This window comes from Diceros bicornis, chromosome 10 (assembly GCF_020826845.1).
Source record: "Diceros bicornis minor isolate mBicDic1 chromosome 10, mDicBic1.mat.cur, whole genome shotgun sequence".
In the NCBI taxonomy this organism is placed as follows: Eukaryota; Metazoa; Chordata; class Mammalia; order Perissodactyla; family Rhinocerotidae; genus Diceros; species Diceros bicornis.
The window spans coordinates 84,636,435-84,878,822 of NC_080749.1; the positions used below are offsets into that span (position 1 = coordinate 84,636,435).

The 242,388-nt window shown below is 42.0% G+C and overlaps 1 protein-coding gene and 1 long non-coding RNA gene across 8 annotated transcripts in view; both read right to left on the reverse strand.

Annotated features, from left to right (window-relative positions):
* Positions 1 to 2,064, reverse strand: part of LOC131411032 (uncharacterized) — an 8,428-nt gene extending 6,364 nt beyond the window's left edge. The window contains exons 1-2 of the long non-coding RNA XR_009221463.1: positions 1,711 to 2,064; positions 1,160 to 1,263 (exon numbers count right to left, since the gene is read on the reverse strand). This is a non-coding gene — a long non-coding RNA (uncharacterized LOC131411032). The remainder of the gene's footprint in view (positions 1 to 1,159; positions 1,264 to 1,710) is intronic.
* Positions 2,065 to 18,809: 16,745 nt separating this feature from the next.
* On the reverse strand, positions 18,810 to 194,295 carry PLEKHM3 (pleckstrin homology domain containing M3). Of its 7 annotated transcripts, none has more exons than XM_058549716.1 (9): positions 194,159 to 194,290; positions 188,800 to 188,856; positions 167,003 to 167,875; positions 147,495 to 148,430; positions 122,773 to 122,918; positions 108,925 to 109,118; positions 91,844 to 91,907; positions 45,355 to 45,512; positions 18,810 to 22,218 (listed from the first exon to the last, which is right to left on the reverse strand). In XM_058549716.1, the coding sequence occupies exons 3-9, from the start codon at positions 167,613 to 167,615 to the stop codon at positions 22,041 to 22,043; spliced, it is 2,289 nt and encodes a 762-aa protein (XP_058405699.1). In that variant the 5' UTR covers positions 167,616 to 167,875; positions 188,800 to 188,856; positions 194,159 to 194,290; the 3' UTR covers positions 18,810 to 22,040. The 7 variants fall into 7 exon arrangements, with proteins under 7 accessions (XP_058405699.1, XP_058405700.1, XP_058405701.1 ...); XM_058549717.1 differs by lacking the exon at positions 194,159 to 194,290 and adding an exon at positions 192,828 to 192,956; XM_058549718.1 differs by lacking the exon at positions 188,800 to 188,856 and having other exon boundaries at positions 194,182 to 194,290.
* Between the last annotated feature and the right edge of the window lie 48,093 nt (positions 194,296 to 242,388).

Consider the following 242,388-nt stretch of genomic DNA (forward strand, 5'->3'; position numbering starts at 1 on the left):
GTGTTTTTTCCCCAAGAGCTGGTTGTTAGACATTTACCAGTCCCCCTGTGCTGAGAGAGGTTAACTCACTGGGCAAGGTCACAAGGCTTGGGGAGGAGCCAAGCGTGCAGCTGGGACCTTATACGGCACTCCTCTATCACTTAAGAAATAAGAAGGGGCTTCAACACGTTAATTGCAAGGAAATAAAAGAGTTGAAGGAGGGTAAATGATTAAAGATTAAGAGAGACTTACAGACATATCATGCAATCACAATATGTGCACCTTATTTGGATCCTGATTAAAATAAACTAAAAAAATTATGACATTTGAGGCATTTGGAAATTTGAGTACTTACTAGATATTTGATGATATTAATGAATTATCATGAATATTTCAGAGGAAACGATATGCTGTCTGAGACTGGCTTTAATAAAAATGCCAGAAGGAAATCATGAATGGGTGTAGAGCGGTGGTTCCCAGTGTGGTTGCCTGACGAGCAGACCAGCAACACCTGGGAGCTGGAGATGCAGATTCTCAGGTCCCAGCTCAGATCTGCTGAATCAGAAACTCTGAGGGGAGGGCCCACAGTCTGTGTTTTAACCAGCCCCCAGGTGATTCTGACGCACTCAGGTTTGAGAACCTCTGAGTAAGATGAAACAGGATTCACCACGAGTTGGCTGTTGAGGCTGGGTGGGGGTTCACAGCTGTTTGAAATTTTCTATAATAAACAGTTAAAAAATGATTAAGCACACTGGAAGAGGGGCGTGTTGGTGTGACGGGAGGGTGGGAGCTGGATGGCCTCTGGGTGTGGAGTGAGACAATGGATTCTCTTGAATGTCAGTTCACAAGCCCTGTATTGGTGCGTCTTTATTGTCTTTTGAATTAAAAATCCAGGTTAACTGCTGCCTTAGCAGGACTTTAACAGGCAAGCTCTTCTCTGCTTGGCCAGCCCCAACTCCTCAGGTGTCTCTGTTCAACTCCACCTCTTCATCTGAGGCCCTAGTTTTAATAAGCGTTGTTCCTGAATCCTCAAATCTCTTGGAGAAGCAACTATTTTAATTTTCAACTTCCACCTACGCTGTGTGACTGTAAATAGCCACCCGCTAGACCTGCTTTATCAACTGCAGACGTGATGCAATTAATTAACTTGATGCAGCCGCTTGCCACACAAGCTGCTTACCTTAAGCCCATTGTAGTTCTGGTTTACTTAGCAGATACCGCCTCTGGAGGGGCCGGCCCGGGCAGAGGAATTCATTAGTTGGTGTTTGCAGAGCGACAGGAAACCTGAAAAAGCATTAGGTGAGTTTTTATTTTTATTTATCGACTTTTTGTTTAAAAGGGACTGAAAAAGGGCCTGAACCCACTTCCAGGTTGTGTTGTTCATCGTCCTGCGGTTGCCAGATTGTCAGTTCCCCTCCGTCTCTAAACTACACCCCTCAGCGCATTTTTTCTCTCTCTCATTTCCGCTATTTCTCCCAACTGGAAAACTCTTTGGATTTTGTGCCAGAGGACGGGAAGGTCTGTCTGCCCGTCACATGGGATATTGAAGGGTTTTCAGTCTTTTTGGTTTAAATGCCAAACGCAATGTTCGTCCTCCCACCGCCTCCAGGAGCCGGCCTTCCTTCTGTCCATCCTCTCCACTTCCCTCCCTCCCTCGTCTCTCTCTTTTTTTTTTTAAATTTAATTAATTAATTTATTTTTTCCCCCCAAAGCCCCAGTAGATAGCTGTACCTCATAGTTGCACATCCTTCTAGTTGCAGTATGTGGGACGCGGTCTCAGCATGGCCAGAAAAGCGGTGTGTCGGTGCGCGCCCGGGATCCGAACCTGGGCCACCAGCATTGGAGCGCGCGCACTTAACTGCTAAGCCACAGGGCCAGCCCCCTTGTGTCTTAAAAACAGTCCTCCTGAGACTTTGGCAAGACATCGCAAGGAAATCCTTTCTAGAATCTGTACTTCCCAAAACTCTGGGGAGGGGAGAAGAAAAGGAGTGGCCATCTTCTCGTAGAGAAGGAAGGAAAGACAGAGTAGGGAAAAGAACATTTTTGGGGTGGGGGGACGACATTTGAACTCTGCCTCATCTTTTCAAATGTTGCCCCTAGAACAGGATTTCTTAAGTGGCTCTACATGGCCTTGAAGGTAAAATGCAGATTTCGGGGCTACATTCCAACCCAACTGAATCACAATGTCTGGGATGTCCTCTGGGAATCTGCATTTTTAACGAGCTGCTCAGATAGTCTGGATGCCCGCTGAGGTCTGAGAACCACAGGTCCAGGGGAAGGCCCCGGATCCTGTTGACTGAAATCCCCCTAAGCGCCAGCCACAGTGTGCAGCAGAGTAGCTTTGGCTCCCTCTTTGAAAGGCCTGCCTCCAGGCCCCTTTTAAAGAAGTGAGACTTCACTGTTTTATGTTAATGGTATTTACTGGGTGTTTAATACCCGCCAGACGCTTTACAATCCTCACAAGCCCCCTGCAATCTGCATTCTTGTCGTACCCATTTTACAAATGAGGAGACTGATGCTTGGGGAGGTCAAATAGTTTGCCCACATCACGCCAATGAAATGTGTACTTAGACTCTGACATGTCTGCTCAAGGCTGAGCTGTTACCTCCTGGCCTTTCAGAGTAGAACTGTGCTGGGCAGATTTTCCACACCAAAAACTGAAACTCATGATTTCACAGATATGCTTTTATTTTTACAGACAACGGTTCATAATACTTGCAGCCTGGATGGTCTCCTTATACCCTGGGCTGTGTTATCCTGTTTTTCACTCTGCAGGATGTTACTAAGTCAGACAGGCCAGTCCTCGACCTGGTTTGCCAAACCCACTGGGCAGGAGACCCCAGCCTTCCTCCTCTGGTTTTGGGGGAATTAGGGATCTATTTTAAAATTATTCAACAATAAAGATAAATCGGAAGTTTGCATCTACCCCTCTTCTCCACCTCAGAAGCAGCTTTTGTGGCCAGTTTGGGGGTTTCCATGGAGACATTTCTGTCTGTGGTTTTACACATACAAAGCATTTCTTTTCCTTAAAATAAATAGGAAAATAGTGTATTTATCAACCTTGCAATCGATCTTTTTCACGTAATGATTTATCTTAGACCTCCTTCTTTCTTTTTTTCTTTGCATTTTTAATAGTAAAGGCGCACTAGAGAAGTTCAGTGATGAGAGAGGAAGGAAGAATATTCCTTAAGCATAATTAAAGATGAAAAAGATTGATAGTTATTTTGGAATCCAAGTATGGAAATACTTTTTTTTATTGTGGTTAAATACCCAGTACATAAAACTGACCACTTTAACCATTTTTAAGTGTATGTAATTTCAGCGACTTTAAGTACCTTCACAGTGTTGTGAAACCATCACCACCATCCATCTCCAGAACTTTTTCATCTTCCCCAACCGAACTCTGTCCCCATGAAGCACCAGCTCCCCTTCCCCCTCCGCCAGCCCCTGGCAACCACCATTCTCCTTTCTGTCTCTGTGAATTTGAGTCCTCTAGGGACCTCATATGAGTGGAATGATACCGTTTTTGTCCTCTTGTGTCTGGCTTATTGCACTTAGCATCACGTCTTCAAGGTTCATCCACATTGTAGCATGCGTCAGAATTTCCTTCGTTTTTAAGGCTGAATATGTGTGGATGGACCACATTTTGTTTATTTGTTCATCTGTTGATGGACACTTGGGTTGTTTCTACCTTTTGGCTGTTGTGAATAAAGCTCCTATGAACATGGGTGTGCAAAGATTTGTTTGAGTCCTTGCTCTCAGTTCTTTTGGGTGTGTACGCAGATGTGGAATTGCTGGATCATATGGAAATTCTATGTTAACTGGTTTTTTTTTAACTACTACATAATATTCCATTGTATCTTTCATGTGTTTATTGGTAATTTAAGTTCTCTTTTCTGTAAACCGCCAATCATCTGGTATGATTTTTAGTGGGATTTTAGATGATCTTTATATAATCTGGATGTTCTTTATCTGTTATATACCTGGCAAATTAAAAACAAGTTTCTACATCATTCCAGATCCAAGCACTTGTCCTTATCTTTCTGATTATTTAAGGAATATTTATTGATGAGAATTTTTATTATCACAAACTAAGACCTCACAGAGAGGCAGCATGTGTAGCAGCATAGGGCCTGCCTCCTGGTAGGTGAGTGAACATAAGTGTTCACTGAATGACTCAAGGACTCTGGGACAGTGCATGGTTTCATTAGTGATTCTTTTTTACATTTTTACTGTGATCAGTCAAATCCAGAAACTAAGTTAAACTCTTTCTGATGCCTCTCAGCACTCTTTCCCTAAGGTTAACCTGTTCAGTCTCAGAAAAAAAAAATAAGCCAAATTGCTATGGAAATAGTAGATAATTCAAGTTTCTGCTATTTGCAAAACACTGCAGGGAAACCTTACTGCAATGGGCTTTGTCAAAATGAGAATAGTCAGTGATCAAACAGCTCGCAGATTAGAAAGGAAAAGACTGGAAAGGGAGTGGTGGGTCCAGCTCAGTCTTCCTTCCTCTTCCCCAGCTGCCATTATTAAGGCTCAATATATACCAAATGATTTGCTGAACTCTGTACATCTGTTATTTAATCTTCACCTTAATCTTGCAAGGGAGCCATTACCATCCCCGTTTGGTGGCAGGCGCTGAAATCTTCCTCACCATTATCTTGTTCTGTGTCCCTGTACCCCAACGCTGGATCAGGGTTACTAGCAGGAGCCATGACCAGGAGTGAGTGACTTTGCCTGTGTGTATGTGTGGGAGGGGGCAGGAAGGGAATCATGTGGTTTTGCTGGGTGCCCCATGGTTGGGTGTGGGGACGCAGGCTGGAGTGACTGGGTGTCCTTGAACCTCCGAGGTCCACAGCTTCACTGGCTGAGCCCCTCCTCCTGGGACTGATTCCCTGAGGCGCTGCTGGGCCCTGGGGCTGGAGGAGCCTCCTAGGGCCAGCATGAAGGCTCCAATCTGTGTCCGTTGGGAATGGCTGTGTTCACTGTGTCGGTGACGTTGCCTCCGACTGTGGCCACAGAGATCTCTACCTTTTCCAACTGACCACACAGGGAGTTTGCAACCCATTACTCAATCAGACTTATATTTGTCCTTGTATTGCTCCCTAAACTTTGTTCCTTGTTACACCAGACAAATAGTGACACCTCTGGGGGCTGGCTTACGTTTTTTGTACACAACTCCTCTTAAATACCGCACTAGATCCAAATATTGACTCAGTATATTTTTAGTGGACAACCATTTCAGAGCCTCTGTAACTTTAGAGTTGGCTGAGGATAATTAGCATGACTAGCTTCTTGGGAGAAGAAAGATCAGGAGGAACCCCTAAAATTGAATTTTATACTTCTGGAAAGAATGCTGTGTACTTGTTTTTAAATGCAATCAGCAGAACTTTAAGGGGAAAAATTCCATAGTTTCAGGTCTCATTTACCTCCTTTTCATCCTAACTTCCCAGTTTTAGGTATAGCTAATTTTCCAGAATTGCCTGCTCCGGGGCCTGTGAAAATAGGGAGGGCCCCAGGGAACCTGAGGTGGGGCGGTGGCAGCAAAGGTGAGGGGAAAGACCCACATTTTACTTGGACGCCTGAGAATTAATCTATCCTTTTGATGATAATTTAAAATAGCATTTGGAATTATAATTCAAATCCTATAGGTGTTTTCTCTTTTCTCCAAGTTTGTGGATCATTTTAAATACAAAGAAATGAGGGGTTACTCCCTTTCGATTTGCATGGGCCGTCCTGATGGATTTGTTGCAATTTCTGCTCACCTGGCTGCTCTCGTCTTTGAAATCGTTGCCAGGTCGCCTCCTGTTCCTGCATCAGGTACCGAAGTCCTCACCGAGGAACAATGCGCCTTGAAAATGGAATCCTCTCTCCCTCTCTGCTTCTCTCCAAGTCGTAACAACCCCGCACCCAGTGGCATCCGCTGGTGTCCTGCCCGGAACCATAGTCCTGGCCTCACGGCCGTGGAGCACTACAATTACGTTAATCGGAGTCCTCTGTCACCTTTGGAGGAAAGGAATGCAGATGCCTCATTGCCGGTGGGGATCATGGTAGAAACACTTGACTCTGACAGGTGTTCCCTCCTGGTGTGGAAGCCTTTTTTCCTCATTTCACAGGTAAGACCAAGTGTGTCTACATCAGGGAGCCCCACACTGTGGTCCTCAGCAGAATGTGTTAGAGAGAGGTTGTTGGCTTCAATCGAGGAAGACAAAAAAGACTGTTTGCCCTGCAATTGAAATCTTTCTCCTCAGGAGGTGCTCAAAGGCTTGTCATCTTTGTGGAGGTCTTTCTGAAGCAACCAGGTCTGTGAGCAGACTGGCTCCCCAGCCCACGGCATGGATCGGTGATGTCCTGGAAGGCTGTGCTGTCCAACGTGGGAGGCTCGAGCCACATTTAAATTAATTAAAATGAAGTCAAATGAAAGAGTCAGTTCCTCACTAGCAGCAGCTACGATGTTTCCAGCGCTCAGCAGCACATGGGGCGAGTGGACAGTGTGGCCACAGAGAGTTCTACCTGACGGCCTTACTCTTAGGCGCATCACTCACCAGAGGTGCTTCGCTGTCCCAGACAGCGGTGGCCTGCACGGTGGCCCTGAGGGGCCAGGCGAGGCTGGAGTGAGGACACAGTCACCATCCATCTGCACGCAGAACCCTGGTGTGGTCACGAGAGAGAAAACAGTGATGCTGTCAGCAAACGCAGCACTTGGCTCAGTGTCACTGAACCCGGAACCCTGGTTCTGTGTGGGACACACTTTCTGCTGCCTTGGGATTCAAAGCCTAAAAGATAAGGTGGGAAATAAATTATCAGAACCTGTAATCAGCTGACAAGTGGACATTTGCCAAGGGCAATAAATTATTTGGATGGAGGATCAGGGAAGATCCTAAGAAGGGGACTTGTAAGCTGGGTTTGGATGGGTGACAAGGAGCTCAGCAAATAGACGTGGCGGCAGGACAATGTTCAGAATAGAAGGAACTGCAAAAAACTGTGGGGAACTGTAAGAGGCCTGGTGTAGAGGGTTGTGAAGTGGGAGGAAGGGAGGCAGGACCAGCCACCACAGTTCTGGGGCCGCTCATTCAAAAATGATTCAGAATTTCAAGACGGCAACAGCTGAGCCTGAAATCAAGCCTGGGGCCCCATGCACACGTAGAGGTCGCAGCCCTCAAGGCCATCCTGGTGCAGGAGCCCAATTTAAAGAGAAAGAATGACCATGTCCTCAGGGCTTTGGGGGTCATGCTTGGACTTGGGCTCTGCCTCGAAGTCGACCAAGCCCAGCAGAGATTCTTGAGCCAGGGTGAGGCAAGGCCAGGCTTGTGTTTGACAAAGACCATGTTGGGGCCGTACCGGAGGCCCTGAGGGGGAAGGCTGGTTAGGAAGTGACTGAATCAGCCTCTAGAGAGAGGATGAGCACTGGAGAGTGGCAGCAGGACAGAGGAGACAGGACCAGAAGGATCTGCCGGTGGTGAACTTGATCACAACACAGGGACTGGCTGGTGTGGGGTGTGGGTGTGGACGTGAACTCCTGGACTCACCGTCTTTAGGCGGCAGGTCTCTGTGCTGTGGCCGCGCTGGGCTGCCTCCCTCCGAGGTCTCTTGTGCCTTTCTCTGCTGGTTCTGGAGCCTTTGGGTTCCCACCCCCCGCCCAGAGCACAGGCTGAGGAGAAGGGAGGGGGGAGGTGCTGACCTTGCCCTGAAGCTTCTTGCCAGAGCGCTTTCAGGACCCACTGTACCCTGAGGGCCACGGAGGCAGACATTTCCCCAGCCCACATCTGGGGGAGCCAAATCATCCCCTCTCTCCCCCAGCGCTAGAAACCCAGCCTTAAGGAAGCTGTCACCCTGTTCCCAGAACCCCCTTGGATTTGCATTTCCTGACTCGGGTATTGGTGACATCACTTTTCATGTCCTGACTGAATCACGACGGGCCCTTTTCTGAGGGGGGGGGGGCTATGGGAGCCAGCGAGTGCCGAGGCATGCCCCCACAGCAGGGAGCAATCCCACACACGGCAGGGAGAGGAACCCCACAGGCCCCTGCAGCCCTCCTGCTGCCAGGAAGGAAGCCCGTGCATCCAGCGCCCACACAGGGGTGCCAGGACCCCTCGCTCCTCACAGGGCACCTCTTCTGATCCTCATCACATGTCTTCGGGGCACAATGACCCCCTTTACATGTGAGCACTGCGCGGCTCCCCAAGTCTGGAGCCACCTGCCTGCTGGCACATGTGGGCAGGGTGAGGATGAGCACTGGCTTCCAGCGCCTGGGCGCCGCCCCCACTGCTCCTCCAGGCTCAGGCAAAGCCTGGGAAGAGCCCCTGGGATCTTTTGCTTCCACTTCACAGATGGAGAAACAAGCAGAGGAGGCGCAACGGTGAGACAGCCCTAGGTGACTTCCTGTTTCTAAGACGGGGGCGATTTCATTTAAACCTGGCATGCAGTGGATGTCTCCAATAGCTTATCCGCAAAAAAAAAATTAGGAGTCTGGTCTGTCCCAGAGACAGGAGGGAACAGGGAGGCATATTTAATGCGTTTGAAGGAAAATAAAAGACACGTGTAACATGGAAGTAGGTACAGTTATGAATCAGCTGTGTTGGGCCACATTGTTCCAAGAAAATTTTACAAACATGAATGTCCTTGCGCAGCGGCAAGTCTGGCTTGGAGTCTGCCCTTGCTAGATGTTGGAGGGTGTGGTGGGGCAGGTGGAGGAGGAGAGCGCGGAGGACCTGGGCCCCCGAGACTCCCGGTCAGAGTGGCTCCTCCACCCCAGGGAGCCTGCCAGTGCAACTCGGACTGCTCAGGGGTCCGTGGGAGGAGGAGGGAGCTGGAGCTGGGGGAGGTGGCGCCAGCAGTCCAGGAGCCGGCTGACAAGGCTGACAAAGCTCTAGGGAACCAGCTCTGAAGCCAAGGCTGCTCTTTGGGTCTGTCCGTCGCAAGTTTAAACTGGGATAGTAATTTTATGAGCAGAAAAATCTTCCTGGATGTAAAAGCTCGGCTGACAGAAAAAGTCTGCAACCTTAGGGCCTGGATGAAAGGGCTGGGCCTCTGGGGCATCTTCCCGGCTGCAAAAAGGGCGAGGTTCACTCGAAGGGTACTTGAAACAAAACAGTGACTCTAAAACGCACTCATGTGTCGCATCCTTACAGAAAAATACCTTGTGTAATTAGTTACAAGCTTTAGAGAATAAAATCCAATTTTTCTGTCAGAGGGAAAGGCTGACCCCCTCAGACTGCTGGGGAGAGGGGGACAATGGCTGCAGGCCCTTCCCCCCCGGAGCCCCTGCCCTTCATTTGGGAAGCCTGGAAACATAAAAAAGTTGGGGGATCCTGTGAGGACAGTGTTCCTGCACCGTCGACACTCATGACTGTTCAGCCTGGCCCCTTGTGCTCCGAGGGGCTTCGTGGTGGAGCAGCCACGGGGTCCTTTCATGAGTTCAGGCTAACTTCTCAATAGCAGATTTTCTTTCCTCTTCTTTTCAACATTCGCCTTTCTTTTCCTTCATCCTCATCTTTACCATCTCTTTTTTTCCCTTTTTTTGTGCTTTTTTCTTTTGGCTTTTCTGATAGCATTTTTCTCCTGCCCTTGTGTTTTAAGTCTCTAAATGAATCTTGACTGCCCCCACGGCCGGCTGGAGAAGCACAAAGGCCTCCCGTCCACTGGCTACAGTAATGCCATTGTGTGTCCTAACAATGCACTAATTGGCATCGACAATTGTTGGGGGGGGAAGGAGGGGGCCGCTCTTTTCCAATCAGTGAACCACCGAAATAAAAGGAGAGGAGGAGGAGGACGGGAGGCCCAGGTTCCTGACAGTGGGAGAGAGACCCACAGAGGGGGCACAGCTCTGGGGTTTGTGCTGGGCTTTCTAAATTAATGATACAAAGAAAGGAGAAAATAATTATTTTGGAAAAAAAACTATAGACTTCACTGCAGACAACTCCAGGGTCCTGGAGGGGGTGGGAGGGAGGTGAGGGTGAATCCCTCCAGGATGGCTCTGGGCAGGGGGATGAGTGGAGCCCACCCCCACAGCAGCATCAGTGTTTCTGCAAACTGAGGGGAAAGTGGGAGAGGTGGTGAAGGAAGGCTCCGGAAACCCCTGCAGGAGGGCCGAAGGGCGGTGCAGAGGACAGTGCTGGGGAAGGACCATTTCAATCCAATTTCTCATTTGCCCTATGGGGTATTAGACTCTGAGAAGGGCCCCAAGCCGTAGAAGGCGATTCTGACCCCTAAAATGGTCCTTGAAGGGGGGTGGGGCAGGATGGTGGACCAGAACAAAATGAGGGTGCTGCTGGGGCTCTCAGGCCTGCAGGGGAACCTGAGAAACCCTAGAATGTGTCCGGGAACCTGCAGGACCCCCAGCCACTTGGTTCCAGCCTGCATCCTTCCTTTCCCCAGAATGCCTCACCTTCCCAGACCAACCTCCAACACCTCTCCTGGAAGCTGCCTGTCAGGTGGGCATGGCCACGTGCTCTTTCGTGCTCTCCCTCTGCCCCTGAAAGTAGCAGGACTGACATCTACTCCTCCTTCCTGTGTGACAGGCCCCAGGCTGAGTGCCTGGGATGCATTATTTCACTTAAATCTCACAACAGCCCCATAACTGTTATCCCCACAGAGAAGGCAAATGGGGAAACTGAGGCCTCTTAGCCTCTTGGAGGTCACAGACTCAAGGGAGAGGCGCCAGGAATCTAAGAGTTGCAGCAGCAGCACTGGTGAACGTGGCCTGTGCTTCCACTCCCTCCTCACTCTGCCTGTCTGGAGGGCAGGGGCTGGGTGTGTCATCTTTGCGTTCTCAGCATCTACCTGGGTACTGGGCACACAGGAGGCCTCCAACAAGGTTTGCTGACTGAAAGGGAGGCAGGGAGGGCTGAATTACCGGCCTACCTCCTCTATGTCCTGTGGGTCAGCCTTCAGCCTGCATCAGAATCCCCTGGGGACGGGGAGTTTTTCCAACACAACCCCCAGGGCCAAGGTGGGACCAGAGAACGTGCATTTCTAACACGTTCCCAGCTGATGATGCTGCTGAGCCCTGGGAGGGCTGTCCTCACACGACGTGCACGCCGCAGCAGGGAATTCCATCCTTCCGTCATCTCTGTCTGTCGTGGCCTGAGATAGAAGCTTCATTAAGGAGAAATTAAAGTTGAAAACTTTTGACCATAATGATAGATAATCTTACTCTCCTGCCTGCTTTAAATAACAATCTTAATCAAGTAGTCATTTATATTTGATGAAAAAAAAGATCAGCGATGTGCCCAACTAACCGCACTGCAAACAATGGCATTTCCTAGAACATATCTGGACAGAGGTTTTTATTTGGGAGGTCTCTCTTGGAGATCCCTTCCCTCGCACAGATTTTTGTGCCTTTTATTTCATGAATATCTTATACTTTAAAGTGAAATACTCATCCAGCGGAAGAACTGAAGAAAGAGTGTGTGAATTCTAATGTCTTTTTGGTGAGTGCGTCGTAGGGGATACAGTGATAAACTGAAGAACCTGCCCCAGGGGGACCAGCGAGTTGGCCCAGGAGCCAGTGCCTTGGGTCTCAGCATGGTGCCAGGGAACAGAGGGGTCTTCTGTGCCCTGGGGCAGCTGCCACCCCTGCCAATAAAGGCTCCTCTCTCCACTCAGTTCCGTAGGAACCACCCCTGTTTCTTGAGCAGGTCATTTCCATTAGCCAGTTATTTGGCACCCTCTGAACATCACTGTCACCATGTTGGTGATGTAGCAAGCTCCTGAAGAAGTACCTCTTCTCAATTAAAAAAGTTTTCCTCGTGGCCTTGGCACCCTGGCAGGGCTCTCTTGTATGTTTGAGCTGCGGTGTCTGTTGGGTGCACAGGTTAGGATGAGATTGCAAATGTATGGAGAAAGGGGGGAAATTGTGTGGGAAAGGTGTTGTGTCAGAAGCCAGCTCTGGTTAACCCAAGAGAGAAGCCATTTGTTGCACAGTTGATAGAATTTAATTAAAAAAACAGGTCCTTGGAATAACAGAGTTCAAGGCAGTTTCAAGGGAGCAGGAGCTAATGGACAACCCCTTCAGAGGCTGCAATCCAAAGTGCATGCTCAGCTGCTCTCAAGATTCAAATCCCTGCTGGCCTGGCTTGGGCTGTGGGCCCCAAGCGGAAGGGTACTTTGATGACGGGCCACCAGGACTTCCTTCCTCTGAAGGAAAAGTGGGACCCTGTACCCTAGAGAAAGTGGAGGGGAAGCTAGGGAGGCACCACAGACCCTTACGATTCATCAGGCCTTCAGGAGGGGCACCATATGTTCTTATTTTTATTTTATAAAAACTGCTGTTTGAACAAACTAAACAAAATAATATTTTTGGGGCAATAAGATAAATTTGATTTGGAACTAAGCATCAGATGATAACAAGGAGTTACTGTTAATTTTGTAGGTGTGTAATGGCATTGTGACTACGTAAAAAAAAAAAAAAAATCTTTTTTTTTTTTTTTTTGGTTAGGAAGATTATCCCTGAGCTGACATCCATGCCAATCCTGCCCCACTTTGCATGTGGGATGCCACCACAGCGTGGCTTGAGGAGCGGTGCATAGGTCCGAGCCTGGATCCGAACCAGCGAACCCCAGGCTGTCTCAGCGGAGTGCTTGAACCCAACTGCTACGCCAGCAGGCCGGCCCCTAAACATCATTTTTCAGATGTGTACTCAAGCAGTGAGCATAAAATGTCATTATGTCTGGGATTTGCTTTGTGATATTTCCTCAAAAAAGTGAAAAATGAAAACAAGAGTAGGTGGAACAAATGAGGCAAAATCTAATAATTTTTATTTTTGAATGTTTATTTTGATTTCTGAAAGTCCCTATTAGAGACACCCTGTGTCGGCTGCGTATGAGCTGACTGGGTGCCGGGGGACTGATTTGGGGGCCGTTGGGCAGGGCTAGTTCTCAGGGCTCGCTGTTGGCCAGATGCATGTTGTCACACACTCACCGTGAGCACCGCACTCCATGAGGCCAGTCAGTGGTGCCTGGCCTCTGCTTCCCCTCTCAGCTTGGCGTGGAATTGAATGTGCACGAGCAGGAGCTCCTTCTTGAGACACCTGTGGTCAGGCAGCTCCTCTGGGCACTGGGGCTCCCCACGCTGCTTCCTCAGTTGCCTGACTCTGGACAGTGAGAAAGCCATTCGGGGAGGTTGACTCAGTTTAGAATTCAAATTCACTTCCCTGCGTGTGCAACTGGAATTTATTTCCTCTGCAAAAGGCTTGAATCTCAGAGCAAAATACCTCCAGCTGGGCTTTGGTGTACGTGCAGTGATCCTGCTGGAGAAAGATCCTGGTGTATTTTCACAAGGGCGCACCTTGTGGTATTCTCAGAACCTGATATTATCAAGAGTGTATCATCACAATACAGCACGGAAGCTAAGGCAATTTGGATGTCCTTGGGCCCAAAATTAATATGTGCTTTGTATAGTCTTGTAATTTGGGAAGTAATTTTCCGTAACAGTGGGAGATGTTCCTTCATACATTTGAGATAATTTAGCTCAACGTTCATTTGAAAAAATGACTGTGCTAATAGCAGCTCTTCAGCTTCAGAACAGCAGACTATGCTGAGAGAGCATGGAAGTCACTGGAAGTGACTCTCCTGTCAGTCTGTCTGGACAAAAGACAGAGGACTTTCGCCCAGACAAACAGCTGCCTGAGATTGTATGGCAGGATCTGAAATACTCTATAAACTCATGAACTCTAGCTGATTTGCTTAAAACCAATAGACCTTAAGGGAGGAATATGAAAAAAGGTGGAGGAGTGAAGAATCTCCCTATTGTCCAGGTGAACTGGGAGTCACTGCACACGTCAGAATTGCTGTATGCTTAGCTGCAGAAACAATTTGTCCTTCCTACTGGACTTGTCTGCCCAAGCTACGAAGGAATAGATGCAAATGAGCGAATAAACTATATTTTTCTGCTGGGTGTGTTTTGCCTTGGGCTTCCTGGGTATTACGTACCATTGGGATGGGGGGTGGGGTAGAATCCTCTGCTCCAATAAGAATACAGTACACTAATAAAAATAAATTTAAAACATTTTTTTTTCCAGTCAGAAAGGTAGTTTCTAACGATACTACTTTAGAACAAGTCCCAGATGAGGCCCTGGTAGACTCAAGTTCAAGTTTCTAGTTGCATTCCTGCCCCCTGGCACTACTAGCTTCCCATGGTGATTCTGAATAAAGTCATTGCTGCTGTGGGGGTTCCCCATGTGGCAAGCATTGTAGGCATGGAGGAGATCATAGCTTTCATAAGAGACTCGGAATCCTTTGGAAAAGTGCTCCATCAGTGAAGAATGCCTGTCGTCACTCAAGTTACTGACTTCATAAAGGGAGGAGAGGGTAAGAAGTCTTGTCGTTCTGAGTTTCCACTTACCGGCGACTCGCAGTGGATGCTGAAGATCATCACTTCAACAGGTGCCTGGATTTGGAATTACTCTGGTTCACTTCAAAGTCTAGTTCTTCTACTGAACAAGGCAAATCTGAACACAGCTCAAGATTTCCTGAATTTCCCAGGCCCTTCTGGGCAAGAAGCACCTAGTGATTTTCCATTTTAAACACCAGTGTCCACAGTGATGAGGTTCCTGTTCGTTGGATGGGCCTGAGCTGGGAGTGGATGCTCACATGCATGCATTTGAGGATGACTGCAGGATAAGCAGAAAGAATGAACAAACGGAAGAGAGAGGACAGGTTTGTCAGCCAGCTTAGTCACCTGTGGCTGTGACCAGGCCACTTCCATTCACCAGGCTGTCTGGCAATGGCATATATTGGATAAGCAGAAGCTAACCACACCTGGACGAAAGTGAAGGGGTGTAGAGAAAAGGTTTATGGAGATGATCGCAGTCCATGAACACAAGTTCCTAAGTGCTGTGTTTGTGGGAAGAGGGGAGGAAGCAGCTGTTAGTGGGAGGGCCACTAAGGCTGTTCAGCCCCTCTGCATCCTTTTGACATCATTCCTGCTGTGGACCACCGTGTGCCAAGCAAATGTTTATTTCAGGGCAACTTGCTTCATTTGATCTGGTGGTTCTTAACTCTCAGGACGCATGGGAATCCCCCAGGGAGTTTTAAGAAACACAGATACTCAGGTCCCATCCAGAGAGATTCCAGTTCAGTTGTCTGTGACGGAGTCCTGACATCTTGCTTTTGTTTTTGTGTTTCTAATGTGGGAACCACCGATTAAAGCCATCAACAAAGGACAGGGCAGGGGAACAGTTAAGGGAGATTCTAGTCACCATCTCCTGAGGGTGCGAGAGATGAACAAAATGGTGTCTCTTTCCACCCAACTGGAAACATCTTTGCGTATCATCTTCTCCTTGATAATGCCAGACTTCTGGAGTTATCCAGCCATTCCAGTTTGTCCTGTGAGTCAGATGAATCTGGGGTCTGACTACATCGTGGGTCCAGCTTGATTCAGTGAAACATTAACTGGTTTCTTTTCATTGTGGATTATGGCAGGTTTCTTGTGAGGATGAAGTCCAGTTGTTCCTTGAACAGAATGGGTGTGAGCCCCAACTGGTTTCCGGAGGGTGGAGGAGGAGAGGCTGGGCATGAACTTGTTTAGGTGTGTCTTAGGGAGCGAGGCTCAGGGTTCACCTTGGGTAAATGTTTAACCAGAAGCACCTTTTCTAGTCTCTTCAACGTCTTTCTTTGAGAAAGTGAGTGTAAATGGTGCTTTGAAAGGTTCCAGTGGACAGCTGCTGCCCCTCATGGCCTTGCTGCTGGAAGGACCAAGGCAGCCCAGGGAAACAGTGCAGGTATTTCCAACCCCTTTGCAACTCCCAGGAGCTGCTCTCTCTCACAGAAACACCGAATCTTTATTTCTCCTTCTCTGTTCCCAAAATATGGTCTTCAGGAACGACTAGCACCCTTGCCTAGTGGCCTACCGCCTGCCACTTGTCCATCTAATTTGGAGAGCACAGTGGTGAGATGGATCCAGGGCAAAAGGTTTGGGGAAGAGCTCTGGGGAGGACGTTCCACATATGAGCTTTGGCAGGTGTGTCTCAGAACTGAAAGAAATCATGCCCTGATCCAGCAAATAAGGCCCATAACACTACATCTGCATCTTTAAAAAAGTTATATTGCATTTTTCACAAGCGTAGGAAGAGCTGATGAGAATACTGTAGGTTGATGAATTTGGAAAACACCAAAGTCTACCTGTAAGATTAATCTTAAGAGATATTTTAAAGTCCTAGTAGCTCACTTTCAATAAAGTGCAAATCTTGACTTTGAATTAACATCCAAGGCTCATCTTGGGCTTTCACCACTCCTCCAAAAATAGTACTGTAATGAAGTCATTACGAGAAGAGAAAGCACTTTCTGTGTTGTTTATTGAGGGAGAGCTAACTTTATACATTAGGAACTGGTGCACTTAAATTATATGACAGATGACCACAAAAACTAGGGGTCTTGTCAACAATACAACTTCATTTTATATTATTACAGTTACTGATATGTAAAAAATGATGTAAACAAAAATAAGTTATGCCAAAACAAAAGGCAATAAAATCTAGAAAACAGAAACAATACAAGGTAACACATTAGCTATTACAAATAGCTCAACACAGAGTGATATAATAGCCCAAACCCCAGATTTTAGTCAATTCTGTACTGCACGAGCAGAAATAAGGGAAAACGACACTGATCTGACCCAGGAGCAAAAGAACAAGTTGTGCAGAAGTCTTCCATATCACCAGGTTCAATACTCTTATTTTGCAACCTAAGCATTTCCTTCCTTTTGCCATTCCTTAAAGACAGATGTTTTTTCTTAAATCTTCTACAGTAGGCTATTGGCTATTCACTAAGATTCTGGTAGGTGACCACATTCAGAACCTAGGCCTCCAGCAGTGGAAGCCTAATTTAATAGCTCAGTGGACTGCCCACGCCACACAGAAACATTTTTATCACAATTTATCCAAGAGGCTTCCCACTCCCCACTTGGAAAACAGGTGGCAAAATAAACTGAAAACCTTCATACATAAAAGAAAAGAAGATTCTTGTGTTTGTGTAATTTTTTAACCTAAGAAAGGCTAAATTCACTGACTTTACAGATTCAGATCTGGATAACTGATGTCATTTCTCTATCCATTGGCCTTGGTGACATCATGACATTCCTGAGTTTGGATAATGAAAGCAAGCAAGCAAACAACGAAAAGAGTGATTAAAAAACGGCATAAACCAAAGTTAAAAAATTGTATCTTTTGTATTTCCTGGTAAAAGTGTAATGGAGCCAAGAAGCCAATGTTTCTACCTGAATGACGTGTCTCCAACAGGAATCCTTTGACTCTTGAGGTTAAGGCACCAGGTTAGGCAAAGGTGAGGGTGTGACGTGCACGTGGAGCGTGCTGGCTTCAAGTGCATCTGTATAAAGAGCAGCCAGCAGGGAAGAAGCAAAGTGATCCATCTTTAGGCAAAGGGTGCTGCAGGCTCCAAGTGGGTCAACAGACTGGACTAGCGGTGCTAGGCAGCACTGTAAGGCACTCCTACGGGGAGAGAACAAATGGGGTGCCAATAAGGAGAAGGAGCCACAGGCCCAGCTGTCCACTAGCCAGTTTACCAGCCATGAGGCCTGAATCTGGGCCAGGGTTCAGGACTAAGGGCAAGGAAGATCCAGGGGAAGGGACAGACACTGGTTTTCAGCTCTACGGCCAGTAGCAGGGAACCTCCACTGTGCTGGGTCACTGTGGGCATCTGCATCTTTTACCTGGGTAACAACTGGCTTCACTCCAGACCTTGCTAACGAGACAGCTTCTCTTTCCACAGGGAGGAAGCAAAGCAAGACAGCAGCTGTCTCCTCACTGGAGTTTAACAGAGCCTCTGTCACTTCGGAGGCCACTGTACAAGGGCAGTGCCACCTAGCAGGATCATTTGGAACCCATCTTGAAGGAGACTCCTGACAGGGTGTGCTTAGGTCACTGTGACTTCTACCTGGAGTTTAACAAGGACTGGGGTACGGGGACTTGACCGTCCACATGTGTCCCATGTGATGGGAATCCACACCGGTCTTTAGGTCCACCGAGCAGGTCCCTCACCCGTCACTGCTCGGCCTCGAGCAGCCAGTTCTACTGGACTCAGGTGGTTAACAAGGGCCAAGGAGAGAACAGACAGTGTTCCCACTGACTCCATGCTTGCCAGGCGCGAGGTGCTCGTTTCCTTCAGCCTTGCCCCAGATTCTGTACTTTTCCACATTATCTTATAATAAGAAAAGGAGTGAGACAGAAAACTCAAGAAATAAGGGGAAAGAGCATGCATCTCTCTTCACTGGGAGAAGTAAAAAATAAAATAATATAACCTTTGTGTTGACTCCAGGCAGCATTTGAGTTAGGAGCTGAAGATTTACTTCAGAATCCAGTTATTTCAACAAATCAGCGGCAGATCAGCGCAGATGAATAATTCTGCCCAAACCTACAAGCAGCAGCATGGCTTCACCCTAAACTAGGAGCAGAGTGTGTCTCTGCTTCTCAGATAATGCCTCTCTTGGCAGAAAGTGTCTGGTGTGGCACCCTGATCAGTAATTTACACATGGCCTCTTCTGGCCAGTGGGTAGAGAACAAGCCCACAGGTTTGGAAGCCAAGCCTTTTTGAACAGGCACGGAAGAAACTATCCACTGTATCGTTCAGTGTGTCCATATGCAGACACAAAAACAGGCCAGACCACATCCCAGGGGACTCACTCCAGCTTAGCAAAGGCTGCCTGGGCAGCTAGAGCCACAAGAACAGCTCGGTTCTCAATGCAGCTGGAAGGACTTCATGGCTCAGCCCTTTGCAGGAGACTGAAGGATACCACTGCGCTGGTTGGAAACCACAAATCCCAAGCACTAGTGATATTCTCTCTTGTTGGAGGCCTAGTCTAGGAGAATCAAAAAGCGATTACCTTCTTGGCTAATCAAATATTAAAGCTCCTGAAAAGATTAGCCTTCAGTGCTGCAGACGTGAAAACGACTCTCATGCAGTCCCCTGGAGAGGTGGTGAAGCAAAGGGGAAGATGAGATTTTACATGGTTTTCACATAAAGAGGTTTCCAGCTTTGGGAGAAAGCAGCCCTGGAAGAACATGGCTGCCATTCCCATCTACTGCTTTTTAGGTATTTTGTGGCCTTCCTGCCGTGGTGCAGACCGGGGTCTATTTTAGGAACTGGCTTCTCTACTGTGGCTTAGATGCCAACACTTCACCGGGTTGGACTGTCTCAAATGAGTTTCTGGCACTGTTAGGAGGGATTTCCTTAAGTGATACACCGGGGAATGGGCATTTCAAGTGAAGAGAGTGTCCTCTGAGTCGGCTGCCAGCTCTAGAAGATTAATTGGCCATTTTCTCACGTGCTTTATGTGCAAGATATTTAATATGGGATGAAAAACGGAACATGAGGGAAAGCAGGTATTAGCTTGGTCTTAAGCAGGTGGTAATCCACAGATTTGCTTTTGTTTCGACAGCTTCTAAGCAGTGGAACAATTACCTAATAGTGTACCAGGTAATCTGTTAGGGTTGAAAACAGTAAGGGCGTTCATGTGCTCTAAGGCATTCTGGGCTGAAAACAACAATTTTGAATTCTCATGGCTGACCCAACTCCTAAGCCAGCTCTGCTCTGTCCTATCAGCTTTTGGTGGTGGTGCTGAAGGTTGTGTAGGCCTGCGGCCAGCACCAGCAGGCTGTCAGGGATGTACAAAAAGGAGAGAAAACAGCACAGCTGGGGTCCAGTTCCGGTTCTGGGTAGCAGGGACTGCTCATAGTTAGCAGGGCCCTCTAACTGGGCATTGGTGGAAACAAAGACCTTTAGAACAGGGTCCAGAATTTCACCCCGACTCATGGCAGGTCTGACTCTGGGTGCCTGGGAGTTGGGGCAGGAAGTTCTGTACACAGACCAAACGTGCCTGAAGGGGAGGAGACGGCCCTGCACGTCAGCCTCCAGTGCAGAGCGCTGGGGTGGCTGCTGAGAGCTGGAATCACGGTACATTAATTATAGGGAAGGCAGAGCAAGCTTTGGTGACTGGGAGCTGGGGCGGAGGGAAAAGGCACTTTGCCATCGGAGCACATCTGTTTTATAATAAGCAGGTCTGTAATTCTCTCGTGAAAGATCCTGTTCTCTCTTCTCCAAGGCTGGAAAATATAAATACTGTATTTCACGAAGGAGAGGAGGGAAGAAGAGATGACCAAATCTGTTTGCCTGTTTGCCAAGCACTTGTTTAAGATTGCCCCCCTTTTCTTTAGTGCACACGTTCTCTGTAACAAGAGTAGGGGAAAGTCAACCTGTTTTCCAAGAGTAAAGGCACGGTAAGGCGTCTCATGAATGGGCCTGTCAGGCCTTGGTTACAGCTCCTGTCGAATCAGAAAATCAATGCGTCTGTGGTGCCAAGCTCTTCAGTTGAAATGTGTGGTCAAAGGGACCGGCGTGAGTTGAGAGGTGAAATGCTTATGCCTAACTTTCTGCACAAAAGTCTGAAACATCATATCTCTACACGGACGGAGTATCATGAGTTGGGATCTGGAGGAGCATAGTGTGGGGGCAAGGAGCAGTGGGGTAAATGTACCGTGTCCTTTGGGAGCCACTGATTCTCCATCCTAAGAGTAGTGAAACTACTAAACCAGGAAGGCATTGAAGGCATCTGCTCAGTAGAAACACACAGAATCTTCTCATACAGTCCACTAAGAATTGCTTCAGTATAAGCTTATTTTTCTGTTCTGGGAAGAGATAAGGTGGAAGGAATGGGAGCCATGATCCCAGCCTCACCCCACCTGCCCTTTCCATCACAGCGGCTGCTATGCTGGCTCTTAAAAGGGGATTGCATGGGACAACATTACCCTGCTGAGGGCGAAGCAATTCATTATATTTCTTATTCCTATGATATTATTTTAGCACTTCTTTTTTTTACTTTAACGAGGCAATTATATATGTGTGTGTATATATATATTTAAACAATATTAGGTTTAATTCATTAATTATATTTGTAAGTTTGGTATTTTCTTAATATTCTAAAGTTGGTATTTTGGAGTTCCATGTTACTTTGATTTTTTAAACAATTAAAAAAATATGAAAGTAGAACTGGTTAAAATGACAAATTAAAGGTCAAAATGCAAGTGCAATGAAGAACAATGAGAAATAAAACATTTAAAATGAATCAGTAGGAATTGCCTACACAGGATTCTGTGAAAAGAAATTGAAGACTGTCTCTTGGAATGTATGCACTACATACTCTGCCTACCAGTCTACAAACCCAAACATTGAAAAACAATGCTAGGAAATTTCCTCAGGCCAGGACCATTAAACAATCATAAATATCACCACGAAACCCCTGGAAAACAGCTCTTAAGAGAGCCATGTTCGCAACCTGTCAATATGGTGGAGCGTCGCATCCTTGGGTGGGTGATGGGCTTTGTACCAACAAAAAGGCCGCCGACATGTAGTTACTGGTCACTGAGTTCTCTTCTTTTCTTAGGAGGAACTTTCTTTGATGAACTCGCAAACCAGAACCAGCTCTCCTGGTAAATCAGGGCACGTGCTTCCTGTCCAAGGGTGCGTGCGTTGCTGATTCCCAAGCTGCTTGGCTCAGAAACCACCTCTGCAGAAGAAACCGAGGGGAGAGACCCAGGGAAGGGTCCAGGAGGCATTCCTATGTTGTGAAGATTTTCTTATGAAACAGATGATGATGGGCGCTTGTCTCAGGTACCTCATCCTCTGTGAAGGCTAAAAATAAATAACACAAAATAACCTGAAGCGCTGCTGTTCTGCAGGACATGTTTTCTCCTGGGTCCTGTTTAATAAAATAGCCCCCGAGAGCCAAAAAAAAGTCTAAACTATAAAGCTTTGTGTGTAAACCACATTTTGCTAGGGAGCAAGCAGCTGAAATTCATGGCTAAGTATAATTCAGCTATTGGTAACTGTTTGAGCCACAGAGGCTGCATGGACCTTTTAGACAACGACTTTCTACAGAACATACGCACAGGACGTATAGGTATGCATGTGTGTACATATAAATGTATGTCTATATCTAGCTAAAGATGAGACATAACTCTTCTCCCAAAGGGGTCTAACTGGCTTGTTAGGGAGCCACTGGGGCTGACGGGTCATCCAGAGGTCAGTCCCTGGCCTCGGGCTCCTGCTGAGTCAGGTGTTCTGGTAGGACAGCTCAAACATGTTGCAAGCCTCCTCCAGGCTCTCATCCATATTCAGCCTCCGCCAGAAAGACTTCTGCTTCTTCTGCAGCTCTCGGCGGACACACCTCGGGCAGGGGACAGACTTTTCTTTGCATTCAGAATGGAAAACGGCTCCACAGCTTTCACACCTGCAAAAGCCAACCACGGACATGATAAGCAAGGTTGAAATGAACAAGACAAAAGCCTGCTGTCCAGTGGCCTCTGTGCAGCTAGGGGCACGACATTTTATTCCAGACAGTCCTGCCACTGCAAAGAGAAATGACTCATAGAAATGGGCTCTTCCCTTTTCTAAAGTGCTCAAGGTTGAATTTCACTTGAAAACATTTTTTTCTGATTAGCACTAGCTGAGGAGAGACTTATAACTTACGGGGGAAGGGAGCCAGCAGCCACTGAGCAGCTCTGGTCATGGTGACGACGGACGGACGGAGCTCTAGAAGCTCTGTTTCCTCTCTACTGAGAAAGAAGTGTGGGTGGTAAGTCCAGGGTGAGGCGACAGGAAGTGGGAGGGCAGCGCCCTGCCAGCAGAAAACACTGGGAGCGCTGGTGACAAGCCCAGCGCTAACCGCTGTGGAAACGCAGCTTTCCACTTGAGCTAACAGGAGCTAAGTGCTTCTCTGTTACTCTTTGCCTTTAACTGACTGTTTGGAAAGGTAAAATGACACATTTTCATTTTCTGAATGATATCCTGTGGTTTCTTGTTCTTTTGAGTTTCTTAAAAATTAGGAAAACTCCCCACCTTTATAAGTCTATCTTTATAACCCACGTGGGAACAGACAAGCATGAGAGAGTGGGGAAGAAAGTATATTTTTAAAACAACACACAGATCGTGTAATTTATAGAGAGGAGACATTCCAGATGAGTGACTAGTTTGTTGTGTGGCTTGCTGGAAGCCTGTACAGGAGTCTAAATGGCTTGTTTTTACTGCAAAGTCTTTAATAACAAGTAACTGACAAGCACAGCTGTAGCTGCTCCAGTGGGTGGCTTCCAATGTGGATTAAGTTCTCGTCCTTCCATACATGAGTGACAAGCGACTATTACCTCATCCCAGGAGCCCAGGGAATTGGGCCTGCATAATTTTGTTTCAACTAGCAAGATCCATGGAGGTCCAGCACTGGACCAGGTTCAAAGATGGCTACGAAGGAACCAGTCCTTGGGGCTCAGCCTTATGCTTCTTTTGCTTTTCCTATAATATCTTGAGTTTCAGTCCTGGGCGTAGGATAGTTTTTGGGGCACCATTCCCTAGCCTACCACTGCCTCACCCCAGGCACCATTCAAGATTCAGAAAGTTTGGTCAAAGGAGGATCTTCCCACGCAGCCTCATACCCAGGAGAGAAGGCCCTGAATTGGAGGGAGAGACACTGGGGAAGGGACTATATCTACCAGCAGAGAGACCGAAAGACAGAGGCTTCACTGCACCCAGCAGTCTATGCCCAGCTCAGTTCCCTGGGCCAAGGGTGGCGTAGCCGTGGTTAGAACAGCAGGCAGTGAGATGACCTGACTTCAGATCCCACTTTCAAATCACGTTCTGGCTGTATGACTGCTATGGACTGAATTGTGTCCCCCCCTAGATTCTTCTGTTGAAGGCTTAACCCCCAATTTCACTATATTTGGAGATAGGGTCTTTAGGAAGTAATTGAGGTTAAAGGAGGTCACAAGGGTTGGCCCTGATCTGATAGGTTTAGTGTCCTTATCAGAAGAGACGACAGAGAGCTCCTCTCTTTCTCTCCCACTGCATGTACTCAGAGGAAAGAAAGGCTGTGTAAAAACTGCAGCAAGAAGGCGGCTGTCTTTGAGCCAGGAAGAGAGCACTTCCCAGGACCAAAGCCCTGCTGGACCCCAGTCTGGGATTTCCAGCCTCCAGAACTATAAGAAATAGACACTTGCTGTCTAAGCCCCCAGTCTGTGGTATTTTGTATGACAGCCTGAGCACACTAAGACAAGGGCCTTGAGCAAGTTACTTCACCTCTCTGAGCTTCAATTGCCTTATCTGTTAAGTGGAGTTTCCATTAACATGCACCTCACAAAGGTGTTGTGAGGCTCAAATGAGATAATGGATAAAGCATTTAGCACAGTTCCTGGCACACACTAAGTGCTTAGTAATACAGCTAAGACTGCTCCTTCCAGTGTAAGCAGCTGCCTGCTGCCTTTCTCCAAATCTTCACTTCAGCCTGATTTCACCTATGCCACCACGGTGACCCGGAGGACATCTTGATCAACCCCCTCACTTCACAGATAAGAAAACTAAGGTGCTGAGAGGGCTAGTGATTGCCTCCTGAGGACACAGTGAGTTAAAGACAGGGTTGTGACTAGAACCCCGGACTCCAGGCAGCCTCGCCAAGGCTCTTACTGTGGTGTGGTCGTCTGAGTGGGAGCAGCTCATGCCTTCGTGCAGGGAAAGTGCTCTAAAGAGCAGGTGAGCATGACACCATCTCTCACGGGGGCTCCAGTACCTGCCTTCTTGACACTGGAGCTACACTGGCCAGGGTAGTCGACATGGTAGGGCATCTGTAAGATCCCCATGCCCTCAGCTCCTCCTTCCAGTGGGGATGAAGGTCAGACCCAGGTCTCCTAGTGCCTCTCTGAGCTGGCTCCCCAGTGGCAGTGGCTTTGTCCCAGCTGGGTCACACCTCTGTAACCTCCTATCACTAAGGTGACACGTGGCTTTATCAAATAAATTTCCTCCTTCTTGCCCGCTTTGCCCTGCTGAGTTAGTCAGTGATTTATACAGCCAGGGATGTTGCCCTGGGCAGTGGCTGATAAGCAGAAAACCACTGGCTTCCTTCAGGACCACTCCCTTATCTCTGCTGATACCAGTCTCCCCAGGTGAGTGAGGAGGTTGAGTCTTATCGGATATTTCTGGTGCAACAATCACCCATGGGGTGAAGGAGGGACTGAGGACACCTGTTCTTTCCAGCCAAAGGTCAGCAACTGAAAAAACTCTGAGATAAAAAATTAATGATTTAAAAATAGAAGCAAGTCCTATATTCTAATAATTCGTAACCCAGCAGGCATCTTTTGAACTTGTGTAATGGATAGACTGATCAATGACCTTACCAAATTCAGAGAATCTATTGTTAATTTTCCCCCTGGTTTTTTCTTTAAAGGAAAAGCAGGAAGAGAAATTGTTTCCTACATAAAAGTTATGGAGCTCTGTAATAAAAATGTAATGTGCAGTAAAAAGAAAGTATTTACATTAAAAAATGCAATATATAGGTATGCTCCTTTTTGAGAATAGGACTTTATTAAAAAGGACCTTTCACTTTAAAAAGATTCACTGGCTCCTTAGAGTTTGCTGAATTTTCTGACTATATTTAAAATATGATTTAACAAACACAACTTCTCAGGAAGATGTCTTTTATATAAGGCAAATCTACCGGTGTAATCCTCTGTGCAGAACACTGCACCACGTAATGAAACAGGGGTGTCCCTTCGGTGTTCCTGAGTGATGAATCAAATGACAGCCAGCATCTTCATTTCTGAGTCAGTCACCCAGGCCCAGCAATTAGCAGCTCATGGCTTTTTGGTTGTTGCTGTACACCACAGAGAACAAAGACTGCATGTCCTCCTGCCTGGTGTCATCGAGAATGCAACTGCATGGAGATGTATTTGTTATTGACCAAAGCCATCCATTGGGTTTTTCCTGAAAACATCCATTGCTTCACTTAATCCAGGGATCTCAACCTCGGCACTATCGACATTTTGAGCCAGATAGTTCTTTGTTGTAGCGGGTTGTCCTGTGCACTGTAGGATGTTTGGCAGCATCCCTGTCCTCTACCCACTAGATGGTAGTAGCAACCTCCCCGGCCCCCCAAGTTGTGACAACCAACAATATCTCCAGATATTGCCAAATGTCCAAATGTCCCCTGGGAGGTGGGCAGGGAGATCTTCCCAGCTGAGAACCATTGACCTGTCTATCTGGAGAAGGCATCATAAAGGGGAACCCAGGGAGCACTTAAATAGCGCCCTCTCCAGGTCGGATTTGCAAGTGTCACCTTCTGGCTTATACCAAGCAATAAGGTCTAGCATAGTGTACTTATGCATATCATTTTCACAGATATATATTTTTAATACACAATTTGATTAAAATAGCTGAAACTCACTAGCACTGACTGTCCTGTGGCTTCTAAAGTTAATTTAGAACATCATTTAAGAAGTCAATGCACATGACTCAATCTGTGCAATGCTTAGTAAGCCTTAACTTTCTATCAACTCACTCCCACTCTTCAGTCGTCCCCAAAAGCCATCTTGATGGTTGGCCCTCAGTTGCATTTATTTGCTCCTTGGCCAAGAACCTCTGGGCTTTTTCTCTGTTTCTCTGTTCTTTGCCTCTTCATACCCTATCTAGGCCCTCTTGTGACTCAAAACCAAAATTGTTTGTATTTGCTCCATAAAATAAATCGCTTTTACTAAACTGTGAAGCAATTAGATTTAAGCAACTGCTGCAATGAAAAGGAGACCAGTAAAATATCAGTGAGGCCACTTACTGCAGAGGGGAGAGCTTACCTAGAGTGAGGAACCCTGAGTTCTTAGTCCGGGTTGGCTCTAGTATCACTGGGGTCTTGGCTAAGTTACTTCATCTCTGAACCTTGCTCTCCACAGAGGTAAAAGAGAAGGTTGGATTAGATGGTATCTAAAGTTCCTTACAACTTGCAGATTTTGTGCAGGGGGAAAAAGGCTACTCTGGATTTTATCCTCTTCTTTGCAAATTTTCTTGCCCCAAGGTCTGTGGATGAATGAGTGGGAATGTAGCCTTGCTGGCCCCTCTTTGGAAAGTCTCAGACTGACAAGCTGGGACCGAATGAGATGAGCCTTAAAGTGGAGAGCATTACTTTACATTTTATTTGCATTGATTTGCATTGATTAATCAAGCTATGAAATAGCTTATATGAACTAGTATATACAGCTCTTATTATCAGAAATCTGGCCAAAAGGAGCTGATCCTCCCTCTATATCATAAAATTTCAATTAAACATTAAAGATTCCTTTCTAAGCCTTCTCCCAATCCTTACCAGCATCCCCTCTCCCCAAGAAGAAAACTAGAATTGTTAAACGTTCTGGGTGTTTTGTTTTTTGGGGGTAGGGGCTGGCTAGAGGCAGCAGTCATTTACTACCCTGTATGGAAGGATTTCTGTGTTTTCATCATTGGCACAGCCACAGGTGCATATCAGCACTGGATGCACAGTAGAATGTGGGACAAGGAAGGAAGAACTCAAGTTCTGCTTCTGCAGACACTCTAGGGGGCAGTGCCCTTAATTATCCATGTGTGCCCTGGCAAACTGGGCCCCTTCCTTGGGGTCAGGGCAGGGGAACATCTCCACCATTTGGGGGCAACGCATATCTCATTCTATCTTAGTAAAGGTACCATAGAATGAGACTATGTGTTTTATGAACAGTCTTGGACCTAAAAATTAGCTTACTGACCTACGGCAAGTGAAGGAGAGGTCATAACTTAGAAATCTAATAGTTAATTGCCAAGAGTTTGGACAGACACAATTAGTTCTTATTACAGCTATCAAAACCAAGAAAACTAGTCTGCTACAAACTAACAGAACTAAATATATGTAGGGAAAAAGGTTTGCTTTTCAAATATTATGGCAAAGAAACAAGAATTCCTGGCTGCAGACAGTAGCCTGTTCTGGAATGCCGATGATGTGAGACCAATTCCAGACAGGCTCGATGGCTTTGTCTGCGCCCTTCCAGATTCTAGCTGCACACAGGGAGATCACAGGAAGCTGCTAAAGGCCCCTGCCCCAAGTTGAGGTCACTGAAATGCTTCTGCTCTGTTCATGTTGGGTTCTTCTCCCGCTGCATTTTTATTTTTGGCTCAGGCGATGACCTCAGATACTTCACTAGGATTGAAATTCAGGCTTGAATTTGGTTGGATCTCTGACAAGCGAAAGGACAGACCCACAGAGCAGGGCAGAACTTTGGTGATTCCACTCTGCAGAGCCCACAATGAACAGGGTGGGTGCGGAAATAAGTGCATGTTACCAATCACGCGAGAGCCGTTTGCTGCGTGGCTACTATGTCAAGTGCCCCATAGGCCCACTAGCTATTATTGGTTTTTCCAAGAAACCAAGACGACGATTTTCAGCTAAGGGAGGAGTTGTTGCGGCCTGATTGTTTTCATGTTTTAATAATTTTATTTATTTATTCTTTTCCCCCAAAGCCCCAGTAGATAGCTGTATGTCATAGTTGCACATCCTTCTAGTTGCTGTATGTGGGACGTGGCCTCAGCATGGCGGGAGAAGCGGTGGGTCGGTGCGCGCCCGGGATCCGAACCCCGGGCTGCCAGCAGCAGAGCGCACGCACTTAACCGCTAAGCCACGGGGCTGGCCCCTGTTTTCATGTTTTAGATTGGTGTTTTCTTCTGTTATTGTGTAACTAAACGGATATTAGCAAACAACTTACCATTTGCTTAGACGGGAAATCAGCAATATTACACATGCTTGCACGTGTGCTATGTATGTACCTACACCCCTATGAGTGCTGTTTACAAGAATACACAGAACACGTTACTGAACACGCTGAGGTAAAATGAATTAAACATGATTGAAACAAATGCTGCAATCTAACATTCATTCTTTTGTGGGAAACAGGAGGGTTAAATTAAAGAGATGTTAGCACACAATTTCAGTAGGAAATGATTGTGGTTGGTGCTGCTGGCTGAGGAGAGTCCAGGTTTCATAGCCGCCGCCTGGAGCACCACCTCCAGTCAGCCTTGTGCCATGACTGCCAGAGAACCCCTCTCCAGATCTCCTCTATTCTGCTCAGGAGAGCAGGTGGGATGCGGAGGAGAAGAGCAAAGGGTCTGGAAACGTTAGATTACAGAACCATCGGGCTCTTTGCAGATGAGGAATGGACCACATTTGGGCCTGTCACATTTGGGATTGTTCATTGTGATTTCTTTTTCTTTATTTGGCTGGGGATAGGGAGGTGTGGGTGGCTAGAAAGGCGTCCATATGGTTTGACTGGAATTGTATGAGACTGGAAAGGATCCAGCTCCTTTGGCCAAATGTCTGGCAGATTTAGGCATGTATACGCTAGTTTGTAAAGCTATTCCAATAGTTCTGAACAGTAAATGCAAATACAGTAAGATCAATATTAGACATTTAAATCAGGCAACATCAGTATGGCCCTTTGCCTGTTTTTACATAAATTATCCTTATAATAACTCTCAGAGCTAGGTACTATTTGTTTTTCCATTTTTAATGTTAGTCAGTAAATAAATAAAATGAAATGAAATGAAATAATAAAATAACTGGTGCTTATTTAGTCCCAGAACTAGTAAGTGGGTGATCAGCTCTGGACTTGACTCCCATCTTCTGACTTGAAATCTGGCCTCCTTCCCCTGGTCCTAGCCTCATGGTCCTGGTACGTTATTCAACACATCCCCAAATACCTGCTAAGACCCAAATCTAGGAAGAACAATTGGAATGCCCTGCAACGATCTTTTTATTTACCTTTTAATCCCCAGCATTAATTAAGGAAGGGTTTTTCCTGATTGCAGCCCACAAGGTTATTTGGCTTTCACAAGTCTTACTACACTCTGAGTTTGTGAACAAGGCCCAGCTAATACCTTTGACAAAAGCTTTACTTAAAATCTTGGCTTTGAAATAGAATGTAAACAAGGGTTAATTAATTCACTTGTTAATTTTGCTATCCTACCGGGGACAGTAACTCACCGCTATAGTGCAAATGTTTAATAAACGCTTCTTGCTAATCTGTGGATGGTGACAGAACTTCTCAGTAATACTGTATGTACATATATAAAATTGTAATAGATTTGACCTGAATGAAACAGTTTTTTAGGGATAGGGAAAAACTGATATTTCTGATACTTGTAAGTTTTTTTTTTTATTGTTCACCTGGCATTTAATATAATTCTTAATATAATTCATAATATAGTTCAACAAACAAATGTCCATCTCTTCTTGGGATTACTTTAGGAAAATCTTGTTTAATAATAGAGAAAGTAAAGAAACTGCAGGAGGATTTAAAAATTTTCTACGATTTCTGGAAAAAGCAAGAATATGTTATGATTGTAGACATTAGAGAACCATAAATAAGAGCAATGGCTTTCTGTAAAAATTTCTAAAGTAGTTGAAAACACCTAAGAGCCCATGAAATGTTTAGAAATGTCTTGCTACATCTAAGACAAAGGCAGTGAATATTAAGAATATTATTAGGCTAATGCGGATAAAAAAAAAAATAGTCTTGGCTTATATATGGACTCCCACTGATTCACCAGTCTATCTTTTTCATGTAAAACTGAGAAATGTAACTGTCAAGTTTTTGAAGTAAGCCTCTTTAAAAGAAATATTATGAGGATGGTATGTATCTAAGACTCTGAATGGGACTTACTTCTATTTAACATACTACACTTTAGTTCCTTAAGTACTAAGACACTTAATACAGCCAAAATAAAAGAAATTTTCAAGCATGGGTACATTAGAAAAATGCAGAAAAGTTCAGAAGGTAAACCATATGTAGTTTATGAACAGCATGATTAGTTGCTTACAAATAAGTTAGTGATATAAATTTAGAAGGAGAAAGGCATTCAAATAAAAGACCCAAAATGTTTGTCATTATTTTAGACTGTTCCCCTAATTATCTCCTTCACCAATGCAACTCTCTTAACAAGATGGTATTACATAATTTTCTAATACTCAATGTGTTCCAGGCCAGTGGTTTTCAAAGTGTGGTCCCTGGACCAGCCGAACCAGTGTCACCAGAGAATTTGTTAGAAACGCAAAGGATTGGGTCCCACTCCAGACTTACTGAATCGTAAACTCTAGAGTAAGGCCTGCCAATCTATGTTTTAACAAAGCCTTCAGAGAATTCTGATGAATATAAAAGCTTGAAAACCAGTGCTCTAGGCCAATCATTTCCAAAGACAGCAGGGCTGTTGTAAATATTTAGAACAAAAATCTAAACTAATAGGAAGTGATATTAACAATTGTTTTTATATAGGGTTTTATACTTCATATCTGTTCATATTTTCTCATAGGTGATATTTAAGAACCTCAATTTATTTTGCTTTCTTTAATTACGAGTAATATGGAGTTGTTCATGTATTTATTGTTCATGTAAAAACATCTGCATATTTTTCAGTAAATTGGTTCATGTCCTTTGCCCATTTTCTAATGACTTTTATAGATTTTTTACATTCAGGAAATTAATACTTTGTCACATGTTGAAACTATTTCTCCAAGTTCCTGTTTACATTTATTTGCCTTTATCTATAGAATTGTAAGCATTTAACATTTTTAATGTATTTAAAGGCATTTTGCTTCCATGGCTTCTGGGTTTGTGTCAAGCTTAGAGAGACCTTCCCCACTTTAAGATTATATAAATATTCACCCATCTTTTCTTCTAGTGCTTTATGGGTTTATTTTTTCCATTAAAATACTTAACCCATCTGGAATTTATCTTGAGGTACGGAGGATGGTAAAATCCAGCATTATTTTCCTTTCTCCAAATGGCTGTCTCCTTCCCAATTCCTTTTGTAGAATGACCCATCTTTTGTTGCACTAATTTGCGTGCCACCTTTATCATGTACTAAATTCCCATATGACTTGGGTCTATTTCTGTACCTTCTGAAATCGTGTTCCATCGTCTGTTCCTATGCCAGCACTATACTGTGTATTTTTTAATACATTTTTATATCTGGTAGAAAACAGTCTCCTTTCAGGTAAACAACGTTAGAGGTCAAGTACTGTACTGAATATATTAGGAAAATTTATGGGGTGACATCTTTATGTTAAGTGAAAAAAATTTTGGAATGTATATAATCAATCATTAATTAAAAAAATGTATATTATAGTTTTATTTATTTATTTAAAATGAGATGCACCTGTATAAACATCTCAGGTGGTCAAGGACTAATCCTGGCTTTACATATTTGACATTCTGAACATCTAAGATTTTTTTTCATCTTTATATAGTGATAAAGGTATTGTACAAATTTGGTAGGTTAAACTAATAGACTGATTGTTTACATGTTTATACAATTAGGAAACATGGTTCAATTGTTGAATAATGTATAAACTTTTAATAAGTAAAATTATCCTACTTTGCATGAACCAAGCATGTATTATTTTGGAAAATACTACAATCATGCTTAAAACCTGGTGTAGAGGAACACTGAGTGAGGGAAGAAGATGTGAACAAGACCTGTTGGAGCAGCCCCTGTTTTCAGTGAGAACATTACTTGGAACTTTTGTTTCCACTCTGCATATTAGTAAAAGCTGGATGGAACTGATAATCACAGTAGTAAAAGTAGTTATGCTATGTCCAGAAGCAATAAACAGACATGGAAGACACTTGAAAGTCACTGAAAATCGTATTTCTTTGAACACCACGTGTATTCATAAGATAGGAATTGGGTAGAAAAGGCTAGAGGTGGTAGTCTGTCAGCAAAGGAAACTCTCAACGGCAACGCCACAGCCACTCACCGGGGGAAGCCCGTGGAGCCCTTAGCTTAGGTCTGGTGAGCCACGTGCTGTGCTAACTAATAACTAAGCCTTTCCTCTTTCGTAGTCTCTGGGCGTGGCCTAGGTGAGCTCTCTAGACCCGTTAGGGAGAGAAACTGAGGTAAGAAACTCAGGGGTAGGGTTAGGCGGGAGAAGAAGGGTGAAGTGCTGCTCTCAGGTACTTTCCAAGTATTAAGGTTCCCCTGAGTAGGTCTCTCTCTTTTAAACAGTGTACCTTAAGTACCTCTCAGGGAAGCCAGGGGAAGGGCAAGTCATCTTTCTTGCTTGCTGCTTTGACATCACATCATTTCTGTCTCCAAATCCCTGGCCTCGTGCCTCTTTCAGGCATTACCTGGAAACCACACTCTCCTCTCAGGTTAACTCAGGCCCCACTATCCCCCATTCCACCCTGCCCCCCACGTCTTCCCCACTGCCAAGGAAAGTTTGCTTGTTTCTTTTCATTCTCAATTCTGAAATTTTTCTTTCAAATCATTGATGTAAGCTACTTTCCAGCTAAATTTTTTAATTTAAATTTCCTTTCTCTCCACCATTAAGGATTCTCTTTCTAGAAAAAAAGTGTTAACTCTCCTCTTAAAGAATGGTTTTAAGATACTTCAACCTCCCAACTCTCAAGGCCAAACCAGATCTCTCAGTTAAAGTTAAACCAGTTCAAGTTGGTGGCTTCCGATGTCCTCAATGCAGTCTTTAAATCAGCCACTGGTTCATTATTTGCAAGTTAATCTATTATGTTATTGGTTTTATAAAAGGAAATTCCCCCATTTCTGTTTTTCACATGAATTACTACATTTTTAATGCTATCTTTCCCAGTTTTCTCATCAAATGGTTACAAAATTCTTCCTATTACTTTTTGTGAGCACCCTTCCCAACCATCACCAGAAGTAATTGAGACTAGTTAACAGTAGGTAGTAGTCTTTTGCCCTTCTAGGATGGTTTGTGGGTCCCTCAAATTTCAGACTAATGTTATGACAAGAGGGTGAGGCAGACAGTTCTCACCCTCTGCACTGGAATTCAACATCCTGAATCTCCCACTAGCCACGGGTGTGGTGCTGGGTGGGGATACTAGCCTCCACAGGGGTGGGGTGAGATGGGAAAGGGGTATGTGTTGCAGGGGGTGGGAGTGACGGGCAGACGATTGACAAGCTCTCCTCTGACTCTACAAAAGTTCTATGTTCTGATATAATTCAGTTCAAATAGCAACTTCTGTACAGAGCGTGAACATCTATGGACTGTGCCTTTGTTTCTATTTTAAGTGCTTTGAAAGCTTCAGGACTGAACAGAATGATTACTAATGGCAGCTATAGATAGCATATGTAGATGTTCCTGATGCAGCATTGAGTGGTTTAATATTCGGAATACTGAAGGGGTTTAATAAAGATATGATAATGTACATTAGACACTGAAATAAAAACAAAAAGGATGTTTAAAGACAACTTGAACAAGATATTACTGTCTGTACTCCTATAATTAGTTGGATGAAAAAGTCTCAAAATATCAAAAATGTATACTGACAAAACCACAAGATGCTATTGTACCTTTTGTAATTCTAAAGCATAAAACAGTTCATTTCAGAACATGCTGTTCAGTCTTAAAAGTCAACATTTTTTGTATGGAAAGGTAAATACTCTTTCTCTTCCCTATTGTGTATTCAGGTTACTTATTTACAGTTCCACGGGGAAAGAAAAAGCACACGCTAAAAAATGACCTAAAAGATGTTTTGAAAATTAAATTATCTGAGTAGCTTAGCAAAGCTCAAATTCCTGACATCATGGTCACCATTAGGCAGTTAAACACGTCTGTCCCTAACATGATAGAATGTTAGCTATCACTCAGTAAAGCCACAAATCTTGGTAATGTCTACATTTAAGTAGATAATTTCCCTGAAATTAGTTTAAAAGCTATTTAAAATAAGAGAAAATATGTTAATAAGTACAGATTTGAAAAACTAAAAGTGAACTTCTTGTTCATTCATGACTTATTTATTGAGCATTTACTAGGTGCTGCTCTAGACGCAGAGGATGGAGCAGTGAACAAAATAGAAAAAGTTCATTTCCTCATGCATCTGACATTATTTCAAAATGGTGGACTGAATCATAATTTGAATTTATATCTTGACTCCTTTGGGTAAATTGTATCAAAATCAGTCAACTTCACTGAAAATATCATGACAAACTATCAAATAGAATAATACAAAATGCTAAGCAATGGATCTGAAGTAAAGCTCTTACTTCTTTGTCAGTAAGAGCTTAAAACAGTGCCATCTGCCTGGTGGGCAAATCCTAAGAGAGGTGGCTTGTCAAGTGTCACATAACAAATTAGTGGCAGAGTTAGGAATGACATCTAGACTTCTGTATTCCTAGCCCAGAGATCTTTCTGTGGACCAGCCTGCCTCTACTTATTAAATGGATCTTAATGGTTTTAGAGCCAATTAAAACTGTTCCCTGTAAAAGTATCCACCAATAAAAGTTAATAGATTAAATGTGATATTTTCTTGGTTCTGATATGATGTGATAAAAAAGCTGGATATAAAATTATGTATTCAATACGACCTCAATTTTATTAAAAAATATATATGCATACATATGTATGGAGAATTTTTTCTTTCGTGTACTTTTCAACTTTTCTATAATGAACGTCAATTAAATTTTTAGTTAGAAAATTAAAATATAGTTAAACAATGATAAACATTTCCCTATTAAAAAAACAAAAAATTAAGTGTCTGAACTGCTTAGAGATAAAATGATTAACACAGTACTAACCAGACACCTAACTAGAAGCCTAGTAAGAAATTTGTCTAGGTGGAGACGACAGCCATCTATTCAAGTGAACAAATGGCTTCAAAAAACAATGGCGGCCTCACCAGCTAGGGTTGTGTTTATAAATGCACCGTATTTATCAAGTGACTTAATGGTATAAAGGGTCAGGTCAGCTCTGAGGGTTTCACAAAAGTCTTGTCTGTGTTAGCAGACATTCTGAAACATTTTGACATGTGAATATAGGAGCCACCAGGCCAAGGTGAAATGTTATTTACCAAGTTACTCTTTGACCAAAGTTTAAAAGCCAAAAAAAACTAGCATTGTGCTCAAGTTTTTATCAAAAAGAACCTTCATTGACACAATAAATACATTTAAGAGCAGGCAGTCACACAGCTTAAGAAGAACAGAACTCCATCTTGGCAAATCACTACCCTGCTTCTGCCACTCAAAAAATCTGTGAGCTTGCTGGGCTTCAGCTTTTCTACCCCAAAATGTCGAAATGGTCTCCACAGTCCCTTCTATCTCTGTCAGTTTATGATTCTAGAACACAGGCAGGAGTCTTGTCCTCCACCAGCTGCGTTAGAGGACCATGGGAAAGTTCCTCAGTAGGCCCCTCTTTAATACTGGAGAGAGAAAAGAACAATGAGCAGATGGAAACTAATGGTTCCTCAGCACAAGTACCTATGAAGAGGACTCCAAATTTCCTCCAGCTGTTTTGAGGATCCCATACCTCATTCCAATACTCACTGAGCGGCTGCTTTCCAAGAAAAGCCACAGAAAGGAAATATCATTAAAAGAGTGTATATGCATTGGGAGAAGCTGTTCCCTCCCTAAGCACAGCTAGCCAAGGCTGCTGTTCTCTGTTGTTGAACAGGATGTCACAGGACTGCCAAGCACAGCCCACAACGCTGCTAATTAGGTGCACTGACACTGTTTGTTTTGGAACCATTTACCCACAAAGGAATGTGTCAGGCTGATTAGTGAGAAAAGGGTATGTAATGTATGTGTATTCGAGTCCAGATGAGGGCATAATCCAGGTATTCAGTCTGTTTGTGCAAGGACTCACAAAAACAAAGGCTGAATAAATAGGAAGCTGCAAGGAAAGGCCAGCTTCTGGGCAATACTTCTTTCTCCTTCTCCTCTGGAGTTCTGTTCTACTCCCGCGACCCTCCAAAAAAATTCCAGCCTAAACATGAAATTCTCTTTCAAAAAAAGACAAACTATAACTGGCTCCCTAGAGAAATGGAACAGCCTTTGGAAGGTTGTTGGTAAATCTGGGGTTTGATGATTTTCTGGCAGATAAGTAAGCGACAACTATAGGCAAAGCCACACCCACCCTCTATGGACAAATCAAAGGGAACTGGGGCAACAGAAAACACAGCTCTTAATGGGCTGTTGAAGTGGTGCTGAGAAAAACTGTGCATCTCAGCATCTTCTATGGGAAGAAATAATTCCATACTTTATAATAAAGCAGTTTCTTTCTCTCCTTGTAAACAAACCTTTGTAAAGTTTGACTCCAATTAGCTATCTGAAGCTTCATGTGAAGCTGAAGCTTAAAGAAGGGCAGAAAGCACCAAGGCAAAGAACCAAGTCCACGCCCCAGCAAGGTTAGGTCCTCAGGGCAGGGTGGTGTGGATCTCGAGGAAATGAAAAATGCAAAGACCAATTCAAAAGGTCAGGTGTGTTGGGAGGAGTCTCCATGTTCTTCATCACAAGTCAGACATTTCTGGAGTTTGGCCAGATGGATGAAAGCAGTGGGGCTTAGACTAAGTTCTTTGGTGGGCCTTCTTTTTCTGTGAGCTAACCCGACAAAATAGATTTGGAAAATGAAAAAGAGGTTAAGCCCTGTCAGAAACTCACTTGTTATGGACTTTTCCATGAGGCCAATGTTCGTTCTCACTAGACAGATGTAGGAAATGTTCTTTAAAAGTGTGCAGGGTGGAAATAGTGTCAGAGTATGTCAACTCAATTGTTAAGAGTTTGGTGCTGCTAAGTTTAAAGTTCTGCGTGCAATCGTTATTTCTTGGAAGAGGGGAGGGTATGGTCATCTACTGTACACAAAGAAAAACTGGCAAGTAATGCTCAGTCTGCTGCTCCAAAGCTCCACGCTTTACAACAAGTGACTCTTCTAGAAGAGTAACCACTGTGTTGCAGATGCCCCCCTAACACAGGAAGGAGACCTCCTCAGATGCCTTCCCTAGGGCAAGCGGATGCTCACGCCGGAGAAATACCTTAAATGGTAGGTCACTTGCTTCAACCTTACATATAAAGCTGTAGTGTTATTTCAGACTTTTACTATGCTCCTCTATCTTTGCAAGTGTTTTTTCCCAGTTTTATTGAGATATAATTGACATATAACCTTGCATGAATTTTAGGTGTACAATATGATGATTTGATATATGTATATTGCAAAATGATCTCCACAATAACTTTAGTTAGCATCCATCACCTCACATGGTTACCAAATTTTTTTTCTTGTGATGAGAACTTTTAAGATCTACTCTTTTAGCAGCTTTCAAATACACGATGCAGTATTGTCTTTAGTTGCCAAGCTGCACATCACATCCCCAGGACTGATTCATCTTATGACTGGAAGTTTGTGCCTTTGACCACCTTCTTCCAATTTGCACTCCCCCAACCTCTGCCTCTGGGAACCACCAATCTGTTCTCTACATCTATGAATCCAGGTTTTTTAGATTCCACATATAAGTGAGATCATACAGTATTTGTCTTTCTCTGACTTACTTCACTTAGTGGCAGTATTTTAAATTCTCTTAACTAATCAGTTTATTTAAAAAGCTCTGTCAGTGTTCTTAATGAATGCACATATATTTGGGAGAGCTGAACCAAACAGTAAATATTTATGAAATGCCTATTATAGGGAACACATCAAATTCAGTGTTAAGTATAATCTTCTTATAGTACACCCACATCTACATACAGCCAAAAGTGGTGTAGGGGTCACAAGGTCCTGAAGACCAGTGTTTTCCACATTGGAAAACCTGTGGGAATGATCTGTATGTCACATGAAAAACATCAACAAAGCTGAGTGGATCAGACAGACAGGATGGACCTGATTTATGACCGCTGGTATATTCTGTAAGTCCCAGGCTAAAATGCATGCTGAGTGTTTTAAGATGAAGTATTTATGTACTTGTGACCTGGAAGCATTTCAGGATTCAGGAATGGCATCTTCACAGAAATGTGGGAAGCAGGATGGTCTCCTTCGCAGCATTATGTCCTTCATGTCAAGAGAAGATTAGTGATATGTAGAGATGTTAGAAAAAAAGCTGGAGAGCAGGAAATTTAAGGATTTTTTTTGCTGAGGAAGATTTGCCCTAAGCCAACATCTATACCAATCTTCCTCTATTTTGTATGTGGGTCACAGCCACAGCATGGCTGCCGACAAGTGGTGTAGGTCTGCGCCTGGCGCCTGAACCCGGGCCACCAAAGTGGAGTGTGATGAACTTAACCACCAGGCCATGGGGCCAGCCCCTGAGGATTTTTTTTTAAAAATCTAAGTCCTGGGTCATTTTGTGGGTTTATGTGACTTTTTTGCTTTTATATTTATGTCTTCCCTTAAGTCTTAGAGCAGTTCAGTCTCATCTTCTGACTTGTAATTCTGAAAAGCTAGAGGCCTTATTTCTTAACTCAAATCAAGGAGGCTGTCTTGTCATTCCTATTTCCTTAGGGTGTGGGATTTTACCACTGTTTTAACAGAATGTTTATCTCTCCTAAAGATGTGCTTCAATTCCCTCCTCTAGGAATGGATTAGGCTTAAGTAAAGCAGTCTTGCAATTCTGGATCTTCCTATTGTATTTAAAATCTTGCAATTTGGATTTTAGTGTTTTCCTATTTAAATTAGAGAGAGGTATATATTTAATTTGTGTTTGAGAAGAGAGAATATCTCAAGGCAAAACTGTCAGCACTATCTTCTGAATGGAGAGGAGGGTGTATGGTGTAGCCAACTGGAGTCTGCCTTCGTAAGCCTGTTAAGGCAGATCCTCAGCCCCCACAGGTACCCCTCTGCCAACCTGACCCACCTGGGGATGTGCAGAGGTGGAAGCTTTGGTGTGGTCTCCTTCCCCACTCCCCCTCACAACAGCCCTTTGGCAATTTTACAAAAGAAAGGCATATCATTCCCCTACCCTAATCTAACTCTGGCTCACTGCCCTAAGTGTAAAAACTTCCAGGGTGGCAAATAAACGGATAATGCAAAATAACAGTTTTGTGGGAGGCTTCTTTAATGATAGAAGTACATGTTTTTTTCCAATTTCTGTTAGGGGGTATGCTGTAAAAAGGTTTTGAAGACTACAGGTACAGAAGAAACAGTGATGTATAACGAAAAAAGCATGGATTTTGGAGTCAGATATATTTGGGTTCAAGTTTTGACTTCATCTCTCAAGCCAAGTTAATTGCCTTCTCTGAACCTAGGTTTCCTCTTTATTAAAATGGAGGTAACAGTATTCCCTCAGAGGACTGGCATAAGAATTAAGTGAAGAAAAACGCAAATCGCTGGCACTAGTACTAGTAAATATTCGTGCCATGCCCCTACAATCCCAGCATATTCTCTATGAGTCTGCCAGAGACGGTGTTCTAAATATGAGTCTGCCAGAGATGGTATTCTAAAAATTAATACTAGGGCTATATTTCTAAATGACACATTCATGAAGCTTCCTCCTCATAACATTAATTTAATGAGGAAAAGACTGTCTGAAAGTTGACCAATGTTTGATAAATGGTCAAATCAAAATGAGCATGTTAAAACTGAGTATATTCCAATCCTGAAGTGCATAAATCAGTGCTTTAGGTTCAACACAGAACTAACATTTTTAGAAATTGTGGAGCTTCCTTCTCACCTACCACAGCATCCTTCCTCCGAATGGTACCCCTTCTTGGAGCTCCAGGCCCACCCCTCTCCCATGGCTCCACCCACACTTTCACACAACTGCCTGACGGCTTGCCTCTTTAACTAGAGACTCTCAGCTATTTGTGAGCAAGGAGCACGCTGTGTTCACAGTGTGTCTCCAGAACCCAGCCCAACGCACAAACACAGGATGCTCAGTAAATCATTATTCAAAGAATGAATAGTCCTAATGCTTGTGGAATGTTTTTTTACTGAATTGTAATTATGCTATTCAAATGATATTTGGATCTGAAAGAACATTAAATATATTTCTGAGGACACAGAGGTGCTGAATTTAGCAAGATGGTCAAGGATATGTGGTAACAAATTCACTAAATACTTCATTTCTAAGATTTTTACATATAGATTTTTAAACATGTTTTATTATAGAAAATTTCAAAAGTAGAGTGAATAGTATAATAAACCCCTGTGTACTTATCACCAGCTTCAACAAGTATCAATCTCTTTCTGCCCTCTCTCCCACCATCAGTTTATTTTGAGGCAAATCCTAGATATTATATTACTTCATCCATAAAGATTTCAGTTACACGTAGATTTTAAAATTTACCCCACTATTCAGATTTATTTCTATCACATTTATTTCTTCAGCACATCTTTATGTACATGTTTAAATCTGCAACTCTGTTTCTGATTAAAGTTTTCCTTTAATCTTTTATTAGTGTTTCTTTTTGTCCTTTCCTATAGACTCGTATAAACCACTCCCAGTGTTTCATTGGAAACTGAACAACAAGAGGAAGCTCAAGGGGTTCCTGGAAAGTAGTATCAACCTGGAATTCCAGGAAGGCTGGTCAGGGCTCCTTTGGACTCAGACATTTGTGCAAGCTTAGAGAACTTCATCTGATCAAGGCAGAAACAGGATTCGAAATAGCTACACATTCTTTTCTACTGGGTGAAGGCACCTACGAGCCCACAGACATGTTAATGTGGTCATTCTGTGACCACATTCTGTGAGAATCCAGCCCCTCTGACTACAACCATAGCTGTCTTAGAGGAGTGATTCTTTCCTCTGGCTGTGACTTAGAATTACATGGGGAGCCTCTGAAGATACAGATTCTGGGGATTAAAAAACCCCAGCCCCACAGGAGATTCTGATGTGCAGTCAGAGGGGAGCACCTCTGCTCCAGTCAAGGGATGAGTCCTTGACCAAGGGCTTTAAAAATGTATGTACAACCCAGCACCCTGATCTTGGTCTCTAATATTCTCCAATAAGAGGAACCAGAGCTCCTTAGAGAAATAGCTCCTTCTAAGATTAGGGCAAGAAATATGTAAGGTGACCCTGGAACACCTAGCAGCACCAGAAAGTAAGGAAATGCTCAGAAACAAAACCCCACACTGACTGGAGTCCGTCAAGGGCACAGGAGCCAGCTGGAAGAGCGGAACGGCCAAGGCAGAGCAGTCGGAGCAACAAAATAAAGCGGTATTGGATTACAACCCGAAGTAGAAAATAAGTATGCGTCAGTCCACACTGATATGAATGAAGAATTGAAAAAATAAATAGAGAACAAGAGACAAATCTCTCACGCAGAAGAATTTCAAACAATTCTGTACATACTTCGTTCCCAAGCGGGGCGGAGCACATCTCCCCACTCCTTACGTGTAGGCTGCACACAGTGATTCCTTCCACAGAGGGCAGCACGGAAAGGGGCTGGGGGGCAAGCAGAGTGACTTTACAGCAGAGAAACCTGACAGACATTCCAGGAGAAGTCATGCTGACTGTGTGTCTGTGGCTGTGCTATGATGTGATGAAAATGGCACTTTGACCTCCGTGCTCTTCTTCCCAAACCTGTAAAACCCATCTAATGGTAAGAAAAACATCAAGTATATCTTGATAGAGGGATTCTACAACATACTTGACCAGTACTCCTCAAAACTGTCAAGATCATAAAAACAAAGTCTGAAAAATTGTCAGAGCCAAGAGGAGCCTGGGGAGATGCAACAACTAAATGTAATGTGGTATCCTGGAACAGAAAAAGGACATTAGGAAAAACTAGGGAAATCTGAAAAAACTATGGACTTTAGCTAATAATAGTGTATCAGTATTGATTCATTAATTGTAACAGGGGAAATTGGATATGGAGTATATGGTAACTCTATACTATGTTTGTGATTTTTCTGTAAATCTAAAATTGTTGTAATAAAGTTTATTAAAACTGTTAAGCTTCAATCTTAGAGTCAACTATTCAGTTGAATGAATTGTTTTATTTTAATAGGCTTTATTTTTTAGAACAGCTTTAGATTTACAGAAAAATTGAACATAAAGTTTATATATAAATAAAAAATAGTGGATTTGTCTATTTCTCCTTGCAGTTTTTTTTTTTAAATTTTATTTATTTATTTTTTCCCCCAAAGCCCCAGTTGTTGTTGTTGTTGTTGTTGACATAGTTGTATGTCATAGCTGCACATCCTTCTAGTTGTTGTATGTGGGACGCGGCCTCAGCATGGCCGGAGAAGCGGTGCGTCGGAGTGCGCGTGGGATCGGAACCCGGGCTGCTAGCCGGGCCACCAGCAGCGGAGCGCACGGACTTAACCGCTATGCCACGGGGCCGGCCCTCTCCTTGCAGTTTTATTAGTTTTTGCCTCAGGTATTTTTGACTCTCTGTTCATACACCTTAAGGATTGTTGTTTTTCTGGAGAACTGACCCCCTTATCATTATGTAATGCCCCTCTTTATCCCTGCGTTGAAGGATTGGCATTCTTTCTTTAAATATTCAACAAAATTCACTGGCTTCTTTATGAGAAGATTTAAAAATAACTAATCCGATTTCCTTACTTGTTGTAGGTCTATTCATATTTTTATTTCTTTTTGAGCCAGTTTTGGCAATTTGTCTCTCTAGAAATTTATCCATTTCATCTAAGTTGTCTAACTTGTTGACATGAAGTTGTTTATATACCTCATATATAATTCTTTTAAATGCTGTACCCTTTTTCATTCCTGATTTTGGCAATTTGTCTTCTCTCTTAATTTCTTGGTCAGTCTAGCAAAAGAGTTGTCAATTTTGTTGATTCTTTCAAAGAACCAACTTGTGGTTTCATTGCCCTATTGTTTTTCTGTTTTCTATTTCATTGATATCTGCTCTAATCTTATTCTCTCCTTCCTTCTACTTGCTTTGGATTTAGTTTGCTCTTCGTTATCTAGTTTCTTAAGGTGGAATTTCAGGTTACTGATTTGAGACTTTCTTTTTTCTTCTTCTCTGATATAGGTGTTTATAGCTATAAATTTCACTACTTTAGCTGCATTCTATACATTTTGATATTTTGTATTTCATTTTCATTCATTCCAAAATATTTAAAAATTTCTTTTGTGATTGAGTTCTTCTTTGACCCATGAGTTTTTAGAATGTATTGTTTAATTTCCAAATATTTTGGGGCTTCTCAGATTCTTTTCTACTGGGGATCTTAATTCCATGTGTCAGAGAACATACATGGTATGGTTTCAAACTTTTTAAATTTATTGAAACTTATTTTGTGGCCCAGCAAATGATTTATTCAGTTGGAAGCATTTTTAAATTTAATTTTTTTACTAAGTGTTTTTTATTGTGATATAATTCACATACCATGAAATTCATCCTTTTAAAGTATATAATTCACTGATTTTTAGCGTATTTACAAGTCTGTGTAACCATCACCACAGTCTAATTCCAGAACATTTTCATCACCCCACAAGAAATCTGTACCCATTAGAAGCTATTATCTTTTCCCCTCCCCCAGCCCTGGCAACCACTCATCCTTCTGTCTCTATGGACTTGCCTATTTGGAACATTTCATATAAACGGAACATGAAATATATGGCCTTTTGTGTCTGGCTCTTTTCGTTCAGTAGAATGTTCCCAAGGTTCATCCATGTTGTAACATGTGTCAGTACTTTGTACCTTTTTAGGTTGAATAATATTTGATTGTATGGATAGACCACATTTTGTTTATCCATTCATCAGTTAATGGGCATTTATGTTGTTCCCACTTTTTGGCTATTATGAATACTGCTGCTATGACATTTGTGTACAAGTTTGTGTGGTGTACATTTTTAAGAGTATGTAACTCTAGGCTGGGTGCTAAGTACCTGTACTCAGGGAACTGGAAGCTAGAGTTGTGTGTGTGTGTGTCTGTCTGTGTGTCTGTGTGTGAGTGTGTATGTCTGTGTGTGTCTGTGTGTGAGTGTGCGTGTGTGTGTTTATGTGTCTGTCTTTCTGTGTGTGGGGCCAACCTAAGTTCCTGGATGTTTACAAAGAGTCTTTGGGTTTAAGAAGAGGCCAGGAAGGCTGAGTCAACTCTTAATATCGTAGCTCTCCCTACATGCTTCACTCTTCCTGGCTACGTGCCTCACCTTCTGTCCTGAACCACAGTGTAAGTGAGCCCTGCAGGGTGGGAATGAGTCATGACATTCGTGCCCAAAGAAGCCAGTGTACATACACACAGTGTATATTTCTATTATGCTTTTGGGATGAAAGGAAAAGTGATATGTATCATTTTGTGATTCAAGAAAAGCAATAGTAAAACCCCTGCTCTCAAGTTAGGGGGGAAAATCATCCATCAATCAATAGATGTGATGATGCCCAAATATTACTTTGGTTAGAAAAATAATCCCACATAAACTCCCACTTTTCTCTCCATTGGGTCCTAAAACTTTCATCGTTACACCACAGTGATCTGTGAAGAAGAGCACATGGTGAGGCAGGCAGCCGTTCTCAGTATCCTCTAGTTTTAGTCCTCAGTCCATCAGTCTTGGCCTTCTTCTGGGACTGCGACTTCCCACTGCCCTGCCCATCACTTGGCCCTGAAAGGGTTGTGAGGGTTCTTTCTCCCAATCTTCATTCTAAAAATGTATCTGAACACTCTTTGTTACCTAATAAGGCAGAGTAAAGCGATGCTTCTTTGCAACTCTGTTATCTCATTCTGGATAAAGGTAGCGAGGGAAGAGCTGGAAATAAGCACAGGAAACCAAAGGGTACAACTGTTCCCCAAGAATAAGGGAAATCTGACATTGGGAAAAAGATAGAGATACAGTACTTGACTAAAAGTTGGCCTGATCTGGCCAATACCACTGCATGGGACGTGTTCAGGTAGACTTCTCTAAGACAAGATATTCTGTACCTGCTTGTTGAAATATCCTCAAAAGGGTAGAGAATCTCGCCGTTGTTACAGATTTCACAGATGAACCCCTTCTGGCTACAGAGACTGCAGCTGTACACGTGGGAGGCGGCAAATTTAATGACCTTGCCCAAGAATGGAGCCAGCTTTCCTTCTATCACCTGCAGAAAGAGAAATGGGATGGGGAAGCAAATTCATTGAGAACAGAAGTCTTACAGATACAGGAGGACTGGAATTCCTTTCCTTTACACAACAGGAAAACCTCTAATTATAATTTCTCAGCAACTCAGAGAAAGAAAAGACATAGTATTTTTGCTCTAAAAGAACTCTGGTTTAACCCACTGGAGGCTGGAAAATGAAGATGTTGAAACTCCTTTGTATTCCTCTTTCTCTGTAGTGTGGGAAGGGGACTGAGGACCAACAAATGGGGAGCTCAGCTTTCACAGACCAGCTTCACAGCTACAGTGTGGTGGACTCGCCAGAACAGATGAAAACATGTGGGGTCACGCTAATAGAGAATTTTATGTTGCAAATTCAATAATACCTTTTCTCTGAAGAGTTAATAGGATAGATTTTCACTATCTTCCCCACGAACATCTAACAAATGTGGAAAAATAGTTTTCTTTTGTGGCTGATAAGTACAACAATATAAAGAGGTTGCAATTTGGCTGTCTGAGGGCTGTATTCATTCAGCCTGAAGATTTTTTTTTACATCTCTTAATGTTTAGAAAAATTAGCCAATTTAAGAATCGGGAGATTTCACATAACAATCCAGATTTTTGGCTTCTTTTGAAAAATCATTAGATCCAGCAAAACTAGGCCTGAGTTCTGATGTGATGATGATCCTGGTTCTGGGTAGGGGCTGCTTGCTCCGCTGAGCAGGAGCTCTCCAGCTGACAGTTGTCCCTACGAGGCCCTAGTGTCTTGAATCTCCTGCCTCCCATAAGTACCTCACCTGTTGACCTGCAAACATCCCTGAGTTTGGAACCAATGGTCAGTTGGATCCCTCCTCACCTAACCAATACTGCATGGGCTTCATACACTAACAAGATAAAATCTGCCTTTATTTATCTCTCATTAATGCATATGCATATACATGCTGATTTTGATATAAGAAAAAAACGAAGATGAAATTTAATTTGGAAATATCTGGAAATAATTGGAAATAGCTGGATACTTTTAAATGAATACATAGTTAAAATGACAATTTTACATAAAAATGACATCTGAGAGAATGTAGTAAATCGTACCTAAAGAGAAATTACAGTGCCAATGTGAGTAAATAGTAGTAACTGAATACAAAAATAAAAGAGTACAAGGAACATAATTACGTATTTTGAAAAAAATGAAGCTACACATAATATTGGAGATAAAAACTAAAGTGGTTTTTAAATAGCACAGAATAATCTCATGATGTTTTAAAAATGAATATAATAGTGGTTAACTCTAAGGAAGAGAGCAAGTTGGAGAAGCAAGTCTTTCACTTTGTATACAGTTGTTTTTTGCATTTTTTATAACAATGTATATTATTTTTGCATTAAGATGCAGAAAGTGAACAGAAAAATCAGGTTTACTATTTTTTGAGAGGATTTTTTTTCCTAATAAAGGGGGTAGAAATTATGCTGACTGACTGTTTTGAGTCAAGCAAGCACATTCCCTACCCTTTTCTCACTCACCCTCCTCTCCATCACCTTCAGGAAACCATAGATAGACCTCCTTTCATTTATGTTTTCTCAAGGACCATTAACTGATAAACCCCAGTAAAGTGTGCTCCTAATATCAACACACGATACCCATTTTATAAGAAATAACCACAACCAAATCATACACCCGACCACCAGGAAACACTCAGGTTTCCTAGGTTATTTCTAAACTGTGGTAACAAGACTGCAGCTGAGTTTGGTTTTACTTATTTTACTCACCCCTAAACAACCAAGGGTAATGACACATTTAAAGAGAGGCACTAACAAAGTAGTCCAGGATATAGGACAGTCTGGAAACCAAGTAAGTAACAGTTATTTGCGGGAACTGAGGATGAGAAGAGAAGGCCTAAGGAAGACATGAGAATCATCATCTAGGATCTAGAGAAGACTGGGCATCTTATGAATTAAGCTTTTTCTCTATCTAGAAGATTTCCTCGGGACAAAGGGTATGAACCTTTTGAAGGCTTTTGAAATATTTCACCACATTTACACAGTCAGTAATGTATATTTATTCCTATCGAGGGATTTTAATAAGCTTTTAAAAATTAATTTGGGGATTGATATCTTTATAATATTTAGTCTCCCTATCAAAGAACCTCATCTATATCTTCATTTTATTATATCTTCATTTATTATTGCTTAATAAAAATTTGTCTTTTGGGGCCAGCCCCATGGCCTAGTAGTTAAGTTCAGCGCGCTCTACTTCAGCGGCCCAGGTTCAGTTCCCAGTCGCAGACCTACACCACTTGTCAGTGGCCATGCTGTGTCGGTGACCCACATACAAAATAGAGGACTGGCACAGATGTTAGCTCAGGGCGAATCTTCCTCAAGCAAAAAGAGGAAAATTGGCAACAGATGTTAGCTCAGGGCAAATTTTCCTCAGCAAAAAAAAAAATTGTTCTTTTCATTTGTTAATATGTATTTTCGGCTGTGAGCAACTTTTCCCTCTGTAGAATATGCTTACTCTGGCTCCTGTGCCTTTACCAGGTCATTTCCTCTATCTGGAGTTTCACTTCTCTTCTTAATCCTTATTTAAATTTCGCCTAGGCTTCATGGCTCAGATCTATTCTGGCTTGATCTGGAAAGCCATCTTTGGCTACTTCAGCTGTCATGGATCTCTTGTGTTTCATCTAATTTACTTTTACATCATATAATTTATTATAGAAATTGATGCTGTTTTGTACTCTTTGAAATTATTTAACATGATTGTTTTGCTTATCCAACTGTAGACTGAACATATAAAAATGGTGATACTACCTATAAAATGGTGATTTTACATGGAGCAACCTAACAGAACATAAGCTGCTTGAAGGCAAAGATTGAGTCTCACACTTGTCCTCAATATCCCCTCTCTGCCAGGCACCTGAGTTCTTGTTGACTGACCAAGGGTGCTTTCCTGTCTTTTTCCTTGTTTGCAACAGTCACGCCTTAGGACTATCTTTTTGTCACAAACATTTTCAGTCATTCCACTGTGTGATTTAGGGAGCAGCATAGAGAGTGCATGGACTTGGTGGCAGCTCAGCTCTTCTGGGACTCTTTCCGCTTCTTTAGACTTGATTAATTGTCTACTTATGTGTCAATATAGGTTCACTGCCATGTTCCAAAGGGCTGAAGCTGCTGGAAGTTTTTCCTCTAGAAAGGTGAGGTAATATTCTATAAGTTTATTTTAGAATTTACAAACTTTTTTTTAATATTATAGAAAGGAAAACTTTATACTTATAATTTTCTAGGGGTAAAGATATATTTAGGAAGTTTAAATTTTCTCTTTGAATACAACTACTAGCAGCACTGGGAACAGAATCTAGCTATTCTGGCTTCTGATCTAAAAGCTTCATCACTACAAAAAGTAGGCTCCAAGTGTGACATCTCCTAGGGTTCTTTTTAAAAATCAGACGTATGTTTACTTTCCTATATCTCCCAGAGAGGCTGACATTACAGAGCTTTTGATACTCCCTCAGAACTTGGCTGTCCCTGGGTACTGGGAAGCAGTGGGGCAGAGTGGAAAGAGCAAGGTTGGAGATTGTCTTTCTTACTCTTTTCCTGCTTATAATTAAATTAGTCATAGGTTAATATAAGTTTATAATAATCCATCCAAAGTCACAAGGCCATCCATTCATCTTAAGCATTAGAAGCCTGGTGGTTTTAGTTAAGCAGGTGGTCATTTGGATATGTCACAAGTGATGGTGAAACAGACCTCTGAGACGAAGTTCAGTTATCCCTCCGTTTGTTTTCCCCAAAGTGCCTGTGTACGTGAACAAAATCATGACAAAGTAATTAGCAGAAAACACATTTAGCTCTTGGCCCATCTCCTCACCGCTACACTCAACCTCCTTCATCTCTTCCACACACCAAATTGCCCCATCTCCTTGAGAAAAGGCAGATGTCCAAAACAGAGCGAGTTTGTTTCTGTTTTCCATTAAACTTAATTTCTTGTACTAAGAAAGGTACTAGTCTGATTTATTTACTTGGGGAGTGTGCATATATGACTATTTCAGAGGTATTATACTGACTGGGTGTTCAAAGAATACTACCTACTTCCATTTGTAACTTAAAATTATGTGTCCTTTCATCATGGATAAGAACAAAATGCAATATCAAGATGATTTCTTCTTCCAGAATTTGCTATTTTTCATTTTTGCAGTCTCTCTACAAATTCTTCTTGCTCCATCATTTCAGGTACTTCTAGAACTCAGAGAACTGTCACATACCACTTTCCCTGATCCAGCTCGCTGGCAGATTTACCAAACATCTTACCCTTCCTGTGTGGCAGCAGCCCAAGAAAGCTGCCTGGCAGAACTTCCAGCTCAGGGATACACACATTTTTCCCTCTTCTATTCTGGTCAAGATGGTCAGCATTGGAATTTGAGGCCTAGGGCTTTCTTGCAGACTAAGACAACAGACTTTATTTGATTTACTTTCTTGCAGACCAATCAAAAATTACAATTAAGTTAAAAAATAACCTAGGGCTGCCTTCTCCAAACCACAGTTTCAGAAACAGCTGCTTATTACTCATGTGTGGCACCAGGAAATTGCAGTGTCATGTTCAAGGCCTGCAGCCCATAGAGATCTGTGGGATTGGGAAAAGGGCACAAATGATTCTTTTATGTCTGTTACCTTCACTCCTTGGCACCACCACAAAATTCAAAATCTACACGGGGAGAGGGACAGAGCACCAATAACTTGGACAAGAAAAAAGAAAGAAAAAGCTCTTTCTCAATGAATTTCTATATGCATTGGCTAATTCCTTCCCCTTGATTTGTCCAGTTACCTTCTGTCTTAGTATAAGCATTCTTCATCCACTGACTAACATCCAGAGCCTGGACAACTGTTGGGGAGACTCTGATGAAGAGGGCTGCTGCTCTTGACAAAGGGCCCTCCTCTGAAAGTCCAACCCTAAGACCCATTCTTGATAAACAAAGCCACCCGCCACTCACTCACTGGAACAAGCCGGCTCGAGGAAACGGAAGAATCAAAACTGTCACCCACTGTAAAATGATTTCAAATAGAATTTAGTTTGCATTTGCTTGGCCAGAGGACCATGAAAGTTTGCACTATTTTCTCTCTCAGAGCCATTTCTCAGCATTAACAGGTGGGTACAGTGAAGTCTCGTGACCTAGGCCAGGTAAGTCCATGGAAAGTTAAGAAAAAATAGCCTGTGGATTCTGCTCAAGTTTCAAAACCCTAACACAAAGTGAGAATATTCTGAATCTTCATTTAATTTTAAACTTTACTCCCCTTGGGGCTGGCACTGTGCCGTGGCAGTTAAGTGCGTGAGCTCCGCTGCTGGCGGCCCGGGTTCGGATCCCGGGCGTGCACCGATGCACCACTTGTCGGGCCATGCTGAGGCGGCGTCCCACATAAAGTGGAGGAAGATGGGCACAGATGTTAGCTCAGGGCCAGTCTTCCTCAGCAAAAGAGGCAGATTGGCATGGATGTTAGCTCAGGGCTGATCTTCCTCACAAAAAAAAAAAAAAAGGAAAAGAAAAACTTTACTCCCCTTAATCATAAATCCTTAAAAACGGAAAATAAAAAGCATACTACTATATTATTTTTCTTAAAAATAGAATATAAAAAGCAAATGGAAAAAAAAAAGTATAGGGGATTTTCCTATTTCAAAAAGTTTGTTAAAACTTCATTTTCCCATAATTAACCCTTGAGCTCCTTCTCATGGCTCAACGCTGGGATGTTTGTGTATAAACAGAAAACTGTCTCCTCTAATGAGCTGCTCCCACTCTCTTTATCCATCATGGAACTGTTCCAATGCAGCTGAGATTCGGCTAATCAGGCACTTCACTGAGGGTGGATTATGACGTCACAATTAGCTCCTATCTGACCCTCTCCCAAAGGTGACAGCTTTTACTTAGACTTGGGAAACGATGTAATAATTTAATTTGGCTTGATGTAATTGGGTAAGATTTACATTTTCCTTTCAAATTACATCATTTCTATAAAATTACATTTTGCTTCCTGCTGGAAACGAAATCTTAGGGAATAAAAGATAAAGGAATTTCTATTTCAATTCTCTTCAGTGGCTGAATGGCAAAGATGAACCCAAGAACACAAATTTCTTATTCAAAAAAAAAATATGGAATGGGGCCTACTTCAGACAGGTTTTCTGCACCAAGTTAAGCACCTCAAGGAGTGTGGCCTAGTCAAGCCACAACCTCAGGGAACTTCAGTGGAAGCATTTGTAAAGAGTAAGTACAATTATGTGGTCCAAATATTCTGAGCCCCAAAACAAGCCACATGGTCTAAGTACATGTGTATTATTTATGGGGAAAATAGAATAAAGTATTCTAAATTGAGACAGTTCCCAAAAATTCTCATGGTACAGTCAGCAAAATTGAACTTCTCCATTGAGTTAATTAGTTATATGCCTGAAATAAATCTGATTTAGGTCTCTACTCTTCATTTTGGTCCTAGTTCCTAGTTAGGACATTACTGAATAGTAAACAAGGCAAGGCTCTAAATGGTCTTACTAATTCAGCTTTCTTAATATATGAGAAAACTGAGGCCCAGAGAGGTGCTGTGAGCTGACCAAGATCACCCAGCTGGTTAGTGACAGACCCTGACTCTCCCTCTTAAGCACTCTTCACCACTCTAGAAAGGGCCTCTCTGAGAGCATCTGGGGTCAGAGTGTAGCCTCAAGGTTTGGTTCAGCCTGAGAAGTCTGAGATCACTGGACACCTACTGCTCCACCATGTAGAAATGGAGGATTTCTAGAACAGACTTAATCCCTGCATGGAAGCAAGATGCACAGTCTGGACTCGTCCACGTTTACACCCACCTTTGATCTGAACTGGATCTGCCTTTGCCTCATAGAAAGATTTATTGTTTAACCTATTTAGTCCTTGTATGAAAATTCTTTTAAATGGTCACATCTTGTATAATTTTCTAAATATGGAGTATGATTTTGAATAGTGTTTTATTATTGGCTGCACTATATTATTATATTATTGATGAACTGAAATTCATCAATTAAAATAACACAAAATTCTTTGACAAAAATGGACTTAACATCAACTTAACATCAACTGCAGGATATTTACCAAAACTAGAGAAGTAACTTTATTACAGGGAGAAGCAACTAAGACTGGAACAAACAAAACAAAACAAAGTAACTCCCTGTATGAGCGCATGTGGGAGGAAATAAGGCTTTTCAGAGGGAACTTGAGGAGATGCCAGTGAGACCCCGGAACAGAAAAACAACAAGACCTCATGTTTAAAGGGACAGAGAAACAGAGGAGAAATACAAGCACCATTACCTGATCATGTAAGGACAGGAGAGACAGAAAGGCAGAGAGCCAAGAAGGAAAGGAGAGGTAGGAGAAGGATGGAAGCAGAAAGAAAAAAGGTTAAAGAATAGAGAAAGGCAATTCACATGCTCACAAAGAGAAACAAAGGACAAAGCTGGCTGAGATCTGAAGGAGAGTGAGGAACCTTGGCTTCTATTCCCAGTTAGGGCCCCAGTGAGCTGTACGATCTTTTCTGTAAGTCACTAAACTTCTCCGTGCCTCAGTTTCCTCATCTACAAAATAAAGTGATTGGACGAAGTCATTCAAAACTGGATGATCAATTAGGATCCCTCTCAGTTTGAAGATTCTATGATTTTGTGATTAACTAACAGGCAAAACATCAAAAGAAGCTTGGTGAATGCCCCCAGGAATGTAGAAAGGGGATATCTGGGGAGACAGATAAAAGGTGAGTTTAACCAGACTAATTAGAAGATACCCAAGGAAATTTTCAAAAGAAGTGAAATAATGTCACCAGCTTTTTATTCCTCTGCTTGCTGAGTGCCATTCCAAGAGGGAGTTAATGCTTTTCAGGAATCGTCCCTTCACAGGTGTACAACCAGATATTGGTTTTCCTGAAGACCTCTGCAAATCCCTTCCTTTCATCAATGCATTTAATTAGTTAATGTTTAGATAGCACTTAGGGATGAAAAGCACTATATAAGTGCTCAACATTGTTATTACTTAACAGCTTTTATGAGACCAGCAATCCCCAAGATTAAATGAGAAACTAAAGTGAGTGCCTAGCTAGAAGGTTGTGATCTAACAAATTGCTGGGTCACTGACGTGAGGGAAACAAACCCTGCATATAAACTGAGATAGGTGCTCCATTAGCTTGCATGCCATTGTCTCAAGATGGTCAGTAATTTTCATTCTTTGCCTCAAGGCATCAACAAGTAGTGAACCACACTCACTACAAAGTACTGATTATTCCACACATCCTGTCTTTCAAGAACGTTATCTGCTGTTTGTGGGACATCTGTATACCCAGGACATGGATTCAAATACGTATGGGAATTTAGTATACATTGAAAGTAGGGAAAGATAAATTATTTAATAATTAATGTTGGGGCAACTGGTTAGCCATCGGGGAAAAAATAAAGCTGAATCTCTAACTCATTTCATAAAAAAAAATGTAATTACAGATAAATTGAATATTTAAATATAAAAAGAAAACCATAGAAGTATTTTTAAAACTATACAAAAGTATTAGAGAAAAATGTTAGAAAAACATTTACATGGGGTAAATATTTTATAATCTTAGAAACCATAAAAGAGTGATAAAGCTGAATATATAAAAATAAAAAATTAGTACAATACAAAATACTACTTACAAAGTCATATGACAAAAAACTGGGAGAAATATTTCCTATTTAGATGATAAAAGTGCCAATTTCTTTAATATAGCTCTTTCACATTAATAAGAAAAAGTCCAACAATATAACTTAAAGACAGGTTAATGAAATAAACAGGCAATTCACAAAAACAACAAATGGCCAATAACATATAAAAGAGATGCTCAACCTTACTTACAATGGAAAAAAATACAAAATAATAAAATAATAGTGTAAAGTTATTTTATTTATCAGACTGGCAAGGATTAAAAATATAGTTAATATAGAAAATTAACGTGGGTGTAGGAAAACAGGCACTCTCAGGACATTGAATGGAAGTATAAATGGGTTCCACCTTTTCAGAAGAGAAGTGGCAATATTATCTAACTACAAAGCATGTGTACCCTTTGACCTGGCAATCTCATGTTAATGATTTTACGCTATAGATGCATTCACACAAGTGCACAGAGAAATGTCTGAGGGTGTTCGCTGCAGTACTGGTTCTAATACAGAAAAACTGCACAGGTTAAAAATTAAGGTAACTTTCTATTACGCAGCTGATAAAAGAATGAAGTAAACCTTTATGTGTACTGAATGTGTACATATGCTCAGATATCCACAGTATACTGTTAAGTGGAAAAGGCAAGATGCAGAAAGGTAGTATAGTTTGATCCCATTTGCAAAAATTAATTAATTAATTAATTAACATTTGAAAATATGTAGAAACGTCTGGAAGAAGACAGACTGGCTTAACAAAAGCTACTTCTGCAGAATGGGATGTGGGAGAGACAAGCACAGACTTTAAAAACAGACTTTTGCAACCAACTATCAAAAAATGAAATTAAAAAAACAATCCCTATTACAATTGCATCAAAAAGAATAAAATTTAACCAAGAATAAATTTAACCAAGGAAGTGAAAGACCTGTACACTGAAAACTATACGACGTTGATGAAAGAAATTGACGAAGACACAAATAAATGGAAAGACATTCAGTGCTCATGGATTGGAAGAATTAATATTGTTAAAATGTCCACACTACCCAAAGCAATCTACAGAGTCAATGTGATCCCTATCAAAATTCCAACGGCATTTTTCATAAAAATAGAACAAACAATCCTAAAATTTGTATGGAACTACAAAAGACCCAACAGCCAAAGCAATCTTGAGAAAGAAGAAAAAAGCTGGAGACATCATGCTCCCAGATTTCAAATTATATTACAGAGGTATAATAATCAAAGCCATATGGTATTGGCATAAAAACAGACACATGGATCAATGGAACAGAATAGAGAGCCCAGAAATAAACCCACACATATATGGTCAATTAATTTATGACAAAGGAGCCAAGAATATACAATGGAGAAAGGAAAGTCTCTTCAGTAAATGGTGTTGGGAAAACTGGACAGCCACGTGCAAAAGACTGAAACTGGACCACTATCTTACACCATACACAAAAATTAACTCAAAATGGATTAAAGACCTGAATGTAAGACATGAAAGCATAAAACTCCTAGAAGAAAACATAAGCAGAAAGCTACTTGACAGTGGTTTAGTGATGATTTTTTGGATTTGATACCAAAAGCAAAGGCAACAAAAGCAAAAATAAACAGGTGGGACTATACCACACTAAAAAGCTTCCGTACAGCAAAGGAAACCATCAACAAAAAGGCAACTTACTAAATGGGAGAAAATATTTGCAAATTATATATCTGATAAGGAGTTAATATCCAAAATATATAAAGAAGTCAAACAACTCAATAGCAAAAAAACCCCAAATAATTCAGTTTAAAAATGGGCAGAGGATCTGAATAGAAATTTTCCCACAGAAGACATACAGATGGCCAACAGGTACATGAAAAGATGTTCAACATCACTAATCACCAGGCAAATATGAATCAAAACCACAATGAGATATCACTTCACACCTGTTAGAAGGGCTATTATCAAAAAAGACAAGAGATAAATGTTGGTGAGGATGTGGAGAAAAGGGAACCTTTGTGCACTGTTGGTGGGAATATAAATTGGTGCAGCCACTGTGGAACACCATATGGGGGTTCTAAAAATAATGATCCAGCAGTTCCATTTGTGGGTATTTATTTGAAGAAAACAAAAACACTAACTCGAAATAATATATACAACCCCATGTTCACTGCAGCATTATTTTCAATAGCCAAGATATGGAAATAACCTAAGCGTCCACTGATGGATGAATGGATAAAGAAGATGGAGTATATATGTATATATACAATGGAATATAATTCAGCCATAAAAAAGAGAAAACGCTTGCCATTTGCGACAACATAGATGGACCTTGAGGGCATTATGCTAAGTGAAATCAGACAAAGACAAACAAATACCATATGATCTAAACCTAAAAACAAAACAAACCAAACCAAACCCTGAGCTCATAGATACAGAGAACAGATTGGTGGTTGCCAGAGGTGGGGTGGAGTGGGTAGGGGGGTCAGGGGAGAAATGGGTGAAGGGGGTCAAAGAATACAAACTTCCAGTTATAAAATAAGTCCTGGGGATGTGATGTACAGCATGGTGATTATAGTTAATGATACTGTATTGCATATTTTAAAGTTGCTAAGAGACTAGATCTTAAAAGTTCTCATCACAAGAACAAAAATTTTGTAACTACAGTGATGGATGTTAACTAGACTTACTGTGGTGATCATTTGGCAATATACACAAATATCATTTGTTGTATCATTGTATCATTATGTTGTACACCTGAAACTAATAAATGTTATATGTCAATTATACCTGTATTTAAAAAAAGAGAAATCTATCACAGAGATTCAGACAAAGATGATAACTTCTTAAAACTAAAAGAGGGGTAGTAACAGATGAGCGGAAAGAAAAATTTTAAGAAAAATTTAGGTGGTAACATTGGAAGAACACATTGGTGATTGTGTGCATAATGTTTGTAATGCATTTTGTGTGCATAATGTTTGTACTGTATTTTGACATTTGATTGCAAACAGCTTTCAAGCCTCTGGCCTGTCTCTTCTTGTGCCCCACACCTGGGCAAGATGACAAGGAAGCCCCTTTATGCTCCTCCTTTAGCACCTGCCAGAGCTTCAAACCACACAACTCCTGGCTTCCTGTGGGACCCTCACCCAGGCCCACCCCTAACCACAATAAAAGCCCCAAGTAGCCAGCTTCTCTTGCTCTCTGCAGCCATTTTGGATCTGCTTGAGACTGCTCTGCTCATCCTAGAGACCTTAATTATATAAGTAATAAACCTTTTTGTACCTTCAAAAAAAAATTCTGTATTTTTTGATGTTTAAGTAATGAATATGAATTGCCACTTTATTATAAATGTTTAAGTTGTTAAAAAAATGACAGCTCTACAAAGCACGGCTTTAGAAATATATAAATGTAATTAGCATATGCATATATGTAAGCATTATAAAAATGTAGAAAACCTTTATTTCCTTGTCTTATATGACTGGTGTTTTCACTTGCCCCCAATAACAGGTTTATTTTCACGAAAGTTCTTAAAAATTGCCTATCAATGAACCTGCTATGACTGCATCAGATTCGATGCTTGTATCCAAGGAGACCTGTCTGCCTAATCAGAATGTTCCCTGACTTATGGGTTTTTTAGGTTTTGGAAGGTAACATTGCCCTATTCAATTAGAATGACTTATAAGATATGCAGAGTGTCAATAGCCATATCTAATACCAGGCAATTTAAGGTCAGTTTTGTGTACATAATTGTCACTGAATTCTAGATGTTTAGTCTTATCTCTTTAAATACTTAACTAGGAGCTAGTAAGCAAGCAATCAGTTAGAATGCACATTGCATTTTCTACAAATCTCACTTAAATGGTTTTTTTTTAATTTTTTTTGAAGATTTTATTTATTTTTTTCTCCCCAAAGCCCCAGTAGATAGTTGTATGTCATAGCTGCACATCCTTCCAGTTGCTGTATGTGGGACTCGGCCTCAAGATGGACGGAGAAGTGGCGCCTCAGTGCGCGCCCGGGATCTGAACCCGGGCCACCAGCATCGGAGCGCGCGCACTTAACCACCAAGCCACGTGGCCGGCCCTCACTTAAATGTTTTAAATGCCCTTTTCTAGCTCTGTTCGGCCAGGGCTTTTTCCTTCCTGCCTTATCAGAAATGACCTACCCTCACCAGCCTCATCTTCTGACTGTGATCACATGGTTGGTCCCGAAATGCCAATAGTTTTAGATTGTGTTTTGTAATCAACAGGAGGAGAAACAGTATTGGTATCAGACTTTTTTATCCATTCCCCAGATATTCAGACATTGCAATTTCATGTCACCCAGGGCACTGTGCAGGAGAAGTATGTTACCTAAAATGCACATTTTTCCACTTAGTTTGGTGTCAATCTAAGGAAAAGTCAGTGTACTGACTGACCTGCCTTAGACTTGGCCTTAAGAAAGAAATGAAAACCACGGTTTTACAACAGGAGGACATTCAAAGATAAGATTAGGTTCAAAGAGAAAAGCATTTTGAATAGAATGCCCAGCTGTGACATGTTCAGAGGTTGGGTAAAATCTAAACAGAAAAGTGTCCTAAGAAAGGAAGCCCAGTAAACAGCCAGTTTTTCAAAGGCTGAGGGCAGTGTGTGATCTGGTCCCGCACCTGACATTCTTCTCTTTGTCGCCCCATGGTCTGCCTTTCTCTGAGCTGGCGGATCTGTACCACCAGGCTCGAGGATGAGAGACAGGAAGCTCATCTAGATTCACTTGCTACTGCTCGTAGCTCTGGCACAGGGACAGCCATTGACTAGGTCAGAGTTGTGTGTGAGTTGCAGAGATTTCTGTTTTCCTTGGGCTTCCTGTCTTTCAGGAGTACGGTTAATTGAAAAAGGATTTTACTTAGCTCCTTCGTGGTCTTTTTTTTTTAAATTTTAGTGAAGAGAGCTCAGTTAATTGAAACTCCAAACAGTTGTAGAGTAGCTTACCCAAACTGGGAGAAGAGGTTTCATTGGTTATCTCTTTTATTGTATATATTTTTAATTGAGGGATGACATGTATAAGGTAAAGTACACAGATCATAAGTATACATCTCAATAGGTTTTTTTTTTTTTGATGAGGAAGAGTGGTTCCAAGCTAACATCTATGCCCATCTTCCACTATTTTTGTATGTGAATCCACTATCATGGCTTGAAGAGGGGTGTAGGTCTGCGCCTAGGATCCGAACCCGCGAACCCGGGACACCGAAGTAGAGTGCGCGAACTTAACCCCAAACCACAGGGCAGGCCCCAACTCAATAGGTTTTTAAAAATGTGTGTGAAAATACTGTTGTCCTACCTGCTCTCTTGGCCTCCAGCCCCAATCACCCCAATCTAATCTTTATGCCAACACCAGAAGGATCTTATTAAAATAGAGATTTGACTGAACAATAAAAATAATGACATCAGCTGCTGCACTACCCCCACAGCAGTGACTGACTGTTTAATACGTGCCAGTCACTGCCTTAAGCCTTTTTTTTTTTTGTGAGGAAGATTGGCCCTGAGCTAACATCCAATGCCAATCCTCCTCTTTTTGCCAAGGAAGATTGGTCTGGGCTAACATCCGTGCCCATCTTCCTCTACTTTATATGGGATGCTGCCAGAGCATGGCTTGACAAGCGGTGCATCGGTGCGCACCCGGGATTTGAACCTGCAAATCTTGGGCCGCCACAGCGGAGCACGCACACTTAACTGCTACGCCACCGAGCCGGCCCCAACTGCCTTAAGCTTTTAATTCATTATCTCCTTTAAGATAATACAAGCCAAGCACTTAGAGCATTGGCAGGCACACAGTGAGCATTAAATAAATAATAATAATAATAATTATTATTCATGAGATCCCTAAAAGGTCAGTATTTTTATCATTACCAATTTATACGTGATAAAATTGAGACTTAGAAGGCTTAAGTCATTTGCCCAAGGTCGTGTAGAGTAGGGAGCTGGACTCCCAGAGGCCAGGTGCTAACCACGAGACTTCAAGACCTCCCTAGAGCTGGGATTTCTTTCATGAAAACCCCCTGAAGCCTCTTGAGCCCCTACAGGATAAGGTCTCCCTAGCAAGCCCTACAAAGTCTTCCCACAAGCTAGGCACAGGCTGTCTTTCCACACCGGCTTCTAGTTTTCATCTACCATGCCTCCATCTCCTGTTCTCACAATGGCTGCCTACTCATCATTCCCTGAAAAAGTCTGGATCTTAATAATTACCATTTATTGCTATCATGTATGAGTTCTGCATGCTTTCTGTATTTATTTCCAATTCTTACTGCAATTTCCCAAAATAAGTAGTATCATACTCATTTTACAGATAAGTAAACTGAGATATAAAAGATTAAGGGACTTGTTTCATGGTCAGAGAGCTAATACATCAAAGCTGGAGTCTGAACTCAGGTCTGTCTGATTTCAGTGGTTAGTCCTTCCTACTCCATCACAATTCCTTCCAAGTCACATGGTCTCATACCTGGCTCAAATGTCATCTAGTTTCTAAGGCATTTTTGACTCCAGCCACTGGTTGACCTCATCTTGCTCCATGGCCTTCCACAGGTATAAACAGATCACTTGTTAAGGAGGAATGGCTCTCGCTCCATTTCTTTTCTAGGTCTTTCTAAGTGCATTCAATCTTTGCATTAAAAAAGCTGAAACAGAATATTTCTGCAATATTCCTACTGCATGCCCCAGAACCAACTATTTAAGTGACAACTTTGTCCAAACAAAATGGCAAGTCTTTGACCAGATGGGGTTATGGAGTCTAGTGGCCTGAACGCAGAGGGCAAATGGAGAAGGTGCTGCCAGTTAAATACCACATGTCCTCTAGCAGAACCTCTCAGGGATGTGATTCATGAGCTCCTGGGACATGCAGAATTCCCGATGTATGAGCTAGCCAGCTCTCCAGACACGCGGACAATGGAGGATGAATTCTGTGGACAGCTGGAAAGGCCATAGTGGGCAATTTCTGAACTGATCTTGAAAAGCATTTTATCATTGGAATAGCCAACATTATTGTTGATTATGTAGAATAAAAATACTGAAGCATTTGAACACTTGGTACATGTTCAGCTCCTTCTGTACCTCAGTCTCACAGCCTGACAGGAAGTGGCTGGCTCTGCAGCTGCCTCCCAAAGAGTTCTGGCAGCATTTGGGGGTGATCAGCCAATCATACTAGTACTTAAGATTATAAAATGTTACTTAATTCTTATTATTCTTACATAAATTTAAACTACATGTGCTTCTTTTCAAGTCCCGAGCTAAAAATTCTCATTGTTAAGAAAAAGTACAAAAATCCAACTCAGAATCAGCACAATTATTAAAATAATTTAAAAAGTAAATTGGGTTGACAAGGTGATTTCAAAGTTGATCTGGAAGAATAAAAGGGCAGGCATAAGTAAGACAATTTTGTAAAACAAGAATATGAGCATGTATTTCTGCTATCAGACATCAAAATATATCAAAATGGTATTGGCATTGGAATTGCTATTGAGGAAATAGAAGTGATTGCACAGAAACAGACCCCAGGACACACATGAAATTGGATTATGATGAATATGGAGTCAAAAGTCAGCAGGGAAAGGATGAATTACTAAAAAATGGAGCTGAAATGACTGCTTAACCATTAGAAAAAAAATCAAGCTATATTCTCACTTTATACTACAAAGAAAAATAAATCCCAGAAATTTATTGTTATTAAATGTATAAAATAAGCTATTAAAAGACAATAAAATACAAATTATTATTGATCTGATCTGAGCATGGGGAAAGGCTTTGCAGGCTGTAAAGCTACAGAAAAAATCACACAAGGGAAAAATGAACATGAACATAGACGAGGTGAAAACTTAGGTCTATCAAAAAACATCTAAAATCCAAGGGCAAACAACAAAACTACGGAAAACATCACACATAAAGTGGTGATAGCCTAACATATAAGGAACTCACATAAACTAACTGAAAAAATAGCCTGCCCCCAGATGGGAAGAAGATGTGATCAAACAATTCATAAAAAAATGAAGTAGCAATAAATATATAAAAATGTTTAGCCTCACAAATAATAAAAAATAGATATGCAAAGTCAAACAATAATGAGAAACTTTTTGTCCCTCTAAAATTACCAAAGATGGGGCCGGCCCCGTGGCTTAGTGGTTAAGTGTGCGCACTCCACTACTTGGCGGCCCGGGTTCGGATCCCGGGCGCTCTGACGCACTGCTTGTCCAGCCGTACTGAGGCAGCATCCCACATACAGCAACTAGAAAGGATGTGCAACTATGACATACAACTATCTACTAGGGCCTTGGGGAGAAAAAGGGAAAAAAAGGAGGAGGATTGGCAATAGATGTTAGCTCAGGGCCAGTCTTCCTCAGCAAAAAAGAGAAGGATTGGCATGGATGTTAGCTCAGGGCTGATCTTCCTCAAAATAAATAAATAAATAAATAAATAAAATTACCAAAGATTTGTGTTTTTTATTTTTTTATTTTTTTAAATTTTTATTTATTTATTTTTTTCCCCCAAAGCCCCAGTAGATAGTTGTATGTCATAGCTGCACATCCTTCTAGTTGCTGTATGTGGGACACGGCCTCAGCATGGCTGGACAAGCGGTGCGTCCGTGCGCGCCTGGGATCCGAACCAGGGCCGCCAGCAGCGGAGCGCGCACACTTAACCGCTAAGCCACAGGCCGGCCCCTGATTTGTGTTTTTTAAATGAAAATGGTTAACGCTCTGTGATCTGAAGGGCGAACTTACTTATACTATTGGTAGGTATAGATATGTATAGTAAATGGTATCCAGAACTTTTAACAAGTTCAAACTCTCTGACTATAGTAGTTCCTCTTCTGAATTTATCTTAAATTAGCAGAAACTAAATTATTTTGCACAAGGATGTATATCATAGTATTATTTATAATAATACAAAATTCAAAACCCCTAAATGTCCAATAAAAAAGGAAAAGTGATAGGATCTTATATACAGGAAGTCAAAAGAGCTAGTGCTTCTGAAGATTATTTAATAAGTTAAAAAAAGCAAGATAAAAATTCATATGCTGTAAAGAATGAGCCACGTTTTATACCCATACACACACAGAAAAGAACTAGCTGGACATGCATCTAATGTTAACTGTGGTGGTGGGTTAATAGCAATGATAACAACAACAGCAGCAGCAGCTAACATGGGCCAGGCCTATGAGCTCATTTAATTCTTGCACTTTCATTACAGGGAATTACCACCCTGTTTTATAGACGAGGACACTGAGCAGTGAGCTGGGACTCAAATGCAGGTCTACCAATGGCTGGGATGGGAACCTCTCTGCCATGCTGCCTGATGGCTATCTTCTCTTTAGTAACTATCTGTACTTTCCAAATTCTCTGCAATGAGTATATTTTTATAAGCAAAAAAAACACAACTTTTAAAAAAGTGAATTGGGGCCAAGAGGCTCTTGGAAGTTTTGTGTTCTGCCCCAAGGCAGCTTGTGGTACAGGTGCCTGCACCACCCCTGAGTCCTCTGACTCTTCTCCTGGGCTCAGGTTCTGTCTTCAGTCTCCCTTCCCTTTCTTGTCTCTGTCCAGTGTCAATCATGGTGTCACATGGCCCAGTGAGGTGCATGGCGGCACCATCTCAGGGCCGGCTTGGCCTCCATATCTTCTTTCCTCTGCCTCCCTCTTTTCCTTCCCTTCTGCAGACCCTTAGGCTTTCTAGCAGCCCTGGGAATAAGCCTGGTTCAAGGATCTCATTTAACGAAACAAAACAGGGCATCCTGGGGTTAACTCTGGGCTCAGCCTTTCACAGTACTAAGATTAAACTGCATTTTTCAGTGGTTCTGCCTCTTAACTCAAACCCTTTTAAAGAGAAATTTAAGGAGAGCAAAACATAGGAAGCAGTGCCAAATGCCAATAACATCCTTGAGTCGTTTGGGGCACAGGCAGCCTTGGAAACCGCCAGCCTGCTTACACAAGGGCTACTTGGGATTTTCTCTTTATTGCTTAGTGACAGGATCCTGGCTTTAGACCACAGTCAGTGTTGTTCTCTTGTTTTCCTTTCTTTCTCTCTCTCTGAAAACTGTTATAAAAGGCCTGAGTTATCACAATAAGAGTCAGCCAATCCTACAGCTCTAATCAAATGACAAAAATTGTCTTCCACTGATGTGGTTAGTTCAGGTCAGAAGGCAGATTTAGTCTATGTCTTGGTACCTGTGATACCTGCTCAACAAACCCGGTCATACTGAACCCTGCACTCTAAACTCAGGAGGCTCCACAGAGTGACTTTACCATCAGCTGGCAAGGCTTTGGGACCATGTGCTCAGCTAGGTGTTCTGTCTCTTTTCTCCCAAAGAAAGTGACTGAAAGGTGAAGATAAGATGTGAGTATCATTTTGTGACTATGGTGTCCAAAACCATGGCTGGCACAATATAAGATGGAAAGAATCCCAGAGAGCTCTCTTCCGTGGCCTTAGATCTATTCTGACTGTCAGGGACTATGAGCCCAAACATCAGAGTCCAGTGATGAGGTTCTTCTTCTCAGCTCCCACAATCACAGCTAGATGGTGTGGCCCAGCCAGTCCCAGGGCATGACCTGGTAAACTGTACTACATTATCACCAAATATGGTTACTAGAGGGGAAGGGGGGAGGGAGGAGGGTGAAAGGGATAATTCGGTACATGTGTGTGGTGATGGGTTGTGATTAGTATTTTGGTGGTGAACATGATGTAATCTATGCAGAAATAGAAGTACAATGATGTACACCTGAAATTTTTACAATGTTATAAACCAATGTTACTGCAATAAACAAAAAATTAAAAAAAAAAACAAAAAAAAACACATTATCACCAAATAAATTGGAAATAAGGTGCCAGTGAGCTCAGGTTTCCACAGTTACTCCTTAAATTACTGACCAGTGTGAACTAGTCCCACTTGAGTATAAGTATGTAGCAGTGAAAAATTTTAAAAACTTCTTTATATGTTGAGTACTGAGTATTTTGGTGGTGTGGATACAGTGTACAGAGCAACTACAAGCCAAGGAAATAGTCCTGGAATGAAGCAAATGACAGTCATTTGTGTTAGCAATCAACTAACATGGGCACAAGAGATTAATTTTATTACACAGGGGTTAAAGTCGACTGATTTGGTAAACACTGCAAACAAAAAAACTACAGAAAATAAAAACTACAGAAAAGTTGGAAAAAGATACAAATATCCTCAACAAAACACTAGCAAACTGAACCCAGCAACATATAAAAAGAATTATACTCTATGACCAATTGGGATTTATCCCAGGAATGCAAGGTAGGCTTAACATCTGAAAATCAATGTAGTACACCATATGAATAGAATGAAGGACAAAAACCACATGATGATCTCAATCAATACAAAAAAAGCATTTGACAAAATCCAACACCTCTCTATGATAAAAACACTCAACAAACTAGGAAAAGAAGGGAGCTTCCTCAACCTGATGTAGGCTTTCTATGAAAAACTCAGCAGCATGTTTAATGCTGAAAGAATGAATGTTTTACCCTCAAGATCAGAAACTAGACAAGGATGTCTGTTTTCACCATGTCTATTCAACATTGTACTGGAGGTTCTAGCTAGGACAATTAGGCAAGAAAAAGAAAGAAGTAAAACTATCTCTAGTCTCAGATGACAAGATCTGGTATATAGAAAAGTTGGAAATATTTTGCTGACATGAAAGTCAAAAAAAACTTTAAAATATATTTTAAATAAGACTTTGTAACTATATCCACGTATGTTGTTGGAGAGGCTAAGTGACTAACACTATCCAGTTCAGGAAACACTTACTAGGAATCCCATTCCAAATAAGTTAAAAAGGTAGTGTTACTGTCAAAGCATGTAATAAATTTCTCATTTTCAACATAAAGAAAGTGGTACACATGTATTTTTATTAATAGGAAATCAGTTTCTCTTTCCCTTCCCCTATCTACTAAATATATTAAATCCACATATTTTGGTCTGGTGTGCTTCCTGCTGCACTCCAGGTCATACCTGGGAGTTTGTACTCCCAAGAGAACAAAAATGACAGTAGTCTGATAGGCCTGCTGAGGTCCCCTTGTGCTGGATCATCAAAGACTCCCTGTGGATATGGGGCTTAGCATCAGACCAGAAACAAGCCCTTGCCATCTGCTGCTGAAACTGAGGCCATTGGGTAGACGAGCATGAGAACCTGAATATCTCTACACGGTCCCTTAAGGCACAAGGAAGCTATGTAGGGGACAGAGCTACTCAGAAGTCTTAGAGGCAGTAAAATGAAAGCTCCACTCAAGCCAGGAATGCCCGTTGAGTCTACAGAGTGCTCCAGGGCTTGGGAAGGCCTCAGATTGAGAGCTCTCTGACTAGTCGCTCCTCTCTTCCTTGGAGCACTGACTATGACAGTGGTCCTCTTGCTTTGGGTTTGCTGGCCAGTGTTGGCCTGGAACTTGCCAGATCTCCCCTGGCTAACTCAGACACATCCTGACAAACCACCTTAAATCTTGCTGGAGTCTTTGAACTTTGCTTCTTGTCTGTGCTTTGGCCCTACTATTAACCCTTCCAACTCTAGTTTCCTTGACAGTGGGCATTTTGGGCCTCCTGCTCTTCCTTTTACAAATCTTTCTGCATCTCTAAATGGCCTCTTTCTAGATCAACTCTGAAATCTCATGTATAATAATGTGTTGGTCAAAGCAAGAAATGAAGAAACAGACAGAAAAAGAATGACCTTTTAAAATTGGCTTATGGGGCCGGCCCCGAGGCTTAGCGGTTAAGTGTGCGTGCTCCGCTGCTGGCAGCCGGGGTTCGGATCCTGGGCGGATCCTGGGCGCGCACCGACGCACCGCTTCTCCGGCCATGCTGAGGCCGCGTCCCACATACAGCAACTAGAAGGATGTGCAACTATGACATACAACTATCTACTGGGGCTTTGGGAGAAAAATAAATAAATAAATAAATAAAATTATTAAAAAAAACAAATTAAAAAAAAATTGGCTTAAATATGTCCAAGATTTTTAGCCTCTCTGCCCTCCTGAGTCCCAGAAACAATAGCAGCAACACTAAAGAAAAACAAAAAACCCAAAGACTATTTAAGTACTTCTCAATTGTGCTCTCAGCTTTCCATTTTGCAAGTAAAAATGAAATAAACATATCTTAGCAAGTGTAAGTATTCCAACGGATGGGTTGCTCACAATAACTAGTTATTTCAGAGATATCTCATTTTTCAAAAATAATTTTATTAATAATTAGCATTGCGGTCCTGATAGGAAAACTATACACCTAGAGAATAGACATAAGAGAATTTCACAAGCAGGAGCTCTTTGATAATTTCTTTGAAGAAAATGCTTGAATGCACTTTAGGAAAGAAAGACTGGTGTGATTCCATATCGCCCTTCCTAAAGTTCTCAAGACTGCTAGGCAACTGAGAGGAATCACACCACCAACAGATGGTGACTGAGCAACGGCACCCAAGTTTTATGTTTTCTGGATCAGTACAATTTTTTAAAAGTTTCCAGTTTTTACTTTTGCCACATAAGGGCTTTAAAAACAAACAAAATCTATCATCGACCATCACCATCATTTCACAAGAAAGTAAGGGGATTTTAACATTAAAAAAGTAGAAACAGTAAGATTTCAGAAAAACAAATATTTTAAACTATGTGTGGTGTTATTATAAAATCACCACATTATATTATTTTTCTCCCTTCTGCATGACCTGGTGAAAACTCCACCCCAGAGGAGCCCTCAACCCACAGAGGGAAGTCAGAAATCTTTTTGATAAGAGCACAAGGAATCGCAATGTTTGCCAAAACCATTGCTTTAAAGTGAATTTCAAAATAGAAGATTCAGTGTTTCCCAAACTTCAATCATGTGAAAACACCTTAACAAACATTGTCATAGCTGCATTCCTATGTTACTACTTAATGCATTATTTAAATCGAGTCATTTGTTTACTTAAATAAGTTTATTTAAAAACGAAAGCCTTATGTGAATACCATAAATGGAAAACCGGTATCCCCAGCCATAAAATCAAATACAACTGCTGGAAGGCCCTGCGTCTGCAGCCAACTCTCTGTTGAAAAGGGAGATTAGCAGGTGTTAGGGGTTCAAGCCACACCAGCACCAGAATGAAACTTACTTTGATTTAAAACCTCAAGGACAGAAAGGAACTGAAGGCAATAATTTTCTCATTATGCAATTAAACATCATTTAATGCCATGTCTATGTACTGCCTAAATGCATCTCTTGTACCAACTACTACTGTTTTGGTAGATATTCCATGGAATCAGAGGTGTCCTGCATAGTAATGAACAGCATTGCCTAAAATTAACCTTCCTGAGTTCAAATTCTGAGACTTTCTCATGTCCTAGCTGGTGACTTTGAGCAAGTTATTTACCTTCTCTGCCTACAATTTTCATCTAAGAAATTCGGATAACAATACCCACTTCATAGGCTGGTTGTGAGGATCAAATGAGTAGTTACATGTAAAGCTCTTAGAACTGTAAACCACACATTAAGAGCTCAAAAATGTTAGTTATTATTCTTATTATCCCACCGTTTAAGGAACGCCAAATTAGGATACTGAAGGCTTATGTTATACTATATCAGGCATATAGTAATATAGTAACACATTTTTAGAAAGAAGATATATCTAGGGAATAAGAAAGACATTTCCTTTGCTAATTTGAATTAAAATGAATAACTTAGTACACGTGCATCTAAGGCAATTTATTATTCTTTTGGTTTGTTTCTTTCCATGCCCCATTTTGGCCACGAGCAAGTCTGAATGATATATTTTTGCCTTTAAGGCATAGTACACAATGCCTTTGACACAACAAGGTCGCACCATAGAGAAAGGCTTTTCAGGATCTTAACTGAAAGTCACTACTTAGGTAAACAAGTATAATATAAATATTATATATTTATCCAAATATATTAGTCTTTTAATCATGGAATCAATGTCCCCTCTACTTAGAGTAAACAATAGAATTAACGTAGGATTTCACTCTGAGAGTGGCTACACATGCTATGACTTAATTCACATTATGAAATACAAAAAGGGAGACTTACTCATCATTAAATCACCAAATAAATAAGCTAACATCAAAAAGCAGTGGTTCTAGGAGGCTCCTGAGATGGATTAGTCGGTCCTGAACAAGAAAGACATATATTAACATATCCTAAGCTGCTGCCTTTCATGTGTCTCATCCCTTTTGTCCTTGGAACTATATTTAGTACAGAGAGAACAACAGCGCTGCCAGGGCAGTCAAGTAGAAAGAGAGGGTATTAATTTAGTAGATCTTGGTCAAGGTTAGGGCAAGAGATAGTGGACAAGTACATATGCAGTTTATTAAACTACAAGATAAGGTCATATTGGAAATTTATAGCAATCTCTAGACCCTATATTGGGTCTACCTTGATGGTGGCCTCATTCAGAAGGATCTGGATTTTACAAATATCTGTTGTCTTCAGTCCCTGCCCACTCACTGTAGGAGTCTCTTCCATCTCTACAACATGCTTCTTGGAACACCTTTATTGCCTTCCCTTTCTTTCCACTCAACTTTGGCTGTTTCTTCCTCCAGAGTCTCAGGTTGAGCACTTCAGCTTCTCCTTTTTGCTGTCATGATCCCCCATTTGTTACTCGCCTCCCTCTTCTCTATGGGCCTCGTCATTGTTGGGCTTCTTCTCTTCTGATTAGGCTCACCTGCTTTGCTCTTTCAGGCAGGTCTCTCCACTTTTCTATTGAACTCTGCCACAAACATTACTCTTTCTTAAAAGTGTTATTTGTCCTTTCCTATTTCTCTTCTTCCTCCCACACTCTCAAGGACATTTTTTTGAAAATTCCTTCACTCTACTCTTATGTTTATAAGCAATAGAATGTTCCAGGTCCTGGAAGTGAACTTTGGTCACATCTTTTAATTTTCCTTTGTACCTTTTCCTTAGCACCACTTCCTCTTAGAAGGCTTAGCTTGAGTACTTTAAGAGACCAAAAAGAGCAGATTAAGCTCAGATGCAATGCAGCCCACTCATTTCTCCTTTCTTTACTGAGTTTGCATTTGGTCTGGGTATCTAAGGAAAAGAGTGCCCAGGGTTGGAGCTTGATAAATCTTAACTGCTAGCAGTGCTCTGGCTTTTAGTGAGTTCTACACATACCTATAAATGGCCTCTATGCTCTGGAGTAAATTAACTCTTCTGAATCTGTCCAATTACTTTACAATGATCTGAATGGGTCATTTATGAAAGTATAATAGTGTTCTAGAAAAGTCACTTTACCACCAAAATAAGGAGCAAAATCTTCACGTACACTCACAGGGAGTCTGCAGTATGCTGGGCGCTGTTCCAGGTAATGGGGACATGGGTGAACAACTCTGACAAGGCCCACTCTCCTGGAGCAACGACTTCCTGAGAGTATTTAAAGGCCAATGCAAACCATCGCAGTCACACTGGTCAAGGTAACCAGGTGAAAGCCATCCTATTAAGGAGGAGGAGACCAATTCATTGGTGGATGGGCTACTGTGTTAACAAAAGTTCCACCTTCCTGAACGAGGATACACATTTAAGAGCAAGCAGGAGGTTAAAAAAAAATCCTAACCCAACCCAAAAGATAATGGGAATCATCTGTTCTGCTCTCATGTGCAAACCTATAATTTATGGAAAGATGGGAAAGAGAAAGTCCCTGAGGAGGCCTAGCCAATTCTGTGGTGAAAAGTCAACTGTACTCACAGCTCAGACTGGAAGGGGTGGGGGTGGAGAGGAGCAAGAAGCCACAGTAAAAATAACACATCTTGAGGCAGCAGCTCCCTCTCCTCCCCCATTTCTAGCGCCACTCCTGGCCCAAGCTGCCTTTCTCCCTTCTTCTTGCCACCCCCAGCCCTTCCCCATTCACAGGTTATTATTTGTCCTCTTTGTTTTTCTTTCATTTCTTTACGAATCCCAAACTGGCTGTAGTACTCATAATTCCTGTCACAAGGTAAGGTCAGCAGTATAGTAAGCATGTAGTTAAGATCAAGTGAGAATGTGTGTGTTAAAATAAAATGGAGTTACCGAGAATTTTCAAATTTTGAAAGAGACCATTTGCTCTTATGTATAATATATATTTGCATATATATTTCTGCACAGTAACAAAGTAATTTACTGCTAAGAATATGCTATAAGACCTGATAATAGAAAAGGCCATCATTCTTAAATGCAATATCACCCTACCAAACTCTGATTTTTTAGTTTCAGCTCTATATCATAATGGCTACATACTGTCTTTTTTGCTTCTTCTCTTGGGCTGTTGTCACTTAGCTTTATAATTTTGCTTTTAAAGGGTACGGTTACTAATAAGTTAACTACTATTTTCAATATATATTTTTTAAATGCCAGTATCAGTGATTTCAGTCGGGCCATTTGAAAAAGCATTTTTATTACACTTAATAATTTGCTAATGTACTTCAATAAAATTTCAATATGTATTTTATTAGTTTCTTTGTCAGTCATATAAGGTAAATTTATTATCCTTATCAGAGATGGAGAAATGAAGGCAATCTAAACTAGAAAAGATCAGTAATAGTGGTAGAAATAGGATGTGAAATAAATGTCAAATTGTCCAGGAGGGAATCCCCTTTGTAACATTTCAGAGTTTCTAATGTCAGTTATGGCGTTCTTGCTATTCATGGACAGCTCTAACTGCTCGTCAGAATAAAATGTATTGAGAAAGATAGCACCTGTGGTCATAGGGTGGACGATGAAGCCTCACTACGGTGTCATAAAGCAACAGACCCTTGTCAGTATGACGGGGAGGGGCTGTCAACAACAGCACTCAGAGCGCTCACATACGCCAAGCATTCTCCTAAGCACTTTACATATTTGTCAGTTAACCTCACAATCTTGTAAGATAGGTACTTTAATTATCCCCATTTTGCAGATAAGGAAACTGAGGCATAACTAAGCTTAAGTAACTTGCTCAAGGTCACACAACTGGTAAGGGGTGCAGCTAAGGTGCAAATCCAGGCTCTCTGGCTCCAGACTCTATGCCGTCAACCATTATGCTAAACTGCCTTTCAGAGGACATGCTGTAGCTAACCAACAGACCACAGTTATTTAAAGGTTTACTGGAAAGTCAGTTGTTTGAACTCAGGACCAAACAGTTCTAAAGAAAAAACAAAAGATAAATGTTAGTGAGGTCTTCAGTTCACAAATGCTCACTTCTGCGATAACAGAGCTTGAACTAATGTAAAGCCCCATTTGAGTTCATTCTCACTCCTGTGTTCCTTCTCCTACAACTGATTCATTCATTCATCCCATATTTATTGGGCACCTCCTCCTGCCCAGGCACTGTTCTTAGTGGGGGCCAGGATGGATAAGATAAACTGACTTGCATTCAAGGTTAAATCTTTCACTTACGGATTATTTTAAAAGGCTCTTGTGAGCAGGCCTAAGAACTAAGTAACTCAGGTGACATTTCTGGGGGGCAGGCATACCATAGTCTCGGCAAGAATCATACAATTGCACCCTTTCTGCTCCCAGCCTGGGGACTGAGGACACCCCGTTGAGTGGGCCCCTCTAGATCCTGGGTGTGAGGGGCTGGTCATTTCCTCCTAAATGGATCTCTCCCTTCTCAGTTCAGAGGACGTTTTCAGCACACTGCCCGCCTAGAACGTGTGTCTTGTCTACGTTTATTTTTAATTCACACATCACAGTGTATGGTACCTAGCACTTAACAAATACTTAAAAGGTTGTAAAACATAGACCATAAGTCAAGGAGGGCCGGCACTTTCCTGAGGTGCTCACGATCATTTAAGAGGATAGTCGTCTTTTTTTTATTGTGGTAAATATACATAACATTTGCCATTTTAACCATTTTTAGGTATATCTCATAATCATTTTTGATTGGTTACACTTCATTGATTACTTTTCTAAATACTATAGCTTCTCGTCCACTGTTAACCATTTCATGGGAAATAAAATAGCAAGTCAGACAATAAGTTGGTTTTCCTAACCAGCACAGCTGGCCCTATTAGTACCTCAGAAAGCCCAGCTTCTCTCCCAGACTGGGACAACTTCAATCCTTGTGGTGCCACTTCCCTACCCACCCTCGATGGAGTCAGATGCTAGCTCTGAGGTCTGAAGTTGCTTTGCCTCCCTCATCCCAAGCAGCTGAATCAACTTCTCACTCCACCCCTTTCATTATCCCATTCCATCCACCCCATTGCCATCAGTGGGGTGGAGACTCACAGCTTATAAGTGTGCAGAAAACTCCAGAAGCAAGAAACTAGAGTAACTTGCTCCTGCTAACAAAACAAACCAGAAAACACAGCAGGGGCCAAGACCTCACAGTCGCTGAGTTCCAAATCCTTCCTTATCCCAAGGAGACAGACTGCCTGCCTCTCTATTCGAGGCTCAGGCAGTGTGGCTGAAGCAAACTCACAGGAGGGATTCAAGCCTCCAGATCCACTTTCAGCTCCTTCTAGAGCCCCACGTGCCTTTTCATCCTTACTCCATCTTGCCCAGCCAAATGTGAAAGCCTGTGTACAGATCGTTACATGTCTCACTTTGAAAGGATTCGAATGGCCCTATGAACTAACTTTTGGCTGAAATCTTTGGTCCCACGGAGACAGAGAAAGCAGCCGTCAGTTGGAATACAAAAAGAAGTGTTGTTATTTCTCTGTTAAATTAAACTCAGATCTGCTTAATACCTTGGCCAACTTATGCCACAACTATTTTGGCCCTTTCTACCACCCCAAAGTCCTTTGTGGCCAAAATGTACCATTGTGCTGCTGTTTGACACCATGTGCCAAAGCCAAGCAACACCCTTCCTTCTTCGGGTTTTGGGACAGCAGGGGAGGGTGGCTAATTCCTTTTGTGACCACTGACGAAGAACTGAGTAGCCAACAATTTTGAAAATTACATACACACCTAAAATCAGAGATTTTTGCTCTATCCTTCCAGTAGCTGAAGGGAACCTTTAGGCTGAAGGCAATTCTAGAAGAGCTGGGTTTTCTAACCACATTCTGTGGGAGGGATGCTAGCAGAACTGCAGGCATGCAGGATCCCGAGCAGCAAAGAATCATCTTTGATAAGTGTATGTGCCAATGGTTCAAACCAATGGAAAGGGATGGGAATTAAATTAGTCACAGTTATGAATACACACACACACACACACACACACACACACACACACGAGAGAGAGAGATTGATGGGGGGATCTCCACCATAAAAGTCCTTTTTGGAATCAGACTAGCTATGAAAACGTAAATGCACACTGACACAGGTTTTGTTTTGAAAAACAAAACAAAAAGCAAATTCGTAGTCTCATAAATCCATATGTAATTAGCCTGCTTTCCCTTTTGGACTATAAATTAATATATTCTGTGGGTTATCCAGTTCTTTGTTCTAGAATTTTGCTATTTTTGATGACTACAGGTCATTGGGTTGAAAAAATGGAAATGTTTTGACCACCACGGCAGTGGTTAAAAATTGTGGGGGCTATGGCCTATTTGGGGGAATGTGGGCAGGAAGCTGGGCCTGCCCACCATGATCACAGCACGTCTGGCCAGTCTACTGGGCGCTGGGATTCTTGCCCTGTGTGGTGCTGGCACTCTGGGCTAGTGGTGGGTGCATTTCCCCAGTTCTATATCCCCCTCCTTGTCCTGTGACTCCCTCTTCCACTCAGTGGCAGGACTTGCTGGAATTTCAGCAGTGGGGGGCGTGCCCCTGCCGCCAGGTGGGTCTCTAGGAACAGAGAATGTTGGTGCTGGAAGGAAACAGTACAATATGGTGGTTCAGATGTGTGCCCACGGGAGAAGGGAATCCTTCAGCTGCAGGGGTACTCAGGCAGCTGGTCATATTTGTTGCTGTTTATGTTTTGGTAAGTCTGAACCACTTCATACAAAATTGAAAGAACAAGAGAGGGTGTGTGCTAGGACAGCTCCTCTTCAGCCAGAAGATCTGGGCAAGTTCATCTCATTTGCAAAAGGTGGATAATAACAGTACCGATCTCAGAGGGCTGTTGTGAGGACTCAGAGAATTCAAGCAGATTTAGAACAAGGTCTGGCCTAAAGTCAGCACTTAATAATAAAAGTAACGTTTTTTGAGCATATAATAAAAATTAGCTATTATTAATCTAATTATTTAGTGCAACTTTCTCATTTTACAGACAAAATTTTTTTTTTTTTGTGAGGAAGATCAGCCCTGAGCTAACAATCATGCTACTCCTCCTCTTTTTGCTGAAGACTGGCTCTCAGCTAACATCTACTGCCAATCCTCCTCCTTTTTTTTTTTTTTTCCGCAAAGCCCCAGTAGATAGGTGTATGTCATAGTTGCACATCCTTCTAGTTGCTGTACGTGGGACGCGGCCTCAACATGGCCAGAGAAGCGGTGTGTCAGTGCGCGCCCAGGATCCGAACCCGGGCCGCCAGTAGCGGAGTGCGTGCACTTAACCGCTAAGCCACGGGGCCGGCCCCAACAGACAAAAATTTTAAGCGGCAGAGATATTATGTGACTTGGTAAAGGATAAACTCCTGTTATCACCCTGGGGTGTGGTTTTCTGAACGTCACTCTCCTCCTGAAGAAGCGCCGGGAGATGCGAGTACAATGCGCAGGTCCCCTGCCTGCAGTGAGGCTGCCTTAACAACTCGGGAAAAGCAGCAGACTCAGAGTGCCGGCCCTTTCTAGCTCCTTCTGCCTGCCTGTCAGATGATCAGTCCCTGTCCCCAGAGGCAGTAAACAGAGAAAGGAGGAAAAGGTGAAACTCAGATCACTAGTTTTATTACCTGCAATTTGCCTGGACTGCTTTCTCCCTGCGCCCTTGACCTCTGCTCTAGCCAGGAATCCATTCACAATGCCCTGCCCGACTGCGTTTTTTCTTCAGGCCTGAACCTTCCCCAGGACACCTCACCCTTTATTGTCCCTCATGCACACCTGAGCTGCAGTGGGCTCTGCTGTTAGCCTGACACAAACTCCAGCCACAGTTCACCAGCTAACCTGATGGACGCCGCCCACCCTCATAGCAAACCCAGCAGGGGGCACATGAACTTCTGCACATTCTTATCGGCCAAATTTTGTGCGCTGGGCATTATTCTAACTGGCACTGATTGCAAGGTATTAAGACAATTTATCTGTCTTTAAGGGATACATAAAATCACTATATTTGACTTGTTTTTGTAAGCTGTCTTGCAGATCATATTTGTGAAAATGCTTAAAATTACTTTTTAACGACAAAAAGTCAAAACATCAGTTGATATTTGGCAAACGGAAATCTTGCTATTTGTCACTTAGAAGTGAAGGAGCTGAGATCTGGCTCTCGTTCCAGGTTCCCTGCTACGCCCAGAGCCTGGCTGCTTTATGAAAACTGGCTAGGAAACCCCAGAAAGTAGATATGTGACTTCTACAGTTTAATCGTTTCTCAAGGATCATAAAATCATGGAACCAGGGTCCTAGAACTGGAAAGGGCTGTAAAACTTGCTTAATTCAAACTTTTCACATGACAAATGAGGAGATTTAGGACCCAGGAAGTAAAGTGATGGAGGTTTCTATCCAAATATACCTGTGATTCCTCTCTTGGGAATAGACAGAGTACAAAGCCAAAGCTGGAGAAAAAAGGGGTCCAAAGTGGGATGTACTGTATGAAATTGTCATTTAAAGATGCCATATATCTTTGACACATTGGTTAACAGGGTTGAGAATAACCCCTATGAGGGTTAAGTTAAAAATCCACTACAAAAAACCTCAGCTTTTTATAAAGCCATGAGAAGTGATAGGGATGGGGATATTTTCAGAGGTAGGCTGTGTTTCCACTCCTAAGACTTAATGGAGCACATGCATTCAGGGAGATGCATGGAATTTAAACACAATCAGTGAATTCTAAGAGTGAAAGCCCTTCAGTCCAGCCTCCTTCCACCTCGATGTTAAAGGAAACTAGAAAGCCAATCTCACTCACAGCAGGGCCTCTCCCTCCTGCCAGGGAAGAATGCACTGTAAGTTCTATGTGTGCTTTACAAGCTACTAAAGCTGTAATTGCAGGTGGGAAGGGACATGGGCTCTCTTTGTTTCTGCCAGTATTTCAGTCTGGTGAGCTCCTCCCTTCCATAGCTGCATAAACAATGTAGACTCAATATATTTTTTTAAGCACAAAAAATATATATTCTATGATTTTACAAAATTTACAGAAGGAATGTTTTTTGTTAAAATTGAAAAGATACCTGTGCACAACCCACCAAAAGTGCATGCATTCTTCAAAGAGACACATGCTGAAGGTGCCCACCTTTTATGGGAAGCCAAAACCCACCTTCTGGTTCAAGCTCTGAAGGCCCCTCAGCAAGACCCAAGAAAGGTGGTGAGGCTGGGGGGCAGTGCCTGACCAGCTCTAGCATAGCCCTGGGGAGATCTCATTGCCAGGGAAGGGAGGGGGGTGGGGGCTCTTGAGGTGCCATTCCCCTGTGGGGCCACTGGGGAGGTCTGGTCTAGGAGGCAGAAAGAAGCATATCTAGGGTTTTTCTGCTTTCCCCATCAGAGTGCTGTTCCATATGGTGACTGTGCAGCTGCTGCTACAGCAGGATCCTGGGGCCTAGACACCCTTGTAGAATCTGAGGGGCCAAACTGTGATGTAGCAAACATTACTTCTGTGGTGACAGCTGCAGTCTAGTGTCTGCAGTTGCAGTGTCTTGGTGATGCTGAAGAAAGCTACAGGGAGCCATTTATGAAAGGTCCTTGTCTCAGCCACACTAAAACCAGTCCTTCTACCACTCATAAAGCTCACATCTCCTACGCCCCATGTGTCAAGTAGAGTCCTTATGCACGTTAACTCCTCTAAGCCTCACAATAACCTTTGGGGGAGGTACTGTTATTATCCCCCCTTCAGAGATGAAATGCTTCTTGAGGTACGAAGAGAAGTGACTTGCCCAAGGTCATCTAGTGAGTCTGGAGGGAGCTGGCATTCGAAGATGGGCAGCCAGCCTCTAAGATTTCAGTGTATAACCACTGTACCTTCCAGCCCCTCTGTGATGCCCAAGACCAGGTGTTATCACCCCTTTGGAGACCTTTGCTCCAGGCAGAAACCTCATCCCATGTTGGCCTCACGCTGGCCTGCTGGTTTCCTAAAAGCTCCTGACAGCCATCTTAATTTTGATTTCCATTTAATTTTCCACCTCACAAAGCAGTGCCAGGGAGAGGGAATCTGGTACCTTTTTGAATATGATTTATCAACCAACAACTCAAGGAAATGGAGGGCCTTCCGCTGCCACCTGACCTTTGTCTTGGGCCTTCCTAATGTTTGCATTGCTGCCCTGACCTTGCAAAGTGACCTGGAATAGCTTTGCCTGTTTCCCTGTGTGTGTCCACTTTCAGAGCCCAGCTGTCAGCCTGTGCAAGTCTGTCAATTAGGATCTCAAGGGTTTAGGATGGGGTCTGCAGGCTTTTGAGAAGCACAATCTAACACTAACCTCCAAATTCCTTCTCGTAATTGAGCATTCATTAGTTTGATGGAACAAAAGCAGGCATTCTCTATCATAAAGCAGAGGTCAAAACCAGTGGCTGTGTTTTGCTTGGCCTGCAGAGTGTTTAAATATTGATAAACTTCACATAAAAATACGGATTTCTGGCTTATCTTGGAAAACGGGAAGAGATGACAATTCTGGGGCTTCTGAGTAACAGCTGTCCCTTTCAGAGGGGAGTCTCACCTTGGGCCTGCTTCAGGCACAGATATCACTTGCCTGGCCTCTGTAGGAATCAGAGTGGACATAACCCTGTCCTAAAGCCATATTTCCCTCCTTTAAAATGCGGAATGAAATGGTTAGGCTGCCCTTCTGATGTGCCTGGTCTACAGTACAGAATTGGGCGAGAATGTGCTCCCAGAGGGCAGGCGCTGTGCCTCTCCGGTCCTGTCACAGCACGGGGCACAGTAAGTACCTGTATATAATAGATGGTTATCACTTCTCATACAGATGAACAAAGGAACGACTAGCTCTCAGGAAGACAGTGAATTTCAGAATGACAGAAACCTGCTCAACAGCTACAGAAATCCAGGCTTATTAATGCTTCAGCAGCTTTTTGAATGACCAGTGCTGCTCCCTGTACCTTTCATTTGTTGTGCTATAAAGATCTTCCCTGCTGTCACAAATGATTTTGAATATCGTTTAAAAGTTCAGGAGCAAATGTGTTGATGGTTTAATAGGATTTAGCCAGAAATTAAAATAAAAACAAACAACAATATGAAGAGCTGCCCCAGTCAGGCTTCTAATTTTTCCTCAGAAAGATGAGAGTGATATTGTTGAAAAGCAGCAAGTTCCACATGTAGGTGGATGCAGGCCACTACCAGGTGTGTGTGTCTGTGCAGCCAGCGTTTCAGCTCAGACACACATGCTAACGCCGTCTTGCGAGGCTGCCACACTTCCTGGTTCCAACTCTGGAACATCATCAAGTGGATGGCCTTTGTGAAAGTGCTGGAAACTTCCTCATCCCTCCAAACTTGACCAGACAGAGCCTTGCTGTGAACCCGCTGCCCCCTTGAAGACCAGCCGCACCTGTGGTGGAATGGCTGGCGTGAGGCATCGAGGGTAAAACCCCGCTGGACATCACTAGGCTAACCAGGATCATGGGCAGCCTCGACTAGAAGTTCTTGGGACACAGGCCAAGTATAGGAGTTTGACCGTAATCAGTAAGAATCACTAGTCCTTTTCTGAGAAAATGAGCCCTCTCAACTCATGGCTCTGCACTTAATAAGTATTTGCTGAATGAATAAATGAACGGGGAGCAAATACCCAGCCAGGGTTTGGTGAGAGAGAACTGGGCTCATGTTTCAGTGCACAAGTGGGATGGAAAGGTTATAAAACACACTCTTTGCAGCTCCAGGCACATCACAGACTCATTCATTTCTAGGGAAAGTGAAGTGATACCATCATACTCATTCCACGAATATTTTGTTGAGAGAGTTTATCAAAATAATCCTGAAACACGCAGACAGGATGTTCTTTAGAAATGTCAAAGTCAGTAATGAAAATTTTCTCCTGCTTGCCTCCATGACAGAAACCCCATGGATTAGGTCATTGAGGGGTCTGAGGCTACCAGGGCCTGGAAGTCCTCTTCCCATTTCTCTCTGCCTGGCTTGTGTCTATAGTTCCTCACATCTCAATTTAGAATCACATCCTCTAGGAAGGCTTCCCTGACAGCCAAGTTACTGAGTGTTCTGGTTACTACTGCTGTAAAACAAATTACCCTAAAACCTAGTGGTGTAAGACAATCATTTCATTATGCTCAGATTCTGTAGGTCAGGAGTTCAGGCAGCACACAGCGGAGATGGCTTGTCTCTGCTCTACGATGCCTACAGCCTCATCTGTGGGTTCCCCTGAGAAGACTTGAAGGCTAGGAGTGGGTGGGACTCATGTGGAGGTACCTTTAGTGACATGTCTGGTGGTTGATGATGGCTGTCAGCTAGAACTACATATGGCCTCTTCATGTGGTCTCTCTGCATGGGCTAATTTGGGCTTCCTTACAAAATGGCAGCTGGTTTCCAAGAGTGAGCATCCCCAGAGAGTAACAGGTTAAAGCTGTATCACCTTTTGTGACCTAGCCTTGGAAGTCACATAGCATCATTTCCATGGTCACAGGCCCACCCAAATTCAGGGAAAGGGAACACAGACCCCACCTCTCAGTGGGATTGGAATGTCGAAGTCACAGTGTAAGAAGAGCAAGTGGGATAGGAGATACTGTTGTGGCCATCTTGGCAAAATATAATCTGCCACACTGGGTTAGACACAAGTACCCTGTGTCCGACTCCACTGACTTAAAAAATGCTTGTCTGCCTCTCTCAGTGGATTGTGAGCTCAGTGAGGGAAGGGCCTGTGACTCATTCACCTTTGCCTCCTCTGTTCCTTGCACAGTGCCCGGCACACAGAATGCATTCAACACATATCTGTTGAATTGAACCGAACAGAAAGAAAGAACCAGGACTCTTGGAGTCCCCTTTCATGCTGGCTGTTGGTAACATAAGGGAAGTTTGAGCAGGGCAATAGAACTGTGAGGGAAAAGTACCTAAATGCCTTTCTGGGGCTCAAGGCTATTCCCTGTGAGTGAATCATACATGGCAGGGAGATTTTGCTTCCTGATGCCTTTAGGTTGTATATAGGAAGTAACTACAAGAATCAAAACTGACTTCATAATTCTCTTTTCTTAAGCTTTTTGAAAATATTTTCTTCCCTTTATATCTCCGTGCCATAAACACGGCAAGTATGAGATTGCCCAGGAGGCTGTCTGTTTTTTATACACATATGCTTACATGACACAGCAGAAGGAACACTGGACGAGGAGGCAGAATACCTCCGCTTCAGTCTTGGTTCAGTCACTTAGTAGAAGCTGTGTAACTTTGGCAAGCCAGATAATTTTTCTAAGTCTCAGTTTTGTTGCCTATAAAGTAGATATAAAAAAAGGCAGACCTGCCAATCTCACCAAGTTGTTTTGGGAATAGCGCTTTTTAAACAGTAAAGCAACATACAAATACGAGATGCTATTATAACAGGTACGATGGTTTTGAAATATGTTCACACATTCTTCGACATGCCTACTTTCAGAAGGTGGAGTCTAATTCTCCTCTCCTTAAATGTGGGCCCGATTTAGTGATTTATTTCAAATGAACAGAATGTGGCAGACATGATGCTATCTGACTTCTGAGGCAAGGTCCTAAAAAGGGTAGCTTCAGCTGGTTTTCACTCTCCTGGTTCACCATCCAGCTCTGTGGCTGCATTCTCATCCACTACCATCTTGTTTATACCTGAGGGGCTCAGGGCTGGCTTCTGGAATCCTTATCTCAACCGAGCTCTTTCTCACCTAGAAGACGAGGCTCTCTATCCAACGCTCACAACACATAGTTGTCTTCTGGTTTCCCAAGAAGAGCATTAACTTTGCCCTTAGCTAGCCACATTCTCTGCCACAGCCCCTGCCTGCCTCTCCCAATCCTTTACTGCATCTGTGTACCAGGTGTGTGGGTGTAGTTAGGTGTGGTGCCTGGGTCTGCAGATGGACAAAGTTTTCTCTGGGAAAAGATTAACCAGCTGGTATAAAAAACAATCTGCAGGGGCCAGCCTGTGTTGTAGTGGTTAAGTTCGGGGCGCTCCACTTTGGCGGCCCAGGTTCGTGGGTTCAGATCCCAGGCACGGACCTACACCACCCCTTGGCAGCCATGCTGTGGAACCATCACAAATCCACCTCTATACAAAATACAGGAGGATTGGCACAGATGTTAGTTCAGGGCTAATCTTCTTCAAGCAAAAAAGGAGGAAGATTGGCAACAGATGTTAGCTAAGGGTGACTCTTCCTTGGCAAAACAAACAAACAAACAAAAAAACCCCAAACAATCTGCATCACCACCTTGTTAATCACTCACTTTAGCTAATTGGCCCCATCACCAAAACACCAAAAATCAGTAGTGGTGATCAGCAGGACCACAAAGATGGAAGGCCTCTTAGGAGGAGTCAGAAGATGAGCTCCAGCCCTGGCACTTAGCAGTGGTCATCCCTTCTCCCCCTGGCCCCCAAGATCTGAAACACCCTGGGAGACTGAACACAAGGCGGAAACTGTTCTGCACCTACTCAAAATACACCTGCTCTCCTGAGAAACAGTGGCTTTCCACTTGCTCTGCTGCCAACTGGCCAATCCTTCAAAGAATAACATTCAATCTCTTCCCTTCACCCCTGGAAGATCTTCAAGGGAAACATGTGTTTACTCCTTAAAAACCCACTTATTGAAAAGGCATGATTCTCCCCCAACAACTTGTGGTCCTCTTTCCTAACTCATCAACTGGTTGGAACAAGCCGGGCTAAAGCAGCTAACAGACGTAGTGATGTTTTCATGGAGGCCTGTTCCCGTCTCACCCCAGACTACGCCCAGGGGGTTCTGAAGGCAGCGATGGCTGCAGCAGACACAGGCGGCGCTGGCCGCAGAACAACACAGGCAAGCTGTCACGCTTTGTTTTTCTGCTTGTTAAATCCGAATGCTCCTCATTAGTTATCCTGCCCACGAACGCTGGGGTAGACAATGGTGCGGGGATCGGGGGTGCTGAGAGGCTATGAATACAAGTTCCTTGGGCTCCTGAGGCTTGGGGACTGGTGACTTGATTGTGGGGATCGAGGCACTGAGCTCCTGTGGGCTGTGGATTCAAAGGCTCAGTCGCCCTGTGAATGAAGGTCACCATCGGTTACTGCTTTGGTGACAAGGCAGCTGCACTGGGTGCCTACTTCAGCTCGGCCTTTGTCCGCTGACTCTGTGAATAGCGCCCATAGAAACTAACAGTCCCTGATTCTGTGTTTGGTTGGTGGGGCAGGGCCATGCAAAATAACTCACATTACTTCCTTGGAGAAGAATTCAACAAAGTATGTTTTTAAAAAGAAGCCTCAAAATGCCTTTAACATTGCCTTTTGGTGATTGTCCTCACTAACCAGAAAACCTTCAAGGTAGGACCACCATTTGCCTAATGTCTTCAGAGGCTGACTCTGACATATGTTTAGGTCACACAGATGACAATTCTTAAGCTCTATGGTATAGGGAGCTAGTGAAAAAGTTAACTGGAAAGTTAGCTAGCTGTTCAGGAGTGTTTAGTGTTCAGAAAGTTTGCAACATTGAACACATCACTATTATTCTGACATATAAAAAGCAGAGATTTTTATTTGGCTTCAGAATTCTATGTATTGTTATTTTACAGATCAGCATTTCTTTTTTTTTTTTTTTTTAAGATTTTATTTATTTATTTTTCCCCCCAAAGCCCCAGTAGATAGTTGTATGTCATAGCTGCACATCCTTCTAGTTGCTGTATGTGGGACGCAGCCTCAGCATGGCCGGAGAAGTGGTGCGTCGGTGCGCGCCCGGGATCCGAACCCGGGCCACCAGCAGCGGAGTACGTGCACTTAACCGCTAAGCCACGGGGCCGGCCCAGATCAGCATTTCTAATATTGTTTTGTTTAGGGGCTAACATTAAAACATTAGTTTGCTTTTCTTTTGGGGAGAGACAGTTAGTGAGTTCAGGATAGTACATGTGTGTGTATCCATCCATCCATTGATTCATTGCAAGTACAAGCCTGTTGCTTAGTGTGTTTATTGCTTTAGCATAAAACAGTTCAGACCGTTCTAGGCAACTCCAGAAAGGTAGCGTGCATCTGATTTACTCCTCTATCCATACTCCTGAGTGCTGTGGGTCCTCCTCTCTGGCATCCTTTCCATTTCATATTTCTTTAGTTAGTACTCCAAATTCCAGACTCTTCCATCTTTTTCTCTTTTTCGTGATTAAAACTTACCTGCTGAAATTTCTCTTCCCTCAAATATCATGCTGTGCTTTCAACTTATTAATAAGACAAAAGAGAGTGCCAAAATAATGATGTATTCTTCTCAGGTAACATATTTCATATTAACTAGAATCTAAATTGCCTTAACCCGAACGTAGGGTCTAGTTTAGAAATTTAGGGCCCAGGAAAGGTGAACAATGGGGAAATCAGCTCCTCTGACTGTCCCACAGGAAGGTGTGTGTTTTGGAGGTGAGGTGGTGGGCAGGGAGGGGCTACCCTAACTGACTGCCTCACCCGTGGGATCATCCAGTATCCTTTCTTATGAATCATGTACAAGTAGAATCATTCAATGCTTAACTTACATATGCCCCAAAGGTGAGTAACATCAGAAGAGTTAGTCATTAATATACATTTTAGGTTTTTGTCACAAGAGTACGGGTAGCCAAAATTTAGAAGTTAAATCTGACCTTTCCTTTCAGCAAGTAGAAGGAACTCTAGGAGAACTCCTATCACTTACACAGTCCAAGGAATGACATATTAAACCAGGGTTCTGATCTGCTCCTTAAGAGCAACTATGATCTCTTGAACATGAACTTACATATACTAATGTATTCTATGGGTAAAATGTGGCACTTTCTTATCAGCATGAAAACAGCCAAGGGGATGTGAGTAAGGAGCCAGTGTGTCACATACTTAACAGGGAAGGAGAGAGCCATGCAGAAAGCTATGCATTGAGAGTTATGGCACTCTTCCTGCTGTCTCATCTGAGCTTGTCTGTTTATTGTATTTCTGTCTTAAAGATTTCCCATGGATTGTGATAATGCTGGGTAGACTGAAAATTCTATTCTACTTGCCCCTTCTCCAAGTATGAAACCAGAAGAAAGCTCTTACAAAGCAGTGCCTCAGTTTCCCCATTAACCATGCACCAACACATGTCCATTCATTCATATATGCTCAGTCACTGCCAGACAAATCCCTTACAAGGAACCGCTCTGTCAGTTCAAAAAAACCACTATGCATTCTCACTTCCTGAAAGAAAGTTTATAAGATTTTATTTTCTGTTGGATTTACATTCAAAGAGCATGGATTTAATATGTTTTTCTAACAATATTCATTTTGCTGAACAGAAATTCATCTGAAATTCCAAACTTAAGAAATGAATAACTCAAGCCGGTACACCCTCGAGCTCCTAGGCTTTGGAGAGCCTCTGCCCCCATCTTATGCCCAGTCTGTGGCCCTGTTTCTAGGCCAGGAGGAGAACTTGGCTCTGTCTTACATGTTACAGTGCTGCCAACTGATTACAGTTGGGTAACAACTGTGTGTTGTTCAACTACTACCCTTATGACATGCTAGTAAAACCCAGTGAGCAGCGTAGTCACTGGTGAAATAAACAGACAACTAGGGACTCAGCACCAGCATAAGCTGCAAATTTTGCCAATAATTGGCGCCCATTGGCCAGTGGGCAGGTGACTATGGCTCCCAGAACAACTGAAGGGAGTTTCCTTTGCAAAGCAGTGTCAGTCTGTGCTCTTCATTTCCTCACGTCCAAGTGTTTGATAGCAGGGGAGACTGCGAGCACAGAGACCAGCAAATTTAAATAATACGAAGAGGGAAAAACTGTCTTGAATGTAACAAGCATTCAGGCAGCTTGAAATCTTCAGCCAAATTGTTGAACTGAGTCTACCTGCTTAAACTTTATGGATTGTTACTTATAAAAATGAAACCAGAGAGAGAGATAAGAAGTTTGCAAATTTTTAGGTACCAGAATTCTTTCAGCATCTTTATTTTAGGTATTATTAGTGTTTTGCGTATTATATTATTTTAAGATTACATATACTTAAATTATAAATCCCTCCTTACAATGTTTATTAAATTCTTACCTTTTTTTCTTTTTGGAGAGGAAGATGTCTATGTTGTATTTTTTTGAATGAAAGCTAATGGGAAAAATCAAGTTCGCTTAAGAGAAATTTGTAGAAAGGAGTCTATGCCTTTAGGAAGGATATTTATACGATCATTATCAAGATCTGTAACCCTTCAGCTACCTGCTTTAGTTTATCTTCTCTCTCCCGCAAAGTTCATAGACTGAAATTCATTTTTCTATAGTTATTTTATATGATAGAAAGATCTGCTTTCATAGAGACCTTTGTTTTAGGAGTGAAGAGGGAAATGAAATGAGGGAAAATAACTTGCACTAAAGCTCCTGAGGCTGCCATGAAACAGGACCACAGTGCAGCCAGACAGGCCAAAGCGGTGCAGGCAACATGGGCTGGCGGTCAGGTCAGTTCGGGTGGGTTCCCTGCTACCAGTGACATGCTCTGTCACACAGCAACAGCATATTTGTTTCTCCTTGTGTTCCTTTCCCTTCCATATTTGCAAGAACAGAAGATCCAGAAAACATGTCTGAAATTTAGTCAGAAACCAAGGCGGGAGATGGCGCGGAGGTGCCCTTTAGTACTGAGAGCCTAGATGCAGACAGATCAAAAGCTAAATCCAATTTAACCCACCAGGCAGAAAAATTAATTGAATTAAACTTCCTCTAAATATGATAAGTTTGGGGATCTTACAGCCAGGCACAAAGAACCAGGTTAGAGTGAGCTGCTGAGTAAATGGCTGGAGGGCGCTCCAGTCGCTCCCGCCCACAGGGAGTTTGATAAGCTGCTGATTGCCTCTATCACTTTACTACTGAGGCTGAAAACGGATTAAGCTGCTTATGGGGCTCCAGGGGCTAATAGTCTGGCCCACCAAGAATACTGCTGCCATTGATTTAAGTAAGCTGCTTGGCAGGTATGGTTTGATTGCAAGGGGGAAAAACAAGGCAGCAGGGACAGGAAAGCTTTAAAAAGCAGGCTTTATTATGCCAAATAGATACGCTCCTTTGACACCCTAAAATGAATATGGAATTACTGATTCTTTCTCTTCATCTGGTATCAAAACTTGTTTTTGAAATGCTTTCTCAAAGAGTACTCACTTTGGAGTCCACCCATTCCATTTTAAACCACCCTTACAAGAATGTGTTGGTGCCTTTAAACATACTTCTCAAATCATACAGTCTGGGTCCTCAGATACTATGATCAGGTTGAGTCCTAGAAAATAGATAAAAGTATAATGGGTATTTTTTTTGTGTGTGTGAGGAAGATCAGCCTTGAGCTAATGTCCGATGCCAATCCTCCTCTTTTTGCTGAGGAAGATTGGCCCTGGGCTAACATCTGTGCCCACCTTCCTCTACTTTATATGGGACGCCTCCACAGCATGGCTTGACAAGCGGTGCATTAGTGTGCGCCTGGGATCCGAACCTGTGAACCCCGGGCCACTGCAGCGGAATGCACACACTTAACTGCTACGCCACTGGGCTGGCCCCTATAATGGGTATTTTAATCAATTCTTCCCCTTGAACACCACCAGACAATCAAAATTAAAAATATATCCCTTTCTACCCTGGCCAGCAGGTCACTGCTGCTTGATTACACAGGACAGGGCAGACAGGACTGAGGGAGTGGGGGAGCTGATTTTTGCAAATTGATTACACTTGATACACAAGTGGAAATTAAAATCCTGGTATTCTCTCAGACCTCTCCAACTAAATGCTGTAAAACTATTTCTACCATTTAAAATAGCTTTCCTACCTCTGGGGAGACAAACAGAACACAAAAGTCTTAAGTTAAAACAAACAAACCTTGAGAAGGAATTTACGGTACTGAAAGATGACTGAAGGATCTGAAGACGGTTCCTAGGCTAACCTCATTTCTCCTGGCAAAACAGCCAGGAGGAAAACAACAACAGAAGAACAGAATCACAGCAGTCTGAGATGTTCTGACAGTTGTCACAATTATTTTTTTTAATTGACTCTTGAAAGAATCAATAGCTATATGGTGTCTAAAAGCTTCTTAGGGAACGAATTGTTCATTTAGATCATTAACCAAAGCTTAACATATTCAGAACTTTGGGCTGAACAGACAAAATGTCGTTTTTCTTCCTGGCTGCTAACCTGGTCGATCATTAAAAAGACAGGCACTACAATATCGCTGATGAACATTGATGCAAAAATCCTCAACAAAATATTGGCAAACCGAATACAACAATACATTAAAAAGATCATACACCATGATCAAGTGGGATTTATACCAGAGACGCAGGGATGGCTCAACATCTGCAAATCAATCAACGTGATACATCACATCAACAAAACAAAGAATAAAAACCACATGATCATCTTAATAGACGCAGAGAAGGCATTTGACAAGATACGACATTCATTTATGATAAAAACTCTCAATAAAATGGGAATAGAAGGAAAGTACCTCAACATAATAAAGGCCATATACGACAAACCCACAGCCAACATCATACTCAACGGGGAAAGACTGAAAGCCATTCCTCTGAGAACAGGAACGAGGCAGGGCTGCCCACTCTCACCACTCCTGTTCAACACAGTACTGGAGGTTTTGGCCAGAGCAATTAGGCAAGAAAAAGGAATAAAAGGAATCCAAATAGGTAATGAAGAAGTGAAACTCTCACTATTTGCAGATGACATGATTGTATATATAGAAAACCCTAAAGAATCTGTTGGAAAACTATTAGAAACAATCAACAACTACAGCAAAGTTGCAGGGTACAAAATCAATCTACAAAAATCAGTTGCATTTCTATATGCTAATAATGAACTAACAGAAAGAGAGCTCAAAAAGATAATACCATTTACAATTGCATCAAAAAGAATAAAATACCTAGGAATAAATCTTACCAAGGACGTGAAGGACCTATACAATGAGAACTACAAGACATTATTGAAAGAAATCCATGATGACATAAAGAAATGGAAAGATATCCCATGCACGTGGATTGGAAGAATAAACATAGTTAAAATGTCTATATTACTTAAAGCAATCTACAGATTCAATGCAATCCCAATCAGAATCCCAATGACATTCTTCACAGAAATAGAAAAAAGAATACTAAAATTTATATGGGGCAACAAAAGACCCCGAATAGCTAAAGAAATCCTAAAGAAAAAGAACAAAGCAGGAGGCATCACAATCCCTGACTTCAAAACATACTACAAAGCAATAGTAATCAAAACAGCATGGTACTGGTACAAAAACAGACACACAGATCAATGGAACAGAATTGAAAGCCCAGAAATAAAACCACACATATACGGACAGCTAATTTTCGACAAAGGTGCTAAGAACATGCAATGGAGAAAGGAAAGTCTCTTCAATAAATGGTGCTGGGAAAACTGGACAGCCACATGCAAAAGAATGAAAGTGGACCATGTGCTATCGCCATTCACAAAAATTAACTCAAAATGGATCAAAGACCTGAAGGTGAGACCTGAAACTATAAAACTCATAGAAGAAAATATAGGCAACACACTATTTGACATTGGTTTTAAAGGAATCTTTTTGGATGACATGCCTACCCAGACTAGGGAAACTAAAGAAAAAATAAACAAGTGGGACTTGATCAGATTAAAGAGCTTTTATAAGACAAATGAAACCAGAATCAAGATGAACAGACAACCAACCAGCTGGGAGAGAATATTTGCAAAACATACATCAGACAAGGGGTTGATCTCCATAATATATAAAGAACTCACACAATTGAACAACAAAAAAACAAACAACCCGATCAAAGAATGGGCAGAGGAAATGAACAGACACTTCTCCAAGGAAGATATACAGATGGCCAATAGGCACATGAAAAGATGCTCAACATCACTAATCATCAGGGAAATGCAAATCAAAACAACACTAAGATACCACCTCACGCCTGTTAGAATGGCTATAATCACCAAGACAAAAAACAACAAATGTTGGAGAGGATGTGGAGAAACAGGAACCCTCATACACAGCTGGTGGGAATGCAAATTGGTGCAGCCTCTATGGAAAACGGTATGGAGATTCCTCAAAGAATTAAAAATAGAGATGCCCTATGATCCAGCCATCCCACTACTGGGAATCTATCCAACGCACCTGAAATCAACAATCCAAAGAGGCTTATGCACCCCTATGTTCATTGCAGCATTATTCACCATAGCCAAGAAGTGGAAGCAACCTAAGTGTCCCTCGACAGACGATTGGATTAAGAAAATGTGGTATATATATACAATGGAATACTACTCAGCCATAAAAAAAGACAAAATCGTCCCATTTGCAACAACATGGATGGGACTGGAGCGTATTATGTTAAGTGAAATAAGCCAGAAAGAGAAAGACAAACACTGTATGATCTCACTCATATGTGGAATATAAACCAACACATGGACAGAGAAAACAGGACTGTGGTTACCAGGGGCAGTGGGGGTGGGGGTGCGGGGTGGGGGGTGAGGGGTGAGCACAAGGGGTGAAGGGAGTCATATATATGGTGATGGACAAAGAAAAATGTACAACCCAAAATTTCACAATGTTAGAAACCATTAAAACATCAATAAAAAAAAAAAAGCAAAAAAAAAAAAAAGAGGCACTAATAAAAGTTTAAAAAGATGATTTTGACTCTTATATGCTCTGTTGTGTTTTATTAAACTTTAAAGTCATCCAACTGTTTGGCTTGGGTACAAGTCAAAGAGTTTAATATATTCATTGCCTTTTATATCTTTTTTCCTTGTATAATTTTTTATTGAGATATAATTCACATACCATAAAATTCACTCTTTGAAAGTATACAATTTGATGGTTTTTAGTGTATTCACAAAGTTGTGCAACCATCACCACTATCTAATTCAAGCACAGTTTCATCAGCCCACAGGAAACCCCCGTACCATTAGCAGTCACTCCTCCATCCCCTGCTCTCCTCAGGCCATGGCAACCACTCATTGATTTTCTGTCGCTGTGGATTTGCCTATTTTGGACATTTCATTTAAACAGACTCATAAAATATATACATTCTTTTGTGACTGGCTTCCTTCACCTAGCATGTTTTCAAGCCTTATCTATGTTGTAGCGTGTATCAGTACTTATTCCTCTTTACGGCCAAATGATATTCCATCGTGTGGAGATACAACATTTTGTTTATCCATTCATTAGCTGATGAACATTTGGGTTGTTTCCACTTTTTGGCTATTATAAATAATGCTGCTCTGAACATTTGTGTCCAAGTTTTTAGGTGGAAATATGTTTTCATTTCTCTTGGGTACATACCTAGGAGTGGAATTGCTGGGTCATATGGTTAACTCTATGTTTAACTTTTTCAGGGACTGCCAAACTGTTTTCCCAAGTGGCTACACCACTTCACATTCCCATGAGAGGTATGTGAGGGCTCCAATTCATCTACATCCTTGACAATATTTGTTATTGTCCTGGAATATCTTTTTATACTAAGTTTTTTTCCATTCTGAATAGAAATTGATTATCAGGGCTTGTGAAGAAAACCACCCCAATGATGGCAGAATTCAGTGCCAAGACCAGAGTCAACAAAGACACTTCCCCCAGGAGAAAACAGACTGAAGCGGCCCCTCTGAGCGCTTACCTGCTGCAGATCGGCGAGGGAATATAGGTGGATCTGTTGAAGGAGGTATTCTCTGGGGAAAATTCTGAAAATGAGGACAGAAACACAAATGAACTTGGTGCTACCACAGAAAACACTTTTTATAGTAAGTTTCAACATCGCGTTCATCCCGTCTCTCCGCTTTCTTCCTGAACTCCTCCTCCCTATACCCTCTGAGAAATCTGTAATAATACCTTGTTTCAGATCTTTTTCTTCCTAAAGCAGATACTAAGATGGAAGTAAAGGCTGATCTTTGATTCTAATGTGATCTGAGGTGCTATGTGTCCTCTGTGGTGGTCCAGGCCCAAGGGCCAGAGAATCAGGTTCTTGTGGGAGCTGTGTCATCTTAGGCAAGTCACAAAACCCATCTGGCTTCAGCTTCTTCGCTGTTGAATGAGGGTCACTGAACTCGATCTCTCTCTCTCTCCAGCTCTATTATTCTGTCTAAATTAATAGATTTTGGAGTTGAGAAAATCAACTGAAGTGGCAACCTGTGTGTCTTCTGTCTGGAGGCTCCTATGGCCACTGCTAATGGGACAGTGGTGCTCAATATCACATCAAGGAACTATCCTCTTACATGGACAATGATAAGTTTTAGAACCTAGGTACAAATGGGGATAATGGGACGAAATATTTCAAATTGGGACTCCCTGACAAAGTCTAATATTTTTGGCTGCTGTCACTTTCACAGCATCTGAATAAATGACAGTGAGTGAACAGGAAAAAACACTAGATTATGGATAAGCAGACAGGTACCAAAGTGTAGATGGTTAGAAAACACACACACATGCCCACTCCAAAAAACAAAACAAAACTCACAGTGCTAGCATTTTCACTTTGTCTTACGTGGTACTATGCAATTTTCTTGTGTCCTAAATGAAAGAAACCACCAATTTATTCAACTAACATTTATGACTGTCCACTACATGCCAACCACTGTGCAGGCAACAAAGAAGGCAATTATGAATAAGATAGTCCCAGTATCTCAGTTCAAGGAGCATAAAGTCAAGTGAGGGAAAGATACCTGAACCGTTAATTACAATACAATGTGATAACTGAAAACAAGAGTTATGTATGGGGTACATATTTTTAGAATGGTCTAACACGGTGGATCCCAACACTGGCTCTTTATTAGAATCACTTGGGGAGCTTTTAGAAAACAACACAGCATAAGCATAACCAGAAACGAGTGTTGAACAAAACAAAAGCTCTCCTAGTGATTAGTGCAGCTGAGGTTTGGAACCACTGGCCTAATATCTAGCTCATTGGAAAACTCATTATTCAGTCTTTCAATTAAGTATGCATTACTTGACAAATCTAGAGACTAAATCATTCATCTTTCTATCCACCGAACAGTGATGAAGCACAACTGAAAGAAGGGCATTGGATGGATTTTACAAAGTCCTTCCCCATGAGGGACAGGGCAGGCATAGTCTAGCTCGGGGCTCGCCTGGGAAGCATGACAGGCACTGAAGAATTCTGCTGAAAGCGCTGTTTCATCCATGAATGAGAACAGACCAAGTGAATGACAAGGCCTTCTTACTCTGGGAACTGGAATACGGTTCCTGAGGCTGGGCTCCCTTCAGCTCTGGTGGTTCAGGCAGCACCTGTGGCGGGAGGTACAGTCCAAGTGCCCTGGGTAGGGGACAGGGAAAGGGCTCAATTCCTCCATGCAAGGTTAAGCTTCCCTGTAGAGAGGCTCCCTGCTGTGGAAGGTAGACCACAGTCCCAGGAGGGACCATGAGACATAACCAACTTCCATTTTCAATTACACACATACTTGACACAGATGATCAAGAGACCTATTCCTCATGGCTCCCAAAGTGTTAACACCAACAACAATAAGAGCAATCCACTTTGAGTTTGGCCCTTGACACAGATCATTTCATTTAATTCTCACAATAGCCCCGCACACTAAGTACAACCTCCATTTTACATAATAAGAAACTGAGGCTCAGAGGCAAAGACTAATTTATCCAGGGTCACAAAGCTGGGATTCAAGGCCAGACTTTCTGACTCCAAAGGCCTGTGCTCCTTCCACTTTCTTAGAGGTGGGGGTGGAGGAAGGAGGGAGGTGAGTTTGAGTTGACCATCTAAGTTAGCTCTATAACGCAAGTCTCTTCCAGGTAGATGGTTACTACTGTTAGGCCAGTGGCAATACAGAGCCACTGATGCTTTTTTAAGCAGGAAAGTGACAATGATGTACTTTGTCATGCCCACTTTCTGAAGGCAGGGGGGTGGAGAGATTGCAGGCAGGGATAGTCCTGACGAGGTATTTGAGGGTCTATTCTAGGGGATAGTGAAAGAGGTTGGGTGGGTAGATACAAGAGACCTTTGGAAGAATTGCCAACATTTAGAATGAGTGAAAGTGGAGAAAGGAATCAAAAGTGATTCTGAAGCATCTAGCTTAGGTGACTGGATGGTGATGTCCCCGGCCAACACAGGGCAGGCCATAAAGAACTGAAATTTATATGTGCTGAATATAAAGTGCCTGTGTGGAGGACAGCAAGGATGGCCCCTGGGAAGGTAGGACTGAAAGACGTGGACTAGTCAGGGGCACTTCTGATGTCAGCACAGAGGTGACACCTAAAGCTTCGAGAATGGATGGGATGGACCTAGCAGGAAACCGAACAGGAAGGGGGCTGAGCACGGGCAGAGGCTGTTTGTTCTGACTTTGTTAACCTTACACTGTCTAGAGTATCTAAAGCACACTTTGGTAGTCTGCAGTTTTTCTCAACCTTGAAAAATTCTGTTTTGAAAATAATCAGGATGTTCACATGTACTTGAGTTTCTAACATTTCCCCTATTTGTGAAATGTTTGTAGCCTTATAGCCTTCATCCAGCTTCCCCTAATGTTAACATCTTAGACAACCACCGTATGTTGATCAAAACTAAGAAATTAACTATTACTTATAGATTTTATTCAGATTTCACTAATTGTTTCACTAATGTTCCTTTCCTATTTAAGGATCCAATCCAGAATATAACATTGCATTTGCAGATTAAAATATATATATATATATTTAAACACTTGCAAAAGACTTGAGACCCAAACATATGTGCAGAAAAGGAAACCTAGGACACAGTCTCTCAGTTGGGCTATGAGGGTAACAACGTACAGTAATCTAATACAGGGACAGAGGATGTTGGAGTGTGGTTGAATGGGAGGAATCATCTTTTTCAAAGGTATTGCTTAATAATGAATCTCCAAAATAAAGTAAAATGAAAGCGATGTGGCAGGAGGGCTGAGAAATAGAGACAGAGTAAACCTAGTAAGTGGGCTGGAAAATCGTTTGAAGATGGGCTTCTGCCACTTCTGTTGGTTTGTACAAATGTTGGTCAGCTGGAGGGTTAGCAGGAGGTAACTGAAATGAACCATAGCAGGGACAAAGGCGGGGTAGCGTATTTTAATGTTTTGCTACTTCAAGTTTTTTCTGCTCTAAAATCCTAAAATTTCTTTAACTGAGAGCACACAGGATATAAGAATTATTTATAAATTTACGAGCCAAATCATACTGGTAATTCCCTTACTACGGTACTACAGTCAGTTATCCAGTCAACACTTACTGAGTGCTGAAAATAAGCAGGTGTTGTGTTAAATGCTGGAGATGGATATGCCAATGTTACAGCTGATGAGCAAAGAGAAGAGCCAGTTTAAAAAAAAATTTATTGAGATATCATTAACATATAACATATTAGTGTCAGGTGTACAAATAGTGATTCAATAATTGTTTCAGGTCTTACATTCAAGTCTTTATTCTGTTTTGAGTTAATTTGTAAGGTGTAAGATAACGGTCCGGTTTTCCCAACACCATTTGTTGAAGAGACTGTCCTTTCCCCGTTGTATACTCTTGGCTCCTCTGTCGTAAATTAATTGACCCTATATGCGTGGGTTTATTTCTGGGCTTTTCCTTACTAGGCTGGGTCTTTCTTGCTTCCAAACACTGCTCATTATTCTCACAATAACCAACTTTGGGCACAGTCATCTCCAATACTCCTTCCACATTATTCGTATGGCTAAAGTTAGCTATGCATTTATTTCGTGTTTCTACTTGTGTAAATATATTCCATGTATGTTTATTTTCTCTCTCCCTTTAGAAGAGATTCTTAGCCCCTCCAGCAACACCTCATCTACTGTCTCCTCTCTATCACTCTTCAGTGTTTAATACTGTTATTTATATGAGGTCAGTCATAACAGACACAAAGAACTGGAAAATGCCACGTATGCAGAAAAGATAAAGGAACTGAGCTTATTGTGTCTGGAGAAGATGTTGTGTCCAGGAGATTTAGTGGTGGCCATAAAAAACAAAGACTTTTAAGACAGATATTGCTAATCAGCTTTTCTTCTCCCTGGAAGATGGAAATTGTAGCATGAAAGCACTGAAGTCAAATATGAGAATAAATTTCCCAAGAGGTATTAAAATGTGTCCCTTAATGTGATGCTTTTTCATGTAAATGAAAGAAGAAAAATTGTTTGCAGGTATTTACAGTAGGGCACGCTCTTCTGTTTGAAGGAGGGAAGGGCTGAAGGCAGGGCTCAATGACTGAGGCCTTCTCCTCCGGTCAGTTTGTTCCTCTCCTCCACTGCCTGTGTCTCCACGGCAGACTGAATCTGCAAGACATTCTCTGAATACCTTGTCTAAGCAGACCATGCACAGGGGTAGCACAGGGTAGAAAACGACATAAAAGCCAAGCCCATAAAAGCATGGGCCACAGTGACTTCCCATCTGGGGGACACCAAGGGCTCTTCCCTGCTGAGGCTTAGGTCCTACAAGCTGGCCCATCTGACAGGGGCTCTTTAGAAAATGGGGGAACAAGCAGGGACTCCCAGGGACCAGTTCCCTTAAAACTCTGAGTAATAGAAGGAGCAAGTGGAGAACTTGCTCAGGTAGCATTGAGCTGCCTTCGGCAGATGTGACTAGGAGAGGAGAGGGCTCCGCAAAGGATGCAGAGGTGAATTTGCAGTCACTTCAGGGATTGCTGGGGGAACCCTTCACGTCTGGAAGACAAAGCTTGGCATCCCTTTAAGAGAATCATGTCAGGATTAATTTCACTATTAACGTACTCAATAAAGAATGGATGATTATTTGCATTTTTTGTCAGAAAACACAACTTGTGATCACCATATCTTCCATGAATTTAATGCAAATGAAGTCCAGCCTTATAACCCCTGCAACTTGTCACTATGGTTAAGAACCTAAAACAGTGTACATTTCATTGCAATAAGTAGATGCTAGGTACATAACATGTGACAGGCATTGTGCTGGGCCCTGGAGATTTGGAGAAAAGTTTTTTTAACATCAAAGAATATGCAGACAAATGGGATAAACAGACAAGTAAGCAAACAGTTGTAGTTCACAATGTTGAGTGCTGAGACCTACAGACACACACACAGGGACGGGGGAAGCCAGCAGAGCACCTGGTCAGGAAAGACCTCAGAGAACTGACAAGTCAGAATTAATTTGACCAAGTGAAAGGATGGGAACTGCAGGTCGAGGGAGCAGCATGCGTAAGAGCATAGAGACCAGAGCAAGGACACTGCTCTCATACAGAGACCAGAGCAAGGACACTGCTCGCAGGGAACTGGTTTTCTGGGCAGGTGAGTGAGGTGTAGCAGTGTACATGTTGGGAAGGAGAAACTACAGGGTGTGAGCTTAGAAAGTTAGGACGTAGCCAGATATGAGAGGTCTTGAATACCTTGCTAAGAGCTACCCCAGAAGAGATGGGATGCCAAAGAATTGCCTCAAGCAGGAGAATAACATGGTTTGATTTGTGACTTTAAAAAATCATTGACAGCAGAAAGGGATCAGGGAAGAGACTGAAGGGATAGATAATTTTTTTGGTAAACAAGGGGAGAAATGATGGGGGCCCGAACAGAATTTAAATGGTTGCCCTGGGGTTGGAGAGAATGGCCAACCACAAGACAGATTTCTGTAGCAGAAGACACAAGGTCATGATGACTAATAGGAATGATGGCCAGGAAGGAGCTTGGGATTATTCAGTTTTCCAGTTAGGTCCAACAGGTAAATGGCAGTTCCATTTACTGACATAGCGAATGAGAAAGAAGAGTTGTCTTCGGGGAGAAAGGGTAGCTCAGTTGTCAGGGCAGAGGGTTGGAACTGTCTGTAGAATGTTCACGTGGAGTCGTCTGAGAGTCCAGGTAGGATATTTGTGTGCCCCCAGCCTATAGGTGTTAGTTGAAGCCATGAGAATGAGTGATAGCCCAGGACAGTACATATTAGGGAAACAGGACCCTGGCAAACAGCGCTAGTTAACAAGTGGCTGCAGGAAAAAGACTGAGAAGGAATAGTTTCATAGGGAGGCGAAAAAGCAGAAGAGCCAGCGCCAGAGATGCCAAGGAAGGAGAGAATTTCGAGAATGAAAAAGATGGTCAATGGTATGGAAGGCAGGGGAGAGGTCAAATCATACATGGAAGACTCACGAGTCCTGAACAGCGCCTGCTGGGCTCGGCAAACGGAAGCTCGGAAGCTCCTTAGTCATCTCAGACAGAATGGTTTCAGGGGAGGGAGAGGGAAGCCAGATTGCAGAGGGATGGACTGTGGATTACTCTGTTAAGAAGCTAATTTTAAAGGAAAGGAGAGAAATTGGGCCATAACTAAAGAAGGATGTAGGACTAAGAAAGGATTCTTTTCTTAAAGATGGAAGAGACTTGGGTATATTTATATGCTAAAATGAAGAAACTAGTACAGAAGCAGTACCTATAGATACAAAGGTAGGGATAATTGACAGAGCCTGGCCTTGGAAAGGCCTAGAGGAAATGGATGTGGACCCAGCTGGAAGCTCTTTCAAATACACACGTTTACACACACACACACACACACACACATGCACACCCAAACACACCCTGTACTTTCTTAATTGAAGTGCTTCAAGTTTCTACTAAAATGTTATATAAAAGGTAATTACTAATTTCTCCAATGTTCCCTCCAAACTTCAACATATTAGGAACGGAAAGCTATAAACTATCTGAAGGTCCTCTGACTTAGCTGGCCTTTGGTCAACAGGATCCTTGCTGCAGAGGGAGCGCCTTTTGTCTTCTCATCAGGGCTGCTGTGTCTAGGGTGTTCTGTGCACTGTGACCTCGCTGCGCCACAGGCCTACGCATCACCAGGTCTGACAGCATCTCTCTGGCAGGCCAACCTTGAGGATAGCCCTGCGCACGTCAGTGCAAGCTCACCTGGTTGGTGCTGACACCAGAGCCAAAGGACAAGCGTGATAAGAAGAGTCAACTCCACATCTCACTCCCCATCAGGGAAACCACATTGCTGGCAGGCAGCACTATCAAGTTCTCTGACACCAAAGAACACTGGAGAAACCTGCTAACGGTTCACGAAAACCAACCAGCACAATCACTTCTAGTGCCATGTTTTCTACTTGATCATCTTTAGAATTGCCTGACACACCAAGAAGGTAACTTAGGCTTCATTTATAGATTGCTCTAAAGAGAAAGGTGAGAAAAGACAAAAATTAAAAAGGAAAAAGGTCATATATGTTCAGAGCCCTTATATTATGCAGCTGATACTGGGAGTTAAAAATGCAGAGATAATTGCCTATGAAATCTAAGGCAGTAGTCTTTACAAAAAAGGTTAGAGGTCCTCATGCCATTTTGTACCAGGACACGGAGTTAAATAAACAAGACGCATTTAAGCTGACTAATTTCTGAGGATTTCAACTCAGTTCCCACCAAGCCCTGATGCTCACAAGAGAAAAGGGAGTAGGTCAGGCTCTGAAGTAGGTAGTCTCTTTGCAGGATTTTGATGGATTTAATAACGTCACCATTTCCCTGAAGCTCAGTTCTCAGAGTTACCCAACTAGTATTTAAAAACCCAATGATTAAAATGAAAAAAGAAAAAAAAAAGTTTGTAACGGAAATATCTGAGCACATGTAAGAGACAGACCTTAAAAAAAGACCCATCACACACATGCACGAAATAAAAGATAACACAACACCAAAGGAAAACTTCCAATTTTGATTCTAGATCGTATGGGTCTAAAAGGAAGAATACAGATAGAGGTGCACAAAGAATAATTTAAAAAGGAAAACCATTTATTCATGTAGCAGTACTGTGTGTTCCAAGAATATGTGCTCCAGGGGGGATAATTTGTGCTGAGTTGAGAGAGCCGTGGTGTCCTGCCTTTGGAGGGCACACGCACCCACACCAAAATCAGCAAAAAGCACTGTGAAGCCTCCCCAGGGAGTGCAATTTGCTGATCTTGAAGCAAGCTGCAAACTCTTCCTAGAACAGTTACATTAGGCTGGATATGGACAGGACTCATATGCCCAGCCAAGCTCCCAGCTAATGGAAAAACAATTTTAAATCAAAGGCAGATATTCCGATAGCAACCCATGTGGGAGAAACAAGCTTCAATCATTTCTCTAGATACCTTGTTTTGCTAATCTCATTGGCTGAAAAAGTGACAAGATTGCATCAGATATTATATCTTGGCAGATGGTTACAGGAAATAAGAGTCTCTTTTACCCGCTCATTCAGAAATTGTGCTTAAGTTTCTTAGCAACAATCTAAAGCCTGGAGTAGAAATACTTGGGAAGTAATTTTGGTAATGATTATTCTGGGGTCTGATTATAGAAGTGCAGATTATATCACAGTTATTATAGATCCTAGCTCAAATTCTTATGGTTTTTTTTAATAGTTCCAAAAATATAACACTTTTCCTGCAATGAGTTTTATTTTTTTGTTGTCTCTTAGAAAATGATTTTAGATAATTTATGTATTTTAATCTCAGAATAAGATAAAATCACTTTTTAACTTTCTGAAAGATTTCTCAGTAAATAAAAAACTATGTGTACATTATAGTAAAATTAATATACAACTTGCCAGAGTTCCTTTTTCAAAGTTTATTAATCTGTTTAGTTTTGAATGACACTGTCTTCCGCAGACAGTGTGCAGCTCCCTTTCAGGGTGCTGATATTGGTATATACATATACAGGATTTGCTGAAGGAGCTCTCTGGACAAAATGAAGGAAGAGGGAGGAGCTATTAGGAGATCAGGAGGAGGTTAGATGACTTAGATGACTTAAACTTTAGATCTAGAAGTCATCCAAGGGAAAAGGAATTCTTGAAGTAGAATGAGAGTGGCTGCTTTCAAAAACTATCAAAATGACACTCTGTGCTTTAGCACTGAGTCCTGATAGATTCAAGCAGCTGATCTGTTGGGACTAAAGCCCCAACTGCAGCTAATGACGCTTTTAATTAGCTAACTTGAAAACTAGCCACAAAGTCTGGCTAATATTAAATCTTACAGAGCACATAAATAGTTATATTCATTTGCTGAATTTAAAGAAGTGTTTTCTATACACTTAAAGTGCTAATAATTACTGGTCTTTAATGAGACTAATTTAGTGATAATATTGTTGCTAAAATGGGCTTACTCTTCTAAAATACAATATTAACCAGAATTTGTCAGCTAATAATTGCACACTTAGATCTCAGATTTTGGTTATAAGATATTCCTCATATGCTGTTCAGAGACACAGCGAGTCAAGTCCGTGTAGACTGTGTTTTAAGAACTAGGCTGCCCTAAGAGATATGCTCTTAATAAGCTAGCCTCCTAAATTAAGTATATTCAGTTCACAACATGTAATCTTTTCTCTAACAGATATCCCTCCATCTAACATGTCTGACTTTTTTCAGGCGTTGGGGGAGAAAAGGACGTTTACCTATGAAATGATCTCTCCCAGCTCACTTATTATCTGTTCGTGCAATCTTTTGTTGGGTACACAGAATATTATCCTTGCTTACTTCTTCCAAGATCGATGGTGTATGTATGCATGTTCACACATCAAAATAGCATTTTCGCTCAGTGATTCATGATGCTTTAGACAAACATTTACTGGCACAAAAAGATGTTCACTATATACTCAGTGAAATGATTGGGTTAAGAGTAGTATGTACAGTATGAAACCATTTTTATGGGGAAAAAATAATCTGCAGAGGAAAAAGTCTGGAAGGATATGCACCAAAGTGGTAGGCTAAAGGATGGCTTTCTTATTCTTGTTTTCTGTGATAAACAGTATTTTTTTGTAATAGGAAAAAAAAAAGTTTGACCAAATTAAGTGGGTGGAATCTTGGTAATAGTAGTTTATTCATTTAATCAATTTGTTCAGCAAATACTTATTAGCCCCCACCATATGTCAGGTATGGTTCTAGGCCCTGGGAATATAGCAGTAAGCAAAACAGTCACAAAGCCTGACCTTCTGTAGCTTACACCTAGTGGGAGAGCAGGGCCACTGCATATGGCTGCACAGGTTGAGCACAGCACAACTTCTATATCCATACATGATGGCTCAAGAGAGGGAGATAGACAAAATAAAATACCATGTTATATGGTAATAAGCAGAAAAAGAAGACAGGAAGTGTGTGTGGAGGGACGCTGGTTGCAATTTTAAATAGAGTGGTCAAAGATGCTTCATTAGGGTGAACTGCATTAAGACCTAAAGGGGATGAGGAAGCAAGCTATGCAGTTATCTGGGGAAAGAACAAACAAGTATAGAAACTCACATGGGAGCCTGCTCGGTGTGCTCAAGGACGAAAAAAAAAGGCCAGAGTGAATGGGGAGAAATTAGTGGGAGATGAGGGCAGAGAGGTAATGGGGTTATGAGACTGTATATAGCCTTAGCTTTTACTTGGAGTGAGAGGTGAAGCTATTAGGTAGTTTGGATTGGGGTGACATCATCAAATCTTCACAGTAACTCTAGCCGTCGTTTTAAGAACACACTGAAGGGGAGATCAGTTACCACAATAATCCAGGGGAAAGATGACAGTGGCTTGACCTGGGTGGCAGTAGTGGAAGTGGTGGTGAGTGGATATATTCTGAAGGTGAAGCTGACAGGATTTGCTGGTGGACTGGATAGGGAATGGGAGAGAAAGGTCTGGCCTGAACAAACTGGATGGATGGAGGTGCCATTAAGCCAGATGGGGAAGTCTGCAGCAGGAGCAGTTTGCAACAGGATTGGGGTGGGGATATTAGCTCAGTTTTGAACATATTAAGTTTGAGATGCTAGTAGATGTCCAAAGGACATTTCAATCTTTGGACTTAGCCTCCCCTCCAGTGAACTCACTAGAAAGACAGGAAGGAGTGGGAAGAGAATCTTAGTAAATTAGGTTACATTTACAGAGACTGGTCTAAGAGCTGAGCGAGCTGCTAAATTCTGCTGGAAGGAAGAGGAGGCAACAAGAGTCTGACAGAATACACACACACATTCATTTTTTTATGGTACTCACCAGGATAAATAATGTTAATAAAAATGGCAATCTTTATGATAGAAATTTCTCACCATTCAGTAAAGGTGACATTTCAGTGAGAACACTGGATATAATTTCAAATAAAATGTGAGACCAAAGAAAAAGGTAGCTTAGAAGGTAGAAGAATCACCTGTGTTATTCTCTTGAGACTCCCAAGTCAAGCTGTGAAATTGCTCCAGGATGGTCTAAGCCAAGGACTAAACTTAAACAAGTAGGACCAAATGCTCCCCAAGAAGCGACACAGTTCTGCTCTAAGCAACTGGGAGAACAGGCATAACATTGCCTGTTGGCCCCAACTAGTGTTGGAAAGAAACTGATTTTAAATTTATGTCATAATAGGAACTTTGGATTCACCAGCACCCGAGTCTCCAGTCACGTTTTGATGGTAGAGTATGGGAAACTCGCAAGCATCCACATTAATTTCTAGAATGTCTTTCCCTGGACTAGATGATGTCACTTCAGCATGCAGAAGAGAAAATATGACTTAAGTCAGGATTTCTGAAAAGCTAATCCAAACAGCTGGTGTCAGTCTGGTGATGTTTGTAGCAGTCCAAGGTAAAATGCGGAAAAAAAAGGACAGTAGAATGAATTTAAAATCTATTTGGTTTTAAAAAGCTGTTTGATTTCTGAGACTGTTTGCCTATTTCTTTTAGTGTTACTGTGTTCTTTTATGAAATGATGGTGGGAAATGGGTGGTACTGTTTAAGTCTGTTTTGGCTAAAGACAGATGTAAGACAATCATATAGATATCTCCACATTTTTGTTTTAAATTTACAGGTCTGTGAATAGAAAGGCCTGGTAAACACTGACCTAGAGAAAGCGCACTGGTCAGCGCTAAGCCAGCTGTCATGCCTTGCTCTCCAGGGCTGACTGAGCTGGCAGTGAGCACAGGAGTGCCCGTGTCAGCAATCCCACCTCCCCACTCAGGGGCTTCACTGTCTGCCACCTCCTTCCCTGCCCTCACCCTCTCCTAGAGGACTTCAATCAAGGCTTCAGGAGAATTAACAGCTGTTCCTTGTAAGAGTCTATAGACCTCTGGACGTCACCATCAACAGCAAATGCAAAGGAAGGAAAGCAGCAGCGATCTGAACACCAGAAAACCTGGTTCCCAGGGTGGACTCTGCTGCCTACCAGCTTTGTCACCTCAGGCAAGTCACATAGCATCTCAGAGTCACAGTTCTTCCTCTTCTTCCTAAATACCATCTGTCCTACCCATCTAAAAGGGCTGTTGTAAAGAAAAAATAATATATTTATGGGAAAATACGTTTTAATTGACAAAAATCATAATTATCTCACATGGCTCCAGGTACAATCATAAATAAGTGAAATGGGCTGGGGATAAGAAAAAGTGGACAGCAATGTATTATAGACCAAATGACAGTGGGTCTGGGGCAACAACAGGAGCAGTAGAGACTATGGCAAAGTGGAGAGTCCAGTATCTAAAGTTGATTGCTGCTATCCAGGAATGAGGGAAGACCTGTGTAATCAGAACTTATGATTTCCTAAGAGAAACCAGAGAGCTTCATTTTGTGTGTGCAAGAAAACTGATTATTTAAATCTTAGCAACTATTTCACAACTTTAAAACCTGGTGGGGGCCATCCCTGAAAGGCCAAACCAAGCATACCTGTGGCCAAACCTGGCTCTGAGGTGCCGTTTGTGACTTCTGATTTACACACACATCCTGCTGTTCCTGTGTTCAGCGGGATACACAGAGCCAAAGCCCTACCAGCTCTTCTTAGGGTCCCTCTCAAAGACTTTCCTAATGGCTGCTGATCCGGATGTGTCCTGACAGGGCTAAGATTTTCCACAGAGTTCTTCATGCACCTTCACGTGTGGACATTGTAAATAATTCTTTTCAGGAAAAATTAACTCGGCCTTGAACCAGTCCAGCAGGGTCGCCATCTGGGAGTCCTCAGGAACAGTGAACTGTCAGCACTGTAAACATTTTAGCCTTCATGGAAGACACTGACTTTTTCTAAATTAATCACCCCTGCCAGTCAAGATTTGCAGTATGGGTTCAAGAACAAGGCGTTCATTTAACAACAATAACAAAAACAGTGAGGATGAAAACCTGACGGTCATAACAAAAGGCTTAAAAGCAAACTGTGACTTCCCTAATAAGGCGACGACCAAAGTTGGCTCCCTGGCGGTCGAGCACCAATACGATTAATCAGTCTGTTTTCAGTTTTCTCACGACAGCAACATTAACAGTTTGCTTTATTCTGTTTAGATGGTGCTGACAGGTCTTCAGCATGTTGGGCCTACTTGCTGGAGATGAATGGCTGCTCTTGCACTGAGGTAAAAGGCCAGGCCGGGCGAGTGTCTTCAAAGATTAGAGGAGACTGGGTTCTCTCGCTCCTTTTGTTCCCCCCTTGCCCATCTACTCTTCCGTCTTCTAATTTCTATCAAGGATATGAACGATTAGGAGTGTCCAGGGGGTTCTTCTTACTGTATAAACTCCTCACTTTAGATGCTGTAGCCCCACGTGAAACAAAGGGAACCTTGGATAAGCTCATCATCTCTAAAGGCACTGTTGGCTAATTTTCTTTTTAAAAACTCAGATTTCATATAAAAGTGAAAGATAGGTAAGAAATGGCCCCTGGCGACAGGAATTTTAGCATATTAGGTGGGCAATAGTTCTTGTATCTGTGGTCATTTTTTTAGGCACTGAAGAAGGTAAAATTGATATTAAGTGTGGCCCAGCTGCAGGAAGTACAGATATCTCAGAAAACCTCTTAGACATATTTCACTAAATTGTCATATTTCAAAATAAATCAAAAAGACTTGAAGTACCTCAAGAAGACCAGCACCCTATAACCCACCTACCTCCCCAAAAAGCTGCTTGTTACTAGTATACTTTTCTCTGTGCCAGGTTGGAGAGAAATGGTAAGCCCAAACATTATTTTATCAGCATATAAGTATAGAGAAACTAACATAACAAAAAATTTTAAAAAATCAATGCACCCCCTCCCGGGTTCTGCAGAAATCTTTGTCTCATTCTTTGTTCTTGGGGAGCCTCCTGCTCCACCCACCTTTATGCAACAACTGCATGGATAAGCATGCACTACACAGCTAGGAATTGAAGCCTTGGGCCTGGCTAGCTCTCCAACCTACTTCTTCTCACTCACTCCTCTCCTGACATAATAGCGAGAGAAGGGGATTGGTTCCAACAGACAGGGCATCAGGGGTGGCTTTTAAGTGGAACCTTTTAACAAAGACTTTTAAAGCCAGAAACAAGAACATTCTAGGATGAGAAGCCAGTACTACTACTACCACTAATAGTACTTACTGAGTGCCTACTAAGCACTATTGTAAGCACTTCAGTTGTAAAAACCCATTTAATTCCCACAGCAGAATGCATTGAGGGAGGAGTTAAATAGTTACTGTGTTGGAAATGCAAGATAGTTGAGCGAATAGAGCATTATGCTGGACTAGATTTGGGCAGATCCTGAATTCCATACTTGTACTTTAATCATTTGTCTGATGCGAAGGTTGGATGGGAGAGGGAAGAAACTGAAGTTATATAAACTAGTTAGGACACTGCAATAGTCCAGAGACTCTGAACCAGGGTGGTGCACTAGGAGGGAAAAGGAGAGGAAAGATTTGAGAGTTACCACAGAAACAGAACCAACTAAATGTTTTTTTTTTTTTTTTGAGGAAGATTGGCCCTGCACTAACATCCGTTGCCAATCTTCCTCTTTTTTTGTTTTTCTTTTTTCTCCTCAAAGCACCAGTACATAGTTGTGTATCATAGTTGTCGAGTTGTAGTTCTTCTATGTGGGACACCACCTCAGCATGGCTGGATGAGTGGTGAGTGGGTCTGTGCCTAGGATCTGAACCTGTGAGCCCCGGGCCACTGAAGCGGAACGCACGAACTTAACCGCTATGCCACTGGGCCGGCCCCTAAATCTTTTTTGACTGATTCAATTTTTTTTTGTTCATTTGCTCAACAACTATTTTTGAGGGTGTTGTAGGTCAGACACTGTGCTAAGTGACACAGAGAGAAATAAGGAAAAGAAGAATTTGAAGACGACTGCTTCTTCAAACTTGGCTCCTAGTTATTGCTCAGTGGTCTAAGTGGTACTGTAATGGGCATCCCTCTGTCTGTCCTTACACTTGTCCCTCCTCCTCCTTCCTTCTGTCCATGGAACACTTACTGAGCACCCACACACTTACTGAGCCAGGTACTGCAATACACCGCAGTCATGAACAAGTCCAGGAAAGACAGAGAAGGGGAAGGAGAAGAGACTAATATCTTGGTCCTCACAGCCTTGGAGTGCCTTCCCTCCACACCCTCCACTCTTTTCCTGGTGGTCTGGCCACAAGGCGCAGTACTGGGTGGTAAACCACCAGAGGAACAGCGTGGTCTTCTTAGTCGTCCATGTGAAGAGAGGACCTCCTACTGAACTCCTAAATGTGTGCCCCAATTCGGCATATTTAACCAAAGCAAAACATTATACCAGAAAGGTATCTAACCTGATTCCCATGTGTAGATTTTAATATCGTCTAAAACGAGAAAAACAAGCTCTGATCAAAGCCAAAAGGTACTGAAAATAATAGAACAAACATTTTTTGAACATTAAAAATCTTGTATCTAGTTTAGTTGGTAAATTAGTTTGAGACATATAATTCTATTGCCTTCCAGGGAAAGCCCTGATCTCTTAAAATTAAGATTTTCCTAGACTTTATAAGAATAAATCCTGACTACTTTCTAGTGCTTTCTGAAAAACAATTAGGTAATAGAATGACTACCACTGAGAAATATTTTGCTTTATGGCAGCTACCCGTTCATTATTATTTTATGAGAGCTTGTCTAGATATTATGTATCTTTCACTATCTACATTTAGTTCTTTTTAAAATGTTTTCTTCAGATGCCTGGGGTTATGTCAGTTTCAGGATATAATTGCATCTCAAATAGCAAACTATATCACTTTAATACTTTCCAAAGGTTCTTATGCATATAGGCTTACCTCCAAAAACCATGACTAACGTATGCTTTTGGTCATTTCTATGAAAACAAAGAAATTAAAAGGTATTTTTAGGGACTTACGAAAACCATCAACAATTATTTCAAGTATAAGCTAGTTGATAGATGCCAAGGTTAAGAATTTAATGCCAATAAAATCTAACTGTAAAAGAAGGAATTTGATGAGAGCAGGCACATTTTAAATTCAATTTTATTTTGAGGATCTGAGCCTGGTATGGACTTGTGTGTTCTACGAACTCTAAGATAACTAAGCTATGGAAAAAGCAGCCTGCACCACTGGTAACACGAAAAGGAGAAATCCTGGGCCTGCTGCACTGTAATCCTAGCTCTACCACCTACCTCATTTACCAAGTTTGTTTCTGTATGGAAAATAAGAGGTGAATAGCCACCTACTTATTTCCCATTGAAAAATGTTTTTAAGCTATGAAATATCAAACATGCTTATTTTTACTGATGATAAATAGGAACTGAAATTGGGAAAAGTGTAAAACACTACATAAGTGATCGATGAAGACACTCAGATAGTTATTATCTCAAGTTAACCTATAGGTAAGAGAAGTCTTCACTCTCCTGGGACCTCAATCCATCGGTTAAAAGCCTTCTGTTACGCTGAGATATTATTTTCATTTTGCTTGGCTCAACCAGATAGAGGACCTCAGAGGAACAAGTAAAAGATGAGCCCAGAGGGGGAGCCACAGAATCCGGGCCGGACTGTGCTGGAGAGGCCCTGGGAGAGCATCTACCCGCAGGAAAGGCAACAACCCAAGGCATCCAATGCTGGAGACTCACCTGCGGCGCAGATCCTCCGCCACCGCTGCCCGGCAGCTGAACAGATAGGCTCGAAGCGACGTCAGCCGCTGTCGCAGCCGCGCCACGGTGGCCAGCGGCTCGGCGTGCTGGTACAGCAGGGGGTTCTCCTGCTGGATGTCGATCAGGGGCTCCTCGTACACGTACTCCAGAAACTCCTTGGCCTGCTTAGACACCTGTGAAACAGACTTCTTCAATCAGTTCTGGCAAACCTTCCCGCTTTCTGCACTCCTCCAACCAGGAACATAGTTAAACATCAAAGTAATATTATCTTCTGAACACAGCCAAATGAAAAAGCCTACAATTTAACTAAATATAAATTTTGGCTTCTGTTTCTTTCTCCCAGAAACTCAACTGGCAAAAGTAACCTTGGCATCAAAAGGAACTCATTAATTCTGCATCTTGATTCTGTGATTACACACATCTGCATATGTGATAAAATGACACAGAACTATGCAGACCCGGTATACCAATGTCAATTTCCTGCCTTTTTTTCTATATTGTACTATAGTTATTTAAGATGTAACCAATGGTAGAAACTGGGTGAAAGGTATATAGCACCTCTCTATATTATCTACGCCACTTTCTGTGAATCTATAATTATTTCAAAATAAAAAGTAAAAAAAAAAAAGTTCATTAAGTCTCTCTTAACACAATGCTGATTTTAAAAACTACACATATATGTCTACATATTCTATAACACTTTTTTTTTTTTTTTGGTGAGGAAGATTTGCCCTGAGCTAACATCTCTTGCCAATCTTCTTCTTTTTTTGCTTGAGGAAGATTAGCCCCAAGCTAACATCTGTGCCCATCTTTCCTCTATTTTGTATGTGGGTTGCCACCTCAGTATGGCTGACAAGTGGTGTAGGTCCGTGCCTGGGATCCAAACCAGCAAACCTGGGCTGCCGAAGCAGAGTGCGCCAAACTCAACCACTATGCCACGGGGCTGGCCCCTATAACAGTTTTTATAAGTAGCCACTTTAAAAAAAATAGGTAAACCATGCACATATAACAAAATTCAAAAGGAATAAAAGGATATCTCCAAAAAAAGGAAAAATTTGCGGAGAAAACAGGCTCACACACACCTTTCAGAGAGCAGAAAGGAGCTGCTCTCGTGAGAACCACCTGGAGCTCTGGCTGACTCAGGCCAACATACCCACCAAGTCTGTACCCACGTCTGGTAGTGAACCAGCAGACTGTGAAAGCTGGCTTTAAACTGTCCTTGTCCTCAGCAGAAACAAACAGTGGGAACACCACACAGCCGAGACACAGAAGGAGGAGCCTGAAGAATGCACACATGCGGTGATTGTCAGGAGTCTTGACGCACAGGTCACTGATGCAGAGATGAGGACTGGCTAATGATGCACAGGGCTGGTTCAGTTTCTATTCACGGAAGATGGTAAAACCTCTCCACAAAGTTTCCACCAAAACCTCTCTAGTACTAGGAGTAAGGCTAGTAATTCAACATAAAAAACAAAACAAACAGCTTTGTTTATTAAAAAGAAAGTTGAAAATCCACTGTTTAACACTCCAGGCTAGAAGCTTACTAATGAAGATAAATAGGATACCCTCAAGAGACTCACTGTTTAGTATAATAGGCAAATATTTAAAACAAGAAACACATGTAGTACGCAGACTGTCATCCACCACAAGAGAAATGTGGATGAGGTCCATTGGTAGCTCAAAGGAGAGAGAAATCAACTGTCCTGGGGGGAAGAAAGTGTCACCCAGGTGACACTCGCTCGAGGTCTAGAAAAAGAAATAGAAATTCACTTGGTGGGCAAGGATGGGACAGACGAGAGTACAACAAGCAGACACAGCCCTGAAAAACTCATCAATATGTACATGTGATAACTAAATGTATGGCTATTGTATGTTGGTTAAAAACATATTTATGAAATTCAATTATTATTTTATTGTAAAACTCATACAAAAGTTTATGTTTCTTATAGAAATGCAAAAATATACCAATGTGTTTCTCTAATAAAAGTCTCATTTTTTTCCTTATAAGCAATTATTTTTGAGGTACCTATTGTGTTATGTGATCCTTTGGGGTCCTGCAGTTAGAGAGCTAAAGAGTTGGGAAGTTTACAGTCTCTGCAAATCCAGCTCACAAAGAGGTACCTAGAATTACCCAAAACCTTTGACTCTTTTTCCAGGCTGGAAATAACAGTTGTCAGGGCTAAGGAATGCCTCATTTTGAGGCACAGAGATGCAGGTATATGGTGGACACTGTAGCACACATTAGGCATTCAAAGGAGAATAAAACCGGGATGGTCCTGTCCTCACGTAGCTCGCGGCTCAGTGGGGAAAGGCAGAATTGGGTTCAAATATTTTATTTATCATGGTTAAATATTTGCTATATTTAAATATCTTAAATGAGGAAAAAATGGATGGTGTTCTGGGAAACGAAGTACAATCCACTTGAAACTATTGCTGAAAAATGATGTATTGTACAATTCCATTAGTCTTCCTGGCTCTATTGAGCAGTGTTTATACTGAGTCAGGGCCCTGCTGAATTAGGTCAACAATGCCACCTTTTAGTAGGTGGACAGAAGGACAAAGGGCACTGGCCAGTCTCCCAGGCCTTCAAAGGCTTCTCTCTTCAGGTGGTAGTTAAGCCCAAAAGGGAAAAAACAGTCTTTTACAGAGACAGTAAAAGCAGCGAGAGACAAATGGGACATCAGCTACTGACATCAGCATTCATAAACTGAAATTACTAAAAAGAGAAACAGAGCTGGTTTCAATAACGTCTAAGGCACTGCTTCACAAAATTATTAACTAGTGTTAAGAATAGAGAGCACATGGTGACCGTGGCTGCCTGAGTACGTGAACAAATCTCTGCCAGGTTGAGCCATTTTTGGCAGCAAGGCTGAGCACATGCTCGTTTTTTGAGAATCAACCACTTACACTGGTGAGGGAATTTTTGAGAGAACTCAAAATTAGGCATGAAGTGCTATTTTTGCAAAATAGAGCACTGCATCCCCACTGATTTCCTAAGTTCTAAACAACCCTCCGTACTCGTATGAGCACTCCACTTTCAAACTCAACCATAATTAAAAAGCTTTTTAAATGCTCTCTAAAAAAGAAAATTTTAAATATATAGTTACTTAGGGAAGGAAGCCAATGATATTCTTAGGTGATAAAGTTTATGTAAGAGAAAGTTTCTTTCTTGTTAATATAAATATTACATGAGTTCTATGTGAATGCTGAACATATTCCACCGGAGAGCTAAGAGCTACTGTCCTACTTCTTGCCTACCAAATTATGAAAACAGGAAAAGCCTGAGTGCTGCTTCTGATGTGTATGAAAACTCAGCTCATAGGTGCAGATAGATGAGCCCAATACCTATCCTTCTTTAAAAATGAATGGTTTTGGTTGGCATTCTTTTCTGTGATCCCACTCCATTCACATTAGAAACAATTTTCACAAGGTCAATAGTTCATTTTTCAAACCTATTGACTTATTAGTATTTTACTAAATAATACTTAATGTTTATTAATAATATTAATATTATTAATATAAACTAGACTCTTTCCACAGCTCTTTTACCTTATAAACAGAATAGCTGAAGCTATAAGAACTCAACTCTGTGACTGTGACTTTGTGTCAGTTTGTGAACTGTCCTCTCTTCACAGCCCTGCAGTTACATGATTCGAGAAAGCTACGAAGGAGGAAGTCCAGGTGGAAACAGATGTCCCCACCTTGCATTCACAAGGTGTTGGAGAAAACAGCATGATCAGGTTATAATTAGCTACAAACTAACAATGACCAAATCTGCTACATACACATATGTATTTATAAATAAACATATTTATCATTTGATTTGAACATTAAGCATTGTTGGTATAGATTTGAACATAATATGTCTTTTGTTATGCTGATGGCAACTACCTCTTAAAAACACAGTTCTGGAATGTTGTTCAGGTGTATGTAATTCTGCAAGAAAGGTTCTGGAACGGTGTGTACCCCCTCACAAAAACAGCTGTGGGTAATAAAGCAAAGTGGCAAAGGGGATGTTGAACCAGGGACGGCAACTTGGAGATGATGTGGTGGTGGTGGTGAGGACTTTACTTTTTGTTAAAGGAGGAAAAGGTACTAGAATAACACAAATGAGAACATAATCTTAGAATAACAAGGACTGGTACAGATAATCTAGTTCAGTTTTTCTCAGCCTGTGTTCCAAGGAATACTAGTCCTACAAAAAAGACATTCTGAGGTCCAGAAAGAAATATGCCACATACCACATTCTTCTCTTGGTGATTCAAAGTGCAGCACGTTAGCATATTAAAGCTTGGGGACATCTTGTACTAAAGAAAATCTGCTTAACCCAGCCACTTCCTATACCTATTTGAAGGCAGCTGTTTAATGTTGTGCAGGCTGCATGGGGGCAGTGGTGGGAGATGAATACAACCTGGACCGTTCACCAACAGGGGGAAGGCGCATCTTTCTCCAACTTGCTCCATCCTCCTGCCAAGCTGTGATCTCCCAGGGCTGCGTTTTCTTGGGGGCGGTGGGGTGGGGGATGGGGGCGTAGGGGGGTGCTTTCCCAATTATAAAGCCGGCCCAGCTCTGGCCTTCCTATGGAACCCTCTTTTTGAGTAATACCTATTAACATGCACAGAACTTGTTAATGTTCCAAGGAATATACTTTGAGAAACAATGAATTAATCCATTACCTACATTTAACAGAAAAGAAAATTGAGTCAGAGAGCTTATGTGACTCATCTGTGGTCATTTTGTGGCAGAACTAGAGCCAAAACTCAGATCTCTGGATACTCTGCCCTGTGCTTTTTAGCACTGTTTACATTCATAGTTCTTTTCATTTTTTACTAACTCTATCATAAAATATCTGCTCATCACTCTTTAAGAGAGGTGGTCCCTTCCCCCGTTCTGTCCTTCCCTCCTCCCCAATCAAATAGAGAGTAAGTGGGCTACGATGCAGACTAAGCGATAATGTAATTAGACAGTATGCTATATGTAGGTTCCCATTTGGTTTTAACTCTAAAACAAAAACTAAAGTCCAGTAACATTTTGTTTATCTAGAAGTCACCTGTTCATGTATCTGTTTACTGTCTTTCGCCCTCCACTGGAATAAGAACACTCACGAGGCAAAGACTATGTCCCCAGTGCCTAGAACAGTGAGCACAGTAAGTGTTAATACATACTGTTGAACAAATGAATGGGTACTTCACAGTGCTCTGGCTGTGACTTTGAACCACATGCTCTTATTCAAACGAACTTCTAACAGCTTGGTTGTTTATTTCTAAGTTCACCACATATTTAGAGTTAATAAAGCAGAGAAGGGGTGGACAGCTAGAGGCAGCACAGTGACAATACAGGTGACAGCTGACATCCTGGTACTAAGGGAAGAAAGGCACTTACAGGAAGATGTGAGGTAAAAGGAGAGCTCACAACCCCAGCTGAGGCAATCTGGGAATATCCATCCAACTCACAAATGTCAGACCTCCATCTAGGGAGTTCTCTGTAGATGTCTCATTCATGCATGAAAGAATTTATATTAAAAATGACGTATAAAGTCATTCACTGAATCACTGTCTATAATAGCAAAGGTTGGAAAAAACTTAATGTCCACCAAAAAACAGACAGGTTAGATAAATACTGTGTGTGTGTGTGTGTGTGTGTGTGTGTGTGTGTGTGTAAAATTCATGATGGAACATGGAGTGGCTGTAAAAAAAAAAAAAAATCCCATGCAAGAGTTTTAAGATCTAAATGGAAATTTCTCCAAGAGCAGCATGTACACTATATCGCCTGTTACCATTTTTGTGTAAAAAACACGTACATAAAATATTTCTGGAAGGATGCACAAGAAAGGGGTAATTTGGTTACCTGTGGGAAGAAGAAGAAAGTGTGTGGGAAGGGGATTATCCATGTACGTATGCCCTTTTACTTTTCAAATCGTGAAATTTGTGAAAGTATATTATATTCAAAAAAGAAGAAAGAATAAAAGTATAGCAGTGCAAGGCAATTTCTTTATGGAAAAATAGCCTCCTATACCACATTAAACCATGCTGAAGTTAACTATCACAGGACAGAACAATCATATTTATAATTATAATTCTGAAGCATTAAAAAAGGTTAATTTCTGGGACTGGGCCAGTGGTGTAGCAGTTAACTTCTCTGCTCCGCTGTGGCGGCCCAGGGTTCACCGGTTCAGATCCTGGGCAAGGACCTACGCACTGCTTATCAAAGCCATGCTGTAGCGGCGTCCCATATAAAGTTAGAGGAAGATGGACACAGATGTTAGCCCAGGGCCAATCTTCCTCAGCAAAAAAGAGGAGGATTGGCAACAGATGTTAGCTCAGGGCTAATCTTCCTCAAAAAAAAAAAAAAGGTTAATTTCTAATACACATTTTGTTAAATAGAATATACGGAGCTAAGTGACAGTTAAAATACATAAAATAATAAAAATAATATAATCACATTACTAAAAATTTGGAGAATAAAGATCAGGAAAGGAAAAAAAAATATCACCCATAATTTTACCAAAGTAAAATAACTACTTATTGCTTTGGTATTTTTTCTCATCTCTATCATGAAAAATCATGGTGAAATCTTAATAAAATCAATCCCGGGGGGCCGGCCCCGTGGCTTAGCTGTTAAGCGCGCGCGCTCCGCTACTGGCGGCCCGGTTCGGATCCCGGGCACGCACTGACGTACCGCTTGTCCGGCCATGCTGAGGCTGCGTCCCACATACAGCAACTAGAAGGATGTGCAACTATGACATACGACTATCTACTGGGGCTTTGGGGAAAAAAAAAGGAGGAGGATTGGCAATAGATGTTAGCTCAGAGCCGGTCTTCCTCAGCAAAAAGAGGAGGATTAGCATGGATGTTAGCTCAGGGCCGATCTTTCTCACAAAAAAAAAAAAAAATCCCGACCATACTTGTTGGTCCTGTTAGGCACAATGGGCTAAAGGAGGAGGAATCAGGAGATCTGAAGTTTAATTACAATTTGTTCTTAAAATCTCTACATGACTCTAAACAAGTGGTTTTCCCCATCAGCAAGCTACTCTCCAGCTCACAAGGGCAATAGAGCCTGCCTTGAATACCTCTCCAGATGGAGAGATAGGAAATGGTTTACGTAACATGGAAAACCCCTAGCTAAATGGAATGTGAGTATTCAGGCTAGGATACAAAAATATTTTTACAAAGCACAACAGAGAGGAACTATTTAGGAAGAGTTGAGGCTAAGTTTAAGCTCCTCACCACCTCCTCGTCATGCTCAATATTTTCGAATGAGGGACTAGGGGGAAAGTTACCTTCAGAGAGCATTTCATTGGAAAATATCTATAAAATTAGAGGCGAGGGTTCAGCTGCTGGGTAATCCTGGCGCTCAATTAAATCTGCAGGATATACACCGGAAACAGATGAAATCCTTCTTTAAAAATAATTAGGATTATTATTACTCCAGAGGGCAGACAAGGAAATGCTTAGCATGACAGATTTCATTCTGCTCTGCAAAGCCATTTTTTCACTCTTTTAAATGGATATTCAAGCCAGTCACGTACTTACTATTAAGAAGAGGCAGATCTAGCAGAATGATGTCTGGTCTTAGAAACTGATAGGCATTGATCCTCACGATTAGCAACATTAAGTTAAATTCTGGTGTCTGAGCAAAGACAGACAGATACTGGACTAAACGGAATATAGTGACTTAATGCCAGTGAGAGATGATCCAGATAAAAGAGACCAGCTCCGTTCTTGCTGTAAAATCTCCCCTGATCCACTGAGAACCTGGGAAGGAATGGTCTGACAAAGGAGATTTTCCTCACGTGCAACACAGATGAAGTGAGGGTGACATCTTCAGTTAGTTACCTATCCTCTCAAAATCAAACCTTGCACTTCAATGACTGCCATGGCAAAAAGTCTGCTGTATAGAAAGATGGCAAGCGTCAGTGATGGCTAAATTGATGGTTTTGGTGACCTTTAGAGCTCACTGCAAACAGACCTGGATCTCTTCATTTTACATCTTCAGAAACCATGCCTGATTTTTAAATTTTCCTCATTCAGTGCCACCTTTTCTGCTTTAGCTCCACTGATTGGCACATATTCTGTTGGCAGGTGCCACTAGCCTAAACTCGCAATGACCATGGGGCTGGGACTGCCTCATTTGCTTGCTCTCTACATACCTCTCTCAGCTGTCAAAGCCCTGCTCCAAGCAGATTAAACCGTCTAAACTAAACTCAGCTAGTGTTCTTTCTGTCTAAATAAGTTTTTATCTAACACACCCATGGCAAATATATTTATAGACTATATTCAGAGTGTCAAGTACAAGATGCAGAGGAGAGAATGATAACTCTGTCTGGCAGAGGGGAAGGAAAGAATCAGGAGGGAAATGAGGTTTAAGCTGGGTTTAAGATTTGCAAAGCTGACCGAGGAAGAGGAAGACGAGAGGTGTGAAATAGCATGGCAGGACTTGGGGGCAGAAAGGAGTGTGACCTTACTGAAGAGACTCATGGGGCGGGGAGGGAGTGGACGAAGGGGCTGGAAAAGCTGGGACGAGAGATCATAAAAGGTCTTCATGTCAGGCTAAGAGATTTGTGTCTATCTTACATACAATCATAGTGCAAACTGGCATGAACTGAGTAAGTTTATTAGTGGCAGACACTGCACTAGGTGCTCTCTGTGAATCATTCTTTTCAGCAAACAGTAACTTTATTACAGTAGTAGGTGCGATTATCATTATTATCATCTCTGTTCTAAAAGTGAAGAAACTGAGAAGAGGGAGGGTACTAAATTTACCCAAGGTGAAATTAGGACTTTGTTGAAATATTGTTGGGACAAGACTTGAAGGCCCGAAGCACAGTTAGGAGGCTACTGAACGCCTTCCTGTGAGTGATGCTGAGGGTCCCAGTTGGTCTGGTGGGACTGCGGGTGCAGTGGAGAGCACGACCTCAAGAGCTAACATTCCGCAGCTGACCTTTGCTAACTGATCAGGCAGGGTGGGTGCAGCAGAGGGCCGAGTCCAGGAGGTCTCCCAGCACCAGCAGTGGGGACTGGTGGGACAGTGGGGACCGGGGGAGCCATGTGCACTCGGGAATACATGGTGAGAGTGACGAAGCCCATTTGGGATGTATTGGGTTTGAGGTGCCCACAGAACAGGCTTCACTCCTGCATTCATTCAGTACGCATTCCTGCTTACCTACTATGTGCCAGGAACTGTGCTAAGACAGGTTCCCTGTGCCCAAGGAGCTACCTTAGAGATCAGACAGACAAGCAGCTCCTGTTACATAAATGTGAGGATAATGAAAATCATCGTAACAGCCTCCGTTCTTTAAGTGCTTATCACAGTCATGCGCAGAGTGCTTTTCCTTATTATCCATCCCAGTTCACACACTGCTTTAGGTAAACAGATGAATTATAATAAGAACAAATGCTTATCTGACTCACACTATGTACTGGGCACTGTTCCAAACCCTTCCCACGCATTAATCCATTTAACCAGCAGTAAGCCTGTGGGGTATCATTGTCCTTTTTATAGATGAGGAAACTGAAACACAGAGGGACTACGGAGCTGGCCCAGGTCAGACAGCTAATAAATGATGAAGACAAGACTTGAACCCAGGCAGTCTGGGTTCATTTTACAGATTAGGAGACTGAAGCTCAGGGAAGTTCAAATAATTTGTCCCAACAAATCAAGCATTTAAGAAGAGGGGGAGGTAGGATTTGGACAAATGCCTACTATTCAACTCCAAGCTCCTGCTATTAGCCCCTTAAAGAAGTGTAATTATAGAGACCCACGCACAACGTGGTGGTGGCACGAAGAAAAGAGCCAGCAATGCAGTGGGCCAGCCCCATGGCTTAGCGGTTAAGTGCGCGCACTCCGCTGCTGGCGGCCCGGGTTCGGATCCCGGGCGCGCACCAACGCACTGCTTCTCTGGCCATGCTGAGGCCGCGTCCCACATACAGCAACTAGAAGGATGTGCAGCTATGACATACAACTATCTACTGGGGCTTTGGGGAAAAAAATAAATAAATAAAATTAAAAAAAAAAAAAAAAAAAGAGCCAGCAATGCAGCAAAGGAGGAAGGGTGGGGAGCGTCAGAGGTTTTGCCAAGGAGGACACACTTTTGTCAGCTCTGGAATGATAAAGAGGGATTCCCCCGATGGATAAAAATACCTGGAGGACATGTGCAAGGACAATCTCTAAATATGAGTAGGGGCTCTTCTTCATCCTAAGATCAGAAGGGAAGCTGTCAGGACAGGTACAAATATAGATAGATTTGTAAGTATCCATATTCATATCTTGTAGCTTCGATTTTCTCCTTGAAGTAGGAGGCAAGGTCCTATGCTGAGAAGCATTGAGATGAGGCATCTTGAAGACAGTGAAGATGTGGATGGTTATTGGATAGAACAGGACACAGAGCTGCCCAGGGATGTAGAAAGGATACAAGCCAATTGGCCACTCACAATTTTCACGTTTGTTTTAGACTTCAAAGATTACAGGTAGGTGACAGCAATAGGTCCTTTCCCCACCTACCTTGTTGCAGGTGATACAGTTACAATGAAAGCAATTCTCAGACATGTGTTAGCAAGGAGGTATAAACAGTCCTGCAGCCTGGTTTTGTACGAAGCACCTTGCACGGAGGCTCATTCAAGACAGATGTGACAATATTCTGGCAGAAGGATCAGCAGAGCTTCTAGTCAGATCAGGGGACAGAATTCTGTTATGTGGCAGGACACAGGACATAAAAGTATCCTAAGCCTAGAGTACCACTCCAGTGGGTCAGATTCCTCGATATGGCAAATTCTACTACTTTGTCTACGCAGGGGTGGAAGTGCTATGCAACGTAGCTAACCAATTCACATATTTTGACAACTGGTAGGTTGAAAACTAAAGCTAAGATGTCCAAGTGGCCATCAAATCCATAAATCTCACTTTTAGTAGCAAAACTGGAGCTGGAGATAAAAGTGGGGTCATCAGCATATGACTCCTGGTAGTTAAAACCACGGAAGAGACAGAGATAATGCAATAGAAAGTGGATGAATTGGAAAAAGACAACAAAAAATGGACCTAAGAGACCACAATATTAGAGGTGTAGGCAGAGGACAAGAAGTCAGGGAGGGTGGTTCAAAAAGAAGAGCTAGAAGCAGGAGAACCAGGGCTGTGTCATCAAAGCCAAGGCAGAAGAATTCTAGGTCAAATACCGTGTCCCAGAGAAGTCTAGCAAAATAAGAAAACGCTGAGGGTCAACCAGACTTGGCAAAACTCTGATGGAGGAAAGGAGCCAAGATCATGAGCAGAGGCGGAAGGAATGAACCTTCCACAAGAGGAGTGACATTTCTTCTGTGGCTAAAGGAGGACGATGAGGACAGATGTGGATGCAGACGGGTTTGTACATGGGCTGACAATTATTGACTAACTACCCCTACTTCTCTGTGAAATAGAAGGTAAAAGCACTTCCCACAGTGACTGGGGGTAGTGTTTCTATCTTTTTGGGATCACAGATGCTGAAATAAAAGAATCTGATGGAAGCTCTTGAAGTAAATCGGAGAGGACTTCCATAAGCTCCAAGCATCATACCCACCCACCTGACACCTGTGCCCAGACTCTCCTTTGCTCTTACTACCTGCTTCAAGCAAAGGCCAAATGCTCCAACGTCTACACCGTTCCATCCTTCTCACTTACGCAACCAGCAACCACATCATTTTAGCAATTCCGTCTTTCCTAGATGGTTCATATCCACTTAGAAAACATGCTGTTGGGGCCGGTCCTGTGGCTTAGCGGTTAAGTGCGCGCGCGCCGCTACTGGCGGGACAGGTTCGGATCCCGGGCGCGCACCGATGCACCACTTCTCCGGCCATGCTGAGGCCGCGTCCCACATACAGCAACTAGAAGGATGTGCAACTATGACATACAACTATCTACTGGGGCTTTGGGGGGAAAAAAAAAGGAGGAGGATTGGCAATAGATGTTAGCTCAGAGCTGGTCTTCCTCAGCAAAAAGAGGAGGATTAGCACGGATGTTAGCTCAGGGCTGATCTTCCTCACCAAAAAAAAAAAAAAGAAAAAGAAAAAGAAAACATGCTGTTATTTCTTCTATTAAAACAAAAAATCAAACCTAACTTGACTCCACTTCCCCTCCAGTTACTCCCCACCTCTCTCCATCCCCTTACAGTAAAACTTCTCAAAAGAGTTGTCTATTCTTATCTCTCATTTCTCTCCTCTTATTCTGTCAAACTCACTCCAATCAGACCTTCGCTCCCACCACTCAATTCAAACTGCCCTCATTACGGTCACTCACGGGCCGGCCCCGTGGCTTAGCGGTTAAGTGCGCACGCTCCGCTACTGGCAGCCCAGGTTCGGATCCCGGGCGCACACTGACGCACCGCTTCTCCAGCCATGCTGAGGCCGCATCCCACATACAGCAACTAGAAGGATGTGCAACTATGACATACAACTATCTACTGGTGCTTTGGGGGGAAAAAAAAGGAGGAGGATTGGCAACAGATGTTAGCTCAGAGCCGGGTTTCCTCAGCAAAAAGAGGAGGATTAGCATGGATGTTAGCTCAGGGCTGATCTCCTCACAAAAAAAAAAAAATGTCACTCAACGACCTCCACATTACTAAATCCCATGGTCAATTCTCAGTGCTCATCTTATCTGACCTATCAGCATCTGTCACAACTGATGTGGAAACACTTTCTTCACGTGGCTGTCGGACACCCTGGGATCCTTCTACCTCACTGCTCACTCCTTCTTGGTCTCCTTTGCTGGTTCCCCTTCTCCTCTCTGCCCTCTTAAGTTGGAGTGTCCCTATGCTCAGTCTTCCTCTTCTCTACTGACTTGTGTTTTTATAGCTATCAAGTCTGCCATTTGTACTTCTTGGATATCCTCCTTGGCTGTTAGCAGTTACTTTGCAAAGCTATTAGCATATACCTGTGCTTCTCACTTCCTCCCTTTTTAAATAAACAACAGTCCAGATGAAGGCCTGAGGGTGGCTTAGTGCACTACTCCTTGGTGTGGGCCTCCACCCAGAAGTCCTTACAGCTTCCCTCCAGGCTCTAGTTCAGGGAGTGGATTTGCTAGAAGACTGACCTTCACATGAGGAGGAGCGCTACTCCACTGTAAGAAATATGTTGGGTTATAGAAGTCTTCTCCTTCAAAGATCACTAGCATGCTCATGCATGCATTATTTTCCTATTTTTATCCTCTTGTAGTATTGTGATGTTGGAGATAATATCTATTAAAAAATAATAAATGAGGTTTCTTTATCAGAATTCTCTCTTAGCATCTACAGCTAATTATCAAGGTGCAGAAGTAAAAATTGCTGTATATCTTTTTAAATGAGAAAATTTATAAAAGTCATAGTTAAGACATCTTTAAACTGTGAGATACTTAAGAAGTATTGGAGGGGGCCAGCCCCGTGGCTAAGCAGTTAAGGGCGCGCGCTCCGCTACTGAAGGCCTGGGTTCGGATCCCGGGCATGCACCAACACACCACTTGTCCAGCCATGCTGAGGCCCACATACAGCAACTAGGAGGATGTGCAGCTATGACATACAACTATCCACTGGGGCTTTGGGGAGAAAAAGGGAAAAAAAGGATTGGCAATAGATGTTAGAGAAAAGAGAGAAAAAGAATTGGCAACAGAGGTTAGAGAAAAGAGAGAAAAAGGATTGGCAATAGATGTTAGCTCAGGGCTGATCTTCCTCAAAAAAAAAGAAGCATTGGATAAGATCTTGTAGCTTTAGTGAGACTACCTAATCAAATTTGCTTCAATTTCTTATATCATTATCTTTATAATCCACATGACAACATAGGAACACCCAAATTGCTATTATGAAGTGAACCCAGTTTTTGTACTTACCTTATATTTTGAAGTATCCCAGTTGTGGACTATGCGTGCTGGAATGAGAAAACTGTCGTCCACATGGCAGCTGCTGCAGTAATACCACCCACTGTAATTGCACACCTTGGCTTTCCCACTGGAAAGGCCTATAGATCGCTGGCATCCTGTTCAAGGCAAAAGAAAAAGTCTATGATTGTTTTTGTACTTATAATACCACAGAACAACTTATACAACTCTCAAGATAAACAAAAGTCTGTGAATGGAAACACATTGCAGAGAATACATGTATAGACATGTCCCTTTCTTCCTAGCCTGATAGCTTCCACCCCCAGCCTCCTGAGGAGTTACTGTAACTGTCACCTAGCTGGCCCCCTATTTCTGCTCTCTTCTGATGCGGTCTCTTCTGCACACAGCTGCCAGAGATCAGTCTCTCTACAAGCCTTCTTTCAGCTCCTCACTTCCTCCTCATAAACCCTATTTCCACCAGGCACTTCCTGAGGGCTTCTCATACAGGATCTTATTTAACCTGCACAACATCTCTATGAGGAAGATATTATCAGCTCTCTTTTACAGATGAATAAACAAAGGTTTTAGCCAGCTTAAGTATCTTGTCTGAGGTCACCCAGCCAATAAGAGGTGGAGTTTGGATTTGGCTCTAAGCTTATCTGATTCTAAAATGCTGCTAAAAATTAATATGTAGTCTTCTTTTATCTACAAAATCAATGAAAGGAATTTGTCTTTTGATTGGCCCTCATTTCACCTTTCCACATACCCACTTCTACTCTCTCCAATGGGACTAGAACGTCTTTATTCCAATCAGAGAACTCTCCTCACTGTTCCCCAAATAAACACAGCATGCTCACTCCACCTTCCATACATTGGCACATATTATTTATCCTTACACAATGCCCTCTTCTCTGATCTCTAATTTGCCAAATCCTGCCCATTACTCAAGACCAATGGTTGCCTGCAAGTGATTGCTAAGGCCCTTTTCATGTCCAAGGAAGTCCATGACTCTGTGAGCAGTGTCCTAGTACTGTCAGCGGACCTGGTAATAATCATGGCTCTGTCATGGAGAAGCCATTCTTTTTCTTTAGATAGGAGAAACTATCTTCTATTGATAAGTACAGAAATTCTGTCACAATCAAGCCAAAGGACAAAACCCTGGCAGCCCCAGAACAGGTAATCATGATTATACAAAACAGCAACATTATTCTGACATTTCTGATCTGCAGGTTTCATTTTAGAAATTCTTCCATGGATCAAGAACCATATTGATCAAGAAATCTCACATTAAGCCTATTTTATGATATGGGTACAAAATGAAGTACTCTTAATAATAATAATAACATAATGTGCAGTGTTGTACCCCATTTCCATTAATAGAGCTCCAAACACATTCATTTAACAAACTGCCAATATAAGAAGACACTGATTCACATGAAATCCATAAATGAAAGTATCACAAAACTCACAGAACTTTAATTTTCATCACAAATAAAATGGCATCAATAATCAAGCAGTTTCACAGTATATCCTCCAGAAAGAGAATTAGATCCTATTCTTTTTAAATACAAGAGGTACTAAAAGACAGTAAGTAAATGGATTGGTATTATGCTTCAAGAGCTTAATACTGTTCCTTCCTAGAATGGTTATTTCTTTACTACTGAGTAGCAACAAAATCATAACAAGCTCCTGTTTTTCAGATTGGCTGAGGAATGAGATAAGGAAGAACCAAACACACATGTTGCTCCTCTTGGATGGAGGACACACTATCACAATCACCAGGCTACGAAAGTTGGGAAGCTGCACGCTGTACTCACTGAACTCACTGCTCATCCGGCATTTAGCACATGCCTCCTTAAACTATTGTGCCTTTTTTATGTGCTTGTCCAGCCAGAACTACTAAACTCCTCGAATTTATTCTAAACTCCTTGAATCTATTTCTTATCCTCAGCACTTAACACAGAGCTTCACACATAGCAGACCATCAGGAAATGTCTATATTGAAGGGATGATCAGCTGAATATGATTTGGCACATATACACCCACAAGCGTATAAAGAGATCGTAATTTCCCTAAGCTCTTCTAGACCTGATTCTCCTAACCTGGTCACTTGCCTCTCGAAACAGCTTATTTTTGTTAATATCCTTGTGACAATATGTTGCCCATTCTAAGAGTTAGACGTTACACGTGTTCATATATGGACTGTAGAACAGAATTTAGTGAGACTTGACATATCCTAGACGCTGGGCTACTGCTGTTTCCAAAAATTAGTAGACAGTCAAACTGACTTAACACTGGAATGACACTGAATAGAATTCAATCTTTCCTAATGATTTACAAAGTGATCATGATCCTGCAGAAATTCAGGATCATCAGTGTAGTTTAAACTCTCATCATAGAACACTGCAAAAATAGATTTAGGTTATTTTAGCTTTTTGGTTGTTTGAATTTTAGATACAATATCAGTAACCATTTCCTGGATATTTATATATGCTTTGGTAGGTACCACTAGGTTTATCAGTCTATAATTTTTAATGACTTTATTATAATTTTCTTTATTATAACATAGGCAATATTAAAATACACAAATATACACCTTAAGAAAGCATATAGCCCAAAAATGTACATATCAACTGGGCACACAGGTCCAAAGCCTGACAGGCCTTGGGTTCAACGATGTGAGCTAGCTATGGAGCGGAGCATCCTCACCACGCTGCACAGGCCTCCAAGCTCACGAGAGAGGGAGAGGCTGAGAGAACACGGCCAGGACTCATTCAGGTTTTCATTTAGGTGGAAGTAGTAGCACGTAAACTCCTACCTCTAGTTTTTGTCTTTACCTTTGTACCTTATTCAGAACCATGCTCTCCTACTCTCAGTGCTAAAATCACCCTGAATGATCCAGAAGTAGGTTTGAACCCATCTGCATGACTGTTTTGGATAGTGGAGTATAGACAAGCACAAGCCTAGAGTCAGGGAGCCTGTTCTTGCCTAGGGCACACTGTGAACTTGACCCATCAAACTCTCTAGGCCAACTTTCTTCAATGCAAAATGAAGGAGTTAGCCTAAATCAGTGGTTTGCCAAATTCGGTGAGAATCAGAATTTTCTGAAGATGTTTGTGAAAAATGTAGACCCCCTCGTACCCCCTGCAGAGATTTTGATTCTGTAGATCTGGGGTAGGGTCCAGGAACCTGCATTTCTACACAGACACCCAACTACTACCAAAGACTCTGGTGGGTAAAACTGAGGATTGCTCCCTGATTTCTAGGTGACTGCAAAGGTCCCTCCAAGCTCTAAAACTCTGATTCTATTCAAGTAAAGTGCAGAGGGTGTGCAGACTCCTCAGGGAAAAGCTCGTGATTTGTGACACAGTTTACTTTCTAGGCTTCCAAAATCAACATTTCAGGTTCTTAGTTAATTTCCAAAAATTTGCTATGTAGAAACAACCTGAGTTCATTTTACCAGGGTTTTTCCAGAGCATTCATTGTCCCCACTGAGAAGCATCTTATTTGACTTAGGAAGAATTAAAACTTTTAACCTCCAAGTCCAATGTATTTGTTATTGAAAGAACATAGGATGGTCAGGAAAGAAGATTAGAGGCTAGTTAGTGACCTGATGTAGATTCATTTTCTAAAAAACAACACATACCATTTGTTTGAAGAAGGAAACACCTGTTCTTTCAATTAACTGCAAGATTTCCTTCTTAAATATCATACTAGCAAGTCATAAACTAAAAATGTCTGAAACAATTCCCCATAAAGATTCACAATCTGGGATTTTACTTTATCATTGTGAGGTTTTCAACAGGGGAAAAAAATGTGTTTTCTTAATAACAACTGCTAGAAAACACATTTTTTGGAAGGTGCTGAAGCTGGACTCTGACAAGCGACGTTATAAGGAGAAAAATAGAGCTGCAAAGCAGAGACAAGAAATAATTAATTGAAATAACTAATTAGAGCTTATTTACATATTATATTTTTATGTACTTTCAAACAGATTTTTCAACGTTTCTAAATTAAAGGGTATTTGTAGTAGGGAACACTCCACATACTGGATCAAAGTAAATACATTCTTCCCAGTTTCTTTTTGAAACTTTTCAGAGAGTGTATTCAATTCATAGGAACAAAAAACTATCTCACAAGAGAACTCACTGGCCTTTTTTTTTTTTTTTTTACTGCTTCCCACCCCACTTCAACTCTTTAATGAACACATGCTCTGAAGAGCTTAGCGTCCCGTCTGATTCACTTTTGGAAACAAATGTCACCATTTAACCGAAATCCCATTTGCTGCATGTACAGTCCATTTCCCAAATGGCCTTTCACTCAAGACACCCAAAGAAGCTGTTGCTGGGGGCTGAAGCAGAAGTTTTGGCATAACTCTCCCCAAAGGCACAGTCCTCCTTTTAATAAGTGCACCTAGTTTGCTCAGTTGGCTGCAATGTGGTGTTACTGGAGCTGAGATCTTGAGGAGGAGCCAATACCTTCTCTCCACCTCATGGCACCACTCAGTCCTCCTTCCCCAACCAGCAGCTGGAAAATCCGTGGGCACGAGACAAAGTAGCAAGAGCTGGGGCTGGATCCAGGGGACTGTCTCTCACCAAGGAAAGAGCTCACACGTGCTCTCTGAGTGCGGTCAGCCACACTACTCCCTTTCCCCACGCAGTCAAGTAAATCCAGCATTTTGTATTTGGAAGGTAGAAATGCTCTACGAAAAGAACAGAGGCAAATAAAAAGAAAAAAGAGAAGGTGCCTTTATAAAAGGGAGGAAAAGAGATAAAAAGAGTGAGAGGACAAATTTTCATTTGCTCTGTTAAAATAGAAAAAATAAAACTGGCAAGTTCCATACCCTCTTTTATTGTATGCACACCAGGTAGGGAGAGATGGCCACAGGAGGGGGAAGGGGATGGCCCTGTGTCTCCCTCCTCCTTTCCATCCAGCGTCCTGGCCTGGGACAATGAGCTGCGGCGAACACTGTGTAAAATGTTGAAAGAAGGCCTGCACTTGAATCATATGCTTCAGAGATGAGATTTTCCAAAATGAAGGAAAACAGAAATGGGGGTTCACTGACTTGTTATATTACAAGAATTAGGAGAAAAAGTTATAAAGAACTTAGCTTTCCTAGCTTACAGTCTGTAACCACTGGCTTATTAAGTAAGTGTTGAACATGTACTTTTTAAAATAAGATGTCTCATTGGGTATACAATTGAAAATTCTGTTTAATGAGCCTGGGATTAGCACAAAGCTGGGCACAGAGCAGAAGCAATTTTTGTAATGCAGCTTTGGTATCCACTAAGGAAGTGGAGGCAAAGCAAACCTGGGCCCCACACTTGTATCCTCCACTGTAGGAGGGGAGGAACTGGGATGTAAGAGAGGCTGACCACATGCACACGTTCTCAAGTTAACACTGGTGGAACTGAGGCTACGGAACTCTACATAATTGTAATGGAAGGTGGCAAAGGTGAGGGACATTGAGAAACACCTACTTAGAAATAAGTGATCTAAAACTTTTCCTATCCCAAGCATCCAAGCTACTCCACATCTTTGGGACAAGGTGGTGACCCATAAAGTAGAAGACATCTACTTAGTCATAAAATCAATTAAGGGATGAAATATTTGGACGGAGAATCAGGCACATGAAAACAAATGCCTCTGCATTTTGTCTGTTATAAGGAAGAGAGTGTCCACAGCATCTTAAATGAAACTAAAGGAACACAAGGGGAAATCAAGAAAAATCAATTGTGTATCACCTATAATTGCTAATGTGAATAGTATGGCATGCTGCTGGTAGTGCCTTTGTTTAGTTCATGGGCTCACTTTTAGGCGGCAATCCTTCAAAATTATTTTCTCCATGCAGTTTAAGTCCTTTGATAGTGACTTCTCTTCCCGGAGGATGAAAACTTCATGGTTGAGAGAGAACACACATACTCAAATACAATCCTGAAATGTACTGACTGGTTGTTTCCAAAGCTATATTGAAATTCAGTTCTGCTCATCAGAAAAGAAATTTTTCTGGTGGGCTTCATTTTATGTTTATCTGGGCTTCTATTTTGACCCGACAATGTGGCTCTGGAGGGTAACAGGCTCCAGAGGACGACGTGGCTCTGCAGGGCATGGGCCACTTCTCCCCCAGGTTGGCCCAGGAGAAGTGTGAGGCTCTGAGCATCCCGAAGGTGCAAAACCAGCATGGCAACCGCACCCTTCTCCAGAAGCCGTCCCAGGACGAGTCGGGTAAAACTCTGGACGCCATGGAGGCTGCCATGCCCTGGAGAGGAACCTGAACCAGGCCCTTTGGGATCTGCGGGTCCTGGTTCTACCCACATAGACCCCCACCTCTGTGACTTCCTGGGGAGCCATTTCCTAGACAAGGAGGTGAAACTCACCAAGATGGGTGACCACCTGACTAACCTCTGCAGGCAGGGCTGGGCCAGTATCTCTTGGAAAGGCTCACCCTCAAGCAGGACTAGAAGCCTCCAGAGCCCAGTGGACTTTGAAGGGTCCCTCTGCATCCCCCTGGTGTCAGGACTTCTGCCCCCTGCAGCCACCAGGCAGTTTTTTAACAACCCTGGAGCCCTCTCCTAAGCCGTGGACGAAATGGAAACAATAAAGCATTTTGCAGCCAAAAAAAAAAAAAAGGAAGAAGAAAAGAAAATATAAACTCAAGACTTTCTACTCTTGCTAAACTCTATATGCTTGTTTGTTTAATCTCATGGAATGTTGTTATTAAGATTACAAATCATACGAAATAAATTAATAAATACCAACTAGACTCCAATGCAAGTTGAGAAGTGTCAAGATTTATTAGTCTTCCAGGTAAACAATGATTGAGAGCCTAAAGTCAATATTTAGTCAAAATTTATCTTGAAAGGCAATAAATCTTGATTTTTTGCTAAAGCAAGTAAGTAAATATACGCACTGTTCTAGAGACTCTGACTGCTTTTTTATCTACTAGATAGCTACATTGAGGGGTGTTGGGAAAAGAGCTTGGAATGATAAACTGAAGCTAGAACATAAGAATCCTGGATGCTCAGGGGGAGGGGTCCTTATTAATCAATAAAATACAGGAACAGCTAGAGTTGTTTGAAGTAGAACAGCAATCTGAGCTTTGGAAAGATTAAATGGCAAGAAAACACTGGAGGGAGAGAGAACCAGTTGATAAGTTATGGCCCCATCTGAGCTTGAGTAGGCAGCAGGTTTGGGAGCAGGAAGTGGGAAAAAGAAGGAGATGCTATAGGGATAAAATGCAAATGACCTGGCAGCTGACTCCTGGAGAGAGCATGGCAAGGGAGAGTCCAAGATGCCCAGGCCGTCTTGAGCCTGTGACCGTCAGGAGAAATCTATCAGTCAGAAAGGGTAGGTGGTTTGGGGGAGAAAATACTGTTTGTCTGAAGCATAAAATAAAAACAATAGAGTTAAAAAAATTTGAGCTAGCAGATCAACTGATGCCTAAAGCTGAGCTGACAGAATAATTCCCCTCTATTGCATAAATTAGTTTGAATTAGACTTTCTGTTACTTGTGACTGAAAGCATCTGATATATTTATACTGAACGATGGTTGGTGAGGGTTCTATTTCTATAGCCTACTACTTTTACTTAAATCCCCCCAGGAAGACGCTGAGGTCTCATTATAAACATGAGGCGGTATGAAATCATCCACATGCTGCAGTAGAAAACCCTTACTACTTTATAAAGCAGTGAGGACAAGCTGCGTGATGAAGAGAAGACATAGTTGCTGGGCCTTGTTTCTTGACAGCACACTGGTTCTCAACCAGGGGAGATTTTTGTCCCAATAGGGGACATTTGCAATGTCTAGAGACATTTTTGATTGTCACAAAAGGGTGAGTGGGGGTAGCAACTGGCATGTAATGGGTACAGGTCAGGGATGTTGGTAAACATCTCTCAATGCACAGGACAGCTCCCCACAACAAAGAATTATCTGGCCCCAAATGTCAATAGTGCCACTGTTGAAAAACCCTGTGACAGTACAAAGACAAGAGGGCAAAATAAAAGATCTGTGTACCGACCCTCCTTAATCACTTTTCTCTGCAAGCGATGGACATACTGTGTATTACGGGGAGAAGCCCCCTTGCCAGCTCTCCTTTCTTACCTAAACAAAACGATTCATGCTGCTGGTTAGCCGAGAGGAAAGAGGTACCATCAAAGAGAGCCCCCGTCCACTCTGTACCACCACCTCCTAGACTATCTGCTAGTAACATCTGCTCCAAGCCTGGGACTCTTTCTCCACAAATTAATCCTTTTGGTGAAACACTGGCCTACCAATAACTTACTTGAAAAACAACTGCCGAAACAGAAGGGGCTGAATGAAGCTGATTACTTTAGACATGAAAGCTGTGGGCAGTTGGAATAATACTCCTGTCACAGTCTACCTGCTGCTCTCTATTAGTTCTGTCTACACGGAGTACCAGGACCCCCCATACGGTACCCCAGCCATCCTGGACAGGGAAGGGAGGCCAACCTCGCCATCCTGTAACAAGGCAAAAGCTGGCCTGGGCTACTTGGAACCTATACACTGAAAGCTCTGGGGGAAGACCTCTTACTAAATAATCGGTCTTCCTGTAATGTTCCTCTGAACCATGTTCGAGCCTGAGGCAAAAGGAAAAATCAGTCATACTGATCTTACCTCTATTTAAAAGTTTATATTTTGTTCATCATGGATTTTTTGTATTAATTTTTATTTTTAAGTAATATTAAAATATTATTCGTCTTAATTTCTGAGGTTTTTTCTGGCTCTCCCTTAAATATTGTGCCACAGACTAGTGCCTCACCCCCTCACCCTCGTCCCAGCCCTGCTCTAACCCCTGTTACCTTGCAGAGAATCCACTGTGTGTCCCAGTTATGTTCTTTCTACGGTGACTTTCCCTGGTATTTAACATTATGTTAAGCCACCACTAACTCTTTTTGTGATTTGCAGCTACTTCTCGATGATGATTGCCTCGAAAGGTCAATAACCTCCAAGTGGCTTAGAAGTTCAGATTATCTTGTTGGTTTTCCTGAAAAGCAATCTGTCTTTCCTGACTAGAACTTACGTTTCCTTCCAGCTTGTATATCAAAGTCTCTACGTATATCAGCCTCATCTTGCCTGTGGCTTCTGTCGTAGACATCGTCCCACCCGAGTCCCCTTAACTTCTCTTTCACGTCACTCCTCATTCTTCATGCCTGTTTCTGTTTCTTTATATTTTGTGAGTCTCATTTCTTTGAACTCTACAGTATCTTTAAAACACAACCTTTCCTCTTCTTTGCTAAAACCTCCGAAAAAACCCTGACAGCATCTCTTAGAGCAATTTCTACTAGAGCTATTTCAGTAATGACAACAATTTGATAAAATTAAAGTCATGAGAGTGGATCAGAGTAGGACTAGGAACAGTCTCAAAGTGAAAAAGATCACTTTCATCAGCTTCCTTTAAATCCATGCTTGAATTTCTTCGTTTTCACCCCAAACCAAATTCTTTATGTTCTAGAAGATTTAGGGGCTGCCTTGGCCCACACTCTTCCTCTGTTCTCTTCCTTCAGGCCTTCCCTGGCCTGCTTCCCAAGCTTTTCTGTCTCTCTACAAACACAGGTTGTGGCCAGCTCCAAAGCTAATCTTTTAACTGCATGTTTAGTATCTGGAGATGGCTGCTTGTGCCAGGACACTCAGAGTTGGTGACAAGACACAAGAAATGCCTTCAAGTAGGAAACTCCTATTCCCTGGCATCATGTTGCCATTTGGAAGGAATTTCCTAGAGTAATATTCCCAGCTTCTCCCAATTGCTCATCTAGCCTCCCTCAGATGGAGAAAGGAGGCACCTGACTGCTTTACAAGAAGGACCCTGGCGTGCTCAGCAGGGCCTTTAGGGAGCAGTTTTTCAGTCTGCTGCAGCAAGAGGGCATGGCCTTCAGGACTCCAGCTGAGACCAGTGAATATCTGGTTTATCCGGATATCTAGAATATCCGGAATATCTAATTTAGGGGCATTATATAGTAACACACATGATCTATAAGCAATGCATGCAGTATTTTGATTGCCATCTTCCTGACCTCTGGGAATGGAATGAAGAGGTATAACTTATTAACCCTGTAGGCCCCTATAAGGATGATGGCTCAGACTGACAACATCCAATAACGGGAGTGGGGAGGAAAAGGGAAGGCACCCAGGCAACCAGAACATGCGTGTCAGCAGGTGGAGATCATCGAGAGGAGGGACAGGTAGGCTCAAGGGGATGCCAGGAAACCCTCTGCATTACCTTGCACCTTTGACTCAGTTAAAATTCCTCATCCTAACAATGGAGGAGAAACATCATTTTCCTACAGGTTTCCCATCCATTGTTTGGATGATCGCTTCATCCAAGAGATCACCTGGGGAATCTCCATATTTTCTGGAGAAAAAAATGCAGTGATGTTCAGAACTACTGAAGTAAGAGTTGGCACTTTTGGTTTAGCCCATATTTTGTAACATTTGAATTGAACATAGCCAAGGCAGTTTAACCTTCCCTCAAGTGACAGTGTTGAAGATGCTGACCTATAAGACTGTGAAAAGGCTGGCTCGAGAGGGCATGATGAATCAGTGGCAGGGCTGTAAACAGAAGCAAGCTCCTAATTTATTACTATTCCCACTGAGTCTGGATGCTTCCCAGCCACCAAATCATGTGTGTCTATTTTGTTTGGTCTCTAAAAGTCTGGGGGCTGAGAAGAACATCTTTATTGGTAAAGATGGAGAGGGAGACCAAGACTTTCAAACAAAATCTACCTTCTGTGTCAAAGGTGCAAGCCTGGTGATTTGAGGGGGAAGTGACTTTCAGCAAGGCTTTTGGTTCAGCCCCCCCATTAAAAAAATATGAACAAGACACAACGGTTGGTATTGGTACATACCTGGTTAGCATGTGATTTTCAGCATTGTGACTATAGTTAACAATACCATATTGTATACTTGAAAGTTGCTAAAAGAGCATATCTTAAATGTTCTCACCACACACACACACACACACTAAAGGTAACTATGTGAGGTGATAGATGTTAACCAACCTGAAAGTGGCAATCATTTCAGGATATGTATGTATATCAAATCGTCACATTGTACACCTTAAAATTACACAAAGTTATTTGTCAATTATATCTCAATAAAGCTGGGGGGAAAAAGAATGTGATTTTTGATCTTTTGGAAAGTGATACAAACTTGCATGTCTTTGGTTTTAGAATCCTAGTTCCCTTCCAGAAGTGGTGTATAGCATACATGAAATTATTTTCAGTTAAAGGTAATGCATAAAATTAATTTTGTTGGTCACCTTTATAATATCCATTAAGAAAGAAAACACTCTCTATTTAAACCAAGATTTGAGAATGGTCCTGGGTAGAGAGTGGGGATCCCAAAGTCACTGGATGCACCTGACACCCCACCACTCTGAGCTGGGGCCCTGGGAGAGCTGTGGCCAGTTTCTTATCTGTTTCTGAAGCTGCTTGGTCCCAGGAAGACCCACCAGAAATCCCTCCTCCCAGGTGGCTGCAGTCAGTGCTGGAAGGCACACACCAGCAGTGACTGGAAATGAGGGAACATGGCCAGCAGGCCCGAAGGGCAACCACATATATTACCTATCCTCCTTTCATCCAGGTTCCATTTTTGCTGTGGAAATGGCCCATCAATGCCCTGTGCTGCTGTATAATAAAGAATTGTCTGGTCTTTCTTCCTGGTTCCTGGCAGGGACCTTCTAAAACCTTTGGAATTCCCGACTGATACAAGTATCTTTATTATTCATGAGCCCCTTGGCGCAGAACTGAGTTTATGCTAATGAGGGGCTCATGGTGGGCCACTAAATAGCTTCAGGATGGGGGTGGTCACCTGAAGGACCAATCATATGATTAGAGGGGTGGGACTTTGAGCCAGCTTGACTTGGTGGGGAGAGAATCAGGGCTGGAGACTGAGTTCAATCACAAAGTCAATGGTTCAATCAAGCATGCCTATATAATGAAACCCTAATAAAAACTCTGGACACTGAAACTCGGTGGAGCTTCCTGGTTGATGAACACGACTGGGTGATGTGCCCTGATTCCATGGGGAGAGGGCATGGAAGCTTTGCATTTGGAGCCTCCTAGACCTTCCTGATTTGTATTCTAATAAAACTGTAATCAGAAGTATAGTGCCTTCCTGAGTTGTGGGTCATTCTAGCAAATTATCAGACCTGAGGGAGTTGTGGGAACCCCCAAATTTGTAGCCAGAGTATAGGTGGCCTGGGGATCCCCTGGACTTGTGGCTGGCATCTGTGATAGGGGCAGTTTTTTTTTTTTTCAGTTTTATTGAGATATAATTGACATACATCACTGTATGAGTTTAAGGTGTACAGCATGATGGTTTGACTTACATATACTGTGAAACGACATGGGGGCAGTCTTGTGGAGGATCAAGCCCTTAACTCACAGGGTTTGCGCTAACTCGGGGTGGTTAGTGCCAGAATTGAAGTGTAGTATACCAATTGGAGTTGAAACAGAATACATGCAAATGACAGAAACTCTGACGGTGCAGTGCCCAGAGCAGGGGTTTGCGGAATCCTAGTCCTACAAAGAGAGGGTCAAGGAAGTATGTTGCATACTTGTCTCTTACATTAGTATAATAAAAGCTCTAAGGGGTTCCATAGTCAAAAATTAAAAAAAAAGAAAAAAAGTCCCTGGAAATCTTCAAGATCATAACTGGTTTACCAAAGGGTAAGGTTTGGGTTCATCCTCTATTAATATTTTTAAACAATCTAGATGATTGAGCAGAGGACATGTTAATTATATCTGCAGATGACTCCAATCTAGGATTCCTAGAAAAGACGGCGAAAGCAGGAAACCTGATGGCAAGAGTGGGGGGGGAGGGGAGGTGGTGGTTTCAAAACAGAAGATGATTAGAAATATTTAGTGTGCACCTACTGTGTGCCAGATGCAGAGCTAGGGAGTCAGCAACAAACAAGACAACATGGCCCTGCCGTTATGGCATTTGCAGTCAAGTGGAGGAGACAGACATTAAACAGTTACACAAAAGACAATACAATCTCAATTATGACAAGTACCAGAGTAAGAGGCACCTCAAGCCAGCATTACAGCAGAGGGAACCACACAGGTCCTGAGCTAGTCTGAGGGGTTAGGTGGAGAAGGTGTTCTTGAGAAAGTAATGTTTAAGTAGTGACCTCAAGAATGAGTTGGGTGTAGCGGTGAGGGTGGCAACACTCCAGGGAGAGGCAGCTGCACAGGTGAAAGCTCTGAGGTGAGTGGGAAGGAAGTGGTACATTTGAAGAACAGAGTCCAGTCCATGTGGCTGGAACTCAGTGTGTAGGACAGAGTGACAGAGGGCAAGGACTGAAGGCAAGGAGGTGGGCAGGGGCCAAATCGTGTGGTGTCATTGTGAGGAGGCTAGTCTTCATGCCAAAAGAAGTGGGAGCCACTGAAGGACTGTACAGAGAGGTTGACCTGGGTCAATGTGAACTTACAAAGACCAGACTTGCAGCAGTTAAGACAAGATTTGGGAAAGGTTAGACTGGAAGCAGGAAGCCTGGTTAGGAGGCCACTGTGGTCACCCAGGTGAAAGATGACCCGGCTGGTAGCAAAGAAGGTGAGAGAGGTAAAAGCTGTTCTCAAACTCAAAGACTAAATATGCTGATCAAGTATAAACACTAGGCATCCATTAGGACATATTACAAGGCAGCCCAAATGTGGGTCAAGGACTGGAGCTCATCTCTTCCTCGATTTGTAGTCACCACTGGGTGTACCTCTGGAAACCCTAACAGAACATTATTGCAGTTTCCAGAATGTAAAGAAGACAAGAAAACCCAGAGATCGGGGCCGACCCCCTGGCTTAGTGGTTAAGTGCACGCGCTCCACTGCTGGCGGCCCTGGTTCGGATCCTGGGCATGCACCCACGCACTGCTTCTCTGGCCATGCTGAGGCCGCGTCCCACATACAGCAACTAGAAGGATGTGCAGCTATGACATACAACTATCTACTGGGGCTTTGGGGGGAAAATAAATAAAATAAATCTTAGAAAACCTAGAGATTATCAGCAGATTGATACCTCAATGGTTAAAAAGCTGGACATATGTAGAAAAAACAGTTCAAGGAAATGTGCTTAAATACCCTAGAGAAAATTGAGATATGGCTTGATTCATTCTCTAAGAACATTCTGTGGGCTGCATGCAAATCAACTGGAAAGTTTGTTAAAACCTCCAGGCCTGATCCCAGACATCCTGACTTCAACAGGTCTAGGAAAGAGTCCAGCATCGCTCCTCATGTCACCCTCATGATTCTGATGCAAACAGCGCTACAACCACGGCCTGAGAGGTGCTGAGGGCCTGCCCTCAGACAAGGGAGGCACAAGCCACAGGCCCTGACAGGAGTTCAAGAGAGTGGAGGGGGGCGGTCAAGCAGGAGGGATGCTCAAGTCCCTCTGGGGGGTGAGAGCGGTGTTCGGGGAGGTGGTCAACAAAGGCGTGGAGACAAGTCTTTAAGGGTGTACAGGATTTTCATACCAGAAGTCTTCACAAAAGCACACTACAAGACTGTGCCAGAACATGGGCTGTCTCCCTAATCTCAGTGCACACTGCTGTGCACACCTGCTCCATTTTCATCTAAAACACATAAAGGAGTTGCATGCTCTTTGCTGTTTATTAATACAATTTCCTTAAAGCATTTTCTGTGTTAACATATTTCAAGACACAAAAACCTGCATATAGTCATAATTTCTACTGCCAAAATTGACTTTTAGTTTACCCCACACCCCAATTTCTGGGACTATATGTGACCCATGTTTGTTGAATGAATGACTGGATGAAAATATTAATGCAAGAAATAAATTAGTATTACTAGATTACTAGATCTCCTTATCCAGAGATGTATTTAAAACGGCAAGTTTTTCACTTGAGCATGTTTCTGTTGTTAGGCAGTACGACGGATTTAGGAAGCCTCTCCAGTAGCTCTTACTCTTAGAAGTCCAGGAAAAGCTCAGTTTTTCAAGGAACTTAGCTAGAAATTAAGGAGAACCGACCCCAGTCTGTCCTAAAACCATACCTAAACCAATTCTCTCCCATTGAAAGGTCAGTAAATAGAAACTTTTAACTCAGTGTAGAGTCCAATAGTACATTAACACTTACTTTAGAAGTTTAGCCGGAAATGAACACATGATGAGAACAATGTTAACCAAAAAGGAAGCTACAAAAAGGGACAAGAACTTTCTAGACCAAAGTATAGCAACAAAGACTGGGAGAAATGAACAGCTTTAAAAAAAAAAAGATAGCACAGCTATGGCCTATGAAGTTCAGGAAGGTCTATCAAAAGATCCATATCTTCTGAAATTCAAAATGATTTTATTCTTCTGAAATATATCAAAGACCAACATACGACTTCTATGATGAGAATACCAGGAATAAATCAAAAAAGCAAATTTATATCCTATAAAATCAAACAGCCTACTTATATAAAGTGATCAAATCTCTCTGAATTTTAGGATGTGAAAGAGTTCAAAACCCAAATTATATAACATTCTTCTTCTTCCATAAAGTCATATTACTATTTCAGTGTGTATTCATATTCTTAATATACATTTATTTTTATTTAAAATGATTTCCTGGACGTAGAAACTTAGACTGAAAAAGAGACTAAAAAGCCAAGTAATTGATCCAATGATAGACATCAGAGCCAGGAAAAAGATTCCCATTTCCTGTCGTCTTAGTCAAGTGACATTTCTACTGGTTTAAATTCTCTTTCCCAAAGGAAAAAGCTATTACTTATTAAATGAGGTTTAAATGGAGGACCGCATTAATCTAATTTTCTCTAATCTTCTACAGAAATGCAAAGAATCGCAGAATGAGAGATAGAAGGGACCCTACAGAGCAAAGCTGTTCCCTCTAAAATATCCCAGACGGATGGACTGTTGGAATGAAACTCAAAGACTTTCAAGTTCAACTGTGTACTATAATTACATATTTAATTGTCTGGCTTCCAATTCTCAAGTTCTGTGAGGATACATAATGGGATTATCTTGTTCACTACACATCAAGCATAGTGCTCAGAACACAGTAGGGCTTCAATAAATATTTGCAGAAGGGCTGAATTAATAAATTTCTTATCCTGCAGATGAGAAAACTATAGCTCAGACAAGTTAAGTGACTTGCCTTGAGATCGAAATTCCACTTCTTCCAGTCTCAGTGGCCACGGCTCTTGCTACTCTACTCATTTTCACCATGGCCATCAAATCTTCTTAAATGATGGAAATTCATTCCACTCTGGGCATTTCTGTTACGTTGATCTAATGGAATTATCCAGAGTAAGCCTATTTTCTCTTCTAAGTGGCAGCCTTCAAGTATGTGGAAACAATACTTGTGTCCTCCCTATTCTAGGTTACATTTGCATGGCATGGTTTCTGGTCCCCTCACTATCCTACTGCATGTCAAGAGATGTGGCTGTGTGTTCTTCAAGAGCAGCATCCATACTGAAATTTCCAGGTGTGGTCTGGCCAGGGTAGAATATGGGAGGATATGACCTCTTCTTTCTGGACCTGTTCTGTGAATGCTTTTGATGTGGCCACAGCAGCACAGAGGCTAGCTTCCCTGCTGCCTCATTTGTGTACCCACCGAGTTGCTAGTAGATCAAATTTCCCCTACCTTCTATCTTTGCAGTTAATTTTCTGAGTATAAGTATAGGACTATCAATTTACCCCTACTAAATCTCATGTTGTTTGGTCCATTCCTCTAGCTTGTGTTTCAGAATCTTGATTCTGTCATTCAACATATTAGTTGTCCAATCTAGTTTTGAGATAGCTGCAAATTTGATAAGTATGCTTATGGTGTCTTTAATCATTGTCCTATGTGGGCAAATAATAAAAACAGCTAATCCTTACATAGGATTTACTATTTGCCAGGCACTGTTCCAAGCCCTTTTAACTCCTTTTATTCTCACTACAAACTTATGAGGTAGATGTGATTATTTTCTCACATCTGAGATTCAAAAATGGAGGTACAGAGAGGTTAAGTAACTTACCCAGGGTCACACAGTTAGTGAGCAGCAGATCTGGAAACTCAGCCAATCTGATTCCAGAGACCTTGCTCTTAATTACTAACTTGTGCTGCTTCTCATTATTATCATGTACCTTTACTGACAACACTCCAGGCTGAAAGGAATCTATTAGCCAATAATCCTTGGGTAAAGGCGCCAATCACTCACAAAATGACATAACTATAATCTCTGATACCCCAAGTTTCTCTGTCTTGAAGATTTTGCCAGACGCCTTTCTGAACACTAAGTGCTATGCAGCATGGACGTGACCTAATTGTCTAGCAACCCCTCATTTTCCTTTGTGCATCCTCAACCAGACTGTCAAGTCCTGGGGGTCCAGGCCACAGCTATGCTTCTCTTATATCTCCCAGAGCACCTACTACATAATGAGCACACAACAGAAACTGAAGCATATCTTTGGTAGATGGTAGCCAAAGCCAAGGAGATTTTCCCTGAGTTTAATTCTGTAGGAAATATGAGGACAAAGTTTAAAATGGCAGAGGGAGGAGAGATACCACTTTAGCTCTTTAGCTTTCAAATTCTCTACAACAGAGATTCTCTGACATAAGCAGAGACAGGGATGTACTGGTCTCCCAGTCAGTGGCCATGACCCCTTGACTCCTTGTCCTCCAGCCCCATTCTCCTGGTCACCTCCTTCACACCCCCCAGACCCTTTGCGGGGGCTCTTCTACAAGTCTTTGAAGAGCACAGCCTGTACCTCACTCCTACCTCCTTATCCCAAGGCGCCTGGCAGAGCATGTGTGTGGCACACAGGAAGGGTTTACTAAATGCTTGTTGAAATGAACCCTCTACTAAAACTCCACTTAAGGATTTTACTATCAGCAACCCCTCCACGGTCATATTCAAGGTTGGGGAAATAAAATTGAGCCCTTCAGCACACACACAAAAACCAGAGATTTCTCCTCTGGGAGATATCAATCCAATACACTCAAAAACAAAATGACTTAGACAGTACAAAGTGAGAAAGCGACAACGGACTAAACAACTCTCACTTATTCAAGCTATTTATATGTTTGGGCATAGCTAAGTTTTTCTTCGTTGTTTTTTTCTCTTCCAATTGGCTACTTGCCTATTCTTTAACTCAAATAAATCTTCACTTTATTACCATTCCTAACAAGTGAGAGACAGATTTGAAAATAGCAATAAAAATAGGAATTGGAGGTATCAAGGAAAGTCCATTTCTTTTTATTTCTGTATCTCATTTCCTCAGGAGATCTGGCACTTTGGCTGCTGGAGGGTCCCCTAAATTTTCGCATGGGAATCAAAACAGATTTTGGCTACATTGGAGCTTTTTTTTTTCCCCCAGGAGCATACTACACAACTTCCCTTCTCGGCACTTAAAAATCTACAGATCTTTTCTTTAACTAGACTCACATGAATAATCAGCTCCCAAATTCAATTTCTCTTTTTCTTAAGAATTGTTATTCTGCATGATTTACTCTGAGTGCAATAAGTAACTAACTAGGCCCAACTCAGAAATACTGCTTACTTCCAGAATCGCAGCTATTTAGTGAACGATTAACCACTCCACACTTTCTATCAGGAATGCTTGTATTACCAGGGTAAAGGCATCCCTTACGTCTAAACGATGTCATAAAACAGGCCTTTGCCAGAAAGACGACCTCATTTATCACATGAAATGCCAAGTGGTATTAACAAGGTCGAGACTGTTTGTTTAATATGTTTTGCTTTCATAGGGGCTTGAAATGATTTGTTTTTGCAGCTGTAACAGAGTTAAATTAGGGATTTTGCTTCAGCTTAGCTAGTTGAGCATATATAACCAGGAGCTATTAATTATCTGCCTAGAGGCCTCTGGTCATCTTTCCACAACACACAGCATCCTTGGGGTACTGAGTTGCACCGCAGGCAGCCAGACTCTATCCTCAAATAATCAATCCCGGCTTCTCAGGAACTGAGAGGAGATTAAATAATTCAAATTTTTATTTCTTACTCAACAACCACCCCCCCCCCGCGCAACATGTAAATGTTATTAGTGCACAGATTTTTTAGAAGTTGAGTAAGGAATTCAAGAGAAAAATCTTAGTTCAAAGACTAGTTTCAGACGTCTGTTCTCACAAATGAGAAACTAAAAAACCACTTTTCTGATCTTAGAGCACCAACAATCAGCCCCCTTCTCCTTTCCTCTCTTCTCACACGGCTGTTCTGCCTTACATGCAGCAGGGGGAGAGAAGGAATTTCGCTCCAAAGATAAACTTGTCAAAAGCCTGCACAATTCTAATTCCTCTCTACCTGTTTGTGGATGTCAGCTGGGAGCAACTGCTGAAAAGCTTGGGGCGGGGGAGCAAGAGGAGAGACGAGGGGAAAGCAGGGGTGGGGGCAAGAAAAACCAGAGTGCAAGTCAAACAAAAATGAACTCGCACATACAGAGAGAAAAGCGCTCCCCCCTCAGGACCCCACAACACACTCCTTTATCAGAGGTTCATTGTCAGTCAATTACCGAGGCAGCAGGGGTCTGTGAGGACGGGCACCCGGGGAAACAATGCGCAGCCCTGTTACATTACTATTTAATCACTTTTGCTAAATAAATAGAGCAGCCCCGAGGTGCTGTCATGTCAAGGGAATTTATAACAAAAAAAACTTCATTTTTCACTGGTCATTCCTTTTTCCCCTCAGGAGAAGAGAGGGTTATTACTGTAGCCTTAAGTTCCATCTTTGTGTTTCTTGCCTTTGATTCCCGCTCGGACCCTGCCACTTTCTGGCACTAATTTGTTAGGTTGAACAAAGAGAGGATTTGTACCTCCTGTAAAGGTCTCAATTAGGAATGGCTTCTGCTGCATTATGTGCCATTCAGAGAGGACACAATGCTGGTAATTACAGGAATTTGCACTAAATGGCTGAAGAATTCACAGCAAAACTTTTCCCCGCCTTGGGCTTACCCCTCCCAAGAGCTGGGGAAAAAAAAAGAAAGCAAAAAGCTCTTAATGCCACAGAGATGTAATTACCAACAGCAGTCTCAAGAGGTTAAACAGCAGCCAAAGGAGTAAAACCATAAAAACTGACAACGTGAAAATGGTGGAGGGGATCCCCTTGTCTCATTCTTTTTCTTGCTGTCCCTTTTGTTAACATTTGCAATTTCATTTCAGAATCAGGAACACTGCCCCACAGTAGGCCATCTGATTTCACCCAAAGCAGTAACACAGGGAACACTTTAAAAGGTAAGCTTTGCATCTCTTGTCGCATCTACAAACAAGGCCCTGAGCCTTTTATTATAGTATTCAATTGCTAGGTTTCCTGATTGCTGGGAAATTACAGGAAAAATATCTGTGTGTACTACTACCAAGAAAACCATGTATCTATTGAGCGGAAATAGGTGTATACGCATAGTTAACGCCTGAAGAAAAGAGGGCTGCTGCCTTATAATCTAATTTATACAGCATTTTATGAACAACCTAATTTAGAACTACTTACAGGTATATACTTCATAAATATTTTAATAAGCTGCAAAATCATTTGTTTTAGCACTAATATTTTAACACCACATATTCCCCATTGCCAAACATAATTTTGAATCTCAACCAGTAACTTCATTCACTACAGAAGCATACCTCATTTTCCGCTACAGAGGTGTTTCCGAAAACTGTACCAAAGTACCACCAAATTCATTGTTCTTAAATACTACTTTCATCCTGTGCTCCTCTGCTGAGGAACCTTCTGTGAACGTCAGGGTCAAACATTAAGCTCAACCTTATCAAACTGCCTTTTTTTTTTTGTAGGTCAAAAACGACTGGATATCTGCAGCTTCATATAGTCCCACTTGGCACCACCTCTGACAGTTCTCAAATTGATGTGTGGGCCTCACTTCCATAGCTCTCATCACAGCTGCCATTTGGCATTCATGATGTGATTCCTGATTAACATCCGCCCTCTCTAGCGGACTGAAACTCCCTGAGAGCAGGGACTGTCTACTCCCTGCAGCACTGACTCATCCTGGGGCACCAGAGTTTCGGGCACACGGTCAGAATCTCGGCACACAATAAATGGTAGAAAGGATGGAAGAACAGAATTTTCAAAAGCATGTTTTCAGGAAGAAGGAACAGCAAGTTTAAAGGCCCTGGAGGCAGGAATGACCAAGGTAGGTTCCAGAACAGCAAGAAGACCACTGTAGCTGAGGCTTCCTATGCATGGGGCAGCCACAGAGCTAGAGACAAAGCCATGGAACAAATCACACACAATCAAATACAACTATAAAAACTTCAAGCACATGTTAAGAAATATACAGTTATGTATAAGCATGTATTTTCAAAGCCATAACCCCAAGCACTTCTGGACGGTCAGGGTCCATTTTTTCTGCAGGGGCTCCTTAAGTTTCAAAGAAGGAGATAGAAAATTCTTCACCTACAGAAAGAATTTAGTAAAATAAGTCCAAATGCACTATTTTGTAGATTTAAAAGCCAACATTTGTGGCTCCCCTGAATAGCAACTGAATGAAATCACAATAACGAGCTACTCAGTACAATCTTACACTTTTAAAGTTTATTCATCAAAAATATTAAAACGGGGAGGGACTAAGTGGACATAAAAACTTACAGTCTAAAGAGGCTCACCAAAACAAAGAAATATTGTGAATTAGCTTCTCCTTAAAATAACAGATAAGACCAAGATTCAACTAAAAAAATTTAGTGGACTTTTTGGCATTTTAGAAGGTAAACATGCTATGCAACCAGCTTTTTCACTGAATACGTGTTTTTATGAGGATGCAAAGTTAGGGGACACAAGTACTAAATGAAGCAGCAGCTGGTTTAGATTAACTGTGTTTGTGAGAAACATGGATCCATTTTTAAAGTTCCATATGCTATAATAATCTTTGATATAATGAACAGCCTCCCAAGTAATTTAAAAGACATTCAGAGGTTTGCTTAATAAGTTTTTGCTTTTTTCTTTTGAGATTCTGCCCCCTACAGGAGATGAAGTATTCCTACCTGAGGTAGGAAACCAGTATTCCATGCTCGAGTACTTAAGGAAAATGCAACCCGGTAAAGCCACGTGTATCACAAAGCCACTGAATGTAGCCTTCTCCAATGGAAGAGGAGGCAATGAAACAAAAAATTTATGCTTTGGAGTCAGCCACACTATACAAATTAGGATTGATTTCTCCCCACCCCAAATTAGAAACCCACCTGTGCCCCATTAGAACTCCAAACCAGGGCTGGCCCTGGGGCTTAGCGGTTAAGTGCGCGCGCTCCGCTACTGGCGGCCCCGGGGTTCGGATCCCGGGCGCGCACTGATGCACCGCTTCTCTGGCCATGCTGAGGCCGTGTCCCACATACAGCAACTAGAAGGATGTGCAACTATGACATACAGCTATCTACTGGGGCTTTGGGGAAAAAAAAAAAATAAAATTATAAAAAATTATACAACTCCAAACCAAAGCATGAAGGAAAAGCTGAGTAGAGCAGATAAGTTTTAGACTACCTCACCTGTCTCCAGGATTCCTACTACCACCCACCCCCAACTATTCTCCAACCAGCCAAAGTTAGCAAGCGCCAGATTTAGACAGCAAAGGGAGGCATCCTATAACATGGAACCTAAGGCAGCTGCCAAAAAGTTCTATGGCTGTCCATTATGTAATCCTTTTCCTCTTCTTTTCTACTTAGCTTCCCTCACCCTGCATCTGCTACTCACCTCTCTTTGCCTTTGTCTTATCTTCATTTCTCCAACTGCTAGATGCAGTGGACCTGCTGAATGGTACCCTCGACCTGCATTCCTCCTTCCTCTTGGTGCCAGGAACACTACCAATGCAGTACAGAACGTGGGCAGTGCACACTCAATCAGGAAGCAAACTTATGAGAGGAAGGTAAATTAGGGGTCAACCGGGTGACAATCCTTATGTACCACCTGAAGCTTTTCTTCCCCCTTTTACCAGTGAGTTTCCCCACTGAGCTACTCCAGTCTCCAACGTGAGCTGCTCTCCCTGATTCCAATAACACAACAGATTTGTTGACCCTATCACCAATCTACAGCCACAGAGGTGTAATTCCAGGATGTCCACAGAGTAAGCACTGAATAAATTACTGTTGAATGGCTGCACTTTGAAATATAATATATGCACCAGTATAATAAGACACTGAGATGTCAATAATTTTTAAAAATGGTGCTAAAACCAGTGTCTCCTTATTTCAAAACCATTTTCCAAAAGTAGCTAGCTGACAAGGTCATTCATGCCTGTAGACATATGCACATCACCTAGTATGGCTTCTTTACCGGCTCAGTGTTTCTGGTCTGTCCAATCCCATCCTGCAAATTTCTGCCTAACAGTCACTGAGGTCCCCCCACAGGCAAATCAGGGATGATTCACCCACTCCCCACTTTAAGTAAATTATTTTTCAATAGAAAAGGCCATCATCATAACTAACCTAAATTCAAAACATGGGTTTTCATTGCCCTACCACTATTTGGCTTTTCAATGCAGGAGCAAGCATAAAATTTAAAATTTGGTCTTGGCTGGTGGCGAGCTTCTTCGTTTTTAAACAACATACTTCAATCTGATACACTTGAATTAAAATCTTCCAAATCGGGCTTCCAATTAAAGCTACCTTCATGATAAATTTCTTGTCCCAAATTGTGAGGTTTAGTGAAAGGGGAATAATTTGATTCCGTTTATAGCAGGTAGATTTGGTTTAGTGACTTTTTTCTTTTTAGTTTACTGTTTGGGGGAAGGTGAGAGGAATGGGGAATGGGAAGAGAAGCAGGAAGAGGATTGTAAGAAATAACAGATTACTGGCCTTGAACTCCACTTTGTGTCTCATCCTTCCACTGCAGCTCCAGAAACCCCAGGCCTCCTCAGGATGAGGCGCAGATGCACAGGGACTCAGAGGTCCTCTGCTGAATCCTCTACATTGCTCTCAGCCAACTCCAGATTTTCTGTCAAGGCTGACTTTCTAGATTCTACCTTAACAGGATTGGACAAGGTCACAATCAATGACAGTTACTGACTGTGGACATTTTCCTTGCCTAAGGAGTTAATAGTCAGCTTTGGGTCTGAATGTCTCTTATAAGACAACCTAAGACATCCACATTCACAGCGACCTTTGTTTAAGAAGGCAGAGAAAATGGAATCAGAGCAGACACAGGAAGCCTAAATTCTAGTCTAGTTATGCTTCGGCCAAGTCATTTTGATTTGATGGGGTATATCATACATGCTTCCACTTACTTCACCAGCATGGCATGAAGATAGACAGATGTCTTAACAGAGCAAACTCCTTGAAGGAGAGATGCTTTTTAAACAGGAAGTAGCTGTGACTGGCCTATTGTGAGGATTTTTTTTTTTTTTTTTTATTGGCCAGAACTGGCCAAGGTTTTTTTGTTGTTGTTGTTGTTTTTTGTGAGGAAGATCAGCCCTGAGCTAACATCCATGCTAATCCTCCTCTTTTTGCTAAGGAAGACAGGCTCTGAGCTAACGTCTATTGCCAATGCGCCTCCTTTTTTTTTTTTTCCCCAAAGCCCCAGTAGATAGTTGTATGTCATAATTGCACATCCTTCTAGTTGCTGTATGTGGGACGCGGCTTCAGCATGGCCGGAGAAGCAGTGCGTCGGTGCGCACCCAGGAATCCAAACCTGGGCCGCCAGTAGCAGAGCGCGCGCACTTAACCGCTAAGCCATGGGGCCGGCCCTATTGTGAGGATTTTTAAAGTGAATTCCAACTGTGGGATTCAGGATTGTTTTTTAATGAGCTTTAGGCTCCATACCTGCACATTTGAAACTCTGAGCAGTGAGTCCTCGTTCCAAAGACAGAGTTGTCAGAATGCTGAGGAAGCTGGTGGTCACGGACTGACGTTTGCTCTTCCTGAGTTCACGCCCACCCATCAGATCCATGGGTTTGTTTCTCAGTGTGACTTGCAGGTTTTGCTCTGAACTCCTCGCTGCATTGGCAGCTGTTTTCAGAGCCTCCATCCACTCCTGAGCCCTCTGCCGGGTCTCGGCACGGAGGCGGAGGACATCCTGGGGGAAAATGACTTGAAAGCAAGAGTCACAGTCATCCAGATTGTCCATCTGGACAGCCAGACACACTTCCACATTGTAGCTTAGCAGGGGGTCCTCATCTAGCTTGCCGGGCTGAAAAGCCATAAGGCAGGCCCTGCTCAGCACAAATGTAAATGCCTTCCAGTTATTTTGGACAGTTAGCCTGTAGAGTGTCCCTGATTTGAGAATGTTTTGGTACTGTTTGGGGCTATCCAAGATAGGGGACAGCATGAGCAGCTCACTGGATTTCTGCTGTAAACAATGATGCTGTGTACAGTCAACATGATGACCAAGCCTTGGGGAGTTGGCCAGTTCATCCTGCCGTCCCACATAATCAGGCATGGCAGCATGCATGACTTCCCAGAGCTTCTGGCCCCAGTCCAAAGCCTCCCATGGTGACTCTGCCTTTAGCTGTAGCTGAGTGTTGTCATACAGAACAGTATCCACCAGCCTGGCCTCAAGGTTGCCCAAAACGGATATGCTCTGGAAGTGTGAAAGCTGGTAGGTGGCATGGAGGTTTTGATTCCCACTGCTGTCGAGGCTGTAGACGCATAAGCTGTAGGGGGAGAGTTCTGCGTAGCAGCTTTGCCAGTAACTGTCATGGTCCTTCCTAATCTCCAGGTAACCCTTCTTTAGAATGTTTGGGAATGCTTGCTTGTGTTCTAGAAAGAAAAAGAATAAAAACAAGAGAAGCAATGTATTAATTCATTAATATGAGTTGAAAAGGCAGGTGCAAGAAACTACAGATCAAGGTCGATGTCCTTCTGGTTCAAACTAAACATAGTAGTAAAATTCCTAGATAGCACCTAATTGACAAGCTGTAATTGGCGAAAACCTCAGGTCTAAACAACTCAGAGTGGAAATATGACGCAAGAGTAAGCATGGAGGAGTGCAGTGTCAGTGTGACATGCAGAGGTCTGGGAGGAAAACAGGAATTGAGACCACGCCCCGTGGGCCCAGGAAACAACGGCACTTCGCCAGGATTTCTTGTATTCTAGGTAAGATTCTACAGAGTATCAAACACACGAGAGAGAATGTGTCTCCTGCCCCTGGACCTAACTCCCCGCTAATGCGCATCTTGCTTTAGGGCAGTAAAGCCAGAAGGGTCAATGGAAAGGACAGAGCGTGAAGTATTGCTCACAAACTCCTGTTTCTCAGACACCCCCATTAGTCTTCGTGGCCAGTTCATGAGCCTTCTGTCTTATAACCAGTTCTCCAGAACTCTCCAGTAGCTCACTTTTTAGGTATCTGTGCTTAGATAGCAGTTCTCCCTCACCTCTGAGCCTGACTGTGCTTAGGCTGCTCCCTCCACTTGCAGTGCTCTTTTCCACGGCTTCCACACTCGTACCCTCACTCAGCTACCCCTCCTCCAGGAAGCGGGTCTGTCCCTGTCCTGATGCCCCAACCCCCACCCCTCACCTGCACACACACACCCCTGGGTCAGTATCAGATATCCCTACTATATTATTCCTCTTTGATAAGCTCTTATCTGGCTGTTTTATAATATTTTACTTAAATATCTGAATAAGATAAATTTTGAAGTTTTTTTAAAAGTCTATTCTTCCTACTGGACTAGAAGCTCCACTGAGGACAGGGTGAGGTCTGTCCTTTCATCCTTTTATCACAGCACACAGTGTGATGCCTGGTACATAGTAGGTACTTAAGTACTTGTGGAATTAGAAATAAAGCTCCTAGCACAAGGCCCAGCATACAGTAGACATAATTCCCCGCTGTTTCACAAGTTTATCTGGTCATGCCATCTTTAATCAATGATTAGCTGCAATACACACAAGTTTAGTACTTTAATAAAGGGGACTGTCACTTGAGAGACTTCCTGATACTTTTAGTGGGCATGAAAAAGACATCCACACAAGAGGGAGCACTCCTCCGTGGTAGGGATTTTCATTTCTGAGATGCTTCTCTTTCTCTTTGCTGACACACATTGAAGACAACCATAAACTAATTGAGTCATTCCCTAAGGAAGACAAATCACACTTCCAAAGGGTATGATTTCTGATCTTGGCTGAAAAAAAAAAGAGTAACATAGATCTAGATCTTAAAATAGTGAACCAAAAGAGAAAACGAGAGAAATGAGGCCGAGAAAAGCCAATTTTACCTACTTTACATCTCTGGTCCTGACATTCATCAGTATTTCTGCGGTAACTCAAAAGCCATTAATTTCTTGCAACACACACTCACTCCTTTGTAGAGAGAGATAATGGATGCCTATTCTCAGGTTATCTTTCTTTTCTGATAATGCAATACAGGAGGCAGTGCTGTTAGAGACACTGCTGCCACCTCCCTCCCCCCCACTCATTTCTATCAAGCGCTGATAACAGTTCAACCTTTTTCACAACAGACTCGTAACCATGGGTCTCTCTGTCCTTATCCCTTCTGTGACCCAGCAGCTCAGCTATGTGTCCCGAGTAAAATGAAAACCACCTCTGCTGCTTTTAGCTAGGAATTTTCCTCTCTGTTTCCTCCCTGAGAGCTTTTCACAACAGCTACCATGAACTGGAAATTCTACTTTAATTAGGCTCAAGCCAGCAGCAAACCTGATTAAAACGTCACTTCTTTCTGACCGTACAAGCTGGGTGGTAGATGCCAGCTTGGATGGACTGAATGAAAAGCCCTGCCAGGGAGTCTCAGGGAAAGGAGTTCCCTCATCTTCTTGATGCAGAGTAAGGGTAAAGAATGCATTATGTTTCAACATTTTTCCCCACCTAGGCTCAGCCCTCTCTAAACAGGTATGTTCAACTGAGATGCAAAAGAGGGGTGTTAATCATAGGAAATGGCCCACACTTACAGACTGCAGTTTGCAGGGTTAATTTCTTGAAAAAGAAAACTCAGGAAGAAGAGAGCAAAAGCGATCAGGAAAGTGTTCTCTGGGTGCGCATTCCTCGTTTATATCAGAGCTCAGTCATGTTTCCTGTGTGAAGTATTCATTATCTTTGCTTGTAGAGGGCTGGAGAACTACCATTTCTCTTCAGTCTCGAACAACTGCTACTTTCCATTGGATCTGAGATTTATTTTTAATATTTTTGCTGTTGACAAATCAAAAACTATATATGTAAATCTAAGCTTTCATTAATTTACTATAGTTCACCTTTTGTTTCCTCAGACCACATCATTTCAACTCATTTAATTAATCCCACATACATTCTTTTAAAGTGTTCAATTTCACAAATAAATAATAGAATCTGTCTTAACTAATATCATAAATTATTCAGGTAGGACCACTGACAAAGATTATCATCATTTCCCCAATGAAAATAGAGAAAGATGATCAAAATGAATCACTGTACCTATAAATTTCATACTGAAACCACAAGAGAGTAATTCCTTGTGAAAAAGAGCAAAACAAAAAAAAGAGAACGGAGTTCTTTGTTTCTCCACTGCTTTCCCCTTTGGCTGGTATGAAGAGCTGGCTCAGCTCCTCCTCGTGCAGGACCCCTCTCGCTCCCCTCCTCATCCTCATGGTGCTCAGTGAGCGACGTGAGGACAGTAATCGCCAGGACTGAGGAGGAAGAAGGGGGTTTCCACACAGTGCGCTGATTCACTTCTGCACTGCCCACCCACCAGAGTTCCTCTTTTGCCATTATTTCCTCTATCTGTTCTCAAAAAAGTCTCCATTCTCATGGCCACCACCTTAATCAAGGTCTGCAGGGGCCCTACCTCTCGTCCTCCTCCCCCGGCCACATCCTACAGTGTATAGGTTAACCTTTCCGGGTCACTCAAGCCCTTCCCCTGCCCCTCCTCAGACCAAAACCTGCACAGCAAAGTCCACACTCCTTAGTTTGATCTTAAAACATGTTATTATGGAAAATTTCAAACATACTCAAAAGCATGTGGGAGAGTAAAATGAACACCTGCAGACTCACCCCACAGCTTCAAAAATCACCACGTTTCTGCCATTCTTGCTTCATCTCTCCACTCTTGCTTTTTATTGTTTCTGTGCTAGAATATTTGAAAGCAAATTGCAGACATTTTATCATTTCTACTGTAAATACTTCAGGGTGTATCTCTAATCTAACAGATAAGAACCTTAAAAAATATATGTGATACCATTTTCACACCCAACACCATGAATAATTCCTTATCTAACACCCAGTCTGAGTCTAATTTTCCCAGATTGTCTCAAAAAAATTCTTTAATACAGATGGTTTGTTCAAATGAGGTTCACACATTGATTTGCTTGATATGTCTTTTAAGTCTCTTTAAATCTATAACAGTTTCCGATTCCTCTCTTTTTTCACACCATGTATTTACTGAAGAAATTAGTTCATTTGTCCTGTAGAATTTCTCATATTCTGGATTTGGCAGAGTATATCTTCATGACATTGTTTAAATGTTCCCCTGTTTCCCATGGTTTCTGTCAATTGCTATTTAAATTTCAAGGTTCAATTAGATTTTTGTTTTTTGTAAGAATATGTCACAGGTGGTTGTCCTACTTCTCAGGATATTAAGAGTGATTTGTTGGTTCAGAGGACGTTAGCCTGATCCCTCTATTATAAATTTTCCCAGGGACCTTTCACACAATGCAGCCACTCTTCTCCACTCCCCCATATTCCAACCAGGGGACCTGATGCTGTTTCTACCACTCACCCCTCCCAACCTTCATGCCTTTTCTCTCACCTTTACCCCTGCCTGGATTTCCCTTCATCTCTGCTTGTCCATGCTTTCCTTGTCTGCGAGAGCTAGTGTAAAATCTCTCCTATTCCTGAAGACTTGCTTCATCCTCTCTAGTTGAAAACAACTGTCCTCCTCTGGACCTCCATGGCTCTAAGGCTAGACCACTCTGATGACTCATATTTCAAATACTCTTTCACATTCATCAAGTATGTATTAAATGATAAAATTATTCAAAATAATCAGTAAGAAATGTAAAAAACAAAAAAAAAAAGTTTCTGCCTCCACACCCCAGCACCCACAATCCTCCTGCCCAGACTGTGTATCATTTGATATTTAGACTTTAGACATTAAATATGTAATAATAATATAAGTAATAATTAGGTGTGTTCACATATATTAGCATATTTAACTACTGAACTGTTACATGCTTTCATTTTGGTTACTTGATGCAATTTTATCTTTTTAAAAACCACTATGTCAGGCCGGCCCCATGGCTTAGCGGTTAAGAGCGCGCGCTCTGCTACTGGCGGCCCAGGTTCAGATCCCGGGCGCCCGCCGACGCGCTGCTTCTCCGGCCATGCTGAGGCCGCGTCCCACATACAGCAACTAGAGGGATGTGCAACTATGACATACAACTATCTACCGGGGCTTTGGGGTGGGGGGAAGGAGGTAGATTGGCAATAGATGTTAGCTCAGAGCCGGTCTTCCTCAGCAAAAAGAGAAGGATTAGCATGGATGTTAGCTCAGGGCTGATCTTCCTCACACACACACAAAAAAACCCCACTATATCCCAGATCACAATAAATGAAACATTTAGGTAACCTAGTTTACCAAGAAAATCTGGACTATCTGAGACAGTACAATGAATGAAGTCACATGAATAGAGATTCTGAAGAGCAGGCAATAAGTTAGAATGAAAGACAGAGAAACATTTTAACGTTTTAAATGTTTTTTTTGTTTTCAATGTTTAATGTTTTCAAAGAACTCAAAAGCCACGTGGTGCCAATATTCCGAAACAAAATATCTAGGCAAATTGAAAGAAAACATTTAAGTTCTTGTAATGAAATTAATGAATGTGAAAGGAAGCCAAATGGAGAGTGAATGGAGTACTCATAACACCACTATACAACACTCTGTCCTAGACAAGCCCACCAAAACGGCCTTTCAAAGTTGAGCAGATACATTACATTTCTTTTGCTCTTGATCATCCTTCTTTTCAGTTTCTCTATAGGTTATCTAGGCTATAGTTAGCTATAAGGCTAGATGATTCTAAGAACCTAAGAAAAGCCTAGGAAACAGGATTTACATCTGTTACAGGGGCTCAAAAATAAGGGAGCAAAGCAATTTCACACATTCATTTACTGAGTGCCAACTATGTACAAAGCAGGGCACAAGGCTTTGTTAGAGACTCAAAGGTGACAGAAGGTCTCAAGGTGCTTACAATTTGCTTGTGGTAAATGACTCTAATATGAGACTTCTGGGTCAATATAGACTGATTAATTCAAGATAAAGGAGAAACCATACTGTCACTCCGACAACGTGGCTCTTTCTCATGTATGGCCAATGCCAATTGTACTCAACTGTTATTGTCTCTTGACTTCCAGATCCCATACCCAGCTTCCCAGATGACAGTGCCACTTGGTTCAACCTCACCTCACAGTTCTGGCCCAGGTGCCGCCAGCACTACACTGACAGCCTAGAGTGTGGGAAAGTGTGATTAGACTTCCTCACTGGCACAGAGCTCCCTGAGAACCATCCACTCACCTGCCAGCCCCACTTCCTCCTCCAAGACTGCATGCTTTTCAGGATTAGTTACAACCTCTAGGCTTCAGGACTCAGCTCTCGTCCTAGTCTCCAACTCCAGGGGGGCTCCTGGACTTCATCTCTTACAGACTGACCCACTTTCAGCTCCACCCACCCCTCTAACGCTGTCTGAACAGAGACAGAAGGCAACTTTCATTGACTGCCTGGAACCCTGTACTGAGAAAGATGCTGAGACCACATCAGATTCAGTGGGGAAAAGGCACTGTGGTATTGCTGAGGTGGGAAAAGATATATGTTAAGTTTTTGCCACTTGGTTTTAGGATCTTAATCAACACAGGCCCTTACCTTCCTTGACTCCAGAAACCTGATTCTCTCTTGAACAACAGTAACATCCTTGACCTCTTAGACCTCTTCGTCATCAAATACTCACCAACTTCCACCTTGGTACTCCTTCATTCTCTGCACAGGCATTTCTCTACTCCCTCCTTATAAGGGCCTTTAATCACGAAAACTCTACTTCACCCCTTACAGTCTCTTCCTCTTTTTACTGGACTCATTCCTCCTCTAGATTCTGTGGTCAATAGTTAAATTTGTTTTCTTATACTTTCCAGATTTAATCACCAACTCTGGATCACTACCATCATCTATATTCTCTATGTAAGCCTAGCATGCTTGTGGAAGATACAGAAGTACTAATCCAAGTATCTTAGTTCATTTGGGCTGTTATAACAAAACGCTATAAACTGGGTAGCTTATAAACAACATAAATCGATTTCTCACAGTTCTGGAGGCTGAAAGTTCGAGATCAAGGTGCCGGCTGATTCAGTGTCTCGTGAGGACAAGCTTCCTGGTTCATGGAAGGCCGTCTTTCTGCTGTAACCTCACATGGTGGAAGAGGCTACCGAGCTCTCTAGGTTCTTTTTTATAAGACACTAACCCCATTCATGAGGGCCCCACTCTCAGTAAGGACCTCCCAAAGGCCCTACCTCCAAATACCATCACTTTAGGGGTTAGGAGTCCAACACAGGAATTCTGGGTGGACACAAACATTCAGACTATAGCACCAGTCAAATACATTTCCATGTTGCTCAACTTCTATCATATATTTAACTCTGACAATTCATTCTTTTATTCATTTCAACGGATCCAAACATAATCCCCAGAACAATTTTTCCACACCTTCTTTACTCTCCCCAAACACCTACTTCCGCTGTCTCTCTTTCTCTGTGCACTGTAAGGAACACTTTGTGCACTCCTTTACATATCCTATAATTGGCTTCACTTCAGCATTACACTAACCAATGTCCTGTACAAGTGCTATAAGAGCACAGTGGTTAAGGCCACAGGTGCTGGAGCCATTGGTCTATGTTTAAATCGCAATTCTGCCTGTACTAGCTGTGTGACCATGGGCAAACTACCTATCCTGAGTCTCAGTTTTATTATCTTTAAAATGGGGCTGTAATAATAGCACCTACCTCATTGTTCTGTTGTGAGGAAGAAACAAGTAGCTCTTAGAATGGTGCCTGATACGTCATAAGTATTCAATAGATGTTTCCTATTTTAGTCTTTTGATATCAAAAGAAGAAAACTTCTTGCCTCCTTGTTAAATTAACCCTTCCACCTCTACTCTGTACCTAATTCCTTCCCACTTCTTCAGAATCTCTTTCTCTATAACATCTTAAAATTATCCCTCTACTAATCTCTTTTCCTCCTCTGTTCCAATATCCAAAGGTTTCTTGTGTCTACTAAAAAATTATTCATTTGATCCTACCTCTCCTACGGCTTAATCTGTTTCCTTCCTTCAGATTCCAAATTCTTACAATGCCTCCACTTTCTGTTCCACACAATCTGGCCTCTGATTATTGCTCTGACCTCATCTCACATCCCTTCTCTCCCTCCAGCCACAAACCTCCTATGTTCTTTGAACAAGCCAAGCACATTCTAGCCTGAAGGCCTCTGAAGTTGCTATATCCCCCATTTGGAACTTCTCTCTCCAGCTCCAATAACTTATTCATCTCCCTCAGTTGTTCACCTCAGAGGTGCCATCCTCAGTGAGGCTATCCTATCCCGCCTTTGTCCCTCTCTGTCTTACTACCTGCTTCAGTTCTTTCAAAGGACTCTCTCCTTCTTCTTGAAGGCAGGATGTCTGGATGTCTCTCTCACTCCCATATATCCAGTGGCTAGCGCCCTAAATGTCTATGAATGTATGTACAAAGGACCACACTAGAATCTGTGGAGATACCAAATGAATCAGACACACATCCTTGTCAACAGAGTTACAATTAGAGCCCCTCTTTTTTTCTCAAGTCCCACTTTCTCTTTTGCCACAGTCACCCTCATCACCTCACATCATGATGACTGGTAGAGCCTTCTAACTGGTTTCCATCCCTTGAACTCTTTCCATCTACCAATCCATCCCATGTATTGTTAGGGCCTGTGGGGACCCAGTAAATGGCATCCTTTTTCTTCACCCAAGTTTTAAACCAACTGAGATTGACAGAGGTAGTCAGACACATGGAGATCAAAACATCAGCCAGTTGGAGGACACAGCTTAGGTGTGTTGCAACAAACTGAACCCCAGGATTATACAGACTTACCTCTGAGTGACAAGCAGCACTGGGTCACCATGGGCTCCCCTCTGGGGGACTGCCCATGAAAGGCTGATGGGTGGAGGGTCAGGTCTGGAGGGGCAGACCAGAATTAGTGCTTCCTGTGAGAAGCTGAGTTATGCTTGCCTGGTTCCTCTCCTAAACCTGCCATAAATCACTCCTCCCCAGGAGTGGAGTGTGCAAAGGGAGGGGGAGAGGCCAAGGGTGTTATTCTAATTTATGTCCCTTTACATGGACACAAAAGCTGCAGGAAAGGAGGTTCCCTGCTACCTCCCCCACTACCCTTCACCTCTGCCCACTTCCAGACTTCTTGTAAAATGTCCTTTTAATCTTGACTGTCAAGAAATTTTCAAGTGCTTCTTGCCAAATATATTACATTATTTCCATTTGTTTGGCTTTGAAAGTCCTCCATAACCTCAGTCTACTACTCTCCAAAATGCAGCCCTGTTCCAGCTTAGCCTCCTGGCCATCCCACACACAGGCTGTCTTCATCTCCATCTTGGCTTTGCTCAGCCCTCAAAGCTTAGCTGAAACATCCTTTCCTCAATGAAGACTTCTCTGACATTCTAGATCACAATCATCTCTTTTGTTTACATTCCTGGTTAACAAAACAGTTTTCCAAGTCTATTTGTTTCATGTTATAGTATTCAACTGTGCTTAAGTCAAAAACTAGCGGAAAAAAATTAACTAATTGTAGATCTTGGTTCTCCTCATGAGAGGCACATGAGAGAAGTAAAATTAACAGGATCCACATTAATCATAACACTGCCACAAATGTCCATAGCAAAGAACATGAAGAGAATGATGCTACCTACAGAAACCAAAGCGGGGCTGTGTCTTGTACATTTTAAATATGGTTCACAGGCTCTTACACAGTGCTGCCCACTGTAGTGCTCACAGATACTTGTTAACAAACTTATTCTGGTAGAAATGAACTAGGCTCAAGTGATATCTTTTCTGTGAGCTACTTTGGAGACCTTTCTTTATGGGTAAAAGAGAATATCCCATTTGCTTTCCCTTCATAAACCTAGGGAAAGACATATTATCTATGTAGGCTCTAATAGAAATAGACCTGTAATATATTTAGTTACCTATTAGCCAGACACATGAACTTAGGGATCTTTTCCATCTAAGTTCTTTGCTACTGGCAACAGTGATAGAGCGTAAGTCAACACAGACCTAGTCAATGTCACTTCTCAAGTGTGAACCTGACTAGGAGATCACAGACCCAACTTCTTAAATGCAGAGGCTTTCTGCCTTCTGTGACAAGCGTAATCTCTAGTCTTTTTAGAACTTTTTGACCCAGAAAACAATTCCAAACACCAACTTTCTAACTATGCTCACTCTTTGCCATGGTGAGCTTTTCATTCTGTTTCTCTAACCTATAGGAATTAATAAAAGAATCTCCCATACTTAGGCCACTAGATTTTAAGTAACTGGCATTCCATTACCATATCTTTGGGTAACACAGAATCATAAAAACTTAGAGCCAGAAGGAATTAGAAATCTCTTTCCCCCAGCCCCATCTGGGGCAGAACCTGTCAGTTGCCTAGCCCACTGGCTAGTTCTCCCCCTTCTCTACCAACAGAACCTAAATTTTGTTCAGGCCTGGTGGCATATGCTCAGGAAAGATGGCCTCTCCCCTGCCCCATGGAAAGAATGCCATGATCTATTTAACCCAATCACAGTAATACCATTTTTCTTTGCCAGAGATTGCTCTAGGGCTGGGCATGCAATGCAGTTCTGGCTACTGAGGGGGTACTATTGGGGGCTTTGGGGAAGAAACCCAGAGGGGGTTGCCCTGCTTTCCCTTCCTGACTTTGGCTTTTGATATATGAGAAAAAGATCCTTGGGGAGAAGAGACCTCACCAATATACTGAGGATAGCAGAGCCAAAAGATGGGAAGTACCTGGATCCTTGATGACCCTGGGACTACCTATCTCTGGACTTCTGATGTGTTTATTGCATACACTGCTTGATGTTCACTAAGTGTTCAACAGCTATCTGAGAGAGGGATGAAAAAATACTATGTATACCACTTTTAGTTGAGTATTCTATTACTTACTTGTTTCTGAAAACATTCTAACAGATTTAACAGATTTGGAAAGAGCTTCCAGGAAACAAAATGACTTGGCCAAGGTTATACCACAAAGTGTGCAAGTTGGGAGCAGAACTCCAACCTCCAGACTTTCCATCTAGATCACACTGTGTTTTATTTATGGTGAAGAGAATGAGAACTAAACTTCCTCAGGCTTGAGAGGCAGTATTATAGAGTGGTTATGTGTGGCCTCCAGTGTCGAGACTGGCTTGGGATGCTAGCCACACCACATACTAGCTGTATGCTCTAAGGCTCAGTTTCCTCGTTTGTAAAATCAGGAAAACATCATCTATCATATTAAACTATTGTGACTGTTAAATAAGATAATGGATGAACACTTTTTAGCACGGGGCTGATGTAAAGTTAACTCTCATTAAATAATAGTTCTTATTGACAGTATTAATAATAACAAACTTCATTGAACTTGACTCAAGCTATAAGTAAGGAAAAAGAAAAGAGAGGTGATTTCCATTTTTTGAAAAAAAAAACACCAAACCTGTACTGTCCTGATTTTCCAAGCACCAACAGATACACCTTGCATATGTCATACTTGGTACAATACAAAGTTTTCTACAATAAGGTTCATATTGTCAAAGAACTTCCAATCTAGTGTGGGAGATGGATGTACACACAATTACGTATAATGTGCAACAGAATAAAATGTGCTGTGGAAATAAAAAAAAAGAATTTTAATTGAGAAAAATATGGAAAGGTCTCAGGGGAGGATGTGGCATTTGAATTGGTCCTTGAAAGATAATGGAGGATTTTGAAAAGTGAAAAGGGCAGGGCGGGTATCCTGGGATGAAGAGACAGCTTGAGCAAAGGCCCAGGAGCTTGAAAGCACAGGGCACATTCACAAATGGCACACAGATGGGGTGAGGAAAGGTGCGGGTGATAAGGTTAGGAAGATTCTGGATGCTTGATAAAATTTACACTTGCTTTTGTGAAGAATGGGGAACCATGATTCATTTTTGAGAACAGAGTAGCATGAAAAGATGTGTGTTTTAAGAAGGTAACTCTAGCAGTCTGTCAAATTAGTAACTATGGTTCTTCCTAGCCAAAAAAGATAAAATACATTAATAGAGCAACCACAGAAAACATTAGACACTTCATTTTCAGAGTTCCCATATAAGAACGTTGGAATCAAATGAGGCAATCTGGCTGTTGATGAGGCATGCTGGGTTTCCGAATAGTTGCCACGGGCCAACATTCAATAATCTAACCAATGGAAATCATAGAATCATATAAAATCAACTTTCTGTGACCTATTTTAGCAACTTCTTTGTACTGACTAATCTTGCTGAAGGGTGAATCATAAACGCAGCAAGAGACCATGTCCTGGTGACCTCACTTGTTGTAAGCCTGCAGGAATATTCTACCTCTACTGGCTCCAAGGCTTTTGGGAAACATAATTGAAAAAGCAGTCATTTTAGTATAAATCCCAAATTTGGATTTTTTTTTTTTCAAGTGAAAGATGGGGAAAGGGTATCGAAACAGAGTAACATAAAACTCAGGATAAAGAAACCATACTATCATGGTTTTTCTGGCCGTAAAGAAAATCTCTGCTGGAGACCCTCTCCTAAAGTACTTAGAACAAGAGAATACAGGGAGAGAGGAATGGTACCAGGTCACCAGCAAGTGAAGCTGACTGAAACAAAAACCCAGCTGACCACTGCACTTGCCACATAGATGAAAGTGTGAACACAGTCAGGGAGGGAAAAGTCAGTCAAATTCTGGCAGTCTGTGGAGTTTCAGCACTCCATAGCTAATGCGGAGGATTTCTTTTAAAAATTTTGATTTTAAAAATTGCACCAGTAGTTCATCCAGAAGTAGAGTTACAAGGCACATAGAAATCTTTCATGTTAAATAATTTCAACTATACCTGCATTTCTATCATGACCTTCCATTACCAACCTGACCACAGTAATTAGCTCCCATAAAACCATGAGTCAGGGTCAGTTCAAATACATCCTAGAATGATATAATTTTAGAGTTGGGAAGGATCATAGAGATAATTAACCTGCTTCACTCGGTTTATGAACCAAAGGCAACAGTGATTTTTCCAGACCTACATGGTGAGTTAGGAATAGAGCTGGGATAAACACTTTTTTTTTTTTTTTTCGTGAGGAAGATCAGTCAGCCCTGAGCCAACATACATGCCAATCCTCCTCCTTTTGCTGAGGAAGACCGGCCCTGGGCCAACATCTACACCCATCTTCCTCCACTCTACATGGGATGCTGCCACAGCATGGCCCAACAAGTGGTGCATCGGTGCACGCCTGGGATCCGAACCTGGGTCACCAGCAGCAGAGTGTGCATACTCAACTGCCACGCCATGGGGCCGGCCCCGGGGATAAACACTTTTGAGTCCTAGCTGAGAGTTCTTTCACAACAGCCTCACCTTCCTCTACTACGTGTACACACTTACAGGTATAAGTGTGTGTGTATATAACTATTTTTCATATTGATAACATACCTAGTGTCCACATGATCATATGACTTCTTATGTTCTTCCCTTGGTACATGTTTATATTTAGACTGTAATTCTACAATGTTAGGACCCTGTCTTCTTTATTCTGTGGGAAATCCCCTGGTGTCTTTGGCTGTACCATTACTCAATGAACAAGAACAGGATGACAGTGATGCAAAGGAGTAAATGGTGAAGTATAGCTACTAGTCAAGATCACGTCCGTATAGAACTAAGATTAGTGCTAGGACTAGAACTTAGCCATTCTGGTGGTGGGATCAGCCCTCCCTCACACCTCACCACAGCTGCCCAAGGCATGGCAGACACTGGGATGGCAGTAAGGAATGGAGCTGACCCTGAGGAAGCTTTGGTCTCTACCACCTACCTTGAGACTCTAGAAATAACTGCCTCTGTTGCCATCTTACCTTAGATCCTTTCTCTCCTATCATTTTATGAGCTAATCTTTTTGGCATTCCTACCCTATCCTCAGTAATGCAGATGGTGTTAACTAGGTTGGATTCAACCACACCCCACTGACCTAGTAGGACCCACTGGCAGTACCCTTCATCCATTTAGCACAGGCAACATCCCATTTTAAGAAGTGTTCTAGGTCCATCTCTGCCTGAGGCAATGCAATCTCTAGAATGTGTTCACAGGCTTCCAAGTAAGACCGAAAAAGGCAGCCAAAGGTAGGCTTCCAAGTAAGACTGAAAAAGGCAGCCAAAGGTCGGACAAAACCCCAAGTCCTCTTTCCATGGTTATAAACCCATGGAGGTTGGTTTACTCAAGCTCTCTGCATAGCTAACATTTAAGAATGTGAAAGGCAAAGTCTTCTTTTTGCAGATTCATTGGTCCCCTAAAGAACCGTGACCAGCTCTGCACTGTCCATGTATTTTAGTGAATATGTTAAATGCAGGAAACAATACTTGCTGAGGTAGACTGCTTTAGTGTGTCTCAGTTTTTCCTCACCACTGATCTCTTGAGGGATTAAATTTAGTTCGATGAACACTATCCAGGTCTGTCTCTTCTACACTACTTCCCATCTCTACCCCCACAGAGACTGAGTGCCAAAAAGGCTTTTGAAGTGGAGTGATCTGGAAACTGAGGACTATTGGCTTCCAAAGTAAGGAACAGCCAAGCTTAGTGGGCAAGAGCATGGACTCTGGAGGAAGACTGCCTAGATCCACATTGAGGTACCACTCATTACTAGCTGCAGGACAAAAAGCATGTCATGACTCAGTTTAACATCTGTCTATGCCTCATCTGTCTATGCCTCAGTTTCATCATCCTTAAGATGGGGTCAATAAAAATACCTGTATTACAGGAGTGTTACATGAGTTAAATAAGCAGCTACCTGTAAAGCACTTAAAAAGTCAGTGTACAGAGTAAGTGCTAGCTGCCGCTGCTGCTATGATTTTTTTCCTTTTCTTTCCACCTGGGCTCTCTTACCATAAGGACAAATACACCAAGTGCTCCAATGTTGGCTTTGCCAGTAACAAGTAGGCGTTAATGTTTGATGCATTCTGTTCTCATATATCCCAAGAACCTAGGAAAGAAGCAATCTTCAAATCCTAAGCAATAATCTTCTGGAAAGAAGCACTACCAGGGAACAGAGAAAAGTTGAGGAGCAATGCAAAATTATCTCAAACGATTGCCAACTTCAGAAAGACTAAAAGGCAATCATAATCCAATTCAGAAAGACTAAAAGGCAATCACAATTATCTCACCAGGCTTTGTGCACACCAAATGGCAGCCAGATTCCTCTACGATGGGGAATCCTAACTGTGCCTCTGCAACCAGGGGTCTGAGATGGTATCGGACACTCCTCTTGGGCCAGGGCAACATTCTTCCAACACTAGGGGCCACTTATAAGCCACATCTGTTTGATTTTCTCTTATCACAAGGATAGTGCAAATCTTCATTTTCCACTGCTGCTAGAGAGCTTCACAGAGAAGATGTGCAAGGTGTGAAATGTTCGATGATGGTGCAAGAGCTGCAGAAAGGAAGGGGGAGTCGTTCTTTCTCTAAAGACACAAACCAGCTAAGGAAGTTAATGTTTTTAATTTGTCAGCTTGATTCTTCTCAATTACATTCACTCCACATGTAAAAACATTTTTGGAGCACATGCTATGTTCAGAGCACTATGTTACGTACTGAGAATAAAACAACGTGTAACAAACAGTCCCTCCCTCGGTGACCATAAACTCTGGTTGGAAGACAGTAAGCAGAAAGCACAAATCAGTATGAGAGAGGGCTTGGATGGTCTATTTCCCATTCACAAACCAGTGAATAACTATGAGAAAGTACACTGCAGGAAGAGCAGTTCAAAAAATGTTCACTGTGAGGCCATTTTACGAAAGAGACTATGTTGGGGAAACTAGGAGTGAGGTAGTGCCACTGACTCTCACTGACGAGTTTAAAATTCAACTAATAATAGTAAAAATAATATTATTAAGTGTTTAAAACGTTTATTAAGTGTTTGCTATGTGCCAAACATGGTTCTAAGAAGCACTTTAGATGTTTTAACCCATTTAACGCTCACAAGATATTGAGGTGAGCACTACTATTATCCTACACTTTTATGGCAAAAAAAAAAAGATGAAGGCACAAAGAGATTAAGAAACTTGTCCTAAGTTACACAGCTAGTAAGTACTGGAACAAAGAAGGAAACTCTAACAGTCCGGGTTTAAAGTCAGTGTTTTTAACCAATATGCTACCTTGTTTGATGAGAAGGCCTTCTTCAGACAGGCCTGCCCATTTTCTCCCCACTGCTCTCATTATGCCAGAATCTGACTCGCTTTATACCCAAAGCAGCATTTATCTTCTGTAAGGCTCAAAAGCCCAGGTATTCATTGCCATATGAGGCAGAAGATGCAGAGGCCCTACCTAATGAAGAAGACCCTTGGGCTTGTTGTTATGGGAGGAAAGAGAGAGCATGAAAGGGGCAGAAGAGGAAAAAGTGGCAGATAAGGAGGAGAAGAACCACTCCTGCTAAGTCTTTAAACTACTCAAGGTGAACTTGGAAAAGGAGCCAGAAACAAAAAAAATCAACTGGAGAAAACATAAGACCACCCAGTAATCTAGCTCCTAAGTAAGAGAGTGATGGGGCTAGACGCAAAACCAAGCTGACCTCACCAAAGGAAGCCCACTGGACTAAACTGTACTTCTTCTGAGGAGCCCCCAGCCTCTCATTAATCCTTATGAATTTTCAGAACAGCAGAGGAGGAGATGGGAGGATGATGGGTCACTTTTAGACACTATGAATTTGTAGTGCCTGTGGGATCTTACAACAGACATGTTCACCAGGCAGTCGGATACGTAAGTCGGAGACTCAAGGAAGTGTTCTGGCCTGACCCCAAATCTCCAGCTCCCAAGATACTACACTGCCTCCCTCTGCTTTTGGCATATTCCTTCAGGAGATACAATAAGCCTTTCTTCAGTCTCGAACACTAATTTCAAAGGTTTATAGTAAACTTTAGTCAAAGGTCTTGGCTGATTTTGACTAGTATGCACCTGGGGATTGGTATATCCCCCCAAATGCTTGTGAGAATTACAGTCAGCAAAGTAGTGACCAGCCATGTGTCTAGAACTCCTCTCCACCCCAGCCCGAGAATGGGTGACCAGTGAACATTCACTGCTTGCCCCTGCCCTTCACCTGGTGAACAATAAACACATGATGTATCTCACCTGCCCTCCAGAGCATACCAGAAAGGAAAGGTGTCAGAAATGTGGCATGCCATTGGCCCAACCCTGCTGATTCTTGCTAGGATGAGTATCCCATGGGTGACCAAAAGGTGGCCCGGCTATATTATATCAGTACCTGCAAAGGCCACTTGTTACAGGTTATTTTTCAAAATACCATTCAGTCCTTTATATCAACATCATTTAATATTCAAATTTTTTTAAAATTGAGAATTAAAAAATTATAATCATGATCTGTCATACACTACAGAGAGAACCTAACGAAGGCCTGGTTCTTGCATTTATAATCCGAACAAGATAGAAAAAATAAAACTGGAAATATACACCCTCCTAACTTCGGTTATGTCAGGGATTTAGAATGGTTATGATAGTTTAGTAATAAAAATCAATGCGAACTCCAAGGAACCAAAAAACAATTGAGGTTATTTGCTAATCAACAAGTGCACCTGTTTGTACATGAGCTCAAGGCAAAGCTCTCATTCTGTCAGGCTCCAGGGGTGACAGTAACTTGTTTGTCCCCTAACAGCCAATCAGTTACCAAGTCCTGTGCTTTCTAATATTCCTTTTCTTTTTACTCTCATGGTCACCACCCTCGGCTAGATGTTAGAGAGGACTGGTGAAAGTCTAGTAGAAAAGACGAGGAATTACAAGTCATGAATTTGATTGGGGAAAAGAAAAGTATTTTAGAAGGATGGATTTGAACCCGATGGAGAAATAATGCAGCACCTCACAGACAAGAATACTGTATTTCCTTAACAGATAAACTAAACTATATCCTTGCCTCAAGTTATACTTAGAAACTAAATTTTATTAATTAAAATGTTAAATGTATCAATGGAATACCAAGCAATGATTAGAGATTGAAGTAACACTAAAATAGCAGTGAAGTACATAAAATAGTCTGCTCAGTTAATTGAGGAGAAGCCATCTAAATTAAAGGTTGAGTAGGGTGATTGAAGCATCATCAGTAATAAAAATGGATAGTCTGTACAAATGAGGTTATCTTGAAGGAAAATGCTAGGAGAAACGAAGAGATGGTTTGTCATGTCTCACAGAAGAGAAAGTTCATGTGTGAGTACATGAGTACATATTCATATGCACATGTATGTGTATCAAGTACGAGTGAAAAAGAAATTCAAGACCCTACACCATGAGGTCTGAACCAAGCTCCCCAACATTTTCCTTCCACTACTCACCATGGGATCCTTTGCTCTCCTCACAAAGCTCAACTTGCTCTCCTCTGCACCTTGCATCTCCTCACCTTTGTTCACACCATAATCCTGACAGAGTGTCCTCTACTATGACCCTCTTTCCGCATCTTCATGTCCTTCAAGGTCCAGCTCAAGTTCCATGACCTTTCACAAGCCCTTCCTGACAAGCCCAGCCCAAAGTGTCTTCTCTTTCCCCTATCTTCTTAGTCTCTGTCACTCACTCATTGAAAAAAATCTCAATGATGTAGAGTAAAACTGAAGTTCCCTCACCAACATTTCAGTTGACCATCTACTTTCTCTCAATACTGGGTGGCTTCTTGAGTCTTTGGTAGTGTCTGATCCCCTCAGCTAAATGAGAAGTTCTTTAGGGCAGGGATCATCTTCATATGTCTTTAAATCCTGCACAGCACAAGGCTAAGCCCACTGTGTCATGCAATGAACATCTACTGATGTGAATAAGAGTGTCATACACTGTTCAAAGGAAAATACAACAATAATTGTGAAAATATTCTGATTCTAACATACAAGATTAGAAAGTGAAAATTTAACCATAGTTGTCTTTCACTTAGCACCTGCTACGAAGATAGTAAGACTATAGACTCGAGGTAAAGCACGGAAGTAAATGGAAGAAGGAGCTTAAGTGAGCGAAGCCAGACATGGTTATCGGAGAGTCAGATTCTCATGAGGTAAACAGAAGAGAAACAAATGAAAATCAACAATTGTTCATTAGCAGTCAGATATAAAAACATACCAGTATTTCCTTGAGCATCTTCTACCTTATTTGGTGAGGGCGTCAGAAAAGATGGCCTGGTGAAGTGAAGGCCCTGAAGAGATGGCTGCTGCTGCTGCTCCTGCTGCTGCAAAGGCGTGGTTTTGAGGACTACCCTCCAGTCCACTTGGGTAATATCTGACCTTGATCGAGCATGCCCAGGCTTGAAAGTAGAGGTCTCATCCAATAAGTCATTCACAGAACGAGGTCTGTCCCTCCGGCGCTGACAGATGTTGAAAAAATTAAAGGTTGACGCTTCTTTTTGTTCCATCCAGGATAGATTATCTGGGGTTGTCCCTTTCTGGACCATAAACTGTACTTTGGCAGGGAAGACATTTTGAACTTTGGTTTCTAAGAGCCTGCTCTTACAGGGGTCCCAAATCATGCCCCTTTTGCCCAGGGAGGCAACATTTCTGATAGCACCATTGTCTGTTACGTTACTGAATATCTCGTGCCCCACCAGTTCAGGGACTTCTTGAATCCCATAAACTTCTGCTTGCTGCACAGCCTTTTCTAACTTACTGTCAAAAGTACTAAAGAAATCTTCAGTAACTTCCAAGGCCGGGCTAATATCATCTACTTCCAAAGCTTCCATGTCACAGGCTCCAAGAGGCGTAAGCCTCCTAAGCTGGTTCAGGAAAGGGCTTCATGAACATTCAACCAACAAAGAGAGGGGCTTCAGCAATAGAGTTCTGGAAACAACTGGAAGAAACCTTCATTCGGCTGCCTGGAGCAGGCCAAGCACAAACGTGGTGGATGTTTTCCTGGTCATTATAAGCATCTGCTAGCTGCTAATGGTCATTAACAAAGGTATGGGGAGACAAACATTCCTTTGAGGTTCTTCTTCATTGTGATCTGTGTAAAGACAACAGAAAGTGCTTGTCAAAGCAATGCCACAGCAAGCCTTAATTTCCTGGAAGAAAATAAACAGGACAACATTGGCACATGGTTCATTGTATTCTACAGTCCATGAATCTTCCCAGTCACTTCCCCATCTTTACATCTCTTCTATGGCAGTCATGCCGAAAGGTGAACAACACCTACACAGAAATTCCACTGTCAAGAGAACACGTCACTACCCGCTTTGTACTAGAGCTTACACAGAGCAGGGTGGAACACTTGATAAGGGGAACTAAAGTCAATAGCTTTTACTCACACAGAGAAGCCTTTGAGAGCAGTTGTGAAAAGACTGCCCTGGTAAATCTCTGTGAGAGTTGACCTAAAATAGTTAGCAAAAAAGACTAAGAATTCTGTGACTGGGCCTATATCGTAATCAGTCTGCAAGTCATATATGCATGAGTCCTTTCACAAAGCTTGAAAGCTCTGATGAGTTGTTGGACTTAAAGGCACAAGGAAGAAGCAGAGAGGGAGGCTCCACCCTTTTGTTAAACCCGAATGTTACTGTGCTTCTACTTCTCAGCCGTAGATCATGTGATGCCTAACGATGACTCTGGACTGCAGAATTCCTCCAGTCATCTTGGAAAAAGGCTTCAGGCTCCAAACTCCCTGAGGCTTTAGGAACTGGCCCAGGAATACAAGTCCAGCCTTGGGGCTGGGCAGAAAGAATTCTATAAGAGCACTAACCCACTCTTTCTGGGAAACACTAGATCTCCAAGGCCAGGCTGAATTAGAGCAGACCTTGACAGTGATGCTGTCCAATACGGTAGACATTAGCCATACGTGGCTATTTAAATTTAAATTTGTTAAAATCAAATAAAGTTCCTCAGTCACACTACCTACATTTCATGTGCTCAACAGCCACATATACCTTTGTATCTTTACCAAAAAACAAAACAACTAGGCAAGGGCTTTTTTTTCCTTAACTACTTATAAATAGGTAAAACTAGGCAATTAGCAACACTTTTGCATGTTACTACAACGGTACACAGATGTGCTTTCTTTTTAAAGACTGTACAAGTTTTATGGTTAATTAAAATCATTTTTAGCACTTTGGTCATTAAACCATTACATTTAAATCAACAGCACCAATCTATACTGCTTAATGTATGTAAATAAAACTAGTATATACAGCCCTTATTTATTTATTTTTTGTGTGTGAGGAAGATCAGCCCTGTGCTAACATCTGCCAATCTTCCTCTTTTTTTTTGTTGAGGAAGACTGGTCCTGGGCTAACACCCGTGCCTATCTTCCTCCACTTTACATGGGATGCCGCCACAGCATGGCTTGCCAAGCGGTCCATCAGTGAGTGCCCAGGATCAGAACCAGCGAACCCCGGGCCGCTGCAGCGGAGCACGCGCACTTAACTGCTTGCGCCACCGGGCTGGCCCCTACAGCCCTTATTTTAAATGTATCAAGGAGGTTTGCAGTTCACAGGAACTTTGTGGTTAACTTTTTGTAAAGTGATAATGACTATGAGTTTGTCCACTTTTTATATTCTGATATTTATTATGCTAGCACTCATGAAGCAAGGCACAGATTGATTTTTAGAAATAAACATCAGTTATAATATTTTTCTAGCTGCAAATATGGTTTTTCTTTCCTTCTGTGTCGACAGTTAGGCCTTGAGCCTCTTGAATTATGCAACAGGGTTTTCACTACTTCTGTAATTTAGAAATGGGATTTTTCAGTTTCGTCTTGTACACCAGAGGCTAAGAAAAAGAAACACATAATAAATCGTAAAACTTTTAGTTCTTTCTTTACTAAAATTTCATATGAACATAATAAACAATGTAGAAATGGAAGAGGCACCAAGATGCAGAGCACTAAGTTATTCATATAAGATTATACTATGAATATTCATTTTCTTACTCAGCGCTTAAAATTCAATCTTTAATCATACTAGAAAGAAAGTAAATACCTTCAAACAAAATGTCTAGGAATATATACTGTCTGTGCCCTCTGCTTGGGTATTTGCAGGCTGGTTGGAAGCACATAACCACTGATGGCTAGCACTGCTGGCTTGTGGAACACTTCTATCCCACAAGTTCTAAAACTATAGACTATTAGACAAGGAAGGGACCTTTGAGATCATCCTTCAACCCCAACCTTTCATAGAAAAGGACACTGAGGCCCTGAGAGATTACGAGGTCCCATGGACACTTTGTATGCATTGCCTCATTTAATCATTAAAGGGCAGTAACAATTCAACTTTAGAACTGTTTCAATGCTGTTTAACAAGGGATTCCGGAAACCACTCATCTACCCATCCATTCATCATTTATTAAGGTCACACCAGACACAAGACACTAAAGATGTAACAATGAATAAGACAGAGCTCTTGCCCTAAAAAGGCTCACAGTCTTTCGTGATGATCCAGGTAAGAAAATAAATCCAAAAGACTGCCTTGATAGAGGATGGAAACAGATTTGGTGGGGGAAGAAGGGAGGGGTCAATTGTCAGTGGAGGTGAGGGAGATATTAAGAAAATCTTCAAAATGAGGTGCCCTTTGAGTTGAGCCTAGAAAACTTAGAAGGTATTTGCCTGGATGGCTAGGAAGAAATTAGGAAGAGCAAATTACTTGCTGGTTAGCAAGGGATTTTCAAGTTTATTATATAAAATGACTTTCCACAGGCAGTGTGGTGAGCAATATAGTGGAGTCATATAGAGCAATCTAGTGGATCTAGAATCAGATCTAGGTTCAAATCCCAATTCTGTCTCATACTAGCTATGCGATTTGGAGTAAGATTTCCCTGACCCACCCCACTCCATCCCACGTCCCATGTCCTCTGGGCTAATCTGTACTTCCTATTCTAGCAATTTTGATTTTCACTATTAGTGCTTTCCATTGCCTCTATTTGGAACATACACAGCTATTCTCGTTGCTTTCTGATGTAAATATGTATTTACCTTTCCTAGTCATACTCTGAAAATTCCTACTCTTCACTATACGACCCAGCACTTTCATGCCACCCTTCCTCTCTTTGTTTCTCTTTGTTCCTCCACTCAGTCACACAGGCTGACCTCCAGGCCTGGCCACATGCTGTTCCAATTGTTGAGGAGTTACCCTCTCCCCTCTCTTTTGCCTATCTAATACCTAATTATCCTTCAGGTTTCAAACTAACATCAGGTGACAGACCTGTATTCTCTACAGATGGCCACAACCATATCTCCTATCCCACATGCTTTTCTGCAATGAGAACTTGCTACTCCTCCATCAAGAAGTGAGTTTATTTTTCCACTCCCTTGAATCTGGGCAGGACTTGTGATGTTTTGATCAGCAGAGTGTGGCAGAAATGATGCTGTGCCCATCTGAGGTGTAGCCCTTGCAGCTTCCTCTCCCTATCTCTTGAAGCTCTAAGCCAATATATAGGAAGTCCAGGCTACTCTGCTGGAGAGAGAGGGCACAAGTTGAAGCATGGAGGCACCAGACACGTGAGTGAAGAAGCTATCTTGGATGACAGACCAGTTGAGCTCTCAGCTGATTCCAGCCCAGTCAGTATCTAACTGCAACTCATAAGAGACCTCAAGTGAGAATTGCCCAGATGAGCCCAGTTAACCCAGAACCATGACGAAAAAAACTGAAGACTCTAACTTTGGGAGTAGTTTGTCACACAGCAACCAATAATCAGGACTCATCACTTCCTCGGGGAAGCATTCTTTAGTGATCCAGATTCTAAGATGTAAGTAATGTAAGATGTTACATTACTATGGTACATTCGTTACAATTAATGAACCAATACTGATACATTGTTATTAACTAAAGTTCATACTTTATTCAGATTTCCTCAATTTTTCCTAATATCCTTTTTCTGTTCCAGGATCCTATCTAGGATACCACATGACATTTAGTTGTCATGTCTCCTTAACCTCCTCTTGGCTGTGACAGTTTCTCAGACTTTATTAGTTTTTGATGACCTTGACAGTTTGGAGGAGTATTGGTCAGGTATTTTATAGATTGGCCCTCAACTGGGATTTGCTTGATGTTTTCCTCATGATTAGACTAGGGCTATATATTTTGGGGAGAAAAACTACAGAGGTAAAGTGCCATTCTCATCATATCATATCAAGGGTAGATACTATCAACATGACTTACTACTGTTCATGTTAACCTTGATCAGCTGGCTGGACCCTTTTTCCTTAGCATTTACCATCTTCTAATATTTACTTAATTTACTTATTATTTAATGTTTAGTGTTTCTCTCTCCCCATTAAAATGTAAGATCCCCGAGGGCAGGAATTTTATGCTCGTTTTGTTCACTAAGGTATCCCAAGTACATTGAATAGTGCCTGACACACAAAAAGGCACTGAATAGACATGTGTTGAATGAATGCATTCTTATTCCTTTGCGTGACATTCATGGCCCTTCATAACCTATCCACCTCTCCAATTGGTAGTGCCTGACCAACTCACCTTGTCATTTCACTCCTTCATACTTTGGTTCAAGCTGAGGAGCCTTCCAAACCGCTGAGGCTCTCATAGCACCCTGGGTTTACCACATTGTACTGAAATGATCAACAATCTCTCTCAATCCCACGCTATACTCTGAGCTCCTTGAGAGCAGGCATGGTGCTTTATTTACCTCCTATATAATCTCTATATCTTCATCCTTTTAGGTTCCATTTTCCAACCTTTCTCTTTTTGGAATTTCACCTTTTCCTAGGATGTATAGCCCTCAAATTCGCTATAACACAAGGGTCTAATGGCAAGTTTAGTCTCTATAACTAAACACATCTTAGTAGCTTCCCTCAGTTGGTTTAGAAGTTAAAAATTAAAAATAATAACACACTCAAACAGGTAAAAATATGAAGAGTACCTTCCTCTGACAAAGTGAACTGAGTAGAATCAGTGTGTGTGCACAATATGGTTTGCCTCAGCACAACACTGGAAATTAGGAGCTAATTAGAACTGTGTTCTAAATCTGGCTCAACCACACACATGCTGGGCGGCCTCTGGCAAACCATTTAACCTCTGGATGCCTTACTCAGCTACCTGTATCCAATAAAGTTGCTAATATCAAATGGCTTTGCATATGGATCATTCGCTAGGTAACTGTTCCAACGTGCCTTTAAAAAAATGTAAACTATAAATGCCATATAACTATGGAGCACTCCACGGGACCTCACCCATTCAACAACCACATGCTCCTGGTCACTCCTAGAAAAGATTTGTCGGCCCAACAAAGGCAAACTCAGCATCCAACTATTTATAATATGCTACTTTTCAGCCAAACTCAATGATCTATAGACATTTTATCTTATTTTTCTATAGAATACTATTTCTGTTAAAAGGGTTATGTCCCCTATTTAACAGATTGAGAAATTGAGGTCCATTTGTCAGCGTAGTAATAAAAGCTCAACACACAGAATCCCATGCATGCATCAAAATGTAACAGGATGGAGAATCAGTGTATTGCTATTCTCTAACATGGAAATCTGCTGTTTACATTCTCATTAGGCAAGGCTAAGTAACAGGATGAATATGGAGTCCTCCCACACAGAGGCAGAAGAAGATATGAGCAATAATACCAGACCAGCCCACACAGAGATGCCATGTTCTCCCAACCTGGATGGTAAAGGTGCTGACTTCCACACACTTGACTAAATGACTTGTAATTAGAGTTCAATGAGTGCCAAGACAGTGTCTGGGGCCATATAGTTTTAGAAGCACCTGGACTACATAGAAAAATGCATTGCCAAAGATACCTAGGATAGACTGCCAATCCATCTTCAAACATGAGAACCCAGGCTGATTACAAGGATAGTCAGCACATGTGGCTCTTATGTGTTCTTCACTTTGGTTAAGGCTGTGGCTGACTGAAAATTTTCTGTGTTACATAATGTAAAGGATCCACCACAAGAAGATCTGACCCTAGTAAGATAACATTTCTGGACCATGAGGCTACCAAAAAGTTTTGTTTTTTGGGGGTGCTTTGTCATAAAGACAATGTAAGCATTTTGATGGAGCACAGGCAAGGCCACAGCAGCATATAAGTACATGGTGCCAGTGTGGACGTCTAAGACTTCAGGAGTCTTTCAGAGGAGGACAGCTAGAAACACAGACAGAATCCCATTTTCATAGGCCTGGAGGGAACATTAAATGGCGACACTGTACACAAGTTTCAATAAATGAGAAGTCCATTGCCATGCAATACATGAGGAGCATAACATTAAAAAAAATTATTTGTAAGAGTGACGTCAGCATCATGGTGGAGTGAGCTCTTCCCTTAGTCTCTCCCCATAAGACACAACAAAAAGGACATTCACAAACCAACAGAGGACCTCCACACAACACAATAGACGTCTGAGAGATCCATGCAGCCATACATCTGAAGGTGGGGGTGCTGGACCCCCCCGGAGGCAGTGGAAGGAGGTAAGTGGATCTCCTCCCCCTCCCCAGCAGCAGTGATCTAGGGCACGGGACCTCATGCAGCAGCCGGTGTGTGACTCTGAATGGAGAAGGGGGAAAAGGCAGCCCTCCATGGAATGCTTTCGCTCTTGGAGTTGCCTCCTAGCCTGCAGAACGCTCCACACCGAGGCAGCTAAGCAACTGCAGGGGCGCCCCCACCAAGCTGAGCAGCCCAGGCGGGCAGAACTGAGTGCAAAGCAGGAGCACAGATGGGGAAGAAAGTGCCCCCTCTGCCCCATTCCTGCCTGGCATACCAGCTCGGATGGTGGGCCAGGGCAGGAGATCCCCACCAGAGTGCCTGCGCCTATGTGTGTAAAGCAGTGGCAGTCAGACGCAGAGAGCCCTATCAACACAGCTTCCAATGGATGGGTACAACTGCCAGGGGTCACGGCAGGCCCAGAAAACACAGCTCCTGCCCCCGCCAGTGGTGGAAGGTGGAGTCTGTGATCAGATACTACCACTATGCGATGGCAAAAGTCCACCCCATCAAATAGCACAAAGAGGTATACTAACACTCCAGACCAGAAGGAAAATGACAAGTACCCAGAAGCCAGTCCTGAAGTCACAGAAATTTACAATCTAAATGACAGAGAATTCAAAATAGCTATCACAAAGAAACTCAATGAGTTACGAGAAAACTCAGAAAGACAGTTCAATGAACTCAGGAATAAAATTAATGAACAGAGGGAATTCTTCACAAAAGAGATTGAAACTATAAACAAAAAAAACCAATCAGAAATGTTGGAGATGAAGAACACAATAAATGAGATAAAGAAAAATCTGGAATCCTTAAAAAACAGAGCTGATATTATGGAGGACAGAATTAGTAATTTAGCCGACAGAAATATAGAAATTCTTCAGGTGGAGGAGGAGAGAGAACTAAGACTAAAAAGAAATGGAGAAATTCTCCGAGAAATATCCAACTCAATTAGGAAATGCAACATAAGGATTACAGATATTCCAGAGGAAAAAGAGATAGAGAAAGGAGCAGAGAGCTTGTTCAAAGAAATAATAGCTAAGAACTTCCCAAACCTGGGGAAGGAGCTGGAATTACATGTTAATGAAGCTAACAGAACTCCTAATTACATCAATGTAAAAAGACCTTCTCCAAGGCATATATTAGTAAAACTGGCAAAAGTCAATGAAGAAGAAAAAATATTAAGGGCAGCAAGGCAGAAGAAAACAAACTACAAAGGAATCCCTATCAGGTTTTCAGCAGATTTCTCAGCAGAAACCTTACAGGCTAGGAGAGAGTGGAATGATATATTCAAAATTCTGAAAACAGAAACTTTCAGCCAAGAATATGCTATCCAGTGAAACTATCCTTCAGATATGATGGAGAAATAAAAACTTTCCCAGATAAACAAAAACTGAGGGATTTCATCGCCACAAGACACCCCCACACACAAGAAATGATCAAGAAGGCCCTCATACCTGAATAAAAAAGAAAGTGTTTACAAAGCCTTAAGCAAAGAGATAAATAGACAGACAAAATCAGAAAATTTCAGCTCTCTATCAGAACAGGTTAGCGAATACTTAACTATAACATTAAAAATAAAGGGAAAGAAAGCATCAAAAATAACTATAATCACTTCATTTTAATCACAAACTCATAACACAAAATGGAACAAGATGTGACAACAATAACTTAGGGAAGAGGAAAGGGATGGAACCTGATTAGACTAAGGAAATAAGAGGTTATCAGAAAATGGACTATCTCATCTATGGGATCTTTTATATAAAGCTCATGGTAACCACTAAACAAAAAGTCAGAACAGAGACACAAATGATAAATAAAGAGAAAACTGAGAAAACCATCATAAAGAATCACCAAACTGAACTGGCAGTTGGAAATACACAGGAGGAGAAACAAGGGAGATACAGAACAAGTATTAAATGGCAGTATTAAGCCCTCATATATCAATAAACACTCCAAATGTAAATGGATTGAATTCTCCAATCAAAAGACATAGAGTGGCTAGATGGATTAAAAAACAAGACCCCAAAATATGCTGCCTCCAGGAAACACATCTCAGCTCTAAAGACAAACACAGGCTCAAAGTGAAGGGATGGAAGACGATACTCCAAGCTAATGGTAAACAAAAGAAAGCAGGTGTTGCCATACTTATATCAGACAAAGTAGACTTCAAGATAAAAAAGGCAATGAGAGACAAAGAAGGGCAGTATATAATAATAAAAGGGACACTCCACCAAGAGGACATAACACTTATAAACATATATGCACCTAACACCGGAGCACCAAGTACACAAAGCAACTATTAACAGACCTAAAAGGAGAAATTAACAGCAACACAATAATAGTAGGGGACCTCAACACCCCACTTACATCAATGGATAGATCATCCAGACAGAAAGTCAAAAAGGAAAGAGTGGAATTAAATGAAAAACTAGACCAGATGGACTTAATAGATATACATAGAACACTCCATCCAAAAACAGCAGAATACACATTCTTCTCAAGTGCACATGGAACATTCTCAAAGAGAGATCATATGTTGGGAAACAAGGCAAGCCTCAATAAATTTAAGAAGACTGAAATCATATCAAGCATCTTTTCTGACGATAATGCTATGAAACTAGAAATCAACTATAAGAAAAAAGCTTGGAAAGTCACAAATATTTGGAGACTAAACAACAAGCTACTGAATAACTAAGGGGATCAATGAAGAAATTAAAGGAGAAATCAAAAACTATCTGGAGACAAAAAAAAATGAAAACACACCATACCAACTCATATGGGATGCAGCAAAAGTGGTCCTAAGAGGGAAATTCATAGCAATACAGGCCCACCTTAACAAACAAGAAAAATCTCAAATAAGTAACCTTAAACTATACATAACAGAACTAGAAAAAGAAGAACAAAGAAAGACCAAAGTCAGCAGAAGGAGGGAAATAATAAAAATTAGAGAAGAAATAAATGGAATAGAAACCAAAAAAAACAGTAGAAAGGATCAATGAAACTAAGAGCTGGTTCTTTGAGAAGATAAACAAAATTGACAAACCCTTAGCCAGACTCACTAAGGAAAAGGGAAAGAAGGCTCAAAACATTAAATTAGAAATGAAAGAGGAGAAATTACAACAGATACTGCAGAAATACAAAAGATTATAAGAGAATACTATGAAAAACCATATGCCAACAAATTAGACAATCTAGAAGAAACTGATAAATTCTTAGACTCACACAACCTCCCAAACCAAATCAAGAAGAAATAAGAGAATCGGAATAGACCAATCATACTAAAGAGATTGAGACAGTAATCAAAAACCTCCCAAAAAATAAAAGTCCAGAACCAGATGGCTTCTCTGGAGAATTATACCAAACATTCCAAGAAGATTTAATACCTATTCTTCTCAAACTATTACAAAAAATTGAAGAAGACAGAATATTTCCTAACTCATTCTACAAGGCCGACATCACACTGATCCCAAAGCCAGACAACAACAACACAAAGGAGGAAAATTACAGGCCAATATTGCTGATGAACATAGATGCAAAAATCCCCAACAAAATATTGGCAAACCGAATACAGCAATACATTAAAAGGATCATGCGCCATGGTCAAGTGGGATTTATACCAGGGACACAGGGATGGTTCAACATCTGCAAATCAATCAATGTGACACACCACATTAACAAATGAGGAATAAAAACCACATCATCATCTCAATAGATGCAGAGAAAGCATTTGACAAGATCCAATATCCATTTATCATAAAAACTCTCAATAAAATGGGCATAGAAGGAAAGTACCTCAACATACTACTAAAGGCCATATGTGACAAACCCACAGCCAACATCATACTCAATAGGGAAAACCTGAATGCCATCCCTCTGAGAACAGGAACAAGTGGAAGAACAGAACAGTAGAAGGGTGCCCACTCTCACCACTCTTATTCAACATAGTACTGGAGGTTTTGGCCAGAGAAATTAGGCAAGAAAAAGAAATAAAAGGTATCCAAATTGGCAAGGAAGAAGTGAAACTCTCGCTGTTTATAGACGACATGATTCTATACATAGAAAACCCTAAAGAATCTGCCAGAAAACTATTAGAAATAATCAACAACTACAGCAAAGTTGCAGGGTATAAAATTAACTTACAGAAATCAGTTGCATTTCTATACTCTAATAACAAACTAACAGAAAAGAACTCAAGAATACAATCTCATTTAAAATCACAACAAAAAGAATAAAATATCTGGGAATAAATTTAACCAAGGAGGTGAAAGACCTATACAATGAAAGTTATAAGATATTATTGAAAGAAATTGATGATGACATAAAGCAATGGAAAGATCTTCAATGCACATGAATTGGAAGAATAAACACAGTTAAAATGTCCATATTACCTAAAGCAATCTACAGATTCAAGGCAATTCCAATCAGAATCCCAGTGACATTCTTCACGGAAATAGAACAAAGAATCTTAAAATTCATAGGGGGCAACAAATGACCCTGAATAGCTAAAGCAATCCTGAGAAAAAAGAACAAAGCTGGAGGCATCAGAATCCCTGACTTCAAAATATACTACAAAGGTGTAGTAATCAAAACAGCATGGTACTGGTACAAAAACAGACACACAGACCAATGGAACAGAATTGAAAGCCCAGAAATAAAACCGCACACCTATGGACAGCTAATCTTCGACAAAGGAGCCAAGAACATACCATGGAGAAAGGCAAGTCTCTTCAATAAACGGTGCTGGGAAAACTGGACAGCCACATGCAAAAGAATGAAAGTAGACCATTGTCTTTTGCTGTACACAAAAATTAACTCAAAATGGATTAAAGACTTGAAGGTAAGATGTGAAACCATAAAACTATAGGCAGTACATTCTTTGACATCAGTCTTAGAAGCATCTTTTCAAATACCATGTCTTCTCAGGCAAGGGAAACAAAAGAAAAAATAAACAAATAGAACTACATCAGACTAAAGAGCTTCTTCAAGGCAAAGGAGACCAGGAACAAAACGAAAAGACAACCCACCAACTAGGAGAAAATATATGCAAATCATATATCTGACAAGGGATTAATCTCCAAAATATATAAAGAACTCATACAACTCAACAACAAAAAAGCAAACAACCTGATCAAAATATGGGCAGAAGGGGCCGGCCCGGTGGTGTAGTGGTTAAGTTCAGCACGCTCTGCTTTGGTGGCCTGGGGTTTGCAGGTTTGGATCTCGGTCGTGGACCTACTCACTGCTCATCAAGCCATGCTGTGGCGGCAACCCACACACAAAATAGAAGAAGACTGGCACAGATGTTAGCTCAGGGCCAACCTTCCTCAAGCAAAAAGAGGAGGATTGACAATAGATGTCAGATCAGGGCTAATCTTCTCACAAAAAAAAAAAAAAAAGAAAGAAAGAAAGAAATGGGCAGAACATATGAACAGACATTTTCCCAAAGAAGATATACAGATGGCCATCAGGCACATGAAAAGATGTTCAACATCACTAATCATTAGGGAAATGCAAATCAAAACTACAATGAGATATCACCTTCTACCTGTTAGAATGGGTATAATTACCAAGATAAAAAATAACAAATGTTGGAGAGGATGTGGAGAAAAAGGAACCCTCATACACTGCTGGTAGGAATGCAAACTGGTGCAGCCTCTATGGAAAACAGTACGGAGATTTCTCAAAAAATTAAAAATAGAAATACCATGCGACCCAGCTATCCCACTACTGAGTATTTATCCAAAGTACTTGAAATCAACAATTCAAAGAGACTTATGCACCCCTATGTTCATTGCAGCATTATTCACAATAGCCAAGACATGGAAGCAACCCAAGTGCCCATCAACTGATGAATGGATAAAGAAGATGTGGTATAATATACACACAATGGAATACTACTTAGCCATAAAAAAAGACAAAATCGTCCCATTTGCAACAACATGGATGGACCTTGAGGGTATGAGGTTAAGCAAAATAAGCCAGACAAAGACCAACACTGCATGATTTCACTCATATGTGGAAGATAAACAAACATATGGACAAACAGAACAGATTAGTGGTTACCAGAGGGGAAGGGGGTTGCAGGGTAGACGTAAGGGGTAAAGGGGCACATATATATAGTGACTGACAAATAATAATGTAGAGCTGAAATTTCACAATGTTATAAAGTATTATGACCTCAAGAAAATAGTAATAAAAAAATTATTTGTATAGTGTTGTTCCCAGTTCTAAAAGTAACAAGTACGCATAGAAAATCTGGAAAATACTGACAGATATGGAAAAGAAAATAAAAATCAGTCATGATCTGATAACTAAGAGAAAATAAGTCAACAGTTAGGTGTGTTTTTGTCCAAAATTTAATTGGAATCAGATTATATATTCAGTTTGGGTACACTGTCCGTTTAATGTATGCTCAAAAGCAAATACCAGAAATTACTATCCTTGAGAAAAAAAAAAGAAATGTCCCAGAGTGTACTGTGCCTACTTAGACCTTACAACCTGGCATAAGGCCCCACTCGGTTAAACTTCTCTGCTACAGCTAACAGCCTCCTTGTCACACACTCATGAGTGTTCTTCAAAGTCCTGAGCCTCCTTGCTATTGTTAGCCAGCCCCTTCTCAGACATTTCCTCCTGGGGAGTTTCCTCTCATTTCTGCCGTCTCATTCTCAGGCTCCACCTTCTTCTTTTCCTCCTGGCGTCCTCACCAAATGGGGGCACTGCCTGAGCTCTCTACTCTGACTGAAGTAACACGTTGTCCTTAGGTCAATTTATCCACGCTTGTGGCTTCAATAATTACTTCTATATTCACGCTTTCCAAATTTCCACCTTCAGTCTCAGTCTCAGGCCTGACGTCTGGTCCTGTGTTCCTAATTATTTGTAGGACATTTCTACCTGGCTTTTCTCATGGCAAAATTAAGCTCAATTTGTCTAAAATCACATTCAGTTATTCACTGAACAAATATTTGCTGAGTGCTGCCTATGAGCTGGACACTGTTCTAGGCAGTGGGGAGACATTTGCAAATAAAATCCTTCAATGACACTTCCGTTGATGACAAGGTCCAACTCTTTAACCTGATACTCTAGCCCTTTCATAATTTTGGCCTAGCTTGCCTCTCCAACTTCTGACTTCTCTTCCGTAATACACTCTTTTCCTCCAAACTGGAATGCTATTGCTCAAATTTTATGTTTCACCAACTGCAAAACTTTGCTTACAGTTATTTCTGAGGTACCCTCTCCCCACCTCTACCTACTGAAATTCTCTCCACACTTCAAACTCAAATGCCACCTCTTCTACAAGCTTTCTTTGATCCCTGCTCCTAAAACAGTCTCTTTCTTTAAACATCCACAGAATGTCTTTGGTACTACCCCACAATATACATTGCATGCTGCCTGTTCCATCTGAAATGAGGATGATGATCATAATTATCATTTATCAAAAGCCTATTTTGTGGCAGTTACTTTACCTGTTACTTTATATCGCTAAGCTTCATGATGTGTAATGTGGGTACTATTATCCTCATTTTACAGATGAGGAAACTGAGGCTCAAAGATATATAACTTGCCTGAGGTCACACACCAACCCTACTGGACTAATAGCAACTTCAGAGTAGCGATTATGCTATGTATTTCATTTTTTATAACCGCCACTGGACCTAGAACTATGGCTAGTACACAATGGGCGCTCAGTAAATATTTTTTGAATGAACGTCTGAATAAAGAGTATGTTTTCAAAGCACTAACACCTGTAAACATAAATACCACTCTGGTTTTCTGACAAAAGTATATTTGAATTCATTACAAGCTCGTTAAAGTAAAATTTGACATACTTTCCAACACATTATGTTGACTGGAGCTTTTAAAATTTTTCTTAGTAGAGAAAGATTCTAAGCTATTGAAACCAGGTTTAAAAACAACATGGCAAAAGGTCAGGTAACAAAGATCTCACTAATACCTTTTATAGAAACAAAAGCACCTATGCAGCACTTAGGAATTATTTTGTGAACCACTCCAGATCAGTAGCTTGGCTGTTCTCATTTTCCAGTGACTTAGAGCTCAAGCTCTTTCTAATACCATAAAGAGATGTTCCCTTTGAAATACCCACAGGCAATCCATTGAAAGCATTTTTCAGTACATCTTTGTGCTTGTTTATTGTGTCCACTTGCAAAGTCACTGAGACATTGATGCCCCAAGATGTTTTCCCAGAAACCAAACTAAATATAAGCACGGCACTTCAAATCTCAGATTGTTTTGCTATTGAAGGCAATAATGTTATTGTGCCCCTATGTCAAATACTGGATTGGAAAGCCAAGGCTTCTGACTGAGAAGCTCATTTCATAAAACTGCCAGAGTTCCAATATGTCCTGCCTTTAGAAACAAAACAGACAGACACAAACTTCAGTTATGTGAGTGTCTCAAAATGCAGACTCTACGCTTTCCATTTCCCTTTACCTCCATGGCAGGGAAGAGTGATTAAAAAACACAGAAAACCACCACTCCAATTATCTTCACCCTAGGACTGAGGTGAACAAGGCAAAAACTCCCATCATAGAAACCACATGTTGCTAGTCAGCCTCCAGCTGTAACAGGAAGTAAACGACCAGTGCATACAGGCACCATGAGCCAAGCCAGCTGGTGTGGGCTGAATATGCGACAGACTGCAACAACAATGTAACCACCACTCCAAGAGGGTACAGTGAGACCCAGACATGCAAGATGCCCAAAAAGAGCTAAGGAAGTAGCTTTAGATTTAAAGATGTCATCAGCTCATATAACTATTTAGATCTTCTACTTGAGCCTCAGTAATGGGGGCTGTGTTTCCAAACCCAATACAGGACTGAATTTCATCCAATTTTCTCACATAACTCCTCAAATTGAGTTAACCTGAGGAAAAATCACTTGACTTTACTGAGAATAATCATCTTCACATGCATGGTTTAGAGTCTGTCTTATAAAGTGCTTGATAAACTTCTTGATAAATACATGTATTAACCCCACAAGAGAGAGTGGAGTAAAGCAGCAGGACTATTTCAACGATGATGAAAGAGAGACCAAGATGACTCACCTATGTCAGTCGAAGGCCCCGTGGGGGAAAGAAAGGAGGTTCCTGGAATCCCTGTCTAATTACTAAGTCCTGTGGGCCACCGAAGTTCAACTACCTTTTAAATCACCTTAAATCGCCCAGGGGCCCTGAGGTTAGAAGGACCATAAACAAGGAGTAAGTAGGTTGAGTCCAACCCACGAGCCACCCAGGTCTGAGTTTGTTCAACGGGACAGAAGTGTGGCAATGTGAAGAACACAAACTTCTGACACCAGAAAGGTTCATGTCCCAGCACTGCCTTCTAAGCTGAATGACTTCCAGCAAGTCAGGCTGACTCAGGACTTTTGGGCCTGCCTTATCTGCAAAATGGAAATCCTGCCAATGCCTGCCCCCATCTACCTTAGAGAGTTGTGAAGCATAAATGCAGATAATGTATGTGAAAGTTCTTCGTAAAATCTGAAACAATTACTACTCCTATTAGAAGCTAGCTGATTCCTAACCACACAACCATTTATACCCAACAAACATTTACAGAGGATAGACAAGTACCCAAACACTATGTTAGATGTTAGAGACACAAAGTACAGCTCCTGCCCTCGAAGAGCTTAATAGCTAGTGAGGAAACAACACAAAACCAAGTGTAAAAGGTACCTTAACAGAAGTATACAAAATGTGTCACAGGAACATAAGTAAGGAATCATTACTAATCAAGGGACAATAAAGGGTCTAAGTGACAGAACACAATTAAACAACATAATGACAAGTATACAGAGATGACTTCAGTTGAAAGAAACCAAAGACAAGGGAAACAAACACAAACAAAACCAATCATACCTGCTCTAGAAATGATGCTGCTTCTGGCATCTACAGTATGTGGAATTTACAGTAACAGCTTCAAAGGTCCCACCAAAGAGTGAGCTCAAAGTAAACTAACAACTGCACAAACGGAAGGTATGAGTGCAGAGGGCTTCCTCACAGGCTGCTCAAGTCTTTCTGACCCATAGAAACATCCCTGGCCAACAGAAGGCTTTTGCTGGGTGGCTGGGATGTCATGGGAAATGAATAATGACCTCACTTCCTGTTGACTTTAACTCCTTAGTTCACTGTAGCTGATTAGCAGAAGGGAGAATACTTACGACTTTAACCTTCAAAACAGCAATAAGCTTATGGGTTGACACATATTCACAAAACTGGTTCCTTTGGGCATTTAGGGTGAATGTATACGAGAAGTAATTAACAGATTTTTTTCTTTCTCCTCTACACTTGAACCTGCTAAAATATGAGCCTGGGTCTTTGTTAAATGGCATCCAGCACGTACCAGACCCATGGTAAGGTCTAAGCAAAAGGTGACTCACTTCTTATTTGAAAGGGCAGACATACTCCGTGGTAATGGGCTGCCTCCATGAGCCCTCCCTCCCCTTTGGACTTAATCTGTGACAATGACCTTGGCTACCAAGCAGCCTCTTGTTAGGAGTTCTGCTCCCAATTCTGTTAGGAAACAGGCACGGCTGGCAAAGGCAGACAGAACGCTGTCTTTGACCCTCAAAGATCAGGACAAGGCAAGGCAAAATAACAAGCTGAGCCTTTGTTATTTTACTATGTACAACATGAAGGCCAGAAAAATCTCTGCCCATCATACAGGACAAAGGAAAAGTTTACAAAGTATGAATGAGAAGAACAGTAGGAACTACCTTTTCATCCCCACATCTGGGATTAAATTTCTTTTATTATGGACAACTATCATTAGAATGCAATGGACTTTTACAAAGCAATACTGCAATGTGTAAACATTCCTGAGCTCTGATCGGTCTACATGTCTTTGACTGTTTTGATCTGACATTAGGATGACAGGCATACCACAGCTGGGACTCAAATAGTTGCCCCACATCAGAGACTATGCTGTACTAAACTCTTTTAAAATGTCCTGCAGAGGACTCCTTCAATGTGGATGGACTCATGTTAAATGTGGAATGACGTATTTAATAAAATGTTTAAAAACAAAATAAAGATAGTTCCTATAATTCCTAAGCTAAGACCAAGATTAGAGTCATAGCTAATATTTATTGAGCACTTACTAAAGGGCAGTCATTATGTTAAGCCCTTTATCTGCATTATGTTGTTAAATCCTCACAACAATCCTATCAGAGAACTGCTATTATTATTACCACTTTACAGATTAGGAAATTGAGATTTAAAGAAATGAAGTACCTTGTCCAAAGTAATATGGCCAGTAAGTGAGTGGCAACAAGACTCGAAAATGCACATACAGTCCTGTATGACAATTAATAGCAAATTAATTACCCTGAGATAATACAGCTAAAATTTTACACACATAGTGCTTTGAATTTTAGTATCAAACTCTGGCAACTTTAACTAATGTTATTTATAATCTTTCTGTTTGTTAATCCCACGACTCAGAAAGTTAATGGTTAAATATCATCTTTACACCCAGGGAAAAAGTTTATACTTAATTTACAAAAAAAAAAATCACTTCAGTAATACTTCTGTGTCATTGTAAGTTCTCTAAGCGAATGTGGATGAGAGGTCCCTGAACAAACAGAATAAAAGGCTGTTCTCTAAATCGCCAACCTCAATTCTCTTAGTGACCTTGGATACAGCACTTGGAATGTCTGCAAGGGTGTAATAACTGTGACTTCATTTAGGCCAAAACAAGTGCTTTTGCAAATGTTTACATAGTCCTAATTGCCCAAAACTTTATTACTAAAGTTTCCCCAAGACACCATTTTTCATTTAGTCAATAAATAGAAACACTTGTAAAAAATGTTTGCTTAAAAAAACATGCAAATAAGTATTTCTGTCAAAAGAATTAAAAGAAATATTTTCAAATTAGACGTTACTATAGATAATTAAAACATATTTTAACTAAGTCATGTCCAAATAAATTGCCTCCTTCTAAAACCAACTTTTTTTTCGGTGAGAGTGAGAGGACAAATATCAATGTATATGAGGTTCAAACAAAATAACAAAGTTGTCTCACAACCTTCAGTCTTGTTTCTTAAATGTATTAAAAGAGGATATGCCCAGGTTTCATATGACCACGCTACAATGAAAACACAGACGTCATATATAACCTTTCAGTAAAGGGCATTTACTGTTGGACCACAAGATCTGGAGTTAGAAGACTTGAGTTTGAACCTTCCATGCACTACTACCAGATGTGAATCTGGGCAAGTCATTTGAAACTAAGTTCCAGTTACTTCCACGTAGGTCAAATAAGGACACCTGTCCTGCCTTCTTCAAAAGATGTTTTGGAGCGTAAATCGAATGACATGATGGAGCGCTTTGTGAACGCCAAAGTAGGGTACAGGATGCCGACAGGGGTCGTCTGTATGATACCAGGGAAAGGGTCACCACATTCTCTTTGATCTCCTCCCACTATAAACCAACCAACCAACTAGTCGATTGAGTGGTAACAGCAATCAGTTCAGAAAGCACTAAGATAAGGTTTTAATTTACTCAAGGGTTCCTTCTGCACTGTGCAAGGCAGCATGAGTTGCTGTGCATCAGCTTTTCTGGTCGGATTCAGTACTGCAAGATGCAGGATGATTCAAAAGGAGTATCTCTTCTCAAAGAAGAATAAACAAGTAAATCCCTCCCTGTCCCCCAAGTGCCTCTACAGCTAGGATTCTTCTCCCTTCTCCCTTTTTCTTCCCATTTTTTGAAGATATTTGTTCTTTCTGAGTCTTTCTGAGTGAGTCAGATTTCTGACTCCACTTCTCACCATCCATTCATTCTCTCCAATAAGCAATCTGGTTCTGCCTCAGCTGAAACCGCACAGGCAAATGTCACCAACAACATTCTTGTTGCTAAACCCAAGAGACTTGTTGCTGCACATCTGACCTCTCAGCAGTACTTGCCGGTTGAACCCCCACTCTGCCTTGCTCTCACGAATTCACTGAACAGTCTCTTCTGGTACCTCTCCTTTTCTCAGTCCCCTGCATGAACTCACTTTCCTATGCCCATATCATAAAGGCAGGTGCTCCTCCATTTTCCCCATGACCCTCGCATTCAGTTCCTTTTCTGCCTGAGTAATCTGCATCCCTGTGGCTTCAGCTGCAATCCACATGGTGGATGAGGAAGAGATTGTTCTCCTGAGCTCTGACTCACATATGCAACTGCCTTTTGAATGTGCCCTAACTCCTAATATACAGAAAACCCAACTCCTCATCTTCCCCTCAACCTGCCCCTGCTCCTGGCAGTCTCCATTTAGTGAAGGACATCATCATCCGCCCCAGAAAGATGAACATCAGCCTTGACCCTTCTGGCTCCTCACCTGCAATCACTCCAAACCAGCAAGTCATATTAACTCTACCTCTACAAGATCTGCCAAATTTATTCATTCTCTCCTTCTTTACTGCCTTGGTTCAGACACCACCATCCAGGCTCCCTCCTTTCAGTCTTGCCCTCCATGAATCCATTCACCACATTGCAGCCAGGGTGGGCTTTCTAAAATTAAAGCCCTGTTATCTTCTGGATAAACCATACACTCCTTAATATTGCCTGTAAGAGCTCAGGGCCCCTTACTTTCCTGGACTTCTCTCCACACCCCAACCACCACCACACAGGCACACAACTTGGCTTATTCTAATTCCGCCTTCAGGTCTTTGCTGAGATATCACTTCTTCCCTGGCCTCCCACACCCATTTTGGACATCCCTTTTAAGTGTTCCCATAGCACCCTGATTTCCTCAATTATAATGCTTTTCACTCTGTAAAAATCGCCTGTTTACTTGTGTGTCTTCCCAACTAGAATAAGCTTCATGAAGGCAAGAAATGTGCCCACTTTGTTCAAGACTATATTCCTGGCTTCAAGTACAAGAGCTATGTGCCATGGCACAAAAAAAGTGCTCACTTCTTACTTGTGCAATCAATGAATCAATGAATCCCTGAGGGTAGAAGAGAAGTTGTTCTGGAAAAGTTCAAGTGCTAATAAATATGGATCAAGAACACATGGGAGGAGATCATTTAGCTAATTTCCTGGAGTACAAAAACTGCTGGTTACATTTCTGACATTTTCTAACCTATAATATATGCTCCCTGTTCTGTGACTGAAAATCTGCATTTATAATCATATTTACAGGTGAAGTAGATATTTAGCAATTTCCCAATTAGATAAATGTCCACAAGTAAACTGGATAATGCAGAGCAGAGCAGCTTTAGCTTATACTGAATTATAAATTGGTTACACTAATCAAGATAACTGGACAAACAAATCTCTACCATACTCATAAATGTGGCATATAATCGGGGAATCCACCTTTAAACACAGAACTCAAATTAACAACTAATGAGTGTATGAAAAACAAACAAAACGTTAATGAAAATAACACGCCTGACATCTCAATGCAATGGCCTCTATATTTGATTTTGGATTTTGCTGATAATTCATGTTGCCATCAAGATTAATTACACTCGTGGACCAAATAAAGTTCTTACCTTATTGTCAGTATGAAGGTAAATTATGTGGGCTTCTTATTGTCTGTCTGGTAATATCTACAGCAGCCAATGAAATAGAGCAAACACAATGCATGGAATTACACTGGTGGTCATTTTTACCAACACTCTCATTCAGTACTGACTTCTCTGAACTATTTAGCTTGCACAGGAGCTCCAAGCTAGACTACTTATGAACCAAATACAAAATCCACTCTAAAAGAAAATGAAAAAATAACAAAGAAATTCCTTGCTAGATATCCTTCCATACAGTTGCTTTTAAGGTGTTAACATTCCCCATGAAGAATATCAGCATTTGGCTATCAGCCAATGGGGCAACAGACACTTTCTGACTCTTCTACAGGTGTGGGAGGATAGGGTGAAGTGAAAATAGGAAAGGGAGCCAGTGGAAAAATGGAGTAGCAATGGTTTGGTGCTCCTGGGAACTGTTTAGAGATGGAGAATCCTAAAAAATCTCCCCAAATGATCTAACCTTTTCCAGGTTTCTACTAAAATCAGGTCTTCTGAAATTAGTAAGTAAAATAGCACCCATCTACCTGCTTGCTTCTTAAATATGTAAATGTAGGACTTGACTTCAAGTATTACGGGAAGGCTGCACACATGATTAAACTGGAATAGAGGAGATCAGATTTCTGATAAATATTCAATAAATATTAGCTTTGGATGTTTTTTTAATGCAGATGTTACTAGCGTAGGTCCAGCTTGGTTTTCCTAGTCATAACATGCAGGGGTCTTTCTTTTGCAAATGGTTACATATCCATCATAGTTCTTTGTTTTCCACGTGTATAATTAACCTAGGTCTATAGCCCAAAGCCTAAAATCCATCAATCTGGGAGAAAACTAAAGACTTTTAATGTAAATTCAACCTTGCACCTTCTTTTTCTTTTACATCAGTATGATATTCAGTGATCCTTCCCCCACAAAGCTTCCACTGATTACCCTATGGAGAAATAAATTATCCAACTTTATTTCACTCTTTCCAACAATATTTATCATTTCCTATCTCATAGTTTTTCTAAAACAATCACTTTCTGCCACAGTTATTTATGGATTTTTATTTTCTCCATTATTTGACTGGACAACGTTTTAGACTCATTGTATTCCTCACATGTAGAGACTTTTAAAATAGTGTTTACTGACTATTGTGATTATAAACAACTAATACATGTTCACTGTTCAACATTTTAAAAATACAGAAAAGTATAAAAGGGAAAATAAGCAATGCCTATTCACCCTCCAAGGGGAAAAAGCACCACCTCATTTGGGTCCTGTCAGCCCCTTTCCTAGGTAGGTAGATCTTTCTGTTTTTTTAAACATAGTTGAGAGCACACTGTAGATACAGTTCTCTATCCTATTTTTCACCCATTTAGCAATAATTGCAAACACTTTTCCACACCATTGAAATTCTTCATAAATATCCTTTTAAATGTCTGTATAATACCGTATCTTTTGATGATACCATAATTCATTTAAACTGTTGCCCTGTTGTTAGGCATTTAGACTATTGCCAATATCTGACTTTTCTAACCAAAGCCATATTAAGCATTTGTGATCATTAACTTTTAAAAAATTTCTCATAAGTTCCTTTGGATAGACTGCTAGAAGTGGAATTACTGGGTCAAAGGGCAGGAACATTAGTGAGGCTTTTCACATATTTAGCCAATGAGCTTTTCAGAAAGGTTATAACATTTGCACACCTCACAGCATGTGAGACTGTGCTCCACTGCAACACTAACTGATGTGGAAATTGCAATTTTTTAAAATCTATGTAAATTTGAGAGCTGGAAAAATGGTATCTTGCTGTTGTTTCAATTTCATTTCTTTGATGACTGGAAAGAGAATGCATTTTCGTATGTCATTAGCCATTTAATTTTCTCTTCTATGGATAGTCTGTTCCTGTCTTTGGCCCATTTTTCTGTTGGAGTCTGCGTTAGTTCTCTATTGCTATATCCACAAATTTCCACAAACTTACTAGCTAAAAACAACACCCATTTCTTATTTCACAATTCTGAAGGTCAGAGTCTGGGTAGGCTTGGCTGAGTTCTCTGCTCAGAGTTTCTCTCAAACAGCTGAAATCAAGGTGTTGGCCAGGCTGGGCTCTTAACTAAAGGCTCTGGTAAAGAATCTAGTTCTAAGCTCATTCCATTTGTTGGCAGAATCCAGTTTCCTGTGGCCCTAGGTCAGAGGTTCCAGTTTCCATGCTGGGCTACCCTCAGCAACACTAGGCCCCCTGCATTTCTCAAGGCTGACCTGTTCCTTCTCAAATGTCCCCTCCATCTTCAAAACAGCAACAGCATGTTCAGTCCTTCTCAGGCTTCAAATCTCTCTGATTTCCCCAGCCAGGGACAGCTCTCCACTTTTATAGGCTCCTGTGATTAGATTAAGACCACCCGGAAAATTTCCCTATTTTAAATTAATCTGTGCCATATAACATAACACAATCAAGGGAGTGATATTTCATCATATTTACGGGTTCCAGGGATTAGGCATGCAATCTTGGTGGAGGGACATTTTTAGAATTGTACATGCCATGGAATGCCATAGAATCTTAGGTGGTGTTTCTTTTTCTTTCTTTTATTTTATTTTTTTGCTGAGGAAGATCTGCCCCGAGCTAACCTCCATTGCCAATCCTCCTCTTTTTTTTTTTGCTTGAGGAAGATTAGCCTGGAGCTAACATCTGTGCCAATCTTCCTCCACTTTTTCTGTATGTGGGACACTGCCACAGCATGGCTGGTGAGGGGAATAGGTCCACGCCCGGGAGCCGAACCCTGGAACCCAGGCCACCCAAGCGGAGCATGCAGAACTTGAACCACTCAGCCTCAGGGCTTCTTTTAATTTGTTTGTGCTCTTTATGATGTCTTAATTGCGTGAATTTACTAAATAAATGAATCTTACTGATGACTACCAGAAGCTGTACTTTCACAATGGCAAAGGCAACTGTGGATGGGGCTGCTGTGTGCTAATAATGATTTTGAATACATAACTTTGCTAACATTGGTATTTTAAAAAATTTTTGATGTTGGGAAAATAACACATTATATAAAATTTACCATCTTAACCATTTTTAAGTGTACCGTTCAGTACTGTTAATTATATTCACATTGTTGTACAACCAATCTCTAGATCTCTTCATCTTGCAAGACTGAAATTCTATACCCATTGAACAACTCTCCATTTTGTCCCTCTTCTCAGCTCCTGGCAACCTCCATTTTACTTTCAACATGGTATGTTTTTATTTTACGCATTTATTAACAAACGTGTATAGAGCAGTTACTACAACTACATGCATTGTTCTAAGCACTTCAAAAATACTAACTCATTTAATGCTCATAATAACCCTATGAGATCAGTATTGTTATTATTCCCATCCTACAGATTAAGAAACACAGCATGTCAGCTGCCCAAGGTCACACAATATGAAGTGGCCAGGCAGGAATTCAACCTAGCCTGGCTTTATAGTTCTTGCTATGAATCATTGCATTGTGAACAGATTCACTGTAAAGACAAACTCATCAGGCATGAACATTATTTCCTTGATGTACATGATTTTAAAACACTTCTCCATGTGCCATTTAACCTAATATTCTTCTACTGACTAAAAGTTAGGCTATGTGACCATGGTGACACAAGTCTACTGACCTTCTAGCCCAATTTTGGTTAAGGCATTTTCTTGAAGTTACTGAAACAAAAATTGCCTTGTGTTTTTTAGATACACCAATTGTCACTTACATGTGGTATTTAATAATAAAATTCCTTATTAATGAATACAAATCAATGTATTATGACTAATGAAATTAAAATATTAAAGAAAAAAAAAAAAAACCTAGGTGTTTCTCTTTTCCAAGGAGGAGAAAAGAAAAGGAGGAAAACAATTTCCAAATCAGTTGACAGCAGCATGGCTCAATCTCGATTTACTTGGTAAACTCACACCTGCCCTGCCTGGCAGGCCATGCGTCTGGACCTGTTTCCATCTGACTTGTTTGTCGGAGGCGGGTCTGAAATCCCCTCACCGTGACTGAGTAGCTGGGTGATCCTCCCCCGGAAGCCCGAATCCCGCCTGCCGTCCGTCTCACGGTGTCACCGTCAGTCACATGGCGTCACCATCTCTCACAGCGTCATTCACTGAACAGAAAAACCAGCGGGTCGACTGAGGACCACCGCTGCGTCTCGGGAGCCCCGCCCGACGTGAGGTTCGGTTCCAGGACCAGGACCAGAACTAACCCTACAGACAGGATGCGCTCTCCTCTCACCCGGTCTCTCCTCACCCCCGGTCTCTCCTCACCCCGCGTCTTTCCTCTCACCCTCGGTCTCTCCTCTCACCCGGTCTCTCCTCACCCCCGGTCTCTCCTCACCCCGCGTCTTTCCTCACCCCGCGTCTCTCCTCTCACCCTCGGTCTCTCCTCTCACCCGGTCTCTCCTCACCCCCGTCTCTCCTCACCCCGCGTCTCTCCTCACCCTCGGTCTCTCCTCTCACCCGGTCTCTCCTCACCCCCGGTCTCTCCTCACCCCGCGTCTTTCCTCACCCCGCGTCTCTCCTCTCACCCTCGGTCTCTCCTCTCACCCGGTCTCTCCTCACCCCCGTCTCTCCTCACCCCGCGTCTCTCCTCACCCTCGGTCTCTCCTCTCACCCGGTCTCTCCTCACCCCCGGTCTCTCCTCACCCCCCGTCTCTCCTCACCCTCGGTCTCTCCTCACCCTCGGTCTCTCCTCACCCCGCGTCTCTCCTCTCACCCCGTCTCTCCTCACCCCGCGTCTCTCCTCACCCCCGGTCTCTCCTCACCCCCCGTCTCTCCTCACCCCGCGTCTCTCCTCACCCCCGGTCTCTCCTCACCCCGCGTCTCTCCTCAACCACCGGTCTCTCCTCACCCCCGGTCTCTCCTCACACCCCGTCTCTCCTCACCCCGCGTCTCTCCTCACCCCCGGTGTCTCCTCAACCCCCGTCTCTCCTCACCCCCGGTCTCTCCTCACACCCCGTCTCTCCTCACCCCGCGTCTCTCCTCACCCTCGGTCTCTCCTCTCACCCGGTCTCTCCTCACCCCCGGTCTCTCCTCTCACCCGGTCTCTCCTCACCCCCGGTCTCTCCTCTCACCCCGTCTCTCCTCACCCCCGGTCTCTCCTCTCACCCGGTCTCTCCTCACACACAATTCATGACAGGAGCAGACGCCGCGTCATGCCACCTCCCTCACCCGTCACCCGCCGCACTGAACGGCGGTCTCCGGCACCAAACAACCCAGAGCAGGAAGAGGCAGAAGCACCGCAACCCCGGAGCTTCCCGGCCCCACAGTGCTGTCACCACAGCCCCATCGCCTCCCCTCCCCCGCCGGGCGCTGGCAGACGCTCACCTGGCCGCCGCCTCTCCCCTCACCTGACGGCCTGCGGCCTGCTCCCGGCGGGGGCCTCCCGCCTCCGGGAGGGCCCGCCTGACGATGCCGCCGCCTCACGATGCCGCCGCTGCCGACCGCTGCGCCCCTGTATTGACAAGCGCGTCGCGGTCCCTCTCTGAAATACTTCCCCGGCCCAGGAAGCGAGGCCCGGCACACAGGTTCCAGGCTGCAGGAGCGTCCTCCTTCCCGGACGCCCTGCCGGCCCCTGCGCGCCGTCTGCTGATGCCACACCACACAGCGCACCACACGGTTCCTCACACCTTTGGGGACAGTGGCGCGTGCGGGTCTCCGCACTGTTCTCCCGACGCCCCCATGCATGTTGGCAATCGGAACACACCGGGGACCCGACCGCTTTTAGCAGCCCCTGTCCAAGAGAATGACCAGAGATGCCAGCTCTTTCTGAAAGTGGACCATCAGAACTGTTAAAAAACGGAAGTCTGCTGAGTGAGACCTAAAGATCTGGGCTTATTCGACGATCGTGAGGCGGGCACATGGACAGGAGTTCCCGGAGCTGTACCGGCTGGAAGACTTCCATAGGCGGAAGGACGGACAGGGAAGCTATTCTAGCAAAAAGCAGGTGGTTTGTGGCAAGGTCGCTTCCTTTAGGGGACGGCAGGGGTCCATCAGGCAGGTGGCCTCACCAGCGCTGAGCAGGACATTCCTGAGACTGGTGTAAGATTCCATTTCTGGGAGAACCGAAACTGTAATTAAGTCTGGGTGTGGTGACCTGGAGCTTAGCATAAGTGACTCCATTTGGGGCCTGTTGTCTTGGGTTTTTTTGTTTTGTTTTTGTTTTTGGTGAGGAAGATTGGCCCTGAGCTAACATCTGTGCCCATCTGCCTTTATTTTCTATGTAGGTCACCACCACAGCATGGCTTGATGAGTGGTGTAGGTCTGCACCTGGGATCTGAACCCAGGAACCCCCGGCCACTGAAGTGGAGCCCCCGAACTTAACCACTATGCCACCCAGTGGGCCCCCTGTTGTCTTGTTTTTAACAGAACCTAGAGATTGCTTCTCATTTCAGGTTTGGAGCTGGATGAAAATCAGTTTTCACTGCCCTTTCATTTTGTAGCCAGCAATTTGAAAGGGGATGGTTTTGAGGGGAGGTCTTCAACCCTCAATCTGATTCCCAGCAAAACAGAAAGTGTGTGTGTGTGTGTGTGTGTGTGTGTGAGCACTGGTGGGCCACCAGGGTACTCCTTAGTGAGACACCCCCATCCCACCCTGCCCACAGTTACTTTGGCCACTTTACAAGAGGATATGGTAGTCTGGCTGGAAGACCTTTCTTGAAATTTCCCCACTTTATTCTCCATCATAGCATACTTCTTAGCCATTTTCTTAATTTATAATTACACATTTATTTATTTACCTGTTTTATTGGCTTCTCCACCCCCACCCTAGCCTCACCTATAAACTCCCTGAGGGCAGGAACTATTTCAGTTTCACTCACCACCACATAAAAGGCACACAGCACAGTGCCCAATGTATAAATGTTTGAATGAACGCATGAAGAAATGATGCAAAAAATTGCCAAAGGAGAAAAAGCAGCATGATAGGAATGGAAAAATCTGATTCCCCCATCCCCCTTAAAGATTAATAAGAAAATCTTTAAACACTGAATTTTTAAAAAAAAATATGTCCTTTAAAATCTCTTCAATAAATGGTGTTGGGAAAACTGGAGAGCCACATGCAAAAGAATGAATGTGGACCATCTGCTATCACCACTCACAAAAATTAACTCAAAATGGATCAAAGACCTGAAGGTGAGACCTGAAACTATAAAACTCAGAAGAAAATATAGGCAACACACTATTTGACATTGGTCATAAAGGAATCTTTTCGGATGACATGCCTACCCAGACTAGGGAAATTAAAAAAAAATAAGCAAGTGGGACTTTATCAGATTAAAGAGCTTCTACAAGACAAACGAAACCAGAATCAAGATGAACAGACAACCCACCAACTGGGAGAAAATATTTGCAAAACATATATCTGACAAGGGGTTAATCTCCATAATATATAAAGAACGCACACAACTGAACAACAAAAAAACAAACAACCCGATCAAAAAATGGTCAGAGGAAATGAACAGAAACTTCTCCAAAGAAGATATACAGATGGCCAATAGGCACAGGAAAAGATGTTCAACATCACTAATCATCAGGGAAATGCAAATCAAAACAACACTAAGATATCACCTCACACCCATTAGAATGGTTATAATCACCAAGAAAAAAAACAACAAATGTTGGAGAGGATGTGGAGAAACAGGAACCCTCATACACAGCTGGTGGGAATGCAAACTGGTGCAGCCTCTATGCAAAATGGTATGGAGATTCCTCAAAGAATTAAAAATACAATACCCTATGACCCAGCTATCCCACTACTGGGAATCTATCCAACAAACCTGAAATCAACAATCCAAAGAGGCTTATGCACCCCTATGTTCACTGCAGCATTATTCACTATAGCCAAGAAGTGGAAGCAACCTAAATGTCCCTCGACTGATGATTGGATCAAGAAGATGTGGTATATATATACACTGGAATACTACTCAGTCATAAAAAAAAGACAAAATCGTCCCATTTGCAACCATATGGATGGACCTGGAGGGTATTATGTTAAGTGAAATAAGCCAGAAAGAGAAAGACAAACACTGTATTATCTCACTTATATGTGGAATATAAACCAACACATAGACAGAGAAAACTGTATTGTGGTTACCAGGGGCAATGGGGGAAGGGGGTGGGCACAAGGGGTGAAGGGAGACATACATATGGTGATGGACAAACAAAATGTACAACCCAAAATTTCACAATGTTATAAACTATTAAAACATCAATTAAAAAAAATATCCTTTAGTTGATGTTTAGAGTTTAAATAAGTTTCAAAAAAAAACCCGACACTGCAATTTGAGATACATTTCTTGTTCCCTAAACACGCAGTGTTCGCTTTTGCCTCAGGACTTCTGTATATGTGGCTTCCTCTGATGAAAGCTCTCACCCCTGCCCCATCCCTTTACCCTTGCCAACTTCTTCCTCTTTAATAAGCAAGTGACATTACTCTCTCCTGGAAACCTCTGACAGAGGAAACTGTTCCCTTACGCATGCCCAGAGGAACTCACATGTTCCTCTCTAAACACACGCATCGCAGTGTGCCGAATTCACCTTTATACTTATCAGTCTTCCTAGACCAGTGATTCTCAAACTTCAGCATGTAAGAGAATCGTTTAGAACGATGCTTCTCAAACTTTAATGTGTGGGGATCCTGTAAGATGCAGATTAGGATTCAGGAGGTCTGTGGTGGGGCCTCTGCACCTCTAATGAACTCCCATGTGATGCCACATTCCTAATGTCAAGGCTCTTGGATGCTTGTTAAAAATGCAAATTCCTGGGCCACACTCCCACAGATTTTTCTTCGAAGGTCTACGACAGGGTCCTGAATTCTGTGACTTTAACAAGGGCCTCAGAGCACTTCCGATATAGGTGATCAATGGAGAACCCTTTGAAAAAAACTATACCAGTCTATGAAGTTCGAGGGCAGGCCCGTGCTTTGTCATTGTTTTCCCACCATGCATTACCCACAGAGTCTGGCACATAAAATGAATTAAAAAGCCACATTTGCAGAATGACTAAATTTTACTCACTATCACTAATACAGATCCTCAGCACCGAACCAAATGGCTGATCCAGGAAAGAGATGAAAAGCCAAGGCTAAGAACAGTCTTAGCTGGGCAGCTGCTGGCTCGCAGGCCTCCATTTGGTCAGCAGGGGACATTTTGCTCCTCTAACTTTAAAATATTTAAGTTCATGTCTCCATTCCAAAGGCAGTCTGCTAACAGCAGCCCCACAGTCTATTTTCTCAATAGACTTTATTTTCCAGAGCAGTTTTAGGTTCACAGCAAAGTTGAGTGGAAAGTACAGCCATGTATCCCTGCCCCCACACACCTCCCCTACTATCACTGCACAACCTCCCCCACTGTCAACATCCTGCACCACAGTGGTACATTTGTTACAACTGATGCACCTACATGGACACATCATTATCACCCCAAATCCATAGGGCCACCTGTCTGTTTATACCTCTTAGACCCCACAGTTATACTACCAATTAAATCCCTGTTTGCTCAAGGTAGTTTGAGTTGGTTTCTGTCCTTTACAACTGAAAGTATCTTGACTAAAGCTCCACCTTTCCAGACTTACCTCCCACATGTGCCTTTCCTCCACTATACTCCAGATTCACATGTTTTTATCATTCCTAGATATTCTTCTTTTCCCACTATCCTGCTTTAGACTGCCCCATTATATCCCCTTCTGCATCCCCTGAAAGGCAGGAATCTTGGCTGATTCATCTTTGCGTTTTCCACAACATTTATCATGGTACCTAGTAAACGATCTCAATAAATGTGCTTTAAAACAAAATGAGATACCAGATGACATGTAAGAGGATTTTATTATTATAGCCCTTCATTAATTTTTTTCCTTTTAACCTTCATTTACTAAAGTAATGGTCAAGCCAAGATTCAATAAAGCAATGCTGTCTTCTAAGAAATAAAACAAAAGTCTCATCAAAAATGTTTTAAACTTAGAAAATTTGGGGTGCTATTTATAGCTTAAGGTTTACAAGCAAAGTATCTCACCCCATTTCCCCAAATATGCCCAAGTAAAGATGATTAGGATATTTACTGAGAGCAATGTAATATACAGTCATGCATTGCTTAACGTTAGGGATATGTTCTGAGAAGTGGGTCGTTAGACCATTTCACATTGTGCGAACATCATAGAGTGCACTTACACTAACCTAGATGGTATAGCCTACTATACACCTAGGCTACATGGTACTAATCTTATGGGACCACCGTCATATATACAGCCCGTCGTTGACTGAAACATCATTATGCAGCACGTGGCTATAATTTGTTTGTCTCCTTAGGTAAGATTAAAAGCATTTGAGGTGTAGAATACTCAAGTCATAAATGGAGTCACTCGTTGAAGGTACAAATGAGCTTCTTATTTAGCTGGTAGGCACCCATAAAGCTATACGCACTGTTAAAATATTGAAACAGTTCCAAACAGGCTGGTAACTACCTTCTGTCCCTAAGCTTCCTAAGTGTCCCAAGTCTCTTTCCATGGAACTCCCTCCCCATCCATCTTAAGATCCAACACCCAGAGGATTAACACCTGACCCTATTTTGCTGGGAAGGTGAGTATTGACAGGACCCTGCTCTTGCATTAGGGCCAGGATTCTTTCTGATTAGTTGATGGTCAGGCCATACGTGTTTTTAAGTCTTTTGGCTATCACCCCTACAAACAGATAAACAGAACAAAAATGAAAAGCCTTCAGCAAGGGAAAACATTCAATGATCCCCACACTACCACCACATGCTATGTCTTTTTTAACCAGAAATATCAAGAATAAGTGATCCAATCTTACAGAAATACGTTAGTAGGGCAATGTGAATGTCGTTCATTTTAATCATTCAACAAGCACGTGCTACAGGAACTAATTGTCCTTTGGGTAGGGGTTCATGGGTTTATGGTGGCTTGTATAATGGTTAGTATTAACCAGGGGCCTCCATTAAGAGCTTACCTGTTGAGGGAATGGTCTAGAAAGTTAAAACCTTGTAAAAGGAAAAGTTTCTCAATCTTGATGTGGGACAGAAATTTTTTGTATGATATATTCTCAACTTCCGTCTGGAAAAACCTAGCATTCCTGATAAAATGCCTAAGCAATCTGCAAAGTTTAGATAAACTTTAACAGCATTAAGAGTTGTTGCAGGTTGAGTTCCCAGGAAGCAGACTTTGAGAGAGAGTTCACCATGCAGGGAGGGCCCTTGGGATCAGCACGTGTGTATGGTAAGGGACGGGATCCCGATTGGGCAGGGGGAGAGGTAGAGCTATGAGACCCAGCACCAGCCTCAGCCAACCCTGTGAAGACCTCCGAGGCAGAGTGGCCCTTCAGAGGCTTTGAATAGTCCTGAATTGGGCCAAGAACAATGATGTGCTGGCAAATCGACTGTCTGAAAAAACAAAAGCCCTGATTAATTAGTATTTGCCAATTTCCGTGGTGTCAATACCACACCATGCCTAATTTCAAGCTCTAGAGGTCGTGTCACTGAACATGGAGTGGGAAATGTGCACAGTCAGGCCTCAAGAGTCAGCAGAAGCCAGCTCCAGCACACCAATGACCCAGATGGCCAGGACTTTAGGCTCCCACATCCACTCTGGGAGGCGGCAAGGCCTTGGGCAAGGCAGCTCTCTGAAATCTCTGATACAGAGCCAAAGCGGCTGACAGCTGAAGGCAATCTGCCGACAACAGCGGGGGCCAGTCCTTTTTTGGTGGGGGATCTGGGCAGCCTGTCACCAAGTCTGCCATACTCGTTCTGGGAACCAGTCACCTGCCCACTCAACTGTCAGTCAAGAGTCTAGTCACCCTCCACCTTTAGATGGTGGAGCTAATATATAAACATATGTAAAGACTTCCAGCAGTCCCAAACAGTAAATATCCAGAGGGACAAAGGCAAAAGCAACTTCAGAAGTTCAGAAAATCAGAAAATTGGAGGGAGGATGGAGCTGCTTAGATAGGCCTCTACAAAAAAGCAAGGGTTTGAGCCTGTGTTGAAGGATAAGCAGAGGTGAGGTAGAAAAGCAGAGGAGATTGAACAGAAGCTGCATGGCCTTGTGGTTAGAATTCTGGCTCTAGCGCTTAGTAGTTCTCAGGCCTGGCACAAATTACTCCTCTGTGCCTCAGTTTCCCCACGGGTAAAATGGGGATGATAATGATAACAGTAATGTAATATTAGTAATAATATTATCTACCTCAAAGTGCTGTTGGAATAAGTTAATTCACAGTAAGAGTTTATAATAGTGCTTAGCAATATCAGGCCCCTAATAAGTGACCTGTTATTGCATGGGGCTAAATGTAAAGATACGACATTGCAGAGTAGTGTAAAAAAAATTTTTTTTTAAATATATGCAAAGTGGGCAAAAAATATATGCCCACTGAAACTGGGCAGGCACACCCTGACACTTATGAGGACTAGGGCAAGAAAACAAATGGATGCCCTCAGCTTCTCAGCCCAGACCCTGTCCTGTACCACGAGGCCTCACATATGTGCATGTAGACACCTCAGCTGCCATATCCTCATTTTTTCTACTCCTTCCCCAACCCCAGTCACTCTGCAGGCCTATGAGGATGCACTGGCAGCTGGATCAGTCCCCAAGAAGACAAGCTCTGGGGAAAACTCCATGCAGCACTGGGGGCAGGCTCCTGGATTCTGGGGCAGGGAATTCTGAGGCCCCAGGTATCTGGCCTAGAAGGAGGGGGTTCCAAGTAGCCACCTTCTTGGCCAGAGAAAGATGCAGCCAGAGGAAGACCTAAAGCACAGAGCCTAGGTCAGCAGCCCAGTTGCCCATATCTAAGGGCAGTACTTGGTAGTTCTATTGGGATCAACCCTTTTAATGCAATATTCCATCTTTAGTACATATAGGATTATGATAACGTACTTACGTCATAAGAGAGGCTTTGCTATACTAGTAAAGGCACTGGATTGGGGATTAGGACCTCTAAATTACGATCCTAGCCACCAAAATCTAGGATCATAAAGTATACTTATTACAGGTTTCCCCCTGCTATCCGAAAGTAGAGCGTTCCTACAAAACTTTTTGTAAGCTCAAAGGATGTAAAACGAAGAAGCAATTACCATTAATTTATATGAGAAAAGTTTTTGAGCATTCCCAGACCCAAAAAATAACCTACTGAAACACATAAAATCTAAAACAACACTAACATGTACTACAGGCAGGACTGATGTGACAAATACACAGCCTGTATAAAGAAGAAATAATGTGCATGCAATGTAGTTTCACTTGCCAGAAACAGGAAGCCAGGGAGCACACAGGCAGGCTGAGAGGTGGTGGTGATGATGGGGTGTCAGGCTGAGTCACTGGAGGTTGAGGTGGAGGGGGTACAGAAGACTGGGGTGTAGGAGAGAGAGGAAGAGGGCCATCTATTAACATCTAAGTCCGTCGGGGCAGACAGGTCACCGACATCTACCCCTTCTTCTATGTCTACTGCCCCGATGGCCAACGTCGAGGCTCATCGTCTGCTGTGCTTGACGGCTTAGTCTCTAAACAGCTCTCTACAAACAAACACTGAATGCTATTCTTTCGTTAAAGCAAAAATCCTCTTTGGCTTTCTTTCAGTTAGTGAAAACAGCTACTGATGTAAGTCTTTGGTGAAAGTGACGTGGCGTAAAGTAAACTTTCGGATAGTGGGGGAAACCTGCATACGTCTTAGTCCTCACAGCACTGAGCACACTGATGGCCCATGGTGAGAGCTAATGAACAATTTATATCTGTGATGACGAAGACTACTGAGACTCCAGAATTCAACTTGGTTTTCAAGAGTTATTTTTAAGAAGATTTTTTGTTTTTTGTTTTTTTAAATCTAACCCAAGGTGTCAGCCTGTCCCTAAGAGCTGGATCCTCTTTTCCCTGTTTTATATGATTTAAAAGGCCCTCCCCTCCCCCAACACACCCAAATGAACTTTCACACTATTCAGTCGCTTTCACCAGGGTGGGAACCACTGATAGGAAAGAGCCCAAGGCCCAAAACACTAGGTCTTCAGTTCCTGTAGGATGTCCTTATTTCACACATTTTAACTAATGATTGTGCAAATAAAAGTTGTTACCCATCAGATAGGTTGTTAGTGGTGCATATACAAGAAACCAACATCTCTCAGATAACTGTTAGGCTTTTGAAAATAAATAACATCAGAAATCTATTAAATTATACAGAATGAGCCCCGGGTATAAGCTGTCCAGAGTCATTAAAATGAAAGGCAGATCAAAGTGAAGGGGAGTGAGAGCTGAATGGAGCATCCTCTTAGTTTCCCCATGTAGAATATTGTCTTGCCAACAGTGTCTTTCTAGAACCCAGGCCCAGAAAATGGCTCTTCTATCCTGTGGGCTGCAGGATGATCATTCTTCCCAGGAGCTGTCAAATGATGCGGCGTGTGCGCATTCATGTGTGTGTGTGCATGCTTGTGTGTGTGTGCCTGTGTCTGTGTTGGGGGTGCTTTGTGAGACCCACCGAGCTGCACATAACTCACTCCCATGTATTTGTGTAACTGGACTCATCCCACTTCCTTATGCAGCCTATTTGCACACCCAGCTTGTTCAAAACCTGTCAAATCAGACAGGAACCCCTGAAAAAGTCCTCCACACAAAGCGGGCAAAAGCACATTCCAGACAGATTTGGTTCACTACAGTGTTTCTGACTGTTGTTTTACACATTTCTATTGCAAAGTTGCTCATGATTGAACTTATTCACACTTTCATATTGGAGAATTTGACCTTTTCTGAATAAATTAAGGTTGCCCTTTTCCCACATGCTCTGTCCAGGATAAAACCTGCCTTTAAATATAACAACATAGTCTAATTATCAGAAAAAAGAGCTGCAGGCTGCAGGAGAGAGGGCCACAGAGGAAAACTCCCCAAGGATCTCGCTGTCCCTCCTGTCACTTTGTCCCCCACTCTCTTCCTTCCACACTGATAAAGCCTTTCACATTCTCCGGCTCTGAACAGTAGGCCTGTGTATTCTCTGCACTGTTGTGGTTTGGGACTTGAAGTTCTTAGAGGGTAGGGATAAGTTTAAAATCATCCTGTAGAGAAATGCTTACTAAAGAAGAATGAAAGGCATCTTCTGCCTGCATTTGAGGGGGTCCCTCACCATTTTCAGGAATAGATTTTCACCCAATAGATGACCCAATAGACACAGCAATGCCTTTGATTCCTGGGAGGTATGGGTTTCTGAAGGAAGAAAACAACATTTAAATCTGATCTCCACCATAACCTGGGCTCCTCAACACACACATGCATTCACTCTCCCACTGGCACCCAGACACACACAGAGTTTGCTATTCTTCAGCTAATGGGATTCGCACCGCTTAAAGCAGACTGCTAGGTTATTGTCTGTGACCACAGCAAGAGAAACATTATTTAAAGGCCATTCAGACCCTAAAAGAAGCATCTGAACAGAGTAATTATCAGACACTTTCCATTAACTAGGGCATCCTTGCTCTTTGTCTGAGTTGTTTTAATAAGGTCCACTAATGGGACTGTGGGGGAGGCAGCACGCTAATGGTTCTAAAAAAGCCCCTTCTTGGCCCCTTTATTTCTGGGACTGTCTTTAGAAACGCTGACAGGAAAGCCAGAAGTTATCATACTGCAAAATGACCTCACCAAAACTTGGTGTGGACCCTTGCTGCCTGGGACTCAGGTTTTCAAAATGAGGAAACAGCTTTGTCTTTCTCTCTTTTATTCCAAGGTGATTTCCCCCACTTACTCTCACTGGGCCTCGGCCCTCTGGTTTTGGGAAACTTGTCATTGGAAACAGCAACTCTCAGTGGTGATAAAGCAGAATGACACTCCTGAGCAATGTCTCCTTCAGCTGCTCCTCCTCATTCTCCTGGGGTCTACTTCTCTAGAAAAACCTCCTGCCCCATTATTCCTTTCAAAATACGAAGCTAGAAGTCAATCACATGCTTATATTTCAAACGTAGGATGGCCAACAGAATTCAAACTGCTGTATGATAATCAGCCAGCTTTGTAACCAAGGCCTCCAACACCGCTTTCCTGGAGTCTCGCAGCTCACAAGGGGGACTCTCGAGCAGTACTAGGTTTAGCTGGGAAGTGGCCCGAGCTGTCCACCTCTCATGTCCCCTGCTCCAACCCTAGACCAAGCTTCATCTTCTCTCCTCTGGATGACGGCAATAGCCTCCAGCTGGTCTCCCAGCGGCACTATTGGCCCTCCCAATCCATTATCCCTACAACAGCCAGAGGAACTCTTTCAAAACAGAAATCTGATTTAACCTCTCATTTGCTTCCTATTATGCAGAAGAATTCTTGATGTTCACCAGGAGACCCACACACCGTCTAGCCCTTTTCTCCTCTCCAGCAACGTCTTGCATCATGTTCTGCCCAACTGTCTGCACCAGCCATGGGGCCTTTTTTAGTGAATGAACATGTCATGCTCATTCTTGCCACAGGGCCTTTGCACATCTTTCTGCCTGAAACACTCTTTGCCTTGGTACCCTCCACTCATCCTTGAGCTCTCAGCTCAGCAGTCAGATCTCCAGGAAAGTTTTCCCTTACTGCCCTTGCTAGGTCGATGACTTCTGTTTCACACATTTATAACACCATATATTCCTCATTCATAGCACTTACTGTAATTAAACTTTTACATTTATTTGAATGGTTTTATATTAATAATTACTTCCTCATGAGATTAAGCATCATGAGAATAATCACAAGCTCCATAAGCAAAAACTATGTCCGTTTTTGTGAATCGTTACATCCTCAGTGCCCAGTGCAATGTCTGTGACCTGAGTGCTTAGTCAATATTTGTCGTGCTGTAGATAGTGACACCCCACTCCAGCATGACACTGTTCAATTTTTCAACCAAAGTTTGTTCCCTAAGAGGTACCCATGCTACTATATTTGGGAACTACCTATATCCCATATTTTCCCCTATCAGTATAGAGGGCCAGGTCTCCTTTCCTAAGAGATTAAGGACTAATTTTCTAGTTTTAGGGGTAGAACTAAAAGCACATTCTTACTCCCCTAGTAAGTAGTCTTTTGTGCAGTAACCTAGATTCACACACAAGCTTTAATGATGCCTTCTGTCTTGACCCTGTGGAAAAGAGAATGGGGTGTATAGCCAAAGAGAAGAGTCCAGGATTGGAGATTCTCAGCACTCCCAACATAGTGGCACAGAGATGGGTGGGTGGGATTGTTCCAATTGTCTATGGTCCCCAAGAAAGCTGGGGACTTTCTCTATTGGTTGGAGGAAGAAGGTGGGTCTTGGCAGGTGCAGAGTAACAGCATGGATTGGGTGTGTGTTCTGTTGCTGGGGGCTGTTCTGGAGGGGTAGCCAGCAGGGGCGCCTCTATGGGGCCAGCTGAGTGTACCCTGACTTGCATTGAGTGGGATCAGGCATTCATACAGCGGGTCAGCACCAAGCCCACGTATCCCATCATTCCTTTTAAAAATTGAAGCTAGAAGCCAGTTGCACGCTTGCATTTCACACTTAGTTAACGGCCACCTAAGTTCAGACTGCTATTATAAGCAAGTTGCATCAGCCAGCCTCAGGATTCCACTAATTTAGGAACAGTCTAGAAATTAAAGAAAGTCTTATTATAAAGTTGTGTTTTCAGAGAATCTGAGGCTCTATAAAGGAATTGTCCTCCTGAGGCTGATATGTACGTTGTCCCTTAACCTAAGTAAAGTCATGTGGTCACACACATGGATTCCACAGGCATTTAAGTTCAGAACCAGGGCCAGAAACTTTTCTGGAGCTGGTGATAGTGGAAGAGACCGCTGCACACTCTTGCACAGTCTTTACCCCTGTCTAACTTACTGAGAACGCCTGCAAACCTCCAAGCCTCAGTTAGCAGGTATCCTATGAGCACCTCTTGGTTCCCAAGCTGCAGAGGATTCAGAAGAGTGTAAAGCAAGGTGGCTGCTCACCAGGAACTGACTGTCTAAGGAAAGAGAAGCGTGTCTTATAAAATAAGCGAAGCAGAATCATGAGTCCTAATAATTGTTGAGTTCTAGGCCAGTGCCTCTAAAAATGTGACCCACAACCCACAGCATCCGCATCACTTGGGGGTATTGTCAGAAATGCAGGCTTTGGGGCCTCCCCTGGTCCTGCTGGGTCGGATCTCCGGGGGTGGGTCACAGGACCGCTGACAGTCTGTCCGGGGGATTCTCATGCACTGCGGTTTGAGAGGCTTTACAAACGTCGAGGAAAGAAGGACTGAGAGCTGGGGGAACAGTTTCAGGGAGACCTTGAATTTAATCTGGGCCGCCCTTGAAGGTCAGGCAGGGAGAATTTGGAATAATGAAGGGGAGGGCCTCCGAGGCGGAAGGAAAAGCCGGAGTGAAGGTGCAGAGGGACTGAAGAAGTGAAGGTCTGGGAGGGTGTGGCAGACCTTGTAAGGAAGCGGGTCTTAGAGAATGTGGTGCACACAAAATATGCACATGTGTGTTACATATCCGCATCTGGTTTTCCTGATGTCAAAAGTAATGTATTTTTTGTATAAAAGCGTAAAACATTAGAGAAGCACATAATAGAGAAAAATGTGGAATGTTTCCCCATGATCTCCTCCCCAGGGAAAAAACGGTAACATTTTGATGCACATTCCCTTAGAATTTTTTCTATGCACAGTCAAATCACCCTCCTCCCCCAAACCGCCAGATAGAAGTCTCCTCTATTCACAGCTTGCAGCTTCCTTTGTCCACTTCACAGCACATGCTCCCCCTCTGTAGCATCTTTCTCCGTCAGTCCTCAAGGCCTACCTCCTTCTTCTCAATGGCCCCATAGTATTTCATTGCACAATAAGGTATTGCTTTATCACTGTTGGTTCTCATGCTGGGAGGAATCTGAGGCAGGGGTGCTTTAGAATATAGCGGTGAAGATGGCTGTGCCACACGGTGTGCTCACATTTCGAGAAGATCAGTTGGAAAGGAGGCCTGGGTGTTCCAAGTGGCCTGCCAGCTCTGCACTTGGTGGTCACCTCAGTGCTCAGCATCTATGTCCACGTCTATGTATATTTTCACCTAGATCTTCATACGTATATCTGTTTGTGTATGTATGTCTATGTCTATATATGTTTCTCTCTCTTCTTACCTGTATATTTCTTTGTATATGTATATCTATCCATGTATGTGTATGTATATCTATCTAGCATTAAATCCCATATAAAAGCAAAATGGAAGACCCTGGCCCAGACTTTTCTAGAAGTGTCTTTTTAAGAGAGACCATTCTCAACTCCACAAATTTGTCTCCAACCAGCGGCAATTTCTTCAGCTTGGTGGTGGGGACTTTCAGCCTCAGCCCGCCGCTTCCTAGAAGTTGAGGTCTTTATGATCAGAACTTCTTTCAGTCACTATTGCTGTGGTCTGTGAGGCTCTTCTTCTAGCATCCTTTTTCTTGAGTTCATCCTTCAGGCCATCTTCTGAGGTGGGAGACATTAAGAAAACAGATAACTGATTGTACAAATTTTCACCAAAAAATATGTTCTTCATCTCATTGAGGGCAAAATAAGAAAACATGGGCCTAGTACTGAAGGGGGAGAAGCTAGAATAGATGGGACACAGCTTTGGCATTGAAAACACCACCCAAAGAATGATCATTGCTTCTGTCATTCCCTTCCTTCCAGGAGTTGCTTTGCAGGGTGCCAGTGACTCGTCCAGGAATGGTAAGTGGTTAATGGTGCTACTGGAGCCACAGCTGCTTTTAATTCTAAGCAAATTCAAGAACTTGAGAGATGAGTGTCAATGTTTGCCTGTGCAGTAGCTGCTTCTGGTTTTAAGATTCTCTAGACCTTATACTCATGGTGACTGAGTGTGATAACACACTATTTAATTTTTCTTGGTCACAAAAAAGGAAAGTAACATAAAGGAAAAATACTAAAATACAAAAATATTATAATAAAAAAGTAGAAACAAAATAATTTTGGCCCAAAGCTATTAACAGTCTCTACTACATCAGAGGTAACCATCTTTCCTAAGGGTTTGTCTTAATGGATTATCTGTTCAGGCTACTGTAACAAAATGCCACGGACTGAGCAGCTTATGAGCAACAGGAACTTGTTCCTCACCATTCTGGAGGCTGGAAATCCAAGATCATCGCAGCAGCAGATTTGGTGTCTGGTGAGAGCCCACTTCCTCATAGAAGGTGCCTTCTTGCTGTGTCCTCATGTGGTGGAAGGGGCGAGGGAGCTCTCTGGGGTCTCTTTTACAAGGACACTAATCTCTTCATTCAGGAGAGCTCCACCTTGTGATATAATTACCTCCCAAGGCCCCAGCTCCTGAAACCATCATTTTTGGGGTTAGGATTTCAACCTATGAATTTGAGGGGACACAACATTCAGACTACAGCATGAATCTTTCTCATACTATAGCACTGGAACTATTAAAATTATAGCAATTCTCAACCACAAGTTTCTCCTTATGGGAAATTTAATTATATCCCAAAGTCTATTTATTTCAGTACCTTTTCAGCAACAAAATAAATTACAGTAGTCCCCCCTTATCCACTGTTTCAGTTACCCATGGTCAACCTCGGTCAGAAAATAATGGAAAATTCCAGAAATAAACAATTCATACATTTTTAATTGTGTACTATTCTGAGTACCGTGATGAAATCTCATGCTGTCCTGCTCCCTCCTGCCTGGCATGTGAATGATCCCTTTGTCCAGCAGATCCATGCTGTATATGCCACCTGCCCATTAGTCACTTGGTAGCCACTGTGGTTGTCAGATCAACTGTCATGGTATCGCAGTGCTGTGTTCACTTCACCCTTATTTTACTTATTAGTGGCCCCAAAGTGCAAGAGTAGTGATGCAATTTATTACAGTATGTTGTCATAATTGTTCTATTTTATTATTATTGTTGTTAATCTCTTACTGTGCTGAATTTATAAATTAAACTTTATCATAGGTATGTCTGTATAGGAAACAACATAGTACGTAGAGGGTTCGGTACTATCCACGGTTTCAGGCATTTACTGGGGGTCTTGGAACGTATCCCCTGCAGATAAGAGGGGACCACTGTAACAGCTAGCATTTAATCTCCAGGCAGTACCTAAGCAATTGCGTTCTTCCCTACCAAAAGAACCCCAATTTTATTTGGAATGGCAATTTGTCCACTAAAATAAAAAGGTTTTCTTTCCCACTCTCTCTTGCAGTTGGGAGTGGCCAGATAACAAGTCCCCACTGACAAGATGTTAGCGGAGGTCTGGGGGGTGAGGCTTCTGGAAAACGACTGCTGTCCTCAGAAAACAGGACAGATTTAGCCTATTGTGAGCATTTTGCTTCGCTTTTCCTGCTGCTTCTTGTGTGGAATGTCAGCACAGGATCCTGAGGTTTAGCAGCTACCTTATGAGCTTGAGGGAAAAAGACAGAAGCGAAGGATGTCATTGCAAAAAAACAGAGGGAGCGTGCATCAGGGACGCTCCGCCAGCCCTACGCTGCCTGTTACACAAACACCCCCTCTCTTGCTTAAACCACTGTTTTGGCTTCTCGTTACCTGCAGGGAGGGCATGATCCTACCTGATTCAACCACAGTCCTCCCCTTGGAGGACAGTTAGAAGAAGAGAGATCTGGGGTCTGGCATTCAGTGTTACAGCCAGATTTACCAGAATTATTAAAACCAGTGGTAGATGGAGGGCGGGGTCGTGGGAGCACTGATGAAACCAGTCACAAGTAAGTCTGCTCTTTATTACGGCCACGAACTGGCAAAGGTCAGCCGAGTCGGGGATACAAGACTCCTCCTGAAAAGATCTCTGGTCTGAGTCCTAAACGATTGCTGAAGTGACTGAGTTTTAATAATATGCATGCAAACTTCAACTTAGCACATTTTATTACTTATCCCTTAGTAAACATTGTGCTCTGAGTGGACATTAACTACAGGAATTCCCAGGTAGACGCTGGGCTGCCAACACATGGGAGACGCAGGCTCATTCACAGGAAACGATGATGGGTCAGGACTGTCCCACCGCTCATTAGGGGCCCTCCCTCTGGAGCTACAGACCCCTGCGTGTCAGCCACCGATTTGGAATAAATAACAGCCCAGTCATTGCAAAAAAATCAGAACAGGAGTTAACTTCAGTTCTGTCATTCTTTGTGACTATTCAGATTTTTGATATTAAAATAGAAAACAGTGAAATAGTGCAAACTGCAAGATGAATTTTTTTTATTGATGTCTTAATAGTTTATAACATTGTGAAATTTTAGTTGTACATTATCATTTGTCAGTCACCATATAAATGCCTCCCTTCACCCCTTGTGCATACTCCCATCCCCCTTGTCCCTGGTAACCACCAAACAGTTCTATCTGTCCGTGTGTTGGTTTATCTTCCACATATGAGTGAAATCATGCAGTGTTTGTCTTTCTCTCTCCGGCTTATTTGGCTTAACATAATACTCTCCAGGTCCATCCATGTTGTTGCAAATGGGACGATTTTGTCTTTTTTTATGACTGATTAGTATTCCACTGTATATATATATACCACATCTTCTTTATCCAATCATCAATCGAGGGACACTTGAGTTGCTTCCACTTCTTGGCTATAGCGAATAATGCTACAATGAACACAGGGGTGCACAAGCCTCTTTGGATTGTTGATTTCAGGTTCATTGGATACACTCCCAGCAGTGGGATAGCTGGATCATAAGGTATTTCTATTTTTAATTTTTTGAGGAATCTCCATACTGTTTTCCACAGAGGCTGCACCAGTTTGCATTCCTACCAGCAGTGAATTAGGGTTTCCGTTTCTCCACAGCCTCTCTAGCATTTGTTGTTTTTTTGTCATGGTGATTATAGCCATTCTAACGGGTGTAAGATGATATCTTGGTGTAGTTTTGACTTGCATTTCCCTGATGATTACTGATGTTGAACATCTTTTCATGTGCCTATTGGCCATCTGTATATCTTCTTTGGGAAAATATCTGTTCACATCCTCTGCCCATTTCTTGATCTGGCTGTTTGTTTTTTTGTTGTTCAGTTGTGTGAGTTCTTTATATATTATGGAGATTAACTCCTTGTTGGATATATGATTTGCAAATATTTTCTCCCAGCTGGTGGGTTGTCTATTCATTTTGATCATGGTTTCATTTGCCTTGTAGAAGCTCTTTAATCTGATGAAGTCTCACTTTATCTTTTCTTTTGTTTCCCTTGTCCGAGTAGACATGGAATCTGAAAAGATCCCTTTATGACCGATGTCAAAAAACGTACTGCCTATATTTTCTTCCAGGAGTTTTATAGTTTCAGTTCTCACCTTCAGGTCTTTGATCCATTTTGAGTTAATTTTTGTGTATGGCGAAAGAAGATGGTCTATTTTCATTCTTTTGCATGTGGCTGTCCAGTTTTCCCAGCAGCAAGGTAAATTTTTGTGTGTGTGTGTGAGGAAGATCAGCCCTGAGCTAACATCCGATGCCAGTCCTCCTCTTTTTTGCTGAGGAAGATTGGCCCTGGGCTAACATCCATGCCCATCTTCCTCTACTTTATATGGGACGCTGCCACAGCATGGCCTGACAAGCGGTGTGTCGGTGCATGCCTGGGATCCGAACCTGCGAACCGTGAGCCGCCAAAGCAGAGCTCGCGCACTGAACTGCTGCACCACTGGGCCGGCCCCACAAGGTAAATATTTCTGATTGGCAAGTACAAAATTTAGTTTATACATGAAATGTTTTACTGAATTCCAATATTATTTTCAAATAGAACTTTCTTCTTGTTTTTTTGTTAGTCTTTTGTAATTATTGTTAAATTGTAATATTATTCATTACTGTGACTGATCAATATGTAAGTACAAGGGTTCAAGATTTTTCCTTTTTTTCCCAAAAAAATAATTGTAATTAAAAAGTATTAATCTATATTTCCGTTTCTTGTAACATAATTCTTTTTACTGGTATAACTATATATATAAAATTTAATAAACTGTTTTCACTGTCTACATTTCTTTTCTAGTCAATATTATTATTTGTTTTATTTAGTGATTATTAGTAAAATTAATTTTGTCATATAGACGGTGGGGATGTTAAAAATAATTGACTCTGCCACTGGTTAAAATGATCTCGACTTTAATTGGTTTTGTGCTCGCCACCAATTGTTTCGTCCCATGACTTACCAATTCACAAGTTTGTTAAGAGTCTGTCTCAAGCAATCTGTAAAAAGGTACACAGGTGGCATCCTTCCTGAGAGCTTGTGAATTGGAGAAGTCGAGGTGGCCTTTTTCCAAGTAACAACACAGCCACGAGCTGTTGGATTTCAGCCTCGTTCCTTAGCGTTCTGTAAGCATTGCTTCATTGTCATTAGGAATTTTGGCAGAGAAAGAAAAGCTGGTGACAAGTCTAAGGTTCTAATTTGTTTGTTTTGGGTAGTTTTTCTTTTTTTCTAAGGGGAGAAAGTGGATATAGTAGCATTTTTTTTCTCTTCATCCTGTGGTTCAAAAATTCTTTCCAAATGTGTCTAGGTGTGGGTTTGTCTTGGTTGATTTCAACTGAGATGTGGTTTAGCACTTTTGATCTTGTTGAACACCCTCATTCATTCATTATCTTATCTCAGATCTATTTTACAATGGTTCTGATTTCTTTGAAGGACACAGCACAGGCCGACCAGCAGTCACTCATCACTGGGATTTAAGGCACACCACTCTTTCCTCGGGCAATAGGCCATGTGCCCACCAGGGCTGTGTCACCCACCCTCACCCCACCCTCCAGCAGAGAATCACTTTCCATCATGTCTCTGGCGATTGTATCTTTCCACTTGTTCCGGATGCTCCTTAAGGAACACTAGCTGACTCTCTTCTTTGCTCTCTATGCTTCGTTTCTTGTGTCAGAATTTTTCATCTCTTTGTCCTTTTCTCTGTATTTTAGGAGTTACTTAACTTCTCCTCTACACCACTACAGCATCAATTTTGCTACATCTCCAGTGTAGTTTTTTTTTAAACTCCAGCATTCACTTTTAATTTCCTTCCAATCTCTCCTTATCACATCATTCTTCCTTTAAAAAAAATTCTTGTTGCATTTTCATTTCATCATGTCTTCTCATGTTGTTCCCCTCTTTTAATAAATCATAATCCTGCCATTTTGAAAAGCCCATGTGGGGCCTATTATGGCTATCAGGTCCCTGAAGTTCTCTTCTGCCTTCCGCAGTAGATCAATTCCCGGAGCAAGCTCTTCCCTGGAGTCTCCCAGAGGCTGTCTCCTTTCTCCTCTTCTGCTCAAAAGTTTGTCCTAGGCTGCTGGGGTTTTTTCTCCTTACTTATCCTTGAAGAAGGTAAGCTGCATCCACAGTGAAACTTTACCACCACACGTGCCCTGAATCCTTTCCCTGTCGACTGGGATAATCTCGAGCCCTCGTCTCAGACATAGCTGGAGAAGAGGTCACCCACAAAGCTCTCAGATCAGCTCCCCGGCTTTGACCAGCTTCCACCTGTGCCCTCCTACAGTGGCCTCTTTCACTGGTGCCCCCTCTTCAATCATGCCTCAACCCATCCCATCCCTTCCTGCCTTAAAATCGAACACGAACAACACTTGTCATAATCCCTTCCTTGCCTTCGTTTCTATAGTTTATCACCTGTGTGGAAATGCATCCCTAAACAATTTAGTTGGCATTGACTTTCACTAACTTTATTTAAAGGGAAGCTTATATTTTTTTGTGACTTGCTTCTTTCACTCAATTTACTGCATTAATGCCCTCCAGCCAAACAGGCACCCTCCTGCAGCTGAGGAAGTTGGGTTTATGGCTCATTACGGTGAGGGCAGACGCACACCACTGGGAAGCAGAGGCAGCTCAGTGAGAGGGTGTCAGGATTTACTATAGGATTCGGGCTTAGTTGGTGATTTGGGGGAGAGGTTAAGGAAGCAGGGTTTTGCTCTAGTTTGGATACCCCGGTCAGGAAGTAGGGGTAATTCTGTGATTGGGTGTCACACTAAGCTTATCTAGAAGGAAGGAAGCCTAGACAGAGGCTAAAGCTGTAACTGAGAAAGCAGCAGCATCACTCATATTAATGAGGACGCGAGGGTATTTGGTCATTTCTGCGGTGTGGGCAATATTCGTGTTTTGTCTGTGGTCAGCTGCGATTACAGAGTAGTCTTGTTCTTGTCTTGATCTGTTGTGGTCACAGAGTGGCCTTGTCTGATATTTTATTGTGTGACATTACTTATGTTCAACAGAGCCCCAAGGCCCTCCTGTGAGTGCCAACTGACAGGTTCAGACGGGCTCCTGGGTACCAGGGGCTGCTCCTTTCTTACTCAGCTGTCCATGTGATTCATCCATGTCCTTCCATGTAGCTATAGTTTATGCATTTCATCACTCAGTAGTATTCCAGTCCATACTCCCCATAGTGTATTTATGTATATTACAATACAACCATATTTTATTTATTAGCTCTGTTTTTTTTTTTTTAAGATTTTTATTTATTTATTTATTTCCCCCCCAAAGCCCCAGTAGATAGTTGTATGTTGTAGTTGCACATCCTTCTAGTTGCTGTATGTGGGACCCGACCTCAGCATGGCCGGAGCAGCGGTGCGTCGGTGCGCGCCCGGGATCGAACCCGGGCCGCCAGCAGCGGAGCGCGCACACTTAACCGCTAAGCCACGGGGCCGGCCCTATTAGCGCTGCTCTTGATGAATGTTTGAGTTGTTTGCAGTTTGAGGCTGATAAATAACACCCACCCCTCCAGCCCACCAGCCCATTGCTTGATTTGGCTGATGCTTTCAGCTGATGCAGGGCGTGGAGAACCACAAGCCCAGGATTCACTGCCACAGGGTCTTCCTCTTTGCTCCCTTCTCAGCACTTGACTTAGAGGGACCAGAACTTTCACTGTGCTGCACACTTTTGGCTTCATTTATAACAGGAGACTCTCAAAAAGTTTAGAATGGAGATGGGAAGAAGCCAGTAGACTGAGAGATTACAGATACAGGAGGGAGCTAGAGAGAGTAATCTACAGAGTGAGGTTCCTGGCCAGGTGCGAGAAGATGAAATCCCGAGCCTATGTGGAGGCGTTGACATCCCTTCCATTGCCAAGTAAACCACAAAGACGTGAATTCCTGGAGGAGCTTATGAGGAAGTAATTGTAGTTACTGTAGTGGGCTGGGGCGGTCAGGGAAGGCTCCAGGGAAAACGCTGAAGTTGGGCCATGATAGAGATGGGCAGAGAGGAAGGGGACTGGCTGATCTAGGGATAAGGCAAAAATTTTGTACATCAAACAGTATTGCTGGTGTGGAGGATGAAGTTATGGGAGGTGATACTGGAAACAGATTTAGTCGAGACCAAGGAAGGCTTGAAACCTGAGCTAAGAATGAAGTCTTTCTCCCTCGGGAGAGTTTGACAGCTTTTGTGCAAAGAAGTGATTTGGTGAAACCAATGTTTAATGCATGCTGAGCCATCAATGGTGTTTCAAGCTAGATTGGGCAAGGTCCGGGCATAACTGAATTAGAATGAAAAGGGAGGTCAGGTCTTAGACACCCAAAAAAGGGAAAATTAGATCTGTGAACTGGCTATTTCATTTAAGGAAGAGACCAAAAAGGGAAGATCAGTCTTTCAGTTAAATATGTTGAGTTGACCTTTGATTTTTCATATCCAAAAATGTCAGGCAAATGCTGTTTGGGTTTTACTGGATTATGGCTTCAGCAAACTGCTTCAAATCAGTAATGGTGGCATTAGACCATAAAACATACAAACTAACTAAACACCAACCCCCACCCCCCCAAACCTATCTCATTCTGTAGGAGTTTTTGTCAAGTAACCAATCAAGAAGCAGTTCACTGTGGTGGAAAGAACATTTTTTAGAAAAATTAAAACCTTCAAACATACAGAAAAATACGAGTAATATAACAAATACATTTGTATCCACTATCAGAATTAACAAATGTTAATATTTTGTGCTATTTACTTTAGATATTTTATTAAGAAAATATTATAGATTCAACCCAGCTTCATTCTCCTTCCATCCTTAAAGGCAACCATGATCACACCCTTGATGTTTACTCTTTCCTGTCTATGATTTTTTAAAATAAAAAAATCGTATATATTTTGTATATTGTATATATTTATATATATAGTATATATTTAAGGTGTACAACATGATGATTTGATATACACGTACATAGTAAAATGATTACTAGAGTCAAGCTAATTAACATATCTCTTAACATAGTTACCTTTTTTTGTGATAATAGCACCTGAAATCCACTTTCTTCACAAATTTCTAGTATTCAATAGTCATCATGCTGTAATTCTGTCTATAATTTTTATACTGCTACCATATAAAGTGGTCCCCAACCAACATACAATATTAGTCAGTATGTTGTAAAAGTTCACGAGAATGTAACTTACGTAATGTATATTATAATTATTACATATAATAGAATTGTCATTACAATTTTTCAACTTTATGTTTGTGTTATTATCTATGTTATTATATGTAAATTTGGTTCATTTGTTTTAATTTTTATAGAAGTATAATATACAGAAAAGTATACAAATTGTAAACTTATACCTTTAATTAGGTGAACCCACCTGTGTAACCAGAAGCTACATCAAGGAACACAACATCACCAGCAGTCAAAACTCCCTTTTGTACACTTCTGTTCAGTACGTTCCTCCTCCAGAGTAATCACCCCATCAATATGGATTTGTTTTACCTATGTTTAAACTTTTTAGGTATGTAATCAAAACAGTATGTACTTTTTCTGTATCTGACTTCTTTTGCTCAACATTATGTTTGTGATATTCATCTATATTGATATTTGTAATTGTAGTTCATAGGTTTTCATTGCTTTATGAATAAACTGTGTATCCATTGTTTGAATATACCACATTTCATCTATGTCTTCTAATGTTGATGGGGATTTGAGTTGTTTCAAGATTTTGGCCATACAAATAATGCTGCTATGAACATTCTTGTACACATCTTTTGGTGAATAGATGCATGCATTTCAGTTGGGTGTATAGGAGTAGAATTGCTGAGTCCAGCTTTAAGAGATATTGTGAAATAGTTTTCTAAAGTGGGTGTACCAATTTACAGTCACTGCAATCCTGCGAGCAACAGATGAGCGTTCCAGTTGCTCCATGTTTTCGCTAATACGTGGCACTGCCAGTCCTTTCAGCTGTTCTGGTGATAGGTAGGTGTGTCTTGTTTTAATTTGTATTTGCTTGATGACGGGTGAGTTTCAATACATTTTCCTGTGTTTATTGGGTATGTGGATTTTTCTTTTGAGAAGTTGCTGTTCAAATCTTTTGTCTATTTTTGTATTGGGGACATACAAAAATGTCTTTTTTTTTTAATGATTGGTAGGATAAATACATTGCAGATAATTTCATCCATCTGTGGTTTACCTTTTCATTTTCTTAGGCATGTCGTTTAAGCAGGGATGTCTTTTTAACAGCAGTTCTTAATTTTAATGTAGCCCTATTTATCAGGTTTTTTTCCTCTTTATGGTTAATGATTTTATGTCCTATTTAAGAAAACTTTGCTTATCACAAAGTCATAAAAAAGCTTTATTTTTAAGACAAGTTTTTTTTTGTTTGTTTTTTACTGATGTATAATATTTCATCTGGTGATAGATATTTACACTGTATCCAATTTCTTGCTGGGGTATACATACTTGTAATAGCATAGGCTTTGGACTCAGATTTGGGTTCGAATCCCAAAGTGTCATTTCATGGCTGTGTAATATTAGGCAATTCTCTTAAACTCTCTGACCTCTTTTACCTCATCTGAAAAACAGAGATAACAGAGCCTATTGCCTGTTGTAGGCAAATTGTATTGCTTTTTGAAGATAGAAATAGACCCCTTTCTTTATTTCTTTAATATTTCTCAGAACATTTAGATATTAGAATATACATTCTTTGGGCTTGAGGTTTAAAATTTCTTTATTGAAATAAAGTAAATATCACATGGTAAATTATTTAAGTAATACAAAAATATATAAAATACAGAGCAAGAACTTTCTCTTCAGCATTCAGTCCCTCTCTCTTCAACAGTTACTTATGTATGCTTCTGGAAGGAAAAATTAACTATAAACCCATATTGATGTAGATTATAGATATCTACTTTTAAAATTTATGCCAATGAGTTTGAATTCTGTTTCTGCCACTTAGTAGCCATGTAATCTTGGGCAATTTACTTAAACCACCTGTGCTTCTCAGTGTCATCACCTGTAAAATGGAGGTCATAGTAATGTTGAAAGTATAGGATTGCAAAGAGGATTAGGTGGGATACTGCATGTAAAGCACTTAGAAGAGAGTTTAGCACATAGCAAGTGCTCAATAAATATTAGTTATTTTTATTGTTTTCTTGGAGATCTTTTCATATCAGCCCATATAACTCCAGGATATTTTTTAAAGGCTGTATATTACTTCCATAAATGGGTACCTGCAGATTTTCAGATTTTCCTATTACACACAATATCCTTCTATATGCAACTTGGCAAGTTTTTGCAGATATATCCATTTGGGAAATTTTCTGAATTTGAATTGCCAAAAGATGTGGTGCTTTTAAATTTTGAAAGATACTGCTAAATTGTTCTCAAAAAAGTGTACCAATTTGCATTTCTACCAATAGAGTATAAATAAGAATGTCTGTGTCTTATTCATTATTTATCAAGTTTGCAATCTGATGAGCAAATTCAACATACCTCATTTTTTAAAATAAGATTTTTAAAAAATAACAGCTTTACTGATCTGTAATTTGCATACCAGACAATTTGCCTGTTTAAAATGCACAATTCAATGGTTTTAGTATATTCACAGATTTGTGCAACCAGAACCAGAACCAATTTTCATGACTTCAATAAGAAACTCTGTATCCATTCTCAGTCATTCCCCATTTCTCTCCAATTCCCCCTCCCCCAGCCCTAGGCAACCACTAATTGACTTGTTGTCTCTCTAGATTTGCCTATTCTAGGGATTTTAGGTAACTGGAATCATACAATGGGGTCTTTTGCATCTGGCTTCTTTCACTTAGCATAATATTTTCAATATTCATCCATGTTGTAGCATGTGTCAGTATTTTATTCCTCTTTATGGCTGAATAATATTCCATTATATGGATAGACCATATTTTGTTTATCCACTCATTAGTTGATGGACATTTGGTTTGTTTACACTTTTTGGCTATTATAAATTATGCTACTTTTTATCACTAAATAATATTTCATTGTATGGATATACTCATTGTTTTGATATGTAATTATTTAATTATGAAAGACATGAAGATTTTAATATATTTGACCATTTTCCTTTTGATTTGTTTTCCCTTATTGAGCTGTACATGGTGTTGTATATTAATGACCTTATTTCTTTGTTTGCCAAATATATTGCAACATTTTTTTCCAGTTTGTATATGTTCAAATTCATTTTTGTCTTCCTTTGAGACTTTAGGATTGTATCTTACTTAGAAAGCCTTTTTATACGCCAAGATTATTCACCAAGAATTCATCAAAGTTTTGAACTACTGATATTATAATTTCATTTTTTTACATTTAAATCTTTAAATCTTTCAATCTGCTGGAAATTTGAGGGATATAAAGAATACGGTAAATGATCCATTTTATTTTATTTTTCATTCCTAGCCAGTTTACCATCACTGTTTATTAACTAATGCATCTTCCCTTCTTTTCACTCCCCATAAATTTGACCAATCTACCTTTTTACATGTTAAATTCACATATGTATTTGTATTTATTTCTGATCATTCTATTCAGCTATCTATTTCTTCTCAAGAATAAAATATTTTGATTATTATAACTTTATAATACATTTTAATATACGGTTGTATTAATTACTTTCCCTCTACTCTTATTTCTTGGAATTTTTCTAATTCTCCACTTACATTACCTGATGAACTTTAGTATTATTTTATCAAGTTAAAAAAAATCACCTTGGTGTTTTGTTTGGCTTTGGATTGAATGTATAGATCAATTAAGGAAATTAATGTCATTATAATAGTGAATATTCTTCTCAATGCTGTAGGCAAAGAGGGAAAATCTGAAGTTGAAAACGAAGAAGAGGAGGAGGAGGAGGAAGAGAAAGATAAGGAAGAAGAGAGAATTTTCCTCATAATTCACATTTAAAATATAATGTAAATCATGTTTTCTCTCTGAATGGCACAAAACACTTTTAAAACATCACCTCAATCTCTAAAACATCCCAACAGCATGCAATTACTATTTTTAATTTATAGACCAAAAGTTTATGGCAGTCATGGCCAAGTTCTTTACCTTTTACACATCTACTCTTAAATCATTTCCTTTCTTTTGAGTATTTATGAAGAACTGAGTATAAATCTTTCCTGCCTTCAGGCTTTTGGTTACCTCTGCCAGAGTAAAATGAAATGACAGATGGGTTAATAGAAAATCAATCAATCTATCTATCTATGCAAACAAGCAATCTAATGGACGGTGACTTTATTATGACATAAGCTACTTTATGTAAATTTTGACTCCTATCCCAACTTTGACTCTTATCCTACTGCAAAATTATTTCTAGATTATCCAAAGCGATAGGTAATGAAGAGAAAAATAAATTAGCACTCATTCTTAGCTTCTCATACCTCTTGATTTTGAACAGTTTCCTTTGGAGAATCATCAAATTAAAGGTTATTTTCCTGCACTTTTTCTCCTCCTAAATATTTGGCTAACACACTGGGGTGACTAAATGGATAGTCTGAATCTACCATGAAGACGGCCAATCTGTACAGAAAAGCCAAGAGGACAGGGGGTCCAAATGCACTTGGAGTACCTGGAAATTACACCTGGCAGCCAGCAACCTTTATGCTTCTTTGTTGTCCTGTATTTTCCAGCAGCGGGCTTTCAGGGTGCCTTTATTTCACTGATTACTAAATTAGTGTTGGATTTGATGAGAGAGATCTGTCCTTTGATTTGTGCCTATTTTCCTCCTTCTTCTTACTTAAAAAAAGAAACAAAGGATCAGCCTCACAAGAGCTTTGCACGTTTCTAGTTTGCTTTTGAAGATGTGACCATTTGCTCCCATCTGTCTCCATGGTAACATGCTCCCTCCACCCCCACGTTTCCAAGCCTCAGACACTTAGGAGGCATCAGGACGGGAGCAGGGTTGCATGCTAAAATAATGCAGAGAAACAAATTGGTCTCCATAAACAGGCCTCATCTTCAAAGCATTCGCATATTCTTCAAAATGTGATCCATTTCTCTTTGCTTGAAAACAGGTGTATTTTAGATAAAATATTCGAAAGTAAAATTTCACATCTCAGGAAATGCACCTCAGTAAGTGCCCATATTCCAAAACAAGACTTGGACAGGGTTTTAGAACTGGAAGAGGCCTCAGACTTCATCTAGTCCCAGATTTTTATTGTGCACTTGAGGAAACCAAGGCTTAATATAGCTCATTGTCTTGTGTCTAATCATGACTGGGGCTGGGATTTAGGTCTCCCAGCAAGGTATTCTTGCCTCCGTTACCAATATTTCAATAATAATAATAATTATTATTTATATTAATAAAATAGCTATTATTAGTGATAAAAGAGTCAATGCACAGAAATGTGCTATAAAATGTCATTATGTCTATGCTAGGCAACTTTTCACTATAACTTGAAGTCCTTTAGAAGCTGATATTTCAGTTTTCAAATCATGAACTCTTAAAGAATATACTCATAGAAATCAATATACCTAAATGATGATTTATATATACACACATATATACATACATACATATAAATATATTTGTGGTATATAAAAAAATATGAAGTGGTAATCTCTGAATAACGGTTAGAGTTCATTTAAATTTTCTTTTTTATAATTTTTCCATATTTTTTATTTTCTATATTAAACCTATATTACTTTTCTTATAAGAAAAAAAGGTTTTTTATTTTTAGGAAAAAATATTTGGACATTTGATGCTTAAGATGTAAATCATTCACACTTGGCCCAATCCCCCTGTTCTTTCCCCACAAAATGCAAAATAGTTTATGGTTCACAGTAGCTACAGATATGCTGCCCTGCTCTACCTGCTAAGACTTTGTGCTGGGCCTGGAATGGCTGCACTTCCTCATCCTTCAAAAATATCAGGATTCTCACTTAGCCTGGAAAGAATCGACTGCAGAACCCAAGGTCTTTATAAAGAATATGCCTTTCACAGCTTTTTTTTTTAGGTGAGGAAGACTAGCCCTGAGCTAACATCCAGTGCCAATCCTCCTCCTGTTTTGCTGAGGAAGATTGGCCCTGGGCTAACATCCGTGCCCATCTTCCTCTACTTTATATGGGATGCTGCCACAGCATGGCTTGACAAGCGGTGCATTGGTGAGCACCCGGGATTCGAACCTGTGGACCCCGTGGAACGTGTGCACTTAACTGCTGTGCCACCTGGCCGGCCCCCTTCACAGCCTTTTTTTGACCCATATTTTGCTTATTGTTTTGTTTAAGAGCTACTTTTAAGGTAAAGATAATATTCATTGGTACTTCTGCGAGCTTTTCACCTGAACACTTCACTGTATTTCACACGCCTTAACCCACTTATGGTCTCATTAAGGTACGTGTTTGGTCTTAAAGACTCATCACACTTCCACAAACAAAACCCAAAAGATTGATTGCATCTAGGAAATCATGGGACTCTCTGGGACAAAGAGGTGTCCAAGAATGACAGCAGCAGTGACTGGGTATCTGACACGGTGGCAGTCCTCGGCACAGTGCCTGTGTATGGCAGATGCTGAGGAAACCTTCGTGACTAAGTGACTCCATTCAGAGATTACACCAGGGCTTGCTTATCTCTTAAAGCGTCTACCCCCCAGGTAACCAGTGCACTGTGATCATGCACCATCGCCTGAGAAGAGCCAGTTGCAAGCTGTAAGATCATCTCTGCTCCTGACCATGTAAAACATTGCAAACAGCTTAGTTTAACCTCTGTTAATTTTTTCCTGCTTGGTTACAACTGAAATCAGCTAGATCCAAACAGCTGATACCATCAACAATAATACTGATTTAATCCTTTCTACAGAAGGATAAAGCTCCAGACCTTGAGAAATGATCAAATGATACTTTACCATACCTTCTTTTACACTTGGCTGAAATGTTTTCCTGGGAACAACTCTAATTGGAGACTAGAGAAGAATAGAAAAGGAATATGTAACTTATGCTGGGATATTGAAAATTAATGAGAAGTAATCAAGTATCTTGAAACGATGTGATCAAAATAGATCTCTAGATTTTTTGCCCCAAATCTGCCCCTTCTCCAGTAGTCACCCCTTCTCAAAATATGGTAATGGTATTCATTCAGTTGTTCAAAATCAAAAACCACAGCACCATCCTAACCTCTTGTCTTCCCTTCATTCCCAAATTCAGTCAGCAAGTCCTGTTAGCTCCACTTCCAAAAAATCCCACATTCCTCGACTTCTCCACAGCCGTCCCTGGTCCAAGCCCCTGTCATCTCGCACAGGAACAACACACTGACTCCTAATCATCTCCCACTTTTGACCCTCACTACAATCCATTCTCCCCATGGCACCAGATTTAACGCATAAGTCAAATCATGAATTTTTTCTCACAGAACAAAATCCGAACTCCTTTTTGCCTGAGTCCCTACTTGATCAAGGCACTGCCCAACTCAAGCCTCTTCTCTTGTGTCTCCCTCAATTTCTCCTCCAGCTGTGCTTGCCTCCCTGCTGTCTCTGGCTTTGCAGATGCTCACGTGTGCAGGGAAGGCTCCTCTCCCAGGAGCTTCATGTGGCTGACCCATTCACATCATTAAAGTCTTTGCTCAAAGGCTTTCTCTCCAGGGATGCTTGCCCTCACCATCCTGTCTGAAATGGCACCTCGCTCTTCACCTCCTTGACTTGCCTTACTCTTCCTCACAGCTCTTATCACGACTTAAAATTATGTTATATTTTAAATATCTTAAATGTTCGTTTTCTGTCTCTGCCTCTAGAATGCAATCACCACAAGGAGGGATGTGGTCTTTCTTGTTATCTACCACAATCTCAGCTCCAAGAGCAGTTCCTCACATAGAGAAGACATTCAATAAGTATTTGTAGAATGAATGAATGATCTCATCTTAATCCTTTCTTCTCTTATGGAAGAGAACATTTTGGGGATGAGGATCAACGTTAGAGGTGGTCAGGACACCTGGAGAATAATAAACCAGCATGCAGCATATACAACAGCAAACAAATTTTGTTTCTACCACAGATTGCCATAGATGTATGAAAGCACTTCACATGAATATTTGTTTCTTTTTTTTTTGTGAGGAAGATCAGCCCTGTGCTAACATCTGCCAATCCTTCTCTTTTTTTCCTGAGGAAGACTGGCCCTGGGCTAACATCCGTGCCCATCTACCTCCACTTTATATGGGATGCTGCCACAGCACAGCTTGCCAAGTCGTGCGTCTGTGCGCGTCCGGGATCAGAACCGGTGAACCCCCAGGCCTCGGCAGCTGAGTGCGCGCACTTAACCACTTGCACCACCGGGCCGGCCCCCTCACATAAATATTTGGGCTGTAGATTTCTGTGGCTCAGAGAGATGCTAACCCAACTGATACGCTGCATTCAATGCCACATAAGGCTCATTGTAGTCATTTATGTAAGTGCATATTGCCCCTTCAGGTGGTGAACTTCTTGCAAAGACCATGGCTTGCTCTTCTTCCTATATTTTATGACAGCAATTTGCAAGTAGGTAATATGTAGATACTTGCTGAATTGAATGAAAGTGGTCTTTTCCACATCCGGCATGACTTTTTACATTTGATGTATGTACGTGTGTGTGTATATATGTGTACATTCACACCAAAACTATCTATTTTGAAGTGATCAGACTTGGGAGACTTGTCAGTTCTATCTAACTCTGTTTATTAATTATCACAATCCCAATAAAAATCTCAAAAAAGTTTTTGTTTCTTTTTTTTTTTTTGGTGCAGAATATTGGCGCTGAGCTAACATCTGTGCCAATCTTCTTCTATTTTGTATGTGGGACGCTGCCACAGCATGGCTTGATGAGTTGTGTGTAGGCGCATGCCTGAGATCCAAACCCGCGAACCTCAGCCACTGAAATGGAGCAGACGAACTTAACCTCGTACTTAACTGGTACACCATCGGGCCAGCCCCGTCAACAAAGTTGTTTATGGAACCAAACAAGCTGATACTAAAGCTTATTTGAAAAATAAACAGGCAGGAATAGTAAGGGGAAAAAAATCCGAAAACTTTGAGTGGATACTAGCCCTACCAGATATTACAATACTCTATAAAGCCCGTGTAATTAAAACATCCCCTATTCTTGGATAGGATGGCTCAACATCACAGAGATGTCAGTTGTCCCTGAGTCAGTTTATTAATTATCACAATCCCAAGAAAAGAGCAACAAGCTTTTTTATGGAGCCAGACAAGTTGATACTAAAGTTTATATGGGAAAGACATTTAAAATTAGTCAGAAAAACAATTAAAAACTTGAGGGGGAATTAGCCCTATCGGATATTAAAACATACTATAAATCCTTCATAATTAAAACAGTGTGGTACTGGCTCAGGGCTAAACAAATAGACTAATGGAATAGGATAAAAAGCCTAGAAATAGAACGAAAAACATACAGAAATTTAGAATATGAAAAATTGGCATCTCAAACCAAAGGAGCAAAGATGGACTTTTCAATAAGTGGTGCTAGGACAAATGGTACATTTGGAAAAATGATAAAATTAAACCTATACCTCATACCATAGTCAAGACTCAGTTCAAAATGGTCAGTTCAAATGTGAAATACTAAATCATGCAAGTGCTAGAAGAAAACATGAGTGAATTCTTTTTTAACCTTGGAGTGGGCAAAGTCTAAAAATCTAAAAGCAATAAAAGAAAATATTTAAGTATATTTGACTATATAAAAAATAAAATTTGGTGTGGCTAAACCCCCAGAATAAACAAAGTCAAAAGTCAACTAACAAATTGGGAGAAAATATTTGTAAGATATATCACAGATAAAGGGCTAATTCATAATATGTAAAGAACTCCTAAAAATGGAGGGACAAAGAACCAAAAACCTGATAGGAAAATGAGAAAAACACATTGATAGAATATACATTGAAAGAAAATACATTGATAGAAAAAGGTTTTAATTTATTAGTTATATGAGAAATGGACTATCTGCATCAGTCTCCATCAGCAAATGGAAGACCCAAATAGGATAATATAGAAGAGTTTAACAGAGTCACGATTGAGGGAAACCAACAAAGACCGGTGCAGTACCCTGGAGCTAGCAAGCACCAGGAAGCCGTTACTACCCTAGGTCTGCCGAATGGAGACGGCTGCCTGCAGAGCCGTGAAGCCAGACCACAACGACTCAACAGGGAGGGAGCTGGAGGAATAAACTCTGGGACTTCTTTCGCCACCCCCACTTCCCACTGACCTCCTGCTGGTATCATCTAGTGGCTGAACTCAATGAGCAGCTTCCTGGGGCACAGAGCAGGTGAAGAATGGGCAAGACACTAGCTGGAGAGACGAATTAAGAATATTCAGAACACCAATTATTTCAAACACAGTGTGTGCCATATACAGAACTAAGAGTGTCAAATGGTCACAACACAACCCTCTGTAGAAGATAAGACCTTGAGGCCACTCCCTTTTAAGAAGGAGGACTGGGCAAGAGTGGAGTTATCCCTGAATTTCTGTTATCATGAAGTTTTACCATATTATTATAACCCTAGTAATACAAGTATGGCTGGTAAAAGATAACCAGAGATTTTGGACACTACTCCCACTGAGAATGGGACCTATGTCTCCTCCTCTTGATTTTGGGTGGGCTCTGACCACTTTCACCAGTAGAATACTGTGGAAATGACAGTTTCCAGGCTTGGCCTTAAGAGACGAGCAGCTTTCATTCCTGTCTCTTGGGACACTGACTGGAGCCCTGAGCTGCCATGTGGAGAGTCTGACTATCCAGAGGCTGCACCAAATAAGGACGCCTAAGCTAGCCACATGAAGAAATCCCACGGAGAGAGAGGAAGGGATGAAGAGAGAGGGAGGGATACCCCGCCAGCTCCCAGTTGCTCTAGTCTACCAGGCATTCAACTCATTACAGGTGAGGCCCAGGCATTCTGGAGCAGAAATGGGTTGTCCCTTGCTGTGCCCTGCCCAAATATAGTAATAATAATTTGTTGTTTTAAGCCACTAAGTTTATTATGCAGCAATAGGTAACATGCACAGAATTGGGTACTTGGAAGTGGGGTACTGCCTTAACAATACCTAAAGCATGTGATGTGACACTGGCTTTGGGACAGGGTGTCAGGGAGAAGCAGAAAAGGCCATGAGGGGACAGACTGTTGGTGAGGGTGTGAGGACTGTGAGGGAAATGCTACTGGAGGCTGGGAAACAGAGGACCCTTTTTACGTAGTGACAGAAAGTGTGGCAACACTGTCACCTGCAGTCACATGGACAATACAAAGGCTACTTAGTAACTCATGGGGTTGGCTGGGGAGATGTCCAAGCAGAATGTAGAAAGCACCATCTGGCTTTTTCTAGTTCCCTATGATAAAATACGACGATGTGACCAAGAAATTGTTCACGTGTTTAGCAGAATAGGAAGGACATACGAAGAAACTGAGATTTACTGGGTTCTAAAATGAAACTGTTGCTCATCCCCAGTCTCTCCCATGAAAAGGTTCCCAAACAAGAAGTGGCTTCAGGGCTAAGAGCAAATCCAGAGTGTGGCTAAAAAGTGCTTCCTCAGAAGAACTTAAGGGCAGGCCTACTAGTACTTCCAGGAATCTTAAGGGGTGCCGCATAGGCCGTCTCAGGGAACAATGGAGTTTTTAAGAATCTTAAGGGTGTTGTCCCATCAGTCTCAAAGGAGGGCCGGGATTCTAAAGTGTAAACAAGCACATTCGCTTCTACGTCACAGGATGGCTGGGACTATCAGACAAAATAACATCCCTTCATTCTAAATATATGCTCAGTGTCTGCTCATGCCAGGCACTGTACTGGTGTTTCCAAATTCCTGAGAGATAATAATCTTCAGGATTCTGGAACGAGAAATTGGAATTCCCAGAAATTCTTGGGTATTCTCAAAACCATAAGTTATTCTGTATTTCTCCATCATACCTTCTTTACATGTTTTAAAATAACAACTGACCATAACAGTAAACAGTGAACCATTTTTCTGTGATAGGGTTATACTAAAAGTTTCTGTGAAAAAGAAAAAGTAATAATAAATGCACGGTTTATTATTATTATGAATGTATATGTCGGTACAAGATCACACTGCATTCAAATGTTGACTGATATCAACATTTGATAATAGAAAATATTAAAAGAGAATATGAACACAAAACAATGCCACAGAAAGGGATTTTAAAATTTGCTAAATAATACTACCCTTAAATTTTAAAAGTTACCATTCTTAAAATGAAATTTAAAAACACATAAAGCATGAATTGCCCTGATTGTCTTGATCTTTGTTTTATGACAAATATTCCAGTGCAGAATGTTCTTTCATTCTGTGTCGACATTAGGTGAATTGTTGAGAGCGTGTCTATAAGCATCTTCAGGTTGGTCTTTAAGGTACATGTTGCTTATTATAAACTCATGATCTTTTTTTAATGATTAAAATACTTTCTTCTTTCTCAGAATTGATTTTGCCCTTGAAGTCCATATTATTTTTGCTAATTTGGATTTTAGATGAGTTTCAGACTTCACCACGGATAGGCCACAAGAGCATTTACTCCTCTTTACATTTCTTCCCATAAAGCATCTTTTCCTTTACACAAGTCCTTCCATTAATGATTTTGCTAATTGAGCTATTTCATTTTTGTTTGCCAAAGCAAAAAAGCTGTCCACCTCATATAAACTACTAACATTGACTAAATGTTTAATGAGGGATATTAGATCTTTTTTCTGAATTTAGCAATTCGATTCTAATTTCTTTTAAAAGCATACTGCTCAAAGCAGAATTCTGTTTTTGCTTAGAAGATTTGCATCATGGTTACTTAATGCTTCAAATCCTAATCAAAATTGTTTTAAGCAATTTAATCTCTCTCTCACAATTTCATAATATTCCTCTTTCCATAAGTGTCCTAGCTTCAGTGGGCATAAAATCATTTTTCTCAGATTTAGGGTCTTTAAAAATCTTTCAATTTTTTATTTTGGTCTGTTCCAGACTGTTTTGCAGTCCAAAATGGCTTGTAAGTTTTTTTCCCAATCTTGTTGCAAAAGAGAATTTCTCACGGGAAAATTTAAACAGTTTTACAATTTTTCTTATCCTAAAACTTGCCAGGAAGACGTGGTCTTGCAGATCATACTGATTGGCTCCAGCTGCACAATTTGAATCTAAACTAATTGCTTTCCTCTTCCTCATGTTCAGAATCTACACCGTATTTGCTTCCTCTGCTAGTTGTTTTTGATGCTTCATCTTTCAAGTTTTTGAGTAAAACACTTTTCTTACAGCAAAGTGAAGTGAAGTGGCATAACTACCAAAAACTTTCCAAATTTTTCCATTACTGCTGTGCCATCACTAGTTGTTGATATTGGTAGATTCTTTCAAATCAGTAAAATCTCCATGAAGATAAACTTTATTTCTTGTGGGAAGAATTGCAATACTTTCCTCTGATTTCTCAATTGATTCTTCTCGGGATTCAGAAAAATATCAATTTTTTGAGAAATCCTGGGAAGGAATCCCCGTATGGAGACACCACCCTGAGGGAGGTGCCGGGAATACTGTGGTGAGGAGACAACCAGGTCCCTGCTCTTGTGTAAACAAGTGAATGAGCTTTTTTAGGCAAAGAAAGGACACGAAGGAAATGGGGTGATGGGTCTGGGGAGGGGTGTGGGTCAGAATTGGTCAGAATTGAGGTATGGCTGCATTTACTAGTGAAGCTGCAAGTAGCAGTGGCTTAAATAAGACGTTTATTTCTAACGTTAGAGATTCCTGGAGGCTGGTGTCACACACTCCACCCCTCCTGCAGTGTCATTAGCTTCCCAGCTCCTCTCTGCCCTTCTTTCCTTCTTCATTGTCTTCTCAGGGTACAAGATGCTTCCAGAAGCTGCTGTTATTACATCTACATCCCAAATAGCAGGAGAGAGGAAAGCAGGAAGAAGGGCTTGTCTGCTTTTCTGTAAGGAGCTTCTAGGAAGTCCCACTCACCGTTTCTACTTACATCTCGTTAACCAGAACCACGGCCACTCCAGCTGCTAGCGAGGCTGGGAAACCTGGGCCAGGGCACGGGGCAGCAAAGTGCCAGCTGAGGCCAGGGTTCTGCTGGGAAGGGCCTTAACTGTCCTAAGATGTGACAATTAATCTGGAACGTGAATGACTAGAAGCCTCTTGTTAGAAGATGGGAGCTGACCGTTTCAGGCAAGAGGAACAGCAAATGCAAAAGGCAGGTGACAGAAAATGCAAAATAGCTGGTGATTTCACAGAAACAAGAAGATCAGAGAGCCTGGAAAGCATGAGGAAGGAAGGAAGGAGAGGGGAGGAGCCCAGAGATGAGCAAGGGCAAGACCCTGCAGGCCTTTACCCACCACCATCAGAGCTTTGCTTCCATTTTTCAAAAATTAAAAATTTAGGGGCTGGCCTGGTGGCATAGTGGTTAAGTTCAAGCCCTCTGCTTTGGCTGCCTGGGTTCATGGGTTCAGATCCCGGGCATGGACCTACACACTGCTCATCAAGCCATGCTGTGGCAGCATCCCACATACAAAATAGAGGAAGACTGGCACAGGTGTTAGCTCAGGGGCAATCTTCCTCACCAAAAAAATTTTTTTTTAAATTAAAAATTTAAAAACTTTTAATTGCACCGGGAATTCGTTTTAAAGGCAGGGAGTGCCACACCTTACATGCTTTCTGGAGTGCCTGGCGTCTGGCGGATGCTAAAGCAATCAACTCCTAAATACACTGAAACGTCTTGGTTTGAATCCTGATTTCATCTAATAGGATGAGGCCAGTTACGGGTTGTCCCGCCTGCTCCTGTCTGCACGCAGCGTGTAAAACGACACTTGCTCATCAGCTGCCTCAGCGAGCAGCAGACACGACTGCACAGCAGACCCACAGGGGACGCTCTGGGGGCGTGGGTCAGCCCTGTGAGGGACTCGGCGTGGGGGTACCAAGGAATCAGAAGAGTAATAGTGTATCCAGGACTTGTGGGCAGCTCTTTCAGGATGTGTAAAGGTCAAGAAAACATTCTTTTAACACTCCTTTTCAATTTTTCTTTTTAAGGTCATTAGGCATTTGTAGAAATCTGTATTATATTATCAGGCAAGACACTTACATACGTAAATTTACACTAGAATCTTCAGTTTCCGTTGGGTACTTTGTGTTCGTCTGACACTAATGAGAACTGAAACTAAGCAAAAGCTACGAAACTTGAATGTTTCTTGATTGGTTTAGGAACCGCCACAAATGCTGTCTGTGGTCGCCCTCTAGTGGGTCGTTGGCCTAACATTTAACCGCCCGCTGACAACCCTCCGTGTCTCATATCCCGTCTGCCCACACCAGCCTTCCCTCAAACACCTGCTCACCCTTCAGGTCTCTTTCCGGCATCCCCCTCCCTCTCTATCTCCAATATATCCACCTGTGTGGTTATTTGCTTGCCATCCATCCCACCCCCCGCGACTCTGTGTGAAGGCAGGGCCCCTTGGACTCTGGGGTCCGACACCATTCTTGAACAAACACGTGTTGAATGAATATATGAGCAGTGAAGGGCGTGGCCGTCAAGAGCCTTTCCTACTCTCCACTCCAGCTGACCACAGTGAGGAGGAGAAAATACAAGTTCAAGGCATCTGTGCTTGAAATGTTCTTAAAGCAACTGATGTTAATTAAATTCTTATTAGGTATTATATATAAAGTGCACAAATTGTAAGCATACAGTTCAATGGTTTTCACACACTGATCGCTCCCATGTAACCAGTACCCAGACCAAGAAACAGAACACTTCCAGAAGCCCGGAACCCGCTGAGCCCTTTCCAGTCACTCCCTACCCTAAGGGCGACCATGACCTGACTTTGAACAGCACAGATTCCTTTTGCCTGTTTCTATATTTTATAAAAAAATGGAATCACTGGACCTTTGTGTCTGGCTTCCTTTGCACCACATTGCATTTGTGAGTTTCATCTATGTTGTTGTGTACATTACTCTTTGAAAATTGATTCCAAAGGCCAAAAATTACATTCACAGAAAAACTACCAGAGGCTGCTTAGATTATCCTATGTGACAACACAGCTGAGCACAGTCTCCCAGCACTCGGGCAGCCAGAGAGACGAGCTGTACAGACAAGCTCCAGCTTTTTAGGCAACAACTCAGAACCCCCCCAACCCTCCCCTCAATTCATTGTATTCCAACCCACTTGGCAATTTCCCTAACACTCCCTAACACTCTTCTCTGGGTCCCCTGAATTTTGTCTTTTTCCTAATTTTCCTCCTGTCTTTTGACCTGTATGCTTCCTCTTCCGGCGTGTGTGTGTGTGTGTGCGTGTGCACGTGCGCACACACGTGTGTGTCCCATCTCCTGCCTGAAGGTGGACAGGGACTGAGGCAGCAAGTGTGGAGTTGCATGTGTCGGGACATGAGGGAAGGAAGTGAAAGGGATCCAAGATGGAAAGAACGGCAGCAAGAAACAACACATACATGAAACAGATATTGTCTCACGAAACACTTCCATAATCTGAGGGTAAAAATAGATTAATTACAAAGAAAGGAATAAAAATCCCCTAAATAATTCCTAACTATCTTTATTAAAGGAGAAAATATGATTTTGTTTCTCCAAAAGGAAAGCAGTCTAAGCCTTAAATGAACTTCTATCCACATTTATTAAAATATTCAAATATGAGCAGCTGCCCATTTGGGGGAAAGGCTAGGAATGTCTTGGAAGTTAGTGGCTCTGTAAGCAACAGTTTTATTACAGAATAACTCCATGTGTCTTCATTACAATAAAATAGGACAATGTCTACTTCAAATATTGGCCTCCTGAACATTATCACATTTGCTTCTCACAAAAATCTGGCGAGGTAGGTAGGGCAGGAATTCCTATCCAAGTTTGAGAGAAAAGGAAACTGAGGCTCTGAGAGTTGCATAAAGCCACGCAACTAACAAGAAGCATGTTGGGTGGGGATGTACGCACAACACGGTGACTGTAGCTAATAATATCGAATATTTGAAAGTGCCTAAGACAGTAGACCTTAAAAGTTTTCATGACAAGAAAAAAAATTTATAACTATGTGTGGTGAAGGATGTTAACTAGACCTGTTGTGGAGATCATTTTGCAGTATATGCAAATACAGAATCATTACGTTCTGCACCTGAAACTAACATAATATTATATGTCAATTATATCTCAATAAAAAATAAAATGACGCACAAATTAGACATAAAAAAGAAGTACATTGGAGACTTGAACTCAAAGCCTGTAACCCCAAATCTAAACCTCTTCTTGCCGCACAATCCTTCTGCTAGTTAGCAGCAGGAGCTTGACAAAGCCTTGGTTTCAGAACTGCTGAAGTTCAAAGTCTGGTTTTCAAAATGAGATAATAGATTAAAGGACCACACTAGGTATAAGTTTGTGGGGAGGGAGACTAGGCCTTTCAAAAGAATGGTATTATTTGCAGATCTCTCCAAGACTTGGCTTTAAGAGATCCGCAAGTTCATTGGCCGTGTTTTTTAGACATTTCCTGGTAGAACAATCTCACAACTTTACACAGTAATTTCATTCCCGGGTTTAGTCACTCTTATCAACAGGAAGTTCTTACTGAACTATAAATCCTTCCAGTAATGTGGTTTTGTTTTTTTTAAGCATTCTAAGTTTCGAAGAAGAAGACGTCCTGTTCTGCTTCATGAAGTCGAAGCCAACAGAATGCTGCTTGAGCAATCAGGTGCTGTCAGTAGACTCCACTCAGCTTCTCTGTTCCCAGCAATGATGGAGCTGGGAGCTGGTTTGCCCATTCACTACAGGGCGTTTGCTACCTGCTGCGGCAGAAAATAAGTTATCCGTTTTGTCTGGATTTTGTGGTGGGCATCACCTGGTGGCAGGCATCTGGTTTTTTTCCTGCTTGGTATCCATTCTACCTTTTAATGCCCTCTTTTCCTAGGTGAACACCCCTCCCTCATTCTCATGCTATGCAGCTTAGGTCTCATTGACTCTATCCCCTGCTCCAGGGTTTAGCCCAGGCTTGTCTTCAGCCATTTATTCTACTCTACTAGCCACAGTGGCTGGCTCAGGTAAAGGGAAATTAACTCCAGCTTGGTCAATGAGAACCAATGCCAAGGCTTTTCTAGAACTCTTCTTCGGGATTCTAGATAAAGGATGCTGTAAGCCTGGAGCTGTTGAGGTCCACCATATGGAAAGAGCCTGCTTGAGAGGAAAGCCAACACAGAGGAAAGCAGAGCTGAGGAAGACAGCTACAGAGAACAGTTCCTAATGATTTCATTTGAACCTCTGCATCCAACCATGCCTGAAGCTTTTACATTATGTGGATCAATAAATTCTCCTTTTGTTTAAGCTTGTGTGAGTTAGTTTCAGTCCCTTGCAATTGGAAGCATCCTGCCCAATACGATATGACAGTGACCTCAGTTCAGAGTTATCTGCATTCTGACTCCATGTAGGCTAGTCTTGCCTTTCCTATTTTGCTAGAAGACAGAAATGGAACCCAAGTGTAGTCAAACACAACAGCTGCTCCTAAGCTTCTCTTGAATGCTCTCTGAGCAAAGTTGGATACAAAGTATTTGGGGATTAAGTGTAAAGCATTGAATACTTATCTTTAGGAGGTGAGATATTTGTTCACTCAGGCTTTTTTAAGTGGTCGACTTTGTCTTAAGTTTAACATAGGTTAGGCTATTAAAATGTCTATAAAACTCCATTATTGTTGAAAATGTAAGCTGGAAAATTTCTCCTAAGTTAAAAACTTTCTTCAAGACTTCAGAAGAAGGGAGAGAAAGATCAGGCTCATTAAAAAACATAATTAGCACAAATTCTCGAAAGACTTGATGAATCTCAGGTCCATATTTTCTGGGTTGTTTTCCAAAGGGAGGATAAATAATGCCAGTTAAGTTTTTTCTTACTTCTCTGGGTATCAAAACTAGGGAAATATGAATATTTTTTAACGTTGTAGTGGTTATTTGTGGTGCTTTGAATTTAAAAAATCCTCAACGCTAACTTATGAAAAGGAGAACAATGCATTGACTGCACAGTAATACAATGTACAAGAGTGACAATACAGCAGATGGACCACCACCACAGAAGCTTACCTATACTGAGCACTTATATGGCAAGTCCTATGCTAAATGCTACACACGCTTTATTCAATTTATTCTTCACGACAACCCGCAAGCATCTAGTATACTGAGACTCTAGTATACTGAGTATAGAGACGCTAAATCACTTGCCCCTGGCCTCCCGGTTGCTTATGGGGAAAAACAGAATTCAGGCCCAGGTCTGTCTGACTCCAGGGCTTAACTCCCAACCTACCCTGTCTGGATTTTCAATCCCTCCTTTGTTCCTAATTGTGCAGGAATTTGACTAAGGATGTTTTGCTTGCCCTACCTGATGACTTTTACAAGTTTGAGGATGGTGGGTGGAGCATTAACATGAGAATGTGCAGCTGCAGATCTTCATGAAAAGTTGGAGGACCAGGCCACTCTGGGTCCTCTCTCCAGGATGGGATGGGGGGCTGTGTCAGGATGCCCCCTTAGCCAGGGCAGGTGCACTTGAAGTTGGCCCAGTTCTCTGCAAATGCTCTTGGGGCTCCCTGGTCTCCTGCCTCTGTCGTCCCTCCTCCCACTCGTCAGTCCTTTGTCTCGAAGGAAACACAGGTCCAATTGCATCAAGCCTGGAAATGCCTTCCGTGGCCCCGTTACCTGAAAGTAGCTCGTACCCTGCTCTACCCCACCTTTCTCACATCTTCTCAGGCCCTTCGCCTCCGCCCGCTCCTCCACCCCGTGACTTCCTCGCTGTCCCGGTCACGTCTCTATGTTCATGCCTTTCTCGTACTGTTTTGTCTGCATCCTTCTGCTTTCTCAATAGTTAAATTCTTATTCATATTTAAAATCCATCTCCAATGTCATCCCCTCAGGAGACAGAAAATCCTCCTCTGGAATTCTCCCTACTTATCCAGGAAGAATTTGCCTATTTCTTCTTCTGTGCCTCTGTGGCCCTTCGCATCCTCAGCTCCAACTGGTTAACCTTGTTTACCTCATCAAGTTAACTGTGGGTCTGGCTCCCCTGCTAGATGCTCAGCTCCTCGAGAGGAGAGGCTCTATCTTATTCTTCCTCGCATTCCCAGACCTGGGACAGTGATTGGCACAGAGCAGGGGCTCCAGCAGTATTAGTTCCTCTTTCTCTCCTTCGTGGCAGACTATCTCACCATCTCTGAAATTCCTCTGCTTAACTCAGCAGCACTGGGGCTTGGGACATGACAGGTGCTCACCTAACCTGTGTTGCACTGTCGCTTGAATGAATGTGTGGCTGGCAGAGTGTGTCTTAGCCTTTGTCTGAGCCCATGTTGAGTTTGGCCTTCCTGGTACCCTTCTTAGTCCCTGCCTGCTCAGGTCCCCCAGCTGCCAGCAATACCTGTTACCTGCAGGCTCTGTCCTTCTAGTCATGAAGCCAACGAGGAAGGTGGCTGGGAAGCTTGACCATTCAGGAACCAACAGGTTACAGTCAGCATTCTCAGAAGCAACAGAGATGAACAAAATCCCAGATTTCCGCCTGGACATCAAGCTGCTTCTGCCCACCAGCCTGCCTGTCCCTTCAGTGGGAGCTGTATTTTGCTAGACTGGCCTCACCTTCTGCCTGAGTTCTGTCCTAGGACGCAAGCCCAGACTTGAGCAGCAGCCGAGTAGGTGTGGGTTCCTGGCACCTGCCTGAGTTCTCCACGTCCATCTTCACAGCTCCTACTCTTTACTGACACAGCGTCAGGTGCTGCCACTCAAGTTCTGCCGCCACGTCTTATCTGATCCTCCGGAACACTGAAGAGAACTCAGCATCACTGGTGTCTGTGCTTCTCTCTGGAACTTGGTGGTTTCCCCAGCAAGCCCTCCCCTGTGCAGGGAGCCCTCCTCTGCTCCTGTCCTATGTGACTACTCCAGCCTCGTGCTGCCCTTTCTTCCGGGGACCCCAGCAGGCCTTCCAGAGGTGTGTCAGCTCTGTCCCTGGTCTTCTCAGCCTCTGCTTCCAAGTTGAACTTCTCCCTTTGTTTTCTGTCTTCTAAAGACAGATCATGGGCCTCCTAGTCCTTGAAGTTACCATCTAGTAAACTTGCCATCCTATAAAAAACAAAAAAAAGGCCATATCATTTTCACTCAAGATAATGAATAATAATCATATGCTACCCACATGGGTTTCAGTCCCAGGCTGACAAAATTTCTTTTCCTTTTTTTTATTTTAAGTTCCAGCCCCATCTCTAAATCTCATTTCACAGGAGGGGTCCACAGCCCACCTCACAAGCTGGAGCTTGTCCCTCTTCTAAAGGGGTGAAGTGGCCCCACTCCCCATCAACAAGACAGTGGATCGTGGTGGTGCCAGCACTAGCATTCCTTTTCTCATTGGGAGCACAGAGTCAAGTTTCCTCGCTTCTCCCAGGAGCACTGGGAAGCATCCTGATGTTTCCTATCTGAGAGCAACTTCCTGCGACACCACAGCACTTTCCACGCTGCACCTCTTTCCTTGTTTAATTTGCACAGATTATCCTCTTGAGGAGGCCCTGCTAAGGTCTTTGGTATCATGACCCAGAAACATGAGTGATGGTTTACCAAGTCTGTTCCTCCCCCAGACGAAGGCAGGGTTGTCCTGTGAAGGCAGACTGCTGCAAGTCTAGGCCTGCCAATGTGTTTTAAGAATGTCCCTTGGAAGCAGGGACCCTGCTAGTCACACCTTTTATGGTCTTGCTGACAACCTTGTCTAAAACGACACAAGCTACAACATCCAGTCTGGTGTCATGAGTGTGACACGCCTGAAATCTCAAACAGCTCTGGCTTTTGAAGTTCATGGGCTCCTCTGGCCTCGGTTTCCGGTCCTCTAGGTGGGGCACTTCTCCTGCCACTCCCTGGATGAGATTACAGCCTTCAGCAAATTTTGCTGGAAATGCCATGTCCAGGACACAGTGTATACATTTCTGTCTCTCCCTTCACCCCGCCCCCACGCCCCATCTTCCTGTGTCTGAGTGTCTCCTATCTCCACAGAGGCGAGGTAACTGTGAAATGTGAGGATCCCGAAGTCAGGGAAATCTAGCCTCAATTCCTGGCTCTTCTCCTTCCGTCTGTGTGTAGCACTGGGTGAATCACTTAACTGCTCCGAACTTGAGTCTTTGTTAAATGCAGACTGGACCAGTATCTACCTCATGCGGTTGTTGTGAAAGGACGGAACCTGCAAACCCATGAGAAGTGATTGGTACCACGCCTGACACACTGGGAACACTGAAACCGCTGTCGGTTATGACTGTTGGCTGCCTGGAGAAAGAAGCGCTGTCGAGGCTGCACGACAGCCTTCTGAAGCTGCTGTCCTCTCAGCAGCTGCTCAGTCCTTGCTCCTGAGCTGTGGGTTGTATTACACGGTGCCAACAGGTCAGCTTTACATGTCTGGAAATGCATTCCAGATGCTTGAAGAATTTCAGTCTTTGCTGTGTCACAAAACTTCAGTGAAGAATCTTCTCAGCAGCGCTAAAGTTATAATACGTGTAAAACCTCACCGGGAATTTTGGGTTTGCTTCTAGGCTAACAGAGGTATTAACATTGATAGCTCCAGTGAGGAAGAGGGTAGGGAGAGGCCCCTTTCCCCATGTGACCATCCCAGAAGCTCCCTGCAGAGCCGCCATCACGCGGAACACTCACCAGCCCTAGATGGGCTGACCCTCAGCCCAGTCAACAGTCCCAGCTTCCATCGATGGAACACCACCTGGTTGGCTCCCGTGTCTCTCCCTGCCTCAACACCAGCACCCCCCCACCCCGCCTTTTATTTTTTTTTTAGCATTCTCTTACTTTCTGTACCACAAGATGTTCCAAACTCATCTTGTATTTTCTCTGCTCCCGCCCTGGAGTTAACCACTTCTCCTAGGAGCCCTGGTTTCTTTTATTGGGGTATGCTGCTTAGGAGTAAAGAAAAAACACACCATTGTTTTCCTTTACACACAAAACTCTGAACACTCCTGTACCCTGGTCACCACGTTTGGGGTTTTTCTCACATCAAGCAATTGTCTGCAACACCAGCTGGGTGTCCTACAATTTAACTCAATTCTGACACTATCTACCCAGAGACAGTGTCAGGTCCCACATGCTAAGGGCTCAGTCCTATAAGACCCCCCATCACACTTCAGACGCCCATCCCAATCAAGTCCAGATTGTCATATGTTTCTTTTTCCACTATGAATCGGTTTGCGAATGCCTATCTCTCTTAGGTATCCAGGACTATATCTACATGATATTTATTTTCTGAGGTTTTACAACAAAGCTTGTACATAGAAGGCCCATGGGAGCCTTTTAAATATCTGAAAATACTAACTACTTCTGTAGTCCCAATAGTCCAGTTTCTTTACTCATAGGAGATGGTTTTTAGACTCCGCACAACCCTGGTGTCCTCTTTAGAAAATATGACATGTTAGTAACGATACCTTTACAATATATTGCCTAGAATTGAGCAATTTGACTAGTCTGGAGAACAGTAGATCTATTATTTCCTGTTTTCCAGGTACTACTGCTCCACAAATATAATTACATTATTTTTAGCCAAACTGCCTCATACCTAAGACAGTCTTCCTTAAGCTTTGGGTTTCATGATAATTTTTAAAAATCTGCAGTAAGTACAAAATATAATACTTAGGATAATAAAAAAGATAAATAAAATGTAACAATGATAGCTAAGATTTAATGAGTTACTGTATGTCAGGCACTTTACATTATATACTATGACTTACGTCTCACAAACCCCATGAGGTGAGTTCTGCTATTATCCCCATTCAGCAGATGGAAAAACTGCAGCCTTGAGAGGTTAAGCAGCATCCCTGATGTCTCATGGCCAGTTCCTGGTAAAGTAAGTGCTAAGTTTGACTCCAAAAACTAGCTCTTGAGGATCCAGGAGCAATGCTTTCAACAGGAAGCCGGCTGGACGGTCATGGTGACTTAACTATGACATGAGCGATTATGTCGGGATGATGATTTACGGGAGTGTGCTGCTGCTGCTTAAATGCAAACTTGTGTCCTGTGAATACTTGAATGGAGGTTTACAGCGGAGGTGAGGGGGATAGGAAAATTTTAAATAAAGCTTGATTAAGTAAATATTTAAGAGGAAGGTTGTGAAGAACAAAAAAATATTATTAAGTCAGTGGAAAAAGTGAGTGTGGGACATGGAAACCATAGAGAAGAATCTGAAACTTGGGAGTGGAGTGGTGGTCTTGGAGAGTCTGATGTAAGACTTTGCTTAGAATGGACCCGTTTGACTTCATGGGAAGAAAAGATGCTGAAGGAAGACAGGGTTTATCTTATTTTCCAAGCCAGGACCCTGAGAAGGTGAGGCAGGTGGCCACAAAGCCAGAGTGACTGAGAGACGGTGAATTTCAAAGCTGGAGTCTGGTGAATCCTTGTAGGGCTCTGGGATCTGGGCATTCCCCTTTCACGTAGTAAGTATGGTGGAGGTTTTCTGGAATGTGTAACTAAGCCCAAAGGGTATGAGAACATGAACTATATTTGTGAGCTATATCAACAGTTCCCAGTTCACACCTCGAGACCCCCGTAAGCTGGGAGTAGGAAGGTTCAGGCAGGATACAATCAAAGCAGCCTAAAGGCACACAGCTTAGGTGTCATTCTAAAGAGCCAACATTGTGGTTCACATGCAGGGATGGGCTGTAGAGGAGCCACGCACACCGTTCATTATCTCTGAATACACTCAGATGGATTCGAGATATCTCAAGACCAGTGGGAGGAGGATATCCTTACATGCCTGCAGACACAGAGAGAGGAACAGAGGAACAGAGGAAGGCAGCCAACAAGGTTTTGGAATAGCTATCCTTTTTTTTCTAAAGGAGATTGATCAAGACTCCTATAAAAAACTATTCAAATACAATGGTAAGGAAAAAAAATGTAAGGGATGTAAAAAAAAGTTGGCTGAGAAGTCATAAGTCAGTAAGGGTTGAGCTTGAAGGTGAAATGGAGGAAACCTTTGACCAGGATGTGGGATCTGTCCTACTCATGAACTCAGAGTTGCATAAATTAGCAAGGGATCTGTCAGACGTGGAGAGATGGAGGAGGAAGACACAGGGCTCTCCTAAAAGGACAGTGCAAATGCTGGATTCCCCCTTAAAAGAGCCACACCTGCTCCTGTGAACACGGATCAACTGTCACGCCTGTCTTCACCTTCTCTTATGAAATGTGTCACAAAACTCTCAAACATTGCCTTTTCAATAAGATTTACATTTGCTTAATAAGCACTTTGGGATGCACCAAAGGAAGCTACTTTAAAGAGTTTGGAATTTTTATCCATTTAGTCTCTGTATGGCACAAAAGACTTCCAACTTTTCACTAAAAAAAAAAAAAAAAGAATTACAGAAGCCATAAATCAGTACGAAAGATGGAGAAGCAGGGTACAGAAAGAAAGAGAGAGGATTTGTGTGTAGAGAGCTGTCTTGTTTGTAATAAATTCAGCTGATAGTTTCCGCATAGCTGGCTTCTTCATGTTCCTGAACAAGGTAAGTATCTCCTTGGC

Excerpts from the sequence above, each read along its gene's own strand:
- PLEKHM3 (XM_058549718.1), bottom strand. The coding sequence starts at position 167,615 with ATGGAAGCTTTGGAAGTAGATGATATTAGCCCGGCCTTGGAAGTTACT. Across the intron at positions 122,919-147,494 it reads TCAGAGTTTCAAATGTGCAG|GATGCCAGCGATCTATAGGC; the intron begins GTATGGAGCCTA and ends TGCCTTGAACAG. Across the intron at positions 91,908-108,924 it reads GCGGAGGATCTGCGCCGCAG|AATTTTCCCCAGAGAATACC; the intron begins GTGAGTCTCCAG and ends CCTCATTTTCAG.